Raw genomic sequence first — 247,030 nt, 5'->3', positions numbered from 1 at the left:
AAGTCCACAGTAACAATCCTTGAAGACACCCGGAAGTGACTGCGATTATATCCTGTGAAAAGAGTGATAACGCTGCAAAGGGAGGAAAAAGGTAAAAGACCATTTGCCAATTTTTACTTATTATCCAAGCCTTTGAAATAAAAATCCTTTAATATCCTGTGTGCTAGTGTAATGATTGACCGTGAGAATTTAAGCGTGTGTAAAACAGAGAAATCTCCAATATATTTCCTGAAAATTGCAAATATTCTCTATTTTTAACAGATGGACATTTGCATTGTGTTAATAGCAGCCAGTGTGCTACCAGTATCCTCAGCAAAACAGGTAAAATCTGCTTAATAAGAGAAATTGAAGCGAAAAATGATTTGCCAATTTAGTATACAGTATATGCACAATTATACACAGGAATTGTCCAACTTCTGTCCCATTGGACATATCACTGTGTGATATCAATGATTAAGAATTAGATTGAAGGCAAACTCAAAGTGTTTGGGAATTCTCGAAGACATCCTACCACCGTAAAGAGTTTTTTTGGGAAGTAAAAGTACCTTCCAAAAAATAGTCGGGTTAAAAAAAATGTCATAACCAGAAGGGAATTAGGACCCAGATGTGTAACGTTAACCACAAGTTTATTGAGATTTAGAGGAAAGGCAGTGCCCGCGATCCAATGGTCGCTGAACGCAGGAGGCAAAAGACTTACAGAATCACAGAATCACAACGTGTTCCAAATGCAGAAGTGGATCTTTCAGCGTGGGAGATCGTAGTGTCGTGGACGGAAAAACAGGTCGATAGCCGGAACGGGTGATCAAAACGTGGTCGGGGTCAAAAACGGGTCGTAGCTGGAGACAAACGGGGAAACCAGGAACGGACGGGTGGAAAACAGGTGAAAATAGTGGGCTGACGGGAGTCAGAGTCAAAATGCTTGCCTTGTAGAAACAGAGGTTCGCTGACGGACTGACAATAGGCGAGTGACGGGACGGAACTTAAGTAGGACGGGGAACCAATCAGGAAGCCAGCAGCGGCTGGCGCCAAACGAGTGGGCAAGGGTGAAAATAATCAGTCATCATGACAAATAACCCAAGTATTGGTTCAAAAACAGAAAATAAGTATTTGCACATCGTGCTACTTTGCTATTTCTCCTACTTAGAAATCATGGAGAGGTCTGAAACTTTTGTCGTAGGTGCATGTCCACTGTGAGAAGATAAAATAAAAATAAAAGTCCAGAAATCACAACCCATGATTTTTTTTTTTTTACAATTTGTGTGATACAGCTGCAAATAAGTATTTGAACACCTGTGTATCAAGAATTTGTACCGGAAAGAGCATTAAAGGTCCATCTACACTCCAAAAACTGCGATGGTTTAGTTTATTTTCGTTCAAGAGAATACTGCGAGAAAAATAATTATTGTCTGAAATAATCCTCCCAAAAACAGTTTGGGTCATTTTGTATATAACAACCAGTTTTGGTAAAACGGCCCCGAAAAATGGGTCAAATTTATCCGAGTAGTGGGTTTGTTCCCACCTTAGACCCAAATGTTTTAAGAATGTCTATTGTTTTAATTTTTTGTACAATAGAACTCTTCAGAAAATATAAATGTTGATTAGAATAACACTCCCTTTAAATGGGTTTATTTTACATGATACACTATCAGTCAAGGCGGCACGGCAGCGCAATGGTTAGCACATGCGCGGCACAGTTCTGGGACCTTTGGTTCCAATCCAGCTACCAGCCTTATTGTGCAGAGTTTGCATGTTCTCCCCGTGCTTGCGTTGCTCAGGGTATTCCGGTTTCTTCAGACATTCCCAAAAACGGTAGGTTAATTGACCGGTCCAAATTGTCCCTGGGTGTGAATGACCGAGTCATTGGTCTGTCTCTATGTGCCCTGCGACTGACTGGCATCCAGTTCAGGGTGTCCCCTGCCCACTGCCCGAAGACAGCTGAGATGGGCTCCAGCACCCCCGCAAGCATACTCAGGATAAGCGGTGCAGATAATGGATGGATGGACTATCAGTCAAAATAATTCACATTGAGCCAAGTTGGTTTGGCTCCATTTTTGACCCATATGTTTAATAAAGTGTGTCATGTTTTCGTTTTTTAGTACCATAAAATTGTAAAGAAATGAGATTTTTTTTTATTAAAACCCTCCCCACAATTGATTCATATTATTGTAAACAGTCTGGGTCAGTTTGAGTAAAACAACCCTAACAATTGTGTCGTTTTGTGTCAAAATGCCCAGAGAAATGGGTCATATTGACCCAAGTAGTGGGTTGTTCCCAAGTGTTTTTAGAATATGTGCTATTTTTATTTTAGTTTAATTTTTTTCTGCCTTAGTCCAACCTTCTCGAAAGTCTCCTCTTGGCTGCACATCAGCGCCCGTGGCTTTGGGGTGTCTACGTTTTCACCGTTGGACTTCCCATCATTCTTTTCATTAGTTTCATGTGGCCCGACAAAGTGAGCTGAGCTTTATTTATCGATTTCTCTCGATAAGTTTGTTTGGCGATGAATTGATTTTATTTTGTTTTTGTACATTCATGCCTGTTTGAATTCAGAGATTCGGCCCCCCTGACCAACAGTATTGCTATAAGAAGTCTGACGACGTGCAACCAGATGATCCTGTGAGCTCACAAGAGAAACACTCAAACCAGAATAACGGTAATTGTGTTTCATATGAGGAGATGCTCTCTGTGGGAAATATTGCATGCAAATAACATGCTCTCTTCTTGTGTTGAAAGCGGACAAAACACCAGCAAGAAGAAGAGACACTCATGGTTACCGCAGCAACAGTCACTAAGACGCAAAGATTCAAACGAGCCATGACCTAATCCGTGCGCGGCTCTTTAGTGCTGCTGAGTGGCTCTCTGGCGCTTTGTCAAAAATGTTTACAAATTGAAAAAGGGGAAGAAAATCAATTTTTTGTTTTGCTGTTTCACTGGTCTCGAGTTGTAAATGCATGGCATGCTGGTTGTCGCCTTGAACGTAGCAATGTCATATATTGTAGTGGCTGTCAGGATTGAACTCAAGCCTGGAGAAGTAAGCTGCAACGCTAACCTACGGGGATGCTCTCTTTCACTTCTTTTCCTCTCTCTTCACTGTGTGTGATCAAAGAGCTGAGCAGACTAAGCTCCGCCCTTTTAAAAGGACAGTATCACAACCGGCTTTTTTCTTTTTTTATTAATGAATGCATGCTGCTTTTTTGCTTTTGGCACCCAGGTAAGAGGCACGTTATGCATTTCCATTTTGTGTTTTTTCGAATCCACAAAATAAAAATGACATCAAAAATTGGATTTATTTGTTGCATTTCTTTATTTTATTTTTATAGCCATGAAAAGTACTATATTTCACGAGTATTATAATTAAATTTAACATGAGGTGGTATCTTACAACAAAGTAGTCACATGGTGCATCATTTTCCACAGGATGCGCTGCATCCAACTTATTCATGTTGATAGTAGGATAATATAGCTTATATACATACAGCATCTGTTGCATTTGTATGAGGCTTTTAGTTTAGTTTTTTGCTTTTTTTTGGAATGTAGGACCACTCCTCTTTTATTGACTTGCAAATTTTCCTTGCACGGAAAAAAATCATCCGTTTGGAGTATCGTAATTCCAGTAAAACCTGACAGTGGCTCTGGAGTGATTTAACTTAAAATACGTGTCATCAGGAGAGAAAGAGTTGCAACATTGAATTAGCTGCTTGACCTGTTCTGCAAGAGGGCTTCAGGAAGGGTGGAAGGGGTCTTTAAAAAGAGTGACGTGTTCTTATAAAATCCATCTAGTTTACAGTTTTTGAAATATTGCAATGGAGGAAGCATCTATTTTTTGAAATATAAAAACACTGATTTACACAACCTATGGGAGCAGCATCCTTTGGTTACTCTTCTTTTAGTCCTTGTCTTGACTATGGCTTAATGGGCGGAGCACCGATGAACACAGTGGCAGTCTCTATATGAACTCCTCCAGACAAACTTTTCTTTCAGTTAAATTCTACCTTAATCTGGAGGGTGTCATTGGTCTGTGGACCAAATATTTGAGATTTTTCCCCCCCAATAGCCGACAACACAAATTTCCAGTTGTCAGAAGTGTTCCAGTATCAGAAGTCCCGGGCCATAAAAGGTAAGCAGAACAGGCTGAAATAGAAATTTTACCTTTCAATAAAAAAAATTTCTCATGACATAACAAACAGAACGATGACGTTACTAGACAAAATACTACAAAACTTTGTACTTCAAATTGTATGTTTTAAACTTTAACAGTTCATGTTTTAACGTTAATTTCACAATATATTATTGCAAAAACCTACAAATTCTGTCTTGATTTTTCAGACAACCAAAACAAAGTACTTGCTATTGATTTGTAGTCTTTGTTGTATTCCCGTAAATCTGTTCCAGGTTGACGAACTTTATTAATAGCTCAATAATTAGCCAAATATTGGCAATTACTTTTTATAGGAGTTTTTAATGATCACATTTTCTTTTTCAGACAAATATGTATAATGATCCGAAAGTAGCCATGGATGCCAATAACAGGTACATATACAACTAGTGCATAGGTTACCACCTACTTTTTGTTACTGATTTGCACAAAGGGCTACCAGTTTGAAATACATTTATAAAATAACAACATATTTTGTTATATATATGTTGTTACCTGGTTGCAATTATTAGAACTTGACTTTAAATTGGCTCAGTCAACCACTAAATAGCGCAACTAGGCTGTACTTGTCCAAGACACTCCACAGCAAACTGTGACCTTACGACCCTAGTGGTTAAGGGCATATTTTAGGAGAATAGGCTTTCAAGGTTTGAATCATACTGTCATAAAAATTAAAAAATAATTAGTTGGAAAAAAAAGATATGTATGGAGCTTGCTGTGCTTCAAAACTCCTGTGAAATTGACTTTGTCAGAAAACACTGAACAACAAGAAGTCTCTATAAGCAGACCAATGTATTGAGAGTCAGTTTTCAGATTCTTTTCATTCTTTGAAAACCGCACTGCGGACAAGGAATAATCGTCATAGCAACCCAAAGTTGTAGTTTGGCATGAATGGAGGGGACGTGTCCCCCACAGTATTAAGCAAACACTGATAATATTCAGGGTTGGGTAGGGTTACTTTAACTTGATTACTTTCAATTACCTTTAGATTACCCCAATACCAAATATGCTAATAAAAGACAAAAGAAACTAATTATGAATACAATTACGACTCACAGCGCATGGTAAGCTTTCTCTCCTGGCTTTGATCTCTTTGATCTCTGGCAAAACTAACATAAAATGCGACAGAAAAAAAATTAAAATAAATCCAAACAGCTTGCCAACATCATTTTTGCCGTTCCATGTATTCCGTTACTCCCTAAGCCTGCACAAAATTTAGTAATTTTATTCATATTTAGTTTCTTTGTCTTTTATTTGCATATTTGGTATTGGAGTAATCCAAAATTAATTCAAAGTAATCAAGTTAAAGTAACCCTACCCAACCCTGTTAATATTATGTGAGCACTTAAAATGCCCCCGCCAATGAAGCCAAACCTCTGCTCTTGTTGCAAACTATGCAATCATTGTCAAAACTAAGCCATGTTGTGTATTTACAGTTGAATGGCACATTGCCGTCGACGCTGGTGTCGAAGGTTGATCTACGTGTGCAGCCCGTGCATCAGCCTGGTCCTTCTTTTCCTCTGCGCCGGCATCATGGTGTGCTCAAACATGAATAAGACGTCACCACAGACAGCCATCATTTCGATGCATTCTCTGAAAAGCAAACACTTTGTGGCCTCGGGAGTTTATCATAATGAAAGCTTAGCCTCTACGCCTAAAATTTTCTGGAAGCTTCAGCAAGAGGCTTATTGGAACCAACTGCAGTCGGTCATTGACCGTTATTTCAACCCTATCTTGAACCCCCAAAACATCCATAAGGGGTTAATCGATAATCCCTTTCACGCCTGGCTTCTGGAGCTCAGCTTTTCGCAGATTGACTTTGATCAAAAAAGGACAAAAATTGAGGATTTACCGCAGCAGGTGCAAGACTTTGCAAAGCACATGAAACGGAGAAACTACCCGGTTGTCATCCAGCCTCCGGGTGAAATTTGTGGAGCGGGATCCGCAGATGAGAGGGAGCCACCGCTGCTCCTCTTTGCAATTAAGTCCATCGAGAAGAACTTCAAGAACCGTCAGGCCATCAGAGACACCTGGGGCCAAGTGGGCTGGGTGACCTCAAAGAGAAATAACAACAATCCAGGACAAGAAGTTGGAGGATATATCCGCCGAGTCTTCTTGATCGGCAGAGAGCATCCTCAACATGTGGGATCGGATGTATCCAAGTTGCTGCTGACGGAGGGTCAACAATACAGCGATATCATTCAATGGGACTTCCATGACACGTTTTTCAACCTTACTCTGAAAGACGTTCTTTTCTGGAGCTGGTTTTCCAAACACTGTGGACAGACTCGCTTCGTATTCAAGGGCGACGACGACGTTTTTGTCAACACATTAAACATGATCACATACCTCCAAAACCAGCTAGCAAGTCCAAAAACACAACTCACCATGCATGAGTTTATGGTCGGCGATGTCATCGGTGCAGCTTTTCCCAATCGGGTTCACCAGTCCAAGTACTTTGTACCAGAGAGCTTCTACAAAGGCATCTATCCCACCTATCCTGGAGGGGGAGGAGTGGTGTACTCAGGCCAGCTGGCTAGACGTCTTCACAAAATCTCCAGGAGAGTTCATCTCTTCCCTATCGATGACGTCTTTGTTGGGATGTGCATGACCCGACTTAACACGCACCCCATACATCACCCGGGTTTCCTCACGTTTGACTTCCCCAACAAAGAAGAAAAGGAGTTGTGTTCATACCACACCATACTACTGGTCCATAAAAGAAGCCCTACTCAGCTAATTGATCTGTGGGACGGTTTGTTGAAAACACTGAATCAGTGTTGGCATGTGCCATTGAGGACTACTGACAAGAAAAGCGCAACAGATGTATAGCAGATAAGCAAATAAGGTGCCGTGTATCCTCCAAAATGATCACCAAATGAAAATACACCGTATGCAGTATTTGACATGAATGAGTGTTTGTAAAGATTTGCATCATCGCCTTTTTGTTGTTTTCAGAAGAGTTGAAGAGCTCGTTAACATCCGGGTTATTAAATGGATATAGTCTGTGCCGGAGCCGATCAGTTCCAGTGAGGGTTATTCACAGAATATTTCGGGCACAGAATAAGGCTGTGTGATTCACAAGTGTACACTCAAAATGACTGACAGTTACTTTTATACTGGGAGGGTGGTCCCAGGGACCAAAACCTAAAGATAAGGACAATTGGAGAGTGAGGTGTAGAATAAATCCTAAAAACAGGGAACCTTTGTCCAGGCCAGTTCTATCAGGAACCCTTTTTGTCTGGCTACATGGTTAACATATTGGAGACGCTAAATAATTACAACTAAATAAAGGAATAAATCAATTAGTCAATTAATTATGAATAAATAAATGAATATGTTATGAATTAATAATTATACTATATATATATGTAGTGACACATTTCAATATTGCAACCACTTGAAAAGCAAAACCTTTATAAAGAATGTCGTAAGTTTGTGAAATTGAAGTAAAGCTAATTTTTAAAAATAATAATTTCAGATTTCAAACATCAAGATATAAAACAAATTTCTTGTTTAAGTTTAAAACATCCAATAAAGTGTGTTTCACTTCGTTATTGCGTCCCACTTATTGTTGATGCTTCACAAGAAATTAGTTTTATATCTTTAATGTTTGAAGTCTGAAATGTGGCAAAGGGTCACAAAGTTCAAGGGGGCCAAAAGGTTTTGCAAGCCACTGAAACTCCATGTTTGCAGGTTGTCTGGAATGAGTGTTTTTGTCTGTACAAGGGAATCTCCTTGCATTAACTAACATTATAGCTGGAAACTTTTTGTGGTAGTAACTTCCAGACTTTCACCAGTCGAAAACTCAGACGCCCTCTTTTTTTCCATCATTGATTCTGTGTTAATAAATTGTGTGTTCAATTTTCTTGGGATTAGTAATTCATATCAGAATTCAAAGAAATAACCTAATTTAATATTTTTATCAGTGTAGGAATTTCTAGCATCCCTCAGAGAAATAAAAGGTTTATGGTGGAGCACAAGCAACACCTAGATGCAAATTTGTTTATTGATGGCAGTAAAGAATAATTAGTTTCAATCCTAACGATTTTGAAAATGAAAGCTAGGCAAATCCCCACACAGACAATACTAAGAAGTCAAGTTTGAGTTTTTTAAATCAGGTCTGGAAGGCTTTGGGTGCAACAGTTATGTCAAGATGAGTTGAAATTAGTTTATTAAGTTTTTAGTAAACCCTCAAAATTCTGCTCTGTAAGATTTAAATATATTAAAATGTACCGTTTACGAAATTGTTCGAATTAGTTATTTGACTCCATTAACCAAACACAACTTGCATTCTCCTAAAATTGCGTGCTCGTTTCTTGATGGGAAAAGATGGACAAGAATAGCCGACACGGGGGGCAGATTTAATTTCTTAAATAATTTAGCTAAGTGAACTCCATCGAATTAGCCTAATTAGTGTCGCTCGAGTCTCTGTCAAGCCTCATCTCTCGATCTTCTGCCTTTCTTTTCTCTCGACCCACGTCTCTCCGCAAGCTGGTGTGCCGGTTCCTCCAGCGGGCGTTCATGGAAAACCCCCATGTGGGGTTCACCCCCTCGCCTCAATGTCTGGAGAAACTCAAAACAGCAGAGCGTTTCTACGTCATCAGGGCCCTGTTTTCCAAACATCGCCTGCCGTACCCCCCGTCAGAGTCCTGTTATCAAAATTCCCCAGCCAAAACATTCCGGATTTGGAACAGCGTGACCTGTCATTAAACTTCAGCCTACCGGCGGAAAATCTTCATTGCACTCGATAAATGTAACTTGTCTTTAATCGTATAAAATCTTTTATAGTAAAATGTATAAAATCTTTCAGCTCCCCCTAGACTCAAAATATTCATATTTACACTTAAGATCCAAGCCGAGTGCAACTTTAAGCGTGATTTTATTGCGTAACAATGTGTATGCTAACATTGTACGAACCTTTACTGCAGCCTTTGTTCCCATAAGAAATTTGCAAACACATAATTGCATTGCAAAAAGTTGATAGAGGCAATGAATTACTTCAGAAGTATTCAGCAATAAAGTGTTTTAAGACATGATATGAACATTCATTAAAGGGATCAAATTTTAAAAAGATATTTGTCCCATCATGAGTCCAGAAGCTTTGGTCCTCTCCCCCCATCAGTTTGTGCTTTCTTCCTCTGGATCAGCACTGTCCTCATCTTCATCACTCTCAATGTACTGGTAAGTAGAGCGGTTAGTGTTTACAAACAAATCGTTTTCGTTGTCCTCCGAGTCGCTTGTGCTGGCGTCCTCTCCATCTTTCTCCTCTACATCGTTTTCCCCATCTTTTTGTTGGTTAGTCTTTTTTTCTGTGGAGAAGCCTTCAGGCCTGGACAGAGATCATTGAGACATTCACTAAGCAGAAGAAGACACTTGTTAGTACGCGTTGGGGTTAACGTGTCACACACCAGAGATGACTATCTTGCAGGTACGCGATGTGGTCTTTGTACAAGATGGAGCTGATCTCTGCTTTCACCTTCTCTCCCTCCTCGATGGGATCCACAATCACGAAGTCCCCTGGATATGAAGAAATAAACAAAAAACGCTTAATGTAATCTCATACGTTGCACAGGATTACTAACTTCCTGTCCTCGGACTCACCTCTTTTGATCCAAATGTTCTTGCGGAACTTTGTGGGCATGCTCACCAGGAAAGTCTCACCCTGAGCTGTGACAGTTTCATGGAGGTTGTTGCCACGGCTACCAGTCACCTAGATGGAAAACAGGGGATAAAAGTAATTGAATGACTAAATATCTTTGTATTGTTGTTTATGTAACTTATCTTTTTTTAATTTAGAACTGAGATTACACTGACTAATAGCGCAAGATTGAGTCTTGGTGTTTTTTGGGAGATAGGAGCATCCAAGGATTTTGGTCGGAAGAATTCCTGTGTTCGACGGTCACCTTTTTCCCCGGAGGGTGGTAAGAAAAATTCCCTGGGGCTTTTTTTCCTCCTTCCATTGAATACATTTTTTTTTTAAATGTCCTTTTTTTAAAAAAAAGGTCAAGCCTGATACCACTTACGCTGATCGATACTGATACTTTAGACAAAACCTGTATATTATTTCTTTGCAACGAGTCCTCACTTTTTATGGTGGCTTTGATATTTTTGAAATCTGGTGGTTTATATAAGTTAGAATAAATGTTTTTGAGATGAAGTGTTTGAGGAGTATGTTAGAAGTGACATGATTGGATAGATTGAGAAATGAAATTGTGGGAGCCAGAACTGGAGAAGTAGTGGAACTGAGCAAGCGTCTGGATAAGAGAGTACTCGGTTGGCTTGGACACAAGGAGAGGATGGATGAGGAGAGAATGTCGAAGAAGATCTACAGAGCAGAAGTGATTGGAAGGAGAACAAGTGGAAGGCCGCGATTGACGTGGATGGATGGTGTTATGAGTGCTATGCAGGAAAGAGGTCTAAATATAGTGGAAGCTGGAGCTCTTGTTGGAAATAGGAGTGAGTAGAGAGGTGTTGTAAAAGGATAGTGGGATGTTTCGACGTGTTCTAAGGGATAGGCAGGGCACCTGTATGATGCGGCAGGGGTAAACCAGTGAAAGCTGTCGGGCTCTGCTGTTGAAAAGAAGAGTGTTGTGTCACCCTGAACCGAGTGACGTGGCCGCTTTCAGTGTCCCGTTTCATCTGGTGTGACAAAAGCTTGACCAACTTAAGTGCCGAGGTGCTTGACTTTTTTGGGCATTTGGGTTGGCCATGGTCCCAAAAAATTTTTGGTGTGTTTTTTGCTACTTTGCCCTTTTATTTTCTTTGTTTTTGTGTATGTGTTTGTCTTGCTGTTCGTCACCCATTTTGAGGGATATGACAAGGGTAGATAGATAGACGATAGATAGATTACCATTGCGTTCAAGAAATGTCTATCTTATGGTCTTGGTTCTTGAATAAGGGTTCCTACAGTTAAAGTCAAGACTTTTTATTGACTTTTCAAATCAAATTTAAGACCAAGTCAACAAAAAAACACAATTGAAACAAACAAAAAACCCAGATGAATAAGAGGCATTTTTAAACAACAACAAAATAATTTGGTCCATTTGAACTTTTCCCCATCCAAAAAACATAGCACCTCCAAATATTTAGACATGGAAAACATTACCGGTACATAAAAAGATGTTTACAGTACTGCATGGACCCTCAGTCAAAACTGGCAGATGACTTTTAATTAAAAAAAACTTCTGCTACATTCATGAAGCATTTTTATCATGATGCATGAAAATTAATTTGTTTAGTATAAAACTTTTTGGAAAAAACACTATATTCACGACGGGCAGCACGGCGGGCCAGTGGTTAGCGCGTGTGCGGCAGTTCTGAGGTCATGAGATCGAACCTCCTGTGTGGAGTTTGCATGTTCTCCCCGTGCTTGAGTGGGTTTCATCCGGGCACTCCGGTTTCCTCCCACATTCCAAAAACATGCATGTCAGGTTAAATGGCCGGTCCAAATTGTCCCTAGGAGTGAATGAGCGAGTGAGTTGTCTGTCTCTGTGTGCCCTGCGAATGGTAGGCAACCAGTTCAGGGTGTCCCCTGCCCGATGATAGCTAGGATGGGCTCAAGATCCCCTGCGACCCTACTGAGGATAAGCGGTGCAGATAATGGATGGATGGATATATTCAAGACTTTTTAAAATTGGAATTGATACATTGGAATGCCAATGAAGGCCTTAATTTTAATGAATTCAATGCATTTTAAGACCTTACGAGGAACCCTGTTCAAGACAAATAAGTGTTAATTTTCAGTGTCTGTGTTTCTTGTCTTTTCTGTGCCCTAAATTGAGTTGACCAATGCCAATCTCCTTGCAACCCAGAAATAGCCAGACTAGCAAACAGTGGTTTCATATAAATCATGCAAACCTTCACAATCTGCTGCTTCTCTATTGGCACGACGAAGTCTCCAAGGACCTCCTTGACAACGTGCTTGCGTTTGGTGGCTTGCGACATGATCAGTTTTCACCTTTTTAAGCCAGCTAAGAAAGAAAAAAAATGCAGATGGGAGAGTTAAATGGCACTCATCACGTATTTTAGCCATTTAATCAGCTATGAGGTGGACATAAAAACAAACTTGCATCAAATTGATTATAAAAAACGATGTCATTATTAAGCCCAAACAATATAGATATCTATGTAGTATTGACTAATTGTATAATATTCCTTGGAAAAGTGTCAGTAATTGTTATAATGTGAAATTAAAGTCTCCACCAGAATGGCAAGGATAGCGATAAAGTTACAAAAAGTACCTTGAAACGATGAGTTTTATCAGGAGCAAAAGAGTCTCTTAATTTTGTTCGATCGTTATAAAATAAACACAATAATCTAATTATAGTAGTAGAAAAAAAAAGGAATATGATTTAAGCCACATGCGCCACCGCTACTGTTTACTGGTACATTTTCTTTTGCTTCCGGAAAACCATTTTCTTCTTCTACGGTTATAACAACCAACCTTTGAGGACATTAGCGCCACTTCGTGTATAAAAGTTTGGTATGCAGTCACCGACGGAAGTACTGTACAGTGTTTTACATAATTAATACTTCTTAAGGTAAAAAAATATCGTTTTGTTTTCTTGGTTTTGCACTATTTTGATTGCGCTATTTTCAAATGCATCTACAACTTAGGCCAGTCTACAAGCAGTACCTCGTAAATATTGCCCAACTGTCGTTGTAATATTGAAATAGATAGATAGATAGATAGATAGATAGATAGATACTTTATTCATCCCCGAAGGGAAATTCACTTTTCCAGCAGCATCCCTAAGCTGAGAACAATCGAAAATAACTGAGAACAATCGAAAATAACACGGGAGCTGCTGGAGTGGCTGCCATTCGAATCATGTACAAACAAACAATTGAATCATGTACAAACAAACAAACAATTGAATCATGTACAACAAACAAACAAAATATTTATGTTTCAATAAGTGGAGTGTTAATAAAATGGGGGGAAAATAATTTCTGATACTGATATAACCAGGTAAAACTAATTTTAAGTTACCTGTCCAAATGTCATTGTCCATATTTAGTCATGAGTGTATACTATGTTCATTCATAACCTCGTTTATTTTGTCTTAATTGTGTAACTTCGGTTGTTTTTTACAGTCAAAAGTGGCCTCATGAGCAACGTTCCCTCTAATTTTCCACGGGTTTGAGCGTTCACACAAAGTCGGTGAGCAACGCTTGAAACAACAGTGAGCAACAGCAATCCCAAGTGTGGCAGCTAAACATGTCCGAAAGTTGACATCACGTTACATTTTGATGAGTTTCCGGTATTGCAAACATTTTTTTCACTTTTGAATAAATTGACTAATGTATTATTGCATTACTATAAACGTCTTTTGTTTTTTTACAACAATTCTTTCATCTTTTCAAGATTTCCTATTCTTTTTTTTCCTGGTATCTTTTGTCGCAGAATACTAACCTTTTTGGGGGCTTATTTAGTCAGTTGCACGATACACAACTGTATTTAATCACATTTTTGAGTGGAAGTACAATGTTGGCAACAAGATTGACTTGGTATAATTGAAAATTATTTGAATGCAACACAAACTTTTTCTTATTTTTCTTTTCTTCTGTTTTTTTTTTTAAATTCCATTAAAAAAAATCTCATTGTGTTCATTTTTTCCTAGCTGTTACTTTTTTCTTTTTGTTCTCTATTTACTTTTTTCTGAAATTTTCCTTCTTTTTTCTCTTCCGTTTGTTTCTTTTTTTCTCAGCTTTTCACTACTTTTTCTTTTTTGTTCTATTCCCCCTTCCTTTAAGTCATTTTGTGCATAATTGTACATAATATTTGGTCATGTTGGGATGAATGAAGAAAAAACAACCTGAAGAGCCGTTTAGGACCCGAAAGAGCCGGTTCCTTTTAGTGAGCCGAGCCGAAGAAGGCAGTTCTCGAAAAACTCTACGGACTTTAGTCAACTTTGTTCTACTTCGACCTTGACTTCAAAATACCGCATTTAGAACAAAGCGTCAGGAACCCGTGTATTTTTACGTTCATGCACTGTAACTTTTGACTCAATTCGCTTCTTAATTAGCAATTTCAAGCCCTGATTTTTGTGAGCTGGCTAGATTTGCTTGTGCGCGGAAAAGCTCTGAATAGTGCGCAATTGCGCACACACGCAGCTTAGAGGGAACATTGCGCTGGATAGATTTTGTTGTGCGCTGAGAATGTGCGGGCAGTGCGCGATTGCGCATGCGCGCAGTTTAAAGGGAACATTGCCCAAGAGCCATTGTTGGGTCTATCACCTTTCTTCTTTGAGTGCAACAGTCAATGTCATTCTGGAAGCATCAATATTGGCTCACGAGGAGATGTAATCAGCTCAAAAATGCCAGCAGGCAGGTGATCACATTATCTTTGTAATCACATTTATCTTTGTAATCGATTTACAATCAGCCTTGGGACCGCACCTTTTGTGTACGATTTTAATTGAATTATTGGGTCCCCGGGCAGCATGGCGGCGCAGTGGTTTGCACGTGTCCGGCACAGTTCTGAAGTCATGAGATTGAACCTCCGTGTTCGGAGTTTGCATGTTCTCCCCGTGCTTGCATGGGTTCCCTCCGGGCACTCCGGTTTTCTCCCACATTCCAAAAACATGCATGTCAGGTTAATTGGCTGGTTCAAATTATCCCTAGGTGTGAATGAGCGAGTGAGTTGTCTGTCTCTGTGTGCCCTGCGATTGGCTGGCAACCAGTTGAGGGTTTCCCCTGCCCGCTGCCCGAAGATAGCTGGGCTCCAGCACCCCCGCGACCCTACTGAGGATAAGCGGTACGGATAATGGATGGATGGATTTGGTTCCCTTAAGGAAACTCATTTCCACTGAAGTTTTGCTATGCTAATCCAACTCAGTCTTTTCACAAGTGAACTTCTACAGCTATTGTCATGTGGCCTATTTGTGCCCAGTATATTCTGTAGTAAAACCTTCAAAGGAAGGACTCGTTTCCAGCTGGTATTTTGACCAACGTTTCATATCATATCTTGGATATAAAAGCGATTTATAACACTATGCTAAAAGTATTTTGGTTTTATTATAGTCTTTTACTATTACTATTCTATCCATGGTTAGGTAGCTGTTTTAGAACATGGGTGTCAAACAGGCGGCCTGAGGGCCGGATCAGGCCCGCTAAGGTACTGAATTTGGCCCGTGAGACAACACTCAGAGAAGCGCAAGAGAAAAACGAGCTGCAGGTTGAAGTATTTCCACTCGATGTCGCCAAAGCCAGGTGCCTCTCACAAATGCTGTACTTGTATTTCCTATTCTCTCTCTCTCTTTCTTCCTTTTTCTCAAACTCTATCCATTATCTGCACCGCTTATCCTCTGTAGGGTTGCGGGGGTGATGGAGCACATCCTTGCTATTTTCAGGCAGTGGGCAGGGGACACCCTGAACTGGTTGCCAGCTAATTCACTCGCTCATTCACACCTAGGGACAATTTGGACCGGCCAATTAACCTAACATGCATCTTTTTTTTGAAAATGTAGGAGGAAACCCACGCAAGCACGGGGAGAACATGCAAATTCCACACAGGAGGTTCGATCTCATGACCTTAGAACTGTGTCGCACACGCGCTAACCACTGCGCCGCCGTGCTGCCTTTTTTCTCAAATTCTCTCACTTTTCACCTTCTTATGCTCTCTTTTCCCATTTTCATTTTCTCTCTTTTATTTCTTCCACTCTCGCTTGCTTCCCCCTTCTCTCTCTTTGGATTTTGTTATTTCTTTTTCTTTCCCCCTCTCACTATTTCTCTTTTTATCTCTTTTGTTTCTCACACTCTCTCCATTTCTCTTTCTTTGTCCCACCTTCTCTACTTTTCTGTCCCTCTCTTTCTCCTATTTATTTCTGTCTTTTTTTCTTTCTCTCAAATCTACTAGTCCGGCCCCCGAGAGAATGTTCTATTGTGCAGTCCCAGAGTTAAAATGAGTTTGACACATCTTGTCATGATTACTGATGTGACTCAGCTGTGCCTGCTCCTTTGGCGCCAACTGCCGCGGATTCTGATTGGCTCCCGGTCAGTATTTGAACCCAGTCCTGTCTGTCCCCTTTTGTCAGTCTGTCTGCAAACCTCAGTGAACACTAGGCAAGCCTTTTTCGACCCTGACCCCCACCTGTCCTGTTTTTTGCTCCCGTCTGTCTCCGGCTTCGACCCGTTTTGATCCTGACCACGTCTGCTCTCCAGTCATGGCTTACGACCTCTCTTTGTCTCTGACTACGTCTACTCTCCCGTTATGGCTTACGACTCGCTTACGACCACCCCTTGCTCTCCCAGTCCCGGCTACCGACCCGTTTTTTTCCGTCCCTGACATCGCCATCGCTCGCTACGGAAGATCCACTTCCACTCTTTCTCTTTCCTTCAATAAAACTTGTGAGAAACGTAACGCAAGTGGGTCCTGTTTCTGTTCTGGTCCTGAAAAAGAAGAAAAACATCTATACACTTTATTTCCACTTTCATTTATTAACCTAACAGTTCCCAGAGTCCCTAGACAAAGCATCCAATTAAAAGTGAACACCTATTTCAGCACATGATAAGGGGTAAAATTCACAAAGGGACAAGAACCTTATTTACAAATTCACTGTCAGACAAAACAATTCCAAACTAAAGCTGACATAAAAGAAATTAAAAGTACACATAAAATCTATGACATCATTTCAAAAACTTTTAGTTTTTAGTAAATAAAAGCAATTCTGGCTTGCACTTCAAAGGAATACTATTGAGGTTTTAACAGTAACATTGGGGAGTCATGTGAGTATGGGAATACTTTGCATTTTTCGTCAAATCTGCGTGCAGTTCACATGGTCTGGTAGGGTTAATGAAGAAAGTGCAGTTTTATTTTATTTTTTAGCCGATAACAGCTGAAGAAGCCATCCTGTTGATCCCGCAAGCGTTGGAGCCCCGGTATAAGTAATAGTAACCCTGTGGAAAAGAAAAGCATTATTATCATGCTCAATTTTATGTCAAGCAGAAAGTAAAAAAAAAAAACGGTGTTATTTTGTATTTACCTGCTCCCCGTAATCTTCTCCCCAGCTGTTTTTAATGGCCCAGAACGGAATACCCTTACCTGACAAGACACAATGCAAAGTTATTGGGGATTCTTTTTTTGATTATAAATTTTTGAATTCCCTTCAATCACTTACGCTCTCCATATCCGACCAGAAGCACAGCATGGTCAATCATCCAAGGGTTACAGAAGATCTTAAAAGGGTGCGACACACCCTTCCTGTAAAACTGCAAGCACAATGACGTAAAAACCCAAATGATCTTTTATTTGTATCATTAGTTGGGGCTGGCTTCGCAAGGCCCGACTTGCTGCCAACAGTGCAGAATGCACTGAAGGTGAAGCCAACCCAGCTATTATAATAATCAGTTTTATGAAAATTAATGCTGATAGTTACCTGCATGGCAAAAGCATTCAGAGCCACAGAGATCGGGCCATTCTCTGCCAACCAAGCTGCAATTTCTGGGGGGAGGAGAGGTGTAAATTAAGATATACATAAAAAAAATTTGTTTGAATTTATAAATGCTTTTGTGTGATTTTTTTAAAAGAATCTGGCATAGTAAGGAGACATTTCTGTTGTAAAATAAACTCAATTTCTAAACGACACATCACAAATTCAGACTGGAGCTGAAGGCCTCGGTGTGACATCCAGAGCTTACTGCCTACTACATGATGTTGAAAGTCTAACTAGATTTAAATAAATAAAACAGGTAGAAACTAGCTTACCCCATACACAAAAAAATGAAAGTTAAACAACACAAGATACTAAATGTTGGAATGCAAACTGGTTTTAAGAGAACACAACATGAAAGTAACTGCACAAGGATACTGCTGGAAGTGTGAATTTCCCTGCGGGGATGAATAAAGTATCTATCTATCTATTTATCTATCTATCTTTTAAACCCAATGTTGTCCTCCACACCAGTGTTTTTCAACCAGTGTGCTGGGGCACACCAGTGTGCCGTTAGACCTTGTCTAGCGTGCCGCTGGAATTTGTCAAATTTTACATTAAATATTATATTATATACCAGAGCCATGTCCCCCTAGTGGGAGTCTTTTTTTCTAACTCTTCCTGGGAAATCGATACAGAGGAGGGGATTCCCAGCCCCCTCGCCCAACCCAACTGATGTGTTGGGAGTCATTAGGTGACGAAACCCCCCAATTCCAACCCCTAATGCCGAGCGCCAAGCAGGGAGGCAACGAGTACCAATGTTGTAAGTCTTAGGTATGACCCGGCCGAGGCTTGAACCAGTGACCTACCAGTCTCAGGGAGGGCGCCCTACCCCAAGGCCACCGAACGCCCTACCCCAAGGCCACCGAGCCATATTTTACCTTTCCAAAAAATCAGGCCATTATTCAGTATTTTTGTTATCTTCAGACGAGGAAATGTAATAGTCATCCATATCAGTAGGTGGCAGTGTATTTTCATGTGCTTTTTATATACTAATTATCTGCTCATGAGGTAGCACAGTACATTTAATAACCTAATTTGTTTAACAAATCGGTTTAAGATTGCACCGCTAAAAATAAAAACCTAAATAAAGCACATCGTTCTTTTTTATTTGAAGAATTAATTTCTTCTTTTTAAATACTAATTATCTGCTTATGAGGTAGTACAGTAAACTATTTGATATATCTTTATTTTCAAACATTTTCGACAGACGGTGTGCCTCAGAACTTTTTTATAAATAAAAGTGTACCTTGGGTCAAAAAGGGTTGAAAACACTGCTTTACACAAACATTTGCCTCCCCCAGGCTGTATGTGCAGTGAAACATTTGACTTTTCCGACATAACCTCACCATTTTCATCTTTGGACAGTTCCATAGAGCTGTTGATGTAGGCGGCCACCTTCCTGCTCGCAAAGTCGCACCTTTGCTTATGGCCAGTGTAGGAATAGTCACTTTCCAACTCCAGACCGCCTTCACAATGCATGAAGGACGAGTGCAAACAGAAAAAAATAACAACATGACCAATGAGCCACAGGACGAAAACCTAACCTTTAAATTAAGCAAGGAAAGAAGCCAATCACCAAGATTCTCGATGGCTTCGTAAGCATTTGATGGCAAACCGCCTCTGCAAGCTTGGTCCAGCCCATCGCAGTCAACCAGTTCTAAAACACAGAAAAAAACAATATCAATGTGTGCTTTAAACACAGTAACCCCTCGTTATTTGCGGGGGCTGCGTCCCAAAAACCTACCGCGTGGTCGAAACCTACAAAACTTTTATTTATTTATGAAATACTCAAGAACAAACCCAATTTACAGTCTCAACTATTTGGTAGAGAGTGATTTCACGCATGTGCTTGTGTTATTCTTTAATTCCAGGATGAAAATGGTGAAAGTAAGAGAGGGACTGTTTCAAATACAGTCCAAATGCCTGCAAAGTGGAAACATTTATTTATTTATTTATGAAATACTCGAGAACAAACCAATTTACAGGCTCAAGTATTTGGTAAAGAGTGATTTCATGCGTGTGATGAAAATGGTGAAAGTAAGGAAATGACTGTTTCAAATACAGTTCAAAGGCCAACCCAAACCCCCAAAAAGATGAAAAAGAGTTTATTTGAGCGCATCTAAGAAAGTCATGTACATGCACAAGCAGCTTGACAGGGGCTGCAAGGATAGTTTCAGCCAGATGATGACGTCAGCAAGTAGAATTAATTCAGATTACTGACTCCAACTTTCAGGACAAGATCCACTATTTTTACATGATACTTTGTTGTTATCATGTGGATAGAGTGAAAACTGCATTTCCCTTCTGGTCGGCAGCCCACAAAAGCCATATTGGACATAATAACAAGAATATATATGTCTTGAGCCACAAAAAATGAATAGCCTTATAAGAAAGGAAACACAAGCTGTATGTATCTATATTCATTGGAAACATTAAGGAGGTGTCCTGTTTAGCCCTAAAAAAAAAAAACCTATATTTTAATATTTATCAAACATTTTTGAAAACGTGACAGGGAGCCCCAAAGACCCCCCATGCGGCTCCAGAGTCAATTTGGCAGGTTTAGAAGTCCAAATTTTTCCTTTTAGTGCTCTTTTAGGTCCAGAGCATTTTGTGGACATGATGGCTTTTAAAGAAACTTGAAAATAAAAAAAGATTTGCACATAAATAAAGTGGATACGTCAAGCACCACAACATCAATGACACACATTTAAGCAGAATAGGGGCGGGAAAACTGTTTAGCCAATCAGAATGCAGAACACAATACACGACGAAAGTCTGCAAAGTAGCAAAACCGCAATACATGAACTGCGATACAGCAAGGGATTACTACGTATGTAAAGTAAACCGTTTTTAGTGGCTGGACAATACCTTGTTCGGACAATGATTGCAACGTTCCGTTTTTCAGAAACCACTGCCCTTCAATGTTACCCGTGACTGAAAAAGCCCAGCAAGATCCACACATGCCCTAAAAGAAAAGTACACACGCATGTCAACGAAAAGTAAGTAGAATTCATTTTAACACTTAGTTAGAGTATATTTTTGTTAGCCTTGCGCAAGTTCCACACTGAAAACAAAAACTCGAAAAATCTTGCCCCATTGGCAAAAGCTGTGATCAGTTTTGGAATAGAATAGAATAGAATAGAATACAACAGGGCTATACAAATAAACAAGACTTAACAGAACAAAACACAGCAGAATAGAATAGAATAGAATAGAGCTTTACAAATAAACATAACAAACAGAATAGAATAGAATAGAATAGAATAGAATAGGGCTATACAAATAAACATGACTTAACAGAACTGAATGGAACAGAATATAAAATAGAATAGAACAGAAAAGAATAGAATAGAATATGGCTATACAAATAAACATGACTTAAAAGAACAGAACAGAATATAACAGAATATAGAACAGAATAGAATAGAATAGAATAGGGTTATACAAATAACCACAACTTAACATAACAGAACAGAATGTAGAATAGAATAGAACAGGGCTATACAAATAAACATGACTTAACAGAACAGAGCAGAAGAGAATAGAATAGAATAGAATAGAATAGCGCTATACAAATAAACATGACTTAACAGAACAGAGCAGAAGAGAATAGAATAGAATAGAATAGAATAGAATAGAATAGAATAGAATAGAATAGCGCTATACAAATAAACATGACTTAACAGAACAGAGCAGAAGAGAATAGAATAGAATAGAATAGCGCTATACAAATAACCACGACTTAACATAACAGAACAGAATAGCACAGAATATAGAATAGAATAGGGCTATAATAGAATAGAACAGAACAGGGCTATACAAAAAAACATGACTTAACAGAACAGAATGGAACAGAATATAGAATAGAATAAAATAGAATACAGAATAGAATAGCATAGAACAGAGCTATACCAATAAACACAACTTAACACAATAGAATAGGATAGAATAGAATAAAACAGAACATAATAGTCTTTAGTATAATTGATAACAATGTATGGAATATTGTTTGCAATAAGATTAGACATGCCACTCTAAGATAAACACATAGTAAAAACTTAAAAATGTAAGATAAAAAGAATTTCAGGATAAATAGGGAAAAATATTAACAAGGTAGTGCTTAGATACTGGTCTAAGTTGTAAGTGCATTTTTTTCTTTCGGAATAATAGTGCGATTCATTTTTAAGTACCAATATTATTTTGTTCCTCTTTTTTAAATTATTCTTTCTAATTAATTCTTTCTAATTACTCTTTCTTGTAAAATAAGAAGATGAATATAGAAAATGAACAGAAGTGAGTCGTTTTGCTCATCTGAAGTAGTATTTTTCATTCTTTAGTAAAAAAAAAAAACCCAAAAGATTCTTTAAGTTCGAAATATATGATTCATAAAAGAGTACCAAGATTGTTTTTTTAATCTATAGTTTAAGTAGTATGTCTGATTAATCTTTCTTGTAAAATAAAATAAAAAAAGCATAAAACGAGGCAGTTGGCGGATCATTTTGCCCATTTTAAGAGGTGCAGTATTTTACTGTCCTTGATAAAAAACAATTATTAAAATTGGAAATATTTCCTTTTATAAAAAATATCCTGATTTTTCTTTTCTTCTTTAAAAAGATCTTAAAATGAGAAGCTATGAGCCATCTGCCTAGTAAGTTAGTTTAGCTCATATTGAACATTAATTTTTCCAAGTTAAAAGTACAAATAAATAAATCAGTTTTTTAAAATGAGCCCAATTTTCTGCCAATGAGCCAATATTTGTTCTTTTCTTGTAACGGACTGAAGAAGCACCTGGTTCTTAACAGGACTAACAGCGCCGTGGTCCCTCCAATCCCAGCTGGCGGGGGCGGGGCTTCGGGGAGAAGGGGCCACTTTCATTGGTCGCTGAAGAGTCCACTGGCTCAACAGCGGGTTCAGGTAAATAGAGCGAAACTCTTCCTCTGCACAAACAAATTAGCCACCAATTGACTCATCTCAGAAACACTAGCTTAACTAACACCATTAAAAAGTTTGTCCACAAACAAAATGGCCGCCGACGGTTAGATATTTATACACACCAGTTAGGTCGCTAAACTTGGTCACGCCATACTCCGCTGATCCTTGATCCAAAGACTGGAGTTTTGCTGCAGTTTTAATATTCTCGTGGAAGATGAGCAAGCGACGGTCAGCTTCTACAGCATCAAACAAAAATCCTATTAGGATATGTTGTGTGCCTTTTATAAAATCCTTTAATTTACGTACGCGCTTTGTGGAAAAAACAAATTAAAAGAAAACACATTGAATACATTTATCTATATCTCCAGTGTTTTTTTAAGTGGTAGGTCGGTCGCGGACCAGTTTTCAGTAAATAGTGGGTCTTGGCCTTTTCAAACAACCAATTAGAGGAACTGAAATGTTTTCATTTAACTAAACAACATGAAACAAATAAACAAGTTGATAATCTTTAAGGTCAGGTTGTCACGGTTGCCATGGCGCCCAGTTGGTTCTAGCCGGGTGGCGCCGGGTTAATCCGCGGGTGCCACTGTGCCCAATTGGCCCCGCCCATAGACACCGGCTGAGACGCGTTGACTGATTGCTCCTTGGGAGTACTTGAACGCGGTCCTTTGAGCCGTTAGTTGTCTGAGCGTCTGCGAGACTTCTGCAAGACTCCTGTTAAACTCTGTGTTAAATGCCTAGTTCTGTGAATCTGCCTGTGTTTGATCCTGTTTTATTTTAGGCCTGATCCGTTTGTTTTTGACAACTTTTCTTGTTCGTATTTGAATTCATTTCCGTGACCATCGATCCCTGGATCGAGTGTGCGCGCATTCCTCCACTCCCTAATAAACTGTGAGTATGTTACGCTATTGGGTTCTAAATTCTGTTTTCTGCCCTGGTCCGTGTCACAGGTATGCCTAAAGTCCGGCCGAGGGGCGAGTTACGGCCCGTGATCAAATTTCTGTTATCCCGCGGCCTCTGTCATAAAAATTAATATGTGGCACGCCAATATTGTTGACTGCAGTATAAAATACATTTGTACCAAAAACTAAATTCACATGATGATGGCAGTAGCCCTTTGGTCAACCTTGCCCTTGGCTTTCTGTGAGAAGTTTAGCCTATCCCTTTTTATGTTGACAATATCTGTGTATTGTTTGTTATTGCAAAATCCGTTACAGCCTGGCCCTCCTGGAAGGGGGATTAGCTCATGTGTGGTCCCTTCTCACTGTTTCTTCATTTTCCTCATGTTGAGGTTTTTGAGTTTTTCCTTTCCCTCATGTAGGTTTTAGATCAGGGGACTGTGTAATAATAGTGGTTTGCAATAATCTGTGGTCTGCACAGCCCTTTGAGACTCCTTGTGATTAAGGGCGAAACAAATAAACATGACTTGACTAAGAAAATTTAAAAAAAAATGAATGAGGGGTCAATTACATTCCTTAACAATAGATGGCGATAATGCCCTGCAAACGGTTGACACTCTCTATTTCAAACCGTAGAAAAAGATCAGTAAAAGTTGTTGGCACATGTGCATGGCCAAACGCTGACACAACGTACAATACATGAAATGTGGATTATGTCATATTGAAGACAAAGCTACTGAAATGAAATGTTATTGTTATTGTGAAGTACAAACCAAAACGAGTGGTAGAAAGCACAGGAAAAATACAAACTACTCAAAGTGACCAAACAACCACCATTACTTGTATTTTTTTTTTCCACGGTTTTCGCGAGATTTTTGTTTATTCAGGGTACCCGCAGCATCAATATGGCGGACAATCAAGAGAGTTTTACCTAGGTGAGGCTCATGTTATCTTGAATAAATGAAAATTTCTCAACCTAGGAGTATTCTTTTAAATTACATGTTTACATGTGTTGGATGTATTTTTGCTCATTAAAAAAAATTATTTTTGGAAAAAATGTTTTTTTTTTTTTTTTTTACTTCTAGGAGATGCTAGGTAATACGCACTGCCCCTTTAAAGGGAAAATTATTAGTTGAAGTCGATTTGGTTTTGCTGGTCATTTTTTGATTGTGAATATATTCTACTATATGTGAGAGCTGAATAGTTGAATATATTCACGTTAAAATAAATATGGATCAGCAAAACGAATACAACTTCAAGTAACGACAGACTGCTGTCACTGTCTTGTACTACGGACAGACTGAAGAGATCTTTTCTTCCTCATGCCATGAGGCTCTTTAACTCTACCCGGCAGAGTAAAAGCCCACATTAAACCACACCACCTACATTGCATATTACCGAATTTTATTGCAATATGTATTCTGTGGAGCACTATTTAGATATTCTATATAACACGCTACAGTGGGCATTTGCACGTCACACTGGGTATTTGTATATTGTATTCTTTTTGCTTTATTATTGTATTGTTCTCAGCTCAGGGATGCTGCTGGAAATGTGAATTTCCCTCCAGGGATGAATAAAGTATCTATCTATCTATCGATCTATCTAGCTATCTAAAAATATTCCCTATAATGCTCAATTGGCTGCATTTTAATGAAATCCAAATCATTTCACTTCTGTGGCTTTTTTCTAAAAGATAAAATCCATATCTCACTTTATCGTTGTTCGGGTGAACAAATTAAATCGGTCTTTTTTACTGTTGTGTGAAATGGCGGGTGTCAACTCGCATTTACAGGTAATTATCGCCATCTACTGTTAAGTTTTATCTGCATTATTTTTCCAAGTCACAGCAGCTGGGTGGCTAGCGCGCAGCCCCACGGTGCAGAGGTTTAGGGTTCAAGTCCAGCTACCGCAACCTCCCTGTGTGGAGTTTGCATGTTCTCCCCATGCTTGCATGGGGTTCCTGGGGGCACTCCGGTTTTCTCCCACATTCCAAAAACATGCACGTCAGGTTAATTGGCTATTCCAAAATGTCCCTAGGTGTGAATAAGTGAGTTGTATGTCTTTGTGTGCCCTGCGACTGGCTGGCAATCAGTTGAGGGTGTCCCCTGCTCATTCCCCGAAGATAGCTGGGATGGGCTCCAGCACCCCTGCGACCCTACTGAGGACAAACGGTGCAGATAATGGATGGATGGATTTTGCCAAGTCAAAGGTACGCGTCCTACTTTTGGGTCCCGAACCATCAATTGAGAAACACTGCTCTAAATAGTCCGATCGGCCTGGGTTTTTTTCCCAGTCTCACCACATTCTTTCACAAGCCAAGTCCCGGAATATGGAATGTACGGTAAGTACAGTATGCATACTTACCCTCCTGGGTGCTGTAGACTTTATTGTATTGCACCATGAAGTCTTTGAAAAGGCCTAGCAGCTGCACAGACTCCTTGTAAATAAAGAACCGGCAAACACAAAGTAAATGTTATTCTCAGATTCAACATGATAGCTATTATTTACAGAAAAACCACATGGATTGCGAACTGATTTCAGCGCGTGTTTTCGAGTTCACCTCCGTGGGCTGGTTTGGGGAAGTGTTCTCGTCTGCGGTTGTTTCTTCCTGAACAGCTGGCGAGGAAAGAAAATATTGATGAAATAAGTTCATCGTTGCCGGAGTTAATTTTTCTCACCCTTCGGTTGGCACTTCTGTTTGAGCAATTTTGAAGTGTCCTGCCAGGGTATGTCCCAGATTTCGAAGAGGCAAACCTCCGTCTAATAGGAAATACAATAAACCATGCAAACACAAAAACACACAGATTGTTTAACAGTCTAATTGTATTCTATCTATCTACCCTGGTCATATCCCTCGAGAGGGGTGACCGACAGCAAGACAAACACATACAAAAACAAAGAAAATAAAAAAGGGAAAAGTAGCAAAAAACACACAAAAATTCTTTGGGACCAGGCCAATCCAAATGCCCAAACAAGTTAGGCACCTCGGCACCTAAGTCGGTCATCCTTTCGTCCCTCCAGATGAAACGGGACACCAGAAAGCGGCCATGTCACTCGTGTCAGGGTGACACAACACACTCTTTTTTTCAACAGCAGGGCCCGACAGCTTTCACCGGTTTACCCCTGCCGCATCATACAGGTGCCCTGCGCTTCCCTTAGAACATGTCTAAAATTCCCACTATCCTTTTAAAACACCTCTCCACTCATTCCTATCACCAACAATAGCTCTAGCTTCCACTAAATTTTGACCTCTTTCCTCCGGTGCACTCACGACAGCATCCACGTCAATCGGGCCTTTCACTTGGTTTCCTTCCATTTACTTCTGCTCTATAGATCTTCTTCAACATTTGCTCCTCGTCCATCCTCTCCATGTGTCCAAACCAACCGAGTAATCTCTTATCCACAAGCTTGCTCAGTTCCGCTTCTACTCCAGTTCTTTCTCTCACGATTTCATTTCTCAATCTATCCAATCTTTTCACTTCCAACATACTCCTCGTTAATTAATTAACAAATTGTATTCAGTTCTGGTAAAGCAGATAGATGCAGAGTCAACATTTACATTTGGCTGTTTTCTCTTTGTGGAGAAGGAAATCAAAGACTAAATATATAACAGCTGACTGTGCATGTCTGTTCAATCACAAGGTCTGATGCCCAGGAACAACACACTTCCCTTAAAAAATAAATAAAATAAAAAAAGTACCTTGAGCATATGCAACTCGGGGTAGAAGTCACAAGTCCGGAGCATGTTGGATTTCTTACACTGAGTGTTACTTATCTCTGCTGTTATACTGTAGCGGATACCTTTAACCAGCTGGAAAACAAAAACACGAGAATAAAGATGATTAAATATACATTTTGGCCATTTCCAGATATTTTTCTGACACCGGCATGTAAAATAATAACTGGTAATATTGGGAGAAAGTGTTTGTAGGTGTATTTAAAAATGTATAACAAAGTATTTGTTGGTCAACAGTGTTGTTTTTCGTGAAAAAAGATTTTTTTCCTTCAATTTATTCAAATAGAAATATTAGAATTATATAAAAATCAACAGGTTCATATTCAGGTACAAGCCTTACTATGCAGTTTGCATGTTCTCTCCGCGCTTGCGTGGATTTCCTCCGGGCACTCCAGTTTCCTCCCACATTCCCAAAAACATGCATGTCAGGTCGATTGGCCGGTCCAAATTGTCCCTAGGTGTGAATGAGCGGGCGAGTTGTCTGTCTCTGTGTGACCTGTGACTGGCTGGCAACCAATTCAGGGTGTCCCCTGCCCACTGCTCCAAAATAGCTAGGATGGGCTCCCCGCGACCCTACTGAGGATAAGCGCTGCAGATAATGGATGGATTGATACAAATCAACAACTTAACGAAACAAATGAGAAGTACAGAACAAACAAAATAAAACAAAACTATAAATCAAACCTCAAATTTTAGTCACATACAATTATTACTACTGTAATACAATTATATTACTTAAGAATTACATTTTCATTGCACAGACGTTCAACATAGTAATAATATAAAGAAGAGAAGAATAGTCTTTCTTGTCATTGATACCAACATAGGCAATGTTGTTTGCAAATATATTAGACATAGCACTCCAGTATAAACACGTAATAGAGACTTGAAAGAGAAACGTAAGATAAAAAAAATGTCAGGATAAATAGGCAAATATATTTACAAAGTAGTGCTTGGAGACTGGCCTGAGTTGTAATAATGGTGCATGGTAACAATAGCACAATGAAAAACCGTCTAATAGCATTTCGCCGCTACAAAGTTCTTAAATAAGTTAATAAACATATGAATACCCATTTTTATACAATACTTATTTCTAATACAGTTGACTTAATCTCAAAAGAATGCTTTAACTGTAACGGAAATACTAAGTACAACTGTTTAAAAAAAGGCTTTTTCTTGAAACAAAAATATTTATTGAAAGAATAAATAGGCCTGGATTTTTTGGGGTATTTCAGGTTGGCACAAATTTCGTTCATTTATTTGTGTCATGTCCATGTGGAAAGTTCCTGTTTGTCAGCTGCAGCCGGAGGCTTTTGTGAGTGTTGTTGTTGAACCTGATCCGCCGCATGTGATCCCAGCATGACAAAAATCGATGCTTTTGTTCCAAAAGTTACAAATTCAAACTATGTTTGTTGGGCTAATTTCCGGTCAGGTAAATCAATCAAAGGAAACAGATTTTATAAATCAGAGAAAGTGCTTTATAAACAACTTTATTTCATCTCAAGATTAGGTTTAGGGTAATATTACGAAATGCAATGCCATTTTGAAATCCAAAATTAATATTTGACTGAGTACTAGGGGTAGGGTGAACGATCCAAATATTGATATTGCCGATATAGAGCTAGTACTTGGATCAGATCGATGCTATTGTCCTGGGATTGATACTTCTCTCTTATACGAATTTCCTCAATGCACCTCTCTATGTAGATAGAGCTCTCTCACCAGCGCCCTCGGCCATCTAACTTTATGCCTGGGTGTTTCTGACAGGCACACTTTTAACCTCTTCCTATCTGGCCTGCTGCTGCATCCTGCCTGCCAGTCAGAATAAAGGGCTAAATCTATCTGTCCACCCTACCAGAAGCTAAGAGACCGAGACAAACACTGGCTTTTTTTTCCAGCTACAGAGCAGGACGATTCCAGGTGTGGTAAACACAAATTACTGCTACTGTGGCAACAACACATTTACATAGACACATACAAAAAGTTCACCTTACATAGAGCAATGAGCTGCAGCATAAAAAACGTGAACAGGCTACTGTTCCTGAACCAAAACTTGTAAATCTGCTGTCACCATGGTAACAGAGCCATCCATCCATCATCTACCGCTTATCCAAGATCCGGTCGCAGGGGCAGCAGCCTCCGCAGGGAATCCTAGACCTCCCTATCCACAGCCACTTTGTCCAGCTTGTCCGACAAGATCCCGAGGCGTCCTCAGGCCAGCCTAGAGACTTAGTCTCTTCAGCGTTTGCTGGGGCGTCCCGGGACCTCCTGCCAGTGAGACACGCCCCGAACACCTCCCAAGGGAGACGTCCAGGAGGCATCCTGATTAGATGAACGAGCCATCTCAGTGGGCTCCTCTAAATGCACAGGGGCAGTGGCTCAAAGTACTGAGTCCAATCTTGATGATAAGACTTCTCACATTATCTCTAAGGGAGGCTGGGCAGAGTCACTGACGGACAATTAACACTTTATTTGCATTATTGACTTTATTTTCGAAAAGGTATTGGAGTTATCTAGTTGACATTGTTATACAGTATTTGTATTTTTGTTACAATGTTGATTTTTTTTGTTTGACTTCTGACCTTTGTTCTAAAACTGTGGTAATTATTAACTGACTCAAAGAGGGAGGGTTCAATTATTAAATGGTTGGCGAATTATCGGTATTGGATCAGTGTCTATCGGTCTTACAATGTGTTTATTTGGATCAAATCGATACCAAAATTCCGAGTATCGCTCACCTGCAGTTTGTAATCAACTGTGTTTCATCTCAAGGTTACATTTACATACCTGTCAACCTGTACGGTTTTGTCGTACAAAGTACGTTTATTATGCATTTTAAGACGTGTACGACGTACAAGAAAATCTGTACGGAAAAAACCCAAATTGTCATTTATGCGTACCCTCCGGTAAACACTGACTATAACAAAACGGCAAAAGCCTCCATCTCGGTATCGTTTTTTTCGTTGCAAACGAAGCGAGCGGTTTGATGTAGTGAAAGGCAGTCCGTCTCTTTTTAGAGAACCGTCTTTTGTGGCTCAACTCATTAAAGAGAGCCGGCCCTCAAACAACTCACTTGCTTTGATGTATTACATTACGAAATATATGTTGTATAAAGAAGTTAAGAAAAAAGTATAAAATGAGAACATGAAAAAAGACAGGTTTGTGGTTATCCTTAAATCAGTATATTACCAACAATAATTTAATGCAGAAAATGAATTCATAATTTGAATAAGAAAATGTATTATTCTATTTAATTATATTTGCATGTATTTTTCCTTTACAGTGAACGTCCAAGCGACTTAATTTTTTAACTTTTTTTATAATAAACCTCACTCATGTCGAGCAACTCAGGATCTCACAACAACATGTTAATTGACAATATATATGATATAACGAAACACAAAAAATATAACATGTTAAACTACATAAATAAAGACGTTTGAAAAAAAATGGAGTAAGATTATTTTGTATTTTGTAAGGGAAAATACGACAGTTTGTAAGAGCGTGGAGCCCTGGAGGTTGACAGGTATGCATTTATAAGTCAAAATGAAGAGCGCAGTTTTGAATTCAGAAATAAAGCTCGTCGTCCATTTCAATCCAAGATGTACCTGTTTGGTGGCGGAGATGAGTCGGCTGACTTTGCGGAGGTGCATCGCGTTGGAGCCCAAATTGTAGCGCTCCTGAGCGAATTGCAGAACCTTCTTCAACCCGGGGTCGGTCTCCGTCACGCGGATTGCAGAGCCCGGAGGACCGAACAGGGGTCGGTCCATGTCCTCACCGAGCCCCATCACGGTGCCGATCACGGCGGCAAAGGCCACGCACAACAAGGCCCGACACTCCATCGCCATGTTTGAGGAAAAGAAAAGAGAAAAAAACGAGGCAGGCAGGTTGTCTTTCTGCCAAAATAAACGCAAGTAGTTTGTGGGCCAAGCAATGGAAGCTGTTGTTGCAAAACAAATCCTGGGGGCGGTCTTGTGGGAGGAGCTTGTGAAATCAGCATGGTGCGTTCAAGAACATCCCAGTAAACTCGATCACCATTCAGCAAAGGAAATTGACGTTATCATACCTGTTAACCTCCACGGCTTGCCCTTACAAACTGTCGTATTTTCCCTTACAAAATACAAAATAATCTTATACCATATTTTTTTCCAAACGTGTTTATTTATGTAGTTTAACATGTTAAATTGTAGATGTGTTTCGTTATATCATATATACAGTGGAACCTCGGTTCTCGACCAATATCCGTTCTAGAACCCTGTTCGAAAAGTGATTTGTTCGAACACCGAAATCATTTTTCCCATTACAAATAATGTAAATCGTTTTAATCCGTTCCAACACCCTGAATGTTTACCTTTGTTTACCTTTAAGACACAAATAACATAAACATAAACGTAACCCAGGCTAATCGTACGTTCGTGTTATCGTAATCTCCCGTACGAAAGATTACGCCAACATGAACGTGTAAAAATAAAAAAAGGATAAAGAAAATAATTATGAATAGGATTTTTTTACCTTTGTGGTGGGGAGCAGAAGGCACAGGTGGACGGTGGAGAGGGAGGGAGGAGGAAGGAAAATTATTTTTGGGAAGGAGAGTCCCCTTCCATAAAAACTTCGGGGAGCTCTTCTGTCTGAGGGGTGCTCACACGTTCAAATCTCTTTGCTACGGATGACTCGGCTACAGGATGTTATTTTCTCTTAAAATATCTACCCAATGACACTTGCTTCTGCCTTCTTTTTAGCATTTTTTGGAAGTGGTTCATGACAGTGTCATTAAAGTCATTGATGACTCTGGTGGCTGCAGCTTCATCGGGGTGGTGGAGTTCGACGAAATTCTGTAACTCTGCCCATTTGCTACACATTTGTTTAATCTTGGACGTCCCCTAGTGTTGTGGAGGTGCAATTGCACCTGAGAAAATTAAAAGGAGTAAAAAAAATGTGACGTGAAACATCCACCCCTAGACGGTACCACTGCACTACAGTTAGCCATAGCTGTATCGCGGAATACTTAACGTGGTTTTGCGACTTCATGTATTTTCATCACCCGTACGCCGCTCAGCATCCCACCCTCGCGTACGCACTCACGCGTCGTCCCGGCGTTCGAACTACGATTTTTGTTCGAACCACGAAGCAAGAATTTCTCGAAATTTTTGTTCGGACTCCGATTTGTTCCAACTGTGAGTCGTTTGAAAACCGAGGTTCCACTGTATTGTGAATTAACATTTTGTTGTGAGATACTGAGTTGCTCGACATGAATGAGGTTTATTAAAAAAAGTTAAAAAATGAAGTAGCTTGCACGTTCACTGTAGAAGGAAGAAATACATGCAAATATAGTTAAGTCAAATTTTCTTATTCAAATTATGAATTCATTTTCTGCATTAAATTATTGTTGGTAATATACTGATTAAAGGGATAACCACAAACCTGTCTTTTTTCATTTTCTCCTTTTATACTTCCCTTTTCCTTAACTTCTTTATACAACATAATTCGTAATATAATGCATCAAAGCAAGTGAGCCGTTTGAGAGCCAGCTCTCTTTAATGAGTTGAGCCAAAAAAGCCGGTTCTCTAAAAAGAGACGGACTTCCTTTCACTACACAACTACCACATAGATGCAATGGGAAATCCCCGGGCGGCAGACGCATGCGCACATTAGCATCGAACCGCTCGCTTCGTTTGCAACGAAAAAAAACAATACCGAGATAGAGGCTAACGTGGCGAACTCGTTTGACTTGATTGAGTTGCCTTTTCGTGATAGTCGGTGTATACCGGATGGTACCCATAATTGACAATTTTTTGTTTTTCCGTATGGATTTTCTCGTATGTCGTCGACGTCTTAAAATGCATAATAAACATACTTTGTACTGCAAAAACGTACAGGTTGACAGGTATGCGTTATTCTTGTTGCGTTAAAAAATAAGTATGGATAAAATAATGCAGTAAAGAACGTTTGCTCCGGTTATTTTGTTGCAAACGTATTCAAGTCAAGTCACTTGTATTTATATCGCACTTAATCACAAAAAAGGGCTACACAGGCCACAATTACTACATCCAGTGATCTGAAGCCTGGATGCAGGCAAGGAAAACCTCAAAAACCTCAGCATGAGGAAAATCAGAAACCTTGAGATGGGGCCACACAAGTCATAATCTCCATTCCAGTTGCTTTGGGTAACGTAGTCAACATCAACAATAAACAAAAGTAATAAGAAAATTGTCCAGGAAGTCCAAGATAGCAACGTGGAAGCTTCTCATTTCATCCAGCTGGTCAATGCAGAGGATGACATGCTTCAGGTCCAGGTGCTGGTCTGCTGACTCCACCAGGTTCTTCATTCTTGGCCATCAGCCAGGCTGCTGGAAAGGATAGGAGAAGAAAAGAACGAGGTCGGCATTAATCATAAGCTATAGAATATAAGTACAGTGAAACCTCTGTTCTCGACCATAATCCGTTCCAGAACTCTGTTTGAAAACCGATTTGTTCAATCACCGAAATCGTTTTTCCCATTTAAAGTAATGCAAAATTGTTTTAATCCGTTCCAACACCCTGAATGTTTACTATGAACGTAAACATGAAGCTAACCCAGGCTAATCATACGTTACGAAAGATTGCGCTAACATGAACGTGTAAAAAAAAAAATAATTATGAATATGATTTCTTACCTTTGTGGTGGACGGCGGGGGAGAGAAAAATCATCAAAAGTTTTTCAACCTCTTCCAAAACTTGCGGCAGTTGCTTGCTTATAGCGCTAACTTCCTTAGCCTCCTTATTCTTTACGTACTGATAGTAGAATTAGCCATGCTGTATTCCCTAGCAAGATCGGAAATTCGTACACCTCTTTCATGTTTAGCTATTATGTCTTTCTTAAAGGCAATAGTTGTACGAACAACTTGTCTTTTTTCACCTGTCCTGCTTGCAACGACCTTCTTCGGAGGCATAATTAGGGGCTGATTTGGGGCGGCAGTAGCTCAGGAGGTAGAGCGATCGTCTTAGGATTAAGGGATCCCAGTTCGAATCCCGGCTTGTCCGTGTTACATGTCGAAGTGTCCTTGGGTAAGACATTGAACCCCCAATTACCCCCAATAAGCAGGTTAGCGCCTTACATGGCTGCACAGATCACGGCCGCTATTGGGAAATGTGAAGCACAATGTAAAGCGCTTTGGGAAGTCATTGACTTGAAAAGCGCTATATAAATGCAAATCATTTCATTTCATGATACACCCGTACGCCGCTCAGCATCGCACCCTAGCGTACCGGCGTTCGAACTCTGATTTTTTGACCGAACAGCGGAGCAAGAATTTCTCGAAATTCTTGGTCGAACACCGATTTGTCCGAACTGAGAGGCGTTCGAAAACCGAGGTTCCACTATAATTTTAAGTCTTGATTTAAACACTTCCTCTTAGGTTGCGTATCTCATCACAGGGGGCAGAGCATTCCACAGCACTGGGGCATGGATGGAGAACACTCTTCAGCCTGCAGATTTCTTCTTGGCTCTTGGAGTCACAAGTTCACTTGCATTTTCCAAGCATAGGACCCCAGCAGTAACATAAGGGGAAATTAAATCCTGGGGCATTCTTGTGGGGGGAGCGAGGGAAATTAACACAGCGCCTTTAATGACATCCGAGTAAACTCATACATTTGTCAAAAAAGTCAAATTGCAGAAAATGTACTGATTTTTTGTATCATTATTTTTTGGGGTGATTTCTGTTGAAAATGTCATACCTGTCACCCCCAGCCAACTGGTCCACTTATTAATGATTGAATTTCCCCTTATTAGGCAATAATAAACATTACAAACACAGCACCTATTTACTCACATCAAGACAGACTGAATAATATAAAGAAAGATAATTAGTGTCCTGGATTCAATAGCGCCCATGAAGCTAAAATCACGTCCTAAAAGACGCACGCCTTGGTTTACTGATGAAACTAGAACCCTTAAACAAGAATGCAGGAAATTGGAAAGAAAATGGCGCACTACCAAGCTTGAGGTTTTCCATCAAACATGGTGTGACAGCTTGTTAAAGTATAAAGCGGCCCTTGCCTCTGCAAAATCGGCCTATCTTTCGAAGGTGATTGTGTCTCAAAAGAACAATCCCAAAGCCCTTTTTGACACTGTAGCATCGCTTACAAGGCAACAGACTACTGCAGATAGTTCGACGCACTCTGCTCATGACTTAATGGTCTTCTTTACTAAGAAGATTCAATGCATACAGGAAGAAATTGCTAAAGAAATTATTAATACCACACATACTAAAGGGCTGAAATCTACAGATGCACGACAGGGTGGCTGTCCTGGGAAATTGTCCCGTTTTAGTGAACTGTCACTTGATGATCTCAAACAGGTGGTGAATGCGGCCAAACCGACAACTTGCCAGTTCGACCCGCTCCCAGGTTCACTTATTAAAAGTCTTTTTGGCGTCCTTGGACCTTCAGTTCTAAATATTATAAACATATCACTCTCCTCAGGTGTAGTTCCAGTAGCTTTTAAGTCCGCCGTTATTAAACCCACACTGAAACGACCCAACCTTGATCCAGAAATCTGAAGTAATTATAGACCTGTGTCAAACCTACCTTTCCTCTCTAAAGTACTTGAAAAAGTAGTGGCACAGCAGCTAAATGTTTTCATATCCGAGAATAACCTTTTTGAATCCATGCAATCAGGATTCAGGGCTAACCACTCTACTGAGACAGCTCTGATCAAGGTAACAAATGATCTCCTACTGGCAATGGATTCTGGCGCTTCATCACTTTTGCTGCTGCTGGATCTTAGTGCTGCTTTTGACACAGTGCACCACAATTTCCTACTAGAACGGTTGGAAAAATGGATTGGTCTCTCAGGAACCGTCCTCTCGTGGTTCAGATCCTACCTCTCAGATAGGACGCACTGTGTTAAATATGGTGAAATGACATCTGAGCCCTTTAATGTTACCTGCGGTGTTCCGCAGGGTTCAGTGCTTGGCCCCCTTCTTTTCAGTATTTACATGCTTCCAATAGGTGATATTATTCGCAAGTACAATATCAGCTTCCACTGCTACGCAGACGACACTCAACTATATCTTCCGTTGGAGGAATCTTCCACACTAAACTGTGGAAATTTGGAGGCCTGCCTCATTGAGATAAAAGAGTGGATGTCACTCAATTTCTTGCGTCTTAACTCTGAAAAGACCGAAATGTTAGTCATTGGTCCATCTAAATGCCGTGATATATTCTCAAAAACTGCTGTGAACATTGACAAATGTCACATCACACAGAGTGACTCAGTTAAAAATTTAGGTGTCATATTTGACCCTGATCTATCCTTTGAAATGCATGTAAAGAAAATTACTAGAACCGCTTTCTTCCATCTTTGTAACATTGCTAAAATCCGTTCATACTGTCTCAGTCTGATGCGGAAATTATAATTCATGCGTTTGTCACCTCCCGTCTCGATTACTGTAATGCACTACTCTCTGGTCTCCCGAAGTCTAGAATCAAGTCACTTCAGCTGGTACAAAATGCCGCAGCGAGGCTTTTAACTAGGACAAAAAAGTACGATCACATAACACCGATTTTGGCTAACCTGCATTGGCTCCCAGTTAGCCATAGATGTGATTTCAAGGTTCTCTTAGTATTGTACAAAATCATACATGGACTTGCTCCATCTTATCTTTCAGATCTGATTTGCCCCTATGTCCCGGTCCGAAGCCTACGATCTGAGAGTGCCGGTCTTCTGGTGATCCCGAGAGCAAAGAAGTGTTCTGCTGGTTCGAGAGCGTTCTCCATCCGGGCACCAGTGCTGTGGAATGCTCTTCCCCCTGAGATCCGATCTGCAACCTCAGTGGAAATGTTTAAATCTAAACTTAAAACTCACTTCTACTCCATAGCATATGAATAACCTACTCTTCTCGTCGGCTGAAAAATAGTCTGTGTAATATAGTGTAATAATCTGTGAAGCCCTTTGAGACTCTTGGTGATTTAGGGCTATACAAATAAAAATGACTTGACTTGACTTGACTAGTGTAAACAACGTTATTTTATTTACAAAAAGAATGCTCGATCGAGGATAACATTGGCTCGTGCTCACGGTTCACGGTTCCCTTAACCCCTCAGAGTCACTTTCTGTGGTGTGTCTTGGTCAAGTACAGCCTGGCGGCTCCCATCCCTCCCCAGGCCGTTTTTTTGGTAAGGGTTTTTTCCCACACATGAAACACTGTATCAATTTCCCTTGATATCAGTAGCAGGAGAAGCCTCCTGATCTGACTCAGATACAGCACCTTCATCACCTGGTCACTGTTGTTTTTTGTTGTAAAGCGTCATCCCGTTCTTCAGAGATGAACCGGACCACGACAATGTTAGCGACCAACAATGACGAGAAGAGGCAGCACGGCGGCGCAGTGGTTAGCGCATGTGCGGCACAGTTCATGTCTTGGGAACCTCCTGCGTGGGTTCAAATCCAGCTCCAGACTTCCTGTGCGGAGTTTGTATGTTCTCCCCGTGCTTGCGTGGGTTTCCTCCGGGCACTCCGGTTTCCTCCCACATTCCAAAAACATGCATTTCAGGTGGATTGGCCGGTCCAAATTGTCCCTAGGTGTGAATGAGCGAGTGACTCGTCTTTCCCTTTGTGCCCTGCGACTGGCTGGCAACCAGTTCAGGGTGTCTCCTGCCCACTGCCCGATGATTGCTGGGATGGGCTCCAGCACCCCCGCGACCCTACTGAGGATAAGCAGTGTAGCTGATGAGATGAGATGAGATGAATGATAAGAGCCGAAATGGGCAAGACAAAATCGGTCTAAAAAAAACGAGTTTAAAATATATGTATTTAACTAAATTCCGATTTAAAACAATTGTTATACTGTGTTCAGAATTCAAAATGAGCAAAACAGATACAAAATACCGTTCGAGGACAATTTATATATTGACGGGTATGGATTATACTGTAGCGAGCAGAGACGGGAGTCGTAGGCGGAGTGTCAAACAAAGGTGCCAAAGGACGCTGCTTTAATAACATGTAAACTTGCGATAACCAAAACAAACACACGAGAGTGGCTAGAACCGGTCGAATTAAGAGTCCCCCTAGGAACTCGCTAACTAAACAATAGTTCCGTGGGTGAATTATGTACAACCCACTACACAAGCCCCCCCAGAATTCACCCATAGTCAAAGTCTCTGTGCCTGGTTGGGACGCTGACCCGGCCACTGCGGGTACAAGGAGTTGGAATAGCAGGGGGGTGAGAGCTTGTGGAATCAGTTGGAAAGCCCACAGTTGCTGCTGGGGGCGGAGGGTCAGAGTGGGTACCCACGGGACCGAAGGGTCGTGCCGCAGGAGGACGGCCGCGCCGTGGGGCTTGGGCCAGTTCCAATGGCTTGGACATATCCATGTGGGCAGGCTTAACCCTGTCCACGGAGACAGTCTCTGGCCTACCACCGATGTCCACGACCATGGTCTTGTCGCCATGCTGCAGGACCTTAAACGGTCCATCATAAGGAGGGCGCAATGGTCCGCGGTGGGCATCGTGGCGAATGAAAACAAAACCAGCCGAGCGCAGGTTGGAGGGAACCCGTGAAACTGGCCTGCCGTGTCGCGATGTGGGGATAGGCACAAACGCTCCCGCAGTGCCCTGCAAGATGGACTTCTCCCTGGATGCAGCCCAGGGTGTCGTTGGGTCTGGGATGAAATCACCTGGCACCCGCAGCACTTGACCGTAAACCAACTCAGCTGAAGAGCACTGAAGGTCCTCTTTGGGAGCGGTCCTCAGTCCCAGCATGACCCAGGGTAGCTTATCGACCCAGTCCCCATCGGTCAGGCTGGCGCGCAAGGCCGCTTTCATCGAGCGGTGGAACCGCTCGCACAACCCGTTAGCCTGGGGGTGGTAGGCAGTGGTGCGGTGAAGTTTGACTCCAAGGCTCTCGGCAACCGTGTTCCACATCTCGGAGGTGAACTGTGCGCCCCTGTCAGATGAGAGATCTGCAGGGGGTCCAAAACGGGCGACCCAGGTTCCGATGAACGCCCGGGCCACATCGACAGCTGAGGTGGAAGTCAGCGGAACTGCTTCAGGCCAACGGGTCGTCCTGTCCACCATCGTCAGGAGGTAAGTGAAACCGTGTGAAGGGGGCAGTGGGCCCACCAGGTCAATGTTAACGTGGTCAAACTTCCGTTCGGGGATGGCAAATGGTACCAATGGGGCCTTGATGTGACGGTGCACTTTGGCGCGTTGACATGCCACGCATGAGTCGACCCAGTCCCGGACGTCCTTTCTCATCCCTTTCCACACAAACTTCTGGGCCACTAGCTTAATGGATGCTTTCCTGCCAGGATGAGACAGGCCATGTATTGCCTCAAAAACAGCCCGACGCCAGCCAGCAGGGACAAGCGGCCTAGGCCAACCCATGGAGACGTCACAACAAAGCTTGGCCCCTGAGTTTCCGACCGCAACCTCCTCCAGCCGCAAACCAGTGTCTGAGCTCTTGAGCGTTTGGATGCCGTTATCAGAAGCCTGGTCCACACTCATACTGGAATAACCAAGCCCCAATTGCACAGCGCTGATGGTTGCTCTGGACAGGCAATCCGCAACCACGTTGGACTTCCCAGCAATGTGCCTGATGTCAGTCGTGTATTCCGATATGAATGACAGCTGGCGCTGCTGGCGGGCAGACCATGGTTCGGACGTCTTGGACATGGAGAACGTAAGAGGCTTATGATCAACAAAGACGATGAACTCACGGCCCTCCAAGATGAAACGGAAGTGGCGAATCGCCAACCAGATGGCAAGTAGTTCTCTGTCGAATGCACTGTATTTACGTTCTCTGGGGACCAGCTGGCGACTAAAAAAGGCGAGTGGCTGCCAAGCATTGTCAACCCACTGCTCGAACACAGCACCCACTGCAAGGTCTGATGCGTCTGTAGTCAGTGCGACTGGGGCTCCGGGGGCTGGGTGAGCCAGCATGGCTGCCTGGCACAGCGCGGTTTTTGTGTCCTTGAATGCCTTGATCCTCTCAGCGGTCCATTCAACAGCTTGATTGGGTGACCTACCCTTGAGGGCTTCGTAGAGTGGGCGCATGACATCAGCGGCTCGGCGAATAAACCTATGGTAGAATGTCACCATGCCGAGAAACTCCCTGAGGCCCCGTGCTGTTGGCGGCTGAGGAAAGGTGGAGACGGCCTCTACCTTAGACGGCAGGGGGGAAGCCCCATCCTTGGTGATGAGATGCTCAAGGAAGTGGATGGAGGGTACGCCAAAAACACATTTCGCGGGATTTATAATCAGGCCATGCTGACTGAGCTTGGTGAAGAGGTCTCTGAGGTGCTCCAAGTGTTCCTCTTCTGAGGAGCTGGCAACCAGGACGTCGTCCAGGTAGACGAACACAAAAGGCATGTCCCTGAGCACTGAATCCATCAGCCTTTGGAAGGACTGAGCGGCATTTTTCAGTCCGAACGGCATCCTGAGAAATTCGAACAACCCAAATGGAGTTATCACGGCCGTCTTCGGTATATCTGAGGGATGCACTGGCAGTTGGTGGTATCCGCGCACGAGGTCCACCTTGGAAAAGAGAAGTTTGCCCGCCAGGTGTGCAGAGAAGTCTTGAATGTGCGGGACCGGGTAACGGTCGGGCGTGGTAGCCTCGTTAAGGCGGCGATAGTCCCCGCATGGGCGCCAGCCACCGCCTGGTTTCGGGACCATGTGTAATGGAGAGGCCCAGGGGCTGTCTGATCGGCGAATGATGCCGAGACGTTCCATGTTAGCAAATTCGGATTTAGCAACTGCCAGTCTGTCTGGATTGAGTCGTCGGGCCCTGGCATGAACCGGGGGCCCCTTGGTTTCAATGTGGTGCTCAACCCCATTTCTGGTCGTGGAGGCTGAGAAGGTGGGCTTCGCCAGACTGGGGAACTCGGCGAGGAGCCGGTGGTAAATATCACCGTCCAAGAGAGAGCTGGACAGACCCTCAAAAATCCCCTTGTCGCGGACACACGCGAGAGAGGAGAAATTCAATGCGTCAACGAGGCGGCCATTTTTCACATCGACGAGTAATCCATTGGCACACAGAAAATCTGCACCAAGAAGAGGAAAAGCAATATCCGCAGTGACAAAGTCCCATGTAAACTGCTGACCCCCAAAACACACGTCCACTGTCCGTGTCCCGTATGTGCGGATGGGGGTGTCATTGGCAGAAGTTAATGGAGGTCCATGTGTTCCCCCCCCCACATCGTCCACAGTGGCAGGGAGGACGCTCCTCTGGGCGCCGGTGTCACACAAGAACTTTTGGCCGGAGATGGCGTCCCGGATGAACAGTAGCCGGTTTCTTGCGCCTGCACTCACGGCCGCTACAGAGTGCAGGCCTCGAAGTTTCCCGTCGCGTTGGAGGTGCAAGGGGGACGGCACTTCTTGGCCCTGGGCCCAAAACGTGCATGGTAGTAACACAGACCTGACACATTCTGATCGTCGGTGGCCGCGCGTGCCTTGCTGGCTGGGGGCGTCGCACTTGATGGTGTGTAGGCGCGTGTAGGGGCCAGCACCTCATGTGTGTATCTATGCGTGGCCAGGAAAAACCGGTCCGCTTCCTCTGCCAGTGCACGCGGATCTGTAATGGTTGTATTTGCAAGCGCCGTCTGGACATGCGGCGGCATGTGACGCAGAAAAAGTTCAATGAAAAGAAAATTTGGCTCTTCGGTGCCAAGCAAGTTTAACATCATTTCCATGTGATCCGATGGCTTACTGTCTCCTAAGCCCTGAATAGCAAGGAGGCGTCGAGCACGCTCAGAACGCGACAGTTCAAAGATTCTGAGGAGATATGCCTTCAGTCCCTTATATTTATCCAGTTCAGGAGGGGATGTGATGAAACTCACCGCTCTGGCTGCAGTTGAGCTCCCCAGAGCAGACACCACGTGGTAATAGCGAGAGTCATCGTTAGTGATTCCGTGCAGGGCGAATCGAGCTTCTGCTTGTGCGAACCACGTTAGCGCTGATGACTCCCAGAACTCGGGGAGCTTGAGAACGGGCGCGTATGCCATGACGGTATGCTCAGTAGTATGCACAGCCTCGGAAACTTCCACGAGACTAATGTCGGGGTCACCAATGTAGCGAGCAGAGACGGGAGTCGTAGGCGGAGTGTCAAACAAAGGTGCCAAAGGACGCTGCTTTAATAACATGTAAACTTGCGATAACCAAAACAAACACACGAGAGTGGCTAGAACCGGTCGAATTAAGAGTCCCCCTAGGAACTCGCTAACTAAACAATAGTTCCGTGGGTGAATTATGTACAACCCACTACAATACACAGAATCGATGGAAACAGGACCATAAGCAATAAGGATCACTTAGATTTTAGTTGTCGCAAAATTGTCTTTATTATTGTATTATTTGTATGTAAGAAACCCCAGAGGGTATACATATTTTTGCACAGTTATTTGTATTTTATTTTGGAAATCGTACCCCGGAAGTGATCATTCTAAGGTCATTGTGGCGAATATTCACGGGCATTGCTAACAGGACCGATTGTTTTTAGGCTAATTTACGAACTTGCATTTGGGTGATTTTTTAATTTTATTTTAAAAAAAAGCAACATTGACAATATTGTCACAAATTTGCGTAAACAATAACTTTTACGGATATTTTCTTTCCGCGTTCTCTAGAATGAGACGCTTACTGTCGCCTTGAACGTGATGACCGATTTATTTATAGGGAGAAGGATCTGGTTGTTGTTTTTATAGAAGTGTCCTCTTGAGTTAGGATTTAACTGCAACGACATGGAGACTCCGGTTATTGAAGACATGATCGACTTTCGCCGGTAAGTCCTCGAAAGGTATCGATCCTATGCAACGTCAACTGACACGACACGTTGCAAACATTTGGATTTGGAGAGTGTTTTTCTAAATAGTTTTGCCATCGTGCAGAATCTTTTTGCAATATCTCATTTATAGTGAATTATTGCTCATCCAATTTATCACTACGTTTCACTTCTGCTTGCGAAACAAACACGTATTGCGACGTGTCGAAACGAGTACAATCTGATTTCGCTGTGGTGTCAGATTAACACGTAGCATTTAAGTATTTTTTCACTATTTGCGACTATTTTCTTTTTTAGCATTCTTTAGTTACTTTATTAAAAGGGTATAGCGTCCTATTCAATTCAGTAAACTTCCAGAACGCATAATCATTGTTGGGCGCGTTACTGAAATATAGTTAATGGTTAATAGTTACGTCATTTAAGAAGTAATTCAGTTACCCAACAGATTACTCGAATCACAAATCAACGCGTTGCTCCGAAAGTAACTATTTGGTTACAGATTACTCTATATACTCGCATACAACCCACCCCCTAGAACTTCTTAATAGCCACATAATATATGAATAGAGAAAAAACGTGAACCTTCATGGGTACCGTTATACATTCGAGAGCTGAAAAACAAACATTCCGAGAACTTCCATATCCATTTTGTCTCTGGGCTTTAAACCACTCAAAGATCGACTCGTCCAATTCTGCGTACCGTCCAAGACAATTCTTTTGCCAGGAGTGGTGTATTGCTAGAAGTATAGGACAAACATTTAGCACACATTTGCAATAAAATATGTGCTCACGTTTGCCCCACTGATTTAGTTGTTTCTGTATCCAACTAGAGCTAGTGTAGTTTTCCCACATGCTGCGTACCATTCGATACTGGTGACACCCAACCAATTATATAAACTTACCCCCTGATAACAGTATTTTATTTTATAGTTACATCCGATTATATAAGTTAGGGAGAATATCTCCGTGAGGAGAAATTCAGTGTTCTTGTAGTCTGTGCTTAAAACAGCGCCACTGCAACTGTATTTAGTTGTACTTTGAAGGTATATTCAAACACGCCCACCCCTCTGCAATTTTGCCGGCGGATTGAGGGTTGAATGTGAAATCCTGAGTGAAGGGTGAATAGTTAGCAATCATAGGATGTTGTAATTCTTTTTATAAGTAGTGGAGTAATGCACCATGTTGTTACGATAGTTGAGTTACAAAATGTGTATTAATATCGCGTTACAGTACTTGTTACCAAAAAAGTAATTTAATTCCTCTGTAACACGTTAGTCCCAACACTGGATATGAGTGAGCACCTTTGCAATCATATGAAATATTTTTGCAATAAGTCAGTGCTTCTAAACGAATGTTTATCCCACTTGTTTCGTTTCATGTGTTCTTGCAAAATAAACACGTATTGCTATGTGTCAAAAGTAAAACCTGAGGTGTTGGGTAAACGCGTCAACATCTCTATTGCGTCACTCTCTGCAATACTTTTTCACATTTTCAATGATTTTATTAAAGAGGGAAAACTTTCTATTCAAAATGAGAATTTACCATAACCCAAAATTCTGTTAACAAACACGTTATGCCTTTTCTCATGTTATTCCCCCGATGCTTCTTATGTATTCACAGGTTACCGAAAGACACGCTTGGCTTCTTGCTGTTTGCGATTTACTTCCCGGTTGGCGTTTGTCTGATGTTACTACGGATTTTTATTGGTGTCCATGTATTCTTGGTCAGCTGTGCACTACCTGAAAGCTTTCTAAGAAGGTAAACTTACATTTGCTTCCTGTCCTTGCAAATTATCCCGTTGAACACATATTTTATGTTTCTTCAGAAGTCACTTTTTCCTCTTTCTCTTGTACAGATTCATTGTGAGGATTATGTGCTCAGTGTTGGGAATGCACGTTAAACAGCAAAATCCCCGATCCAGAGACAAAAACATCAAACTTTACATATGCAATCATGTGACCGAGTTCGATCACAACATTATCAACCTCCTGACTCCCTGCTGCACTGTGAGTTTTTGCTTCACCTACACTCGTTTTTTCTTCTTTATAAGTTTCGATATGGGTTTTTTAGGGCCGATACGATTATTATTATTAAGAGGAGGCTGTTAACGGATAGTTGGAACTGCTATTAATTTGCTATAAAAGCTTAAAAATCGGTGTAAGAAAGATTTAACAGTGCAAAAAAACACAAAGAATTTGTGTCATACATTCAAGTAAACTTTAATAGCGTTCTGAAACCCTTTACAGTAATAAATTAGAATCTTAACACAACAAACTTGACTAGTAAGTGTGGTATTCTTCTGTAGTTTCCCAAAGCCATACAACACAATATGTTTGAAGTGTGTCTTACTTTGCAAACAGTCGATAGTCAGATTTTAAATTCAGTTCAAATATTAGTTTACACAGGGAAATCCAATAAAATCAGGTTCTCATTCACAATGGTTCTCTGGTTACAGCGATCAGTTAGTCGTGGTTGTAATTATTATAGCGTTTTGCTACATTGGGTCATCTCCTGTGTTGGTGACGTTTGCAGGAATGTGTATTAACAAACTTATTATATAGACAAAAATCTGATCGATGTTAATCAATATTTATTAATAAACACATTGTGAAGACGATTGCGACACACGTTCTATCGGAAGAGCAGCGCTGAGAAGCATAGGAAGATAGGAGTTCCCGTTTACGTGAAGGGTAGTTAGGCACCGGTGTTGTCTGTAGAAGGCAAAAAAGGAAGAGAAATGTTCGGTTCAGCTGCTGCTCGGAGTTCGTGTTTTATAATCGGTTTAACTGGCTTAATAATATGCTGATATCTGTCAAATTCACAGAAAAATGTTGAGGTTAAAACTCGAGATTGTATCGGGAAGAATAAAAGAAAACACACTGAGTCGGAGATTTAGGTTTTTGATAGCCCTTCCATCGGAGGCGCGTGCTTCCAAAATCGGCTAGAGACTCATTTATTGGAAAGCACAGGCATAGAATAACGAATCTGATTGGCCTAAGCGAGGTCTTATGAATACAAGAAAATAATCTGATCAGAAAACACATGTTTAAATGAAGTGAATGGCGTGTGAGCATAAAAAATGAGCAGTAAGGAAAAGAAAAGAAAGTAATGTAGCGAGGACAACTCTTGAGAATGCTTCCCGGCACCAAAGCGAAGGCCATCTTGATTAATAGTTAGCGGGCCCCACAGGGATGCAATTGCAAGCTCTTCAGAGCACCAAAACAAAGGCCATCTTAATTAAGAGTTAGCAGGCCCCAGAAGGAGACAATTGTTGCAAGAATACAAACAGCATCTGGATTCAATCTTTGGCTTCGTTAAGCCACTTTTAAATATTAAAATCGTACAAAGGCGCATTCAAACTATAACCAAACTATAATTTCCATTACACAAGCGCCCGATTATCGGCCAACCTCTAATGTACACCAACACATCTAAAATCAGACATACCATCCCTTCAAATTCCGATTGTATGAATATTGTGCTCACTAAGGTATCTGTCATTTTTTGCCCATTAGCCCCAGTTCGAGGGCTCTACAGGTTTTGTGTGTTGGGCCAGAGGCTTTATGGAGGCACACTCGGAACTCGGCAGGGAAGCAATTGGCGAGTCGCTTCAGAGGTACTGCTCCATCGAAAGTGCCTTGCCACTGCTGCTCCTCCCTGAAGAGGACACCACGAATGGACGTGCTGGCCTGCTCAAATTCAGGTCAGTGTCATTACTTGTAAAGAATCGCGATGCTCAGCCTCTGATGTCAAAAGGTCTGACAACAAAACTGAGCACCTCTAATGGAAAAATATCTAATTCAACATACAGTTATCCAGCGTTTCTCAATTATTTTGTGTCACGCGTCCCTTCAGAAGCAGAATCCTCTCATGAACCCCGTCCCTGAGTATTACTTGTTTAGAAAATTATTTTAAGTACACCGCTGCATAACACTATACCCTTATTAAGGTATAGGAGTATAAAAAAGACATATCGACCCACTTACAACAAAGAATAATTTTGTTAACTGTAAGAAAAGAATTAAAGTACATCGGGAATTCAAAAATAAAATAATATCCCTAAACTATGAACATTTCTGACCGACCATGTCAAACCATATACTGAAAACTGAAATGACACAAAATCAATCAACTAAAATGCATTCAAGATGATCACCAACAATAACGCAATATTAAAAAAACTGCTATTTGAATCAGGGCCAAACAAACCTTCGTTCCTGACCGATAATATGAAGCCAACAACACTCGCTGGTTTACTGGCGTAGGAGTCACAAAGCGGGATGATAGTTGGCAATATTCGGTTCCAAGTATATAGGTTTAGGGTTGACATGATTAAGGATCAAATCATAACAAAGTCTCACTTGAAATAGGGAAAATAAATCCCTAATACTTTGGTCCAGAGAAAATATGATTGAACCCTTTCTGCGCTGCTTTGATCGATCAATCTTTTTTGTTAAGTGATCACATAGTATTGGTGGATACAAATCAAAGACTGCTCGAAATTGGTGGTAACATGTAACCTCCATCCATACCAGATCTCCGCCTTTTGCTGAAAAAATATGAAGCGTCTTATCAGCGTTATATGTGTGTAATGTTTTGAAGTGAGTTTTTGCAGCTTGAATTATTTGGCTTCATGCTGTCTGCTGCCAAGAGTTTTGACATAACAATCAATCTGGTTTTTCCGCGTCTCCACCTCCGTGGTTGCAGTCGAGCGACCTATGCTTCGTCAAATCTCCTCGTCTTAGCTTTCGAGAGGAGACTTTTGCTTCCCTCTACCCCATATCTCTTCGCTTATGTCATAATATATTTTCATGTGGTCAACTGAAGGTATGCTCCACTTCGTGTCTACACTTCAATGCTTTTACTCATCGATATGAACTGTGTGGAGGCTGTATGTAAACAAAACGCTCTGCCAATGGGAGTGCCACTGCTCCTTAGTGGAGTGGAGGTGCAACTGCACTTAATTTTTTAAAAAGTTAAAAAAAGTTCTCAGGATGCCTGCTCCTTTGACAGAGCCTCGCTCCTCCCCATTATTTTTTTCTCTTGTAAAGGAGTTGTATAGAATTCAGAACTTTGTTACTCTCTGCCGCCATATCCTTGCTTAAAGTCATGATCGCAGCCTCAGTCAGCTCATTTATGATACGCGTGCAAGTACGTGCATTTTTCCCCCCAAAAAACAAACCCTTTAAATGTTTTTGAATTTTTTGGTGGGTTTGGGTTGGCGTTTGGAATCTTCTAGAATTCATTTTATTACTTTTGCCATTTTCATGCTATGCTTACAAATAGAACCTATGGGGATGAATAGACGTCACTCTCCCCCTGACCCTATTCCTCGAACCTGATGTGTTCTGCCTCGAACAGCTCTGAAAAAAAATAGATAAAAGCAGATAAGCGCAGTGGAAAATAAAGCATGAGAGCTATTTGTATTCAGTTGGACATTGTTAACGTATACTTAATAGAGAAAATATTTAACTTTTCAAAGACACCTCGAACAACGCACCCCACTTTTAAGGTGGCAAACGGAAAATCCATTCATTCCGTAATGCTTTTTATCAGCCGCAAAGCATTTACCATTTTTCTCGTTTTTTTGGGCTCATCGACAGGCACTTTTGTCAGTCCACAGCGTTTTGTTGACATGATGACTTTTAGAGAAACTCGAAACTGTGGAAGAATTGTGCATATGTAATGTCGGTTCGTCATGCTGTTTTACTTTTGCGCATAACGTTATTGACGCACAGGCAGACACAGAAAGAATAGGGCGAGTATTTGGCCAATCAAACTGCGAAATACAATGCACAATAAAAATCCGCAAAGTAGCGAAAAACCGCAAAAAGTAAACCGTGATACAGCAAGGGATTTGTATACTTTGAAATTCTCCCTCACTGTTGATGATATTACAACATGTTTTTGGTATTTACAGACATTTTTATCAAATCTATGCCTTTTTCTCCCCTTAGTTCGTGGCCCTTTTCTCTGACAGACTCCATTCAACCAGTGGCCTTGAAGGTTGCAAGACCGCTGATTGCTTTGGTAATTATTTTTCCGTGTTTATGTTTTAGTGTGCAAAATTACTAAATATTGACTTCCATTTTCCCTTGAAAAATAGAAAATGAAAAAAATAATTTCCTTAGAGCTAGATTAAATGTTCAGTTGAAACATCCATTGCAGCCTGGTCATCCTCTAAGGGGGGTTAATTCATGTTGGGTTCCTTCTCAAAGTTTCTTCATTTTACTCATGTTGAAGTTATTGAGTTTTTCCTTGACCTCATGTAGGTTTTACATCAGGGGATGGTGTAATATTAGTCTGTAGTTTGCAACAGTCTGTGCAGCCCTTTGAGACTCCTTGTGTTTAAGGGCGTCACAAATAAACATGACTTGACTTGACCTGAATAACAAAGTAAATCTTCACATTACAAGATGTGTATAGAAATATAAACAAATTTTGTCACAGTATAACTTTCTTTGGTTTGTGGCTGTTATGAAACATTCTTTTTTTTCATCCGACAAATAGCATTGTGCTATATTTGTTGTCTGCAGAGCACGCCTGAGACCGGTTGGTTGACTGAGCTTTTGTGGACATTTTTTTCTCCGTTTACGGTGTATCATGTAAGGTACTTAATATCTTGTATCATTTTCTCTGACATCTCGATTAAATCTTCAAAACATGCCCAGTACGTATATTTCCTTTCTGGTAAACTTTATAGTACAGTTCCAATTTGTGAAATCATCTTGAAGCCCTTTTACATTTTTAACTCAGTCAAAATGATGAATACAGACAAAATGAATGCTTGTTTGCCTAGCAGATAATTTTTCTAATTTAAGTGTTTTTTTTCTTATTCTATGGTAGATTTTCTTATTGTCTGTGAAATAAAACAACTTCAAATGGAAATAATAATCAAAATAGAAAGTAATGTAAAAAGACAAACCATGTATATATATATATATATATATATATATATATATATATTACATTTATTTAGCTGTATTTTATGTACTTGTATTATTTAACTAACCAGAATTATTGGTGTGCATTTTGATTTTTTTTAGTAAAAGTATTTATAAAAACAAGACTAAATGACGATTAAAATTGTAAAAAAAAAAGAAAATTTAGCAAAATTATCTGATACGATATATTATAAATTTAAATTAGTTTTCCTTATTTTACTATCAGTCTTCAAAAATAATATTATATTTAAAGTCAGCAAATTTATCTGCCAGTGGAAGAAAAAAACAACTGGAGGGATTATTTTACTTATTGCTTGATTTATTTATGGTCAATTTTGTTCCTAAACATTTTTACAATGAATACATTTATTTATATTGTTTTCTATATTTATTATCCGATTTTCCTGACTTTTCCCTCTTCTGCCTTCAGTTGGTTGCCCCCAGTTTCCCGAGAGGCTGGTGAGTCCCTGCAGGAGTTTGCCAACAAAGTCCAGGAGGTAAAACGGAACAACCCGATTCGAAATCTGCCAACTCTGCAAAACTCGTTTTGTTTTTTTTGTGCTTTGGCGAGCCACTTTGGAAGCGTACTGAGGGACTGACTCGCAGGACTGTAATGGCACGCCAACTAAACTGTGATTACTGTGGGATACTTTGCAGTTGCTCGCCTGCGAACTTGGCTTGGTGTCAACAAAGATCACTAAAGCTGACAAAGCCGAGCACATCAAAAGGAAACGGCACGCCATCCCACAAACATCCACGAGTAAGATAACAAATCACACTTAGCGCGACTAATTTGTATTTTGATGGAGGTTTTTCTGTACTAGGTATAAGAGCTGGCTCCATTGGCCTGGGTTTCATGGTGCCAGGTTTGGGGACAGAAGAGCGTCGGGTAGCTCAGATGGCTCAGCAGGTGAAGGATGTTTTACCTCACGTCCCGCTGAATGTCATCGCAAAGGACTTGGGTATGACACCATTAACGCATTCTGAAAAATGTTCTGCTTTGCAATTTTCCGTAATTTGTAAAACGGGTATTTTGGGATTTTCAACATTTTGGGGTGACTGTGGCCTAGTATGCCACAAGAATAGAACCTTCGCTGCCCTGAACAGAAACAAAATCTTGTATTCACATTCCAAATAAAACTTTACAGTAAGCTGGCTGTTTTAGATTGGTTTCAGAATTATGAACTCATTACCTGCCATTGATTGCTATGAACGTCAAAGATCTGTTGTAACTGTCCTTGCAAATGTTCAGAGCTAAAAGTTCATAGCAAAAACGTAATTCTTTATTTACCACTGTTTCTGATTGTCATCATGGCCTTTATTCGTATGTGTGCACATAAGTAAAGTGTCACTATGAAAACAAATTCATTTGTTAAGGACATTTTCATTCGTTTTTTTTCAGACTTGTTATACTCAGGGCAGCGCAGTGGTTAGCGCGTGTGCGGCACAGTTCTGAGGTCATGTGATCAAACCTTCCTGTGTGGAGTTTGCATGTTCTCCCTGTGCTTGCGTGGGTTTCCTCCAGGAACTCCGGTTTCCTCCCACATTCCAAAAACATGCATGTCACGTTAATTGGCCGGTCCAAATTGCCCCTAGGTGTGAATGAGCGAATGCTTTGTCTGTTTCTGTGTGCCTTGCGACTGGCTGGCAACCGGTCCAGGGTGTCTCCTGCCCACTGCCCAAAGACAGCTGGGATGGGCTCCAGCCCCCCCGCGACCCTACTGAGGATAAGCAGTGCAGCTGATGGATGTTACACTCAGCTCTTGAATGCCGATTCATTCTTATACCAGGTATCAATATAACCTATATTAAATTCATTTCCCACAGCCAAAAATAGCTGATAATTTGAAAGAAATACCCTTAATTATGAATATAATATTAATTTCAAAATAATATTTTAATGTTAGAAATGTACTTTGCGTGTTATTCCTAATTCTTTATCATTAAATTACCACTATGGAGGGTATCCAATGCTCTTATCAACCACCATTACCAATACCAATACCTTAATAAAAGACTGTTCTTGGCATGGAAACCCAATTTCAGTACTCGTCCTTCCTGATGATTGCTTGTAATATTAACATATGCTATTTTTCTCACAAATCCAACTTTAAGAACTGACTCAAATTTAATGTTCACTTCAGGCCATCCAAAATGTTGTGTCTGCCCCCAGTGGGCCCTGGGCCAAAATTTCATAACTGGGACTCCCCTGGTCCAAATTCATGCAGGGGCAGTTGTCAGCCGCAGCTCACACTGAGACCCTCGCTTGCTGATATCCCAGGCCACTCTACATTTGTCGGGTCTTGAATATCTCACCAGGAAAAACACACACTCACATTAGGTCAAGCGTTGCGTAACAAAGTAGGCGAATCATCGGGACCAAGACGGTCGATGTGGCCTGTGAAATCCCCATTTTTAGTATGTATTTCTTGATACTGTATACAGTAAATCTGATAATCGATTTGGGGTTACTGTATTTTCGCAGCAAAAACCAATTGTGTTAACGTCACCATAACAAACCTGCTGGAGAACAAAGAGGAATCTTCATCTGAAGATGCCGAGTCGTCGCCGTTTGGGGCTTCGGTCACCACGTACGCTGCCACTTCTGCTAAGACTATAAAGGTAATATTGAAATTTTCAATTTTTTGGGGAGCTAGACCAAGTTTCATACATTTTACTAATAAAATCAATATCTATTTTGGTTTTCCCGAACAGTCTGCTCCAAAATCTTTTGGGAAATCCCCTGCTGACCGACATTTGTCCCTTCAGGAGAGGAAAGAAGCGCTGTATAATTTTGCAAGAAGGTTTGATATCCTTGTTTTCTGTAATACACTAGACCCCTGCGATCTGTTTTGAGGTTGAAGGGAATTTTCTTTGGTGGTTTAGCTAAGCTAATTACCATAACCTGTGACTGTTACCATGTGTTAATGGCTTTACCAAGATTCAGTAATGCCACATCGCATGCTAACAGTTAAATTGGGAATATTATATTCTAACGAGAATATTAATGATTCCGATATTGAAAAGTTAATAAAAAAATAAGAAAGAAAGCAAGGAAGAATGGAAGAAATGAATAACCGAGAAAGTCTTCCTACCACTAATGCATAAAACAAGAGAAGCCCGGCTGGCTTGACTTAATGATTTTAAGCCCGGGGCCCAAGATTTTACCACTAGTTTGAACTGAACAAAAATTGAGAAGGGGAGCATTGTGGGATGTAGTTCAGCCAAAAGAATATCAGCATTTCCATGGTGTTTTGACGTAAACCAATAGCAAACCATAATTTTAAAGAACTTCCACCAATAGCAGACAGGTATCTTAGAGACGTAACTTGCACAGACATACGCAAGAACACCGCAAAGTTTGAATTTTTAAAAGTTTCCGGGCATGCAAAATAATTGTTTATTGACGTTGTATTTTGGGAAAATCTTATAAAGAGGAGCTGAAGAAACATCTTATTCCACACGGTAAATTGTAAATGTGGAAAGGTGGGGCCTTCGTATCCCAGGGTCTACTTTAATCTATTTTGCATGTATTTGGCACGATACTATATTCGTCGGGGTGCTCGTCAGCATCTTTGTGGAAAAACAAACGATTTGCTCACTATGTACTGTATTAACACAATGACCTTCTCATTAGTCAAGCCAAGTCATGTTTCTTTGTATAGCTCTTATTCACAAAGAGTCTCAAAGACCACAGATTATTGCAAACCACAGACTATCATTACACCATCCCCTGATCTATAACCTACATGAGGGCAAGGAAAAACTCAAAAACCTTAACATGAGGAAAATGAAGAATCCTTGAGAAGGGACTGCACATGAGGTAATCCCCCTTTCTGGATGACCAGGCTGCAATGGATGTTGCAAAAACAAATAATACACAAATATTGTCAACATGAAATATAGGTCATTCATGTGCTTTAGAATAGTAGTGTGTTTTAAGCCTAGATTTAAACAGTTCCACTGAGGCTACAGATCGAATCTCAGGGGGCAGAGCATTCCACAACATCTGGGCCCGAATGGAGAACCCTCTCAAACCTGCGGTTGAAAAGCCTATATGGGTTCTCCTTTTGGACTATATCGTTACAAAACAATATAAATTAGTTCTTAAATTTTAATAGCACTACGCTTTTTATCGGCATGACACTTATTTTATTTGACGCCGCACTAATTAAAATTACAGGCAGTGATTGTTTTTTTTCTAGTTGAAGCACTATAACTTTTGAAGCTGCTACACAAATAAACAGTCTGTGATTGTTACCAAGTCTCATTGTCAACAACTGTTTAAGTGTCCCTTTCCTCCCCCCTCTCCAGACGTTACATTGAAAAGCATGGACTGGATCAAGAAGATGGTCACTGAACAATTGGGGGTCCCATGTCAGCAGTCGCAAAAGGATGAATCATTCAAAGTATCTGTCTAGTTTGAAAGATGATTTTATATTCAATCTGCTGGAGCTGGTGTAGGGAGACGCGACGTTCCAGACGAGTCCGTAAACGCTCTCGCCCCTTACAGTGAAAAGTTGGTGGAAAAGTGATTAGTAATGCATGCGTTCAAGTCCTCATTCTTGCTGATGCATTATTTTGATAACACTTTGTATTATGATCCACTGACTGTGAATCATCTATTTATTTTTATAATGTCCAGAGGTGTCGATTGCAAATAAAGCTCAGTTTGATCTTGTTTTGGGTGGCATAATTTATGGGCATTTGTGCCCACAATAGTGCGTGTGATATTCAGTTTGATGTGGAACTCTTAAAGGGGCAGTGTATTATTAAGTGACTCTTGGTGCTAAAAAAAAAAAAAGCAAAGCTATTGCTTTTGATAATGAACACAAATACATGAACTATCATATAAAAATTAATTCATTCATTATCTTCACCGCTTATCCACAGTAGGGTCGCAGGGGTGCTGGAGCCCATCCCAGCTATTTTCGGGCAGTGGGCAGGGGACAGACACCCTGAATCGGTTGCCGGTTACAGGACACACAGAATCGGACAACTCACTCATTCACAACTAGGGACAATTTGGACCGGCCAATTAACCTGACATGCATGCTTTTGGAATGTGGAAGGAAACCCACGCAAGCATGGGGAGAACATGCAAACTCCACACAGGAAGGTTCAATCTTGTGACTGTGCCGTGCACACGCTAACCACTGCGATGCCGTGCTGCCTCAAAATTACGCGTATTTTTAAACACAAGTCAGTCAGGAAATGTGCATTTATTTCAAATGAGCCTCATTTAAAGGAAGGTAATAAAATTGTCTACAATCCAGCTGCTTTGTATGAACTGCCCCCCTCCCCCGCACCCCCAAACTGGCAAAACATGAGAGAAAATGTGGAGGTTTTGTCAATTTTGAGTTCTGCAGTTAGGATTCTTCCTTCTATTTTTAGCATTAGTTTTCAGCTGCACTAAATAAAATGACAACTAGTGGAAGAATAATACACAATGTCCCGTCAAAGCTTTATTTTTAACATAAAGTACTGTAGAGCTATTAATAATCCAATATTGTTTTAAATGTTGCAATTAAACAATTCATGTCGCAAGTGTTATTATCCATTATTTAATATATTAAATAATCGCTTAATTGGATGGAACTGCATGATTCTTTGGGGGGTGTTTAAAGATAAGTACTATTAAACTTTAATTATTAGATCAATGCACTTTACTTTAGTCTAGTGTGCCACGGGTTATTGCACAATTTTATCCTAGACAAAAAATAAATAAATGTATTTACTTTAACCTTAAATAATTTATTCTTTTTAAGTATAAGTACAAATATTTCTTTACAAATTATATTTCAGTATTTTTCAGTATTCATTCAGTTCAGTGCTTTAGCTTTCTTCTAACGTTGAGCCGGAGAGCTGGAACTCTCGTCTGCTCGTGATGTAATACATGTAAATATATTAAAAAAACGAATTTTGTTTGATTAAGTTGTTTAGGTTTTACAAAATATAATAAATTATATACAGTAAATATAATACACATAATTTTGCTGTTTTTTAATTTTTCATTTTACAAAAAAAGAAAAAGCATAGTTAAACTATTTTACTTCTACTGGTAGATCTCATCTCATTAGCTGCACCGCTTATCCTCAGTAGGGTCATGGGGGTGCTGGAGCCCATCCCAGCAATCATCGGGCAGTGGGCAGGGGACACCCTGAACTGGTTGCCAGCCAATCACAGGGCACACAGGGACAGACAACTTGCTCGCTCATTCACATCTAGGGACAATTTGGACCGGCCAATCCACCTGAAATGCATGTATTTGGAATGTGGGAGGAAACCGGATTGCCCGTAGGAAACCCACGCAAGCATGGGGAGAACATACAAACTCCGCACAGGAAGTCTGGTCGCTAGATTTGAACCCACACAGGAGGTTCCCGAGAACTGTGCCTGCACACGCGCTAAGCACTGCGCCGCATGGCTGACTCCCTTTTGTGTGAGTGTGTGAATGGTTAAGTGTGAAGCACATTGTAAAGGTTTTCATTGACTTGAAAAGCGCTATATAAATGCAGACCATTTAAAACACTTAAGAAACACTGGACTACCATATGCTAAAAGTCCCACTGACTGTAAACGCATCTTTCAGTAAAACCGGAAATGGCGTTCTGGTTGTTCTTTACGGTTGTAACAATTTGACTGGCAAGCTAGCAAATTAGCAATGTCGGGAATGGAGGATATTTCCAACGATTCGGAGACTTTTAACGAAGATAACGAGTTTATTGTGGAGGCTGGAGACCATGTCGACGATGAATTTGATATACACCGATATATGTTTTACAGGTATCTTTCTTTACTCTTGGACAAACGCTGTTGTGTTTCACTAGCTAGCTGTTGAGCTAATTCAATGAATTGTCTACTTCAGGTAGACAATTCACACCTTCTTAGCATGTGAGCCATTTACAAAATGTCAACTTTACCGATGACAAAAAAATGCAAAACATGTCATTAATTTCAATATATTGAGTATTCTTTCTGCATTCTTGAATTACTTTAACTTGTCTCTTAAAGTAATCCATCACTGGTTTAATGTTAACAATACTTCTCAATGCATGAGAAATAAAATCTAATCCTGTCCATAAAGTAAAATAACGTAATTAAATAGTCAAATTGCAAGTGATGACACCGTGATTCAATTAAAGTATTTTATTCCATTGTCACCAATGTTTTTGTCCAACGGTGCCATTGCAAGAGTTAATAACACTGACAACAACAGCGTCCAGATGATGAAGGTGCTGTATGTGAGTCAGATCAGGAAGTTTCTCTTGTTATTGGTAATCATGGAATCCAATGCTATCCGTTTCATGTGGGGGAGCTAACGCCCACCTTAGAAAATTGGCAATGAGAGAAATGGGCTGCGCCAGGCTGTACTTGCCCGAGACATAACCCAGGTTGTAAAGGGATCCATGAACTGCAGTCCTGCTAATTTTGTGAATGCACACATTTGTGCTAAACAGTCGTAAATGTTAATTTGAGTACCTTTTTATGTTAACATCCGTAGGTCGTAATGATAAACTCCAATGTCTTACATTTTATGATATATGAAAGTAATTGTTATATTTAATTTGATCCCTTAATCAACAAATACCCATTGCATACTCAGTAAAATGCAATATTATTTGATGAAGATACAGCCTTTTGAGTGACAGTTTCTTGCTCAGACCATCAGTACCCTAAACAAGCGCACAAGACTGAGAGAAAAAATATTATAAAAAAAAAAAAAGATAATTCATATCTTATTTGAGAAATGTATTGCTGCTAAATGTAATTGCACTACTTTTTTATCGCACTATTGTTCTGATGCACTTACAACTAAATCCAGTCTCAAAGCACGACTTTGTAAAATGTCTAATTTTCCCAACATTTTTTTTATGCTTATTACATGTGTGGAGCTCGGCGCATTTTCTTCTTGTAAATAATGTTCAATATTTTGTTTTTCTTGGTCTCTCTATCTACCCTGGTCATATCCCTCCGACAGCAAGACAAACAATACACAATAACAAAAAAAAGGAAAAAGTTGCAAAAAACACAAATTTTGACCATGGCCAACCCAAATGCCCAAACAAGTCAAACACCTCGGCACACAAGTCGATCATGCTTTCGTCCCTCCAGATGAAACGGGACACAAGAAAGCGGCCATGTCACTCGGGTCAGGGTGGTGCAACACACTCTTCTGTTCAAAAGCAGGGCCCGACAGCTTTCACTGGTTTACCCCTGCCGTATCATACAGGTGCCAAGCCCGCCCCTTAGAACACGTCTAAACATCCCACTATCCTTTCACAACACCTCTCCAACTCCTTCCTATCACTAACAAGAGCTCTAGCTTCCATTATATTTAGACCTCTTCCCTGCAGTGCACTCATAACACCATCCATCCACGTCAATCGCGGCCTTCCTCTTGGTCTCCTCCCATTTACTTTTCTTCTTCAACATTTGCTCCTCGTCCATCCTCTCCATGTGTCCAAACCAACTGAGTACTCTCTTATCCACACGCTTGCTAAGTTCCACTACTACTCCAGTTCTTCCTCTCACGATTTCATTTCTAAATCTATCCAATCTTGTCACTCCTAACATACTCCTCAAACATTTCATCTCAAAAACATTTAATTTTCTTCTCAAATCTGCATTCAGGCTCCAAGTGTCTGCACCATACAACACAGTCGGCACAATCACACTCTCATACAGCGCTCTCTTAATATCCATACTCATACTCTTGTTACTCACCACTCTTTTTAAATTTAATAAAGATAATTCTGATTCTAATTCCAGTATATCTAAAAGAGTATTTACAAAATGTGGAGGGTTCCAAATTGTTACTGCTGCACAAGCAATGTTGATGTTCTTTTAGATCACGATTAACGTAATGAGCACCCCAGTCTACATACTTTGGATCTAAAAGATGAGTCAGTAAGCAGCCGAGCTTGAAATATTTATTTTCATGTGTTGTGCTTTTAAGAGACAGGAAAGAGTGGGCTGACTTGGAGCCTGTACCTCAAGATGATGGACCGAACCCTGTTGTCAAGATTGCTTATTCAGAAAAGTGTAAGACATTTGTTTTTGTGTCTTCGAGAAGCTGCAATGATAACAGGACTTACTTTTTATTTTCTTACTGTAAAGAAAAGTTTTTGCCAAATGACTTATTCTAAAAAAAAAAAAAACAAGAATAATCCCATTTTGGTTCCTTTTGTTGTTAACGTTAGTGTCTTTTTCCCTCTCAACAGTCTCTGATGTCTTCGACTATTTCCGTGCACTATTGAAAAAGGATGAAAAGAGTGAACGAGCTTTTGCCTTGACAGCCGATGCCATCGAGCTGAATGCTGCAAATTACACTGTGTGGTGAGTTTGCTCATTCTGCATTATTATCGTAGTTTTATGAAGTTTCCTAATGACCACATATTTATAAGGTACTGTAGGCACGGCGATAATAGTAGTGTGTTGGATCATGCAGGCACTACAGGCGAGTATTACTGCAAGCCTTGTCAAAGGACCTAAGGGAAGAGATGAAATACATTACAGCCATCATTGAAGATCAACCTAAAAACTACCAAGTCTGGTCAGTGCATGAAAAGATTTTGCAGATCAATATAAAGTGGTTCATAAGTGGCTGTCTCTATGAGAGAGAGATGGTAATATGTTTATTCTGTTTATAATATTGGATACCTGCAAAGGAGATTGCATAGGATGCCAGTCCGTTATTTTGAATATTATACCTCACTGGTGTTCGTTATTTCAACTATAACTTATCGTTTCTATCATTGTTATCATCGGATGTGCTTGTTGTAACCTAGGAGATTAAATGAAAAAAAAGTGCTTGGGGAAGGGCTTTTAGAATAAGTTTGGAATTCAACATTCTCTCTTTTCTGTACGGCCCTTCCCCGTACTCTTAGAAAGTTCCAAATCCATTGATGCCATCCCTCCTTAATTTGAGTGTCTACCATATTAAAATGATCAGATAGTCACATGGAACATTTGTTTCAGGCACCATAGACGTATAGTGGTTGAGTGGTTGAATGATCCCTCTGAGGAGCTGGAGTTCATTGCAGACATCCTCAGCCAAGACGCAAAGAACTACCATGCGTGGCAGCATAGGCAGTGGGTCATCCAGGTTGGTGCTGGATTTAAGATTTTACATATTGAGCTATTTTCTTTGTAAAAAAAACTGGCATTTGAACACAAGTGTCCAATCCTTTTTTAGTATTCTCTCGCCCTTTCTACTAATGCATCTTTAGTGCATTGCAGATTTTTTTTGTTTTAATATGTTCCACGGAAAAATACATACTTTGTGGAATCAGGCTCCTTTCTACCTAAACTATTAGGGGAACTGCCTTTTGTTTCCTGGTCGCTGATTGGAGCAATCCTAATGAATCGTTTACATGTCTAGTGACAAGCGATAAACCCCGCATACATGCCTTTTGCAAGAAAATTGATCGGAGGTTCAAGCACAAACGAGAACGTTTCGCAGATAGACGTTTTCGTATTTAACTTTTGACTTTAAAAAAAATATTTTATTCATTTTACTCACTATTATCAACAAAGTACTGTGTTTGTTACATGTTTGTTTGCTCCATTGGTGTGTCCTATCTCTTTATAAGTTGTGCTTGTACATGACTCGCCAGAAACAAAGACTTTCTTTGTACGAGGATGGATGCCACTGTGGCATCCATTATATATAGATGGATATTTCTCTGGCATTTTCACCGTGGGGGCAGAAAAAAAAGGAAGCGTCCTTGAGAAATCAACCAATACACATACTTTTTAGCGAGTAGGCCCGACTTTGCGTGACTCATTCCTTTGTATGAAAAGTCCAGAGTGCTTTCAGCATGAATGTAGTAAAACAGATCAATTAACATGTTTGCAAGTAGAAATATGTATATGTTATAGTATGGGCTACCAAAAAGTAAGAATTTTCTGTAGACACCAATTTATAGCAAATTGCTAAATATGCATTTTCTTTGAAAAGTACAATAAATCAAAAACAAATCAAGCATTTTTCCTTTTTCTTTGAAAAATGTAGATTTTTTTTACAGCTCTATCCATACCACATTTGTACAAAGACATTTTTAATGAACGCTTTTTGGTTGTTTGCAGTTGTCTAAGAACCACTATTAACCGAAAAACGGCCATTTTAAATACTACCAGGAATTTTTTTTTTCAAATCTGAAAATTTTCTATACATATTGAAAAACGGTTTTTAATATTCGGTATACCTGTATTGTTCTTACTCAGCATAGATTAACCTAATGCGGGTAGTAGTTAGGGAACAGATTAATGGCAAAAATCAAGTGAATACTGTATAGCCACTTAAACTGCATTTAGCTGAGTCCTATGGCCATTTATAGAGTATAACATTTTTTTCCTTCCAGGAGTACAAATTGTGGGACAACGAGCTGGAGTATGTGGAGAACCTCCTGGAGGAAGACGTGAGGAATAATTCCGTGTGGAACCAGAGACATTTTGTCATTTCACACACGACAGGCTTCTCGGATCGAGCTGTACTTGAGCGAGAGATTGAGTGAGTGCGCCACTTTTATCGAAAGCATAATCAGATACTATTTCTTTTAAAATAATAGAGGACAGTAAAAATGAAAAGAGCATTTTTTTTTATTTTAAGGTTTTGAAAAAGAATACAACATTTAGAATTACCATGTGCAATTTGCATTTTTATGTAAGGTACTGTCTAACCCAGATCAAGAAGGCTCCCCACAATGAAAGTGCATGGAACTATTTGAAAGGGTGAGACATTTTTTCTTTAACAAGAAATCGACCTAAAATGAATATTCTTGATTGTACTGAGAACAAGTGTTTCATTGGTAGTTCGACTTCCTTTTCTTCCTGATTCTTTTAATCAACCCTGTTTTCCCCTTCACTTTATCTAGGATGCTACAGCAAAAAGGTTTGTCATCTCAGCCTGGCCTACTGGAAAAAGTCCTGGAGCTAAAAGAGACTCATTGCTCCCCATATCTTCTCGCCTTTCTCTTTGATTGTTACGAGGACGCTTTGGAAAATGGCGATCAAAGTGGAAAATCGAGGGAAGAAAGACTCCAAACTTTAAAAAAAGCTCTAGAGGTAAGTATTAAAATCTCAAGACTTAATTTGTGGTATTTTGGGTTGCCTAGAACAGTAGACCCCCGGGTTAGGGCGTGCCTACCTATGAATGTTTTCTCGTTTAATCCCCACGATATTGCAATTTCCCTACTACACAATATCAACCAAAAATTATTTTGCCTCCCCAAAAACATACCAACTTGGTGGTATTTAGGCATCTTGCTGTGCGAGATGCAACCCTCATACACATCTAGGATGCTTGTGTGCTATTGGTCAGCATCATATAAGATTTTGGTCCGTTATTGGTTTGCGTCATGGCATCATAATGATGCCGACAAGTTAATAACTAAACTCCAGCCCACAATGCCTTTTCTCTCTTCATTCAATTCATAGTCTTCTGTGCGTCATAAAATCTTTGCCAGTTAGCACCATACAGGTCCCAAGACGCAGAATGGTGCTTAAGTGAGAAGCAAACACATGATAAGCATATAAATGGGGCTTGGGATCATCAAATACGAAGAAGGCATTCACATTGTTACCCTCTTTTAGAAACATGGCCGTGACGAATCGACGATCGGGACAATTATTAAGAATAAGGAGGCGATTAAAGCAACGAAAGACAAGACACTCGTAACATATGGAAGTTTTAGGATCAGTTCTCATTTTAATCTGCTGACCCCCCTGAACCCCCCCCCCCCTACATCCACCCATTACCTCCATTGTACCAGCTCAAGTCACATTACACCAAAGATAATTAAAATTATTTCCTGTACAGTAATCCAGTTGTTTATTGAGGGGGTTTCCTTCCAAAAAGAATCTGTGACGTAGAAACCTTTTTTATTTTATATACAATTACATACTTTATCATACACTGAAACCATAAAACCATATTTACAGGCTCAAGCATTTGTTTAACAATTAAAAGTACTGTATAAATGTGTGTGTGTTATTTTTTTAAATTCAACAAATAACTACTGTACCGTTTGATAAAAAAAAGCAGGTAGACTGTTAAGCCAATCGAAATGCACAATGCCAATCTGTGAACTAGTGAAAAAACAAACCGCTTTATAGCAAGGGATTACTGTAAATGTATGTTTACTTGTACTGTATAATCATATACACCTATAATTGGTATACTTACTATTTACTTGATACTATTTTGTTAGTAGTATTTAATATTTATGGACAATTTAATGTTTTTACCTGGGTGTTTGGGACACAATCTAATGACAGTAGGTTTCTATCCCCCACCATACGACAATTTCACCTTGCGACCCCTACCTCAGAAGCGATTAATGCCATATCCCGGGGGTCTACTGTATAGTGGAAGATGAATGGGTATGTTATCTCAAAACACTGCAACTAATAATCCTTATTTTCTCACTTCAAGATTTGTGGACTCTTAGCTGAGGAAAAGGACAGCATCCGCAAGGAATACTGGCTGTTTTTGGGACGTTCTTTAAATAACAAATACGGATCAAATGAGCCGGTTGACGCCGAACTTGCATCCCCGATGGCTGAGGAGCAGGAGACAAATTAGACTTATTTTATTTGATGCTAATGTACTGCACTTGTCTTGCAGTTGGTGGAGGAGGCAGAGGAAAAAGAAATAAACAGGTATGTGTCAAATTGAAGGCAGTTGTTGGCACACTTCCAGTTGTCTTTAAAACACATTCTGTTCAAGTTTCTTATCAATTAAAACCATTATTGTCTCACTCCTTTCCTTTAAAGGCACAGTAAGGATGAAATAAGTCTGCTTTATCAACATGGTATTTTCCGCTTGTCTAAATTGCATTCAAATAACAGTGTTTAAAATCACGGATTAGCACTGAGCAATACGCCCCAGGAGGTCATAAATGGAGCTGCATGGCTTCTTCCAGCTGTTTACATCATTGCGGTATACAACCCCCTTCCCAACTCCTGCTTTTAAAGCAAAAACAGCATTTGCATCCTGTTCCACTTCTAATAAACCTCGTCAGCATTTATAGGTAGACTCACCAGATGGCGTGCTGAAATGCCAAAAACGTTTGTCTCTGTGGAGCGAAAAGTATTTACCTGTCAAATAAAGAAGGCAGTGAAAAATGCTGCTTTTATTGCTTCCTAGTGGTGGAGTAGTGAAGTGTTTCTGTACAATTGAAGGCTGTGGTGTACTAAAAAAGAAATGAGCAAAATAATTACGACAATGCATTAAGTTTCAGACAGGTTCAAAATATGTGGGCACCCAATCTTTAGCATCTCCCATTCTCTTTTTTGATGAAACTTTAATCTTTGAAAAATCGTATTTGAGAAAAATATGAGTATGACTAAGTCGGGGGTCAGGTACAGGTGGCTCTGGAGCCACATGCAGCGCTTTGGCGCTCTCTAGTGGCTCCTCAGCGCTTTTTCAAAAATATTTGATAATGGAAAATTAGATGGTTATGTATGCGTTGCCTTCCTCATAAGGCTTACAGTATACAAAGATTTTATTTTTTTGCGGCTCTTAACATGTATTTTTCCCCATATTGTGATTGTGGCCTCTGCAGCCCTTTCATACATTGTGCGATTAAGGGCACAAATAACTGTGACTTGCCTTGACTATTGTTTTGAAAATGATCAAAATGTATACTGTACTGCCTTTTTGTTTGATTTGATCTCAAAAGGTGTGCAAATATCCAAAATAAAATGTTTAATTCAGTGTTACTATTACACAACAATGGACCTCATCAGTTTATTTCCAGAATACACGACGAATAAATGATATAAATGTGTAACAACCTTTTTTTTGATCCGAACCACACCTTTATTTTTCATCAAATAATTTCGAGGTTTACTGTCTTAAAAATGTTTAAAAATCAATTCCTTGCACCAGTTTCTTTCATTTTATTCCGTTCTTTTGAGGTGTCATAGAATATATTCTCTTTCAGTGTGTGTTAACAATTTCTGAGTTTAAAGAGCTTTTATAATTGTTTTTTCCAATGCGTCTATTTGCCTTTATCTAACTTTTAGCATTTTTTTCTTATATTCGTCCCCTCATGTTTTGGTTGGTGTAGCATGTAAATGGTGAAAGTAAGAGAAGGCCTATTTTAAATACACTCCAAATGCCACCCACAACCCCCCAAAAGAAGAAAAAGAGTTATTTGAGAGCAAAAGTGCACACACATGCACGTGGCACATAAATGGGTTGATTGTGGCTGCAATGATGTTTTCAGCCAAAAGATGGCGGCAGCAGATAGAAAATGTTCTAATTTCAGGCAGCACCTTTAAATAATCATGTCGCCTACATTGACAGTATAGTTTTTTTTAATCACGACAGCCTAGAAGGTAATACAGGTTATTCATTTTGGTCAATTATTGCTCTGTAATACTTTTCTTTTTACTACATTGCAACCTGTTTTACTGTGTTATCTTGTTTTCTAGAAAAATACTAAAAAAGATACTTAAAATGTGAGTGGAAGACTTTTTTCTACTAGTTGCTTTTTTCTTTGCTTTTTTTTTTAATAAAATGCAAAAAGTATTAAAACCAGCAAAATGACATGCAAGATTTTTATATTATTTGATTTATTTTTAAGAAAAAAAATCATTTAACGTATTTCCCCTACTGCCTCATGAGGAGATACTTCTTTATGAAAAGGAAAGAAAACGGTATCCTGCTGCCACCTACTGATATGGATGAATGTTACACTTACTCTGCTGATCAATAGAAAAAAAACAAATCTATTAACCAACAGTTTACTTTATTTTTTTGCAAATTCCTGCAGGGAAGGTCTCATGGCACACTAGTGTGCATCGTCACACCGCTTGTAAAACACTGAATTAATTATGGCTGTCAATCTATTTCATATCGATTTTATATCGGTAACTCAGTTAATGGTTTGCTTGGAATACTTTATGCTCCATTATTTCTCCCAACTTTAATATGAACATGAATAAGGACATGGATTTTCCAATGCAAGCTTTACATTAGCATGGCCCTTGCGCTAATAGTTCCTAATGTCACCGTCCATTAGCATTAGTAACATGTGCCTTCTCCGCCTTTTAGTCCTTAACATGAATAAAAAAAAATTGACGCCATTAAAAGGGCATTGAATTAACTCCATTGATAACTGATTTATCCGAATCCGGGCAGATGGTCACACTCCCGCATCGGCTCATCATCGCACGGCTACCATCGCTAGCTGCTTCAGAACTCCGATTATTATAACTTTGCCTAAAACTTAATATTCCGAACTTTTTTTAAAACCTATTAAGCTTCGACTTCTATTCCTCCTCCTCCGAACACTCGCGTTGATTGCACAGACGAGGGAGAAACGCACTTTCAATATTAATCTTGTTCCGGACCGGTCTGGACTCATGATTGGCTTCAACATTTCCTGCCGTAATCGAATAAAGTGATAGTGGTGCCAAGTGACCTGAAATCTTTAAAATTCGAGTGCCCTTCAACAAAGAGAAAAACCTCACTTTTATTTTACTTTTATTTCTTACAAGAAAGTTTGACAGAAGCTCTTTTAAGGGCCAGTTAGAAAGATTTATCACTGGCTAACGATTTTAACTTGTGGTTTGCACAATCCCTGGTAGAGTTGTGCTGTTATGTGTGTACCTTTTGAGAGGCGGGGCAGGTTAGCATTGGGTGAGCATTTAATGTGAGTTAAAGACCTATTTTGGGTCTTTCTTTTATGTCAATAAACACCTGAAAGGGCCCCATTGACTATTTGTATAAAGGCGTGTTGTATAATTAAGAATGTTATGTAAATACCGTTTCAATAATTAAATATTTTACCCGTGTATGGATTACTTTCAGTCTAGAAGTAATCGTTTAATGAGTCTGGCCTTCTCTCCTTGTCGACATATGGCCCGAGGGGTGTTTAAACACCCCAATGTTGGCAATGTCCTAACGATTGTTGTTCTAATAGCTTAAATTAGGGGGCTCATACTTTCACAACTTACAAAATTACCAGGTGAAAATGATCTACCCGGCAGAAAAACTGCAAAGCATTTCATTATTTCCAAATGTATTGTACATTTCCTCATTTTAATGAGATGAATTAGGCTTCAAGGGCAGTCTTGTATTTCAAAAGAGCACATCGAATTGAATGCTCATAATATTTCTGGCCAAACGCTTAAAGAAATTAAAAATGACATTCAAATAAAAGTAATAACATTTGAATGTTCGTTCCCAAAGATGCTATTGCAATAGCTAGCAGCTTGATGAATTGAAAAGATTCAAATGCCCAACATGTACCTGAATAATAATTTAATGAATATCATTTTTTTTTGCCTTTATAAAGCATTCGAATGAGGTTCAATGTCATATATTTTGATATAAAAAAAGTTCATGCCAATTCAGATATGTTTGAACTCCGAGTCATTAAATACTCGGTAAATAATAATGATATATTATTTAAAAAAACATGGCGTATAATTGTAATATATTGTACCTTTTACTTACAAAATTTGGACGTCCCCTATTTGTTACTGCACTGAATTAGCAACAATCATTTTCATGCTGACATGCTTCATTTGACCAAAAGATGTCCCTATTTGGCATATGTTATAAAGATAAAAAAAAACAGACTGGCACCTGCACCAGGTTAAGACAATGATGGTACTGAACGTGATGGGCGGAAATTCCAAAAGCGTCCACAATTCAGTCGTTCTCAAATGCACCATCCGATGTTTTCTTCGCTGAATCAACTGTGTCCTTGGGCCGGTTTCGCGTCAACCTGCATAAATCTGAAATAACTAGAATGCAATACGTTCACTCTGAAGATCTTCCTTTCTCAGCCGGTTGCCTTTTAAAGGAGGTGTAATAGACCTTTAAACAAACCATCATGAATCAGTTCCTTGTAAAATATAAAAGCGTGGCATTCTTTTGTCAAATGCGAAAAAATAACAGCCTACTCTTACCACGGTGGATTAATGAGAGGAAAAATATTAACAAGGAGTGCTAGCTCTGTTAGCATGTTTTTGAGATGTTTTGAGGTGTATTTGGTAGGTAACCGCTATATTATAGAACTGTCTATCATTTGTGGTTTGATAAGAAGAGAGACCATTTGGCATAGCCATTATCATTCTCACTACAGGTAAGGTCTAAAGCTTGAGCCGGACCTGAAATTCGACAAAAAGAAACAAAGAACAATGACTGGTGGATAACAAAAAAAAAAAAAAAATAGTGGTGAGAGAGATGCTTGGTACAGCTCTCGCTAATAAGACATAAAAATTCGGCTTTTCTTAGGGCTCTGCCCCTCGAATCAAGGGGTCGGGTTGAGTCGGGCTTTAATACACGCTCATTTTGCTCCTTAATTTCTTCTTCCCCGTGATTAACTGCTATCGGTTCGCATGGCAATGTCCTATAGAGCGTCATCTCCCCCTACTGGTCTTGCCCAAGTAGACAGGTGCATGATATACCTAAACGACACTATAAAATATGTACTGTAAATTCCGGACTATAAGCCGCTACTTTTTTCCCTAATGTTCAGCCCTGCGGCTTATTCAGTGAAGCGGCCAATTTATGAAATTTTTCTAACTGCCACCAGCGGCACTCGAGTACAAAAGGTAAGATTTAGACTGGTGGAATAAGTGCGCCGAGGCATCCTCTTAGTTTGCGTACGAATTGTCAGTCTGACAAAGGTTCTTTCTGATAATGAGGAAGTCGCCCTTGATGGCGGCAGTTATAAGGAGAAAGATGAGGACGGTTAACCATGAATTTCGCAATTGCGGTATGGCTTGTTTTAACAGATACGCTTGATGCGTTGCGAGCGTGTTATTACTAGCGCGTTTGTACCTTATTTTATTATTATTAAAGCTTTGAAAACTCTCTCGGTGTACAGTCTTTCTTTGTTAATATGTGTAACCATGTATAATATGTATTTGCAACTGTATATTTTTATAATGTATTTATTTTAGAGACTTATTGTGATATGTTTTCTACGAGCAAATCAAAAAGGTTGCGGAGCAAACGCGGGCTGACGGGAAGTGGGGTGAAGCTGAGTTAAATCTGTTTGTTGTTGCAGCGGACAATAGTGGATACCGGTATATATTTTTCCCACCCTTAACTTTGGAAATATACATTTTTTTCATTGGATTACTTTCAACGGGACCCGGACTTTAAAGGTCTGCATTAAATTCTAATTACAGGTATCATTTTCTGTTCATGTTGCCGATTGTGGTTTTTGGATTGTATACTATGTTTATAGTTACAATCGCGGCACCTAGTCAAATTTGGGATAATCTTTTGACTTTGGTACATGTTTTAATGTGGGCGAATGCGGCTTATATACAGGTGTGGCTTGTGTAAGGACAAAACCAATAATACCCGTAAAATGTAATGCGTGCGGTTTATAATCTCTGCAAAATATTGGATATATTCGTTTTATGATACTGGAGAAATTGGGAAATTGACTTTGAAATTCCTTAAAAAGTGCTTGAATTTGGCCATGAAAACGGTGTAGGGACCCTGTATGTTTCTGGATGCTGACGTTAAGTCAAACGTGCCTCCGGGCAGAACTGTTAATGGCTCATAGGCATCCATTATTATGCAAAACTGTAAGGTCTGTAATGCTCCCTCTCTAGATTATAATTTCTAAACTTTCCTACTAGAGAACACGCCCACGGTTCTTCCCAACACTCACGGTTGGACTTAAGCTGCATCATCATCTCGTTCTGGCAACAATGCGATGACTCACTCGCATTGATCTGGAGCGAGCACAATTCCCCGCTTCCAATAATTTACCTCGTAATCGCGAGAATCCTCCTCACTTACATCTGCTCCACGCGGGGACGCGTTCTCCTACGCACGCAAATGGTTTTTAGTAAAGACGACGATGCCTAATTCGGGTGGGAGGAATGCGAGGAGGCCAACTTTGGATTCTAGCACCACGGAGAGCGCTCATTTAGAAAATGGACATGAATGAGAATATAGATATTCAAGATGTATACCACACGTTATAGTCATTACATCCACCGGTAACTAAAAAAAAACATTTTCAAAGGTGTTCACTATGCAACAATGTTCATGATTCTAATTTTTTCATGCAAGGGCTAAACATTTTTGAAGCTTTGATAATGTAGTTGAATTGCCGGAAAACTTCTAAAGTTGCTTCTCAGCTCAAAAGAATAAGGTGTTTTTGGCCAATGGGTTACAAGGGCCGCCGAGTGGTTAGCACGTCCGCGGCACAGGATTAAATCTAGCTACTAGCCTTCCTGTGCGGAGTTTGCATGTTCTCCCCGTGCTTACGAGGGTTTCCTCCCACATTCCAAAAACATGCTTTTCAGGTTAATTGGCTGGTCCAAATTGTCCCTAGGTGTGAATGAGCAAGGGAATGGTTGTCTTTCTGCCACTGGCTAGCAACCAGTTCAGGGTGTCCCCTGCCCACTGCCCGAATACAGCTGGATGGGCTCTAGCACCCCCGCGACCTTACTGAAGATAAGCGGTGCAGATAACAGATGGATGGGTTACAACAACCGCAACATTTAATCTTTCCTAAACCTTTTCCTGATTTCTAAAATACAAGAAAAACCCATTTAAGTCAGTTTATTCATAGTTCATTTTCAACTGTCTAAAATAACAAACTTCAATATTTACTTAAGCACTTTCTATCACTAATACCCAGACAACTACCATGAGACATTCATGAAGTCTGCACATGTTGCATTTTAGGCCAGAGGTGGCGATCATGAGTATAGTGAACTGTTGCACCTTAAAGGGACGGTAGGTATTATTTAGCATCTTTTAGTAATGAAAAACATTTCCTTCATTAAAAAAACAATATTGATTTGAATAATTGGCAAAAATTGATTAAATTATCTTACATAACATGACCCTCACCTAAAGGGAGCTGACATTTTGCTGCTCCAAGTACAAAACATGGAAGGATAAGCAAAAGCAAAACAGAAGAAACATGGTTCGGTCACTTATTATTATTATTATTATTATTATTTAAATCTCTGTTGTATTTTCCCTTGTGCCTTTAAGCACTTGATTTCAGTTGCACTACACAATACAGCGACATCTAGTGGTAAAATAATACCCACTTTTCCTTTAAAGTTCAACTCAAACACATACCACGCATATATACATACAGTGTTAGGCCTCTATGTATATATGTTTTATATTGATCAGGGGTCTCCAACCTTTTTAAAACTGGGAGCTTTAGTAATTTGCGCAAAGGACAGTTTAATATGCTTTCCAAAAATAACATCGTGATATTGCTATTATATTACCAGGTTGTTATTAGAGGATAAAATACTATCAGTCAACCACTAAACCACGCCAGTAAGAAATACAATTTTCTAGAAAATCAAAAATGAACCATCATGTATTTTCAGAACCAGTATGCGGTTAGGGGGGCTACCTGGTGCCCGCGGGGACTATGTTGGAAACCCCTGATATAGATGCTGTCTGTATTATAGGCAAACTTCAAGTAGATCTGTTTTGGGGAAGACATGTAATAAGAAAATACCAACCCCAAAATGATAATCGTGTTACCTATAATGCTAGATTACAAATAAATAATCCACTACCTGAATCCTCTGTAGGTTTTCAGTTGGGTTGGGGTCTGGGGATGACAGTAACAGGATTTATATTGATGTTTTTTAGGGTTAGAAAAACACATTTTAAACAAGGGTGGCAAGCATTCCTGTATAAAGACGCTCCCCTATTGCTCAATGTAATAATGTCTTTTGTTATTTAAATATATATTTATCCTGTTTCTATATTAAAATAGGACAAATTATGAAAAAAAAACAAAATTACTAAATTTTGCAGATGGTGGATAGTTTGGCAGATTAAAAAACAAAACAAAATAAACATTTAAAATTAGCAAAACACTAACACATCCGCCAGAGACGTTTTTAAAAGTAAATCATTTTGTTTTAGAAATGTTTTTTCTTATTCTATGAGAAAAATGAGAAAACAATCTTAAAAGTAGAAAACATACAGACCCCCTGACCATTCAACTTACGAAAAACGGTAGATACAAACATTTTTTTCGGTATGTCGAAAAACATCCGAACATTGCTGTAAGGGCCCGGTCACACAGCCTTTCACGGGCGTATCGATGCTGAATCACGGCCAGAAATTTCTGCCTGTGAAGCAGACACTGTTGGACGCTTTGAGATCGCGATACAGACGAGATACAGCAGTGCTTTACTCGCGGTCGGAAATTCACACGCGGTTGGCCGCACGAAAAAGTTTTGAGCTGCTCAAAAGTTTGAGCACGTGTTAAACCGCGTGCCGCACACGTGGTCAACACGAGGTAATGACGCGGAAATGACGCGGAACGACGTGCTCTGGCCGCGGCCAGGGCGTGGTTACACGTGGGTAGGACGCGAAATTTCAGCGGGTAATCGTGGGTGGAGCATGGTAATAGCATGTTCTGCGCCTGTATCGCGGTGTTATTACTGAAATTAGCGTGTTACGCGTGTGACGTCAAACGCCTTTCTCCGCGTATATACAGCGCGATTTGCCGAGCACACGTCAGTTGTGCTCGAGACGTCAAGGGGTGGAAATGGATCCCCGTCACCGTAGTGACCTCGTCTTAATCCATTTTTATTTCTTGACATTTCTTTTCATTTCATAACAAAATAATAAAATAAAAATGAAAAACTATTACAATAATAATATATTGGCTTCTTCTTCGGTGCCATAGCTTGAAATCTTGATCTTCACGGGACTGTGTCTTGAGCGGTTATGATTTCTACAGCCCGGCTCTGTAGCTTTTATACGCGTGGTCCACACGCGGAAAGGACGTGGAACTGACGCGATGAGGAAGCGGAACAGTCGCCAACGTCTGTTTTGCGGGCATACCACCGATGAACAGCGGGTTGGCCAATTTTGCGCATTTTCTACCGCGGGCAACCACGGGCAAAAAAAAAAAAATCTCAAAATTTTACCCGCGATACAGACGCAAAAGGCTGTGTGACCGGGCCCTAAGTTAGATTTTATATTGTGTGCACCTTTTTCCGAGTACAGGACATTACTTACATTTGGGGCGGCAGTAGCTCAGGAGGTAGAGCGATCGTTTTAGGATTAAGGGATCCCAGTTCGAATCCTGGCTTGTCCGTGTTACTTGTCGAAGTGTCCTTGGGTAAGATACTAAACCCCCCAATAAGCAGGTTAGCGCCTTACATGGCTGCACAGATCACGGCCGCTATTGGGAAATGTGAAGCACAATGTAAAGCGCTTTGGGAAGTCATTGACTTGAAAAGCGCTATAGAAATGCAGATCATTTCATTTCATTGTCAAAACCTGGCAAGAGCAGACGACATTGGATCAGTTTTTCAAGAATTGCAAGGCAAAATGGTAAATGAATATTTTGATCATTTCCTTGATTTATTTTTTGGGGACATTATGTGCTTCTTGTTTTACGTTTATTGTGCAGTAATCTTTTTTAAACATGCATTTGTTTCATGCCCTGATGTTAATCCATGATATATTTAAAAAATATACTGTACTTTTGCGGGGCTTGAAACGGAGTCGCGCATTTACTGTACATTCAAAATGCGTCTCATTTTACTAAGTTTTTAGGTTACGAAGCTACTCCCATAATAATTAAATTCTTCAGAAGAGGTATCACTATATACATATTAAATATGTATTGCCTTTGTCATGAGGCTTATATAAAGGTTTTAATTGTTTGGGGTGACCAAACATGTAGGTACCACTTTACTATGAATGAAAATGACATAGGAAAAGGCAAAACCATTCTCATCTTGACACTATTTTTGATCACATTGTCATGTCGAACAGCGTATTGCAGCATTATGGGAAAGAGTTCAGCCATAACAACCGTGTATAACGTGGTACCGTGAGTATAAATCTTGTGATGATATTAAATGGCATAGGAAGAGTCGTTATTTTATCATTATAACTTAATGTTATTGTTGTATTAGCAATGTCGTGCAGGGCTGCGAGAATAGTGTCTCGTAGCACATGTTTGCAAAAATGACGCACGCGCCCACCACCCCACCCCCGCAGCCAGACGAGTGTGACGCGGCGGTGGGTCCAACTTCTACCGGGGATCCGCGCGATCGATGCTCGCCGATGGATTATCGACGGGGTGCTAAGTGCAAAGCGGGGCATGCCTTTCCCGGCATGAATTAACATTCGCCCCGTTCCCGTCAAAGCGTCCGGGAATGTACACAGACACCGCAGCGTCGCGGGCCGCCACCGCCGCCACTGCCACCTCCGAACCGGTCGAGGACCCGCAGAAGCGGCCGACGATGACCGGACCGGACGCAGGATGAAGCCGGTAAACTGCCAAGAGGGATCCCGAGCGGCAGCACCGGCGGCGGAATATCATGAAGTGGAGCGGCGCGGGGCTGCGCGCCGTCCTGTCCAGCGCCCTCCTCTCCGCGTGCGCCCTCGGCGAACTCGCCTTCGGACTTCGGTGCGTCTCGCTGGGCTCCAGCGTCCGGGAGCACTTTCACCTCGGCCCCGCGGCCGGAGCCTTCTACTCCGGGTTGCTGCTCGGAAGCGGGCAGGTGCTCCTGGGTGTGGCGCTGCTCTGCTGCGCGGGGAGACCGCGCGCCAGGAATCTGGTCCTCCTGGGGGTGGTGGTCTTCCTCTTGGGGGTGCTCGCCGCCTTCTCCGGGGCTGTTGTGGACGGGGACACGGCTTCCCTGGTGGAGCGGAAATACGCGCATTACTGCGCCCGGGCGCTCCAGGTGAGCAGCGCCTGCGAGGAGCTGAGCGCCTACCGCCGGAGTTTGGTGATCTCCGCGGTGCTCAGCACGCTCGAGTGCCTGCTGGGGCTCGCCAACCTGGTGCTCATCCAGCGGTACAAAGCGGCTCAGTTTGCCGGGGGCGGCCGGGTTCAGAGACGCGGCTCCGGGCGTATTATCTTCAGCGAGGAGCGGGACGGTTCCTCCGCGGACTTGCAACCGGTGTCCTATATCAACTTGGCCGTTTTGAACGCACTGGACGAGAGCAGCGCGGAGGCTCAGCGCGGGGGACACCCGTCCATCGAGTTACCGGGTTACTGGCCCGCGGACCCCGAACTTAACCACTGTTTCCCCTTTTCTTACCCGCTCCCCAGTGAGCTGCCGCCGGCTTACGAGGACATCTTCCCCGCGGCGGTGTAGCTCGTTGAGCTCCCGCAATATCTTCCCCTTTTCGGCGCCTCATTGGGAGCAACAGGCGCCAAGAAAGAACAGTAGCTACTAATAAGTTTGTGTTTTGACGTTCCCATTTATACTTGTGAATAAAAAGTATATTTAACCTCATCCGACTTTGACAAACTACTCGGTGGGATCTTTTTTCATTTCCAAATTTTTTTGAATGTCCTCTGCAATAAATAGGGTATTGTTGTAATCAGGGTTGGGTAGGGTTACTTTAACTGGATTACTTTCAATTACTTTTGGATTACTCCAATTCCAAATATGCTAATAAAAGACAAAAGAAACGAAATATGAATAAAGTTACTAAATTTTGTGCAGGCTTGGGGGGTAACGGAATACATGGAACGGCAAAAATGATGTTGGCAAGCTGTTTAGATTCATTTTCATTTTGTTTCTGTCGCATTTTATCTTTGTTTTGCCGGAGATCAAAGAAATCAAAGCCAGGAGAGAAAGCTTACCACGTGTTGTGAGTCATTTTATTCATATCTAGTTTCTTTTGTCTTTTATTAGCATATTTGGTATTGGAGTAATCCAAAAATAATTGAAAGTAATCCAGTTAAAGTAACCCTACCCAACCCTGGTTGTAATACATTGAAAAAAATATATCTTTTTAGGTATTAATACAAAGAGTTTTTGGCTAGTTAAAAACATTCATTTTATTTAACTTAACAGGATATAACGCGTCAAATTCAATTAATTATAACATATTAATTAAAAGTTTGCTTAAGCCGTTTTATCAATTGAATGTTCTTTAAAAAAAAAAGAGTTGTGGCCCTCTTGGGTATTCATAATAACATACGGAGCCTCCAATCGCCACTAGCCGTGTAAAAGAGAAGCGATGCTAGGTTTCCAATGGACTGAACAATTTCAAGCATTTCTGACGCTGTGTTGTTCATTGTTTTACTTATTTATATTTTAGTTTTTTTCATTGAATTTAAGCCTATATATTTTGGAGGTGCTTGGGTTGAATTTGGGGGTGCTTGAGCTGGTTAGGCCTATGGGTTAGACCACTATTTGGGGGAGGGGGATGTCATAAGGAAAAAAGAAGGGATTTTCTTTTCTTTTTGTGTTATGATTTGACCCTCCTCAGGAATGTTCACAAGAACATAAATGACAAAAATGCGGGCCGCGGGACAGTTTAGGCCCGCCGACGAAATGAATCCGGCCCGCGAAACAAGGCTGAGAGAAGCTCAAGAGAAAAAGGGTCAAAATACGAGCTGCAGTTTTAGATCATGCCAGGCGCCACCCCCAAGGAAATGTAACTGTATTTTTTCTTTCTTTCGTGCTCGCTCTCTCTCTCTCTCTATCTTTACTGTTCTTTCACTCTTCCGTCTCCTTTTTTCTTACTCTGTCGCTCTTTCACTGTCTCTTTCTCTCAATTTTTGTCTCTTATTTCTCATTCTCTTTTCTCTTTCTCTGGTCTTTCTTTCTCTCTGTATATTTCCCTCTGTCTTCCTCCCCTTCTTTGTCCTTCTCGCTTTTCCATCTCTTACTTTTTTCTGCTCTTTTTCTGTTCTTCCACTTCCTCCCCTTGTGTTTCTTTAGCTTTCTTTGTATTTCTTTTTCTTTCGTTCTTTTCTACACGTCAGCCCCCATGTGAGTATTTTTCCTACTATGTGTCCCCGCCGAGCTAAGATGAGTGTGACACCCCTGCTTAAGAAGCACAGCGAAAAATGCTGATCACGCAGAAGTGACGAAGGAGTGTTTCGGTCCACTCGCGACCGCAGACACGCAAATGAGCAGCTGTCAGCAGCAAGGTTTCCCTCGGGATGCTTCGATCGATAACCATTTATTATTGAAGATGAGATCGTCGACCTAAGAAGTTCAAAGATTCCAGCCGGCTTCATCGTCAAACAATCAATCCGGAAATGTGCAAAGGGATGGAAACCATGGAATTTACCGTCAAAAGTCAGATCTTCTCTTGGAAATAAGTGCAATCTGTAAAATACATTACAAAAACTAACAAACATCAAAAATCCCTACTTGGGGAACCTCCAAGAAAAACTAGAGTGGCATTTACAGTGTGCCATCTAGTGGTTGAGAGTGAAATTACACTCAATATAAACTACCACTTTAGAACAGGACTAGGAACCTAGACCCATGGATGGTCACACTATGGGCTCTATATTATGCATCCTTATCATTTACCCCCATAAAATCTCAATTACAGTAAACCCCCAGGATATTGCATCCCTGCTTTATGACGTTTTCACTTTGCGGTGTGGAATAAGATGTTTCCCCCCTCCCTCTTACGGAAATTTGCCCACTATACGATATCCACTTATTTTGCATGGACCAAAAATTCAGACTTGATTAAAAGTAATGTTAAAAACAGGCTCAGTAAACCACTAAATCATACCAGAAATCACCTTTCCTAGAAAATCACAATGCCAAATCTGGTGAGCTATTTTCAGAAGTGTTCCAAAGGGCCACTCGGGCGTTTTTATGCCTTACGTTGCCCATTAAAGTGAGCTTTGTTTTCAAAGTTTTGCTAGCAGTTGTTTTGGTTTGTCACAGAAAATAATAGACATAATGTGATTCCGCAGCACGGCATTATAACAACTTGGCGTTATGGATTATCCATTATCCCCAGCTGAGGTGATTTCATCTGGAGGCAGCCCACCAGGGGCTCTCAGTCAACCGATTTAGAAGTTGCCGTCGAATTTAACCTCGTAAAGTTTGAGCGCACAAAAAAATATGGGACAAGAATGGAGGACATTAATCATTGGTGTCAAACTCACGTCCCGTGGGCCACATTTGTCCCAGCGTACAATTATATCTGGCTTGGGAAATCATTTGATATACATCTACTATAAAAGCCCGGCTCTGTGAAGGACTGATAACTCTCACACTACAGATCCCACCATGCAGTGCTTCTGCTGCCCCCACAAACTACCCGCAAATGTTTCTGCATCAATCGTGTTAGCTGTAGCCTGACGAGAGCAGCCACTTTTAAAACTATCTACTGACAAACAACATGTCGGCCAGTTGGGAGACAAGACCGACAAGTGCATTAATACTGAGTCTCTAGTGTCAGGAAGCGGAGACAAAACGCCCGGGAACAATATTCTATCTAGCTCAACGTAATGGAAGGCTAAAAAGTAAAAAAGCAGGGTGATGTGTCTGTTGCTGTGGATTACACAGATGCTAAACCTTCACAATGGCTGAGAAAAAGTTGATTTGAAAAATAAGCCTTTCTAAAACCGATCGAAGGATGAATATATGTTTGCCGGTGAACCCGTGTGCTAATGTGGCCGTCATTAAGGAATACAATGAAAAACGGCACTATGAGACAAAACATCAGAGTGAGCTGAAAAACCTGAATGCAGAGGAGAAGATATAAAAAGTTGAAGAGAAAGAAGAATATGAAGATACACAAAATCCTAAAGTGAAAACGACACATTTTATTTATATTTCCAATTATTCACGTTTTGATTTTGTATCGTTTTGACTGGAGATTTTTTCATTGGAGAGCAAAGTTTAAGTTATTTCATGTTCAAGCGTAAAATCATATTTTGAAATCATTTTTACATTTAAAGCAAATATTTTTGGTGTAAAGCACCAAGTACACAGTGTTCATTTTACCTCTGAATAGTGATGGGTCCCGGGGACTCGCATGCTCAAAAATCTATGGGTCCCAACAGAGATCTATGGGTCCCCAAAATTTAGTGTGCTCCATGCCCTTACAAACTGTTGTATTTTCCCTTACAAAATACAAAAAGATATATATATATTTTCCAAACATATTTATGTTATATTGTACATGTGTTTTCTTATATCATATATATTGTTAATGAGCATTTAGTTGTGAGACACTGAGTTGCTCGACATGAAAGAGGTTTATTAAAAAAAAGTTCAAAAATGAAGTCGCTTGGACGTTCACTGTAGAAGGAAAAAATGCATGGAAATATAATTAAGTAGAAGAATACATTTTCTTATTCAAATTATGAATTCATATTCTGCATTAAATTATTGTTGGTAATATACTGATTAAAAGGGATCACCACAAACCTGTCTTTTTTCATTTTCTCCTTTTATACTTCCTTTTTTTCTTAACTTCTTTATACAACATAATCATTCGTAATATAATGCATCAAAGCAAGTGAGCCGTCTGAGAGCCGGCTCTTTAATGAGTTGAGCCGAAAAAGCCGGTTCTCTAAAAAGAGACGGACTTTCACTACGCAACTCGAACTGGATCGGCGTGCAGACGAAAACTCGAACCGCGAGACCAAAACAACAATGGCGGATCTGCCTCACGAAAAGTTTGGAGTGCGGTAAATCTTTGTTTAAAAAAAATAATCGGGTAATAATGACAATTTTGTGTCAAAAAAGTTGCGTCCCGGGGACGCACGGTGATTTGACACGATGCGTCCCCAGCAAAAATAATGCGTCTAGGACGCAGGGACGCGGGCAAACGAGAACACTGAGTATTTATATTTTCATTAATTTTCTTTTAGTTTATTTCAGGTTTTACAAGAGATGTGTTTTATAAGAAGTAAAATATTTTAAGTTTTTTTATTTTGGAATAATATTTCTGTCTATTTTTAATTGATATGTCCGATTAAAAAAAAAAAAAAAATCAAGCTAGTGTATTAGTGTATTAAGTAGTGGTTTGAGTTTCAGCCCTCTGTGCAATTGAGTCCGGCACCCGTGACAGAAATCGAACCCGGATTGGTTAAGGAAGATTTTGTGGCAAAATCCATTGTGAAAAAATGGCCATCTCAGACAAACACATGCAGTCTATCAAGATAAAATCAGTGTTCGCGGGTCCCGAGAGGCTTTTCTCCACGCGAGGGATGTCGACTTGTAAGGCGACGGCCGCATTAGCGTAATGAGGTCTCGCGCAAGCTAGCGGATCGCTGACTTGCATCTCTGGACGTCCGCGCCGCTGAGGACGCTGCAGAAATTTGGGAGCGAATGATGGATGTGGAGATGTCGGGGAGGGGGGGCGACATCGGAAGGGACTTTTGGAGCACGGGAGAAAACGGGGGAAGAGAGAAACACTGTCATCGGGGGTCGGACTACTAGTAGACTAAAGAGAAAGCAAGAGAGAGACCGGGAGAGAGAAAGGATGACACTAAGAAAGAAATGGAGAGGCAGTTTAAGAGAAACTCATCAGGGGCCAGACTAGTAGATTAAAGACAAGAGCAAGAGGGAGACGGGGAAAGAGAAAGAGGGACAAAGTGAGAGAGAAAAAGAGAAATGATGATAGTAGGAAAAAATTAGAGAGGAGAAGAAAGAAGGAAAGATGGGGAGAGAAAGATAAAACTAATTAGGGTCCAGACAAGTAGATTAAAGAGAAAGCAAGAGAGACAGGAAGAGAGGGAACCAGAGAAAGAGAAAGTGAGAGAGAGAAAGACAAAGGATGACAGAGAAAAAGAAAGAGAGGAGAGAAATAGGGAAAGATGGTGAGAGAAAGATAAACTCTCATCAGGGGCCAGACTAGTAGATTAAAGAGAAAAAAAAGACAGGAAGAGAGGGAAACAGAGAAAGAGAAAGAGTGAGAGAGAGAGAAAGGATGACAGAGAGAAAGAAATAGAGAGGAGAGAAAGAGAAACTCATCAGGGGCCAGACTAGTCATTTTAAGAGAAAGCACAGGAAGAGATGGAAATAGAGGGAGAGCATGAGAGAGAAAGAGAGAATGAAAGAAAAGGAGAAAGGATGACAGAGAAATGAAAAGAGAGGGGAAAAGAAAGAGGGAGAGAAACAGAAAATTCTCATAAGGGGCCGGACTAGTAGATTAAAGAGAAAGCAAGAGGGAGAGAGAGAGATAAAGTGTGTAAGAAAAAGGATGATAGAAAGGGAGAGACATCAATAGATAGAGTGAAAGAGAAAAGAAAGATACAAAGAGAGAGAGAAGGATATAAAAAGACAAACAAAAAGAATAGATACAAGGAGAAAGAGTGATAGAAAGAAAAGTAAGAGAGAGCATGAGAGAGAATGAGAGAATGTGAAAGAGAAAGAGACAAAAGATGACAGAAAGTGAGAGAGAGAGAGAAAGACAGAGATACCGATAGAGACTAATAAAGATGGAGACTGAGAAATACAGAAAAAGAAAAAGAAAGGGAGACAAAAAAGAGAATTCATAAAAGAGAGAAGCATCGCAGCAGTGTCTTTGTGAGTGGTGCCTGCTTTGTCACTACCAATATTTACAACTGCAGCTTATTTTTCTCTTGCACTTCTTTCAGCATCGTCTCGTAGGCCCTATTCAATCTGTTAGTGGTCCTAACCTGGTCGCCAGCCGCATGCTTGACACCTCTGCTTTAGCGCGCCCGCGATTGTGTGCGGGATCCTTTTTATTGTTCCTCACGATTGTGATAATTGCTGACAAATGTGGCTACTTAATGATGGTCGCGATCGAGCAGTTCTTGTAATGGATCTTAAACGAGAGCCTGGACCTATATTTTCAGTGTATATGGCTCATTTTCTATTCTTCCCTGCTAAAATGAACAGCACCCGTATGAACTATTGCTTTAGCAGGGGTGAGAGAGCGAATTTGTGTCATGCGTTGTGGTTTTTTATTTTTCCACCAGAAATGACCAGAAACTATGCGTCCGTGATCCATTATCTGCGGTCGACTATTGCCCTCCTTAAATTTGCTGACAAAAATGGGCACATAATAATGCTTGAGATTGAACAAACTGATCTCAGGGACAACAGTTTTTGTAATGGATCTTAGACAAAAGCCTGGAGAGATATATTTTGAATGTCCATCAAGCTGGCTCGCTATACATTCATTCCAGCTAGAATAAACAGCTTTCGTATGGCCGCAATCCATTATCTCTGGTCGACTATCGCTGTAAGCGGGGCTGAGAGTTAAAATTTGTGTCATGCGTTGTGGTTCTTTTTGTTCCGCCTAACGTATACAGCACCCCAGGCGTCCGGGATTCATTATCCCTGGTCGACTATCGGTGTGAGCAGGGCTGAGTGAGAAAATGTGTGTAATGCATTGTGGTTCTTTTTTGTTCCACCTAAAATATACACCACCAGTGCGTCCGTGATCCATTAACACTGGTTGACTATTGCCCTCCTTAGATTTGCTGACACAATGGGTACTTAACAAGGCTTGAGATTGACAGTTTTTGTAGTGGATCTTAGACAAAAGCCTGGACAGATATTTTAAGTGTCCATCAAGATGGCTCTCTCTCTCTCCATTCTTTCCGGCTAAAATAACCAGCACCCGTATGGCCACAATCTATTATCCCTGGTCGATTATCGCACTAAGCCGGGCTGAGAGTTAAAGTTTGTGTCATGCGTTGTAGTTCTTTTTGTTCAAACTAAAATGTAAAGCATCTATGCGTTCGTGAGCCATTATCTCTGGTCAACTATTGCCCTCCTTAGATTTGCTGACAAAATGGGTACCTAATAAGGCCCGAGATCAAGAAAACGGATCTCAAGGTGGACAGTTTTTGTAATGGTTCTTAGACGAGAGCCTGGACCAATATTTTGAGTGTCTATCAAAATGGCTCTCTTTCTATTCTTTTCTGCCAAAATGAACAACACTCGAATGCCCGCAATCTATTATCCCTGGTCAACTATCGCCGTAAGTAGGGCTGAGAGAGAAAATCTGTGTCATGCGTTATGGTTCTTTTTGTTCCGCCTAAAATGTACAGCACCTAGGCGGTTGTGATCCATTATCCCTGGTCGACTATCGCTGTAAGCGGGGCTTGAGAGTAAAATTTGTGTCGTGCGTTGTGGTTCTTTTTGTTCTGCCTAAAATGTACAGCACCTAGGCGGTTGTGATCCATTATCCCTGGTCGACTATCGCTGTAAGCGGGGCTTGAGAGTAAAATTTGTGTCGTGCGTTGTGGTTCTTTTTGTTCTGCCTAAAATGTACAGCACCTAGGCGTCCGGTATCCATTATCTCTGGTCGACTATTGCCCTCCTTAGATTTGCTGACACAATGGGTACTTAAGCAGGCTCGAGATTGAGCAAAGTGATCTCAAGGTGGACAGTTTTTGTAATGGATCTTAGATGAGAGCCTTTGAGTGTCTATCAAGACGGCGGACGGAATCAATATCCCTAAAAGCTTTCCATCAGACATGCATCCATTTGCATCGCAGTGTTGCAACGTAAAGGAGCTCTAGTGGTGTTTAAAAGCCGAGCGATTGGCCCTCGCCGGGCCAAATCTGTTTTATCACTGATGTCCGAGCCTCAAATCTCTATTAGAGAACATTTATTGGGGGGACGTTATCGTTTTGGTTTTGGGGCTTGCTTTGATTGGTTTGGAAAGGATTAAATAAGGTCAGTAAACAGAATACAGACATGAATCATCGTGTAAAAACAATGTTACTACATAAAAAAATGAAGTATATTTACAAGGGACATAATATTAAAAATATACAATATTTTATGGATTATAAGGCTCACCAAAATAAACCAAATTGGCCAGAAATGTGAACGTCCCCCTTTTAACCCGGTGCACATCATATACTACAATGATTATATATTGATTGAAACAAAAATCTCTGAAATCGCAAAATGTTGCAAGCAACGGGAATCGAAACCAGGTCGCAGCAGGGAGGGCAAAAGGCATTCATACTATTTTTAGTCACAGTGCCCAAAATGAATGTTAGAGAATAGAGAAAATAGAAAATCATCCAGAAAACTACAAATAAACGCATATTCATCATCAGATAAACCCAAGAGTTGTTTCCCTCATCTTGCTTTTTGCGTTTATTTATATCTTTGAGGGTGAGTTTCTGTTTTCTCTGACCACTTACATTTGTCAAACGTCGTTTCTGGCACTGTGAATATTGTGTGATTTTGAGATCAAATTTAAGGCCTTATATCATTTGTATCACTATTGGTCTAGTGGTTGGGTTTCAGCGCTCTCACCACAGGGACCCGGGTTCAATTATCATTGCATACAATGCTTTGCAGTAATGGTTAACGATAATTTTTGACTGTTACTTTCTTAGACCTTAATTGTATAAAATGTTGGACAGTTATACCCCAACGGTAGCTCTTAATGTAAATTTAATTCTATGCGCCTTATTGTCCAGTGCGCCTTATATATGTAAAAAAAAATATATGACAGAGGACCAGCTCAGTAGCCTAGATGGTAAGGCGCCTGCTTTGAGACTGGGAGGTCGGTGGTTCGCGCCCCGGCCGAGTCATTCCTAAGACTTAAAAAGTGGTCGGCGGCGCCCTCTGTTGGCTGCGGCTGCATCGGCTCGCTACAACGGGTCAGGTGCAATCGACATTTCGTTCTGTGTACATTGTTACACAGAATGACAATACAAGGAAATTATTATTATTATTATTATTTTTTGGAGGTACACCTTTTAATTTGGTGCGCCTCATAATGCGGAAAATCAGCAATCATTCCCGAGTTCCTAGAGCATCAGGCAAGTTCAATTCAAACTTTTTAAGACCATTTTAATGCCTTCTGAAATCAAATTTAAGACGAAGTTACCAAAAAAAACCCCACAAAACAAAAACAGTAAATAAAGATGTTTAGATGTACTTCATGGATCCTCAGTCAAAACTGGCAGATAACGACCCAATTTAAGAACTCTTCTGCTACATTCATAATGCATTTTCATTTTCCCGCTGATTCTGCCAAGATCACAATTTTATCCCGTATGGATCGTGGGAATTTTAGCCAATTATGCGTGTTACTAGATGAAAAGGAATTGGGTTACCAAATGGAGTCACAATTACTCCTGCCATTTTTTACTTGCGCTCTATTACAGCTCTTCACTTTGACATTCAAAGCACTTGGCAGAAATCAGCTACATCATATTGTAACCCTTAGTGTTTAAAATGTAGAAAAAAAATAGTATATGCTTCTGGAATGAATTTCCCTCTATGTTTGTGATCCCAAGAGCCAAGAAGACAGCGTTCTCCATTCTGGCCAAGTGTTGTGGAATGCTCTGCCCCCTGAGATTCGATCTGCAACCTCAGTGGAACTGTTTAAATCCAAGCTTAAAATGCACTTCACTTCTATAGCCTATGAATGACCTACATTTCCTGTTGACAATATCTGTATTATTTGTTATTGCAACATCTGTTGCAGCCTGGACATCCTGGAAGGGGGATTACCTCATGTGTGGTCCCTTCTCAAGGTATTTTCATTTTCCTCATGTTGTGTTTTTTATAGGTTTAGGTTTTGTAGGTTTTAGGTCAGGGGATGGTGTAATTATAGTCTGTAATTTGCAGTGATTTGTGCAATCCTTGTGATAAAGGGCTATACAAATAAACGTGACTTGACTTGACATGTTTACCATGAAGTATGAAAAATGACTTTTTGGTCCAGTGTAAAACTTTTTAGTAAAACATAACCCTATATTTGCTATGTTCATGACCAATTTTGAGTGTAGCATCATAAAAACCCAAACACTTTGTACTCCCTTGATGTGGACAATTGATGAATGAATGAATTTTTTTTTCGAACATTTAAATAAAAACAGAACAAAAACAATAACTCAACAACAAATTAATATTACATAATATGTTTGAAAAGGGGTAGTCAGAAGCAAATGCTAATATTCCCTACCCCTTCATGTGTCAGTTCTTACACCCTTTAGTGCAGGTATTGGCAAACTATGGCCCCCAGTCATGTGGCCAGATGCTTGTATTACACTCACGGGTTGGATACTCAGTCAAGACTATACAAATTTCTAAGGTACTGGTTTCGTTTTTGCAGTGGTTAGCACATTCACCTAACACGTGAAAAATCCCTGGTTGGCCTGGAGAGGGATGGGCGCCACCAGGCTGTACTTGCCCAAGACACACCATAGGAAATGGTGCCCCTACAACCCCAGCAGTTAAGGGATCCAACCACCCTTAAAAGTATGAAATTGACAATCATGTAAAAAAAATTAAATCTGGACCTTCAAGTAAAAAAGGCCCATTTTTGTGATAGTTCATGTATCTTAAATTTTTGTCCAAATCAAAATTGTTTATCAATAAAGTTTTTGTATTTTCACAACTAGGCCTTGCTAAATAAAATACATTGTCCCTTTAAACATTTATTTTTACTGCCACCTTTAGACAAAATGACCGGAAAACAGCAAAAAAAAACAAACAAAAAAAAAAAAACCCACCATTATTTGGAAAGCTATCATTCAGGACACTCGCCTATTTTCTGTGTATGAATACATTTTTAAATATGCAAATTCAAACAAGCATGCAGTCTAAATGTCTTTGGTTTTTTCAAACAAAAGACTATTGATTAAGAGGGCACATTTCATTTTTCTCTTCCTGCTCTCCTCACTTTTTCTTGAGCTACATTTTTTCCACACACTTTGTGTGCCTGCAGTACACCCGACAAACCCAATGCAAGGCTTCATTTATCACTTCTATCGCTCGGAGTCCATTTGTCCTGTGGGTCCTTACGCAGGACCTTGCTGCCTCAAACTTATTTACGAGAATTGCCCCAAAAGTTTACCTATGGAGGAGTCAACTCATCTGTCTGCAGCTAAAGAAGAAAAAAATGGGGGTATTACAGGTAACCATTCTTTTCCTGTCAAGCTACAAGGTTTTGTTGATGTACCTTACAGGATACACAATGGAAACATTTGTGAAGACTTTTAGGTTTAGATACCAAGTTTCTTTACCTTTTTGTTTGTAAAGGTGCCTAACTTCTGAGATTGCCTTTACAAAACAACCCTCTTACCACAAAACGACCTGATCCGCTTTGAATGAGCTGTTACATTTTTTTGTCGCTGATGTCTACTCTCGATTGTGACATCCCATTCGTTTGCTTTAAACCCCTCAGTGTTAAGAAAAGAAGAATGTCTCTGTTTTCTTCCTCTTTTATGGAGATAATGGTGATCTACCAAGTAATAACAGCCATAGAATAGAATAGAATTTACTTTTATTGTCATTCTTTGTAACCATGCACACAGAATGAAATGTCGATACACCTGACCCGTATAGTTAAACTGTAGCGAGCCGATGCAGCCGCAGCCAAACAGTGCGCCGCCATTTTAGACCCAACTGCTGTGTTAGGTGACCAAACCCCCCAATTCCAACCCCTAATGCTGAACGCCAATCAGGGAAGCAATGAGTAGTGATGTTGTAAGTCTTAGGTATGACTCGGCCGAGGCTTGAACCAGCGACCTCCCAGTCTCGGAGCGGGCGCCCTACCATCTAGGCTACCGAGCTGGTAATGAAAAAATTACTATCATACTTCACGAAATGACTGTCCACAAAAATGGGCAAATTTATCTCTCATTTCCCATACAAGACAATTTAACTGTAATTATCATTTTTTTTTACAACTGTAATAAGAAAAACTAAATTAAAACGGAAACATTAATGGAATGTGCCAAGTCATCTATCTGCAACATCCGATATGATGACTACTTTGAAATATTTTCCCCACCCAAAAAAACTAAAAATAAAAAGTGAGAATGTGTATTGTTTAGCACGTGCCTGTGGTAAAAAACCCCAACCACAATTAAAAAAAAAAAAAAATAAATAAATAATAAACAAAAATACATCAATTATCATACAAACGTGCATTTGTTTTAAATACTCGAGAATAGGTAAAAACTGTATTTATTATACATAACATTAAGCTCCCTGATACGTTTATACTGTTCTTAATATTGCACACCTACACAGGAGATTACATAGGATGCCAGTTCGTTATTTTGACTATCATATCTCACTGTTTGTTGTTGTGAATATTATGCACCGTTTACACCATTGTCACTATCGGCCAATTAGGTTTCCGTTCTTTGATTACAGCACCCTTTAGGGTTGATCTGCGTCTGTAACCTTGGATACGTAATAAAAAGAAAGGTTTAGGAGTGGGCCTTGAGAACAGGTTTGACTTTCTTATCTGAAGGCTTCTCTCCCTGCCCCCCCCTTGCAAGTTCAAAATCCATTGATGTCTTCTCTCCTTGAGAATCAACTAAACCTTGAACTTATCCCTCTCCTACAAGGAGCTGACACGATTGTCGCCATAAAAATAAAAACACTGTTTACTTTGAGTCTCTCTAGTTTAAATTCTTCCTTGTGCTTTGGAGCATTTGTTTTCAATTGTACTACACCAGGGGTGTCAAACTCATTTAAGCTCGGGGGCCAGTTTAGTAGATTAGAGAAAGGAAAAAAAAAGAGAGAAAGAAATAAGAGAAAGATAGGGGGAGAAAGGTAGAGAGGGTGGGACAAAAAAGAGAAAGAGACAGAGAGAGAGAGCGTGAGAAACGAGATAAAAACAGAAATAGTGAGAGAGGGGGAAAGAAAAAGAGAAAGAATGAAATCCAAAGAGAAATAGAAGGAGAGAAAAAGACGAGAGAAGAGAGAAGGAGAGAAAGACAGAAAGGGGAAAGACAGAAGGGGAAAGCAAGAGAGAGAGAGAAAGAGAATAAAGGAAAAAATGAATAGAGCAAAAGAAGGTAAAAAGACAGAAAGAGACAAAAAGGAACAAAGAAAGAAAGAGCGAGAAAGAGAAAGAGAGAGAGAGAAAAATGGAGGAAGAGAGAGGGAGAGAAAGAAAAATACAAGTGCAGCGTTTGTGAGAGGCACCTGGCTTTGGCAACATCAAGAGGACCTATTTCAACCTACAGCTCTCTTTCTCTTGCGCTTCTCTGAGCGTTGTCTCGCGGGCCGGATCCAATCCCCTAGCGGGCCTGATCCGGCCCGCGGGCCACCTGTGTAATACACAATTCAGCGATATCTAGTGGTCAAATACGACTGTGTCCCTTAAATAGAGCTAAATGAGTTTATGTACGATATACTATACATGTATATATTCTATATACAATGTAATAGATCCTTACCAATGTGGTGGTTATTAGAGTATTTAGTTGAGATAAATAATTCACCAGAGTGTCAAAAAAGACAGTGATGTAGTAAACTCCATGCAAGTATACTAGAAGACAATATTCACTCTTTGTGAAGGAAGTGCAAGCTAAAAATGCAGTGCAGAGAGGAAGAAGGGAAGCTTACTGGCACGGTTTGCGGCCCCAGTGGTAAATCGTGCCTTGATCAGCAGCATGTGCAGCAGAGCCAGCTGGAAACTCGTAATAACCTCTTTGGCTTAGCGCCATTCGCCACTTAGCAGGCCAGTCCTGGAGCGTCGGACTGCGGCTGAGGTAAGGTCGCCCTCACGGGAAGGGAAAAACTCTTCTTCTAGACATGTTCAATACATAGATTTGCAGAGTTAACTGGAGACGAGATCATTATTTCATACATTTTCTGAGATGTTTCTGCTCTTGGGAAAAATTGCACTAGGATGCATATACTGCAATAGCTTGCTACTTCGTGCTTTGTTCAACGCGATTCCAAGATCATTATGCCTGATCGCATACTCCTGTGAGCAAAAGGCCAGCAGTTCGCAATTTTTTTCAGACATTTCGTCAACCAAAAAGTAAAATTGAACTCGTGCAATCCATAATCCCTGATTGCGTATTGCTGCAAGTGGGGACCGGCAGTTCGCATTTTTTGTTTAGCCCGGTGGCTGCTTTTTGCCATTATTATATTTCTTCCTAAAATAACCTGTACTTGTGTGGCTGCAATTCCTCATCCTTAATTGCTTATTGCTGCAAACCCGAGCCTGCAGAGAGCGTTTTTGTTGGACCTGGCAAAAAGTGAACTGCACCTGTGCGGCCGAAATATATACCGGATACCAGAATTGCATATTGCTGCAAGCTCGGGTCTGCAAAGCACAAGTTTGTCAGGCCTGTCAACTTGTTTTGGCTGCTCTGTTTGGCAAAAGTGAACTGCACTTGTGCAGCCACGATCCAATATACCTGATCGCATATTGATGCAAGTCAGGGCCCACGGAGTACATATTTGTCTGGCCTGGCCACTTGTTTTTGACGTTCTGCCCAGTAAAAAGTGAACTGCACTTATGCGGCTGTGATCCGTTGTACCAAATCGCATTTTGATGAGAGCTGGGCCCTGCAGAGTGTAATTTTCCCCCACTACTGTACTTCTGCCTAAAATGAACTGCACTCATAGGGCCGCAATCCATTATCTCCAATCCCATATGGCTGCGATAGGAAACATGCAGAAGGCCCTTTAAAACGAGGCGTGTCACTCTTGCCTACCTAGAATGAGATCCATTATTCCTGGTTTACTATAACTGAGAACAGGGGCAGAACAAATTTTACATTTGGTTCAGGCCGCTGAAGCGTGCCATAATGGGCCGCATACAATAAACTACACTGTTTTGGCCGCAATCCAATATCCCTAAATGACTTTTGCTGAGAGCAGGGTCCAAGAGAGCAAATGTGTGTAATTCGTGATGGCTTTTTTTTCCGTCTGATCTTTCCTCTAAACCGGAATAGAACCCGTGCAGCCACGATCCATTACTGTTGTTGCAGGCAGGGGCCACCAGAGCACATCTTACATGATAGTTTGCAGATTTCAACATATCAGTTGGTGGTACTGGTTCATATTAACCGTGATAAAAAAAGGGATTTCTGTAACAGTCTTTATGCAGCACTCTCTAGAGAAAAGCCAGATTTCTTTTTTTATGCTCAACTGACTACTGCGGCTTCAGTCCTAGCTCATGTCCGGTGAATAAGCAGCAAGTTTGAGTTCACCTTGTGGCAAAAAGAGAGATGAAGGTTCATCAGTTATTAGGGAAGGGAACAGCCCAGAAGCTCCTTGGAGAAGCCCGAGTGATTACTCTGCTCTTTGCGAGGTCATCAAACTTCATTATCCGCTGGCAGGTCCACACCTCCGCCAGCAGCCCGGTCAAAGAGCTACTCCGTTTTGGTTTTCGAAAAACGTTTTAACACCTTGACAAGACACTCTGAATAAAAAGAGAATGAAATGGATGTTGAAAATAATGCTTAATGATGGCGATGTCTTTTTCCAGTCTAATAATGTAGCCCATGTCTTTTTTAAAGATTTCAAATTGATATTGTGAATACAAATCTTTCTACATCTTGACAACTACAGTGATACCTGTTGTTGAGAATAGTCCGTTCAGGATCAAGTTGACAAAGTACAGCAATATTTACAAAGTAATTGTATTTATTTTAAACAAAAAATCAAGTCGTTTTTATTTTAAACATTCCTACACATTACAAAATACACACAATACTAAAATAAACTGTACCTAAACAACAAAAACTTTTAAATGTGTACATAGTAAAGATGAAACTTAAAGGAACACATATAAAACAATTTGAATGAAGTTTGAATAAAGTTTGTAAATTTTGAACCATTTACTGTACCTTTGAGTATCAGTTCGATTCCAGACACCATGCTCGTATTTTCTTATGCAGACTTACAGTTGTCCTCACCGTTCTTCCTCTCTCCTTATCACTAACTTTCTTGGAACCCAATTTTATCAGCAAAAAATGCAATAAAACTCAGTAAATCATAATCAATTCTCAATTTCGTGGTCAGACTGACAATATCGGTCAAATTGATGCTCCCCGACCGGGCTAGCGTTGCCAAGATGGCCGCTCATCTCACTCAACGTGTTCGGCTGTGTTCCAGTCTCATTCGTTCAAATACCTCAGCAAAAATCACTTCACTCTTTGGGTCAAGGAATCACTATTAGTGGAATAAAAATAGAAAATACTTATACTTATGTTCTATAATTGGAAAATCTTTTGTTAATTGTATAACATTTTTATGGATGCACGATAAATGTTTCCAAAAATGTCCTTCTATACAGGGATTTTTGCAGAGATTCTGGTCCCTACTGACAGGGATAAATTGAGGTCTTGCAGTAATTTATGTAGAGGGTTCTTATTAAATGCCAACTTGAGATTTGCAAGCAATGTCATACAACCTTGTTTGTTGGATGATCATTTATTATATGAGGAAAAACATATCAGACATTGCACAAGATTTTTCAAACATTTTTGATAACTTACCATCTACCATTTTGATCTGACATTTGTGTGACAAAAAGAACAAAAACACAGGAATAATTAAAGGGAGACAAGATTATTGGTGCTCAAGAACACAGTAGGTTGCATAGTTTTATTTCCATGAATAAGCCACAACATAAGGGCCATTTGATGAAAAAAAGATGTATATTAGGACAAACACGATAAATAACAAACAATAAAGCCCTTTTGCCAGTTAAGAATCTAAATGTACGAGTTGCCTCGGCCCTGTGTACAAACCTCCTTAGTGCTGGTGGCGACTTGGGAGTTGTCAGTGATCTTGGCCTCAGGTAAGAACGTCTTGCAAGGCAGCCAGACTCATCTAGCAGAGTGACAAGTATAGAGGCTGGCGCAAGCGATTCTTCTTCGTCCCCACAGGTGTCAAATCGCGCTTTGGTCTACCAAATATTTCATCCGTTTTATTGGAATTCATATCGATGAGAACTATGCTCTGATCTAGTAGCCAGTGTGAACGTGTATGCAAACAGTTACCGGTGAATGAGGCAGATGGAACGGAATGTAGAAACTACTGTTTATGTATATATGAACGCTGATATTGGACGTAATGTCTGAGATTGGGTTTTTGGGCAGATATAGGACCGATATATTGGATCGGCGCACCCTAAAGAATGATTAATAATTATGTAAAATAACTTCAAACAATATACAGGATTTATTTTCCTCTTGGGAATCAAGAGGCATATATCAAATGTCCTCAGTAGTTTAGCAGCCTTCTCAGGGGTCCCAGAGATCATCCAATCTTCCCCGTTTTTAAAATCATCCCTCTCATCAAAAAGTCAGTGAAAAACATACTTGCCAAGAAGCTGCCCTAAGATGCGGCGGAGCTCCGGCTTTGCTCCACAGTGATAAAGACGAGGCAGACGGCAGCAGTGAGCAGCAGGTGCATGCCTTCGTAGAGTAATTTGGGCGAGAAGACGCTCCAGATGAATATATGGTAGCGCAGGCCCGTCACCAGCACTATGTAAGCTGCGATGGGCACTGACCTGAGCAGGGCCAAACAGTAACAACCGTGGCCCACACCCACGGTCCTCCTGCAGAGAAAAATTGAATCATTGGGGGAGGGTACTTTCAAGTCAACAGGAGGGAAGAGAAATAATCACAAGTTAGTGTTCTGGCCATTGTCCATTCCTCTTTAGGGTTGGAGACGCAGCAAGCAGCTTATTACCCAAGGCAGGTTTTGTTCCAAGGACAGCAGCACCTTGCCTAACTCATTTAATTTGTAATCAAATTGATTAAACTGATTATGATGCTGCAAGGGAAAACTCAAAATCAGTCTACTGTATAGTTTTTTTATTTGTGTTGAAAACTAAGTAGAATGAAATCACATGCATGCAAAAGATGGTGCGGAGACAAGTTATTGATAATATTAAGTACCTAATCATGCGTACCGTATGATGTGATAGTCATTTGATACTCGTTGTTTGGGAACAAAATAATTTTCCCTCAGTGTCACTGTATGCCAGTCAATGCACCGAAAAACAACAGCAATTACATAATGAAGGTGCTGTATCGGAGTCTGATCAGGAAGCTTCGCCTGCGAATGGTATTCATTGAAACTAGTACCATCTTTTTAATGAGGGGGAGCAAATCCCTACCCAAAAACAGTCCTGGAGAGGGATGGGCGCTGGCAGGCTGTACTTGCCCAAGACACACCACACAAAGTGGTGCCCCTATGACCACAGTGGTTAAGGGATTCGTAAACAGAGAATTGTGTCCGAAACATTTGCTTCTACCATAAAAATACTACATTTCAAAATAAAACCAAGTGGGTGCCCTTTGCGCTAATTAGCAACCAAAAGTAGCTCTCAGCTTGAAAAAGGTTAGAAACCCCTGGTGTAGTGCAACCGAAAATGAGTGCTAAAAAGCACAAAGAAAACCAACTACGGAAATTTAAAGTGATCAAACTGCATGATTTGTTCCAGTTCTTTCATCGAGACCATGACCAGAATTTGGGGTACCTGTAGCAAAAAGGTATCGGCCAATTATGTCAGCTCCTTCTAGTCGAGCCTCATAAAATAAGAACACATTTCTTGACCTAAAAGTACAGAGTTTAAAAAATCCACATTTCTATGCTACTTCATCTATTTTTGCTTATTATTCAAATCAATACTGTATTGTTTTTTTTATATGAAAAAAGTTGTATTTTTTAAACTAGGAGGCACTAAATAACTCAATGTTCCTTTGAGTACAATAAAAATCCTTACTATAGCATTAGCTTTCTTTTTTTAACTTATTTTTGAGTACATTTTTTAACAATCCTTAAAATGAGCAAAATTAACAGCCACGTGAGAGCATTTTGCTCCACACGCAAATTTAAAAACGAGTAGTAATGGAGAAAGATGTTTTCAGCTTTTTCTTCCCCCCTAATTTGCCTTGGTCATGTGTTTTCAGATGTGACCAATCAAGATAACGATTACAAAGGAGACCACATATTTATTACTGCGCATGAATTAAAAAAAAAAAAGAAAAAAAAAAAGAATGAGGGCTGCGTCACACAAAAGTGTCTGTTTTTTTGTCATTGGAGGTTTCTGCTGTAATGCACCAAATCGCATTCACTTGTCATCGATCCTCGTGGAATAAAGATAACGCCAGCGACATGACATTGATGCCGATGATACAGAGAGAGGAGAGTAGCGTTTTGATGGATAACTTTTACGGTTTTTAAATTTAGATTTACAAATTGGGGGCTAGATTTGTGGGTGCAAAAGTCGAAATATTGTGAGTATGTCATAAATATTGAATTAAGTATCTATCGACCTCCCGTTTTCTCATTATGTATTATATGAATAATGTTAGCAAAGAACTAGACCAATTTCTTTGAAAGAGATATTTCCACATGTCACCGCTGAGATTTGTATGTGTATTTCTTTTCTTGCCGTTGCTATAATTATTGCTCGGCTATTTCCACGAAACATATTTACAGCTGAGGATTGAAAAAAGGGGAACACCACTCTGTTTAAAATGTTGGAAAAAAATAGAGGCGTGTAGTCCGAAATTTAGTGTATAAAATAGGTAGAATGTTAAAAATGAGCAGAATTATGTGCAAAAGGGGCGGGCGAATTTCTTATTTGGGGCCGTAGGAGTAACACTCACTACTATCAAGTACCACTGACTAGTTTGACTTCCTGTTCAAAAAAAAACAACAAACAAAATAATGTGTCAATGAGAAACGATTTTTTTAAATTTAGCAAAGACTGACTACATCCTGCAATAGATGACAGCTAGCAAGCCATTCGAATGAAAACGTTTTTCTTCAGTGACACTACTATCAGGTCTGACTATTTTGACTTCTTGTATACATATTTACAGACAATTAAATAAGGATGGATTACATCCTGCATTGAACAGAGTACTGCGTTCATTTGAGGTCGTCACTTGAAAGCAACATCCCAAAGACTCTCGAGGGAGGACCGCGAAGCGTGCGTCTAGGACGCTTTCACGCGGCAGCCCTGTAAGTCGATAGTGCTCTTAGACTAAATGCAATTTAGGCTGAGCTCACCCTGCTTGTTACAGATGCTGAATGAAACGGATCAATGAGAGAGCGCTGCGTTTGGATTTGATTTCATTCGTGCCTCGTGAGATCCCCGTGTGCTTCCCCAAATTAATTAGAGGAAGCGAGGCTAAGGCTGATATGTTCAAGTGGCTTTAATCCCCGCATGATTTAACGTTTTGCTTTTAGGCAATAGATAGGTGGCTAGGGAAATGCCACCATAGCAACAGTCTGTACGGCGTGACATACAGCACCCGACGAAAATAATTATGGTTCATTATTTGAATTTAGTCAAAATTGAATTCTCTAGGCCAGAGGGAACATAGAAAAAACTTTTTTTTAATATTGTCAAATCTATTTAGTTTCCATTTTAATTTATATTTTTGCTTATATTTCACATTTACTGTGAATGCTGTACTACAGAGCACACTAATGTGACGTATGCTTAAATTTAAGAATGAAATTCAATTTTGTCTTTGTACAAGCCGCACCAGCTTTTAAGTTGTTCATGTCACATTTCTTCAGATCATGTGCGTGACCATTCAAGACGGAGACTACTGGAGCAATTACGAATACAAGAACATAGTTACATAATGCAAATGAGGGCTTCGTCGCGTAAAATGTGAGCCCCTTTTTTCTAGGCAACAGCCCCAGGGCAACCATATTGTGGAGAACAGGATCAAATTGAAACACAGACCAAGTTTTTGTGCTGTTGTCAAATGGAGGTTGCTGCAGTGGTGGAGCAGATAGCATTCGCTAGTCATCGTTCCTCGTAGAGTTTACTCCAGCAACCTGACAATAACTCCGATGATACGAAAAGAGAATGGATGTATTTTTAAAAGTTAACATCGTCTCTGTTCAGTTTGAATATATAAATTGAAAAAAATATTGTGAGTATGTTGTGAATATTGAAGTGCAAATTAAGTTTCCAGCTGTATTTCCCCCTAGCCCAGTGAGCGCCTGCAGGAGAGAAGGAAGCGCGCTGTGTGTGCAGAGATCCGCCTACCCCTATCGCTCACCCAATGAAATTGCTCCATGTGCTTGGCTGGTGTTTTTGGGTGTTTAGTTTGTTCAGTGGGAATTCATCAGTGAATATAATTTATTGAATGAGCGTCCTTAACAAAGGATTCCTTAGCGACTACAGCCAAAACAGGGTCTGTTGGTATGATACCTTGACGGTAAACTGTGTATTTGAAACTGTGCACTATATACTGGACGGAACCAACCTCATTACCAGCGCTTTGGCGCCTTTGCACGTACCAAACTCGTTTAAGAGCACAGCAGAATTGTAACAACACAGAAGGAATTTTAAAATGTAATCTCCGAGCCATATGTAATTGTTATGAAAAGAGCCATATCTGACTCGGGGGCCAAAGGTTCCCGACCCCTTTTTTACAGCCAACAAGAGTAGTTACCACTCACCTGATTCTCTGCGAGCTCAAGTAACAGACAAGGTGGAAAGCCCAAAGCAGTGGCCCAGCATAAGTGGTGAGGACCGTTAGGAAAATGGCAAGCCCCTGTACAGAGTTGTCCAAGCCAACAAACCAGATTGAGATGTCGATGGTGTTGAAGTTGTTGGAATTACCCTGCAAAAGCAAGGAAGACTTCTCAATCAGTATTGAAAAGTAGTACTTAACATATAGGTGAGGACATTAGTGGAAAGTGAAAACCAATACAATGGGCAGCTTTCGATTCGACTATTTGCTCGACAACAGCTCCACTCATGAGTCATGTTGCGTTCTTGCTGGCCTTGAAAGAAATTATTCAGATCGAATTGTGTTACCGAAGAAATCGTGATTTGAAGTTTTATTCTGAGTCACTGTTCTAAGAGAATCACATTTGGCTACTTGTCACATTTCCGCCGTGATTCATATTTTCTACATACGGTTGCTCAGTTGCAGCGGATTGTATTCTCATAGCTTGCTACTCAATTTCTCAAAAATGGCTCATTGCTCAAATGGAATGCTTTTGTGGGGATGGGGAAAAAGTCTATTATCATAAATATAAAATATCAACTGATGCAAATATTTCTCCAGAGTGTTCAGGTCGTTTTGGTGTAACGATACTTGTAATGTTAGCAACAGTGGTCATGACAAAATGGAATATTTCTGCACACAACTCCTAAATAGCTGCAAATAAAACCAGACAAGAACAGACACATTGCACAATGAATGGAAACATAAATAAGTAAATAGAGCTGGTTCTTTGGCCATTCGTTTAGCTGATTTTTCAAATAGTTTTGATATATTTTCAGTTATTTTCTTTTTTCTTATTTTAATTCAACTTTTTTAGAATAAGAAATATATTCTAGAACTAAATTTAAAACATGCCTAAACAGTTACTGTAGAATGTGAAAAATATATAAAAGTTAAAATATGTTTTAATCATTTTTCTAAAAAAATAAAATAAAAACTATTTGCGAGATAATACCAATTTTTTTCCCTTTATTGGAATAAATATAAGGGATGCATGATACTATATTTTTTTCCCAGACAAACCGATCCTCAACTCTTGATAGGAAGGAAGCATTTAAACACCATAATACATAATATTACTTGTGTGGGTGTCCACCGAGTGACTGAAATTGTGTGATCACGTCGTGGAAAACATCGGACACGTCAATGTTATTGCAAAGTTCATGCATAAGTTCAGTGTTCTTGCAATAAAATATTATTTTGCAAGCAAACTGCCCTTGTGTTTATGGAAAGCATTGTTTAGATATAGGAGGTATCACAAAAGCAAAAAGAAAAACCCACCATCTTTACTAAACAATGGTAAAAGCTAGAAACATTTTTTTTTCCTAATGAAAGATGAGGCTTAGAGTTTTTTTTTATATGTAGTATACAGCTACAGAATAGTTTTCTGTAGGTCTTCAAAATGAGTCAGTATAAGTACTCATTAATTCCTACAAAAAATATCTCTTTAAAAAATGTGTAAACGAATAATAATTAAAGTGTGTGACGGTGGCTTCACAGATGTTTTTGCAATGTATAGTTGTGGTATGAAAGATCTGTGAAAGTCTATTTGAAAGTAAGAGACAGTCAATACATATTTACAAAGGATGAAGTGGATGTCAGTGTAACTGGTGCAGCTCGAAGCAGAGGATGTGTTATTATTCACTTCCAATTGCCACCAGCGTGAAGGCCAACAGGCCCTTAGTTTATTTGATGTATGTTATACTGTGAGCCTTGAATCCTCAAATACAGAAATTAAAGCTGGTATTGAGTTTATGCGCAGTACTGTATTGGCCAATACCTGTCAGAGACGCTGCATTCCCCATGTCTAGGATGTCAGATGACGGTGTGCTTCATTTCAAAAAGGTCAAGGTCAGTCAACATAGGTTGTGAAAACTGAACAAGAATATGTGACACCCTTGAGGGAATCTGTATCTCTGCTGGACTAGGAACACTTCAGGATCCCTTCAGATAAAATGGACTAAGCGGACAACAAAATGAAAAAAAATCCCTATTGCCACAGAAAAAAAAAATCTTTATAAAAGCCTTATAAAGAAAGCAACACATACCGAGTAGTCAGTGCTGTTAAAAATAATAGCGGCGCAATCTGACTAACCAGAATATTTCTGGTTTTAGTATATTTTTATTGTTACATGCCAAACAATTAGGTGCAGTAGATTCTCAGAAAACAACGCCCAGCATTCATAATTGGCAAGCAATTGGGCATATAGTTCAAAAAGGAGTGCTCAAAAAAATAGCAGCGTCTGCTGTTGACTGTACAAACTCAAAACTACTTCATATTTCCAAATAAAGCAATCCTAATATTAAGTTGCATTACCACAGTTTTTTATAACGGCTTCACATCTGTGTGGCAGAGTCAACCAACTTGTGACACCTTTCGGTTTTTATTTCACTCCATGATGGCTTAAAAACATTCCCCAATTAATTTACATGTCTTGGTTTTGCCACACAAACAGCACTTTTGCTTTCACCACAGAAGTTCTTGATTGGATTGAAATCTCGGGATTGGGGTGGCCACTCCATAACATTAATTCTATTGGTTTGGAAGCAAGACTTCGCTTGTCTACTAGTGTGTTTTCTCTAAAGCAGGGGTCTCCAACTCACCAAGTAGCCCCCTAAGAACATCCGAGCAGTCCGTGGACAGGTTCTGAAAATAGCTCACCAGTGATGGATTATTGTGCTTTACTATTTCTATTTTACTTTTAATACTTATAACCTGATGGTGACATAATACCAGCAAAGTAATAGCATAAGTTACTGTATTTTAAGATTGTGAATCAAACTAGTAGCCCTTGAAGTTAATCAGTGGCAAAAAGTAGTCCTCAGCTTGAAAAAGGTCGGTGACCCCCGGCTTAAGGTAAGATCTTGGGCCTGGACCCGACCCCGACCTAAACATAAAATGTAAAACATTGATCGGGCCTGGCTTCTCTTTTGCCGTTTTTTTTTCATCTTTGTGGAGGATCTGCACAGTATGCACTTTCTTTTACTCAAATAATTATTTATCACTTGTACTTGAGCGATATCATTCTGAAGTAACTACTATTACTTGAGTAACACACTTTGGCACTGAACCTCAGTGCCACGAGCACTTTGGTGCCAAAGTGCACTCTTGATATGCGCACGGCGACAAAATGCAGCTACGGGTTTACTTCGGGCCTGGTCCCTCAGATCAAGTTATTTGGTCGGGTTCAGGCTTTTATACCCACGGGCCGGGTCGAGCTGGATTTTTTTTAAGGCCCGATCTTACCGCTACCCCCTGACCTACAGGCCTTGCTTCATAGTACTTATAATGTCAAAATCTACATAATGCCGTAATACTAAAAATGTGTTTTTGCTTTGCATACCTGAAAGAAAAAGAAGGCCTGCCCAAACCAGTAGTGCATGATGGTGATCTGCGCTGCATCATAGTCTAACTTCTTCCAGATGAACTGCGCCATCAGCGTTTGGATGAGCAGGCTGGCACACAACACCGGCAAGTTGTGGGGACGTAACAACAGGGCCATCAACAAGACCAGGCCGCTGTAAATCTCCCAAAGTCCCCTGTTCTTTAGTTTGGCATCAGCTGTGATGATCTGCGATCGCAGAAGGTCCTTTGTGCCCGTGAAGAGGATCCCCAAAACAAACACATATACAAAGCGGGCTTCCACGGTCCCCCTGGAAGAAACGGTAAGGAGGAATCATGGGGAGTAAAAAACAAGTCAGGTCATGTTTTTTTGTATAGCCCTTAATCACAAGAAGTCTCAAAGGGCTGTACAGACTATTCACAGACATCATTAACATGAAATGTAGGTAACAAGAGAATGTCTGCTTGACAGCTTCCTGAGGTCAACATCATTTATAAGCTTGTAAATATAAGTGTGGTTTAAGCCTAGATTTAAACTCTTCCACTGAGGTTGGAGATCGAATTTTAGAACGAAGAGCATTCCATTTTTATTTGGCTCTCTGTCCATGACTTTGAGACCCCTGACTTTGGTGATTTGCAAATTGTAAACAGTGAACTCGTTTGTGAACTTGTAAGCTAGCAAGGCAATCACGGGACTACAAAACTCAATAGTTTTTTTTCTTTTTTTCAATCTCATCATCTTAAATTTGTTGAACTTTATAGGTACATTTCAATAGTGTTGGGTGTAATTTGTTACAAAGGAACTTGTAGCTGGAACACAATTACTTTTCTTAGTAACAAGTACTATTACGTGTTATTGATAACATTTTGTAACTCGATTGTCGTTACAAACGTTGTTTTACTCTGCTACCTTTTAAAAGCAGAACATGAAATACAATGCATTCTGCTCATTGTCTGTTCCCTTTACACTAATGTAGTAATACACAACCTTCATTCCCTCAGGAACACAATGCTTAAGATCTCAACATACTAAGGCTGGGATGTTTATAACTACCTACAAAATACAAATTAACACAGTTACTGTGGCAAGCGTCTCAAGCGTTGAGTACACAAAAATTTTCTCCCTACTGATAATCTGATATTCGTCCTACCGTACACACTCACATCCAACACGTATTTTTAACTATAAAATAAAATACTGAAATCAAGGGGTCAGTTAATATGCACATATTTGATTGTGTGTCACCAGTCGCAAATGGCTAGCGGCGTTTGGGGAGGAGGTGTGGCGATTACAGACCCAACGAAGGCAATTGGGCAAACGTCAAAACAGAATGCACGGTAAGAGTGCGGAATTTTGGTCTTTTGAGTCATAAAATTATTAATGCAATACCCCATGCATAAAGACAAAGGGAAAATGTCTTGTACACAGCAGAGAAATCAGAAAGAAAATATTTGAGCGGTTTAAAGACAAAATTCATATCAAGTGTCTCAACTGTTAGTTTGCAACCTTGCAAGATTGCACAATTCAATAAAAGTAAAGGTGTCATCGCTTCCAAATGTTGGTGTACACATTTTCTTCTATTTTTTTTATGTGGCTGTTTTTAAGTGATTTTAGAGGGTCGGCTTTAATGTGAGTATATATGGTCATTTTGAACCGCTTTTGGGTGTCAGTAATCTGGGGTGGATTACTTTTTAAAAAGGGGCAACTAATAACTGCAATCAATTACTTTTTTCAGTAACACTGCATTTTAAATATGTTTGAAGTTGACACGCATTGTGCTTGCTGCATATTTCATCATAATCTTTGTTATGACATGGTAGGTGATAAAGTGCCTGAAATTATGTCGTGACAGTCGATTTTCATCACAATTTTTATCCAGTTTCACATAACACTGAGTCACTTATTATTCATAAGACATTGTCTTACTGTTCCACCCTTCGGTCAGTACAGACCTCACCAAGGTAATATCAATATTTCAGAGAATCAGACTGCAAGACAGAAAAATTGCCTGTAGGAAAAAGATTTGCTGTCTATCATTGTACTTTGCGCTAGAGGGTTGCATGTCGAGGGTCGTATATTTCTTCATTTTTTGGTACACATACTGTCCACATTTTTTTAAAAGACGTACGAATACTGTACACTTAAACAAAGCTACATTGGAGAGCATTCTGGCATACGACGTCAAGGTGGTTTGGTATGCTGGGAGCAGAAGATCAGAGAGGGAGAACATTGGCTCCTCTCTGCCCAGTATGGAGTACATTGACGGTTTGCAATACAGCAACAGAGCTGACGATATGAAGAACTCTCACCCCGGCCACCAGTTCTTAGCTTTTGTTGCCCTTTAGGAGGCGCTACAGGTCTCTTTATTGCCATTTTCCCCCAATAAAGTAACAAAACTAGGTAGAATGCATTACCTAAAAACACTTATGCCTAACAGGCTCAGTGACAGTTTTTTCCTCAGTGCCATTACCACCCTAAACAAGCGCGTAAGAATGCGTACAACATTAATCCTGCCAGTAATATTGGAAAATTGGTTTGCTGCTAAATGCAATAGCAATATTTTTCATTACCCCATTATTACAATTAGAAATAGCACTTACAACTTAGACCAGTCTCAAACCAAACACTACCTTGTAAAAATGTTTGACCATCTTATTTTTCTCTTCTCAGTCTCTATTATGTGTTTATCTTGTTTATCCTGGAGTGTCAAATCTAAACTCGTTATAAAACATGTTCGCTGTGTTGATATCAATGACAATAAAGACAATTCTATTCTGTTTGTCACTGGCACCAAACACAGATGGCATTAGTACTTTCGATATGTAACATCCATCCATCGATCCATCCATTTCCTCTCGTGCTGATTCTCACTTGGGTCGCGGAGGTGCTGGAGCCCATCCCAGCCATCTTTGGGCAGTGGGCAGGGGACACCCTAAACTGGTTGCCAACTATTCGCAGGGCACACAGAGACAGACAATTCACTCGCTCATTGACACCAAGGGACAATTTGGACAGGCCAATTAACCTGACATGCACTTTTGTGGAACATGGGAGGAAACCAAAGTGCCTATAGGAAACCCATGGGGAGAACACTCAAACTTAACACAGGGAGAATGCGGTAGCTGGAATTGAACCCTTGACCTCTTCGCCGTGGGTCCGCGAGCTAACCACCGATCCACAGTGCTGCGATATGTAACATTTTCAAATCAATTAAAAAAAAAACAAAAAAAACAACAAAAAACATTTTCCTTTACTTTACGTTGCTTGCTCTGATGTACAAGTCCACATGCCGCCCCCTCCCAAAAAAATAATAGTACTTAAATCACATAGTAATATAGGTCTCTTTTTTCCCACAAAAATGATGATCTAGTTTTCAGCAAGAAAAATAAAGGCTTTTTTTGCAGCAGAGACAATGACGCCAGTGTTTTAGTATATAAGATACGATTTGGCGAAGAAAACATTTACATAAAATTTTGTCACGAAGATAAAGGTGTAGATGATGATGCAGCTCTCGATGTAGAAGAGAAGGAGAAGCTGCTGGTGAAATTCTGCAGCGCCACCATAAAGAGCATCCCAACATACTGCATCACGGCTTGGTACGTAGGTTGCTCTGCAGCAAACAGGAAAGCCCTGCTAATTTTTAGCGTAAAAGAGAATGCTAGATTTCAAATGAAGTGAGTTTTGGTCAAAAATTAAACCGTACAAGATGGTAATGGCCATTTCACGGTGCAAAAGAAGCTAGTTTTTAATGGTGGTTTGAAGCATACAAAAACATATATTTTTAAAAAGATTAGTTTTCGACAGAACACAATGATATTTTTCAACACTGCTCTTTGGTGTAGAGTAAGCTGATGCTAGTTTTCAGCAAAGGAAAAGGCACTAGCTTTCAGTAAACTTGAGTTGCAATGGACAAAATATCCCACTTATTCACAGAAGACTATGCAGTAGTTATAGTGCATAGAAAAGCAGCTAGTTATTCAGTGTACAGGAGAATAGAGCTAGTATTAATCGCAGAAGAGAATTTAATTTTAGCATAGAATAGAAAAACATGTAAACGCTCATCCATCCCCAATTCTAGTGATGATTTGAAAAATGAAAGTGACTTTAGGCTAGGGTGGTCCTTATTTTTCGACTTTTAAAATTTCATGCTCTGACCCCTTGAATATGTTCCAATATATACAAAACGTAATTAGGCAAAGTTTCATCAAAATCAAAGGATATTTAGAGGTCGCTCAAGGCCTCTGAAATTTTGGTATGAAAAATAAGGATTTTTCGCACATTATATCAGACCTAGTGTACAAAGTTACTTGTAACTTTACTTGTGTTACAATTATAAGCAATGGACTGAAATTGGATGTTCTAAAACACCGTACACATAGGGTTAAGATTTCCGTTTTTTTCTCGAAAATTGCCAAAATTTTACCATTTTGGGAAATTTCAAAGTCGTTGAGCTACCTCTAAATATTATCCAAATTGTTCAAAATTGCACACAGTGTGTTTTTATCGATATAAGAACATATGCGGGGGGTCAGAGCCCAATATTTCAAAAAAAAAAATTTCGACCCCCATTAAGGACCACCCTACTTTAGGCTCGTGTTTTCAAACAAAGGATCGCTAATGGTAAGAAAGGCTTCATTACCAAAATTACGGTGTAAAAGGTGCAAAAACACAATAATGGCAGAGCCTAAAGGAGCTGAGCGAGCAATGGAAATGTTTTATTAATCAGTGTGTTTTATGGAACCTGTTACAGAGAAAAGGGGCAAAGCAATACACCTCATACAGCTCTATTATTCATTACTCTCCCACCAATATTGAGGATATTGCACTCATCACTAATTTATGCAGGTACGAAGTCATTAATGTATGAGGAGAGTAACTTATTTAAGTTTATGTCATTTAGTGTGCATCTAAAACAATTCTAGCAGTCAGTCGAAGAAATTATGAGTCTTATATTTAATCTGTAGTTTTCTCCCTCTGGTTGACATGTGCAGTGCTTGGTTGGAAAATGATGATTTCCCAGGGGATATATTTTCCCCCCTTGTAAACTACCCTGACAACATTCGAAAAAATTTAGTTTTCTCACGTGGTGTTTAGAGAGAGGGCAAGTTCAAATATTAGAATGTAGGACATGACTGCAACTCATATTAGGCTAAATATGTTTGCACACTGGCAAACAGCAGCTTTGACATGGCTCAGAGGTGGAAAAATTACTAATTCATACCAAGTTTTCATATGACTTTTATGCATTTAATGTATTTCCTTCTTGACAATATAAAATTTCAAATGTCTGGTTTTGTAAAGGTTAACAAAGTCACATGACAAAGCAAATCATTCAAACCTTGTGCGGTGTTAAAATCAACAGCAGAGAACAGCAAAAAATACCTTATAAGTAGGAGAGAAGCTGTCAGGATTTTATGTTACCTTGGAAACAAGCACTGGTGTGGTTAAGAAAGGTAAGACCGTGGCCAATCCCCTCATGTTTTAAATGGCCTCTTCATAAATCACCTAGCTGAAAACTAACACCTTCAGTAAATCAGGCTAACAACCAACTGGCGGCTTTAGAAAAACATAAAAGCAAGGAGTGGAGACAGCATTCTTGACACAGACACACAAAAAAGAGAAAAAGAGTTGACCGGCAGTACTTTTGGATTTTGTTTTGTTTTACTATTTTTTTTTTACATTTTTGACCCTGAACTTTCAAAATGCTAGAACTTTCAAGTGCAACTGAAAATTTCATTAAAAACAAGCATACAAACAAACAGAATTCAGGTCTAATTTGAAACACAGGTAAGGAAAACAAATTTGGAAGATATTATCAAAACTAAGGCAGACAAATTTCTGGTTTATATTGATATTTTTTTAAAGGATTACTATTTGGACATGAACAGTAATGCCTCCAAAATGGATTTTGCTCTACCTGCACAAAATATGCGCTGTATAAATTATTCATTTTTAATTGAAAATGCTACTAGAAGAATTACTCAATTTTCCTGTAAAATAAGAAAATAATCCTTGATATAAACAAATTATAGGGCAGTTTGAAGATAATTGCTCTTATTTTAGGAGTTATTTTATTTTCCCGAGATAAAATAGGTGCGATAGTAAAATACAAAAAATAGTTGAAATACGCAACATTTTATTGCAATGTATGAATTTAGTTCATATCACATAACATGCATGATTAAACAAATAATATCTAATTATATTTTAAATTTCGGCTAAGCGTATTTTGTTTCTGTTGATCATTAGAACTACTGTATTTTTGGGATTAAAAGGCGCACCCAAAAAACCCTGAATTAGCCAGAAATTTCGAGGGAACCTTATAGCCCGGTACGGTACACTATGCAAAACGCTAAATACGGTGGATAAAATTGGTAATGGTTACAGTACTTATACGTGTGCATTACTACACAAAGTTTTAAGGTATACTACTGCATTTGTGCAATGATCGATCAATCGTAAAACATCCATCCATCCATTATCTTCCGCTTATCAGAGGTCGGGTCGCGGGGGCAGTAGCCTTCAAAGGGATGCCCAGACGTCCCTATCCCCAGCCACCTCCTCCAGCTCATCCGACGGGATCCCGAGCCGTTCCCAAGCCAGCCGAGAGACAGTCTCTCCAGCGTGTCCTGGGTCGCCCCCGGGGCCTCCTGCCGGTGGGACATGGCCGGAACACCTCCTGAGGGAGGCGTCCAGGAGGCATCCTTTTAAGATGCCCGAGCCACCTCAACTGGCTCCTCTCAATGTGGAGGAGCAGTGGTTCTACACAGAGTCCCTCCCGGATGACGGAGCTTCTCACCTTATCTCTAAGGGAGAACCCAGACACCCTGCGGAGGAAACTCATTTCGGCCACTTGTATCCCGGATCGTGTTCTTTCGGTCATGACCCAAAGTTCATGACCATAGGTGAGAGTAGGAACGTATATCGACCGGTAGATTGAGAGCTTTGCCTTTCGGCTCAGCTCCCTCTTCACAACGACGGACCGGTACAGGGTCCGAATCACGGCAGACGCTGCACCGACCAGTCTGTCGATCTCCCGTTCCATCCTACCCTCACTCGTGAACAAGACCCCAAGATACTTAAACTCCTCCACTTGGGACAAGATCTCTTCCCCAACCCGGAGGGAGCATGCCACCCTTTTCCAACTGAGTACCATGGTCTCTGACTGGGAGGTGCTGATCCTCATCCCGGCTACTTCACACTCTGCTGCGAATCGCTCCAGCGAGAGCTGAAGATCATGGCCTGAGGAAGCCAACAGCACCATGTCATCTGCAAAAAGCAGTGACGCAATGCTGAGGCCCCCAAACCGGAGTCCATCCCGGCCAAGGCCTAGAAATTCTGTCCATAAAAGTTACGAACAGAATCGGTGACAAAGGGCAGCCCTGGCGTAGTCCAACCCTCACCGGGAACAAATCCGACTTACTGCCGGCAATGCGGACCAGACTCTGGCACTGGGCATACAGGGACCGCACAGCCCGGATATGACTGTGCGGTACCCCATACTCCCAAAGCACCCCCCACAGGGCCTCCGAGGAACACAGTTGAATGCCTTCTCCAAGTCCACAAAACACATGTAGACCGGACAGGCAAACTCCCATGCACCCTCAAAGACCCTGCAGAGTGTGTAGAGCTAGTCCAGTGTTCCACGGCCAGGACGAAAACCCCACTGTTCCTACTGAATCAGAGATTCGACCTCCTGGCGGACCCTCCTCTCCAGTACCCCTGAATAGACCTTACCAGGGAGGCTGAGAAGTGTGATTCCCCTGTAGTTGGAACACACTCTCCGGTCCCCCTTCTTAAAGAGGGGAACCACCACCCCAGTCTGCCAGTCCAGAGGCACTGTCCCCGATGTCCACGCAATGTTGCAGAGGCGTGTCAACCACGACACGCCCACTACATCCAGAGCCTTAATAAACTCCGGGCGGATCTCATCGACCCCTGGGGCCCTGCCACCGAGGAGCTTTTTGACCACCTCTGTGACTTCAACCCCAGAGATGCGAGAGCCCAACTCAGAGTCCTCCGGCTCTGCTTCCCCAGAGGAAGACGTGTCGGTGGGATAGAGGAGGTCTTCGAAGTACTCCGCCCACCGATTGACAACGTCCCTGGTCGAGGTCAGCAGCGCCCCATCGGCACTATACACAGTGTCGATTGCACTCCGCGTCCCCCCCTAAGACGTCGGATGGTGGACCAGAATTTCGTCGAAGCCGTTCGGAAGTCGGCTTACATGGCCTCGCCCAACTCCTCCCATGCCCGAGTTTTTGCCTCGGCAACCGCCGAAGCCGCATTCCGCTTGGCCAGCCGATACCTGCCGGCTGCTTCCAGAGTCCCACAGGCCAGGAAGGCCCGATAAGACTCCTTCAGCTTGACGGCATCCCTCACCGCCGGTGACCACCAACGGGTCTGAGGGTTGCCGCCGCGGCAGGCACAGACTACCTTACGGCCACAGCTCCGATCAGCCGCTTCGTCAATGGAGGCGCGGAACATGGTCCACTCGGACACAATGTCCCCCGCCTCCCTCGGGACATGGGAAAAGTTCTGCCGGAGGTGCGAATTGAAACTTCTTCTGACAGGAGATTCTGCCAGCCGTTCCAAACAGACCGTCACCACACGCTTGGGTCTGTTGGGTCGGACCGGCATCTTCCCCCACCATCGAAGCCAACTCACCACCAGGTGGTGATCAGTTGACAGCTCCGCCCCGCTCTTCACCCGAGTGTCCAGAACATGCGGCCGCAGGTCCGACGAAACGACGACAAAGTCGATCATCGAACTACGGCCTAGGGCCTAGGGTATCCTGGTGCCAAGTGCACAAATGGACACCCTTATGTCTGAACATGGTGTTCGTTATGGACAAACCATGCCGGGCACAGAACACCACTCAGGTTCGTAAAACATTTGCTTAAAAATCGGATTCACGTCATGGTGAGGAAGGCACTAACGCCTATTCACTTGACCGCCATTGATACAGATACACCAAAAGTTGTTTAGTTTTTTATATTTATTTATATTTTTCAAGACTACTTTTTCATTTCTCCATTGAATAAAATGGAATGCCTTTTTGTATGTAATCTGTACCACTAGTGGTTAGATTTGAGCATTCTAACTGCCGCTACTCAGATTCATTTCCCGTTGCATACAAGTTTATGTGATTATGATCTGCAACATTTTTCAACTGATCATTGCGATAATATATACTGTAAGTCAAGTAAAATGAATATTAGTCATTTAATAAATACTGTAGGCCCGAGTGTTGTTTTAATCCCGTGTCCCTTATTATCCTGAGCGCCTTACATTACATATTATAATATATATATATATATATATATATATATATACATATACACATATATATAGTTGACAGAATACTATTTTAGGGGTTGCCCCTTATAGTTCAGTTCACCTTATATGCGGAAAATATGGTATCATTCCCGATGAACATGGCTTCTGACAAAAAAAAAATGGTTTGTGTGGTCTTGTTTGGCTACGTGGGACTGCATACTTCATTGGCGGAGCTTTAAAATGTGAAGATGAAGGACAAAATGTGGACCATATTGCGCAATTTCTCTCAGGTTCTCTCTACGATAAGCTGTGACAGATGGGAAGCTCCTTTAGTCAGCGCATCATTTAGCCAAGAAGCAGAATTGAGTACTTCAGACGCTCCTTTGAGTCTACTGCTATTACACTGGAGAACATCAGTGTGAGCAACAACTAGTTACTACTCTGTCCTTACTACGGTAATTTAATATTGCATAAAGCCATTCACTTCAAGAGCTTTTTCTTAGAATGCATTTTATATTCTATGTAAATATTGTTAATTAATGTTTAATCTTATGTGTGCTGCAATGACACTTTTACTTTGGATATCATTAAAAAAACGTTATTGAAGACCCAATGGACCTTTGGCATTGGTAATATTACCTATAATTTCTAAGGCCGACGACAGATCCTTAGTAAACCAGTAAGAGCCTGCTGTGTGTTTGTCGTATAAAAAGCATGTGTGTGTGTTCCTAGCTGTCTACAGGGTTCACAGGTGTCTCAAGATGGGTTTGAATACATTTCCATTTTTAAGCATTGATCTGTATGCATGGGTACATTTGAACTGGAAACAAGCACAGCAGTCCTGATGAAGATGAAACAGTTCATGTGTGCTGCAGGTGTGGAAAACAAATACAAAGACAGCACACAAATGAAATAAACGCAAAAAGGTTTTGGGGTTGAAGGGGGGCTATGTGGGTTGCTTATATAGAGAAGCCTTTGAAATCCTAAAGAAAGATGAATTGTATTTATTGTCATTGATATCAACATAGTGAAACATTGTATGCAACAAGATTAGACATAGCACTCCACGGTCAACACGTGAAAAAGACTTTAGAGAAACAGGCAGAAATATCTACAACATAGTGCTTAGAGACTGGCCTAAGCTATAATAATTTGTGCAATTAAAGAAAAGTGCATTGTTACAATAGTGCAATGAAAAGTAGTACAATACCATTTATCAACAAAATTCAAAATAAATCGTTTTTTGCGCGCTTGTTAAGGGTGAATTCCCTGTGAAAAAACGGGCTCTGAGCCTGTCCTTGTTTTAAGGGACCCAAATGGGGTTTTGGAAAAGACTGGCAATGTCCATCATCTAAAAAAAAATACTGTTTTTCTCTGAAATAAGTGCATGTGTTAATGTTTGTACACGGTATAGTGAGATATACTCACGCCTAATGAGTGAGTGTCTTCCCCGAAAAAAGGGGATGTGATGGCTATCACATGTCAATCATATCGTTTGTTCAAAGAAAAAAAAAGTCTAAGGTTACAGCATTGCCTCATGCGGGTGGCCTCTGTATGAGCGGGGGTGAAAGGTTGCACTTTTAATTAGGTGAGCCAGTGGCAGAATCTGCCGAGCAGGACAGGAAAGGTTATGAGAGGGCTGGCAATTGCATAGTGATAGTTGTTTCCCCACACAAAGAATAAGAACACAACTCCACAGAATTCTTTCATAAAAATAAGGTAAATACAAAAATCATGTTTTGTTGTTAATTAAAGTGTAACATTGAATATCGTCACCATCACGTTTGGCTTTATGGTGAGTGAGATCTACCATATTTTCTGCACACATAAGGCGCACCGAACTATAAGGCACATAAAACAGACTGCAGGAAGAGCTACTGTGTTTATGTGTGTTTCTTCAATGCAGTACTGAAAAATATTTTTTTTTCACAGCTTTGAGCCGAAAAAAGTCCTACAAAATATTAGACAAAATTAAAACTCTAGTATCCATTATTTAAATGGTGGATTCAAATCAATTCATTGGCATATTACGGCAGTATTTCCTCAAGGTTTTGAGTGACGTTTATGGTCAAGTGGCTCATAAAAACTTACCTTGACACGTGCTGACTGGAGCGTTGCCAGGGAAACAAGATGTTTTCAACAGCAGCCCGGTAACTGTACACCCCCAAAAGTCCAAGAGCTAGGGCAACCTTGGACACCATTGAACATCGTCTTTGGACCAGGAAGTAGATGAAAACCAAACATAGTGCAGACAACAGGGACAGGACCACTTTGTGTTCAGCGCTGGAAGGAGAAACAGAAAAAAATACTTAAATCGTGTATTTGTGAGATCTCCAATTTGTTCCTGTAAAACATTTACACTTTTGAAACATTCAACTAATTAAAATTAGATAAACATCTCTGCAGAGTCTTCATCAAGGTTAAACCATGAACAAAACTACCAACCTTGAGGCGTATCTTTCTTTGAAACTTGATATTTGGATAATGGTGGAAATTTTAATGGATGTGAAAATAAAACACAGTTGAATAGGAAGTTTCTTTATGCAGTTGATTAGACTTAGGTCTGAAAATTCAGACAGGGGTCTCATTTATGAGCATGAGGCAACGTAGGTAGGCAAAAAGATAGACTGGGAAAAGGTCAGAATCTATATCTTCATTCGACGGTGCCATGCATGTTAAAGGAGCCATCACTATGCATTGTGCAGTTGAGTGAATATTTATCAGTTGGAAGTCTTAAAAAAAATCAAAAGTGTTTTACTTAAAGACCTGTATGATTAAATACATCTTGAAAAAGAAAAGCAAGGGATAATTGAGTAAGAAAGCATGATGGCAACGTAGAGAGAAATAATATGAAAGGGAAAGATACAGAAATGGAGTAATAGAGTGTAAATGAAGAGGGTGATAGATTAAGAGGAGGAGCAAAGGAGAGAGGGAGAATAGATCAGAGTTGGAGAGGGTCAGGGGGAGAGAGAGAAATAAAGAGGGAGCGGAGAGACAGAGTGAACAAAGATAATGAAAGAGGGGAGCTGGAGATAGAAATGCACACCTAAAAGGGATTGAGGAAGGTGGAAAGTGAGAAAGGGACAGATGAGGGAGTTTGGTAATGAGCGAATAAAGGGAAAAGTAGAGGGTTCAGGGAGACAAGGAGAGATGGAATAGGATAGGAGTAAGATAAGGCTGCAGGTATTAAAGCCTGACCCAACCTGAGCTTGATCAAATAACTTGATTTAGAGGACAAAATGTAGGTTAAACAAGACTGTATACAAAACGTTTGGACTAGTTGTTGCACGGTGAATACATTTTGCGACCATCGTACCGGCCCTGGACCTGATCTATGGCATCATTGAGAACCTACTGCAATAATCAAGATTTTGGAACAGTCAACTGGACATTCTGTTATTTCCTACATTTCATGTTGATGATGTCTGTGTATATGCCCTTGCAACACCCATTGCAGCCTAGTCATCCTGTCACCTTCTCATGGGTAATCCCTTCTCAAAGTTTCCTTATCCATCTTATGCGGAGGTCTTTGAGTTTTTCTCTTGCCCTCATGTAAGTTTCAAAACATAGGATGGTGTAACGGTGGTCTGTGCAGCACTTTGAGACTTTTTGTGATTGTATAAATGAACATGACTCGACTATAAACATTTAAATTTTTTATATTTATTTATTTATTCATATTTATTTTCCATCATTGACAAATTTTTGTTGAGTTTTTCGAGAGTTGTCAGGAAAATTTCAAGGCTCAGTCATTTTGACGGGGTGGAAATTGGGCCATTAACCACAGCAGCAGTACTTCCGTAAGGGTTTAGTGCTGCACTTTGAGAGAGAGAGGCAGAGAGACAAAGAAGAACAATGCTTGGTGGATAATTCTTAAAACAAAGGGCTGCGAGAGAGAACCCCAGCCCGGCCCAACCCAAAAGTAATAATCTAAATTTTAGGACGGGCTTAAGATATTACCTCTATATAGCTAAAAGAAGTGATAAAGGGAGGGCAAGATATTGATGGATAGAAGACAATGGAGAGAGGGAAATTGACAAAGAGAGAAAAAGAGCATGAGAGGAAGGGTAAAGTAAGGGGAGGAAGAAGAGCGAGAGAGCGAGAGCAATAGTAGGAGAGAGGTACATATGAAGGGATAAGAACAAAAAGTATGCGGGTGGAAGGAAAACCCAGAGAGGAAAAAAAAGAGGACGACAATTTCTATATGAAGCCATATACCAAATTTAAATTTATTGAAATGTAACTTAACTTTTGATTGTCAATTTAAAAAATAACTATTTCATGATTACATAGTATCCAATCCCACCTGTTAAGCCAGTGGCCCAGGTCAGGAATATGCGCCCACTGTACGCCCGTCTGGTTGAGGGAGCGCAGCAGTCGGCAACAGAGTAGTACAAAGGGCGGTGTGGCTAAAGACAGCCACTTCTCAGAGTGCTTATCTCCAGTGGTGTTGTCCTTACAACCACAAACAAACTCCTCTTCGCTTCCCAGGCTACCTCTCTCACTGAAGTACTTGCGACACACATCCTGGAAGACTGCCAGGCAGAGTGTGCTGAGCAGGAAATACCACGTTTGATGCTCCTCTTCTATGAAACTGCTGGCTCCCAAACTGAGGGTGTGACCAGCCGTGCCCACGAGCAGCAAAACGTCCAAATCAGACAGGGACCACTCAACGCTACTCATTTTAAAGGCTGTCTGCAGAAAAGGGAAAACAAAACGAGTGAGACAGTTCAAACTTCAAGCCGAAAAGTGAGGTTTAGAAACAAACTAGAGAAAGTCTTTTAGCTGTATCAGCTTTGAGTTACTTGAGTTAAATTCGCAGAAAGGAAATGAGACGTAACCTTTAAAGAATTACGTGAGGAGAGGATCAAATATTTAGTAGACCCATTGAGAGAAGACAACTTCAGTTTCACCATAGAAGATAATGATGTCCAGTAGCATCCTACAGTTGAATTTGAAAAATGTATCTTAAAATTAACACTAGCAAAATATTACTCATAAAAATAAATGTCAAATGAAGGAAAGTTAATTGTACCATATTTTCTGAAATGAAATGACCTGAAATGATCTGCATTTATATAGCGCTTTTCAAGTCAATTACTTCCCAAAGCGCTTTACATTGTGCTTCACATTTCCCAATAGCGGCCGTGATCTGTGCAGCCATGTAAGGCGCTAACCTGCTTATTGGGGGTTCAATGTCTTACCCAAGGACACTTCGACATGTAACACGGACAAGCCGGGATTCAAACTGGGATCCCTTAATCCTAAGACGATCACTCTACCTCCTGAGCTACTGCCGTCCCCCTGAGCTGCTGCCGCCCCCAGAGTGCACCTAAAAACCTGATATTGGCCAGAAATTTAAAAGTGCACCTTAGAACACGGTGTGCCTTTTATGTGTATAAAATTGGAAACACATACAGTATTCATTTGTATGCAACGCTACAAGGGTTTAAAGTATACGACCATGTTTGTGCAATGATAAATCAAACGAATAACATCGCTGACCAAAATTGCAGAACATTGTATGTAACAGGGGCGGCACGGCAGCTGAGCAGTTAGCGCGTCCGCAGCACAGTTCTGAGGTCATGGATTTAAATCCAGCTTCCAGCCTTCCTGTGCAGAGTTCGGATGTTCTTCCCGTGCTTGCGTGGGTTTCCTACGGGCACTCCACTTTCCTACCACATTCCAAAATCATGCATGTCTTGTTGATTGGCCGGTCTGAATTGTCCTTAGGTGCTAATGGCCGAGTGAGTTGTCCGTCCCTGTGTGCCCTGTGACTGGCTGGAAACTAGTTCAGGGTGTCCCTTTCCCACTGCCCGAAGATAGTTGGGATGGGCTCCAGCACCCCAGCGACCCTACTGGGGATAAGCAGTGCAGATATTGTGCGGATGGATAAAACGGGAATCAAACAGCAGTGCAAGTGATGAAACCGAACATCTAGACCCCAGAGATGCAGATAACAAATATTTTTAGATTATTCTCATTATCACACTATTTTTACTCATGGTGCAAGAAACAAATCTTGAGAGAATAAGGAAACAAAGTCGTCCTGAAAAATATATATAAAAAAAAAAAAGTAAAGTCAGATTCATCATGTCAAGTCAAGTCAAGTCATTTTTATTTGTATAGCCCTGTATCACGAAGAGTCTCAAAGGGCTTCACAGATTGTTACACTATATTACACAAACTATTTTCAACCGACAAGAGGAGTAGGTTATTCATATGCAATGGAGTAGAAGTGAGTTTTAAGTTTAGATTTAAACATTTCCACTGAGGTTGCAGATCGAATCTCAGGGGGAAGAGCATTCCACAGCACCGGTGCCCGGATGGAGAACGCTCTCGAACCAGCAGAAGACTTTTTTGCTCTCGGGATCATCAGAAGACCAGCACTCTCAGATCGTAGGCTTCGGACCGGGACATAGTGGCAGATCAGATCTGAAAGATAAGAGGGAGCAAGTCCATGTATGATTTTGTACAATACTAAGAGAACTTTGAAGTCACATCTTTGGCTAACTGGGAGCCAATGCAGGTTAGCCAAAATCGGTGTTATGTGATCGTACTTTTTTGTCCTGGTTAAGAGCCTCGCTGCGGCATTTTGTACTAGCTGAAGAGACTTGATTCTGGACTTCGGGAGACCGGAGAGTAGTGCATTGCAGTAATCGAGACGGGAGGTAACAAATGCATGAATTATTGTTTCCGCATCAGACTGAGACAGTATTGAACGGATTTTAGCAATGTTGCGAAGATGGAAGAAGGCAGTTCTAGTAATTTGCTTTACATGCATCTCAAAGGATAGATCAGGGTCAAATATGACACCTAAATTTTTAACTGAGTCACTCTGTGTGATGTGACATTTGTCAATGTTCACAGCAGTTTTTGAGAATAAGTCCCGGCATTTAGAAGGACCAATGACTAACATTTCAGTCTTTTCAGAGTTAAGACGCAAGAAATTGAGTGACATCCACTCTTTTATCTCAGTGAGACAGGCCTCCAAATTTCCACAGTTTAGTGTGGAAGATTCCTCCAACGGAAGATATAGTTGAGTGTCGTCTGCATAGCAATGGAAGCTGATATTGTACTTGCGAATAATATCACCTAATGGAAGCATGTAAATGTTGAAAAGTAGGGGGCCGAGCACTGAACCCTGCGGAACACCGCAGGTAACATTAAAGGGCTCAGATGTCGTTTCACCATATTTAACACAGTGCGTCCTATCTGAGAGGTAGGATTTGAACCACGAGAGGACGGCTCCTGAGAGACCAATCCATTTTTCCAACCGTTCTAGTAGGATATTGTGGCGCACTGTGTCAAAAGCAGCACTAAGATCCAGCAGCAGCAAAAGTGATGAAGCGCCAGAATCCATTGACATTAGGAGATCATTTGTTACCTTGATCAGAGCTGTCTCAGTAGAGTGGTTAGCCCTGAATCCTGATTGCATGGATTCAAAAAGGTTATTCTCGGATATGAAAGCATTCAGCTGCTGTGCCACTACTCTTTCGAGTACTTTAGAGAGGAAAGGTAGGTTTGACACAGGTCTGTAATTACTTAATATTTCTGGATCAAGGTTGGGTCGTTTCAGTGTGGGTTTAATAACGGCGGACTTAAAAGCTGCTGGAACTACACCTGAGGAGAGTGATGTATTTATAATATTTAGAACTGAAGGCCCAAGGACGCTAAAAAGACTTTTAATAAGTGAACCTGGGAGCGGGTCGAACTGGCAAGTTGTCGGTTTGGCCGCATTCACCACTTGTTTGAGATCATCAAGTGACAGTTCACTAAAACCGGCCATTTTCCCAGGGCAGCCACCCTGTCGTGCATCTGTAAATTTCAGTCCTTTAATACGTGTGGTACTAACAATATCTTTTGCAATTTCTTCCTGTATGCATTGAATCTTCTTAGTGAAGAAGACCATTAACTCCTGAGCAGAGTGTGTCGAACTGTCTGCGATAGGCTGTTGCCTTGTAAGCGATGCTACAGTGTCAAAAAGGGCTTTGGGGTTGTTCTTTTGAGACGCAATCACCTTCGAAAGGTAGGCCGATTTTGCAGAGGCAAGGGCCGCTTTATACTTTAACAAGCTGTCACACCAGGTTTGATGGAAAACCTCAAGCTTGGTAGCGCGCCATTTTCTCTCCCATTTCCTGCATTCTTTTTTAAGGGTTCTAGTTTCATCAGTAAACCAAGGTGTGCGTCTTTTAGGACGTGATTTTAGTTTTATGGGCGCTATTGAATCCAGCACACTAGTCAGGGTGGTATTGAACTCATTCATGAGTGAGTCAATCGAGCCATTGTATTTAGGAAAGGACGCAACTGCTCCAGGAAGGAGTTCAAAGAGCTCAGAAACTGTGCCAGTGCTTATATTGCGTCCGCTAAATCCCTCATCTTTATTAACTCTACATTTAGTTAGCACCTCAAATGTCACTAAATAATGATCAGAGATAACAGTAGTACACGGTAGCACCATAATGTTTGAGGTTAAAACTCCTCGAGTCAGAATCAAGTCTAGCGTGTTCCCATTTTTATGGGTTGGCAAGTCAACCAGTTGAGTAAAACCAAATGCATCAATTAGAGAACTAAACGCAATAGTAAGTGAACTGTGTGGGGAGTTCATATGAATGTTAAAGTCTCCCATAATTATAATTTTGTCTGCATAGGTTACTAGTTCAGACAAAAGTTCAGCAAATTCGTCTAAGAAAGTTGTGTATGGCCCAGGTGCACGATAGATAGTTATTACATCAATTGACAATTGAGGGGACCGCATCACAAGAGCCTCAAACGTTTTGTAATTATTAGAGGTACGTGTATTAAATTTGAGCGATTTTTCAGAGATTAGCGCAACACCACCACCTCTTTTCAGCGTGCGTGCTATATGACTACTCTCGTAGTCTGGGGGAGAGGCATAATTTAGCGCTAAGTGCTCATCCGGGCGTAACCACGTTTCACAAAGACCCATACAGTTAAGTTTATAATCACGAATAATGTTATCAACAAGTAAAGCTTTTGGAGCAAGCGATCTAATATTTAACAGACCAAATTTCAGTTTTGCTGAATCATTTGACTTAGCTGAACTCTTTGTAGTCTTTGTCGAGATCTTCAAAAGCTCCCGGCGTTGTGGCCGTTCGTGAGCGCTGAGTTTAAAGCGTCGGTTGTCCGGCGAGGAATGAATGGTGGAATTAGTTACATCCTCGCGTCCATCCTCGCGTCCATCTTGCTGCTTGGACTTCACACGCTTCACACATCTACCTGCACGGCAACCACGTTTCTGTTTTCTTTCTTTACGGGGCCGCCGCCGTCGTTTATTAAGAGGAATAGCTGTCCACAAGGATGCCGGGTCTCTTTGAAGTTCGCTCGGTATATCATAGGCGTTATAAAAAGTGCCCGAAAAGTCGAAATTTAGACGCCCACCCAACCGAATAAGTTCGTCCCTACTGTAAGTGTTTTTGGCCACACATGTGTCCAAAAGTGAAAGCAAAAAAGACAAGAGAACGGCAATAAATAGAAGATTAGCTGGACGAGCCGCAAGCATGTATCCATGCGCCGCCATGTTGGATTCTCTCATGCTCAGATAACCTAAATACCGTAGTTGTTTCCCTTGGCGTACCGTTCATTTTATTAAGATACACCATCCACAGCTCTTTTTGTAGATTTAATTGTATGCACTTTATAGTCCAGCGCACCCTATATATGAAAAATATTTGACAAAAGGCTATTTTTGGGGGGTGTGCTTTATAATCTAGATCGGAAAATACGTAATTAAACAGATAATTGCATTTATGTAAATTGTTTTAGTTATGTAAATAGAGTGTTTTCTACAAGGTGCATGGTTTATTCAAATCCAAACAAGGCTGAAGAAATTATTTTAGAGCAAAGTTGTCAAAAATACAGCTGCTGGACTATTTGTGGCCTGCCAACATTTCTCAGCAACCTACTGGCTCCTCTAAAATGTGTTTGATGATGCAAATTATAACAATTTAAAAATTGTAATGAAATATTTTTCAAAATGAACCCTTTTTGTCTAACCAACCTAATGCAGTCTATAAAAATCTAGGAAAAAACTCAGGAGTACTTTTGTTAAAGAGACATTGTATATTATTTATAGTAACACTGCCTAGGGGTTTAAAATAAACAATATTGATTTGAAATATATATATATATATATATATATATATATATATATATATATATATTTCATAGAAACATGCATTTCTTTTAATCACTCTTAATGCATTTTTTATTTTTCCTTTAATTATTTTTAACATGATATGAATCTCAACGAGAGGGTTTTGACATATCGTCTGCCATCTTGCTTTTAGTGTAATCCTAAGCAAAAAAAACAAAACAAAACCTTGCTTAAGGCCAGGAAAAAAAATGAGCAGAAAAATGGAGCAGTTAGGTTAATTTGAGTCTCCATAGTTTGTATTCTTCCTTCTGCTTTGAAGCACTTGTTTTTGGTTGCACTACACAAAACAGTGACATCTAATGGTTAAATATTACACAATGTCCCTTCAATTTGCACAAATAAAGAAAAATTGGGTTGTTTTGGACAGCACTTAAAATTGGGCGGTTTGGTATAAAACGGCCAAATGTGATTAATTTGATTTTAAATGTTTTTAAACGAGATTCTTGTCTTTAAATACATCGAATAAGTTCCAAACACAACTCACCTTCCCATAGGATTTAATCCCAAGTGGGAGCCGCTTCATCACCATGGAAAGAAACAAACAAAATACAGCTGAAGTGAAGGCGATAGCAGAAAATACAGCAGGCCAGGGGAGGCTGCAGAAGTAACAGGTGCTCTCTGCAGATGTGCACACCAGAACGTGCACAAACGCCAGCAGGAGGCACAGGAGGTAAAAAGGCAACGAGAGCAACGCCGAAAAGAGTGGGAGGTCCACGGCTGCAGAGCTGCTCAGGGCTTCGGGCATTGCCAGTAATAAAACCAGCAGGAGCTTTGAAAAAACACACATCAAAAAACAAAAAATACTGTGTCAATGGTGATTGCGTAGAGCAATTACATAAAATCAAAAACAACAACTGTCATGTACATTGAATAGATACATTTCTCTTAACAGACAAAATGTGAGCGTTTTTGTGTTGTATTTGAAGTCTTTCGCAGATTTATTGACTCCAGTTCCCATCTAAGAGCAGTGAGTTACGGAGGACAAAAGGATGACAATAATAAATATATATATTAAATAAATAGCAATATAAAAAAGTGATTCCTAAATTAAATTAAAAAAAAATGGAAAAGAATCTTTTAGATTCACTTTTGGAACCTTGTTTATTTTTCTTTATTATATGTTTGTTTTTATTTCATTTTTTATAGTTCAATATTGTGAAAATTTGCAAAGCATGCCAAGATTGTGTTTTAAATACAGCGATACCTTGGTACTCCAACGACTCAATTCAAACAAATCGGTATGCGAACAAAAAAATAACAGGAATATAAAAACTATGATGATTTTTGTTGGAAATAGTGATTCATACACAGTGATTCATACACTGTAGAAATGCTCTTGAATAGCACCCGTATGGAAAGTTGTTATTGAATATAGATAGATAGATAGATAGATACTTTATTCATCCCCGAAGGGAAATTCACATATAAGTAAATATGGTATATGGGGAGATGGTGCAGCACAGCAGAGCAGTGGTTAGCGCTTGTGCTGCAGAGTTCTGAGGTCATGAGATCAGACCTTCCTGTGTGGAGTTTATATGTTCTCTCCGTGCTTGCGTGGGTTTCCTCCGGGCACTCCGGTTTCTTCTCAAATTCCAAAAACATGCATTTCAGTTTAATTGGCTGTTTCAAATCGTCCCTAGGTGTGAATGAGCGAGTGAGTTGTCTGTCTCTGTGTGCCCTGCGACTGGTTGGCAACCAGTTCAGGGTGTCCCCTGCCCACTACCTGAAGACAGCTGGAATGGGCTCCAGCAACCCCGCGACCCTACTGAGGATAAGCGGTGCAGATAATGGATGGATGGATGTGGAGATGGTTAAACTTTTAAATCTGGACTACAAGCCGCGACTTTTCCCCCAAGCTTTAAACCCTGCGGCTTATGCAACGATGCTGCTAATTTATGCATTTTTTTCCTAATGGCTGCCAGGGGTGCCCGAGGAGTAAAGTTAAGAGTGAGACAGGTGAAATATATGTGTTGAGGAAGACGCAAGTTTAATGTAACTTTGTGAATGAATAAAAATAACATGAGCAGACCCTCATCATGGAAAAGGTGTCGAACTAAAGGGGACGGCTTACTTTCATATTAGGAATAATTGTACTCGTTTGTTTATTCATAAAAGGAAATGTTGTGGCAAAACGAACAGATTACAAGAAGCAATGTCAAACAAAGCAGAAATGTTCAAGGCTGATTTCTTTTAATCTGTCAGCAATATCATGTGCTTTGGAATACATAATTTACACAGTTGGATTCTATGGATTGTCCTTGAAGTAACGAAGCCATTTTCGCGCACATTCAAAGAAGTTGAAGACGGCCAGGGGATGTGATGGTGAGTTAAGCCGAATTTATAGTTTTCAAATATCTTGATTCAGACTGATCGTTTTGTTTCTCTGATGAGTGTATTTTGAAATAGTTATCATATCTTAAATCCCAAAAGGTAAGGCTTTACAAATATATGTGGCGTGATATTTCAGTGACTGGTGACATTGTACGGACACGTATTTACTTATCAAAAGTCCAGCAGCCCGCCGGCAGAATGTTAAGGAGTTAAGATACCGTATATTATTAAACTCTTTTTGTGTACCTTTTTTCTTAGTAAATATCTCATGTATCAATGTGGGCACATGAGGCTATTAGTAAGGTGCGACGTATGTATGTACAAAATGTTTTTTCCTATAAAAATGTACTGCGTGCGGCTTAGAATCAGGTGTGCTCTATAGTCAGAAATATACGGTGCTCTCCCAAAATAATCTAGAATGTGTTTTCTTGGAGACAGAACTGTAGTGCCCCACTACAGAAATTTGGAGATACTGGAAGCTCCCGGATAGCCCAGCGATTAACATTTGGAAAATGTTGATTTTGGACGCAATTTCTTGTTAAAAAAAATAAAAATAAATAAATAAATAAATAAAGGCGGGAAGAGTGAATGTTTGAATGGGACTAACGAGCGATGGGATTACTTTGGGAAATTTCCATCCGCAACCATTTGTAACACATAACGCAATACACCACACTCATCAAGTGTACCGTTTTTTTTTTTGTCTTATCTCTTTTTTTCCCCACACGATGAACTGTTCTTTTGCCCTGTGGTACTCTTGATTTGTTTGAATGGGATTTTTGTTTTATTTTTGAGTGTAAAACTGTTAAACACTCAAAAATTATTTAAGAATACAAAAACTTAATAGCAACTTAAAATTGATCGTAAAACACACAGGGAGCAAATGCAGCAATTTCAAAACTGGTGTAACATGCCCGTAAATTTTGCAGTATCTGCAAGCAGGAAATATTTTTGGGGGGAACGGTGAGCAAGGTACTACAGTAATCTAAACGCAAGGATATAAAAGCAAACGTCGGAAAGCATAATTTCGAGAGAGATAGTCTAACAACCTGTGTATCAATGTTTAGGTACATGTGTTATTATCATATTTTGGATATTTCTGATTGTCTAGATAGACACCTTATTAATCTTCCTGGCATTTTGAAATTCATAGGATAGGACAAAAATGAAAACAATTACTTGATATTGGAAAGAATTTTTCGCTACTCGAACAATTCTGTGTTCCAACAATGATCCTAAACAAATTATGGTTGAGTACCGAGGTATCTCTATACAAGCAACAAAAATAGGGATAAGTGTCATTATGAAAACATCAATTATTTTAAAATTGGCGGGCTTGTGTTTGACATGAGACAATTTAAGATGAATCAACAATGCACTTAAAAAAATATAATGCTTATAGGAAAAAATGACAGCAAACCCTTACCTGAAACACAAAGACCATTCCAGCAATCATGGAGTAGCTGTCATATTTTCCTGTCTGTTTGCTGAGGGCTGAGCTCATGGAGGACAGGGCCTCCAAATACTGCTTCAGAACCTTATTGCCCATGTTGTTCAAGACCTCAGCTGCACTGCCATCCAGGTAGCGCCTTGTCCAGCTCCCGTGAGCCTTCTCTGCCACGCGAAATTGTTCAAAGCCTGCAACTGGGATAAGAAAAAAAAAAAAAAAAAAAAAAAAAGACTGTGGTTTAAAATCTGTTTTGTGATTAACAGCTGCATTATTTTGACATAGCAAGCACCAATTGAAAATTTAAATAATTTTCTAGTATTTTCTTTGATATACACGTTTATAGATCTGTTAACTGCCAAGATTGTACAGGCACCACTTCATGTGGTGTGTCTTGGGCAAGTACAGCCTGGCGGCGCCGACCCTTTTCCAGGCCATTTATAAAAATTGCTCTTTCACATCAAACATATGGTACCGTTTTCCATGGTTGCCAGCAGCAGGAGTAGCCTCCTGAACTGACTTTAGATACAGCACCTTCATCGTCTGGTCGCTATTGTTTTTCGGTATAAAGAGACATCATATTACTACAGATGGTGCTGTGAAACATGGAAAAGCAGATAGCAAGGGAAGAATAAACAAAAGTGAAATCAATTACAGGTATGACTTAAGTTCTGATGTTGACTATGTTTTGTATATTGGTGCCCATTGTCGCTGTGTTAGACTTCTTGAACAATTTTACACATTATCTATCTTTATTGTTAATGTTAAATCTATTTTGTGTATTGTTACTTAATCCAACATCTTTGCAGTCTGGTCATCCCAGAAGGGAGATTATGTTTGTGGCCCCATTGTATTTTTGTTTTTGTTTTTAGTTTTTCCTCACCCAGACACAAGGAAAAACACACCTCTGGAAATGGTGACACACCACAGGAAATGGTGCCCCTGCGACCCTTGTAGTTAAGGGATCCAACAAACCAACAAACCTTGTTCAGATGCCGGTTTCAGATCAGGGGATGGTTTAATTAAAGCCTGTGCAGTCCTTTGAGACATTTTGGGTTAATAGCTTAATAAACAAATGTAACTTGACAAGTATCCTGATCTTGGACAGTGCAATAAAACCATTTTTATGTAATTTTTCTTATTATTTTTATTTATTTACAAATTGTTAACAAGGTGATTGTCTTTGTTTAAAATAGTTTTCTTTTGTAAAATACAACACCTAAATATCCTTAATGTTTAAATATAGAAATGTGGCAAAAAATCTACAGGCATAAAAGGTAATCCATACAATGAACTAAGTTATCAAATGGCTTGTTTGTGAAGCATTGTATTTACCCATCCATCCATTTTCTGCGCCGCTTACTCTCAATAGGGTTGTGGACGCATTCTATTTAGTTTTACCATATTTTTAAACATGATTTTTTGGTTAAGAAAGGGACAAAAAACTTTTGTAAAAACACACCATAGAATATGATTTAATAGTACTAATAATGTGTACAATTATTTGATTATATAGTTAAATGAATTTAAAATATATACTGATGCTTTTTTATTTTATTTAGTATAATAAGTTAAAAAAAAAATTGAAAATGAGAAAATTCATCCTCAAAATGAGCAAAATCCTCCACTTGTGAGACAATATATTTTTTGGAACATGCTTTTCTGGTAAAATACTTGCCTGCATTTAAATAGTGCTTTTCAAGTCACCAAATACCTCCCAAAGTGCTTTACAATGTATTTCACACTTACACATTCAAACACACACCGATAGCGGTGTTAGCCATGGAAGGCCCTGACCTGCTTATCAGGGGCTTATTTAGTGTGAATGCAATGCAATGCAATGCATGAGTGTACAACATACTTAATTTTTGCCTATTAAACAAAATATTGTTCAATAATCCTTAAAATTAAAACTATTTAATGAGCAACTTAAATACATTTAAAATAGTAACATAAGTTAACATATAGAAAGGTGCGAAAAAGAATCAATTAAAATGGGCAAAAGTATCCACCATGAGTTAATATTTGACCTATTTCCTGGAGTGGATGGAAGCAAGTGATGTGATGGTGCGTTGATGCAACTTTTTAAGATCTTAAGTGGCTTTGCGCCTTCGTATTTAAGAGTCACAGCAGTAATTTACACCATTGATGCACATGGATGCTGACTGAAAAATATATTCTCACTTATGCTTTTGTAGTCCATCCAAAGCCACACTGTGCTGTAATTGATTGAAACAAATGCATTAAAGAAAATCCCTCTCCTTTAAAATATATTTACCAGTACAACAAAGGAAGCCTTGTTCATGATAAATTGTTACTAAGGATTTGCCAAACAGAGGGGTTACTCAAAATATTAGAAGCCAGAGGCATGAATCAAACAATATCGATGGGCCTGGCTATCGTTTCATCAGCATCAAATACATCAAGTGGTAAATGGCCCTTCAAAAAAGCCACAGGTTAGAGGGCAAGGAAAACACAGTAAAAAGCTGGAAATACTTATTATTAAATTAGCAAACTATTCCAAAACATACATCCCATTAAGGAATGCTGGACTGATTTGAAGTTATTTTTTCACCTCGGCCGATCAATGCTGCCACTAAAAAGCTACATAATAAATGTTTCAGGTGTATGTTTCGACAACTTGAGATCCAATATCATGCATATGGAAAAGTGCAAAAATTAATTGAATCAACACATCCAGAAATCGCTCTTCTGAAATAATTTCCCTCTCATCTGATCACCATGGAAACCTCAGACTAAAATAGGAGAGCAAAAATGTCAGTTTGTCTCAGTGCCTGTCCGTCTAACTGGGAGAAGATGAAACGTTTTTTTCTCTTTCTTCATTTTATTTTTCTTGTAATCATCAGATTTTGTCATTAAGTTTATCAAACTGCATCTGTTGTATAAAACCATCACATTTGTAAATGTCATCAATAGAGAAAAGGTGAGAAAGCGTGGTTTTGTTAGGTTACTCCTGCATGGTCTGAGTGGCAAGCAAACCAAAATATATAATACATATAGGGGAATCTTCATTAGTGCACATGCTAGATAGATTTACAAAATTCATTCCATATTGTGAATATCATGTTTGATGTAGCTCATGATCCGGTGCATAACAAGTTTATTGATTTATTTGTTTTTGAAAAACTCCAGGCCTATTTATGTTTTTGCTGTCCTTCACCTGCTCCTCTTTTGAGCACATTCGTGGAATACAAATCACTGGTTCTTTTTAACACCGGAAAGGGTCATCAATATTGACTAAACGAAACCATTTGTATAGCTAAGGTTTATACAAACAGACACATTTGGACTGTGTTTCCAGCCACAAATCAAGAATTCACAGGAGAACATAACTAACTAATAGAAAAGAAAGATAGGATTTAAGATTATTATTCTATCATTGAATTAATTGAAAATTATTTTGTTGATGAACCAATAAATTGTATGTTTTCATTTTATTTCCTGTATTCTATAACAGACCGATAAAGCCATTAAAGTAAAGAACATGTCTATTTATTTTTAGTTACAGGTTTGGCCCATTAAATAATCCCCCTAGCGTCATCTTGAAATTATCAGCCTTCAAAATAATTCCTTTTGAAGAAATTCCCAAAACATTCAGCGTAGAGCAAATAAGCCCAGCACAAAATTGACTACCACATTCCTTTTTATTCCATGTTATTTTTTTATTTCTTTTTTACAAACAAACTGTAAAGTTGCCCAGTTCAAATAACTTAAAACTTTGGAATGGATGGAACGACTGCGTCCCCTTTTGGAGAGTTCCCGGACCTACCAATTCACGATGTACCATAATGAAATCTGATAACATGAAGTTTTGAATATAATTAAAAAATCAAAAACTGTGTATTGATAAAAATAATGTTCTCACCGTACGTAATTATGTCGTTTGGAGGGACATTCTCAAGTACAGAACGGCCTTCGAACAAGTTTGGCAATTTCAAACATCATCCAACACCATCTGGTTGAGCATCACTGGTCCATATAAAAGAATTGGATGAACGATAACTGTTCTCTTTCTTTGGCCTGACTCGTGTGGGGTTTTGGGGTTTTTAAGGGTTATTGATCTATCTTCGTTATTCATTATCCATTATCCGTAATCGGTCAGTTCATAATACGCTACAAAGCCAAGGAGCCGGGACTCTTACTCTCAGCCAAAAGGCTAAGCTAAGGTCCTAGCCCTAAAGCCTTGCTGCGATCATTGCGAATGCACCGTTCCCGGAGGTACTGCAATACCGGGCCGATGCGTGGAGTGGACAGAGCAAGCTCTTATTCCATCTCCAGAATGCAAAAATGAAGGTCAAGCTAAGGACCTAGCATCAAAGCCAAAAGGCCAAGCTAAGGACCTAGCATCAAAGCCTTGCTGCATCATTTACAGTAAACTACATAGATGGCAGACAATTCAAGAACCACACACCGTTTCCGAAGGTACTGTAATTCGTGTGGGCTTGCACTGCAGCCTTGGGAACAGCACATCGGCCATATGTTACGATTCTTACGGAGCACCAGACCAAGTCTCTCCACGAGGACAAATAAGGTGACAGTTTCAGATTTAACTCCAATGTTATCTGATTCTTGGGAATGAGCGTTATTTTGTACAACAGAATCCCCCCAAATCAACTTTATAGCGGAAAACTTTCTTTTTGTTCAAGTAACTTCCAGACTTTCAGCAGTCGAAAAACTCCCATAATCTCCCATAGTAAACAGCTTCTGTTTAGCCAATCAGAATGCAGAACGCAATGCACTGTGAAAATCCACAAAACAGCAACACCGTGATAAGTAAACCACAACGCAGTAAGGGATTACTGTAATCGATTTGTTTTTTAACTTCCCGAGGGGAAAAGTAAATCTCAATGAATTCATGCTCTAATATGCAGTGTTTTTCTAATCACTTGGCCAAGCAAAATAAGGTGGGTGGATGAAAAGATCCATGGCATGGAAACAAGAAATTGGATGCCAAAATAGTAACATCAAACATAAATGGCATTTGGTTGCTATAGTGATCTGCGTTTAGAGCCGCAGTCCAGTTATTATTTGAAAGTGGTTTTGAGTCTTTGCTCAGCTATGTTCTGAAACAATGGGCGGAAAACCTCAGTAAGGGGCCAGTTATTATGAAAATCAAGTTTTGTGACTAAGTTGTTGACAGATTAAACCTAAATACACGCCCTTATTCCAATTCAACCCCAATTAAAGTTTCAGGGTTTCGCACACCTTTTTCATGGCCAAATTCAAGCACATTTCAAGGATTTTTAAAGCCAATTTTCCAGTACCAAAAAAGGGGAAATAATAATGTGTTATATTGTCAATAATACTATTTTTCCATTTACTGTCTTTTAAAATTGTAATCTCTTGTAGTGTATGTCAACTGTTCATTTGTAAGAAAAAAAAGGAAAGAAAAAGATAAACAATTGAATTAATTTCCTCTTCTGCATTTTTAGCTTGGATAAACTCTTGGAGACTGGAGACTGACAAAAACAGAACACAAACACTAATTTTAATAATTGAGTTAATTATTTAAACGTCATTTTGCGTTTAATTTTTACTTGTGTATGGGAGCTTTGCTGTTAAGAGTTCATATCCACCGTAGAAAGGAACAACTGCAAAGACACCCAGATGCTATTTGTTTTAATTTAACCTTTTTCTAATTGCTTTAAACATTGCATAAGTGACTTATTTGAGGTAAAATAACAAAAAGATGGGTTTACTCAATGTTGTCTAGTTGATTAATGGTAGTCAGCAAATACAGCTCTGGGAGTGGCGGATAGCTTTGGTGATATTTAGTGGAAATGTAAAAAACTGCAAGTCATTTTTTGATGTTCATTTATCTCTTGAGCTTCTCTTAGAATTGTCTCGCGGGCCTTAAAAGATGATGTACCAGGCCACATATGGCCCGCAGGACAGGATTTTGACACGTGATTTAATGCGTGGTCTAATTGACAGCCGAAAAATATGGCAACAATTTCAAGCATTTACAGGCACTTTTTAAACATTGAAAACACAACATTATAATTCAAGCAGTTTCAGGCACCCATGCGAACCCTGAAGTTAAGAGTAAATGTGCATAGCGTGTCTATCCGAATAAAGTCACTTTATTGGTCAATTACCTTTCTCATAGTCAGGAATGCTGTCTTTGAGTAGGCAGCTCAGCTGGTGACCGTTGAGATGCAGAAAGCGCAATTGGTCTCTAAGCGACGTTTCTTCAAAAACGCTCGAAATGATGCGGCCCACGCCGTTTTGTGAGATTGGTAGCCCCAGGGAGAGGGCCAGAGTGGGAGTCAGGTCAACCTGTTCAATTTTTTGTGGTCTCTCCATTCCAGCTGACCAGCAAAAGAAGCAAACATATATTTTATTTAATCAGCATCATATGTGGAGATGTTCATCACTTATACTGAAGTAATTTTACAGCATCTACCTTCAAGTATGTTTTTTTTCTTCTAGAGGTGCAAGAATTTACGTATTTTCCTGCATATTAGGTGCACCCAAGAACCCCAAATTAGCCAGAAATTTAAATGTGCGCCTTGTAAGCTGATGCGTATTGCGTACGGAATACATTTTAAATCATATTAGTGTAACTATTCATCAGTTGATATTTATGACTGACCACAATTACTTTAAAATGGTGGTGGTAACTGGGATCAAACGCGAAAAGCGATGAAATGAGTCCTAAATCCTAACCACCAAGCCACTAGGAATATATATGTAGAAAAAGACAATAGACCTCGCTTCATTATCACATAATTTTTAGTCACGGTACCAGATGCAAATGTTAGAAAAATGCAAAAACAGAAATTAATTAAAAACTAAGTAATATAAGTAACAAACCTTGTTAAATACGTGTAGCAATGGGGGTTACCATATTACCGTATTACTTCACACAATGCCTTTTACATCATTTAGTTCAGAATCTCGTGCGTTTCGTAAAGACTTGGCAAGTCGGCGATACAAAACTTTATTTCAGTGGTCCCAAACGTTTCTTGTACCACGGATCGGTTTAATGTCTGACAATATTCTCACAGCCCGGCCAAATAATAACATCAACACTGTTGTAGCGTGACAAAAAAATAGTGTGATGATGATATAAAACCTGATTCCTTTCAGTGTATTATCTGTATCTCTAGTAGTCAAGTGAATAGTATCCAGCACCTCCCATGCCGTGATTCGATGCATGAAAAAATATAAAAATGACAAATATTTGGGGGTGCGCGCCTTGTGATCCGGTGTGCCCCATAGTGCAGAAAATACGGTAATTGATCGTGAATGGGTGTTAAGAATTCTTTGTAAGAGCTCTACAATGTTAAAATGTTTTGCTGTTATTGGAGAGGTACATAATCAATACAGCGCAGTGTGCATGATGACGTAAATGTCTGAGACAGCTACAGGCTGGTCTAAAAATACCATAAGATATCAATAAACTCATTAACAGGGCACAATTGAACATAATACAATATTTGTTCATGCAAAAAGGGATAACATCCCTTCTTTTGTAAATTTCTACTTGATTTACAGCAACATTTTTAAATTTGCACTGGAAATTCTGAAAGCATTTCAAAACTAGTATCCCCTCTCCCCCAAAAAACATAAAATCTTTTTACTTTTCCGTTTGAAGGCAGGGCTTATAAGCACCATAGGTGTATTGACTTCTGGGTCCGTGGAGCCTCCGTGGCTACCAATATCTGACATCCCGTGGTCTGACAGAAGAATCAACAGATACGGCAAAGATTCTTCAGCCTGCTACAATGATCAACAAACAAGAAAAATAAGCAAGTGCTGTGATTTAGCATTGATGCACTTTTTAAAGACATATTTCAAACATAAAGTGCCCACATTCAAGAACCCCCCCCCCATGGGCAACCAAACAAGAGATATGAAATCATCAGACACAAGTCCTAACATCCGCGTACCTAACTTCTAGGGGAACCATAATTGCTTTTAGCAATTTACTGAGGCCATAAAACTGACAACAGTTTTATGAGGTGCTTGATTATTTTGTGTAGGAGGGTGTTATTACACATTTTACAGAATTACTGTTAAACTTAACACGTGTGTTTCTGTGTGTGCTTACAACACACAAATAAAAGACATGTTGATGTAATGAGTTTTTTTGCTGTGCGTGCGTTCATCATAAACAAATGCAACTTGTCATTAACTACTCGGGTTCATTTTCTTATCAGGCCTACTTTATTTTACGAATTATTTTTATGGAAAAAAATATAGTGCCTAGTAAAGTATTGGCCCTCCCAATAACTTTTTCTCATATTGCCACATTTCAGGCTTCAAACTTAAAAAAAGACAAAAGAAAATATTTTCTTAGGATCCACAACATGAGAGACACAATCGTGAAGAGAGACCAAATTATTCCAATATTTTACATTATAATTACAACAAAAAAACAGGAGGTACAGCAAAAATATTGGACGCATGTTCTCTTAGCTCAGCCAACTGATTCCAGAAGTTCCGTGATTTTTTGGGGGTTTGGTTTGAACAATTTTATTGACACTATTAAAAGCAAATAAACAATGTGAGGTTTGAACAATTTTTATCGACACCTTTAACAACAATTAAATACATTCACAATATCATATTCTAACAATATTCTGAATGATCCAATGTTGAATTAAATGATTAACAGTGACAGAGTAGACACGTGTGTCAGTTATACTCAGTTTAAGTGCACCTGCTCTGTGATGGATTCAGAGGTCTGTGAAAGGAGGCACTATACATATGAAGAACAAAGAACACACAGGAATGGCCGGGATACATTTGCGGAAAGGTTTGAAGCAGGAATCGGACCCAAGAAAGAATTTGCAACATTTACAAATCTCCCAGAGCACTGTGCGAGCAATAATATAAAAATGGGGAGGACATAAAACCACTGCAAACCTACCAAATGGTCGTCCGTCTAATCTTTCAGCCCAAACAAGTAAAAAACTAATCAGAGAAGCAACAAAGAGGTTCATGAGTTCAATGGATGACCTGCAGGCAAACACATCTGAGGTGGGGCAATCTGTGCATAAAACAACTATATAAATCTGCCCACTATGAAGGTGTGGCAAGAAGAAAGCCCTTTCTAAAACAATATCATAAAAAATGTTATGTTTGGTGTTGCAAGAAGCCACATGGGAAGACACAAATAACATGTGGAACAAGGTGCTCCGTCAGACAAAACCTACAAGGAACTATTTGAACTGAATGCAAAGCGTTACATTAGGTTTAAGAGTCACACAGCACATAACCCTGAAAATACCATCGCCACTGTCAAACATGGTGGTGGCAGCATCATGCTCTGGGGTTGCTTTTCTTCTTTAGAGTTGATGGGAAGATGGATTGCGCCAAATACAGGGCGAATCTGGCAGAAAATCTGTGAGAGACCTGAAAATGGGGCACAGGCTCACCTTCCAACAGGACAATGACCCTAAACAGAGCATAATTTACAATGGAATGGTTTAAAACAAACTATAAAGGGGTTAGAATGGCCAATCCAAAGTCCAGACCTCATTCCTATAGAGCAGGGGTCGGCAACCTATGGCTCACGAGCCAGACATGGCTCTTTTCATGAGTACATATGGCTCGGAGATAAAATGCTGCGCGCGCAACGTTTCTCTGACGCACATAGACTCTTAAGCGCAACGCCGAGTCTGGTGCATGCATAGCCGGAGCAGAACTGACATAACAATGGGTTCAGTCCGGGATATAAAGAGCATATTCCCATTACGGTTTACAGTCAAGGTGTCACACAAACCGACCTCGTTTTGACTGTACTGACACCCTGCTACAGAGTATTTGTGAAAAATGCTATTCACAAACGATCACCATAAAAACCCTAAGGAACCAGCTGTTTTGTAAGAAAAATGGCTAATATTTCTGTTTCAACCTGTGCAAAACACAAGTCATACCCAAAAAACACTTGTGGCCGTGATCACAGCAAAAGGAGGTTGTACAAAGTATTAACTCAACGGGGCCAATATTTTTGCAATGCCTACTTTTCATTTTTTTTGTTTGTAAGCAAAATAAAAATATTGAATAAATTTGGTTTCTTTTCACAATTGTGTCTCAAATGTTGATATTTGGAAAATATTTTGAGTTTTTTTTCAATCTATAAGTTTGAAGGCCGAAGGTAATGCAATACTTTTGCAAGGGTCTGTACTTATTCTTTTTCCATCTGTCCATCAAAAGAAGGAGAAATTGCATATATTTTCAAGTGTGTGACATTCACCTTCGAAACGAGAGAGCCGTGGATCTTCTTAAGGATATCATCCATCTCCAACAGTTTGGACGGCATTTTTATGCTGTGGGGTCCAGTGTGATGCCCGATTTGGTCAAGGCCAAGGTAGTGGAGGATCAGAATGTCCCAGTCATCTCTTTTGAGCGTGACGTCCAAATGGCGGGTCACATTGTTGTCAGCCTGCAAGACACAATATGACATGACTCAAAAAAAAAAGTGGAGCATTCAGGGTTTGTCCAAAGCACTTTACCCAAAATTCAAGGACTTTTCGACCCTTGAAAACAGAACATTAAAATTCAAGCATTTAAAAAAACTTTCAAGAACCCGTATGAACCCTGGTTGATGCCAAAGACCTTGATCGAACAAATGAAGACCTTTAAAAATAGACTATATTTTTTTTAAACTTTCTATATTTTTTCCTTTATCCAAATGTTTTTGTTGTCACCTCTTTGCTTTCAAACTCTGTAGCATGTCAGATTTCTTTACATGTAAAGTCCGTTAAAAATCATTATTACCAATAGTTGGATACCATTTTTGAAAAAAAAAAAAAAATTACTCAACTCTTGGGTAGAAGTTGATATTGACACGAAATGCTGATACTATACCACTACTGGTGGAATTCGGTGCCGCCTAAGGGAAGCTGAGGTGCCTGCAGACCTGTTCTGAAAATAGCTCACCAGTGCTGGGTCATTGAGTTTTCTATTCAAATGATCTTTTTCGTGATAGGCTGATTCTATTTAACCGTCCTTCCAATAATTAATCTGGTAATAACTTAGTAATGACATTATAAGTTGTTATTTTAGAAACAGATATCAAAGTGCTTGCCGTCTGCGCGTCTTAACAATAAGTAGCTCTCAGATTGAAAAAGGTTGGAGAGCCCTGTTGTATTCTTGCGCCATAGACAGAAGATTTATTTTTAAGTAATGCAATTTATTTCTCATTTTGTTGGATTATGAAACTTGTTTTCTTGTATAAAAATAGGAGGGGGGACAATTACAAAGAAGATGTTTGGATATAACAAATGGTAAATGAGTTGATGTAAATTTTAAGCATTCCTTTCTTCTGATCTTAGTAAAAATATATAATTGAAACGCAATCCACAATCTCATAATTTCCACAATTTAACTTCCCTTAACACTCTGTAGAATATTGAAAAAACACAAAATACATAATGATGCCATTTGTTATGTGTCCAAGAACATTTGCATTGGACCGATATATCATAGACCAATATCTGTTATCACCTTTTGCCATTATCTGACCGACAAATATCAGATCAATAATTATCGTGCATCCCAATATTTACATAAAACTGATCTGTTTTGTAGAATTCTAAACAAAACTAATAGAACAATAAACATTTTTGGTGTGCTTGTTAAATTACATAAACAATAAAATAAAAGATGAAATCAATTAAAGTGGCATTTGTTATTTTTTTCCGTGTGTTCCCCTACGAAGTTACCGTAGGAATTTGAACACATCTGATCCAGGACCTGAATTATTTAAACCTTTGCAAAATAAGAGGTTCTGAAACTGTTTACCCCCCGAGTAACCCTGTTGCACGTTTCTTAAAGATTGACATTTCTCAAAGATTGCTTATTAAATATTAAATGCTCGGTGACTAAATTGCTTTAATTAAATGTCATTACTTTTAATGAATCACAGCCCATGGGTTATAAAATCCAAGTCTAAAGGCAGGGTGATACGCTTTTAGTACACATTTTTGACAAATTCATCTTATTATCAGCGATGAACGTACCTCGTAAAAGTCAGAGACGAAGGAGAATGTGCTGTCGTACTCCATGAAGTGTTTGGGGAAGAGCTGCAACCAGGTCGCATCTCCATAAAGGATCATCTTTTTCCCAGCTTTTTTGGCTTGAGAGATTATATTGTCTTCCAATAAGGCTGGGGAATTTAGATTCCTCACCCCTTCAATGAAGCTCGGGATACTTCCAGTTGTAAGAGCCTGGGGAAAGAAATGTTTATTTTAATTTCTTTACAATATCACATGTCATGGGATTATTTCATTAGATTACTGCAACTAATGGTTGGTAAAATACTTTAAAATTTGACCACTAGATGACACTGTGGTCTAATGCGAACGAAAACTAGTGCCACAAAGCAAAACGTAGCAGCAAGATGCCAGACAAATAAGATTCCGCCATACAAAACAAATACGAATTTCTCGACTTATGATTTTCAATTAAAATCATAGTTCATGTTTTTCTGCCCAATATTCAAATTCATGTCTTTTTTCTACTGAATGAAAGTTTTTTTGTACCAGTAGGAGGGACTAAATATTACACACTGTCCCTTTGAAAATTGTTGTGGGATTGATTATTTTAGGGCTGCAACAACAAATCGATAAAATCGATTAATATTGATTATTAAAAGCGTTGGCAACTAATTTCATGATTTGTTGTGTCGCGCGATTTATGAGACATTAAACACGCTAATTCAATGCATATTTTATTTTGTTGTGACATTGAGAGTTGTAGTACCAATAAGGTCCGTCAGTGGGCGCCTCAAGAGCGTTTATATAAAAAAAGTATCTTACTTTTTTTTTAATGTACTTTTTTTTTTACCGAACATTGAACCGTTAAAAACAAAATTAGCATAAAACAGTCAAACACAACAACGTTTACAATTTTCAAGGGAACAGAAATACAAATGAAAAAAAATAAATCTGAATAAATTATAAATAAATAATAATAATCAATTAAATGAAAAAGTAAAAAGAAAAATTTAATAATAATAATAATAATAATAATAATTTCCTTTGTATTGTCATTCATTGTAAGAACGAAATGTCGATACACCTGACCCGTTGTAGCGAGCCGATGCAGCCGCAGCCAACAGAGGGCGCCGCCATTTTACCAATGTTATAAGTCTTAGGTATGACTCGGCCGAGGCGCGAACCAGCGACCTCCCAGTCTCAAAGCGGGCGCCCTACCATCTAGGCTACTGAGCTGGTTAATGAGGATTAACTCAACACAAGAGGCCAATTCTGAAGCATAATCTATATTATTTTGCACATAAGGAATGTTTATCGAATTCAAAGCTTGAATGTATTTTTGTTTATTGTTAAGCCAATCAACAAACACTTGGATTTTTGTTTTGTTCGAATATTATATTGTGCTCTTTTTCCATATATCCAAACCTTCAATATTTGAATAAAGAATTGGTTGGCTGGTAGGATCCCTTAACCACTAATAGTCGTAGGGGCACCATTTCTCTGAGGTGCGTCTTAAGCTAGTACAGCCTGGTGGCGGCCATCCCTCTCAAGGCTTACATTTGTTTCGACCCGGTCCAACCAGGACCTTCACGTGTTAGGCGAATGTGCACACTGCACTATGGAATACGGTTGGGAAATGAAAAATGATTTTTTTTTTTTTTTTTTACACAAAATAGGATTTATCGAATATCAAAAAAAAATTGACCGATTCATTAATTATTAAAACAATCGTTAGTTGCAGCCTTACTTTCTTTTCTTGCATCACACTGAAAATCCCTCAATACCAAGTGTTTTTTTTACCTTTTTGCAACCCGAGGAGAAAGACACAGAAGAGCGATGGACAATAATGGGAACAGTTTTAAGGCTGTAAGGGCGAGTACAAACTCAAATTACTGATGCTGAAAGAATACTGCTGGAGAGACCCCGTGTCTAGCCTGTAGGCTGTTTTATGACTTTGTGTTAGAAAACACAACACACCGCGGGTGGTTATTGATGCATGTGGCTTCCAAGGTTCTCATAGTTAAAACAAAAAAACATGTTTTTTTCGCAATATACATGTGTTTGAAAAACAAACAGAAAAGTGACATGACATCTTTGATTTATAAACCAATTAGCGGACCATAAATGTCTCTTTCGCCAGGGTCAACTACTTTCTTAAATAAGAACTCTTTGTGTTCAAACTGCTTCTAAAAAAGTTATAATTTCATGACCAATAATAGTAATAATAATAATAATAATCTGTGGTTCTGTGCACCCCTTTGAGACTCTTTGTGATTGAGGGCTATACTAATATACTAATATAATTATTAGTCATCAAAAACATAACAGGCACAGATAAGAATGATATTACATAAGATTTCTATTGCTATTAGCAGTAAATACATGTCCCTCTCATTGCACCACCCAAACTGATCATTTAAAATAAAAGCCTATACATGGCAATAATTTCCCTAAAATTCCATTAAAGGGACAGTGGGCATTTTTTGTGCCTCCTAGTGGTACAAAAACACTTTCATTTAGTAAAAAAATATATATATTTGAATACTAAGCAAAAACAAATGAACTATCATACTGATGTTAATTTTTATTTAACAAAAATCATCGGGCAAGAAATTTGTCTGTTTCACATAGTGGAATCCCTGACTAAAAGTCACAGCCCTGTTTGTCTGGCTTCTTGCTGCTACGCTGTGCTCTGTGGCACTTGTTTTTATTGCATTTGACAATACAGTGCCATTTAGTGGTCAAATATTAAACATTGGGGCTATAAATTATCGACAGTAGTTATTTAAATATATAATCATCAAATCTTTCCATTTCTTAGGATTATTTTTTTAATTTCAAAGTATTTTAGCCTGATTATGCTATTAAAACAGAAAAACAAAAATCTTCTATGTGTAGCTGGAGATTGACCATATGCTCCTTAGTTGCAGTTTTTGGTTAGGGCCCGGTCACACAGCCGTTTGCGGCTGAATCACGGCCAGAAATTTCAGCCTGTGAGGCGGACGCTATTGGACGCTTTGAGGTCGCCATACAGACAAGATACAGCAGTGCTTAACACGCGGTTGGAAATTCACGCGCGTTTGGCAGCGCGAAAAAGTTTTGCGCTGCTCAATACTCTAGAGCACGGTACACAGCTTTTCACGGGCATATCGAGGCTGAATCACGGCCAGAAACTTCTGGCCGTGAAGCAGACGCTGTTTGGCGCTGTTGGACGCTTTGAGACCGCCATATAGACGAGATACAGCAGTGCTTTACTCGCGGTAGGAAATTCACACGCGGTTGGCCGTGCGAAAAAGTTTTGAGCTGCTCAAAACTTTGAGCACGTGTTAACCGCGGGCGGCACACGAGGTAATGACGCGGAAATGATGCGGAACGACGTGCTCTGGCCGCGGCCAGGGCGTGGTTACACATGGGTAGGACGGGAGTAGGAGTCGGATTTGGGCGCAACACCGGCTCGGGAGCTTTTATACCCGTGGTCCACACGAGAAAATGACGAGGAAATGACGCGATGAGGAAGCGGAACAGTCGCCGGCATCTGTTTTGCGGGCATAATACCGATGAACAGCGGGTTGGCCAATTTTGCGCATTTTCCATCGCGGGCAACCACGGGCAAAAAAAAAAACGCAAAATTTTACCCGCAATACAGATGCAAACGGCTGTGTGACCGGGCCCTTAGCGAAGCATGAAAATGGTAAAGGGAAGAAAAGGCCCTTTTCAAATACCAACCCCCAAAAAGATAAAAAATAGAAAAGCTTATTCGTGCGCTTCTAAGAAATTCAAGAGCTTGCATGCGCATTATGAGTGAGCTGATCGAATCTATGATCATGACTTTACGCCAGGAGATAACGGCAGAAAGAAAGAGTTTCGAATTCCTTTCAGCACCCTTAAAAATACCAAATTAACTGCCAATGGGGCAATAATTATCTTACTTATAATATCAATTAATTTAAAGTATTTCAGGCATTTCATGAAAGCTATACAAATTAAAATTAAAATATTGACCCTAACTAAGTATTACTTTGTTTATAAACCCCCACCGAAAAACGATACTTTTAATTAGCAAAATTGTCCTTAAACAAAGCAAAAATATATGCCATCTACAGATTTTATTTCTTATTTTTAAGAGAAAAAAAATAATGGACTTAAAATGAGCAACATTTCCTCACAAGTCGGCAATAATTTATCATTTTGTTTACTTTTGTTCATTTACTTCCTTAGTTAGAGTGCATGTACAATAGGGTCCTGGTTGGCTTATCGCCAGTCCAGTGTGTAGCTTGTCCAAATTCCACTATGACACACTCCAAATCATCTAGCAGCAGAAAGAAATGATAAAAAGATGACAATTTTTTTTAAAAACATCCATAAATTTAATATATGTTTGCATTCTTCAAAAAAGTGTGCTTTTGGCAAACCTTTTATTTAATCTATCTGTTAACAATGAAATGTGATAAACTGACACGGCAGTCAATCACTTCAAATAATCTGAGGCAGAGATTTAGCTTTTGCTTATTTCCCGGTTCTGTTATTTACTACAGCTGTCATTGGGACAATCTTTCTGCTGACAGGGCTAACGCAAGCACTCGGAAATAGATGGATTGCTCCATCTCCGACTATGTCTTCCAATACGATTTCAGTAGAACAGTACAGGTAGTTTTCAAGATTGTGGGAATAAAATTATACAAATGAAAACTAGCTGTGAAACAATAGCCATATTCTGGAAAAAAAGTATTATCCACACTGTAAGGTGGTCCGGATTACCAAAAAAAAAAAAAAAAAAAAAAAAAAGCTAAGTACTGTAAATATATTATTGATCACAAAACAAACAATGCAATGGTATTGAAACCTGGATTGCAGTGGGAAGAGCACTGTATCCTATGCATTACACCTCAAGGGATACAGACGACACATGAAAAGGCATTAGGTTTTATCTCATTATCACACTATTTTTAGTCATGGTACCATGTTAGTTAGAGAAAGGAGAAAACAAAGTCAAAATGAAAGATATAAATAAATGCAACAAAAAACATAAGGGGAAAAAACTTTGTAACATTGTGAATTTCATGTTGGTATTGAGTTTATAGTTACGTTATCAATAAATGATTTCAATCATGGCCGCACGTACTAAAAATGTTTGTCACTTTAATTTTTGATTAATTTGAGCTGAGAAGAGGTTAAACCAAATGTAATAATGCTCTTTATGCACTTTTAGGTATTCTCCAACGTTTTTTTCTGTGACCATGACCAAGTATAGTGTGATAATGAGATGAAATATAATGCCTTTTCATATGTCAGCCATGTCCCTAGTGGCCTGGTGATGAAGATTCTGCGCTCTAACCCTTCAAAAAATCCCCCCACCCTCACTATCGTTATCCGGGTTTGATCCCCATTGCCACCATTGTTTTACAGTTGTGGACGATGATATTTATCAACTGATCAATAATTGCCCAAGTATGGTAATTTACTTGTAAGCATTTTAAACTTGATCCGTATATAAGGCGCAGCGAATTATAAGGCGCGAGTTCAAATTTCTGACCAATTTACGTTTTCGACGTGCGCACTATAGTCTGGAAAATACGGTATAGAAATCCATGCTGTATCGTATCGCAATTTTTCATTGTGCATTGACTTTTGCATTCTGATTGGCTAAACAGTTGCCCAGCCCCTTTTCTGCTTGTTTCTGTCAGCATGTCAATGACTTTAGGGTCTGAGTTGTACAGATATGTAAAACCACTTGACGAACCTACATTATGTATGCACGTGCTTGAGGTTTTGCTTTTTTCTAGGATGAAAATGGTGAAAGTAGGAAAAGGACCGTTTCAAATACAGTCCAAATGCCAAAACAAACACCAAAAAAGATAAAAAATGAAGAGTATTCGAGCGCATCTGAGCACCATACAAGCAGTTTGACAGAGGGTGCAATAAAGAACTCAGCCAGAAGATGGCGTGAGCAAGTGGAATATTTTGAAGTTACGGACACCACCTTTAATACAGGTGTGCAACAAAGCGGAATGATTATTAAAATTATAATTTGACAGTTCAGAGGTTACTTGTGGAAAAAAACCGTTTATAAAGTACATAACTTTCGTTTGTTAAATAAATAGTTGAGCCTGTAAATTGGGTGTGTTTTTTGGTTTCAATGTATAATAGAGTATTTGATAAATAAATAAATGGATAAATATAAATAAAAAGGTTTTTACTTTGTGGGTTTTGAATACCGTAGGATCATTCCATGAAAAACAAGGGATTACAGTATCGTTGAAGATCCTTCCAGTTGCCAGATACATTATAACGCCAAAAGAATGAACTGGACTTGGTATCTTATCAACATGCTAATTACTGTCCCACTGCGAGTCTCCGCTCACCATGTGCCATTGCTCAAATGTCAAATACAGTATCAGTGGGCCACATGCTCTCCTGCTGGCACACTGGAGGGCGACTTGTACAAGTGCCAAGACATTGATGGAAAACGTCAACATTTCCACGTTCGCTGACCACTGGAAAAGCACAACCAAGCGTTTTGCCTCATTTATCACTAGGAATTATCTGCAATTTCTTTCAAGAAACTGATTTTTTTTTTTTTTTTTTTAAAGATTTCTCCTGGGAGTCCTACCTCTGATGTTTTAGTTGATTATTTCTCTCAACTTAATGCAAGGTTGTTAAAATATTGAACAATAAGTCCAATATGTCCACCCTGCTGAGGCATAGACTTGACTTAAAGACATCCTAACGACTTGCTGTCACTGCTGCAGCAGTGATTACCTGAATTTACCGTCAAAATTGAGTGGCACGGAAATATGTACTGACAGCAGTGGAAGTCAGAGACCGTTTGGCTCAAATGCTCACATTTGAATAAAGGAGTAGGGAGAAAGACCATTTCTTGTCTAAATTTTGTCAAGAAACCACCAAACTGCAGGGTCTTATATCAGTAGTTATCCTTTCTTTAGTTACATTATTTATGTTCTTCTGTCAAGTATGCATTGCCAGAGCAAAACTTTATTGGTAAAATAATAATAATTTTTAGAAAATTATTTTTGAAACCTTGGAGGGTTTTTATTGAGCTAGTCCTTAACTCATTAGAAAACAAATATACCACAAAAATATATCCAAGAGATTAGTAATGTATATTGCAAAAGTCAAGCTAAACAATTTCAGATTTATATTAAGTTAAAAAAAAATCCAGATATCGTTTTTTTTGATTGCATGATTAACTTTAAGTTTTACTTTTTTTGTATTAGAACAAATGATAAATACTATTTTATGATTAATTTTAACACGAAAATGAGGAAATATTGAACACACGAATTTGGAAGATGTTGTTCTTAAAGGGTGGGTTGTGTAGTTTGAGGTGTCTTTAAAAAGTGTAACATTAAATATTATCTTTTTGGAGTATGTGTTAATGATGCCCAACTGAGTTAAAATAGCCTTTATTTTATTTTTTTACAATGCGACCATTTGCTTTTATCTTACTTTTACCCTCTGTGTTCTGGCCGCAAAGTGCATTACGCTGGTAGAAAGGAGACGGGGGATTGGAGGGAAGAGAGTGATTACACGTGCATGCTGGTGGTTTTCTATTGTTCTACGATAAAAATTGTGAAATTAAGAAAAGGACTTTTTCAAATAGATTCCAAATTCCGACCGAAACCCAGAAAAAGATGAAAAAGGAACAGTTTATTCGAGCGCATCTTAGAATTTTACATACTAGCGTGCACAACAAAAGGAGCTGCAAAAGTTACTTCAGCCAGTAGATGGCATCTTACTTACTTACTTATTGCTCCAGCGAAGGTCGGGGGGTCCCGTCCCTGTGCGTTGAGCCGACCAGATGAACCAGGTTTTTCCAATGCTGGCGGTCTTGTGCCAGCTGTTCTGCATCCTCTACGGCAACTCCGTGTTGTTGGAGGTCGCCCGCAACGACGTCGAGCCATCGAGTGCGGGGTTTCCCTCGTGGTCGTCTCCAGCCTGCGGCCTTTGGGTCAAACTGGAGAATGGCTCGTGTCGGATGGTCTGGTGGTAGACGAAGGACATGGCCAAACCAGCGGGTGCGGCGTTGTGCGACCAAGGAAGATGCTTGGGGCTGGCACGTGCGGGCTCTGAGCTCTTTATTGGAGACTCGCTGGGGCCACCTGATGTTCTCGATGGTTCTGAGAGCCCTGCTATCAAAACCATCGATTCTTGTGGCCAGGGTGTCGTTCAGGGGCCATGTTTCTGAGCCATAAAGCAGGATAGGGAGTACGGCGAGGTTGTAAATGCGGAGCTTCGTCTTGCGTGAGATGGTCTGGTGCCGCCAGAGTGGTTTCCAGAGAGACTGCAGAGCAGATGCTGCCAGGGCTCTTCTGCGGAGAATCTCTGGTTTTAGGTCCCCATTGTCTGTCACCATGGACCCCAGATATACAAAGCTCTTGACAGGCTCTACGATGTCGCTACCAATTTGGATGGGAGGTGGATCTGGTCCATCACCGACATACATGAACTTGGTTTTCGTCCAACTCACTTGCAGGCCAAGCCGCGCTGCCTCTTCGCTGTAAATGCCCAGAGCGTCTCTCAGCTGGCTGTAGGAAGTGCTGAGAATGATGGTGTCGTCAGCATACTCCAGGTCAGTCAGGTGGTAGTTGCCGAAAGACACTCCGGGGATGCGCTCACTAACCCTGAACATCAGATGGTCGATGATGCAATTAAAAAGGTCGGGAGCAGCCACACAGCCTTGGCGAACGCCGCTGGAGATAGCAAACCAGTCGGAGTCAATGCCGTTGATACGGACACAGCTCTCTGTGTTGCTGTAGAGCAGCTTGAACAGGGCTATGATCTTGGGTGGTGCTCTGAGAGCTTGGAGGATGTTCCACAGTGAAGAGTGGCAGACGGTGTCAAAGGCGGCCTTCAGATCAATGAATCCGATATATAGATGGCGATCTTTACGGAATTCACGGGTCTTTTCTATCAGCAAACGGACGGCAGAGATGTGGTCCGTTGTGGAGCGGTTGGGCATAAAGCCAGCCTGCTGGGGACGGCGGCAGCTTCTGATTGCTGGAAGGGCACGGCTGAGCAAGATCCTGGTAAAGACCTTGCCCGGGATGGAGAGTAAGGTTATGCCTCTGTGGTTTCCACAGACAAGCCTGTCGCCCTTGCATTTCCAGAAGGGCAAGATGACTCCTCTGGTCCAGTCGGTGGGCAGCTGCTCCGATTCCCACACCTGGTTGAATAGGCGGGTTAGCCACTCCACCATGCCATCACCGCCGGCCTTGAGCATCTCGCCGGTAATGGCACAGATGCCGGGGGCTTTCTTGGTGTTCAACTTCTTCAGAGCAGCTCTCACTTCCTCGGGTGTTACGGGGTCTGTGCAGCAGGTGTCGTTAGGAGGTGCTGTGCTCGCAGCCCGTAGGAGGGTGGGATCAGCCGGGATGGTGCTGTGCTGCAAGAGGAGGCTAAAGTGCTCCTTCCAGCGCTCGAGGCAGTTGGCTTCTGTCATGATGAGGTTGCCGTCTGAGTCCTTTACCAGGGCTGTCTTTATGTGTGGGCCGCTACGGGCTTGGCGTAGTAGACTGAATACGCGGCTCATGTTGTTGTTGTTGGCCGCGGACTCAAGCTGTTGGGCTTCTGCCTGCCAAAACCTCTCCCTATCTTCAGCAATGGCCACATTGCGCAGGCGATTCAGTCTCCGATACTCTGTGAGGTCGCCTCGGAGTCGGGCCTCACGCCGCTGGTCTATGATGTTTAGTGTCCTCTCTGATATCCAGGGCTTTCTCGGGGAGGATCGCGGGCGTCCGAGGACATTGTGAGCAGACTGGAGGACACTTTCCTTGAAGGCCGCCCAGTCTGTCAGCTTGTCAGGAGCCAGGGTATCAAGAGAGCGGCGGATGGAGCAACTGAAGTCTCTGGCGATGTTGGGGTCGCTGAGTCGGGAGGAGTCGGGGCGAGGCAGAGTCTTGTGCTGGTTGGCTCGGAGCTTTAGCTTGAGCTGGGCCACCAGCAGACGATGGTCTGTGTTGCCAAGCTGTGCTCCTCTGAACACCCGGCAGTTGGTTACAAACGACTTCCAGCGTCGTGATATCAGGATGTGGTCCAATCCCTTCCTGGTTCTGCCATCTGGGCTGTACCACGTCCAGTGATGGATGCATTTCCGGGGAAACCAGGTGTCAGCAACACAAAGGTTGTTTTGGTGGCAGAGGAGGAGGAGGCGGTTGCCATTGTCGTTTGTTGTGCTGTCAACGAAGGTGGTGCCGACAGGTGAGCCGGGGGACCGATCAATGCTGGATAGAGTGGCGTTGGCATCAGTGAGGATGATGGTGACGTCGTGTGGTGGGGCTTGGTTGACAGCCTGGTGGAGTTGGTCAAAGAACGCGTCCTTCGCATCCTCATCAGCGACATCGGTGGGGGCGTAGGCGACGATCACTGTCATCTTGCCGTGATGGTGGAGGAATCGAGCAGACAGTAGTCTGTCACTTATTGGTGTCCAGCTGATGAGGGACCTCCGGAGGGCTTTTGGAATGGCAAGAGCCACACCGTAAAGGCCGGTCCGACTCTCGGGGCCACTCCAGATGTAGCAATGGTTGCCAGCTGTTGTTTCACCATTGCCTTGCCATCGTACTTCACAGAGCCCTGCCATGGTGATGTTATAGCGACAGAGCTCTCGGGACAGCAGGGTGGCAGCTCCGGGGCGAAGGAGTGTCTGGACATTCCAGGTGGCGACACGGGTCTTATGACGAAGATCGATCCGTACTCGTTGGTCGGGGGCAGGCTGGGGTCCGTTACCGTGTTGGTCAGTCCGGCTTCTTTCTCTGGTCAGTTTCGTAACAAAGTGTGTTTCTCCTGGGTGAGTTGTTAGCCCTCCGCAGGATAGTCGGTTGGTGGGGCTGCCACCTCACAGCGTACCGACACGCTGGGGTCTTTGTTTGTCTGGAACCTACCCCGGAGACCGGCCCGCCATGGGTGACCCTACCAGGAGCAAGCTCCCGACGGTATCGCTCTCCAGGGTCACTGGAACACGCAAGCCCCCTCGCCGCATCAAGGCCAGACCCATCCGAGGGGGGATGGCATCAGACAGTACAATATTTTGAAATTACAGACACCAACTTTAAGATTAGCTTTTTTTCCCCCTTTTTCGTGGTAAAACATCGCAAGAATAAGGAAAATACAACCTAAATGAGCAAAATCATCATCCCAAAAATATCTGGTTCTCATGATATAATGAAAATATATTTTTTTTGAATGATTTGATTATGTTTGTTTTTAAAATAAAAGTTCAATTGAACCAGCTCAGTAGCCTAGATGGTAAGGCGCCCGCTTTGAGACTGGGAGGTCGGTGGTTCGCGCCCCGGCCGAGTCATTCCTAAGACTTAAAAAGTGGTCGGCGGCGCCCTCTGTTGGCTGCATCGGCTCGCTACAACGGGTCAGGTGCAATCGACATTTCGTTCTGTGTACATTGTTACACAGAATGACAATACAAGGAAATTATTATTATTATTATTATTATTATTAACCTCAGCGGTGCTCGTAATTTGAGAGTATGTCGACTTTCACGAGTTTTAATCATGTGCTCATAAATGCAAACAAATGCACTGGAGATAAACTTATATTCTGTGATGAGTTATTTGTCCTGTTTGTAATCAAATGGGCTGCAATGCAGTGACATGAAGTAGGATGTGCGAAAACAAATTCTGTGCTGCCATCTACTGGTAAAAGATGTCGTCTCAATGCTGTAGTTAAAATATAAAATAAATGGAGCAGCTACACACTGGTAGCGGTGTTTTAAAATCATTCCTTTCTCTTTTCAAAAACAAAACGTTTTTCCATCAGGAGGTCTAATTCAAAATAAAAAGTCAAATGAATTAAAAAAGCAAGACAGAGCAGCATTAACTATTGATGCAACGTTGCTGAACACCTACCTCAACAAATGCCTTCATACTGCCAGCCCCCAAAAATGACATTTTGAAGCTATTCTCAAGCAATATTGATGTTGGGTTTTGTGCTCTAGATGTCAGCAAAACCTGCCATTTAAGCATTTTGTCTCACTCCTAAAGGGCACATCAATTCTTTGGTCTCTCACAGTTTTTTTGTTTGTTTCCTTGTTCTATCTCTGCTTGTAGTAGAAAGGCAAACATCATCTTTTCCACCCAAAGATGCGGACTTTGTGTATTTTTTCTTGTCACTGTCATCCTTTAACAGGTCGATGCTACAAACAAGTCTGAAACAAGTGTGACTCAATGTATGTATCTTGATTGAATGAAAACTGTACCTTGATTTTCAATGATTTAATGACAATTTGCCTGATTATGATGTAAGGGGAGTACGAAGCACCCAAAAAAATGAAAGGCATCACCAAAAAAAGCGGCTTAACTCATTCTGACCTATTTTCTATTTTGTAGTGTATAGTTGATTTGTATTTGCTAAATACGAAAACGGATAAAAAGACTCAAAAAAATAATCAAACAAACAAAAACAAAAATAGAAAATGCTCACTAAATAATTGCCAGTATATCCATTTTTAATTTGAAGATGGATTCAGACTTTATTTGTAACTTTGAAGTAAATCGTTTCACAGAATACACATTATTTCTTGTCAAAAGTGATTAATATTAGAAAATCTTAATTTTACATTTTTCCACACATGAGGACTTTTTTGCCATAGGTGGTTATGCATATATCTTTAGTTTGATGATTCACTCTGTTTTGTCAATTGTTTATCAAAGATTTTGATTTTAAACTCATCAGAGTTGTATATGTTGACCGGTGAGAGAAAAGGGTATTCAAATCTTATTTATTCACTTTGAAAATTTTGTTACTGCTGAATGTAATTGCAGTATTATTTATTGCACTGTTCTTAAGATGCACTATTGTCATGAGGCATTTACAACTTAGGCTAGGATGGTCTACCCAAAAAAATACCTATTTATTATGACGATCTTTTTATTTTAAAATTCTTTTTAAGTTTTTTATTATGCGTTTATCCTGAAATGCCACGTCTAATCTTGCTGTAAACAATTTTCACTACGTTGTTATGCCTGACAATAAAGACAGTTGTAAGATCCAGACGTGTCAGTTTGAGGGTGCACTCGTTGCGGACAGACTTTCAGGGACACTCAGGGCTTTCTTTGGAGTTCATTTTGGCTGGGAAACGGAACAATATTTTCACATAGGGTTTATGGTACACGCCCACTACAGGTAAGATCGGGTCTAAAAAAAAAAATCCAGCCTGACCCTACCGCTAGGGTCGTAGGGGCACTGTTTCCTATGGTGTTTATTGGGCAGGTACAGCTTAGTGGCAACCATCACTCCCCAGGCCAACACATGTTTTCCTATTTTATATGCTGGATAATTTAAAAAAAAAAAAGAAAAGAAAATAAGAGACACACAGAGAGACAGAGAGAGAGAGAGAGAGAGAGAGAGAGAAAAAAAAGCCATTTTATGCCACAACCTGGCCTTAAATTAGGGCTGGGTTTGGGTCCGGGCCCAAGATCTTACCTCTACTGATAGTAGGTGGATTGGCTTCACATGCACCAAAATAGGCTTCATTCACACATACTCATGGGGGGAGCCACATATGGCTCGCGAGCCATTCATACTCATGGAGGGAGCCACATGTGGCTCGCGAGCCATACATACTCATGGAGGGACCCACATATGACTCGCAAGACATACATACTCATGGAGGGAGCCACATATGGCTCGCGATCATAGATTCCAAACCCCTGGTTTAGAGAATATTTTTCTTCACGCTAAGATTTTTAGTGTTTATTTGCTCTCATTTTTCAGCTTAGGCCATGACAAATTGTGGTGTGTGTGGAGCCCTTTGAAACTTATTGTGATTAAGTGCAATACAAATAAATGCTACTCACACCTATCAACCTGTACGTTTTGGCCGTACAAAATACGTTTATTATGCATTTTAAGACGTGTACGACGTAAAAGAAAATCTGTACATAAAAACACAAATTTGTCAATTATGGGTACCCTCCGGTATACACCGACTATCACAAAACGGAAAATTAATCAAGTAAAACAAGTTCGCCACGGTAGCCTCTATCACGGTATCGTTTTTTTCGTTACAAACAAAGCGAGCGGTTTGATGCTACAGTGCGCATGCGTCCGCCACTGAAGTGCCTAATTTCGACTCCCCTGCAAAATCCTCCCCCCGTCGCGTGAATGCCCATTCTGCTACGTTTCCGACAATAGCTTTATCATTTAATAAGCTTATTATATAGAATATGATTGCTATAGTCGGAAGCGCAGCAGAATGCGCGTTCATGCGAGGGGGGGAGGATCTTGCAGGGGAGTCGAAATTAGGCACTACACCGGAAGACTCCTCAACAGCTGCAGAGGTGATGTTTTGCCATTTCATCGCAGAGCAAAACATACCTCCAAGAGTTGCCGATCACTTCAAAAGGCTTATGAAAAACATGTTTCCCAGTCACAAGGCTGCAAAGGTTTGTATTTTCTGTCCCTGGTAAATAGTCTGTTTGCAATTTAAAATACAAGCATCAATGGTTGATATTGTGGTTTGGTTTACAAAATAGAAATGCCTACTATTTTTTTCCTCCCAAAAATATCTTTATTTACAAATTTGAATTTAAAGTGTGTGGGACGGCAGTGGCTCAGGAGGTAGAGAGCTCGTCTTGGGATCAAGAGATCGCAGTTCCCGTGTTACACGTCGAAGTGTCCTTGGGTAAGACACTGAACCCCTAATGCCCCCAATAAGCAGGTTAGCGCCTTACATGGCTGCACGGCCGCTATTGGGAAATGTGAAGCACACTGTAAAGCGCTTTGGGAAGTCTTGACTTGAAAAGCGCTATATAAATGCAGATCCTTTTAGTAACGGATATTTTAGTTACGCTGATAACAATTAGTCCTGATTTTTTTTTTGAGTTTTTTCTTATTTTCCTTTTTTATTTTATTATTAAGAATATGTACAGAAGGATATAACGAAACACATGCACAATATAACGTGTTAAACTACATAAATAAACACGTTTGCAAAAAAAAAATATGGTGCAAGATTTTTTTTTTTTTTATTTTGTAAGGGAAAGTACGACTGTTTGTAAGGGCATGGAGCCCAGGAGCTTGACAGGTATGGCTACTTGACTTACTTTGATCCTGGGCATGGTAATAGTCGGAAGTCTCGCTTTTGCCACATAGCTAAGCGTGGATCCTTTCTCCACCAGGTGTCTGGTGTAGGGCATGTTCGTGCGACCATTGGGTCCGAACACAAAGTCCTCCCGCAGGGCATCGATTAACATGATAACGACCCTTTTGAACAAGGGCTGCGGGATGTGAGACGAATTGAGCGAGCCTCCTGCAATTCAAGCGACATGACAACAAGACATGAAGAGTTACAGCAGGTGACTTGACAACAACCCGGCTGAACTTACCAGACAGCGGCTCGGGAGGCTGGTCTATCCTGTTTTGGGGAGACTGTGACCTGACCGACACTGGGAAAAATCCCCTCAAGAAAAGGGCGACCCCCAAAACCTCGAATATTAAAATGAACGAGGCAAACGCAGACGAGCGGATTTTCATTGTTTCCTGTTTTACAGTGCTCCACTTTTGAGGTAATAATTCCAAAACTCAAATCAATGACTTAGCTAGCAACCTACATAACGCGTCTCTGTATTCTTTTGACATGAAATTACATGTTAGCAATCATTCACAACTGTTATGAAAAATTGCAGAACATAAAAATAACAATGTGTTCTTACCATTAATTTAAAAACTACTAAAAACCACACCAGGTGTAACCAATCATAATAGCTTCCGCGTTTTGTTTAACTACGGCAAGCGTATTGAAAAAAAAGACCACCCCGCCCCTCCCGCGCGTGAAATAAACGCGCAGCAAAATTCACGATTTCCTTCGCATATCTCTTCCATTTAAAGGGAAAAACGCATGTAATTGTATGTAATGGGTAGAAAATGTTACATGTGAACTTATTTTGATTTTTCAATGCAGAGTGAAAAGGAAACAGAGAACATTAAATTATACAGTACTCAGTGGCGGTTCTACATTAAATTACTAATTGGGCGAGACCACCTCCTTATTCAGAAGACAGGAGCCACAAACTGTTTTCTTTTATGCATCGTTGTAATACAGAGAATCCTCCCTCTCCCCCAGTCATATGTGATTTCCCCCCTTCGACTTCCTCCCCTACGCTTTTCCTCGTCTCAGCCTCAGAATCTCCACACACCTTCGCAGCAAGCAGGGGCGTCAAAGTTGCAACGAAGGGGCTTCCATTTGACAAGAGGCAAAGCTATACATTGTTAGATTATACAAAATCGCCCTGCAACAAGTATTCATTGTAACTTTTATTTTATTTTTTTAAGATCTCGTTCCGCCCTCCATGTGCCCGCCTCATCCATGCCTAAAACCGCCACTGAGTATATTACAAGTCAACTTAAATAATAATAATAATAATAATAATAATTTCCTTGTATTGTCATTCTGTGTAACAATGTACACAGAACGAAATGTCGATTGCATCTGACCCGATGCAGCCGCAGCCAAGAGAGGGCGCCGCCGACCACTTTTTAAGTCTTAGGAATGACTCGGCCGGGGCGCGAACCCGAACCTCCCAGTCTCAAAGCGGGCGCCTTACCATCTAGGCTAACGGTATGCATTTTTTGCTCATTACAAATTATGTACGATGCCGTATAACAAATTTTGTAGGGGAAATATTTTTCTAAAAATACACTGCCACGTATAATAAGCAACACTGAAATTCCTGCAAAGTGGGGAAATAACTAAGACAGATAATGAATGGCGTTGTTGATTAATTAAGTTGGAATTAAATGTATCTTTCTTTTCCTCCTAAAAATCTGCCTTGCTGTGAGTAAATAAGTCCTGCATTGTGTTTGAAAGTTTTACTTTCGCGTATTAAGGCGAATTACAATCAATAATAAAGCGATCAATTGGCTGAGCTTGACAGGTATGTAATATCAGATGTGCTTTGAAAGAAATTGACAGATGCACATAAGAGAATTGGTGAGATGATTAAATGAAGGAACACTTTTATTTGCAGTAAATTAAAATACCAAATTGCAGTACAGTACAGTATTTACATCCATCCATTATCTGCACCGCTTATCCTCAGTAGGGTCGCGGGGGTGCTGGAGCCCAGCCAAGCCAGCAGTGGGCAGGGGACACCCTAAACTGGTTGCTGTATTTACATACAAGTCAAACAAGTTTGAAATGTATACATCTGTGTCATTATACAACTGAACAAGACACATTTTTATGTACACAGTTTGTATGATTCCCTGGCAGTCGATATGCCGCATGGAATTGAATACATAGATTTTCCTGACATTCTAAATTTGTTGATAGGATTACAAGTCTGCGTACGATAATATTAGGTTTGTCCATCTAGTAAGGGTGTTTCCGTAGTATATTTGCCTTACACGTGAAAGGTCCCCAGTTCGAGAGAGTGGAAACATTTGTTGGCCTGAAGAAGGATGGGCGCTATTAAATTGTACTTGCCTAAGATACACCACAGGAAATAGTTCCCCTATTTAACTAGTGGTTAAGGGAATCGCGCAATCTAGTAAGGGCACAGTTTTAAGTGCAGTTACTGTTTGTAAAACTGCAGTTCAGTATTTATATATTATCCATTAGGGTTGGGTAATTTGGAAAAACTTCATTACGATTCGATTCAGACAAAAAAACAAAATAACCATCATGATATGTCTTTTTTTTATGTAGTTCCTGCCCATTTTCTTTTTGTGTTAAAATAAAGGAAATACGTCATTTTGAGCAAATTACCTACTTTCTGAAAAGGTTTCAAATGAATGCTAACTACACTAACCACCAATACTAGAGAACAAGCGGAGTCACTAGCACCAGGAGGTAGCAGCTTTGACCAGAGCGTACTTGCAAGTCTATAAACGCCTAACACAAAGAGTCATTAATTCATTTTTCCTCCATTTTAATGTTTGTTTTTATATCCCTTGTGGGAATTTTAATGTGCCATATGAAAATTTTTATTTTCAGGTAGTGGCTGCAACATTATCATCATCATCTAGCAGCCACACCAGTGACGGTAGAATTAGCGGATATATTAGCATAAACTGCTAATGTGTTGTAATGCTAATTGCAAGTGTCGCTGGCAGCCATAACACGGAAAATATGCATTGAATCCAGGTATAGAGAGGAGAATACTAAACAGGACAAAATTATGAAGTTTATTTATTTAGCATATAACCCTCATCCAAATGGTAAAACTCAAACATTTTTGTTTCTGAGAACACACTCATCATCAAACACAATAATTTCAGTACCTTTTATGTACAACCCCAAAACATTAATTTTCACATGATTTTCTATAATACAGTACAGTTAAATTGACAATGACTAGTTGTCTTTCCTTTTAAGAACATTAATGAAAACATCTTTGGGTACGTCCACGTTGCCAATACGCCTCATCTTCCTTTTGCCTTCTGCCTGTTTCTTCAGGAGTTTCAACTTGCGCGTTATGTCACCTCCATACTTGGAACAAACAATACTTGAATTAAATCGTGAAAACAATATTACACCGTATTTTCCAGACTGTAAGCCGCAACTTTTGTCTCACAATTTCAACCCTGCGGCTTATGCAGAGATGCGGCTAATGTATGCATGGGCGCGCAATCAGAAAGAGTGAGACAGGTGGTGTCGAGAAAGACGCAAGCCACAGCCGCCAATAAACACCATTGAAGAAGAAGGTACATACATTAAACTAGTCAAGTCATATATATTCATTTGTACAGCCCTTGATCACAAGGAGTCTGAAAGGGCTCGAAAGGCTACAGACTCTTATTACACCATCCCCTGATCTAAAACCTACATAAGAGCAAGGAAAAACTCAAAACCTCAGCAACCTTGAGAAGGGACCGCCCATGAGGTAATCCCCCTACCAGTATGACCAGGCTACAATGAATATTGCAATACACGTCATCAACATGAAATATAGGTCATTTATAAGCTATAAATATAAGTGTGTTTCAAGCCAAGATTTAAACAGGTGATCTACATGAATACACAGGTTTGAGGAAAAAATGTTTTGAGGTGGGGAGGGGGTATACGCATTAGCGCTGTGGTACTTGTGCTGCTGCCATTTTTTGCTGTGTTACGGTAATTGTTTTTCTGTGTCTCAGTAGTTTTTAGCAGTGTTTTTTTTAACCAGCCCTGTTCACACTGTGTTACTTGTGTTGCCACTGTGTTTTTTGATGTGTTATTTATGTTTGTCGTCATGCCTTATCCCAGTGTGTATTTATTAATGGCGGCGCCCTCTGTTGGCTGCGGCTGCATCGGCTCGCTACAACGGGTCAGGTGTATCGACATTTCGTTCTGTGTACATTGTTACAAAGAATGACAATACAAAGGAAATTATTATTATTATTATTAACACTTTGGAAACTCTCTGCAGTGTTTGTACACCCTTTTCATGGCCAAATTCAAGCACTTTTTAAAGACTTTCTGAGATTTTTTTCAAATTTTTCCAGTATCATTAAAAGAAAAAGATCCAGTGTGAATCATGTGTTTTGCAGGCCACAAATATATTTACGGTTTACATATGCTATTTTTATAATTGCGTGTGCATTTATCAAGACATATGATTTTTAAATCTTGAGTAAATCTCAAAAATATTTGTGTTTGATACATCTCTCCCTATATAGTTTTGGATAAAATGACAGTAACGTGTAGCTTGTATTTTAAGTTCATTCCAATACAATTTACCACTGGAACACACTACCTTAATGTTTTGAATGGCCCATAATAAATGTCCATACTTGAAACGTATTCCTTCCATTAATACCCAATTAATAGTGCCCGGTTTAGGTGTAGCATGCACCCGTCCTTAGGGGCCAATGACACCTTATAGGGAAATGCCAAACAAATAATGCCAGCTACCATTAATTAAGAGGAAAAAAAATTGCAACAGCAAAGCGAAGCCAGTAAAGAGCAGCGTCGGCACTATTTTTAGGAAGACTTTTTGAGAAACAGGGCAACAATTCCAAGCATGTACAAGCACTTCACCCAAAATTCAAGCACTTTTCAATCCTTGAAAACACATTAACATTTTTCAAGAATTTCAAGCCCTCAGAACCCTGTCTCTGTGTCCGTCTTTCTTTGTAAATATCCCAAGTTTCAACGAGACCACATGCAGTCTATAGTCAGGTGCGGGTTATGTATGTACAAGGTGTTTTTACTCGAAAAATATATTGGATGCGGCTTACAGTCCAGAAATTACTATAGATGGCATTGCATTGATGGAAATATGAAAAGCCACTTACACATTTCGCGAGGACATTTTTCCTGTAGGCTTTTATTCTGAAAGGATCACACATTAGGATATTGTGAAAATACCTCTTGCATATATTTCTAGGATTATGATGTAAGGGCGGAAAGCAGTTTACTCACGTCTCTCTTGCAATTATTTTACTTCCAATAGCTGCTTGTACAGCTATCTCAAACATTTGCCTCGGTATTGAATCCTTGAGTCGCTCACATATGGCTTTACCTGTGCTGTATGCACGGGTTCTGCAAAGAAACACACAAAACAACACTAGTATTTATATTATTAGTGTTGGAGGTGACCTGTTACAAAGGATCCCGTTCCTGGAACACAATTACTTTCCTCGGTAACAAGTACAGTACTGCGAAGCGTCCTTGATAACATTTTGTAACTCATCTGCTGTTGCAACATGGCACATTGCTTTGCTACTTTTAGGAAGCAGACCATAAAACACTGCAATTTGGCTGTTTCTCCTTTGCCCGTGAAGTAATAACAAACCTCCTTATGCCAGTAGCACAAGGCTAGATACAACAGATGAGCAAGGCTTAGATGTTTATATGTACGAACAAAATACAATTGAATACAGTTGAGGTGGCGCTGTATCAAGCAAAGAGTAGGAGGGGACGTAAATTTCTCCCTACTGATATTCTTTTTAAACTATCTACGCAAATCTAAGACATATTTACAATTATAAAATAATGAATTTAGGACATCAGCTTATAAGCACATACATATTTGGTTGTGTGTCACCAGTAGTCAATGGTAGACAGTGTGTTGGGAGGGGGCATGGCTTATTAAAGTACAAAGAATAAATAGGGTAAACGTGACCACAGAATTTACGATAAAAGAGTGCTGACTTTTGGTATTTTTATTTGTTTTTGTTTTACACCATGCCTAGAGAACAATAAAAAAAGTAGAAGGAAATATTCAAGTAGTTTGAAGACAGAATGGATATGGGGTGTCTCAACTGTTAGCTTCTTTTTTTGGAATGTGTATGATATGTGTGAAGGTTTATGAGAGTTATTTCTTTATTACTTTTTGTTTTACCTATTTTATTTTTGTCTTCACAAAATAGCTTCTGCTTTTAATACATCCATTCATTTTCGAAGAAATAAAATGATTTTAAATACTTTATTCCTTCAAAGTTTTTGCCCACTCACATTGCGCATTCAGCTACTGTGTGACTCACAGGCAGTAATTTACAGAGCATTGAATTTCCTGAAACTTGTAAATGTCATATAAATTGATTTGGAAAATTATTATTCCTATCAAACAATTTGTCTTAAATAAAGTGGCATTTCTAACATATTAACGTACTTGCAGCCAATCACGCAGAGGGGCATATTTTATAAGGCCACACATTTTCAAACTTGGCTAGTCAGCAGATTTTTTTTCACTGCACAACGATTAATTTAATCTGTGTGAAACCTACTTGTGCACAATTAGGGTGAGCTCTTCCACCGGCCGCCCATTCAAAAGAATATCCATCTTTATAAGGTCAGCTGCCTGGTAGCCTGCATTTTCATAATCAAAGCTATGTAGGAGAAAATAAAATGGATGTTATATAGTGAATGCTTACAATGCATGTAGGGATTATAAAACAGGACTTTCCGGAATAATGAATAATAAACTTGGACGAGTATCACCAATTAAAAATACTTTGAAATAAATAGCATAGATTGGATTCTTTTTCTGAATGTATTTAAATATACTCCACAAATATCCCCAATGCGTTACTCTACCTTGCATATCCGGAAGACATAGACTTGAGAAGGTCGTAGAAATCCACGACGATTTCATTTAAAGGGAAAAGATACTTCATCATCAAACGATTATCATCTATGTATACCATATTTTTCTGGATTCCTCTTCGGTTCTGCAAGAGTACAATGAATGATTATCTAAAAGGGCAGAAAAATATTCAAAACAGTAATCCTTCGCTGACACATGTCGCGGTTTTGATACTTTGGGAATTTTCATTGTGAATTGTGTTCTGCATTCTGATGGGCTAAACAGTCAACCCGCTCCTTTTCTGCCTGTGCGTCACTAAGGCTGCAGTCTAAGTTGTAAACATACATAAAACTTTTTCACAGACCTACATTACATATGCGCAAATCTTTTTCCATTTTGAGTTTCTCTAAAACCCATTATGTCAACAAAACGCTCTGGACCCATAAAAGCACCAACGTTGGACTTCTCCATGTGCTTAGGGATGGTAACGCAGCACTTTTGTTTTCCTAATAACATCCATATGATAGCAACAAAATAACCTCTGAGGTAAAGTGATATAAGGTAGTGCAATGTATAGCCCCTAATCCCAAGAAGTCTCAAAAGGCTGTACAGACTACAGACTATTAGTAGTTTTTGTCTACAATGGTATTTGTGCCACAGAGTTGCAAAGTGACGAATGATTTACTCAAGTGCTGGATCCTTTATATTCAAGGAAAATGGCCACACTTTAGGATCTATAGCTGTTTGATATTGCTCTGATCATCTCCCTCCGATAAACCTCAATTAAATTTTGAGCACAGACATTAAAAAACAAAGAGTGCTGATGTTCAACTGAGGGCGGGGTTGACAGCCTGCAGTTTAGGAGCAGCAAGTTTTTTTAAATTATAATTTGAAATTACAGAAGTTATTTGAAATACATTTAGAAAGTACAGTACTTTGTTTGTTTAAGGTGGGGTGCGTTGTTTGAGTTGCCTTTAGAAGTTAAAAGTATCATATTTTCTCTATTAAGTATGTGTTTCCAACGCCCAACTTGAGTTAGAAGAACCTTTAATTTTTCCATCTGCTTTTATCTTTCTTTTAGCAACGTCGTTGAGATGCGCAACACATTAGGTAGGAGGAGAGAGGGTTTTTTTTTGGGACGGATGTTGGAGAGTGGCTTTATGCTGGTCAGAGCAGTTTTTGAGTTATTGTAGCATGGACGTGGTAAAAGTAAGAATAAGCTTGTTTAAAATACAGTCCAAACGCCAACCCAAAACCCCCAAGAAGATAAAAAAAAAAAAAAAAGAGTTTTCGAGAGCGTGTCTAAAAAATACTTGATAAATGAGCTGACAGAGGCTGCGATCATGACTTTAAGCTAGGAGATGGTGGAAGAAAGTAATAAAGTTTCAAATTCCGTACAAATGGTTGAGCCTGTAAATAGTTTTTTTTTTTGTTTAGTTTCAATGTGTGATAGATTATTTAATAAATAAATATATGAATAAATAAATTAAGAAAAGTTTCTACTCAGATTTTGACTACCGCGAGTCCTTTTTGGAACACAAAAAAAATGAGGGATTACTGCCTATGTAACGTGCGGCATAAATAAATCTTACCAAGCATAGAGTCATAATCTTGCCAGTGTATGTGTCAGGTGCTAAAATGGTCCCCAACACCATCGGTTCTAAATACTCGGATACCACCGATTTGTCTGGAAACTGAGCTGGGTTCACGATTGTGATCTCCTCTTTACCGTGTTCCTGTAACAAGTGCCATCAACAAACATGATCTTCAACAGAGATATTTAATAAGCAATGTTTAAAATTTGGATTAGAATATCCGGAAGAAATTCTTACCTTGATGAGTTTTGGTGACGAGAGCACCGCCTTATAAGGCACCGTCGGCGCTGTTATGATTACAGAAGCATTGTATTCCTGCTCAAGTCTCTGGTTAAACACTTCCATATGAAGGAGTCCCAGAAAGCCTAGCCTGCATAACATTTCACACATATAACGCTTTAATGGATGAGTAACGACGGATTATAGAGATATTCTAGACACAGTATATACTCGCATCCAAGCCAAATTTAGAACTATAAAATAAAATGCTGAAATCAGGGGGTCTGTTTATTTGCGCATATTTGGTTGTGTGTCACCAGTAGCAAACTGTATGCAGTGCCCAGGAAGAGGGTGTGGCTTAGGAAATCAAACCAATAGGAAACCAAAGAGGTGAACGTGCATATGCAGCCAGAGAATTTACGGTTGAAGTGTGCTGAATTTTGATCACTTCATTTTGAAAATTATTTTTGCAATGCGCCATGCCTGGTCAATAAGGAAAACATTCGTTTCTTACTCCTGACTTCAAGCTTGAAGTGATAAAGGCCGCTAGAGAAACAAGCAAACTGGAAGATTTTCTTTTTTTACTATATTTTTTCTTCCTATTTTTTCCTTTATTCTATTTAATATTTGGTTTTCTTTTTTTCCTTTCTCTTTTCCTTTTTTAATCCTTTTTCTTTGTCTTTCTTTGCAAAAGGCTGGGGGAAACATGAGAAGAAAATGGTACACTTTTATCCTTGTGCTTTGTAACACTCATTTTTTGGTAGAATGACAGAATACAGCAACATCTAGTGGTCAAATAATACACACTGTCCCTTTATGGAAATACGGCCCATGTGCATTTTGGACTCATTTATTGCTGATTGACTTTCTTTTTTTTAATGAATTTGTTTAGCGTAGAAAATTTTCTGAAATATATTTGAGAATGGTGGGATGTAAATTATATGTAAACAACTAATCAAAACATGAACAGTACCCAGAAATGGAGAAGGAGATCTTGGAGTGGTTTAAAGCCAAAAATGCGAGCTCTCAAGATTGCACAAGCCAATAAATATGCTTTCATAGGTCGGTGTACACACTTTCTTCTATTCCTTTTCGTATGTGGCTATTTTAAAGCAGTTTTAGGGAATTGGCTTATATGTAGTAGGCGTATACGCGATGTATACAATAAATTGTAACAAGATGGTTAATTTCAGAGTAACGCACTGCTTTTTAGTGTCAGTACTCAGGTGGGTAACTCAATTACTTTTAAAATGAAGAAACTAATAACAAATTACTGTTTTTCAGTAACGTGCCCAACACTGTTTGGTGCTGACCTCCAACCAGCTCCAAGGGCCAAACTGCTGTCTCTCTGTACCGTGACGCTTGAATCATTCAGTGTCAGCCTGTCAACGGCGCTACGAAGCCCGGGATATTCAGATTGGTCCACAGGATACATACCTGAGGAGCAACCCACAACTTCACCAACAAAGTCTTGAAAAGCTGCGGTGTTTAAAATGAAGTAAAAAGTAGCGCCTGGTAGTTCGGAATTTAGGATATTCTTTTTCCTTTGTCAGTACACTTGTGGAAAAAAAACAACATCAAATAAGTATTTTCTTACCAGCAAACACCATGGCTTTGGCTGGCTTAAAGCCTGCCAGAGCTTCTACTGGCTGGCCTTGTTGGTAGAGGGTGTCCCCGATCTGCGCTTCCTTAATGTCCTTCATCCCAGCAATGAGGTAGCCCACCTGTCCGGCAAATCTGAAACGCAAATCACATCAACCTTAAAACCATTATAGGAAGCATATTTATGGTCAAATTGACAAAATAATGCACTAACATTAAATTCATCTGTTATCAAACCATGCTTGTTGCAAAGCCACATCATTGTCAAAAACAGTAAAACAGTAAAATTCATTAATATAATAATGATAATAATATTCATTATTACTACCATGTTTTTTAACACTAAGATGAAATATGCATTTTTAAAGGAGATGTACGGAATGTGGGACTTCGTTACTCTCTGCCACCATCTCCTGGCTTAAAGTCATGATTGTAGGTTTAGTCAGCTCATTCATGATGCATGTGCAAGTACGTGCATTTCTTTGACACGTTCAAATGAACTCTTCTTTTTCCGTCTTTCTTGGTGTTTGGGTGTTTGTACTCGACTTGAAGAAGGCCTATTATAATTGTCACCATTTCCTTGCTATACCTAAAAATAAAAGCAAAAAAAAAAAAAAAAAAAACAGCTGGGACGAGCATGACATCACGCTCCAGCACGCCCCCCAGCCCCCAATCCTCGATCCTAACGTGATCCGCCCCAAACAGTTTTGATAAAAGTAAGATAAAAGCAGAGAGACGAAATGTGGAAAAAAGCATAAGAGCTCTTCGAACTTAGGTATGTGTTAACAATTCCCATCTAATAGAGAAAATATTTAACTTTCAACTTTTTAAGGACACATCAAATGATGCACCCTACCATTATCTTTAAAAAGGACAACAGTTGAATGATTGAAACTAAATTCTTCAATCCCAAAATAAAAAAATGGTAAAATACTCATCCCATCTTCAAAGAAGACAATAGTATAAAATGATATGAGCACAATAAATTACTAAAAAAGTCAAATAAAAATACAGTACACACAGGGCCTATTTGATAAATCATTAACTACTATTCTTGTGCATTTTGGCCTCTTAGAGGCAGTGTTTTACTGTGCATGCATGGGTTATACACGTATAAAGAGAAGGGACGAAATTTGCAACAAAATCCATTAAAAAAAACAAATTCTTATTATACAGTAATTTGTTGCAGGGTGCGGGCTGCTGGGTGGCTGGATCCCTTAAACACTAGGGTTGTAGGGGTACCATTTCATGTGGTGTGTCTTATGAAAGCATTCAAATGGAAGCTGTTTTTGTCATTATTTCATAAATATCAAAAATATGGTAATGTGTTGTCTGGTACGAGCTAGGGCCAGTGATACACGGCACAGCATGGCGGCCTGATGCCGGACAAAGATGGCGCCGACCTAAGTGGGGGTTCAACATTTTTTTTTATATAAAATTTAACATTGGTATGATAGTTCATGTATTTGTGCCTAGTATTCGAATCAATGTTTTTTAAACTGGATGAAAGCTTTTTAAATACCACTAGGAGGCACTAAACACTAAAATTTTTCCTGCATTTAACCAGCCTCTGTCATTAATAATATTAGGGGAAAAACATTAAATTACTAAAAAATATAACGTTTTTTGTTTGTTATTTTGTTTACCAAGTTACCAAAAGGACAAAAACACGGACAAAAATGTGTCATGAGTCAAATCAGAGAGCAATTTACAGTTTCTGGATCGGGTGCTCCTCCGGGCGAAGAAGCCCAAGCTCGTTGACCTCGTAAGCTTTACCAAGATAAGCCGACACGATCTTGTCCCCCTTTTTGACATGGCCATCAAATACGGCGATGTTGGCCACTACTCCTCTGTAGTGGTCAAAAGTGGAGTCAAAGACTAACGCTTTAAAGGGGTTGTCAACATTTGCAGCAGGCCTGAGGGGGGAAAAAATCGGAAAGACAACGTCTAAACGTTGGCGCTTGTCCTAAAAGATAACTTTTTGTGGACGAGCGACTTCTCACGGTGGAATTCTCTCCACAACTGCCTGGAGAACGTTTTCAACGTTTGTGCCAAGTTTAGCAGAAATCTGAAACAAGAGGAACTCATTTAAACACTTATAAATGTGACATAAAGTAATGCAATTGTGCTTTGAATTACCCGAATGCAGTCTTCACGGGGAATATCAAACACTTTTTCAATCTGCGACTCCACATTCTCTGGATTTGCATTTTTCAAATCAATCTGAGTAAAACATTGAAAATGATCCATCTTACGGGGCATTACAAACCAACACTAGTACCCTAGTACAGTGTTTCCTAACCTTTTTTTAACTAAGGCAGTTTTTTTTCATAACAGCATCCGTCAAAAATGTTTAGATATGAATTCATGGAACCAGTTTCATGTCTTTGTAATTCTTGAACTATTATGTTGCCTTGAGTGAAAGTAAAACGTTCGACAGTCTCTCTATTTTTGAATTAATCAAGTTAATTTAGTTGTGAAACCATATTTCTCATTATTTATGTACTATGATATAATTGTTTTTCTATTTTCTGATGTTTTTCTAATGCAACCCTCACTCATGCTGTAGTTTAAGTTACATGCGCCTTATATCATAGTCAGTGTGCCTTTATATATGAAACAAATAACTGGAAGGGGGATTACCTCAGGTGCATTCCCTTCTCAATGTTTCTTCATTTTCCTCATGCTGAGGATTTTCTAGTTTTTCCTAGCCCTCTTGTAGGTTTTAGATCAGGGAATTGTGTGATAATAGTCAGTAAAAGTCTGTACAGCTCTTTGAGACTCTGTGATTAAGGGCTATACAAATAAACATGACTTGGTTTGATCACCATGTCTCAGGAAGTCACACAGATGACTAATTTGGATCAATGATTGCGCGGCAATCTGGTATTTTACTACATTGTTAACCCTGTTTTCAAGTTTTAAGATTGATAAATTTAAATTTCAGTAGACACTCAAAAAAAGAGAGAAGACTAAAATGTATATTGAACAGGCAAGGAAGAAAATGAGAGAAGCATTAGGATACGGAATTCCAACCCGTTCAAGAGGCCCTTTTCTGAAAACTTTATATTTTATTACATATTCTAGGTTACAAAAGCAGATCCGCCCTAAAAGGTTTGGGAATCAAAGAACAGCAAAATTATTGCATGATAGCGACATTAATGTAATAGTCCAAACAACAAACAACAGTGCTCAATCACTGTCGCAATATTAAAAACACAAACGTATTTACTATGTTTCCATCTTGAAAAATAACGAAAATAATCAGTAAAATAAGCAAAAATTATCTGCAAGTGGAACCCAAAAAATGTTTAACAAGATTCTAACTATTTTCAACAAACTAAGTCATATGATATATATCCCTACCTCAAAAGCAGATCATTAGTAATTAAAGGAAAAACTTTGTTCTTTGTCGCCATCTACTAATATGGAGTAATAAAACAATGAATTGGCTCATCAATAAAAAAACACCAACATACTGAACAATCGTTTTTTTTGTTTATTTTTCGCGAAGATAAAATTGGGAAATTTCCTGCTGCACACTATAAAAAGTCTCACGGAGAATAGTGTGGCCCCAGCACAAAGGTTAAAAAAAAACACTACTAGTAAAACTGCCACAGTCAAATGCAAATAAACTAAGCATTGATAAATATGCTCTGCCAAAGAGCACAAATGAACCACATTCGCCGTTGATACACAAGCACTGTTAAAGGCACAGACGAATACGCTCGAAATGTCATACACCAAAAGGTAAACAGTTAATCAATAATACTTATCTTTATTACCTTGTTAATAACTGGGATGATTGTGAGCTGAGCTTCAAAAGCCAGGTAGAAGTTGGCCACTGTCTGCGCTTGAATACCCTTAATCACAAAAGATATCAACAATAGCCACCTCACACTTAGAAAGACATTTTCATACCTGATTGGCGTCAACAATCAGAAGGACACCCTGACAGGCAGATATGGACCGGGACACTTCATAGCTAAAGTCAACATGACCCTATTGGAAAAATCAAATGACCAAGATCAGCTATCTTCAAATATCATTTTCATTTTTTTAAACTTTCGATACAGGTAAATAAAGTCAAAACCAGGCGAACAAATTTGAATATTTAACTATTTATATCACGACAATTCACTATGAGATTTAAAAAAACAAATAATTGCCCATAACAAATTATGATTGACTCTGAAACATTAAAAAAACATGTATATAGATAGATCGATAGATACACTTACTGGTGTGTCAATGAGGTTCAAGAGGTGCTGTTTGCCCTGGTGCATGTAAAACAAAGAGGCCGTCTGAGCCTTCACGGTTATGCCTCTTTCTCGCTCCACCTGGAGCTTATCCAGCACCTGCTTATTCTTGTCCGTCTTTGCAATAGCACCTGCAACCAAATGATTGAAAATATATTCTACAAATGTTGCAGATTCTTGTGTGACACACACCTAACTTTGATCTGATTTAGTTAGAATGAATGCAATCCAATTAGGGAAGTATATTCATCTCCAATGTAATATTTAGTCAGATATAATTCCTTACAACTAAATCAAGTTGTTTTACACGCAAACCTGTCATTTCCAATAGCCTGTCAGCCAGTGTGCTTTTCCCATGGTCTATATGTGCAATGATGCAGAAATTCCTGATTCTATCCACAGGAAATTTGGAGAGGTCAATGACTTCCTACACAAGGGAGTACAATAATATCAGATCAATGTCACATTCAAAACAATGCATACAAAATATAGTTTGATTTCACGTCTGGTGTTACCTTGTCACTTGGTGTGCTGAAGTTGAATTTACCACCAGAAAAAACAGACAATCTCTTCATACGGAAATGTTTTAAAACCGAGTAACTCATACAATAGTTTGGGGTTTTCCTTCGACATGTTTTAAAAATATGAGCGCATTGCGACAGTGGCGCTCCAAACCACCGGTGGATGACAGAAACATTCATGATTCAGAAATCAATCCTAATGAATGACTAATATGAGAAAAACATAGTTTTAATGAAAGTAAATGTAGATTATAGTTAAATAAACGTGTGAAATTTGTAATCGTTTTCAGTTCTGTGAACCCCGGACACGAACCTCAGGGGCGCTGACATCTTGGTTATTGACGTTCATTTGCAAAGGCTGCTGGGTAATGTAGTGCATAAAAGCGTTTCCGTCTGTTCTTCTAGATATAAATATACTGATAGAAATGGCTCCAGTTACTACAGTAGGCTGAAATTACATGTGTCAAATGTATTTTAGAAAAAAACACAATATGTGAACATGCAAAAATCCCGCCTACTCACTGACAAATGTAGGATTAAAACGAACGTCAGTTGCTATGGTAACGAATCTGCTTGTTGGACAAGATGTCATATATAAGCTTTTAATATCACTTTCTGTCTGCCTGGCGGTGTCCACTTCTTTTTTGGTAGCCAGAATGACATTGCATTTCATAATTTAATAGTGTTCGCTAATTTTGCTTAATTGATAAAATAATTACAAGTAAAAATATAATTCTTCTGCGATATGTTTATTAGACGTTGAGTGCATCAGCCTTGTGAACAACCAAACAATCATCCTTAGCTAGAATGTGTTGAAATGTTAACATAAGGTCAAACAATTGGTCTAAAAGGTGGAATTTTGGGCAAGATTTAAAAAAAAAAAAATGGCAAAATGCTTATGCCGTGCATCATTTGAACAAAAATATCAAATGAAAAGTGGATAGAATTACTGAAATGATTTGCACAGTTTCAGAAAACACAATCACACAACTCTAAACACTCCGATATTTCCCCACATTACGGCACTAATCATCTCACCACACCGGAAAGTATTGTAAAAATGTTTTAACTGTTCATTCAACATTTTTTTTTAAGTCACTGCAGCCATTAAAATATACAAAAATCGAAGCAAATAAAAACAGGACAAATTGTATGTAATCTATAATAAAACGGAAATATTACAAAAGTACTGTTTGGGTTTAGCCTTGCACCTTGCTACACGACTTGTCCACAAACATACAGACGCACACAGGAAACATATTAATTGTCTGTAAAATAATTAACTGGTGATAGTCGGCTGAAGGTAAACAAGTAAACCCCCAAATGTGGAAATTCATCTTAACGCTTGTCAAGGTTTTTTTTTTATTATTCTTTTTGTAAATTATTGTAAAAATTTTAAATTGATAATCGACTGTTGAAAATGTTCAACTTTTTGGGCTACATGCCAGAGACTTACAGTAAAAGTGACATAGCTATGGTGGATTTCCAATTCATGTACATTTAAAGGAACAGTGTGTATTTCTCAGGGCACAGGTGTCATACAGGCGGCCCGCGGGCCAGATCAAGCCCGCTAAGGGATTGAATCTGGCACGCGAGACAACACTCAGAGAAGCGCAAGAGAAAAAGAAGCTGCAGGTTGAAATATGTCAACTTGATGTTGCCAAAATAAGGTGCCTCGATCAAAGACACTGTACTTGTATTTCTTTTTTTCTCTCTTTCTCCCTCTTTTCCACCCCTTTTCTCCCACTCTCTGTCTCTTTCACTCTCTGTGTCTCTCTTTTTCTCTTCCTTTGTTGCGCTTTGTCTCTTTCTCTCTCTGTCTTTTAACCTCTTTTACTCTAACTTCCTTTTTTCCTTTTCTCTCTTTTCTCTTTCTCTCTTCCTACCCTTTGCGCTTTCTTTTCTCTTTTCTCTTCTTCTGTCTTTCTATTTCTCTTTGGGTTTCTTTCTTCCGCTCCCTTTCTTTCCCCCTATCTCACGACTTCCCTTTTCATCTCTTTTGTTTCTCCCTCTTTCTCCCTCTCTCTCTCTTTTTCTTTCTTTGTCCCGCCCTCTCTCCTTTTCCCTCCCTCTTTCTCTTATTTCTTTATCACTCTTTTTCTTTCTCTTTAATCTACAGAATCGACAGAATGTTTTTTCTATCGTGTGGCCCCCAAGTTAAAATGAGTTTGACACCCCTGAATTAGGGCCTCTTAATGGTAAAAGAATAGCTAATTAATATAACACAATATTGCCCAAAGGGAACGTACCTAAGTGGTTATTGCCTGTAATCCTGGGAAGGACTTTTCATCACAATTCAAATCAGCAATCAATGAAGTGTGGTGTTCCTCAGGGATCCGTCTTGGGACCAAAGCTTTTTAAATTTTATGTTAATGGCATATGTTCAGTGGAAAAAATAAAAGGTCAATCAATCAATACTGATTTAAATAATAAGCAAACAAAATCTTATTAAGACGCATATTTTTCAGTAGTTGTGGGTTGAGAAATAAGCATTAATTTCATATAACATGTAACCCACCTACAGTGGACTGACATAATTGTCTTCAATTTTGCCGCTAAGGGTACCCCCGAGAAACAAGAACCAAAAACCTTGTTAAAGGCTGGGCAAAAAAGAGAAGTAAAATAGTGTGGTTTGATCACTTTGAGCTCCCGTAGTTTGTAATCTTCCATGAACTTTGCTTGCTGCTGCGTGTATCCAAAAATATCTTGAAAAGCTGGGCAAGGAAAAATGGAAGAAAAAATGTTACAGTTTGGTCACTTTGAAACTCAGTATTTAGTAAACTTCTCTTTGCTTTTTGGCACTCGTTTTCGGATGCACCACAGTGAGTACCGATAGTCAAATGATACCCACAGTGCCTTTAAGCAAAACAATTCTGGCTTCACAGCTGCTATATTTAGCCTGTTTATTAAACAAAAATCGGAGTAATGTTTTTGATTACACATACTCCACATGACAAAAGATGGGGCAGTGGTTCAGGTGCATGTTATACAATTTACCCCTTGCTGATTTAGAGAAACCTGTCATAAATGTTTCATTATTTTCTAAAATTATCATTCGCACTGACTGCTAAAACCAAGCATACATTGAGTTGCAATTATCTGAAGTCCTGCCTGCTCCCTCACATATAACTCGTTTCAATCAAACATTAACTTTAGATTTCAGTTCAATGTTGATGAGGTTCCCGTACCAATAGTCATAGAGAACAACACATTTATTTTGTAGTAATACAAAACCACCGTGTTTTTGCATTGGCTTGGACACAACAAATCAGGCCACTTTTGAATGGCAGAAAAATATTTAACAGAATATAAATGTAATTGTCATATAATCTCAGTCACCCGGTACAGAACAACATACAAAAAGAAACATCAAGCGAATGGTGCTGGTTACATCAAATTTGAAACAATTCAGAAGTAACATTGAAATTTATGTTTACATTAATATTATATGTACACTGGCCACACACTGAAACTGTAAACATACTTTCAAGGAAATGCACATTCTAATCCAGGTTGTCACACGATAAAAAGGGAATATAAATAGACAGACATTTACGAAAGACGGAGCTGTCCAAAGTGCTGCAGACGGTGTAGAAAATAGGCGGAGCAAGAGGATCACGCTGCAATCCAGGACATAACTCTGCAAAAGTTATATACACACTGTTGCTGGAGGTATTTGATTCGGAGGCCTCCTGAGCTTGTTAAAGTTGGTCTCTAAGTAGAAGGCACCATGTCCTTGATAACAGGTTCTCTGTTCAAGTAGGTGGCCCAGTAAACCAGGTTAAAGGAACCAAAGAGAACGGGAAACATAATCCTCGACATCCTGTCGATTTTGCTCACGCTATTGAATGTCTTCTTGCTATCTGGGATCTTGCCATCTCCTTTCGCTTTATTGAGCTCCAAGGTGCCGCCTTTGGCGATAGTTGGAAGCGTGCTCGAATCCTTGGCAATATTTGGCGCGTAATTAGCCACCGCTACGGCGTAGGCGTTGTTTTTCTTGATCACAGAAGCTCTTTCTTTTTTCTGTCCGAAGGAATAAACAGATACGATTGACTCATTAATGCAGGCTTGAGAACCTTTTGACTCAGAGAGCCTTAAAAGCAAAAACATTTTTTTTTTCAAAAGCCACACTAAATATTTTGAGACAAAATTCAACAAAACCCCCAAACTCGCTCTCCAGATTAAAAAAAAAACAAGCTTGTTTTAACAACACTTTATTTCACTGTGTGATTTTGATGATAAAATCTATGGAATAATAACTAAAATGGCGGTGTGCCATCAGAGCATCACCTGCGTTGAGACGCGAAACCCCTTTTGGGTGGCATTTCCCTTTTTGGCAGTGTCTCTGGCACATGAGAATGGAAAACCCAGAAATCGGGATTGAAAAGTAGCTATCGAGCCATATTCTAATAAATGCTGAGTAAACAAAAACAAAAGCGCTAAGTCAGTTGGGGTCATGTCTAAACCTATTCCCCTTTTTATTGGGTGGACACAAAAACAGACCTGACAAACAAACAAACAAACACACACACACACACACACACACACACACACACACACACACACACACACACACACACACACACACACACACACACACACACACACACACACACACACACACACACACACACACACACACACACACAGACACACACACACTCACACTCACATGCATATTTCTATATCTCTATATCCACTATCTGCACCGCTTATCCCCAGGAGGGTCGCGAGGGTGCTGGATCCCATCCCAGCTGTCTTCGGGCAGTGGGCAGGGGACACCCTGAACTGGTTTCCAGCCAGTCGCAGGGCACACAGAGACAATTAATTTGCTCATTCACACCTAGGGACAATTTGGACCGGCCAATTAACCTGACATGCATGTTATTGGAATGTGATGGGAAACTGGAATGCACAGAGGAAACCGACGCAAGCACGAAGAGAACATGCAAGCTCCCCATGGGAAAACTGGTAGCTGGATTCGATCCTATGACCTCAAAACTGTCGTTCTTTCGTAAAAATGTCACAAAATACTGCAAACGAGAATGATACGGATGTATTTAGGAGAGTGCACTATGTCTGCAGATATCTGCCTACCGCCCACCCCTACCGCTATCCCAATCAAGTTGCTATAAGAGCTTGGCTGGCATTCTAGATTGTCTGCAGTCTCAACAGTTCTGTATGTTTTAATCATTATGTGTCTTAAAAGTTGACATATATTATTTAATGAGCTTGCATTTACATGGTATCATAGAGACGTACAGCCAAAGCGGGGTCTGTTGGTGTAACACTGTTAGTGTAAATTGTAGATAAAACTTTGCCCTACATATTTTGGACCGAACAAATCATCATGTGTATTGCTTTGGTTTTGCTTACGATAAGATTGGAAAGCCATACAGAAGATTACTCTGGCCCTCATTTTATCTCCAAGCCATGTACTCATGAAAATTGCCATATCTGGCTCGCAAGCCATACATTCCGGACCCCTGCATCAACGAATCAATGAAAAAACTTTGACACAATAGATCAAAATATAGTCTGATATGCTTATGTTTAGTATCTGAGATATCACCGTTGTCAAAAGCGCTTTTCGTCATCACCTTTTCAGTCACCACGCTCTTTCCGTCCCAGGCCCAGCCACGCTTAGTGAAGTAATTGACTGTGGCAAACTCGATCAAAGCAGAAAAGACAAACGCGTAGCAGACTGCGATGAACCAGTCCATCGCGGTGGCGTAAGCGACCTTGGGGAGAGAGTTGCGGGCGCTTATGCTTAGTGTGGTCATTGTTAGCACCGTTGTTACACCTGACAGCACAAAAAAGACAACCAATGATTAGTATATGTGAACAGAGACGACGTGCATGAAGAAAAATAGGCCAGTACACTAAGAGAATGTGCAAAGTATTTTTTGGACTACCGTAAATTCCGGACTATTGAGCGCACCTGATTATAAGCCGCACCCAACACATTTTAGGAGAATAACCGCTTTCGTACTTACACAAGGCGCACCTGTATATAAGCCGCATGCGCCCACATTAGAACATGTAACACAATCACAAATTTAACCCAAACCCGACTTTGAGTCCCGCGATTGTAACTGAAAATAGAGTACACAGTCTAAAAACCTCAGCCGGCAAAATGAACGGAAAATGATACTGGTACTTAAGGTTTAATGCAGACCTGCAGAGTCCGGGTCCCGTTGAAAATAACCCAAGGAAAAGAAATGTATATTTCCAAAGGTAAGGGTGGGAAAAATATATATCCACTATTGTCCGCTGCGTCCACAATCACGTCTCACCTTTACTCCACTTCCCGTCAGCCCCCGTTGTTTTCGCCCCTTCTTTTTGATTCGCCCGTGGAAAACATATCAGAATAAGTCTCTAAAATAAATACATTACAAAAATATGCAGTCGCAAATACATATTATACATGGTTACACATATTTACAAAGAAAGACGGTACACCGAGAGAGTTTTCAAAGCTTTAATAATAATATTATAACTTTCATCCCAAACCGTGCCTGTGAAGGGTAGCAAGACGCTACTAGCAACACGCTCGCAACACAATAAACGGCTCTGTTAAAAAAACATACCGTACTTGTAGTATTGTGTGTTTAATTGCTGTTAAAAAATTGTTAAAACGTCATATTGTCAGATATAACGAAATTGTGAATAATGAAATTGTGAACATGCTTAATTGCTGTTAAGATTGTCGAGAAAAAACTCACATTGTTTATTTGCTGTTACTAGTGTCAAAAAAATTGTTTAAACCAAAAAAACAAAAAAAATCACGGTAAACCGTCCTCATCTTCCTCCTTATAACTAACGTCATCAAAGTCGTCTTCCCCAGTATGGGATAGAGACAATGTCATATAGACGTCGTCCCACGCTCCTTAATTCAAAAACACGCTAGCAACACGCTCGCAAAGTAAAGTTTACGTGCAGTAGCTCAGTTTCCTTCTTTATCGGATTGCTCGATCACTTTTAGCTTGAAAGCTGCGTCATGTGCCTTTGTTTTTGCAATTTGCATGGTGAGGATATTTCTACGCTAATGTTTCATTCAATAAAAAAGAACAAAACCTAGATTCAAATAATGGGAAAAAATGCATAAACGATCACACAAATTTTTCTTTTTATTTAAAAAAATCATAGGTCAAAAATTTGTACTGTATTTCTTTTACATAGTGGAATCAACTTAAGTCGCTGCCATGTTTGTCTGCCTTGTTGTTTTCATTCACATTTGACAACAGTGTCTTCTAGTGGTCAAATATTACACACTGGGCTTTTAAAACATGTATGTTTGACAGATTATTATCGTTTTGGTTCTCAAGGTACCGATGGAAATCAGGTTCTGACTGTTGGTTCAGGAAAAAGGCGATATTTTCTAGCAGGTTTTTGACCACCCACAATTTTTAGAAGGATAAACTAAACTTATGGTAAACTAATAACTGAGTAAACAAAAACCTGAAAAAAGAAGAATTTTGAAGTGCTTCATAAAACATGTTGACAAAAATGTATCAAAGTGATCATTGTATTTGACAATTTTTTCTATTTGGCTCCTACAAGTGTTGACAATGCAGAGCCAATTCAATTTGAATATCAACTCAATCCACTTGTATCATTCAATTTCCATTATTGATATTTGGACTAATCTGACTGTTTTAATTTACATTATTTGAGACCACAAACGATGCTAAGTGACAGCCATCCACGTTTCTTGTGTGGTTTCTTCCTTGACTTTACCAGTTTTAGGTCACGCTCGTTACTTCCACTTGGATTAAGATCAAGTACAGCAATATAGAAAAAGCAGTCGAGCATTTAAGGCATGTCGCTTCTTTTGAGACAATAGTTTCATTCAAGCCAACAACTGGAAATGTTTTTTTTATAAATATAAAACAAAAACTGTCCATATTGCTTTCACCTTTATAAAGCGAAAGTGTGTAAAATTCGACCACTAGATGTAGCTGTATTGCGTGGTGCACCCGAAAACAAGTGCCTCAAATTACAAGGAAGAATAAAAACTACAGAGACTCAAAGTGACCAAACTGAACCCATTTTCCCATTTTGTTCTCAGCTTTCACAAAGTCTTTGGTTTTTGGGGGCACCCGTAGTAACAAGATGGCAGACAATCATGTCAGCTCCCTATCGGTGAGCCTCATGTTATGTAAAATAAATACATTTATTTACTTACGAGTATTATAAAATGCATGTTTATACGATAGTTCATGCCTTTTTGATTGAGCATTATTTAAATCAATGTTGTTTTTCTTTAATGAACTACGTTTTCTGCCACTAGGAGGTGCTAAATAATACACAATGCCCCTATAACGTGTGTTTTTCCATTTCAAAAATGATTATTCCGTTAGTAGATGCTATTTTTCACGTTCACATACGAATAAATTCCTTAATTGAAAATTTAGCATTAGTGCTAGGCAAAGTATTTTTTCAGCTGAAACACTTTTTGTATTTAGTTTCACAGTTGCTTCCAGCTGAAATGTCAAATTGATGCAGTTTTACAGCTGAACCAACTTACCACACTATAAAAGTAAGAAAATGGCCTCTCGTCGCCAGAGAGAGAAGTTGGTTTGCATTTTTAAAAGAAATCATAACTTTTGATAAAAAAATGAATAAGAATCTTTCTTCTTTTTATGGAATAGTCAGATAATTATGGCGAAACGGATTGAAATATTCAACAGGCCGGTTGTTTGACATGCCTGCTTTGAAGCCTAACTGAAAGACTGGCTACTGAACTCACCAAATACAGTTCTAGCTGGCACAGATTCTCTATTGAGCCAGAAAGAGACTTGGGAGAGGATGACGGTCATGATGCACGGCAGGTACGTCTGAATGACAAAGTAGCCAATCTTCCTCTTCAGATGGAAATGAGCTGTCATCACCGTGTATTCACCTGAGTGGAAGAAGAGGTCAGTTCAAAGCATCGCGACCGCAACTGCAAATTTGGATCAGTACAGAAATGGATGGTGAGCCGAATTCATACGCAGACGTCAAATGTATTGCGCCAATTATTTCTATTCTATACATCTATTCCTAATTATCATTTTGGTAGGCAAACTTTCAGCTTAACTAAGGATGCACTAAAATTAAAGTTTGGGACAGAGAATGTTTGGCAGAAAACCTAAAATAAAACGCTCACGAAAAATGAATACAAATACATTTTTTGCACTGACTTTGCTAAAAAAGGTACTCTGTTAAATGACAAATAACTGACCATCCATCCATTATCTGCACTGCTTATCCTCAGTGGGGTCGCGGGGGTGCTGGAGCCGATCCCAGCTATCTTCGGGCAGTGGGAAGCGGACACTCTGAACCAGTTGCCAGCCAGTCGCAGGGCACACAGGGACAGACAATTCACTCGCTGATTCACACCTAGGGACAATTTGGACCATCCAATTAACCTGAAATGCATGTTTTGGAATGTGGGAGGGAACCGGAGTGCCCGAAGGAAATCCACTCAAGCACGGGGGTAACATGCAAACGCCGCACAGGAAGGTTGGTAGCTGGATTTGATCCCATGAACTCAGAACTGCTGCGGACACAGTGTTTAACCTATTAAATTCTCATTAACAATAAAAAGACATTCAATCCAGTAAGTCAACAACGTTTTGCAACAGAGTTTTTTGTGCAATATCCCAGTTCTAAGTGGAATATCGCAGCTTTAAGTACAGTAGCTTGGTTGTTTAGTTTTTATTTTTTTATGTGAGTACTTTATATTAGAGTTAAATAAATTACATTTTTCTATTAATTATATTTTATATTGTATATGTTCACAACTGGATTGCATCTCTAATTTGTTGTAGCAAAACAACGATAATAAAGGGGATACTGATTCTGAGCTGAAGAATAAAAACTGATGAAAGACCCGAAACGCAAATAAAACAAGCAAGTTCATTTTACTTTGGGTAAAGTGGTTAGTTATATGACAAAGAAATAGCCTGCAGCTGCTATACTGCACAATCTCGCGCTCCCCTTTTTAAAGCAAACATATTCTGGGGCATTTTAGGTATTGATGGACAAAAAGGTAAATGGTGAAAAGAAAATAGGAGTAGGAGGGAGTTGATGATGATGGTGGTACGGTAGTCAGGGCAGTCTAATGCAATAAATGAGACTGTCATGATTACTGATGCAAGGCACCTCTGCCCGCTCCTTTGGTGCCAACTGCCTCGGACTCTGATTGGCTCTCTGTCACTATTTAAACCCTTTTCTATCTGTCACCTGTTGTCAGTCCGCCTGCGAACCTCAGTTTACATTAGGCAAGCTTTTTGACCCTGACTCTCTCCTGTATCGGCTCCCATCTGTTTCCCGGCTTCGATCCGTTTTTTGATCTTGACCACGTCTACTCTCCTCTCCTGGCTTTCGTCTCGTTGCTGTTCTCGACCATGTTTTGTGCTCTCCTGTCCCGGTTACTGACCTGTTTTTTCTGCTCCCGACACCGCCATCGCTCGCCACGGAAGTGTCACTTTTGCATTCAGAGTGACCTGCTCCCCGCGACCAGCGATCACCGAATCGTGTTTGCAATCCTTTCCCTTCTTCCCAATAAAACTGAGAGAAACGTAAGTGGGTCCTGTCTCTGTTCTGGTCCTGACAGAGACACACTATTAAATACACTCTTGCTTCACATAGCTTTACGCCAGGCTATCAATTTTGAGGACAAATGGATTGAATCTCAAACGCAAAGTACATGCTTATGAATAAAAACTGAACAGGGGATAGTTAGTTCTGTAATATTAATATGCAGCTACCAATTGACACGGAAGCAAAGAAGCACATGAACCTTTGAGAAAATGTCGTGTGGATAAAAACTTGGAAGAGCTGTCATCTTCCATCTCCTGCCTACTCTTGTGCAAAATGAAAAATATGCACAAACTCACCCCCGAGTGACATCCAGCTTTGTATGGCTCGCCTCACCTTAAACATAAAGTCGTCACAAAATTTTCCTTTTAAAGCCTTTTTTTGTTTTCCTTTGGGTAATTCTCGGCGGAATCCTAATTTAAACAGTAATATTTTGTAGGGCTACATGATCATCTATTAATCTTTATCCAATTTTTTTTTTTTAGATAAACTGATTTCAAATTATGAAATCGAAAATTCCAAAAAGCAAAATGAAAAAGAAAACGTCGCAAAAGTCCATCATTTTGTTATTGTCCTCAAATGTTCTCGTTTCAATTCATTCAAAGTATTGTTCTATAGCAGTTTTTCTCAACTGACTGTTCGGGACCCAAAAGTGGGCCGCGGGCCTTTTTTCAGTGGGTCGCAAGCCTTTGCCTTGGGAAAAATAATTGCTAAGAAATCAAAAATTCCTCAGGGTCAATTACACTCCTTAACAGTAATTGGTTGTAATGCTCTGCAAATGTGAAATGACACCCGCTAATTCACATCGGTAAAGTTTGTTTACTCATGTTAAGCATGGCATGTTCATTAGGACCAAAACACCCCCACAATATCCGGAAATCAACATATTTTTCCTTCTTTATTTGGGTCGCAGCTTGTAATTAGGATGGTATGTGGGTCCCTCATGTCAAACAAGTCGAGAAACACTGCTCTATAGAACAATTCAAAATGTTGATATTCAATGTTAATAATGGATTGTAACCTGCCACCCTGTGTTCCTTCTCCAGGATATTTTAGTCTAACTTCTCTTTGGTCACACAGAGCAGACTATCGTGCAACTGCCCGAAAATAGAAAATAATATTTTCTCATTGTTGATAAGGTCAAGCGTATGTAAGAACGTTTTTGCGAATGTATGAGCACAGATGTCTTCAGATCCTCAGCTGGAGACTTGTATGAGGGACAGATGGATGCAGAAAACGCTTGTGACGTTATCCAAATGTCATTACAGGCACCCCCAGATGGTCTCTATTATTAAAAAAACGCGAACGGAAATCCTGGGGTCAATTTTTGACGACTATAGACAGCAAAAAACATTGATTTATAAAAATGAAAGTTATATTGAAAAATACTTTTAATACGGTTATAAAAATGAAATTAAAAAATATGCCGGATTTTCCGGACTAGGAAGTGCAATTTGTTGTAAAGCACGCTTCCCAATTTCTGGTAAATTTGCTTTTTTAGATGCGCATCGAGGAATCCCAGTAAATAGACAGTACATACAAATTAAAACAATCAAATTGTCATGATTACTGATGCGAAGCACCTGTGCTCATTTGGCGCCAACTGTTGACTCTGATTGGCTCCCTGTCCCTATTTAAACCCACTCCTTTCTGTCACCTGTTGTCAGTCTGTCTGCGGACCTCAGTTTACACTAGGCAATCCTTTTTTCGACCCTGACTCCAACCTGTTTTTTGCTCCTGTTTGCCCCCTGGCTTCGACCCGTTTTTGATCCTGATCACGTCTACTCTCCCGTCCCGGCTTTTAACCTTTTTTGTCCTACTCATTTTTCCTGGCTTACGACTCGCTTCAGACCCGGACCAAGTTTTTGCTCACCTGTCCCGGCTACTGACACGTTTTCCGTTCCCGACACCGCCATCGCTCGCCACGGAAGTCCCACTTCCGCGTTCAGAGTGACCTGCTTCCCGCGCCCAGCGATCACCGGATCGTGGGGGCAACCCTTTCTCTTACTTGAATAAAACTTGTGAGAAAAAGTACGCAATTGGGTCCTGTTTCCGTTGTGGTCCTGACACAAATATAACTACGTAAACAATAAAAAAGAAAAAAATGTATACGAATGAAAAACTAAATCCAAACTAGAAAAAAACATACAAAATAAAATACAGAAATAAAGTAATTTAAGACATGACACTTCATGCAGACAGAGTCTGCTGCAGGAAAGAGATTTGTGTCCGTGCTGAGGGTTAAATTTCTGGATAAAACCTTTATATACCTTTAGATATATTTTGGTATTTTTTAATCATCTTATATATAATAACCCTGTTTATTAATTTAACTATTGATTTATAATTTGGTAATTTGTGTTTCTGCATAACTTAGACCAGGGCTTTCCATCATGGTGCCAGAAAGCACCAGGTAGCTCCCTAAGACCAGATAAGTAGCCCATGGACTGGTTCTATTAAGTACATTATTGATCATTGTGATTTTCTAGGAAATTTGATTTCTAACCAACCGGCATGTTGTTTAGTGGTTGAATGAGCCTATTTCACCCTATGATGATTACAACCTGGTATTAAGAGTAATATCATAGTAACAAGATAGTAAAAACGCAAATCAAACTGGTAGCCCTTTGCGCTAGTCAGTAACAAAAAAGTAGGTTTTTGTTCAAAAAAGGTTGGTGACCCCTAGCTTAAACCGTACACAGCATGAAATAATACATGTGACTGGAGAGCGTTTTCATTTTTGGACTCGCATTGAATTTTGGGGTGCATATATATTATTACCCTCCACATTTAATTGATATATATTTGTAAACTTAGTATTGCACTTTATGTATTTGTTCATATATTTGTACCTGCATCAATTTATTTCTTATTGAACTTTAAACTTTACATTTTAATAATCCTTATCTGTCTATCCATCCATCATCCCCCCTCTTTCAATTCACAATAATTCAACTGAACTTTGTTTTTTTTTAATATAGATAAATGTATAAATAATCAATGTTGCATTTATCAAGGCCATGGTAAAAGCACGTCAACTTCCAGATTTAGATTGGTTGGTATAAATAATTTTTTAAATATTATCCATTCCAAAATATATACGATATACATCAAAATCAAAGATCATTGCCTCAATAATTACCACCTTTTAAGTGGTACTACACAACTTTTAAAAAATGTACTTTTTTGATAGGGCAATTATTTCAATTATTTCTTTACAATATAACAAAAAAGGAAATACCTAAACTACAAACAAAATAAAAAATTACATCAAAAAATGCAGAAAATAATGAAAAAACAGGCCTTTAGAATTATGTTTTCCTATAAATATACTGGTAATAAAGTCATTTAAAATTATTGATTCATTGTCTTGGAAAACTATATATTGTAATGGGAAATCGGTTCATCATTGGTTAATTGATTGATCCGTCTGTCCATCCGTCCATCTATTTATCTATCCATCTACCTACCTACCTACCTACCTACCTACCTACCTATCTGTATCTGTTTATCAGTCTATCCGTCCATCTGTCCATCAGTTTATCAGTTTATCCGTGTATTTGTCTATCTGTCTATCCATCTATCTGTCTATCTGTCTATCCGTCTATCTATCCATTAACGAGCATTTTCCAAAAAGTGCAAGGATTTTTTCGCGCTGCAAGCGTTGCCACGTCGGGCAGGCCCGAGAATCGAGGATTTACCTCAAAGAGAAGCCACGATTAGACATGAGAAGGAGATGTGTTACCCGTGGCAACAGAACATTGAAACATAGCTCATTTGCTGCCATCTGAAACCAAGACCTAGTTACATGATGCTTCTTGGCAAGAGCAAAGTCCTTTTTCAGAAGCGAACAGGGGGAGCTGCTATCAGCCTCGGAGGCTAATCCTCAAAGATTTTCCCATTATGTCTTTTATTATCACTACAAATATGACATTGTGCCACCTGTTGGATAATTGTTTCCTGTCGCCGTACACACTTGTGCAGGGGAATTTAGGTGTACTATTGAGTGCACTTGCGGAATTGTAGGAGCTATATATCTGTCGTAATTGAATTTGCATGCTAGTGTTGGTGGCTCTGTAGTACAGGCGGGAAAGACACAGAGCAGAGGAAAGAATCAAAAGGATATGCTGCATTTTCTCAGGAGAAGCCCATGAAGGCTTGTTGAGAGAGAATATAATAATTAGATGTCGGAGACACGATCTCGTGCTCGTGTATTGTGGAAACGGCTCACAAACGACACAGAATTAAGAGGGTGCCCCCCTTCTTATGGCATACCCACTTTCAAATTAACTATCGTTCCAGACTGTAAAGTGCACCTAAAAACCCCAAATTGGCCAGAATATTGAAAGAGCGTCTTAAAATCCGGGTTGCCTTATACACTGGAAACAGAAGAGAAGCACAACATTTCGATGGCAGCTCAGACACCAACTTTGGATTGGTCATTTCAAGTCCTTTTTTGTTGTTGCTTTGGTCAGTAATTTTCTGTAAATTGTAAACTTTTGTGATAACTTGAATGAAGATTTTTTTAGCATAACTCAGCTTATCGTAAAGAGTACAGTTAGAAAGCTATTGGGACTCTTTTGCATGTCAAGAACCGGAACAGGATGAGGACCCAGATGCGTGATGTTTCTCACACAAGCTTTATTTAGGGGAAATGGAGCAGTCATGCACGTTAACCCAAAACGCCAGTGATTCAGCGATCGTTGAGAGGAAGACATAAGGCAGCAGTCTGGCATGGAATGACAGGAAGCCAGTGCCCGACGAGATCGATACAAATTGCACGAGTAGATATCGGACAGATGGGGTCGATACTGGACAGGACGGGACAGACCGGACTGATATCGGGCACTGGAGACTGGAGTTCGATAACAAGCAGGGCAAGATAGACGAAAATGATACCAGACACTGGAGATTGAAATTAAACAGGACAAACTAAACGGGAACGAAACTGGAGATCGATATTAAACAGGACCAAATAGACGGGAACAATACCGGACAGGAAATACAAGCAAGAAACCGGACAGAGTCAAAACCAACGTCTTGCGGGTGCAGAGGTTCATTGACGGACTGACAAAGGGTGAGTGAGAGCACCGGACTTAAACAGAAGGGAAGCCATTCTGTCAACGAGCCGCAGTGGGCGCCAAACAGGCGGGGCCAATTGGGCGCCATGGAAACCGTGACATTGTAAACTGTTTTTAGTTTTACGCAACATTGCAAGGGTAGTGGTTGAGGTTATTGTCCAAAAAACAGCAACTAAAGTAGAGAAGTCTGGATTTTTAGGGTGTCATTTACTATATGTCCAAAAAGTGTATACATCAAAAAATGTATGAATGAATTAATGAATTTTAGCTGGGAAACACGATGTCATACTGTTCTATAAAATAAATTATTTTAATTTAAATGTTATTATTTATTTTAATGCAACCTTACCTCTAACTGTAGTTTTATTTTCATTGGGGGTGCGCCTTTTAGTCCGGTGCGTCTTAGAATGTAGAAAATATGGTACATTATTATCTAGTCGTAATAAACAGAATTGATGGTCAGATTTTGTAAAAGTATTGGGCTCAAACTATCCCAGATTGAGTGTAATAGCTAAAAGGAAACAAAACACGCGAGCTATTTTTTGCATCGTTTGGACACCTGATGCCCTTCTTCTTGTAAAAACCTTTTTTAATCTCGGTGGCTTGCGACGATTGCATATTAGAAAAGGTCTTGCCAATAGGGACCCCAATGGATGTCACCATTCATCCGGGTGGACTTAAAACCTGATCCCCATGTGAGAAATGTCTGACAATTTCCAAGAAGCACTTGCAAGTCACAAACACCCATTTTTAGGTATTGAAAGGTTTTATGAAAGAACAGGGGTTAAGATGTAGCTTTTGTGTAGCATCTTATTGTTCTGTTTTATTCTGTGTACTCATCCGCTAGCTTAAAAGACAATCAGATTGCTACAGATGTCCAACAGTGTTTTGTCTCAAGGATTTAAGTTTTATAAGAAAACAAAAATAACACTGCTTCCCCCACATGGGTCTGGTATCCTCCCAAAACGTAAAAACTAAAATGGAATGCTACTTTCGTTACTTTAGTTGATTTTTTTCCCATCACACTGTCAAATAATTTTTTTGAACGTATTTTGCAGGTTTCAGATCAGGGGATGTTGTAATTGTGGCCTGTACAATCCTTTGAGATGTTTTGTGATAAATGACTACCCAAATACATGAGACTTGACATGACTTATTTTATTATGTATTTATTTACAATTTTCCTCTCATCCTTAGAACGACCATATGCGATGTGGCAGATATTAGATAATTTCGCTCGTTAGAGGGACATTGTGTATCAACTATCATTCAAACGTTATTTCTTTTTTAAATACTCGTACCTTGAGAAATGTTGTCATTATTTTACAAAATCTTGTGAAAACAAAAAAAGAGAGAAAAAAATCGTGAGGTTTGGTAATTTTGAGTCTCCGTAGTTGGTATTCCTCCTTGTGCTCTGTAGCACTACCTTTAAGTGGCACTACACAATACAGCGACATACATTGTGCTTTTAAATAATAAATTTGAAATAATAATACTTGCAAATGTGCAAAATTATCTATTCTTGCCGATATATATATTTATATATATATATATATATATATATATATATATATATTGTCACGGTTGCCATGGCGCCCAGTTGGTCCCAGCCGGGTGGCGCCGGATTCTGTCGCAGTTGCCACGGCACACAATTGGCCGCGCCCATGGACACCGGCTGAGACGCATTGACTGATTGCTCCTTGGCAGTACTTTAACGCGTTAGGCTGTGTGAGCGTTTGTGAAACTTCTGTGATACTTCTGTTAAACTCTGTGTTAAATGCCTAGTTCTGTGAATCTGCCTGTGTTTGATCCTGTTTTATTTTTGGCCTGATCCTTTTGTTTTTGACAAATTTTCTTTTTCGGATTTGAATCCACTTCCACGACCATCGATCCCCGGATCGAGTGTGCGCGCATAGCTCCTCTCCCCAATAAATTGTGAGTACGTTACGCGAGGGTTCTGAATTCTGTTTCCTGCCCTGGTTCGTGACATATATATATGTATATATATTTATATATATATATATATATATATATATATATATACATATATAAACCGAATTAAATACTCATAGATTTTTTTACACAACACGAGTCTTTCGGAGAGGGAGTTGACATGATTGACTGCCACCTTGCTGCTATGGGTACCCAAAACAACTGGGAAAATAATGGGAAAACAAGTGAGGTAGTTCACTTTGAGTCTTTGTAATTTATATTCTCCCTTGTGCTTCTTTGCACTCATTTTGCTTGCAAGGAGTGAAATAACTACACAAGATAGAATGTGCAAAATTATTAGCTAGAACTAGAACAAGAATGTATTCATTGCAATGTATCCCTGTGAAAATGTATCTCATACGTCTATGGCCGTCAGTGGGAGTGAATGTAATAATTTACATCTACTCTCTTGTTGATTTCCCAAAACAGACAGACATGTGTTTTTAAATCAATCTGGCGACAGTGGATGTAAATAAATGATCTATTTTTCTCACCTCCTTTGTTATTCAGTTATGTGTAAATCATGACCGTGCATCAGCCAGTCAGAATTCCCCAGAAACTTACACAACCCTTATTTCTCCTTTCTATTATTTACGCCCGCAAATGTCAAGGTCCCTGTTAGCTGCATGAAACAGTGCGGATGAAATGACACGACGCCGTTCTGCCGGCTTCCGATCTGCTTCCTGTATGTAAAAGCGAGCCGTTGCACCCCGAACGCTTTAAACGTAACAAGTAGGACACGAACGTGCGACCGAATCGTACGAATTTTGCGGGTGTGCTAGGCTACGTTCGCATGTTTATGCAAGATGTCCGTCCCAGTGACGCCCGAGAGCACATTTGCTCGTGCCAAATGACCTAGTTTGCAAGTACGCTACATTAAACCCTGACACACCAACTAATGAATGATTCATTCCAAGCCAGCCAATCAGATAATGCGGGGCGACGAGTAAAAGCCAAGAAACGTTGGCATTTTTTTTCTCCTATGAAGGCCTCATACATCGCTTATCGCGTTTAGTTCATGAAAAGGGAGTCGCGGTGAATGAAATGGATGCCGGGATTCCCTCGGTGGTGAAAGGCAGTCGCTAGGGAAATACATTATGCTGAAGGGAATTTGAGTTAAAGTATTGAAAACAACTCATAACGGATGTCTACTTCATTTGGACTGAGGACTACTAAATTACTTTGTTTTCTCACTTTACGAAAAACCCTTTTCAAATTCGTCCGACTGTAATTAAAGATTTTTTTAATGATTCAGCTGCAGGTTATTTTTTCATTTACAAACTTTATTAAGTTTGGACGACAAAATGTTGCAGTCTTTAGCGAGTTTGATCACATTACCCCGATTTTAGCTAACCTGCATTGGCTCCCTGTTAGCTTAAGATGTGATTTTAAGGTTCTGTTGTTATTATAAAAAATCACGCATGGACTTGCTCCCTCATATCTTTCAGATTTAATTTCCCTCTACGTTCAGGTCCGGGGCCTTCATTCTGAAAAGGCTGGTCAACTAGTGATCCCAACAGCCAAGAAGAAATCCGCAGGTTCGAGAGCGTTCTCCATTCGGGCACCGGTGTTGTGGAATGTTCTGCCCCCTGAGATTCAATCTGCAACCTCAGTGGGACTGTTTAAATCTAGGCTTAAAACACACTTCTATTCTCTATCTTTTACATGACCTGTATTTCCTGTTGACAATATCTGTATTATTTGTTATTGCAACATCTGTTGCAGCCTGGTCATCCTGGAAGGGGGATGACCTCATGTGCGGTCCCTCCACCAAGTTTCTTTATTTTCCACATGTTGAGGTTTTTGAGTTTTTCCTTACCCTCATATAGGGGGTGTTGTAATAATAGTCTGTGGTTTGTAATAATCTGTGGTCTGTGCAGCCCTTTGAGACTCTTTGTGATTAAGGGCTATACAAATAAACATGACTTGACTTGACTTCATCATAAAGTTATTCAAATTTGATCTTAATAATAGTTGTGTTTTTATTCGCTAATCGTGTACATAAAAATAACAGTTTTGAGAGGATTGCAGTAGACTTCACACAGCAAACAAATTAAAAAAAATATATACATCATGTGAAGTTAATTTATTGTATTTTGTAAAACCCTGGTTCATCACGGTTAATGGGGAGTAGAAATGGAAAAACTCTAAAAAAAAAAAAAACGCCCCTATCTTTAATAAGCGCTCTGCCAGCCCCTTCTCTCTGCAATAATCGACTGGGGATAATGGATCACAGCTTAAACAGCGCAGTTCGTTTTAGGTGGCCCACAGTGAGACGCTTCAGCAGCCTGTTATTTTAGAGATTCAAATAAATAAATTACAGTTCATGACTTTCTTGAACAAAACAGATCTATTCAAGTATAGATAATTCTTTTAAGCGAGTAGAATCAGAATCTATTTGTGTATTAAACCAATGTATCTATCTTTTTATTAATTTATTTTACAGTAAATACAACAGACTAAATTCCAATTTATGGGTTTGATTAAGCGGATGAGCAAAAAATGTGTAGTTTTATATAGCTAGCTATCTGGCTACCTTTTTAGCTCAGTTGCTCACTCTCTACCTAACTAATTAGCTGTTAACCAAGCCACCTAGCTAGCTTTTTACCTGTTTTGCATCCTATCTGGGTAACATTTGACTATTTTGCTCATTATCAAGCTAAATTTTGGGCTCCTTTCTAATTAGCTTTCTAGCTATGTTTTTTACTAGTTTAGTTAGCTATCTAACTCCATGTCAGTTTTTTACCTTTTTATCTTTCTAGATAACTATCAAACTACCTTTTAAGATCTTTACCAAGCTACCTTGCTAGCTTTTCAAATTTTTTTTTGCATGCTATCGAGCTAACATTTTGCTTTTTTTTTTTTGCTAGTTATAAAAGCTAAATTGTTGGCTCCTTTCTAGTTAGCTGTCAAGCTTTGTTTTTAGCTAACTATCCAGCTATTTAGATGGCTTTTTACGCTTTTAGCTAGCTTTCTAGCTCCCTTTCAGGTTTTTTGTTTTTTACCTGTTTACCTTTCTAGCTAACTGTCAAACTACCTTTCTATCTATTTAGCAAGTCATCTGGAAAAGTTGCTGTTTTAGAAATTCAGGTCCAAGTGGGTGCTATGTATTTAATAACAAAAAGTAGCTCTCAGCTTGAAAAAGGTTGGCGACCCCTGGTCTACATCACAGTTGCTTCTTTTAGGTTTGGTTGGATTAGTTTTCTCCTTGTGTGGGCCGAAAGTTTAGAGGGACGCCCAGGTCTTGTTTGGTTTCCAGTGGTTGTATGCTATCTCCATTTTAATATTATTCCTTGCACAGTGGTCTAGGAGATGTGTAAATGTTGCAAAATCATCTTGTATCCCATTACTGCTTTGAACTTCTCAAATACTTTATCCTGGACGTGCCTTGTGTGTTCTTTGCTCTTCGTAATGCTGACATTGAGGTCCGCCCAGTAAAAGTGGGCTGCGGACGGTTTGTCGCAAGATCTACCAACAAGTTATTGGTTTAACTGGGAATCCGTGGCCGAAGCCTGCATAAAGCCATTAGAGCGGCATCAGAGGCAGCTGGAAAAAGCAGCCAGTGGCTATTCATCAGGAGGAAAGACCCCTGCTGGGCCCCCTAGTAGCAAGTCAGGAGGTATGCGGTCAGCTTAGGCTTGACTTAGGGAAAAGGACGCCCATGCATTGCACAGTCCCAAGGAAGCAACTCTCATGAATGATTAGGACTGTCACAAGCTCGGGGCTGGCGATCCCTGGTGAGGGCGTCTACTGTTGTGGCCTAAACGCCCAATGACCTAGGCTGATACTACCGATGATGCGTCCAAATTACAACTTAGCCATCCACCATTCCGCCAGTAACCACCAATACAACACTCTCAAGTATGTGCCAGCACAAGGAGTCTACATCCATCCTGTATTCTGTAAATTAAACTGTTCTCCAGTGACTCCTTTCAGGAGACTTTTAAGCCCATCAAAGAGCAGGTGCATTTAAACTGAGGTTTAATGACACATAGTTGCACTTTGCTTGTCATGTTTAGTCATTTTGGTAGACATCGGACCATTTCGAAGTCATCAGAGAACTTCTACAATCGGTTGGCTGAGCGGAGAGAACTATTTTTTATTGTTTTCAAAATAGGAGAGAACTATTTTTCATTGTTTACATTCAATACAGTTACGTGCAGTCAAGGTAGGTGAGACCGTATTAAAAAAAGAATAAGTGGCTCACTATTTTTCATTATTTCAAATATAAAATTTTGAAATAATTTGGTTCCACTTCACGATTGTGTCCCACATGTTCTTGATTCAGAGAAAATATTTTCAGTTTTTTTTAGCTCTAAGAATGGAAGCCTGAAATGCGGCAATACAACAAAAAGTCCTTGGGGGGGCCATACTGGGCACTGCACATCAATCAAGTAGGAGTACTGGACTTTACTTATGAAATAACATCCATTGAATGGTTAGCAACTGGTTATTTCCTTCCTGGAATGGTCCGGACATAATTAAATATGATTTCCATGAATAAAAAAATGATAAGGCCTACTCCTCGAAGAGTGACGCAAAAAATGAGGAGAACCTTGGAATAAATGAATGAGGTGCACGACTGAGTCCTGATACATATTTGAAGCTTGACAACTGGCTGGAAAGATGAAAGCAGCTGAGATCTCATGACACTCCCCTCGGTGTGGTGCCGCTTCCGCAGCTAAATAATAATACTGCTAAAATTAGATCAATGCCGTCTTGAGAATCACACACCGTTTTAGCTCCCACATCTGCTCCACAGTCGTCTTTGTAAAAACAAACATCCAATGCGATGTGCAGATGAGGGTTTTTTTCTTGTAAGGAACAAAAACCTTTAGGGGGATACATGCCGAAATGACACCATTTTTGGGGGTGTTGTTTTAAACAAACTGCCCGCATCATAAAACACATTTTGGGGGAAAAAAAGAATAAGTGGCTCACTGTTTTGTTTAAAAAAAACTGATCAATTGTAGAGATTGGAGGTTTTTGTGCATAAAATGACACACTAATGAAACAATATGAACTAGGTTTTGGGGGAAGGTTGTTTTAGATAATATATCCCTGATGGCAGAATCGTCTTGGGATCAAGGGATCCCAGTTCGAATCCCGGCTCGTCCGTGTTACATGTCGAAGTGTCCTTGGGTAAGACACTGAACCCCTAGTACTCCCAAAAAGCAGGTTAGCGCCTTACATGGCTGCAAGGCCGCTATTGGGAAATGTGGAGCACATTGTAAAGCGCTTTGGGAAGTCATTGACTTGAAAAGCGCTATATAAATGCAGATCATTTCATTTCATTTCATTTCATTATTGTAAATACATTTATTATTATTCATATGATAAAATATTTGAATTAGAATTTGAATTAGAATTGTTTTAGTTATATAGGGTTCCAACAGTTGAATAAAATGTTTTCTTTGCTTCAAAGAGTTTTATTGCCTTGTGAACCACTCAACTATTCACCTGAGAAGAGAAGCTGCTGTTCTTTTTGGTGTTCCTTGTTTTACGACGGTTTGTTGTTTGATGTTTTATGGTGTCCTCTGGCTATGTAAAACTCTCTTCCCACATCTACCTTGTGACTCAAATGTTTGTAATAATATAAGGGAGCTATTGCAGTTCTGGTCAGACGTGAAGCAGGCTTTGACTGTGAAGCATCTCCAAATGGGAAAATATTGGTCTTTTTTGTCTCTCTTATTTGGTGTTTTATTTAGAGACGTAAGGTAAGAGATTGCAGTAGCTCAGGAGGAACCTCTGATGCCCCCAATAAGAAGGTAGTTGCCTTGCAGGGTTGACGCCGCTCTCAGTGTGTGTGTGTGATGGGTAAGTGTAAAGTACATTGTAAAGCGCTTTGGGAGGTCTTCATTGACCTGAAAAGCGCTATATGAATGCAGACCATTGACGTTTAGACCTTACAATTCCCTTTTTGTCTTGTTTTTGAACAGTGTTTGTCAATCGTCTTTTAATCGAGGCACATTTTTTTCCATTAAAATATTTCGGGGAACACCGTCCGTCTAAAATGTTGATTTTTTTTTTCCGGAACCAGTTTTTTTGTTGTTGTTGTTTAAAGTATAAATTATCGTGTTGCCTAAATTGGCAGTATATAGGTTTTCTTAATATGTGGCTCAGGACATGATACAGATGATCCGTTTTGGTTGATAACTTTGCTTCAATTTGGGATTTTATTATACTTTTATTTATTTTAGTACATTTCTATCTTGGTCTGCTAGAAACAACCAAAAAACAACCCAAAAAACATTTACAATGAGGAAAATTATTTGCCAGAGAACAATTTTTGTTTTTTATTTCATTCTGACTATTTTTCAGTAAAATAAGAAAATAATTAAAATCAGCAAACTTATTTGCATAAATTTTACTTACGGTAATTTGATTTGCTTCTTTTTTCCCAATCAAATAGCAAATAGCTTAATCTAACAGAATAAGTTGTTAAATACACTGTGCTACCTCATATCAGTGAAAAAAAAGAGTATTTTGCTGCCACCTACTGATATGGACAAATGATACAGTTATTCTGCGGAAATAAAAATAATATAAAGCAATGGCTTCTTCTTTTTTTGCATAAACATAATCTTTCAATTTAATGCTGCACACTTGACAAGGTCTTGAGGCACACCAGTAATATTTCAGATTTATTTAAAAAAAAAAAAGAACATTGTGTGTTTCACTTTCAACTAAAAATACTTTGTCTTTATTTTTAAATATCTAGTTTAGAATTACACTTTTGAGAGCAGTGGCTTAACAAAACTAAGCCATTTTTCAATCCATCCATCCATTATCTACAGCGCTTATCCTCAGTAGGGTCGCGGGGGTGCTGGAGCCCATCTCAGCCATTTTCGGGCAGTGAGCAGGGGACACCCTGAACTGGTTAATTTTTCAATTAATATTATTTATTTTGATTTTACCCAACCAACCAATGTAGGGTTAAATAAACTTAACTCTGTTTGTCCAAAATGAGAACTCTAAATTGTTTTCTTATGATCTTGTATTTAGGACACAAAAATCATGATAGGCCTAAGATTTTTGAGTTCTAAGCTCGGCCCGAGACTCGGGTCGGGCCTAAAATATCAAACATTAGGTTTGAGTTTGGTCCGGGTTTCTCTGTTTCAAACATTTAAAAAAATTATTCCCCCTTCATCATTCTTTGCTTCTTTTTTTTTGTGGAGGATCGGTGCATCTCTTGCAACCTTCCTCCTCCCGAGTCCTCACAAATATAATATGTCAGGCTCAGTCCGTCAAATCAAGTTAATCAGCCAAGCTAGGGCTGGTTCAGGCTTTAATACCCGCGGTCCTTGTTCGGGTTGGAATTTTGTAGGCTCGAATATATCACTACTAGGCGGGACATCCATTTTTGTCCTCCTCTGTAAGCATCACAACAGGAAGTACTACTTGCTGTGATCTGTTCAGCACTGTAGAGTATTCAACGTTTGGTCAGAATTACGTTTTGCAATGTCAGAAAAAGATCGAACAATGTCAAAACATGTGAAGTAATTACTGTGTCTTAAGTTCTTCACACATGTTATCTGACTGATACTGCTGGAATGAGAGGTTGAGGACGGGGCCTATGGCTTCATTTGCGCATCAAAGGTTGCCGTGACCACAATACCACAGGGGGGGTCGGCCCCTCCCAGGAGACCAGAACCCAGAGGTAGTACACGTCTCACCTCGCAAGGGCAGTCTAAATTTGGCCAGCAACAAGGAAAGAGCGCATATCCTAACCATAAGAACCGGATTAAAATCCTGGCCGGTCCTGACCAAGTCTCAGCTCAACAAGCAGCCAGAGAACCTTGCAGCCAAGCTTGGTCAAGCTTGTGGCCAAACCAGTGGGACAAAGCCAACAACCTCAGAGAAGCCTCAAGCCACCGGCAGTCAACCTCTCCTTTAACACTCTGAATCCTGTGATCCTCGTCACAACCGGCTCTCAAGCTTACCAGGATTTCTCTTCGCTCTACAGCCGAGGACATAAAGACTGGGCCGTCATTGACATGGAAGCAGAACTTCACAGAACATCTCGTTGTTGCTAGGTATTGCATACCTGTCAACCTCCAGGGCTCCATGCCCTTACAAAATGTTGTATTTTCCCTTACCAAATACAAAATAATTTTACACCATATTTTTTTTTTCAAACGTGTTTATTTATGTAGTTTAACATGGTATATTGTACATGCGTTTCGTTATATCATATATATTGTTAATTAATATTTTGTTGTGAGATACTGAGTTGCTCGACATGAATGAGGTTTACTATAAAAAAAGTTAAAAAATTAAGTAGCTTGGATGTTCACCGTAGAAGGAAAAAATACATGCAAATATAATTAAGTAGAATAATACATTTTCCTATTCAAATTATTATTCATTTTCTGCATTAAATGATTGTTGGTAATATACTGATTAAAGGGATAACCACAAACCTGTCTTTTTTCATTATCTCCTTTTGTACTTACTTTTTTTCTTAACTTCTTTATACAACATAATAATTGGTAACATAATACATCAAAGGAAGTGAGCCGTTTGAGAGCAGGCTCTCTTTAATGAGTTAAGCCGAAAAAGCCGGTTCTCTAAAAAGAGACGGACTTCCTTCCACTCCTCAACTACCACATGAAATCCTATGTTTTTTAAGACCACATGTATTTCAAATTTACTTAATCAACCCCTGATCAGAATGATGCATGATGGGAAATCCCCAGGCGGCAGACGCATGCGCCCAGTAGCATCAAACCGCTCGCTTCGTTTGAAACGAAAAAAAAAGATACTGAGATAGAGGCTACCGCGGCGAACTCCTTTGACCTGATTGATTTGCCGTTTCGTGATAGTCGGTGTTTACCGGATGGTACCCATAATTGACAAATTTGCGTTTTTCCATACAGTTTTTCTTGTACGTCGTACACGTCTTAAAATGCATACTAAACGTACTTTGTACGGCAAAAATGTACAGGTTGACAGGTATGGGTATTGGTGTGATGTAAAAAGGGGAACTCTATCAAAATACAATAACGTAATAATCAAGCCAATGTTGTTGTCTATCCAAATGGTGCCAGTTTAAGTTCTCAGCTTCGAGTTGTCTTTGTTTTATTTTCTTATTAGTGTTTTGCGTTCTATTCAATTTTTTTCAGTAGATAATTAGTAGAAGAAAATTCCATAAATCCAAGAGTGTGCGTGATTAAAGTATATTGAACGATTTAAACGATAAAAGCGTGAGTAGCCACCCTTAAGAATAACTAATCAAGGTTTTTCATCCGTTTTCCTGACACAATGATCTAAAAACGTAAGTGGTGCTCCAAAAAGGCGAGACGCGTTTACAAAAGTATAAACTCGGCTATTCAATTCAATTGGTCAATAAATTGTTTGTTAGAAAAATTTATTTACCACTCATTTTCGCTACAGCACTAAATCAGCATCCTTCGTTTGTTTTTATCGCCCTTCTATTCATTCTAACCGAACCCCCTTTGCTCACGTGCAGAAAAACACCAAAACGAAAGACTGCATCCGAAGGTTTGCCCATTTTCATTCTCTGTGGGGAGCATCGGGTAAAGTGGAAAGGCTTGTAGGAGCGGCAGGCCACGTGTTATGCCGCTTCGGGGTTTCTGCAGAATGCTAAGTGGGTATTAAGTGAGGCTTTTGGATATGAGTTTAATTTGTTGTCGACGATGCTTTTACTGTATCTCGAATCATGTCTTCCCGTTGAAACATCGCCAATCCGTTAATAATACAGCACTTTGGACCAAGGGTGTCAAGCATACGGCCCGTGGGCCGGATAAAGCCAGCTGACAGATCGAATCAGCTGGCCGTTGTCTCTGTCTTTACACATGTTTTAAGACGAATACCCGGAATATGGCAATAATACAACTTTTTTTTCCCCAAATTTTGAAAAATAGCAAAAATATTTTTTTTATCCCACTTATGCATCCAAGGGTTAATACTATTGACGTCCCTTTGAGCCGTCAAGCTATTGAAAAGCAAAGAAGTCAAGGCTGCCCATCTTCCCATTTCTTCTCTGCTTTTTGCATATGATGTGGTGCTGTTGGCTTCCGTGATCTTCAGGTTTCACTGGAGCGGCCAAGATTAAGGTCCGCACCTCCAATTTCGAGACCATGGTTCTCAGCCAGAAAAGGTGGCATGCTTTGTCCAGGTTGAGGATAAGATCCTGCTCCAACTGGAGGAGTTCAATTATTTCAGGTTCTTGTTCACGAGTGAGAAAAGTGCAAGAGAACATAAGCCGCTATGATCGCAGTTTTGAATGTGTCCACTTGACGTCGCCAGAGCCAGGCTCCACTCCCAAAGAGACTGTAGCTGTATTTGCAGACAGCCATTTATCAACCAGAGAACGTTTGATGTCATTGAGATTAAAATGAAATCATGGTAATAGAAAGCAGACAAAAATGTTTAAATCATTGAATCAATCATTTCAATTATTTACACTTAAATGAGTGTTAGTGTTATTTTTGTCACTTTCCAGTTTGCAGGATTCTCCATGAATTAAAGAGGCAGTGCGCAATATCTGACCACTAGATGTCACTTTATTGTGCAGTGCAAGTAAAAATGAATAGAATTGTAAATTTTAGAGAGTCAAAGTGACCAAACTGCACTATCCTTTCTATATTACTCTCTTTTCCCCTTGCTATTTCTCTTTCCCCATATTTTTCTCTCTCTCACTCTCTTTCTTTCACTGTTTTCCTGTCTTTCTTTCTTTCTTTTGATCTTTCTTTCTCTGTTAACTTCACTTTTAACTTCTCTGTTAACTTCTCTGTTAACTTTTCTTTCTGTCACAAGCCAGGAACAGAGACAGGACCCAGTAGCGTTTGTTTACTCAGTTTTATTGATAAGAGGGAGAGAAGGGCTTGCTTCCACGATCCGAGGGTCGACGGACAAGGCTAGCAGGTGGCTTCTGTGTCGAGCTAGGATGAACGTAGACTTTAAGGAATACTAGTCGTTAGCCGGGACGGGAGAGCAGGGGCAACATCAAGTTCGGAAACGAGGTTGGCAACAGGTGTCAGGCAGGTAGCGGGGCAAAACAGGTCGGTTATCGGGAAGGCAGAACAGGGCAGAGTCAGGTCCGGAAACAGGTTGGCAACGGGTATCAGGCAGAGAAAAACAGAGCAGGAAAAGTGTCTGACCGTGAGAGCTTGCCGAGCTGGGAGCAACGGTACGCAACGATCTGACAGGGATCTCTTGAAAGCCGAGGGTTAAAAAAGAGTCTATTAGCCAATCAGCTCTCAGGGCTGTTGGCGCCAATTGAGCAGTCACAGGTGCCTTAAATTGGCAATCATGACACTTTCTTTCTTTCTTTCTTTCTTTCTTTCTTTCTTTCTTTCTTTCTTTCTTTCTTTCTTTCTTTCTTTCTTTCTTTCTTCTTTTAGTATTGGACACATGCAATGGGAATTTCATAGAAAACCAGTATTTTATTCTGACTATTATTCCACACTCTTGTTCAATGTTTTAAATATTACATCATTTTCGCATTGCCCAATCATGATGCTGTTCTTTGATATCTACACCCTTTAGGGCGTATCTGTTTTTATAACCCAAGATATGTAAGAAAAAAGGCTCTGCCATTAATTAAAAACCAGTTCAGGGTGTCCCCTGCCCACTGTAATAAAAAGAAAGGACTCAAGGGATAACCTCTAAAACAGGTCAGACTTCCTTATCTGAAAGCTTCTCTCACTGTCCTCATTGCAAATATAAAACCCATCGATGTCTTCTCTCTTTGTTCATGTGTCTACTAAAGTTTATATGTGTCATATCTATTGCAGGTTATTGTGCAACTATTCATGTAATGAGCAGATCAGTCGTGTTTTCTTTAAGCTAGCAATGGGAACTTTTAAAGCAACATTCTTGGTTTCACTATTTAATCTCTTTGTAAGACCTTTTAGTCTTTGAACTTTAACTGGGGGTCACATAAAATTTTTTCTCATGCTTTAAAATAAATAAATTGTCCTAATTGCAAAAACTGCTTTAGATATGAAATAAGGTGAAACTATAAAGGCTGTGCGTCATTTGAGCATTGCCCGCGTTGAGATGCAAAACCGTATTCGGGTGCCATTTTCCTTTTTGGCAGGGTGATTGGCACATGAGAATGGAAAACCCAAAGTGTAGAGTCCAGATGAGACTAAAATTCATAAATGGGGGTGCAAACCGCTCAACTATGTAATTGTTTACATATACGCTGTTTGGAAAAGATTACTGGAGTTGTTGAAACACACCTGTGCAGTCAACCGGTGCTCTTTTTTAACCCGAAAATGCTGAGTCAACAAAACCAAAAGTCCTAAGTCAGGTTTTGGGGGGGATCTTTTCACATCTAGGGTAATCTACCTGACTGCCTGTGAAAGATTGTGGTCATATTTAACTCTTTCACCTTTTTTTTGGGTGGACAGACACACAAAGAGGCAAACAAGCTATATGCAGTATATACATACTTAGATCTCAAGAAAAAACGTTATCACTACCCTGGCTTTGCTCTCAGGTGATAGTTAAGTTTACTCATACACGTTGGACTCTTGTGTCATAAATCTCCGCTCATAGAATATGGTTTGCATCTTGAAAAATTCAGACTCTTAAGGGCCTTTGTATCTAAGACACAAATGTGTCTTAAATAAGTACGTGAAATGACGACTTCTATTCAATGATATGCAGTCTGAGATTGGATCTGCAAGCTCAGGATCGGTCAATATAAGCTGAAGAAGTCATCATGGATTTTTTTTGTGATATAAGTCCCTCCAAATTTGTTTCCTCAGAGAATGGACTTACCTGTACTTGATTTAATAGTTTCCTGTCCTGCAGTTTGTCCAAGTAAGTCGTATTGATTCAGACGCGAGCTTTCTCCTTCCACTACGACGGAATCTGAGGCATTCAAAGTCCAACGGTAAGTCACTTCCGAGATTGTGTAGGCATCTATAGAAGGGGACAAAACGCACGAGAGGATAGAAAATAAATGTCTACTAACACCTGAAGTGATTTATATTTGAAAATATGAATACAACATGAACATGTTTTTTCTTGGATCCAAAAAGGATGTTTTTCTTTACATTAACTAAGCCTGTAAAACGGCATTTACATTATACATATTGTTAGAATATTGAAATTTGTCACAGCATACATTCATATCAGCGAGATTGTTTTACCCTTTTCATTCTTTTAAATCACTACATCAATATCTTTATGAAGTTAATCATTTTGTGCTAATCAATGAACTTTATGCTTGTGCATATATTCAAATTTACTTATTCCATTATCTACTTTTTGTTTTATTCCCAGTTTCTACATTGTTTTACGTAGTGCTTGAGCCTTGGGAATTTTCCACTAACTTCTCTGTTCCGCCTCTTTGGTGTATGAATAATTATCAGTCATTTTGAAAAGAACTATTACAGCCTTGCCCGGTTCTCACAAGCCCAAAAAATTCTGTTTTATGTGTGTTCGTTGTAATAAAAACCTAAACTGCTTACTCCAGTGCTTGTTTTTACCCATCTGGTCTTGCAACCCAGATGTTGATTTGAACACGCAAAGGAAGAAAACATATGTCATCCTTCAATAATTACATAGATACGTATTTATTTATATCTTAATATATTTTTTTACATTTGGATTCTGTGTAGTCTTGGTTGAATGTATTCATTTCAAACTGTATTAAAAAATCGTCATCACATTACTCACAGCTGCCAAATTTCAGTGGACAGGAGTGAAAGTCCATGGGGAAATCCTCCAGATGCATTGGGCACTCTGCATGCACGGTTAACCTGAAGTCGATTCACAGACAATACAGTTTGAGAAATGCATGAAACATAAAAACGATATATGCATCTTCCAAAAACTCACTCAGCTCCAAATGAAACACACATTCAAAGTGATCTAACAACACTATTTTTCTTCTAAAATTTCTCAAAAATGCAGGTTTATCTAAATTTTCATGTATTTTCCTTAATATTCAAATACATTTTTTAGGGGGATTTCTATGAATACCGTTTTTTTTTACCCCTAGGAGGCGCTAAAAAATACACACTGTCCCTTTAAGTAATGACACTTAACACATCCCGTGCCATTCCTATGCCTGTCAAACCTCAGTTGACATTTTAAACTGAGTGATTAAAACATAGAAGCATTTGGACAGGCCTGTAAATCTTTCCTAAAATTATCACTGAAAAATCCAGACTATTAGCCCCTATCTTTTTGATGGGTTTTGAATCATGCGACTTATACAAGGATGCGGCCAATTCATGGATAAATCAGGGCATAATAAAGTCGAAATAGCCCCAATAACATTTAGTCAATGGATTATACATAATTTACAATTAAAAAATAATATTTTAGGCAGGGACCTACCTGCTAATGCACCAAAAAGAAATATCATTTCGTAGAAAAAATGGGGGCTGTCACAAACAACTGTGTCTGCTCGTGATTTGCATGGTTGTTAAGGGGCTTTCAAAGGTGGCCAAAAATATGCCTGTTACAAAATGTTACCCTCCTGAGAAAATGGCATTACTGACAATATTTGGGTTTCAAGAAAAAAGCTAAAAACTGTTTTGAAAGCAATAGTTTCACTTAGTCTTATTTTTTGAAATCCCCAACTAATTTGTATTGATACCACATAATGAAACAATTGATAATTAGCGAATTATTAAATAAAGCGTTTTTCTGTGCGATAATGGCATTACAAACATCTGATGAATCTGTGGGAAACATGAACGGAAAAACAATTGATTTCTCACTAATATTGTATGTGATAATGGCCTTACAGTACGTCAGTGAGGCCATTATTACAGACCAGGGGGCTATTATCACATACCAACAGCAAAATTATGTAATTTGGAATATTAAGAATTCCAATATCAAAAAGTTAATACAAATATAAACAACTTAGACAATCTTCCTGCATGCATGAAACAAAAAAAAATCTAAGTAAAATTCAGTAATGCCATTTTCGCATGAGGTTTTACAATTAAATCGGGCCTATATAACAAGTCAAGTCAAGTGATGTTTATTTGTATAGCCCTTGATCACAAGTAGTCTCAAAGGGATGCAAAGACCACTGAATATTACAGACTACAACATCCCCTGATCCAAAACCTAAAGGAGGGCAAGGCAAAACTCAAAACATCAGCATAAGGAACATGAATAAACCTAGTAACAAGCTACATTTACTCTATTACATTTACTTGAGTACGTTTTGTGACATTTGTACTTCTGGGAGTATTTTCAAATCACCTTACTGTTTACTTTTATTTGAGTAGATTTGTAAAGAGGAAACTCTTAATCCTCTACATGAGAACTACTGTGCGGGCCGAGCCACACTGCAATTCAAGGGCCAGCGTCACATACCAAGCAGGGGGCTGTTTGAAAGCAAACCAGCGTGCGTAATCGGCCACGGAGCACAAAGGTAAAAAAAGAAAAATAAATGCTCTGTTACTGCTGGGTTGCTGCTATGTTACTACCATGTTACAGGTACAGGGGCGGCATTAGCTCAGGAGGTCTTGGGATCAAGAGATTGCAGGTTCGATTCCCGGCTCCTCCGTGTTATATGTCAAAGTGTCCTTGGGCCCCCAATAAGCAGGTCGGCGCCTTGCGTGGCTGCTATTGGTGTGTGAGTGTGTCTATGAATGGGTAAGTGTGAAGCACATTGTAAAGCGTTTTGGGATATCTTCATTGACTTGAAAAGCACTATATAAATGCAGAAATGCAGACCACCGTGGAGAAAGAAAAGTTTAAGCATGTTACTTTAACCTTAAAAACGTTTTGTGTACCGTCTTCCTGGTCTACATAAACACACGTAAATTAGGCCTATTTATCAACATAGATTTTAGTCCTCCGTTAGGGCAGTGTTACTGGCGTGTCGCTGCTGTGTTACTGCCATGTTTCGTGCACAGAAGAGAAAGAAAAATTAAGGAATGTTACTTAGACCTTAAAAACGTTTTGTGTACCGTCTTTCTGACGTTCTATCTACACAAACACATGTAAACTGGGCCTATTTCACAACATAGCTTTTAGTCCTCTGTTAGGGCCATGTTACTGGCGTGTCGCTGCTGTGGTACTGCCATGTTTCATGCACAGAAGTGAAAGAAAAGTATAGCAGAGAATTGAAAGAAAAGTATAGGCATGTTACTTGAACCTTAAAAATGTTTTGTGTACCGTCTTCCTGGTGCTCCATGCACACAAACACAAGTTAACTGGGCCTATTTAACAACATGCAGTGGCTTTTAGTCCCCTGTTAGGGCCGTGTTACTTCCTTGTTTCATGCACAGTAGGGAAAGAAAAGGTAAAGTTTGTTACTAACACCTTAAAAACCTTTTGTGTACTATCTTCCTTCTACTGTGCTGTAGTTCGGTGGGGCTTGTTTAGTTGCAAAATGTTTTTTCGTTTTCAACATGGAGGCTGAGGCTTATAATCAGGTTTGCCCTAATGTCTGTTTATTTACAATAATCACCACACATTGATCCAAGTTTGACAATAAATACCTCATCGTGTACAGCAACGTCCCGTCATCTTTGATCCTCAGCAGTTTATTGGGCATGGTCATGTTATGAGCCACGGACTTTTTTCCATTATGGAAGAAAGTGTCAGGGGTCCAGATTTTACTCGCCATCAGATTGTTGAGGGGCAAAATATTCATCGGCCCGTGAAATTTCAATCTCTCGTCCTTCCAGGCTTGCCTGAAGAAAACGTCGATAGTGTATTCCTGTGGGAAGTGGAAATGTCATCGGTCCAACTGTTTGCAACTGTTTGTTGCTGAGTAAAGAAAATAACAGACTCCTGTTCTCCAATTGTAAAATGTGAACCAAACCTCATTGGGCTCTTCTGCTGACATTTCTTATCGTACGCCACCTGAAAATTGGGCGGCTTTTGCTGTTTGGAGTCTCCAATATTGATTAGATTGATCCATCTCCTCTCTTGACCCGTTCCTGTGCCGCTGCCCCTCCCTTTCTGCCCAGCGCACAAACTAGCGAGTGACAGAGACGTAACCCTATATTAACCGATCACCCAATTGACCATAAGCAATCGAGAGGACAAAAAAGCGAGGACGCTATTGTCATGATTACTCATTACTCTCACCTGCGCTCGTTTGGCGCCAGCTGCTCCTGGTTACCTGATTGGTTCCCCGTCCTACTTAAGCTCAGTCCTTTCACTCACCTGTTGTCAGTCCGTCAGCGAACCTCTGTTTTCACAAGGCAAGTATTTTTTACTCTGACTCCCATCAGTCCCGTTTTGTCACCCGTTTTCCACTCGTCCTGATTTCACCGTTTGTCTCCTGCTACGACCCGTTTTTTGACCCTGACCACGTTCTGATTTCCTGTCCCGGCTAACGACCTGTTTTTCCATATACTACGCTACGATCTCCCGCTCCGGAAGATCCACTTCCACATTCGGAACCAGTTCCGATCCCGTGAGCGGCTTGCTTCCCGCGTCTAGCGAGCACCGGATCGCGGACGCTGCCTTTCCTCTATATTTCAATAAACTTGTGATTAGCGTTACGCATCTGGGTCCTACTTCTGTTCTGGTCGTGACAGCTACGGCGTTCGCGGTCGATATATCTTAACGCTGTTTTGATTAACTTTGCATTTATATGTATTTAAAAAATTATATTATGTTTTAATAACAGACGTTTATGAGACTCTGGCGGTACCAATTAAATTAACCCTGGTGGCCCGTCCAGAGACATTCAATGGTCTGGGACACACTGGCAAGAAGCCTGTGCTCCCCTTGATCCTTATAGCTTCCTGCATCTGTGTCTTCCCTAAGCTGGCGCTGAGGCAGAGGAAAACCCTTGACCTATAATCCTCTGTTGTCAAAAGAAACATCAAAGAACAGCCTAGAAAGCCCTGCACTATGAAATATTTGTTGACATGTTTGTGTTTGTCTGATTCACACATAGCCAGTGGGGGGTGGGGGTGAATTAAACCCCTAGCTATTTCTTTCCTGCATGTTGTTTCCCAATGGAAAAGCCACTGAAAAGGCTGAAATCCCCTAATAAAACACACAGATGGAACATTGAATGGTGGGATTTGAAATTGTTGTTTGTAGGGTAAAATGACACTTTCCAAACCACTTTGCCAGGAAAACGTTCAGTTGTGTCACTTAAAAGCATCCTTTTTAATAATACACCCCTAAATAATGTTTTTACGATATGTCTTGTAATAGAAAAATCTTACATACCATTTTTTAAATAGCTTGTGGGTTAGAAATTATCCTTAAACTCGTCTCTTAACATAAAATATTTGACAGTTATTTTGGGTTTTCTTATAGGGGCTAAATGACTGTGTATTATTTATCGCCTTCTAGTGGTAAAAAGAAACTTAATTAGTAGAAACTCCTTAAAAAACATTAATGATTCCAATAGTAAGGAAAAATATATAGTCATATAGACATGCATTTTTTTAAACACTCATAGGTCAAGAAATTTGCATTTATTTTACATAACAAGAGCCTCACTTTACGAGAGCTGACATAATTGTCGACCATCTCGCTTCTGCGGGTACCCAAAAAACACAAAAAGGCTGTGCAAAAAATGAGTAACTGAAGTTTGTATTCCTTCTTGTGCTTTATAGCACTCGTTTCAGTTGCACAACACCATGCATCAACATCAAGTGGTTAAATAATACAAACTGTTTCTTGAATTAGGGCAGCACGGCAGCGCAGTGGTTAGCGCGTGTGCGGCACAGTTCTGAGGTCATGAGATCGAACCTTCCTGTGTGGAGTTTGCATGTTCTCCCCGTGCTTCACTGGGTGTCCTCCGGGCACTCCGGTGCCCTCCCACATTCCAAAAATATGCATGTCAGGTTAATTGGCCGGTCCAAATTGTCCCCAGGTGTTAATGAGCGAGTGAGTTGTCTGTCCCTGTGTGCATTGCGACTGGCTGGCAACCAGTTCAGGGTGTCCCCTGCCCACTGCCTGAAGATAACTGGGATGGGCTCCAGCACTCCCGCGACCCTACTGAGGATAAGCGGTGCAGATGATGAATGGTTTCTCGAATTATATTTGTGTTGAATCGAAATAAAATAAATTGCTGATGTCAAAATGAAACCTTCAAGGTCAAAATTTCGTAAAGTTCACATCTTTTAACAAGTTATATCATATTCGTCAGCCCACATAAGTTGGTGTTGTTTTAACAAGAGATTAACTAATGTAAAGTGTGAAAAGACAACTTTTATGCTTCAGAAAAGAAAAAAAAGTTCAATGTAGAAACTATTGTGTTAGCGGTTTTAGGTTTTGGTGATTCAATTGCTTTTCTTTTCAGAATTATGATAAACATTTTTATCTATTTTCTTAGACCCCAATAGTTTATTTTGTTTTTAATATTTAACACCTGCAGAGAAGATTTCATAGGATGCAAGTTTGTTATTTTGACTATTATTGCACGCTGTTGTTAGTTGTTTTGACATCTCTGTGGCTATCAGCCAATCATGTTAATTTATTTCCATGTCTTTTAGGGTGGATATGCTTTTGTAACTTAGGAAGTGTAATAAAAATAAAGGGCTCAGGTGAGGACCTTTCTTTTATTTTAACACAAAGATACTGCTGGAAGTGTGAATTTCCCTACGGGGATGAATAATGTATCCATCCATCCATCCATCTATCTATCTATCTATCTATCTATCTATCTATCTATCTATCTATCTATCTATCTATCTATCTATCTATCTATCTATCTATCTATCTATCTATCTATCTATCTATCTATCTATCTATCTATCTATCTATCTATCTATCTATCTATCTATCTATCTATCTATCTATCTATCTATCTATCTATCTATCTATCTATCTATCTATCTCTTTAGAACAAGTTGGACTTTATTATCAGAAGGCTTCTCCCCCTATCTTCCTTCAAAATCAAAATCATTGATCCATTGATGTCTTCTTTCCTTACTTTGAGTGTCTTCTAAATTTCAAACTCATCAGCCAACCTCTGATCAACTTGAATAAGTTTACACAGTGAGTTATGTTCAGTGTTTTGTGGTTTTGGTTTACGTGTTTATTGTTCTTGTGAGAGTTATATGTGAGTCGTTGCACGTCAAAAGTTCACAGTCCAAAAGCAAGGAAGAAAGTATCAAATGAACAAATAAGGTTGGTGCAAAATAGGGACCCAGATAAGACAAAAATAATGAACAAATGAACGGACTAGCAGACAAGACATGACAAGAACTGAAAACAAACCATGAAAAAACATTAAGACCTTCCACACAAGGTCAACACTAGGAAAGGGAAAAACAATCCATAGGTGGACATGGTACCAATAGACGAGACAAGAATTTTCATGAACACCAAAACAACAAAACATCAAAAACAATCGATTGTTCGTCCATCTATGCCTTTTAGACCTGTAGGAACCGGCAGATCTTTCAACGAGTTAACCTATATATTACTACACATCACATGAGCAGTTTGAGTTTTGGGGGTTTTGCAGACAAGTTATTTTCTTCAAACGTCGTGTGCTAGTCACACAACAGTCTATCAATGCATTGGAAGTACATCTGTGCCGTGAAGTGGCCACTTGGACATTTCAGAGCAGTGCCGCTAAGTCGATAAAAAGAGAATTGCATTGTTCGGATATGTCTGAAGGCAGTGCGTCATTTTAGACCAGCTGACAGTGTCTACCCTGCGGCGGACATTTAGACAACAGGTGTAATATTTCCATCGACTTTCTGCCACCAGATTATAACCCAGCCATGCAGGCCTCTAGGACATTTTTTTCTGCCAACTTGGAGAAATCGAGTCCGCAGAATTTGCAAACACAGCCCTAAATTGTTATTTATCTTAAATAATACTGTGTTATAATTTACCATTGGAGGTGGGTGTTCCGTATTGACCCTTTGCACGTGACGTCCCGTTGCCTTCTCTGGCAGAATGGGAGCCATGGCGGATGGTAAGAAGCAATTGAGCACACAGTAGTTGAATAGGAAGTTGAGTTGAAACAAATACCAAAAACCACGACAAAAGACTATAACAACGACTTTTTACCATGGTGTTTAATTCCTGTGCGGTGGGCAAGCTTATAAGCCCGATTTAGAATCTCATCCCTGTTGATGAAGACAGGCAATGTTTCTGCAGTCTAACGGAAGGACAACACAGGTTGGCAGCCCTTAAGTATTCTAGGATTTGCCACAAACATTTTTTGCAAGGTACGATTGATCCATCTGCAAGTATTTTTATGTTAAGTAGGTACGACTCACGTCAAAGAGACTCAATACAATAGGTTAGCTCGTGCTAACTAGCTACGTTAGTGAGTCAACGGAAGAGAAATTGTCATTACGCCAAAGTAAATATTTTCAATATGCTCAAAAGTGATTTCTTTACAAGGGGCAAATGCCCCTTGCTTTCGTGTTGTTTTACATTCCCCAAAAACTTAGATACCAAGTTCTTTTACTAACGTTTGTGTGGGGGGACATTTTATGCCAGGGGGATGATTGTCTTCAAAATTAAGCACAGTACCACCTAAGAAGAAGCTTTTAGATCCGCACTGGTGTATGGAGATTTCTATTTATGATATAGTGGTACAGATCAGGTGAACTGAAGTCAGGCAAACTGAACGTTTTGTTTGGATGCCCTAATATCTCAGGAGGAGGGCTGTATGGCTTGGTAGCCAGCGTCGCTAATGCTATCCTCAGTTTCTCTAAATAGCGCCCTTTGTGCTTTCCGACAAGGTAAGCCACCTCATCCTAGAGCAGCGCAATATTCGTTTGACAATCCAATGCCAAAGGTGTTGAATAGTATCGCTGTGTTTTTGTTGTTATCTGCTGTTTACTGGCCTAACCCACTGTTCACTACGGGTTACTACCGTCCGTCATGGTGTCGTCACATGGTTAGGTCACTTGTGTGGGTCAATACATCGGAAAAATAAACACTACGGAAGCCCCAAGCATATCACTTGGAAAAATTTGTGAATCTATTTTTTGTGCACCAGCAAGGATGAATTTTAGCCAGCGACAGGACATAAAAGCTGGTGTTAACCCCCCAGTGACAACAAAAGACCTGGTGAACTTGACATACCAGCAACGGCTGATAGAGCCAATAGCTGGAGTTGGTCAGATGTGCTGTAAGTGGCTAACTTTAGCAGCTAGCGGGAGAAGCTACTAGTAAATAATTTCTAGGGTAAATAATAATTTTTAAATTGTTTTTGCAACTATGCAAGGGTTAACTTGCATGAGTAGCTGTGGAAGGTGAATGACACTGAAGCAGCATCAGCTACCAAAAACTATAAGGGGTAATTGTTGGAATCCAGCATACCACCGTCCTCCAGAGGGTGCCAATTGGCTGACAGACTGGAGGACCCAAGACCTGTTCTGCATTACCTAAACAGGTCCCAAATCAGGAGAGGGGTATTTAAGGACTGTGCCGACAGCAGAGGCTGTCACATCATTGCTTTTTGTTAATAACTTTTGCCTCCAATAAACTCTAGTTATTCAGCTTCTGTGTATGCTCTTGGGTTTGCTCCCCAAAACTTAACAGACTCGCGTAGTTTCATAGCCCACAGTTAAGTAGCTGACATGAGTGGCTAGAGAAAGAAGCAGTGGAAAAAACTTGGAGGGTGCCTGAATCACAGAACTTGTTGACTATGAGATATTGGGCTCAGATGTGGAAAGTAACTCTTATTCAAATAAAGGGGCAGGTCAAACTGGCTGAGCTTTTCACCGATTGGTTGATAAGTTAAGTAGCCGATTCATTCAACACTGATCAACCAAGAGGTAAAAATCCCTGGCACCTAGGCCACCTCCTCATGTGAAGAACAATTGTTTGTGAAAAAAATACATGACAAAAGGAAGAACACAACTCGAGAATAAATAAATACAGATATGAATAAATTACAAAATAAAAACACAATAAAATAAATGACATTAAGGAAAATATATAGCCTTATCGCATTTACAGTATGTGTTATATTTAAGTATTACATGGTGTATTTGGGCAGCACGGCGGCGCAGTGGTTAGCACATGTGCGGCACAGTTCATGTCTTGGGAACCTCCTACGTGGGTTCAAATCCAGCTTCAGACTTCCTGTGCGGAGTTTGTATGTTCTCCCCGTGCTTGCGTGGGTTTCCTCCGGGCACTCCGGTTTCATTCCACATTCCAAAAACATGCCTTTCAGGTGGATTAGCCGGTCCATATTGTCCCTAGGTGTGAATGAGAGAGTGAGTTGTCTGTCCCCGTGTGCCCTGCAATTGGCTGGCAACCAGTTCAGGGTGTCCCCTGCCCACTGCCCGATGATTTCTGGGATGGGCTCCAGCACCCCTGCGACCCTACTGGGGATAAGCGGTGCAGCTAATGAGATGAGATGAGCTGGTGTATTTGTGTGTTCATTTTTTATATGGCGTCTATTTTTAGGAATGTATTTATTCATACATTTGTTTCTACATATGACAGTATCAATCCTTCAAAGTAACAAATAAAATCCCCTTTTTTTCTTCATCTTGAAAAAAAAATTAATTTAGGAGATAAATGTTTTTAAACTGACAGCGATGATTTAAAAAAAATACTATCTGTAAAAGTGTTTCCAAGAAAACATCACACTTTTGAAACAGTGATGTGAATATTATTCTAGAAACAAAACAACAAGTTGAATTATTTGCCCCGCCTCTGTGTTTTGTTAAAACGGACCAAAAAAATTCAATTTATCGCCTGTGACGGCTAAAGACATACAAAACTACGTTTGAAATGGGCTGCCCATGAATGAATGATTCAATGGACACATTCCCCGAGGCCGGTCAGATGTCGGCTCTTATCGGAAATTCGTGTTGATTTTCGTCGAGAGGATTTTTTCTTTTTTAATAATTTGCCTTCGACGTGAGCGATTCCTCATATGAGACCCTCTAGTCACGACTGTGGCTTTTTTTGAAATCTCATTTACATATCATTCACCCAGGAGAGAATTGAACAGCCGCAATGTAGGCGTTCAATCAACGGATCAATCACTCGGAAAATGGGACCTCCGTAAAGGTGGGGACGTTTGCCATATCAGGCGGAACGGCTCGCGTGTCTCACCATGATAAGCAGGGAAAGCCCCCGAATAAACAAAGGACCGGCGGGAATAACAAGAGGAGTTTTAATAATTCATAAGATGATTACTGTCACATGAATACAGTGCCTGGTGGAAGTATTTCCCCCCCAAGAACTTTTGTCATATTACCACATTACAGGCTTCATAACTAAAGCTAAAGAACTGAAAATATTTTTTGAAGAGGGCAGCACGGCGGCACAGTTCTGAGGTCATGAGATAGAACCTCCTGTGTGGAGTTTGCATGTTCTCCCCGTGCTTGCGTGGGTTTCCTCCGGGCACTCCGGTTTACTCCCACATTCCCAAAAAGGTTGATTGGCCGGTCCAAATTGTTCCTGGGTGTGAATGAGCGTGTGAGTTGTCTGTCTCTGTGTGCTCTGCGACTGGCTGGCAAGCAGTTCAGGGTGTCCCCTGCCCACTGCCCGAAGATAGCTGGGATTGGCTCCAGCACCCCCGTGACCCTACTAAGGATAAGGGGTGCAGTTAATAGATGGAAGGATTTTTAAAGAATCAAAAATAAGTGAGACACAATTGTGAAGTGAAACAGAATTCCACCCATTCATCAATTTTCTACGCTGCTTATCCGCACTAGGGTTGCAGGGGTGCTGGAGCCCATCCCAGCTAACTTCAAGCAGGGGTGCAGGGAACACAACCATTCACATGCTCATTCACTTCAATAAACGGCGTGTTTCTGGAATTTGGGAGGAAACCGGAGTGCATGGAGGAAACACATGCAGGCACGGGGAGAACAGGCAAAATCCACACCGGGAATTGAACCCTGGAACTTTGCACCGTGGAGCTGCGGGCTAACCACACATCCAGCGTGCCAGCATGAGACCAAACTTATTCAACATTTCATATTATATTTACAATTAAAAAACTGAAAGGTAGGTGTAAAATATTGCGCCTCTGGTCTCTCGGCTCAGCCAAAAGACTCCATAATTTTCCTGAATACTTTTGAATGATCCAATTTTGACCTAAATGAGTGTGTATGTGTGTCATTAGGTCCCAGTCTAAATTGTCCTGGAGAACAGACAGCAATATGAAAACCAAAAACACAGCAGGCTGGTCCGAAATAAAGTTGTCGGAAAATTCAAAGCAGAAATGGGATACATGAATATTTAACAACATTTACACATCAAAACAAAGAGAGCATAAAACCACTGCAAACCTACCAAGACCTGGCTGTCCCTCTAAACTTTCAGCCCAAACGAGGAAAAAACTAATGAGAGAGGCAACCAAAGGGCCCATGATCAAATTGGATGACCTTTAGGCATATACAGCTGAGATGGAACAATCTGTGCACAAGACACCATATAGTGGTACTTTGCGTATATATGCCCATTACTGAAAAGTGGCAAGAAAAAAAGCCTTTTCTGAAAGAATATTATGGAAAGGCCCATTTGGTGTTTGCAAGAAACCAAATGAGGGACACAAATATTATGTGGAACAAGGTGCTCTGGTCAGATGAGACCAAAATGGAACTTTTGGGGAGGAATACAAAGCGTGACGTTTGGCGTAAGAGAAAACGCCATCCCCAATGTCAAACATGGTGGTGTCGGCATCATGCTTTGGGGTTGCTCTTCTTCAACAGGGACTGGGAAGATCATTGGAGTTGATGGAAAGATGGATAGACCCATATAGGGTGATTTGGGCAGACTGTTGGAGTCTGAAAGATACCTGAGAATGGGGCACAGGCTCACATTTCAACAGGACATTGTCCCTAAAGATAAAGCCAATTCTACAACAGAACGATTTAAACTAACATCATAAAGATGTTAGCATGTCCAAGCAAGGGTCGAGACCTCAATCATATAAAGCATTTATTCGAAGATCTAAAAAATGCTGTGCACAAACGATCACCTTAGGGAACTTGAGCTGTTTTGTAAGGAATATTGGGAAAATATTTCAACATGTGCAAAACTTACAGAGATCGCAACAAAATGAAGTTATACCAAGTATTAACTCAAAAGGGGGCCAATATTTTTGCAACTTCTACTTTTCCGTTTTTTATTTGTTCGCACAATATAAACTGTTGAATTAATGAGGTTTCCTTTTACGATTGTGTCTCACACGTGATTGATTCTTTATTAAATATTTTGAGTTTCTAAACTACAGTAACAGTTTGAATTCTGAAATATGGCAATATATCAAAATGTTTTTCGGGGGCCAACACTTTTGCAAGGCACACACTTGTGAGAAAAACACCAGTCCGGCTTTATGTTTGTGTGCATCGCCGACGTAATGACACAATGAAGCCGGAAAATGAATTCCTGTCGCTGGAGTAGCTCGAAAGAACATTGATTAAACATTGGGAATAGTGTATATCTGCTCTCACCATGTCTGTGTCCGAAACAGGTCCGAAACTGGTCACGAAAATATCCGTCTTCACCTCTGTCACCCTGTCTGAGAAACGAAAAACAGGTATCGGTTAATCTAGTAGCAAAGGTATGTTATTCATTTTTGATCAAATGTCATCAGCAATTTTTTTCAAAGCAAGAAGTATGTACCAAGAAGCAATGCAAGTTTACTTTGAAGTTAATTACATGAAATTTTTTTATATCCATTTTACATTGTTTATGAATTTAGCTTTCATTGTTGGGCCCAGAATATTATTTTTGACACCTTAAAGCGGAGTTAGTCAAACTTTTCGAGTCATGGGACGCAGACCAAAACTAGATGGCTACCTAGAAAGGAGGCCACAATTTAGCTTGATGACATCACTGAATGCTGTCTGTGTGGTGTGATTCAAATGTACCGTACATTTCGGACTATAGAGCGCACCTGATTATAAGCTGCACCCACCACATTTCGGGGGAAAAAATCGATTTTGTACAACAAGCCGCACCTGTATATTAGCCGCGTGCGCCCACATTGAAAAATACAAACACGAAATTAACCCATACCCGATGCAGTCCAAAAAACAGCCGTCAAAATGAACGGAAAATGATACCGGTACTTAACATTTAATGCAGACCTGCAGAGTCCAGGTGCCAGTTGAAAGTAATCAAAGGAAAAAAGTGTATATTTCCAAAGGTAAGGGTGGGAAAAATATATATCCACTATTGTTGGCCGCGTCCACAAACACGTCTCACCTTTACTCCACTTCCCGTCAGCCCGCATTTGCCCCGCCCCTTCTTTCTCATTTTTTCGTACGAAACATATCAGAATAAGTTTCTAAAATAAATACATCACAAAATAATAAATATACAGTTGCAAATATGCATATTATACATGGTTACACATATTTACAAAGAAAGACGGTACAGTTTTCAAAGCTTTAATAATAATATTATAACTTTCATCCCAAACCGTGCCTGTGAAGGGTAGCAAAACGCTACTAGGAACACGCTCGCAACACAGCAAACAGCTCTGTTAAAAAAATATACCGTACTTGTAGAGAGCACGGTAAGCAGTCCTCATCTACCTCCCTATAGCTGACGTCATCAAAGTTGTCTTCCTTTGGTCTGGGAAAGAGTCTTTGTCATATAGATGTTGTCCAACGCTCCCTTATTCAAAAACACGCTTGCCTCACGCTCGCAAAGTAAAGTTAGCGCCCGATAGTTCTGTTTCCTTCTATATCGGACTGCCCGATTGCGTTTAGCTTGAATGCTGCGTCATGTGCCTTTCTTTTTGCAATTTGCATGATGAAGATATGTCTAAGCCGTTAGAAAAATTACATAAATTGGCCGCATCACTGAATAAGCCGCAGGGTTGAAAGTTTGGGAAAAAAGTAGCGGCTTATAGTCCGGAATTTACGGTATATATTGTTAACTACCACTAGAGGATACTATCACTTTATCCACGAGTGCTACTGTTGGGATGTTGGCTATATCGTAAATAAACAAGTATTTATGAACATGTAAAATCATGACACTCTGTGTTTTCGTCCGCCGTGGTTGTTGAATTCTCCGCTGCCTCCCTACTGGTAGAGGGCAGAATAGTGACATTGGCCACCTATCGATAACATACAAGCCTTGACTGTTCACACAGAAGTCAGACTCATTGTCAAAGATTCTTCTCTTTCGTTTCCTTTTAGCAACAAACAATTAATATGTTAGCCACTGTGGACACTCGAAGACCACTCTATATGTCTCTCAAAGGCAGTATCATTTCATTGTTTCTATGCATTTCCAATTTTATCTAGCATGTGGCGGTATATATGGCACATTGAATTATAGGGCGCACTTTAAAATGTGTTCCAACATTTCTTTGTTAGACATAGATAGAAAAAAAAGAAAATATTTCCCCTAATAAAAAAGAATCAAGAACAAAACATCAAAACTAACTGCTTGTTTTGTCATGATTACCGATGTGAATTACCTGTGCCCGCTCATTTGGCGCCAACCGCTGCAGGCTCTGATTGGCTCCCTGTCCCTAGTTTAACCCAGTCCTGTCAATCCCCTGTTGTCGGTCCATCTGCGAACCTCTGTGTATACAAGGCAAGCCTTTTTCAACCCTGACTCCCACCTGTCCCGATTTTTCTCCCGTTTGTCTCCGGCTACGACCTGTTTTGATCCAGACCACGTCTGCTCTCCCGTGCTGGTTTACGACGCGTTTCCGACCCCAACCACGCCTTGCTCTCCCAGTCCCGGCTACCAACCAGTTCTTCCGTCCCTGACACCGCCATCACTTGCTACAGAAGATCCACTTCCGCGTTCAGATCACAATCCGAGTACAAGAGCGACTTGCTTCCCGCGTCCAGAATTCCGGACGTCGGCTACCCCAAATAGGATACTCGGATCATTTTCCAGGTCAATTTGAATCCGGATAAACCGAATTTTACTGTGTGTGTGTGTGTATATATATATATATATATATATAAATATATAATATATATATATATATATATATATATATATATATATATATATATATATATATATATATCGGATTAATTGTTTATGAAAATGATTGTTGAACCTGAAGGATTTTTTATTTTATTTATTTGACTACAAGGAATTTAATATAATACAAATTACATTTGTTGAATACAGTGGGGATTTTTCACAAAGGCTTAAGGTCGGGTCGTGCTGTTCCGAATGCGAATGTTTTGTTTAGTTCTGTTGATAACGGAGTTTTTGACGCAGGTGGTAGGTGATGTTTGGAGAACGGAGTCCTGATGACGTTGAAGCGCGGGAATGTTTTGACAGGTCTAGACATGGCGGCGCCCTTCGGCGAGGCGGCGGCGCGCCCATGGGAGGAGGAGTCCGCACGCCCATGGGGGGTGGCTGATGCCCCGACGTGTCAAAAAGACAGAAGACGGAAGAGAGAGAGAGACAGGAGCAGAGATGAGAGATGGGAGGCGCTACGAAGACTAACTAGACTAATTCGACAATAATTCGGCAAAATTCGATGGAATTCACTTAAGAAATCATTAAGAAAACAAATCTGCCCCCGTGTGAAAATGCCTGTTTCTTGTCAATATTTTTCCCTAAAGTTAAGAAAAGAGCATGCATTGTTAGGAGAATAAAGTTCGTGTTTGGTTAATGGAGTCAGATAACTAATTCGAACAATTTGGTAAACGCTACATTTGTAATATAGTTTTTCCCCTAACAAACCGAAGTCTTCAATCTTCAACCCCCTACTAACCCCTCCAGGATATTATCCCATTCGTCGTCCCGCCACCTCCCGAAATTTCTCGACAGCATTGAATTCGACTTCTCTCTCAGCAGTTCCAGTAATATGAGGCTCGTGCATCAGTTCTGCAACATGGCGTCCATTTGCTTCTTCCTCACACCCGTTTTCAATAATTACTGAAGCTAGATCTCACGCACTGGCTCCATTTAGAGCGCTTTCCTTTGCCTTTTACTCAGAACACTTGAGCAATGTAAAGAGGTCATTAGTCCGAGCTAAAGTGCTCTGATGCATCGCCAGTCTGCCATGTTGCCCCCCGTGGCTCTTGCAAGTCATATTTCCAGCTAGCTTTCTCGTTCGAAACGGACGTGGAACCAAGCAAATGGAAGACGGCAGGACAACGGGTCTATCCTTTGGGTTGGATCTGAGTAACAAAGTCCTGTTGGAAGAGGGGTCTCCAACCTGGTGGCCGCGGGCACCCGGGTGCCCCCTGAGGAGTGCTATGATGCCCGCGGACCTGTTCTGAAAGTCCCTCACCAGGGCTGGGTTTATTGGGATTTGCTGGTAAAATGCTTTTTTTGTGGTTGACTGAGTCAAATAGACCCTACATCCAATTATCACGCTTCTTCTTATTCTCTTGTTCGTCTTTCTCTGTTTTTCTCTCTATTACTGTCTTTATTTCCCTCCTTAACCGTCTCTCTTTCTTTCTCTATTTCTCTCTCTCTTTCCATCTCCTTTTCTTTCTCATTTTATGTTGTTTTCTCTTTTTCCTTATCCCTTTCTTTTTCTCTTTCTCCCTTTTCTAACTCTCTCCTTTTTCTTTCTTCCTTTCTTTCTCTATCTCTCTTTTTATATTCCTCTCTTTCTCCTTCTCCCTTTATCCTGTGTCTTTTTCACTCTCTGTCTTTCTTTTTCTCTCTTTGTCTTTCTCTTATTTATTTCCCTTTCTCTCTCTCTTTCCGTTTCTTTTTCTCTCTCCTTTTTACGTCTCTCTCTTCCTTCCTTTCTTTCTCTCACCATTTTCTCTCTCTCTTTCTATCACTCACTGTCTTTCTTGTTCTCCCTTTTCTTTCTGTCTCTATTTTCACTCTCTGTCGTTCCTTTTCTCGCTCTTTCTTTATCCCTATTCTTCTTTTCTCTCTCTCACTCCTCCTCTCTCTCTCACTCTTTTGCACTCTCTGTCTTTTTCTTTCTTTTGTATCTGTTTCTCTCTCTCTCACACTCTTTCTCTCTCTCTTTCTTTCTGTCACTCTATTTCTTTCTCTTCCTTTCTGTCTGCCTTTTTTCTCTTTTCTTTTTACAACTGTGACAATAGGTTCGATTTCTGTGTGAACAGTCAAGGCGCATCCATGTGACTTGTATGTTATGGATAGGCGGCCAATGTCACTATTCTGTCCTCAACCAGTAGGGAGAGAGCGGAGAATTCAACAACCACGGCAGACGAAAACACAGAGTGTCATGATTTTACATATTCATGAATACTTGTTTATTTGATAACTTACGGAATAGCCGACATCTCAACAGTGGCGCTCGTTGATAAAGTGATAGTATCCTCTAGTGGTAGTTAACAAAATATACATTTAAATCACACCACACAGAGCATTCAGTGATGTCATCAAGCTAAATTTTGGGCTCCTTTCTAGCTAGCCATCTAGTTTTGGTCTGGCTCCCTTAGCTAGCCCCCTTATAGTTTTTTTTACCTGATTATGGACTTTACATCCATCCATTATCTTTTACCATAATATTTAATATACGAGATTTGTTTGAAACAAATATCTTGCCCAACATACGAGGGAAAGTTACGAGAACTTCCCGAGGCTACCACCAGAGACCGCTCATCACTGGCATCAACTCGCCCAAGTTTGTGCATGTTCTCCACGCCATCAGACTGCTAGACCCGCGCACTTAATTATACTCCGCAGCAAGTTTGTTTTTTATCTAATTAAATTTATTTTTGTGGATTTTTGTGACCTCAGTCATGATGAAACGAAAAATGAAATGATCTGCATTTTATTTAGCGCTTTTCAAGTCAATGAAGACTTCCCAAAGGGTGATGGACCTATTTGGAGGAACTATAAACTGGGGGCAGGGGTTCTCAAAAAGAGGGATGGTACTTAATAACAAACGCAGGTACAAAGTAACAAACGAACATGTTGGCTTAATTAGTACGTTATTTATTATAATTTTATAGAATTATCCCTTTACGCCACACGAATACCAATGACTAGCACTACGAGATGGAGTTTGGTCTTGATTCTATGAAGGTGAAGGCCCAGTCTGGATGTCCTAGTTGGTTGTGTGGTAAGGGGCCCTCAAGGCCCGGTCAGAACGAGGAGCACGGAATGCAGTAGTTTAAAGCCGACATTGGGTGTGGGTGGCTGGAGCCTTCTTTGAGGTCGATGTCTGAGTCTCACCAAGTTGTCCGCTTTCTTGATCAGGCTTGGGCAAGGTACTCTGGTTGCTTGTTAAGCTGGGACTGGATCAGAACCAGGATTTGGTCCTGTGCTTCTTGTTCATCTGGCTACGGAGAACTCTTTTTTGCCCTTTGTCAGCTCGCTGGCTTTTTCAAACTGAATTGAGAGGTGTGAGGTGCCCTGGGTCCCGGCTCCGGACGGCCCCCTGCGGGGATTGTCACGTCAACCTTTGATACGCACATGCAAGATACCGCCATACCACCCCTCGTGCCAGATAACAAAGCTTACACCACGTTGTTATCAGATAACCCAGTCACTATGAATAATTGAATTAAAGCATAGTATTCTCATGATCCGATATTGCCTCATCATTTTTTTTTGACATTGCAAAACAGAATTTTCGACCCAATGTAGAATGTGCTGCCATTGTTATCATTCGGGCCAATTTAGTTCGTCGTTTTTAAAAAAAAAAAAAATCATCCACATCTTATTCATTGAATGTAGCAAAATATAGACAAAACAAAAACACACAGAGCCTCTTTGTAAGAAACTCGGGACAGCACAGGCCCCCTGCAGTCAAATGTTTTACCCAGAGTGCGTTTCATGCCCGAGGATGACAGTGAAATTATTTAAAGCAACATGAGGAGTTGAGGACAATAGCGAAAGTTCTTTTTTTTTCAGCAAGAACAGCTTTTCACAAAATCCTCGTCCCTTGCTGTTACAGATGGGACCGCTGAACCGTGCTTAACTGCAAGTCATGATTCTGAACCTTCCCAAATGTCAGGAAATCCTTTTTTCATTTTTCTCGCTGTTGCTAAATGAAATGGTGAAAATATATACTATTGCAGGAAACTGAAAATATATACCTTGTAACCTATTCTTTTTTTTTTAATTGTTGCTTCTCAATCTTGTACTTCTTGGCACTAATGTTACAATGGGCTATTCTCTTGTATTTAACTTACGAAAAACGGTACATACGAACATTATTCCGGGATGGCGAAAAATATCCGGACATTGCTGTAAGTTAGATTTTTTATTTTGTGCACCTTTTTCTGACTACAGGACATTACTGTAGTGCTTCTTTCTGCGGCTACCGGCGTCTGGTGCTGTGAGATATCACCCAGCATCCACCTGGAAGTAAAAAAATTAGCTTCCTCTTCCTAGTTCGTGCGTAAACATTCTATACTGTCTATGCTTATACTATCTCCAGCGCGCTAAGAACTTTGACATTTTTATTGTTTAATATCTCGTGCATCCAATCAATATGGTTGGTGTAAAGTGTAAAGAAGAGGTGAGCCGTTTCCTTTGAAATGAAAGAGGAATAAGAAAGCTTGATGCGGTTGAGACAATGGTCGGAACGCTTTTTTCCGGGCACATTTTACCACGGAGGAGGACCTCTTGAAGCTTATCATCCAAAAGTAAGTTGAACTTAACTTTATCTTTACAGAGCATATTATTTTAGGAAGATTTTATTTTTTAGTACAAAACAATACAGGTTACTTATTCAAGCCTCCAACATACATATATAAACCTTAAACAAACATTCCATAGAAAATATAGCACAGAAGCAACTTACGAACAAATTCCACTTGCGAACGATCGTCCGGAACCTATCTCGTTCATAAGTAGGGCAACGTCTGTATAACTTAAGCCAGTTTTCTAAGCACCACGTTTGAATTTTATTTGCCTATTTATCCTTACAGCCAATCCATCCATCCATTATCTCCCGCTCATCTGTGGTCGGTTCGCGGAGGCAGCAGGCATAGCAGGTAAGCCCAGACCTCCCTATCCCGTGCCACTTCATCCAACTCATCCGACGGGATACTGAGGCATTTCCACGCCAGCCCAGAGACGTAGTCTTTCCAGCGTGTCCCGGGTCGCCCCCGGGGCCTCCTGCTGGTGGGACATGCTCGGAACACCTACCAAAGGAGCCGCCAGGCGGCACCCTTATAAGATGCCCGAGCCACCTCAACTGGCTCCTCTCAATGCGGATGAGCAGTGGCTCTACACAGAGTCCCTCTCGGAAGACTGAGCCTTATCTTTAAAGGAGATAAGGTATTTCATCTGATATTATTTTATCTTCTTTTGTTTCAAATTGTTTATTCCATGTTTTACCCTGGGGTGCCATGTTTAATCTTGTTGATATCAGTGACAATAAAGACAAATTAAGTCAATATTTATCATTCCATTAAAAAGACGGAATTTGCCGCCTTTTTCCTCTTGTTTACACACTTTGTCATTAGAATGCTAAGAATAGTTGCTTGAAATCTGTTGAAGTTCACACTTCAAGTTCACACAAAAAACAACACCTCCAAATGCAAGTCATGGAATGATTGTGGATCATGTTTAACATTCAGGAAGATTTCTAGTATAGTAATCTTAATACTCGTATCCTTTATTTACTTAAAATATGTAAAACTTAAAAAGTATTTCATTATAATGCAGAAAGTATAGCTCATTTTAAATATTCATTTCTATGTTTATTGTTTCATGCGGGTGATTTGTATTCGCAAAAAAGCAAGATAATAACCACTGCGGCGCAGTGGTTAGCGCATGTGCGGCACAGTTCTAAGGTCTTGGGAACCTCCTGTGTGGGTTCAAATCCAGCTACCGGACTTCCTGTGTGGAGTTTGTATGTTCTCCGTGTGCTTGCGTGGGTTTCTTGGTACTCCTCCCACATTCCAAAGACATGCATTTCAGGTGGATTGGCCGGTCCAAATTGTCCCTAGGTGTGAAAGAGCGAGCGAGTTGTCTGTCCCTGTGTGCCCTGCGATTGGCTGGCAACCAGTTCAGGATGTCCCCTGCCCACTGCCCGATGATTGCTGGGATGGGCTCCAGCACCCCGCGACCCTACTGAGGATAAGCGGTGCAACTAATGAGATGAGATGAGATTTTGCCTGGTCATTTTTTGCCCAGCATTTCATATGTTTTTGGCTTTTCGTGGTACCCCTAGCAGCAAGATGGCGGAAAATAATTTTCTCAACCCATGAGTAATAAAAAAAAATGCATGTTGATATGATGTTTCATTAATTGTAATTATTATTCAATTCAATTGTTTTTTTAATGAATTAAAATTAGTTTTACCACTAGGAAAATGCTGAATAATACACTGTCTTTTTAGATAGGATTTACTTATTACTTATCTTTGTTGATGTGTAAAATGTCTCAATTTCTATGTTATGTTATAATATTTTATCATTATATTTTATTATTATATTTTATTATTATATCTTTCGTTTTTTGTATTCATTGTAAGCATGTGAAAAAATGTATATCACTATTTATTTGTTTTGCATTTTTGTTATTTTAACTCTATGCAAGAGCTGCGGAATGTTTTAGCAGGACCTCACTCAGACCCTAATTTAGGTAACCCCCCCAATAAATTGAGTTTGAGCACCTGGCATTAGTCCCTCCAAAACAAAGTATGAATCCTGATTTTAGAGCTTGAAATGAAACTGTATCTTTTATTTTTACAAAACTTTCTTTACAAGCTATTCAAATTCACATGCAAAAATTATATGAATAAAATAAAATTCACATAAGCATGTTTAATTGTCAGAGAGTCATGGAAACAGGAAGTGTATAACCGCAGCACAGTTAAGAATGGAAGATAAAGTCAATTCATATTAGTGTTCACTCGAATTGAATTGGTTCTCATTCCTGGAAGCGTCGTGTCATGTGGCAGTGTGACAAATCAGAGAAAAGCACGATTTAAAAGAGCCGTTAAGCATGTCGGTGCGGGTATCGTGTTTTTCATGCCATTCTGCAAATACTCGACCGACGCATCACTAGTGATGAATCGGTATTCTGTTGTGCCGCAGTTCCATAACTAGCCATGATGTGCAGACAGCGACATAAACCAGCTTGAGCGTCTCAAAGCTGTTGCATGCACTTGTCGACGTGTCATATCGATGCATTTGGACGCTGAAAGTGGTACTCCGAGCTTACACGAGAACTATCGATTCTTCTTTGAAGGTGACGTGTTGATATCGTATCGACTCGGAGTGCAAAGAAGAGCCTCGTGCGCCGTTGGGCCTACACTCGAATGCCGAAACAAGAACATTTCATTCCGTCCCTTGGAACCCTTCCAGTTGCCTCAAGGGGGAAACGTGGGTTGGAATCCAGAACCACTGCCCTACATTTTCCTCTTCGACCGCTATCATTAAGTCATAGTGTGCAACGGTTTAATTCATATAATAATACAGGGGTGTCAAACTCATTCTAACTCGGGGGCCACACGATAGAACAAATATTCTGTCGGGGGCCAGACTAGTAGATTAAAGAGAAAGAAAAAGAGAGATAAAGAAATAAGAGAAAGAAGGAGGGAAAAGGAGAGAGGGCTGGAGGAAGAAAGAAAAAGAGAGAGAGGGAGAGAGTGTGAGAAACAAAAGAGATAAAAAGTCACGAGAGAGGGGGAAAAGAAAGGGAGAGGAAGAAAGAAATACAAAGAGAAATAGAAAGACAGAGGGAGAGAAAAGAGAAAAGAAAGCGCAAAAGGTAGAAAGAGAGAAAGAGAAAAGAGAGAAAAAGAAAAAAGAAAGTTAGAGCAAAAGAGAGACGCAGAGAGTGAAAGAGACAGAGACAGAGAGTGGGAGAAAAGGGGTGGAAAAAAGAGAGAGAGAGAGAGAGAGAGAGAGAGAGAGAGAGAGAGAGAGAGAGAGAGAGAGAGAGAGAGAGAGAGAGAGAGAGAGAGAGAGAGAGAGAGAGAGAGAGAGAGAGAGAGAGAGAGAGAAAGAAATACAAGTACAGTGTCTTTTTCCGAGGCACCTGGCTTTGGCAACATCAAGTTGACATATTTCAACCTGCAGCTTGTTTTTCTCTTGCGCTTCTCTGAGTGTTGTCTTATGGGCCGGATTCAATCCCTTAGCGGGCCTGATCTGGCCCGCGGGCTGCCTGTTTGACGCATGTGTAATAATGGCTCTAAATGTGTAATACTGAATGTCTAGTGGAGTGAATACAACAAATTTTTGTCATGAGCGGGTCAGGATTACCATGTGAAGGAAGACAGACTTTTCTTCCTCTGCATTTTCGTTTAATATTTGGGTAAAACAAGTTCTGTTTTTTTATTTCAACAAAACACTTCAAAACAAATAAAACTCAAAGTTTTGGGCTACTTAGTACATAACAATGCTGTCATTATTTAGACAGTAGTGGCCATCAGGGCCTCCAATGCCTTCTTTGCTGGCCTAAGAAATATTTTTTCTTACGGCCGCCAGCGGCGCTCGAGTACAAAAAGGTAAGATTTAGACCGGTGGAATATATGCGCTGAGGAAGACTGCAACTTCTTAGCTCGAATTAAATTAGCGTAGACATATACTCATCATGCAAATTGCAAAAAGAAAGGCACATGACGCAACTTTTAAGCTAAATGCAATCGAGCTGTCCGATAATGAAGGAAACAGAGCTACTGCACGTTAACTTTACTTTGCGAGCGTGTTGCTAGCGTGTTTTAGAATAAGGGAGCGTGGGACGACATCGATAAGACAAAGTCTCTTTCCCATATTGAAGGAAGACGACTTTGATGACGTCAGTTATAAGGAGGAGGATGAGTATGGTTTACCATGGTTTGAACACCTTTATTGACACTATTAACAGCAAATAAACAATGTGAGTTTTGAACAATTTTTCTCGACAATCTTAACGGCAATTAAACACACAATTTACCGTGGTTTCTACATGTACGGTATGTTTTCTTTAACAGAAACGTTTACTGTGTCGCGAGCGAGTTGCTAGTAGCATTTTGCTACCCTTCACAGGCACGGTTTGGGATGAAAGTTATAATATTATTATAAAAGCTTTGAAAACTCTCTCGGTGTACCGTCTTTCTTTCTAAATATGTGTAGCCATGTATAATATGTATTTGCTACTGTATATTTTTGTAATGTATTTATTTTAGAAACTTATTCTGATATGTTATGCACGAGCAAATGAGAAAGAAGGGGCGGGGCAAACGCGGGCTGACGGGAAGTGGAGTAAAGGTGAGACGTGTTTGTGGACGCGGCCGCCAATAGTGGATATATTTTTTTCCCACCCTTACCTTTGGAAATATACACTTTTTCCCTTGGATTACTTTCAACGGGCACCCGGACTCTGCAGGTCTGCATCAAACCTTAAGTACCGGTATCACTTTCCGTTCATTTTGCCGGCTTTGATGTTTGGGCTGTGTCGGGTATGGGTTAATTTTGTGTTTGTGTTGCATCTTTTCAATGTGGGCGCATGCGGCTAATACACAGCTGCGGCTTGTGTATGTACAAAATAGGTTTTCCTCCCGAGACGTGGTGGGTGCGGCTTATAATCAGGTGCGCTCTATAGTCCGGAATTTACGGTTGTCACCAGCCAGTCGCAGGGCACACAGAGACAGACAACTCACCCGCTCATGCACACCTAGGGACAATTTGGACCAGCTAATTAACCTGACACACATGGTTTTTGGAATGTGGGAGGAAACCGGAGTGCCCGGAGGAAACTCAAGGAGGCACAGGGAGAACATGCAAACTCTGCACAGGAAGGCTGGTGGCTGGATATGATCCCATGACCACAGAACTGTGCCGCGCACGCGCTTACAACTCAGCCACCATTCCGCCCTGTATTATGTGATGTTAATCATATTTTGTCCATGAATTCAATAATTCCAATTAAGTGTGTTAGCTTCCTTTCATTGCGGGCTTTCATATTCAAACATTTAACCAATTGAATTTCAGACATCACTAGTTTTCAGGGTTAGCTTTCTACCCAAAGGCCTTCACTATCAGCTCTGCAGTCAAGTCAAGTCACATTTATTTATATAGCCCTTAATCACGAGATGTCTCAAAGGACTGCATAGGATTACAATTATTACACCATCACCTGATCCTAAACCAACATGCGGGCAAGGAAAAACTCAAAACCTGAGGCATAACAAAGGTGACGATAATGCTTTTGGTTTACCTGATCAAATTCCGAGTTGGCAGGTGAGCACCTCCTAGAAGGTGTAATAAAACGTCAGCGGTTTCAAAAACTATAAATGGCTTGGTGGAGGTAACAGAAGTATCACAATGAAAAGGTGAAGAAAAAAACAGAGTCTCTGTGTCCACTGCTTTTGTTGAACAGACATTTTCGAATAGAAAGTTATGCTAGAAATACGACAAGGCAGGCTGGACTTTCAGCATTACAGTAGCTTTGATGGTGATAAAAAACAACTTCTTGGTGAAACTGAAACACACAGAATCTCTACAGAGTCATTCAAATATTCTTGAGAAAAGAAAGGATAGAATTTGTGCACGAATAAAAAGGATTTTGTTGAGAAAAATGTTGCGATATTCGTAAATACTGCAATTTAACAAGGTTATCAATGTTTTTTTTTTATGTGTGTCGCGGCTGTTGCTGCAGTCAGAAATTTTTGCCATGAAACCGTAATTGAGGGTTGGATTGACCCAGCCTACTAGTGGCCTAGGTGTGAAAGGCACTGCACGCCAATGGGTTTTACAATCCTGGACGATCATTTATATACCAAAAGGCTGGAATGCAGGCTATAAAAAAATGAAACCTAAGTCAGTGGAAAATTCCCAAAGGCCCAGCTTCACACCTTCATTCAGACTGAACCTTGCTGGTCATTATATAAGACAGTAAATCAGATCATGACTTAAAACAATGTAGACACTGTATAACGACTACCTAAATGGCTTTGTTGTGGTGGCGAGTGAATAAAACAAGAAGTAGTTAAGTACATGCATTAATGACCACTAAATGATTAACTTGATTAAAATATTAATATGATAATTAAAGGAATGAAAAGGAAGTGACTGGAAAACTCAGACGAATTATGACTAGATATACAGGGACACATTTAAATATTACATCAAAGGCAATCATCAAACAGAGTCCTTATTTTTATTACTGCTTTTTCTACTATTGCAGATTGCTTTGGATTCGTGCCGTCAGTTAAAACGATTAATCGTGATTAATCACATTTTTTTCAATCTTAACTTGTAATAAATCACGAATAAAAACACGTTATCTTTTCTCTCCCATTATTTGATCAAATCTGAGAAAAGAAACATGATTGGTATTCTTTTTTTTTCCTTTCTTTGGTTTTCATTCTCACTCAGTGACGTATACAACGCCTCATCATTGACGTTTAATGCAATTTTTGTCCGTGCGAGTTTGAAATGTCCGACTACATCTGAACGCAGCACATGGCTCACTCACGACTATCAACCTTTACGCTACTGTATTGGTTTGTTAAAAATGCCACTGAATTTTAGAAATCTAGACTTTCAGACAAATATTTAATTATCAGATTTTTTGGGGCTGGAATTAGCCCAAAGGAAACACACTACTAGTAATCCTGGCTACAGATCAGCGCAGGTTGAGTGAGCCAGGTTTTGGAAAAGTGATCAGCTAGCTTATTGCGAAAGAGATGCTAACCCCATAGGCGCCATGTTTTTTTATCACAACATTTATAACACGATAAAAAATTGGATGGCGTTAAAAATTTGCATCAGTATGTTTAACTGAGGGCAGCACGGCGGCGCAGTGGTTAGCGCGTGCGCGGCACAGTTCTGAGGTAATGAGATCGAACCTTCTGTGTGGAGTTTGCATGTTCTCCCCGTGCTTGCGTGGGTTTCCTCCGAGCACTCCGGTTTTCCTCCCACATTCCAAAAAAACATGCATGTCAGGTTAATTGGCCGGTCCAAATTGTCCCTAAGTGTAAATGAGCGAGTGAATTGTCTGTCCCTATGTGTCCTGCGACTGTCTGGCAACCAGTTCAGGGTGTCCCCTGCCCATTGCCCGAAGACTGCTGGGATGGGCTCTAGCAACCCCGCGACCCTACTGAGGATAAGCAGTGCAGATAATGGATGTATGGATGGATGGATGTTTAACTGACATGGTATCGCCTTAGATTCTATTTTGATAACTAACACCGTAAAAAAAAGCCACATAGTCAGCAGGGTTCGTACGGTCATTAGAAATCCTTGAAAATGCTTAAATTATAATGTTGTGTTTTCAAAGATTAAAAAGTGTTTGAATGCTGGGTGAAGTGCTTGTAAACGCTTTGAATTATTGCTGTTTTTCAACAAATCTGTTTAAAAATGATGATCTCTGGTGGTTTCACTCTGCCATTTCATGAATTCTTCCGTTGTGAATTTTGCAGCTTGCATTAGTTTTTATGGCATTAGTTTGGCAGCAATAGCCCCGTACGGGTCATGCCCAAATAAACAGGTGCATGCTCACCTAAATAAGGCACTATGATATGTGTAATAGTGGAAGGTTTGCATATCAATTATGGGCATTTATTATTGTCTATGTAAAATTGTGGTAAATTGTAATGGAAAGAACTTTCTAAAATTGCAAATTTAAGATCAATTTCCACCCAATCACCCAATCATCAGTAGGGTGGCGGGGGTGCTCGAGCCCATCTTAGATATATTCAGGCAGTGGGCATGGGACACTCTGAACCGGTTGCCAGCCAGTCGCAAGGCACACAGAGACAGACAACTCACTCGTTCATTCACACCTAGGGACAATTTGGACCGGCCAATGAACCTGACAAGAGGAAACGAGAATGCCCGGAGGAACCCCACGCAAGCACAGGGAGAACATGCAAACTCTGCACAGGAAGGCTGATCGCTGGATTCTGTCCCGTGACCTCAAACTGTGTCGCGGACGCGCTAACCACTCAACCGGCGTGCCACCTACGATTAACTCAAGATCTAAGAATACACACACAGGTACTGGAGAAATTGGAAAAATTGCTTTAAAAGTCCTTAAATGTGCTTGAATTTGCCCATGAAAAAGGTATACCAACACTGTTTCGAATTTTAAATTGTCGACGAACAAATATTTTTTTCATGTCAAGTGATGCTGGAGAGAATAAATCAGGGGTTCAATTATTGATTCACGTTAAAGAAAAATGTAGTGCTGCTTTTTTTTTATATTGCACTGCGTTGAACATGTGTTAGGGACCAAACTCCAGTGGAGCGTTGAAAAACTTATTCCCCACAGATTGGACATACACATGTGATGTGCCTACAATGTGGAAATTCCATCCGATGTCACGTGAAATCCTTTTATTGTTAATGTTGTTTCCTTCCCAAAGAGATTTAAAAGCATATAGATTTACGCCTGTAAGGTTCTTTTTAAAGACACATTCACGAAAGTGTGCAAAAGCGGTACCTCTACACCCCTTAACACGAGAATTTCATCGTACAAGTTTTATTCGCAACAAAAATCTCGCCTGCTATCTCATCTCATCTCATTAGCCGTACCGCTTATCCTCATTAGGGTTGCGGGGGGGCTGGAGCCCATTCCAGCCATCTCCGGGCAGTGGGCATGGGACACCCTGAACCGGTTGTCAGCCAATCGCAGGGCACACAGGGACAGACAACTCATTCGCTCATTCACACCTAGGGACAATTTGGACCGGCCAATTCACCTGAAATGCATGTTTTTGGAAGCACGGGGAGAACATACAAACTTCGCACAGGAAGTCTGGAGCTGGATTTGAAACCACGACAGGTTCCCATGACATGAACTGTGCCGCACAAGCGCTAACCACTGCACCGCCTGCTGCCCCTCGCCTGCTATATGAAGAAAAATCCAGTTCACGAGCAGTCCCAGGGGCTACCATTAGAGACCGCTGGAGAATGCACAAGACCACTCACAGCTCGTGACTCATCCAGTTTGTGCATGCAAACTACTACAGGCAAAATATAATCATAAAAGATTGTGCTGTAAACATGTTTTTGTGTGTGTTCATTTAAAGTTACGGTCACTTTGATAGTAAGTGCGTATCATCAACAGTCTCTGCTCTTATCGATTATTGCAAATTCCTCCTTATTAGGTAGTAATAAACCTGACAAACACAACACAGCACCTATTTACTCACAGTCACTTTGATAGTACCGTAAATTCCGGACTATAAGCCGCTACTTTTTTCCCTAACTTTCAACCCTGCGGCTTATTCAGTGATGCAGCCAATTTATGTAATCTTTCTAACGGCTGCTAGCGGCGCTCGAGTGTTGCTACCATTGACTTCCCTGTCAAAGCTATATTATTATCAAAGCTTTGAAAACTCTCTCGGTGTACCGTCTTTCTTTGTAAATATGTGTAACCCATGTATAATATGTATTTGCAACTGTATTTTTTTTAATGTATTTATTTGTATTTATTTTAGACACTTATTCTGATGAACGAAAAATGAGGGGCGGAACAAACGCGGGGTGCCGAGTTTAAGTGGGGACTGCTAAAGGTGAGGGACAGACAAGGAAAGAAGAGGGGGTAAAAAGTTGGTTAAAGAAAAAGGAGTTGCGTGAGTAAATGTGTTCATCTGATATATTTTTCCCACCCTTACCTTTGGAAATATACACAGGTCTGCATCAAACCTGAAGTACCGGTATCATTTTCCGTTCATTTTGCCGGCTGTGATTTTTGGACTGTGGACTTTAATGAAGGACATTTAGTTTCAATCGCGGGACTTCACTTGAAGTCGGGTTTGGGTTAATTTTGTGTTTGTGTTACATGTTTAAATGTGGGCGCATGTGGCTTATATACAGGTGCGGCTTGTGTATGTACAAAATCGGCTTTCCTCTTAAAACGTGGTGGGTGCGGCTTATAATCAGGTGCGCTCTATATTCCGGAATTTACGGTAAGTGCTTACGTATCATCAACAGTCTCTGCTCTTATTAATGATTGCAAATTCCTCCCTATTAGGCAGTAATAAACCTTACAAACACAACACAGCACCTATTTACTCACAGCAAGACAAACTATGCAAAATACCACGACAATATTGGCAATCTACGATGACGTGTCAACTGTTAGCAGTGAATGAGACGGTCCAGATTAGAGCCTAAATGGGCAAATTGAGATTGGTCTTTACATTTTTTGTTGTTATGTTTTTTTATATACTTGTCTAGGAATTTGCATTTACTTTAGACCTAGAGAGAGCTAAACATGTACTGTACCCCCAAAAACCAAAGAGTTTGTGCTATTTTTTTTTGCCTTTTGTCACTTTGAATCCATGTAGTTAGTATTCTTCCTTGTGCTTTCTAACACTCGTTTTCTGTCCCACAACACAACACAGGGACTTCTGGTGGTCAAAAATGACACAGTAGCCCTTTAGATATGAAAAAAAAATGAATATAGTAATATTTTCATGATCTGAATCGGACCCACCGAATCGCAAGTAACCAAAGATCCTCGCCTCTGTTCATGTGTGCGCTATTTGGCTCACAATTGAGTTCCAAATTCGTTGACCTCATATTTGCTCTTTCTTTTGTCATTTTTCTGGGAAGAGCTAAACTAGAAAAATGGGTTTGCAGTTGTGTGCGACCTTATGGAATGGAATATAGCTTTGACCCTTCCAAACGTTGTGCCCTACCTCATTTGCATCGAAATCAGGGTGATCCCGAAGCCAAATCATGCTCAACATTAGGCAAATGGGCTCGCCGGGCTTGGAGAGATGAAACTGTCGCGTGAATATAGTGCGGTTATACACTCCCACTGCAAGATCCTTAGATTTAGAATTGTCTTTATTGCCATCGATAACAACGTAGTGAACATTATTTATGAGATTAGACATGGCATTCCGGGATAAACATCTTATTTTCATGTCAAAGTTGACAACACGTTGGAGAGGTGTTACTGTGAATGTATAAATCACTATCAATAATTGAGTATTTTAAAAGCCGCGTAAATCACTGCTGGTTAAAAGAGGATACTGGTACCACTAAGGTACTTAAAGGTAGTTGAAGGTTGAGTAATTCTTGAAATATATCTTAAAAGGCAGTAATACTTTACTTTGAATTACAATAAAAACATTTTTTATACATTTTGTCACATTTGTTTATATATTTGTTGGTATTTTTTTAAAGAGAAGTATTGTATAGCGCCTTTTAGTGGTTAATTTTTAATTTTTTAAATTAAAAAGAAAAAAAAAAAAAAATATATATATATATATATATATATATATATATATATATATATATATATATATTTTTTTTTTTTTTTTTTTTTTTTTCATATATATATGTATATATGTATATATACATACATACTTTTATCGAGGGGGGATTGCCATGGCAACCATGACACACACGGTTGCCATGACACCCAATTGGCCCCACCCGTGTGGCGCCAGCTGCAGTTTGTTGACGGATTGGCTCTGTCAGTGTTCAAACTCTGTCCTGTCAGTCCCCTTTTGTTGGTCCGTCTGCGAAAGTTTTTACACGGCAAGCCCTTTTTGGCCCGTCCCATTTTTTGCTCCTGTTTCATTTTCTACTATATCTTTATTTTTAATATAATAAGAAAATTAATCTTTGAAATAATCATTATTTCCATGTATACATATTTTTATATTACCAAGACAAGCAGAAAAAATATGCTGAATCCACCAGATTATTCTTCAACTTTTTATTACTCTTTAAATGAAAAAGAGACTTTTAAAACTGTATTATAATGGTAATCATATTTTTCCATTTCATTTTTTCATTATTTTTTAATGGTTTTTATCATTCTCATCAGTTATCATTATAACCAGTGATATTGTAGACAATATATCTATCATAGATCATCCTTGAAACATTGTTTACGGAGGTTTCTTGACTGAAATATATTTTACGCAGAAGTAAACATTGTCCGTACACCTTTTTATGGCCAAATTAAAGCACTTTTAAAAACTTTCAAAGCCAATTTTCCAGTTTCTCCAGTACCATTGATAGAAAAAAAATCAAGTGTGAATCATGTATTTTGCAAAGCCACAAATATATCTGTGATTCACGTATGCAAATTTTATTCTCGCGTTTGCTTTTACCAAAACATACGAGTTTTAGGAAAAATGAAAGTTTTGTAATATATATAATTCACATTTTCAGTTGCAGGAAGTTCTTTTCATTACAATTCACCCCTGTGAGACGCTACCATAAGTTTTTTGCATGGTCCGTAACAAAATACCACAATTGATACGTAATCTTCGCACTAATACAACTTTTAGCGTGCCCTGTTTATATGTAGCATGTACTTGGGCCGGACCCGGGGGCTATAAATTTAATGGGACAATGCCATACAAACTAATACAAGCTGCCGTTAATCTCGAGGGAAGAAGAAAAGCAAAAGCAAAGTGAAGCTACCAGAGAGCAGTGTCAGCGTCATTTTTAAGCAGACTTAGTGGGCAACAATTTAAAGAATTTACAAGCACGTCACAAAAAATTCAAGCACTTTTCAATTCTTGAAAACAAAACATTAAGATTGAAGCATTTTAAAAGGATTTCAAGCACCTGTATGAACCCTGACAATATCAGTGCAAAAAATGTTGAGAAACACTGCCTTGAAGAAGCCTTCAGTCGGCTTAGCTGAAATCTAACAACAATCATTCACCGGCCAATAAATTTCCCTGTAATGCATAATTGAACACAAAGGGTTCATTAACACTCATATCTCATACTCATTTGTAGTTTCCTTTAAAACGATAACACACCTAACGAAACTTATAAGTAAAGAGCAAGTCATGTACAATGCTGCAAAGCCAAAGAAGGTCTGCTTCCCCATATGGTTGCTTCTAGGCTAATGGCCCCAGGAATTTTGATTTCAAATGCTATCAAATCAGGGGGGACCAACTTGGCTTTGGTGTATGGGGCCGACTGAAATGAGACACCATGCGAGAGGCAAAAGGCGCTACGGAAAATGGCTAATGTCAATTATACGATTTTACGTATACGTTATGACGGTTCAATATGTCTTTCTATATTATATATAAATACGATATAATGCAAGTTTATTTCTCAGAAGATCATTTTGTATTTTTCTTATAAATTTAACACTTTAAAATGTCACAAATTGGCAACTTTATTCCTCATATTTTTTTCGAGTTTTTTTGCATGTTTGCCACTATATAGTCATAAATTTGAGTAATCATTTTTTGGGTACTTTGTGTTTCTTTCTTTTGCAAATCTGACACTTCCTACAGCTTTATTTGTATTGTATTTATTTTTTGTGAATTTCTCTCGAATTTGCCCTTTAAAAAGTTGGACTTGGAGTTTTTTTCCTCTTGCACATCAACCACTTTATAATGTCATAAATTTGCGACTTAATTTCTAACAAGGCTTTGAGTTTTTTTTCCTCTCAAATTTGCTTCTTATAAAGTCATTAATTTATAACCTGATTTCTCTATAAAGTTGTGAGTTTTTTTTTCTCAAATTTGCCACTTAAACACTCATGTATTTGGGACTATATTTTTCATAAGTTAATTTTTCTCTTGCACATTAGCCACTATAAAGTCATACATTTGCAACTAGATTGCTTGTAAAATTATTTCTCAAATTTGTCACTTATCTATCTATCTACTATCTACCCTGGTCAGATCCCTCGAGAGGGGTGACCGACAGCAAGACAAACACATACAAAAACAAAGAAAATTAAAAAAGGCAAAAAGTAGCAAAAAACATACAAAAATGTTTGGACCGTGGCCAACCCAAATGCCCAAACACCCAAACAAGTTAAGCAACTCGGCACCCAAGTTGGTCATGCTTTCGTCCCTCTAGATTGAACGGGACACAAGAAAGCGGCCATGTCACTCGGGTCAGGGTGACACAACACACTCTTCTCTTCAACAGCAGGGCCCAACAGCTTTTTACTGGTTTACCCCTGCCGCGTCATACAGGTCCCATCCCTTAGAACACGTCTAAACATCCCACTATCCTTTTACAACACAAAGTTATACATTTGCAATTGTATTTCTCCTAAAGTTGTAAGTTTTTCTTTCTCAAACTAACCTTTATGAATTTGTGAATTTGCAAAATGATTTATCATAAAGTTGTGAGCTTTTCTTTCTCAAATTAAGCTTTATGAGTTTGTGAATTTGCAAAATGATTTATCATAAAGTTGTGAGCTTTTCTTTCTCAAATTTGCCACTTATAAAGTCATACATTTGAGGTTTGATTTGTCATAAATGTGAGCTTTTTCTCCTGCAAATTAGTCATTTTATGAAGTCATAACTTTCCCCATTAAGTGGTCAGTTTTATTCTCTCAAATTCTCCACTTAAACACTTATGTATTTAAGACTTTATTTCTCATAAGTTAAGTAGTTTTCTCTTGCACATTAGCCACTTGATAAAGTCATACATTTGTGTGTCACGGTCGCCGTGGCGACCAGTCTGCCGCGCCCCCGAACTCAAGCTGTAGCAGATCAGCTGATTGCTGGTCTGCTACTTAAGGCTGGGTTGTGGGTTTGGCGGGCGCTGGCTCATTACACATTCCCCGGTCTGTTATGCCTTGTCCTGTTTTAGTTTTAAACATTGTCCGTTCTGTTATGCCTTGTCCTGTTTAGTTGAGTTGGAAGAAACAACTGTTTGTTTTGTCATGTCCCAGAGTTTTGAACAACTTTTATTTTGGTGAATAAAAGTTTTGGATCGTTACGCAATTGAGTTCTCCCTTCCTGCCTCCTGCCTCCGTTCCGGTCCGATCACTCCTTCCACTCCACCACGCCTCGTGACAGCCCCGTCCTGCCAGTCCGACTCCGCCTGTCCTGTTTTCACCTGCCCTGTTCGACTCCCCTGCCTGTCCTGTTCGACTCCCCTGCCTGTCTTGTTCGACTCCCCGGCCTGCCTGTCCGACTCCGACCCCCCGGCCTGCCTGTCCGACTCCGACTCCCCGGCCTGCCTGTCCGACTCCGACTCCCCGGCCTGCCTGTCCGACTCCGACTCCCCGGCCTGCCTGTCCGACTCCGACCCCCCGGCCTGCCTGTCCGACTCCGACTCCCCGGCCTGCCTGTCCGACTCCGACTCCCCGGCCTGCCTGTCCGACTCCGACTCCCCGGCCTGCCTGTCCGACTCCGACTCCCCGGCCTGCCTGTCCGACTCCGACTCCCGGCCTGCCTGTCCGACTCCGACTCCCCGGCCTGCCTGTCCGACTCCGACTCTGCCGCCTGCCAGTCCGACTCCGACTCTGCCGCCTGCCAGTCCGACTCCGACTCTGCCGCCTGCCAGTCCGACTCCGACTCCGCCGCCTGCCAGTCCGACTCCGCCGCCTGCCAGTCCGACTCCGACTCCGCCGCCTGCCAGTCCGACTCCGCCGCCTGCCAGTCCGACTCCGACTCCGCCGCCTGCCAGTCCGACTCCGACTCCGCCGCCTGCCAGTCCGACTCCGACTCTGCGGCCTGCCAGTCCGACTCCGACTCTGCGGCCTGCCAGCCTGTTCGACTCTCCGGCCTGCCTGCAGTCTGCCTGTACTGATTCTGTCCTCTGTGTTTGCCGGTTCTGATTCCGTCTGTCCTCTGTGTTTGCCGGTTCTGATTTTGACTCGCCTGTTTTTACCGGTTCTGATTTTGGCTCGCTTGTTTTTGCCGGTTCTGATTCTGACTCTCCCCCGTTTGCCGGTTCCGATTCTGACTCGCCTGTTTGCCGTTTCTGATTTTGTCTCTCGCCTGTTTGCCGGTTCTGATTCTGTCTCTCCTCCGTGTTTGCCGGTTCTGATTCTGTCTCTCCTCAGTGTTTGCTGGTTCTGATTCGGTCTGTCCTCCGTGTTTGCCGGTTCTGATTCGGTCTGTCCTCCGTGTTTGCCGGTTCTGATTCGGTCTGTCCTCCGTGTTTGTTGGTTCTGATTCGGTCTGTCCTCAGTGTTTGCCGGTTCTGATTCCGTCTGTCCTCAGTGTTTGCCAGTTCTGATTCCGTCTGTCCTCAGTGTTTGCCGGTTCTGATTCCGTCTGTACTCTGTGTTTGCCGGTTCTGATTCCGTCTGTCCTTTGTGTTTGCCGGCTCTGATTCCGTCTGTCCTCTGTGTTTGCCGGTTCTGATTCCGTCTGTCCTCTGTGTTTGCCGGTTCTGATTCCGTCTGTCCTCTGTGTTTGCCGGTTCTGATTCCGTCTGTCCTCTGTGTTTGCCGGTTCTGATTCCGTCTGTCCTCTGTGTTTGCCGGTTCTGATTCCGTCTGTCCTCTGTGTTTGCCGGTCCAGTTTGCCTGCCGGACCCCCCCAACCCTGCCGAGCGTCGAACCATTCCGTGGCGTGAGGTAGTATTTTTTTTTTCCCTTTTTTGGGGACCTCGGGAGCTGTCCCTTAAAGGGGGGGCTCTGTCACGGTCGCCGTGGCGACCAGTCTGCCGCGCCCCCGAACTCAAGCTGTAGCAGATCAGCTGATTGCTGGTCCGACTCCGACTCCCCGGCCTGCCTGTTCGACTCCGACCCCCCGGCCTGCCTGTCCGACTCCGACTCCCCGGCCTGCCTGTCCGACTCCGACTCCCCGGCCTGCCTGTCCGACTCCGACTCCCCGGCCTGCCTGTCCGACTGATTGCTGGTCTGCTACTTAAGGCTGGGTTGTGGGTTTGGCGGGCGCTGGCTCATTACACATTCCCCGGTCTGTTATGCCTTGTCCTGTTTTAGTTTTAAACATTGTCCGTTCTGTTATGCCTTGTCCTGTTTAGTTGAGTTGGAAGAAACAACTGTTTGTTTTGTCATGTCCCAGAGTTTTGGACAACTTTTATTTTGGTGAATAAAAGTTTTGGATCGTTACGCAATTGAGTTCTCCCTTCCTGCCTCCTGCCTCCGTTCCGGTCCGATCACTCCTTCCACTCCACCACGCCTCGTGACAGCCCCTTCCACTCCCAATCCGTGACATTGTGACTTGATTTTGTCACAAGTTCATTTTTCTCTTGCACATTAGCCACTATAAAGTCATAAATTTGAAACTTGATTTCTTGTAAAATTCTTTCTCAAATTTGCCACTTATAAAGTTATACATTCGCAATTTGATTTCTCCTGAAGTTATTTTTCTCTCTCAAATTAACCTTTATTGAATTTGTGAATTTGCAAAATGATTTATCATAAAGTTGGGAGCTTTTTTTCTCTCAAATTTGCCACTTAAACACTTATGTATTCAAGACTTTATTTCTCATAAGTTAAAGTATTTTCTCTTGCACATTAGCCACTTTATAAAGTCGTAAATTTGTGACTTGATTTCTCGTAAAATTCTTTTCAAATTTGCCACTTATAAAGTTATACATTTGAGACTTGATTTCTCATAAGTGTGAGCTTTTCTTCCTGCAAATGAGTCACGTTATGAAGTCATAAATCTCCGACTATTTCCTCATAAATTGGTCCGTTTTTCTCTCTCAAGTTTACAACACAGTCATCAATTTCTAGACTTTATTTCTCGTAAGTGTGGGCTTATTTTCTTACAAATTAGTCTCTTTATAAAGTCCTAAATTTGAAGCGTTATTTCTCATGAATTTGAGATTTCTTTCACTCAAATTTGCCACTAATGAAGTAATCCATTTTTGACTTAAGCTTTCAAAAACGTGTGACTTTTTTACCCCCTCAGAATAATTCCGCCGTCCGACAATTGAAACGTATTTATGTTACATGGTCCTATTACACAAGAGTAAATATTTCACTCCTGCTTGTATGTTTTTATTTATTATTATTTCTTGATCAAGTAGAATTTTTAGATTTCATATTTCTTGATCAAGTTGAATTTTTAGATTTCAAAGCACTATTTTTTAAACTGCACACTAAAAGACCCATATTTTAACACATACAGTGCCATTGCCAGTTTTAAACATCAAAACTCAATTTTCTATTAAATTGTGTTGAATGAGTTAATATAGAGTTTTTAGTCAAAACAGTCACTGCTATGTCCTTCTAGAAAACAATGTGTTGTATAATATGAATATTTTGTCTACACATTGTTTCTTCCACTTCCCTCGGGGCAAAGGGGGAAGGGGGGTTGATTTCATGCGAAAGGTTATCTCCGCTACGAATGCTAATGTTAACTCAAGTGTGCTCAAAAGAACTATCAGCTGTAGAAAACACACAAGCCTTTTATTAAAAATCATGTTCAGGATAGTATCTCACATTAATACGACTTCTAATTTTGATTAACACAGAATATTACTTACCACCTAGACCTGGGCGGAGACGGTTGTCATATCCGTCGAGCAAGCTGTCCAAGATCCGCGTGAAGAGGGTGATGTTGGTTTTGAAAGCATCAGAAGTGGCGTCTGCATTTACGGATCTGGTCAAAACACAACAGCAATATGACAAGCTAGACTAGAGGACCCTTCAAAAACATGATTGGATTTCAAGTGGTCAATACCCACCTTGTTTCCCAGAAACACCACATTTATAAGCCATGTAATAACAAATGCACTATGTCCAAAAAGTTTAAAACCATTTCTGTTTATTTTTCAAGACCACTTTCTTTGAAATAGCATATATTTACTCTTCTGGTTGGGTGGAATGATGACTGAAAATATGGAATCATGCAGAGGTATATCAAATACCTGTCTTGAAAGTGAAATGTGCAAATCACATGCACTTACTGGTTAAAAAATGTCCAATATATTGGTTAAAAATGTCCATAATATGAAATGACAAAACAGAAAACTAGAACGTGCCTGTCAAATAAAGTACAACCTGTTGAACATGATGAAGAGTACGTCCTAAAAACTGAAATAATTAAAAACTAAATATAGGGATTGAAATAATAATTTGGAGTAGCATTGAAAGATGTTGGTTATAACAATATTAAACAGTGATGTGCAGTCAGGGGAGATACGTGAGGCTGTGCCTCAGACGTAATCTTGGAATTATAAATTCAAACATATATTATATGGTTATATTTATTCAGTGACAACAGTTCTTCGAAGGGTCCAATGTGCCTTCTGATAGTAGTGCACAGTTTTGTTTGTCACATGGGCTAAGTAGCTGATGCCTAGAAGACGTTTCCTATAGCATCACACCTTCATTCCCTTCCAGCTTTGCTGGGAGAGTCCATGTCTTGCAAACGTCTATGAAGCTGAAAGTAACCGGCAATTGCTTGAGTCTGACTTCACTGCTTGTCTTTTGAATAGGTTAAAGTCAAGCAGGTGTGGCTCTAGTTTTAGCTACCTTGGCTGTGATTTCTGTTTCTGATCCCTCTTCTGATATGACAGCTTCAATATATTTACTTTTGGTGACAGGTTCTTTGTGTGTTTGATGGTGATGTTTGTGTTGATACCCTGGGGGTCGGTGGTCATTACTTTTGTTTCTTTCTCTGATGATTTCCATCCCATTATTTGTGGTGATAATTTGTCCAGATGATTTACAAGATCCCTAAGTTTCTGTTCTTCGCCAGCCAAAATAGCAATATCTTTAGCAAAACTGACAATAGTGACGCTATGTCCCCCAATGCTGACTGTACTTTCATGTTGGTCCAGGGCTTTGACCATGATCCAATCCAGGAAGATGTTAAATAAAGTTGGAGAGTGAGTGCAGCCTTGTCTCACACCAAGTTTTGTTTGAAACCACTGCTGTTCAATGCTCTGAACTAGTTTCCGACCCATGTTGTGCTTAGTGGCACACAAGGCGGCTTTCCATATTTGGTGAAATGCCTTCTTGAAATCCACAAAGATGTGATAGAAGTTTTTCTGGTATTATTGAAACTTCTCGCATAGGAAGCGCTGATTCAAAATCTGTTCAGTGGTGTTCCTTCCCTCCCTGAAACCTGTCTGTTCAACGTCCAGGATGTTTTCATTCTGTGGTTTCAGCCCATTCAGTAGTGTGTCAACTGATTGTTAAAGGAAAAAGGTCCTTGTCCACTCATTCACGGATGCACACAGCCAATATATGTCTCTTCTAAGCGTCTTCCTTTCACAAAGTCATAAACTACATGAAAAAAACTCACCTGGTTAGAGAAACGAGCGTCAGGCAGGAGAGGATCACAGGCGCGCTCTTGCTGCTCCACATTGCTGCTTCAACACCCACGCGAGTGGGTCGCCCACTGCAAAGAAAACGAGTGGATTGAAATATAGCACACGGGCAATTGTTTTGGAGAATTGCAAAAAAACAAAACAAAAATGATATCGATAAGAAAATCGGCGTAGACAGAAATTAGCACACGGTGTCACCGCCACGCGCCCACGCAATGCTCTGTTGCCACAGAATGCTCGATCACGTAAAACCATGCATTTCACGAGGCCACAGACGCGTTTACAAAATTTGCCTCGAATAAAATGTGAAGAAAGGGAATTATCGCCACCTGTCTCCCACGCGTCCCACCACTATGAGCGTATGCCTGTATTGTATCAAAACGCTCACCTTAAGTGCACGAAGTGCCCACGAAAACTGCAAACGTCCACGGCGGAAAAAAAGAAAAGTTAACGCCGATTTGCAGCTTTCTCCCGACGCGATGGATTGGTGCGAGCGTGTCATGGAACCAGGGGATCTTTATGCCCGTGCGCCGACTTCTATAGTGACTCAAATGAGGCAATTTGATAAAAGCAGCACCTTGGACAGCGAACAAAATGAAAAAATAAAAAGGTGCAATAAAAGGCTGCTGCTGTTTTGACGTTTCGTCATGCGTGAAGGATGAGAATCGTGATAATAGCAAGACGCACATTCGGGTCCATTCACACTACACGTCTTAAGACACACACACAAAACACAGCACAACACAAAGACATACATAAAAAAAACTACAAAGCTGAGGAGGACACGCACCGGGTCCTAGAGGTAGTTTCCCGCCTCTTGGAATGCGCGCACGCTCATTTGGTTGCTTTAGCTTCGCCCAGGAAATATTGTCACGATTATTGATTCAAAAATTTAACAGAATTACTAATAAGATATGTTTTTTTACTTTGGCTCCAGCGAAAATTCTCCGTTACTTTGATTTGCTGGAGGAAAAAAATCTATCTAAAAGAGCCGGTGCTTCTTTGTTAGACGATGAATTTCTGTCTTTCCCCTGTAGAGGACAGCATGAGAGCGTAAGATTAAGCTTCAATTAGCTTCTGTTTAAACCAGGGGTGTCAATCTCCTTTAAGATCGAGGTCAGGGGCGCGTCCAGACATTTTTAATAGGGGTGGGCAAAATGGGGCACTGACTTATCATGAGAATGCATGAAGTGTGACCATGAGCAAAATGCAAGGCACACATATTAGCACCCATGTATGTAGATGGCCGGCCGGTGTTATGCCGAGAAATGCATCCCTGCCGAGATTTGCATCCCCTGGCTACTATAACCACTTTTACCTCGTTTGATCTCACTTTTTGGGGATGTAATGGCGAACATATAACCAAAACCACTTCGTCTTGCATTTGTTGGGAATGTAATACAACTTAAACCATTCCGTCTTTGTATTTGTTGTGAATGTAATCGAACGGTAATGCACACTGTATATAAATCACTTTTGAGCAGGTAACATGTTTAGTTTGCCTTTTTCTACTCAAATCGCTCGTATTAAAACTGTTATGCACTCTACCATGAAGCTTATTTCAGCATAATAAGCTTTATGGTAGAGTGCATGACAGTTCTCAAAAGTGATTTATATACGGTGTGCATTACCGTTCGATTACATTCACAACAAATGCAAAGACGGAATGGTTTAAGTTGTATTACATTCACAACAAATGCATGACGAAGTGGTTTTGGTTATATGTTCACCATTACATTCCCGAAAAGTGAGATAAAAGTGAGATGAAACGAGGTGAAAGTGGTTATAGTAGCTAGGGGATGCAAATCTCGGCAAGGATGCATTTCTCGGCATAACACCGGACTAGTTAGCTAACTTTTTAGTTGCCCTATACAGCTAATGACCTCAAAGATCTATTTTAGCTAGGCTGTCGCAGACGTTTATTGATGTCAAATAACCGTCCTAGCTTGGCTGTGCCTATTTTGAAAGACGTGTAGTGCATATTCCAGGTCAACAGGTGAAAGCGGTGATGGCCGGGGTGAGAAGAGTCTTTTATCATGTTGATGGTTGTTATGCGGTATCACAAGCCAGCAACGAGCAGCCAATGATTTTCTGAGCTGTGTTGATTACTCTCCTGTTTTCCTTATTCACTGTAAGTAGGTAGGTAGGTAGGTAGGTAGGTAGGTAGGTAGGTAGGTAGGTAGGTAGGTAGGTAGGTAGGTAGGTAGGTAGGTAGGTAGGTAGGTAGGTAGGTAGGTAGGTAGGTAGGTAGGTAGGTAGGTAGGCAGGTGTATGGATTTGTGGGTCGGGTGGTTGGACAGGTCAGTAGGTAGTTGGGTAGGTCTGTAGGTAGGCAGGTAGGTAGGTGGGTAGGTTTGTAGGTGGTTGGGTAGTTAGGTAGGTAGGGAGGTGAGATAGTGGGTAAGTGGGTGGGTGTATGGTTGGATGGTTGGACAAGTAGGTAGGTAAGTAAGTAGGTAGGTTGGTATCTATATATGTATCCGTCCATCGTCCAATTGAGGTATGCCTAAAATTTGATAGACATTCATTAAAAGGACAGAGTGTCTTATTTGACCACTAGGTGTTGCTGTATGGTGTGGGGTAAACAAAAAGGAGTGCTACAAAGCACAAGAAGGAGTACGAACTACAAAGATTCAAAGTGACCAAATGAATCATTTTACTTCTCATTTTTGTCCAGCCTTTTTGAGGTTTTTGTGTACCCCTAGATACAAGATGGCAGACAATTTTGTTAGCTCCTCTTCGGTGGGGCCTACGTTTTGTTATATTAATGCTCATTTCTCTACCTTAGGGTGTTTTAAAAAAAAGAATATTTATATGATAAGTCATGTATTTTTTCCTCATTATTTAAATCAATATTAGTATTTTTTAATGAACAAATTTTTTTACCATTGGGAGGCACTAAATAATACACACTGTCTCTTTAAAAATGACTGCAGTTAGGATGCGTACTGTATGGAAAGGTCGAGAAAGCCTAACCAGCTTTAACATATTTCTGGAATGTTGATAAAAACACAAAAATAACAACAACACAAAAACATTCGATCCATATTCATTGTCATTCATTGTGGCAGCTGGGACACATTCATGACACCATTCAAAGCTTTGCAATAAAAACATTGTAAGAGAATACAACTGGAGCTGTCAAGCCCAAATCATGTTTTTCCCTGAAAAATACATAATTGGGTTAACGGACTTTTAAAAAGAATTGTTTTTCTTTCTTTGTTCAGCATTCTTTTGTCCCCACCTCTCTTGGACTTGTTAGGAGTCATGTTTATTGAGATGGCCCGCCTCATTGATCAACTGTCCGAGCCATAGATTACAGAGCAGATCAATAAAACAGAGGTGAGCCGTCTGAAGTGCAGGGAGGATGGCAGCGATTGCGTTTGATAATTGTCTGACCCTCCAAATCTGCTCCCCCTAACCTCTCGAGATCTTTTGGTCAGTTTGGATCTGTGCTGTCAGGAAGTGAGAGGTTCTTGTGGGCTGCTTCGCTGCCAGAAATGTTGCTGACCGATCGTCTTTCTTCTCTTGCCTCACTGCTTTTTTATGGTTAACTCGCGCCGGGCCTTTGTTGAGGAGTAATATATGACTTTGCTCTTCTTCTAAGCATTTGTTTTATTATGATGCATTATTGGGGATACTCCATCCACACACATTTTGTCATGATCTGCTGTGACAAAAAATTTCCAAAGGAAGTCCCTCTTTCATGTTTTTTTCTGTTAGAGTTATTTAGCATTCCAACCTATAATACCTCATCTTTCTGAATAAATGTAGAGATAATATTACATTTTAGAAAATGATTAATCCACCAAAAAGGTATCCAATATTGCACAGAAACAGAACAACAAAATTTACTAAGATCCTCAGAATTGAACACAGGCTAGAATACACACACCACAGCTAAAAGATGTTGAAAAACTAATTACGTCACAAACAAAACGTGAAAAAAAGACAAGGCAGGATATGTTCGAACATAAACTTCTTGCACCCTAAAACCATTAAAGACAAAATGTCAAGGTTGCCATGGCGCCTAATTGGCCCCACCCGTGTGGCGCCAGCTGTGGCTCATTAACAAATTGGCTTTCCTTTTTTTTAAGCTCAATGCGCTCTCTCTTACTTTGTCAGTCCGTCAACGAACCTCTGCCCCGCAAGACGTGGGTTCTGACTCGGTCCTGTTTCCTGTTGGTATTTCCAGTCCGGTATTGTTCCCGGTTTTTTTGTGCTGTTTAATATCGATTTCCACTTTCGTTCCCCTCTATTTTTGTCCTGTTTATTATTCTCTCCAGTTTTCGTTCCCGTTTAGTTTGTCCTGTTTAATTTCGATATCCTGTTTCATTATCAATCCTGTCTGTCCCATCCTGTCCAGTATCGACCCCATCCGTCCGATATCTGCTCGGGCAATATCGATCTCGGTATCGATCTCGTCGGTCTCTGGCTTCCTGTTTTTCCATGCCACACCGCTGCCTAGCGTGCATGACTCCCCATTTACCGTAAAACAAAAGCTTGTGTGAGCAACGTCACACTTTTAGGTCCTGATCCTGTTCTGGTTCTTGACACAAAATGGGATATGTTGGAATACCAACTGGTTCTAACTGAACAAAACCTAAAAGAAAGAGACTGGGAACATACCCACACGTGAATAGGATATGCTGTTCCACTACCAACAAGCTATAACAGTACAAAACATGAAAATAATAAAATAAGAATACAATAAATTTGGAAAAGGCCCAGCAGTGAATTCACTTCCTGAAGGTTCTCAGGAGTAACAACCCAGAACAGAAGCTGCGGGTGTCCTTCTACAAAAACGGAGCCATCGTGTGGTAGCTGGGGGCAAGGCAACAGACAGGAAAAACAAAAATAGATCCACACAGCCCAGAAGAACATCGGCTGCTCTCTGCCCAGTTTAGAGGACATTGCTGGCTTGCGATACAATAACAGAGCCATCAACATTCTAAAAGACTTTTCCCACCCCAGCCAACACAACTTTGACCTGTTGCCCTCTAGTAGGCGCTCCAGGTTCCTTAAAACAAGGACAAATCGGCTCATGAACAGCTTCTTCACCAGGGCCATCACCTCCCTAAATGAGCGCACAATTCTGTTACAAGCTATTTTGTGACATTTTTTACTACTAAATGTAGTTGCTCGAAACTGTGAAAATATATACTTTGAGTAACAGTTGCCATGGGGCCCAATTGGCCCTACCCGTGTAGCGCCAGCTGCAGCTCATTGACAGATTGGCTTTCCGTTTTTTTTTAAGCTCGGTTCTCTCATTTTTCCTTTGTCAGTCCGTCAACGAACCTTTGCCCCGCAAGACGTGGGTTCTGACTCGGTCCTGTTTTCCTGTTGGTGTTTTCTGTCCGGTATTGTTCCAGTTTATTTTGTCCTGTTTGATATCGGTTTCCAGTTTCCGTCTATTTTTGTCCTGTTTATTATTCTCTCCAGTTTTCGTTCCCTTCTAGTTTTTCCTGTTTAATTTCGATATCCTGTTTTGTTATCAATCCTGTTTGTCCGTCCTGTCCGGTATCGACCCCATCTGTCCGATATCTACTCAGGCAATTGGAAGCGACCTCGTCGGTCTCTGGCTTCCTGTCTTTCCTCGCCAGACCGCTGCCTAACGTGCATGCTTCCCCATTTCCCGTAAAATAAAAGGCTTGTGTGAGAACGTCGCGCATTTGGGTCCTGATCCTGTTCCCGTTCTTGACACTTTGTGACTTATTTTTGGGATAATGTTACTGCAAAATGTTATTGCTCTATTCTTTTCACATACAAACATTGGACTATCATTACAACTTAGACCAGTCTCAAGGCACTACATTGTAAATATTTGTTTCTGCCTCACATCCTGATAATGTTTTTATCTTTAATGTCTTCATTACATGTTAACCCTGGAGTGCAGATGTCTAATCTCATTGCATACAATATTCACTATGTTTTCAACATGAAACTAAAGAAAATTCAATTCAAGAGCACTTGTAAACAGTTGCAACCAACTGACGGGTGGCACGGCAGCTGAGTGGTTAGCGCGTCTGTGTAGTTCTAAAGTCATGGATTCAAATCCAACTACTAGCCTTTCTGTGCAGAGTTTGCATATTCTTCTTGTGCTTTCATGGGTTTTCTCCAGGCACTCCAGTTTCAACCCCACTGAGGATAAGCATTGTAGATAATGAGTGGATGGATATAAACCTATCCCTCAATGAAATGTTTTGAATAAGTGCTAGGCTACTGATGCCTTTCTGCTGAAACCTTCGTTTATATTTAGTTCAGCTGAAATGCGGTTAAGGACAATGCTAGCACTAGCGTCCTGCTAACTTGTAGCATGCTCCATCCCCCACATCCCTCCGCCTCCCTCTCAAAAATGTTCAATGATAAATTAAAGTCGCTACTCCTCTACGCAGCCGGCCTATTAATGGTAAAAGACAATCTCGATTTTACATAAATATTACATAAACTAATATACTTCTGTCATGGAAATTGAGGGAACACCATTCACCATTATTTTCATATTTTAAGCGCCATTAAACCCAGTTACCATTTGTACCCTATCTGTTTTCCCCCTCTGTATTTCTATAGCCCCCTATGTTCTCTCGAAAATGTTTACTTTGTATTGTTTTTAGCCTTTACCATACCAATTTTGTTTGTATTTGCAATTTTCAATTTAAAAAAAACGTAAAAAGGAAAACGTGTTTGTTTTTGTCTGCAGATACTACCCTCTGCTGGACAAACATTGTAATTTCCATCACAGCTGTAAAGTATGGAGGGCATCGTTTTCCTCAGCATGTATGATTTTCTGCTCCAGCAATCTTCCCAGACGCTTCTCAGTGTATTCACAGACGATAGAGATCATACAAGCATGATAATAAACATAACATCTGCAATGTTTCCCTTGATTTGATGCACAGTCACCAGGTGCATATAAACCACGGTGACATTTTGAGGCCGTTTGTCGTTGTTGGATGCAAGTCAGGCAAAGCTTGAGATGCTGTGCCGCTCTATGGCCCGTTTCCTCGGCAACAAGCCATGAATAGAAGATAGATGTTGTAAGAGGCTGCAAAGATGAGGAGCTCAGCAAGGGCCGACGAGATCCTTTAAAGTGATGTCACCGTCAAAAGAAGCATGTCACCGTGGCGGGATATGAATCCTCCATTGGTGTTATTGAATCTATTTTAATTTTAGTTTTGTGCGTGTAATTAGTTACAGTTTGTAGTTACTTACTTTCAAAAAGAATTCCCCCATACATTCCAGAGCAACGCATTACTCTAAAGTTACAAATTATCGTCAGACTTGGGTAATTAGAAGTTACATTTACTTAAAAACTAGGTTTTTGGACATTTTGTACCGCTAGGAGAATTTTTAAATCACTATATTTTTTACTCTTACTCAAGTAGATTAATGAAGAAGAAACTATAGACCTTCTCCGCTACATCAGGCTACTTAAATCTAATTCACGTAAATACAGTACAAGTCGGGCAGCAGTGGTTAGCGGTGGGCGCAGTGGTTAGCGCGTGTGCGGCACAGTTCTAAGGTCTTGGGAACCTCCTGTGTGGGTTCGAATCCAGCCATCGGACTTTCTGTGCGGAGTTTGCATGTTCTCCCCGTGCTTGCGTGGGTTTCCCCCGGGCATTCGGGTTTCCTCCCACATTCTAAAGACATGCATTTCAGGTGAATTGGCCAGTCCAAATTGTCCCTAGGTGTGAATGAGCAAGCGAGTTGTCTGTCCATGTGTGCCCTGCGATTGGCTGGCAACCAGTTCAGGGTGTCCCCTGCCCACTGCCCGATGATTGCTAGGATGGGCTCGAGCACCCCCGCGACCCTACTGAGGATAAGCGGTGCCGCTAATGAGATGAGATAATAATGAGACAGTACAAGACTGTCTGTCTCTGCTGAGGAGCATTTAGTTTCTCAGAGACCTCGTTTCTTTTATTCATATTTGACCAGTGACGGGTATCACGGCGGCAGGGTGGTTAGCGAGTGTGGAGTTTGCATGTTCTCCCCGTGCTTGCGTGGGTTTCCTCCGGGCACTCTGGTTTCCTCCCACATTCCAAAAAAATGCATGTCAGGTTAATTGGCCGGTCCAAATTGTCCCTAGGTGTGAATGAGCGAGTAAATTGTCTGTCCCTGTGTGCCCTGCGACTGGCTGGCAACCAGTTCAGGGTGTCTCCTGCCCTCTGCCCGAACACAGCTGGGATGGGCTCCAGCACCCCTGCGACCCTACTGAGGATAAGTTGTGCAGATAATGAATGTGAGAAGGGTTAGGAACAGTTTTTATACTGTACTGTATGTAGCCTCATACACACACACACACACACACTAATTGTATATATATATATATATATATTATATATATATATATATATATATATATATATATATATATATATATATATATATATATATATATAGGTGAATTGGCCGGTCCAAATTGTCCCTAGGTGTGAATGAGCGAATGAGTTGTCTGTCCCTGTGTGCCCTGCGATTGGCTGGCAACCAGTTCAGGGTGTCCCCTGCCCACTGCCCGGAGATGGCTGGGATGGGCTCCAGCCCCCCCGCGACCCTAATGAGGATAAGCGGTACGGCTGATGAGATGAGATATATATATGTATATATAGTGCTTCACACTTTTCCCTTTTATACACTAACTAGCCAGTGGTGGTTCCACGTTCGCGGGTTCAGAGCTTCTAAAAAAAAATAATAATAAAATAAAATGGTTGAAAAAAATAAAAATAAATTATTATTATCTTTTTTTTAAGCATTTTTGAAGGGGCGTCGTTACTTCACGGATTTTCGTGGGTGGTATTGGTCCCCATTAATCGCGATAACCGAGGGATTACTGTGTATATATATATATATATATATATATATATATATATATATATATATATATATATATATATATATATATATATATATATATATATATATATACCACATATGTCAGAGTCAAGGCCCGCGGGCCTAATGTGGCCCGCGAGAGGGTTTTACCTGGCCCGCGTGACGATATCAATATATTATTAGATCCGGCCCGCAGGCCGCTGCAAGCCAGCAGCCCGCAGTACGCACGAATACTACATTTCCCACAATGCAACGGGGACGCGCCGAGCGGGAGCAAAGCGGGAGGCGGTTTGATTTATTCAGCAGTCGATCAGCAGCAGTCATTACCATAACAGCAAAAATTAGCCCACATATACCCATCAACAATGGCTAAACGGAAGGTGGACACTGAAAACCGGGGCTTTCAAACAAGGTGGGAGTTGGAGTACATGTTCACGGAGGTAGCTGGAAAAGTATCAGCGTCAGCCTCAAACAAGTAATGTAGAGTTGTAGTAATACAGTACTGTATATAAATGTATGTAAATACAGTAATAATACAGTAATGTTTCCTGTGCAATTACACATTTGAAGTTTTTACTCCGTTCAAGTTTAAAAGTTAAATATGCACATAAAGAAGGTCTTGTTTTTTGTTGTTCCCCTCGGGAATTTTAAAGCTTTATTGTCTATGTTGACTATGTTGTTTTTGTTTGCCGACTCTGTCCTGGGAGTGTTTCTTGTTTTTCGGCTTTTCATGGAAAATAGATCTTGATGTGGACAACAGTCTTTTGATAAAATTGTCTCCTATTTAGCAGAGAAAATGACTTTTGATTGTTATTATTTGTTAATCAGTAATTCCTTTTTTTCACACTAACCCAGAGAAAGCCCAGAAAGGAAAGTCAATGTACATTTGAGCAGGACAGATGAGGTCCAGTGTGTTGATTGCTATTGGTTTTAAGTAACAAGAGATTTTTGCACTTTATTTTATTGTATTTCGAGGCAATATTTCTTTTTAATAATTTCAGATGATTGAATGATAGAAAATGGTTATGAGTTGTTGTTATGAGATATGTTATGAGTTTTTTATATAAAGGACATGTGTATTTTGTGCCTGCTGAAATTAAAAATGACTGACAGAGTCATAAGAAAATATTGCTTTATTTATACAATCATATTGTAATATATTTGTTGTGTTTTCAGTAGGTTAAATCTTGGTTTCAGTAAAGATTGGACAGTCCGGCCCTCGGCTTGTAGCCAAATGTTTTATTTGGCCCTCCGTCCATTTGACTTTGACACCCCTGATATATACATATATATATATATATATATATATATATATATATATGGACAGGAAAACCAGACGCGGCCGAGGGTCTTTCTCCTCGCCACCGGGACAGGAAACCAGGG

The 247,030-nt window shown here is 40.0% G+C and overlaps 9 protein-coding genes and 1 pseudogene across 10 annotated transcripts; 4 read left to right on the top strand and 6 right to left on the bottom strand.

Moving 5' to 3' along the window:
- The first annotated feature begins 4,478 nt into the window (after positions 1 to 4,478).
- On the top strand, positions 4,479 to 7,054 carry LOC148359646 (N-acetyllactosaminide beta-1,3-N-acetylglucosaminyltransferase 2-like). The gene is made up of 2 exons (XM_088343315.1): positions 4,479 to 4,527; positions 5,590 to 7,054. Exon 2 carries the CDS (start codon positions 5,594 to 5,596, stop codon positions 6,983 to 6,985), a length of 1,392 nt encoding a protein of 463 aa, XP_088199441.1. The 5' UTR covers positions 4,479 to 4,527; positions 5,590 to 5,593; the 3' UTR covers positions 6,986 to 7,054.
- Positions 7,055 to 9,018: 1,964 nt separating this feature from the next.
- On the bottom strand, positions 9,019 to 12,571 carry eif1ad (eukaryotic translation initiation factor 1A domain containing). The gene is made up of 5 exons (XM_088343316.1): positions 12,397 to 12,571; positions 12,014 to 12,126; positions 9,758 to 9,866; positions 9,565 to 9,673; positions 9,019 to 9,485 (listed from the first exon to the last, which is right to left on the bottom strand). The coding sequence occupies exons 2-5, from the start codon at positions 12,098 to 12,100 to the stop codon at positions 9,275 to 9,277; spliced, it is 516 nt and encodes a 171-aa protein (XP_088199442.1). The 5' UTR covers positions 12,101 to 12,126; positions 12,397 to 12,571; the 3' UTR covers positions 9,019 to 9,274.
- A 4,006-nt stretch (positions 12,572 to 16,577) lies between these two features.
- ctsf (cathepsin F) lies at positions 16,578 to 31,138 on the bottom strand. The gene is made up of 14 exons (XM_088343314.1): positions 30,771 to 31,138; positions 27,127 to 27,237; positions 26,105 to 26,186; positions 25,987 to 26,042; positions 25,791 to 25,863; positions 22,647 to 22,760; positions 22,381 to 22,529; positions 20,461 to 20,557; positions 19,169 to 19,249; positions 18,939 to 19,058; positions 17,536 to 17,600; positions 17,278 to 17,368; positions 17,143 to 17,201; positions 16,578 to 17,056 (listed from the first exon to the last, which is right to left on the bottom strand). The coding sequence occupies exons 1-14, from the start codon at positions 31,008 to 31,010 to the stop codon at positions 16,982 to 16,984; spliced, it is 1,413 nt and encodes a 470-aa protein (XP_088199440.1). The 5' UTR covers positions 31,011 to 31,138; the 3' UTR covers positions 16,578 to 16,981.
- Positions 31,139 to 42,563: 11,425 nt separating this feature from the next.
- Positions 42,564 to 54,543, top strand: aup1 (AUP1 lipid droplet regulating VLDL assembly factor). Its single transcript, XM_088343313.1, has 12 exons — positions 42,564 to 42,918; positions 44,539 to 44,676; positions 44,774 to 44,924; positions 46,434 to 46,621; positions 48,876 to 48,948; positions 49,455 to 49,528; positions 50,293 to 50,359; positions 50,520 to 50,622; positions 50,687 to 50,824; positions 52,348 to 52,484; positions 52,578 to 52,666; positions 54,177 to 54,543. Exons 1-12 carry the CDS (start codon positions 42,878 to 42,880, stop codon positions 54,220 to 54,222), a joined length of 1,245 nt encoding a protein of 414 aa, XP_088199439.1. The 5' UTR covers positions 42,564 to 42,877; the 3' UTR covers positions 54,223 to 54,543.
- A 1,910-nt stretch (positions 54,544 to 56,453) lies between these two features.
- Positions 56,454 to 64,013, top strand: fnta (farnesyltransferase, CAAX box, subunit alpha). The gene is made up of 9 exons (XM_088343312.1): positions 56,454 to 56,648; positions 58,822 to 58,907; positions 59,087 to 59,201; positions 59,314 to 59,418; positions 59,844 to 59,970; positions 61,229 to 61,377; positions 61,536 to 61,598; positions 61,742 to 61,931; positions 63,301 to 64,013. Exons 1-9 carry the CDS (start codon positions 56,527 to 56,529, stop codon positions 63,448 to 63,450), a joined length of 1,107 nt encoding a protein of 368 aa, XP_088199438.1. The 5' UTR covers positions 56,454 to 56,526; the 3' UTR covers positions 63,451 to 64,013.
- Positions 64,014 to 73,872: 9,859 nt separating this feature from the next.
- tmem271 (transmembrane protein 271) lies at positions 73,873 to 75,062 on the top strand. The gene has a single exon (XM_088344054.1). The coding sequence runs from the start codon at positions 74,187 to 74,189 to the stop codon at positions 74,967 to 74,969; it is 783 nt and encodes a 260-aa protein (XP_088200180.1). The 5' UTR covers positions 73,873 to 74,186; the 3' UTR covers positions 74,970 to 75,062.
- Positions 75,063 to 91,895: 16,833 nt separating this feature from the next.
- On the bottom strand, positions 91,896 to 151,104 carry pigg (phosphatidylinositol glycan anchor biosynthesis class G (EMM blood group)). 2 transcript variants are annotated; one of them, XM_088343304.1, is made up of 13 exons: positions 150,706 to 151,104; positions 150,424 to 150,629; positions 135,374 to 135,580; positions 133,606 to 133,794; positions 130,985 to 131,123; positions 129,497 to 129,709; positions 123,357 to 123,574; positions 120,084 to 120,368; positions 113,729 to 114,117; positions 111,514 to 111,705; positions 100,147 to 100,456; positions 96,750 to 96,913; positions 91,896 to 92,868 (listed from the first exon to the last, which is right to left on the bottom strand). In XM_088343304.1, exons 1-13 carry the CDS (start codon positions 150,851 to 150,853, stop codon positions 92,646 to 92,648), a joined length of 2,883 nt encoding a protein of 960 aa, XP_088199430.1. In that variant the 5' UTR covers positions 150,854 to 151,104; the 3' UTR covers positions 91,896 to 92,645. The 2 variants fall into 2 exon arrangements, with proteins under 2 accessions (XP_088199430.1, XP_088199431.1); XM_088343305.1 differs by having other exon boundaries at positions 130,985 to 131,120.
- LOC148359640 (U2 spliceosomal RNA) lies at positions 127,595 to 127,734 on the bottom strand (annotated as a pseudogene).
- Positions 151,105 to 152,318: 1,214 nt separating the features above from the next.
- On the bottom strand, positions 152,319 to 165,866 carry guf1 (GTP binding elongation factor GUF1). Its single transcript, XM_088343306.1, has 17 exons — positions 165,520 to 165,866; positions 165,320 to 165,431; positions 164,987 to 165,135; positions 164,667 to 164,747; positions 164,531 to 164,608; positions 162,885 to 162,968; positions 162,749 to 162,813; positions 162,458 to 162,661; positions 160,741 to 160,880; positions 160,457 to 160,580; positions 159,162 to 159,294; positions 158,922 to 159,065; positions 157,341 to 157,474; positions 157,031 to 157,132; positions 155,724 to 155,843; positions 155,597 to 155,633; positions 152,319 to 153,809 (listed from the first exon to the last, which is right to left on the bottom strand). Exons 1-17 carry the CDS (start codon positions 165,703 to 165,705, stop codon positions 153,675 to 153,677), a joined length of 2,028 nt encoding a protein of 675 aa, XP_088199432.1. The 5' UTR covers positions 165,706 to 165,866; the 3' UTR covers positions 152,319 to 153,674.
- A 2,853-nt stretch (positions 165,867 to 168,719) lies between these two features.
- Positions 168,720 to 237,617, bottom strand: gabra2b (gamma-aminobutyric acid type A receptor subunit alpha2b). The gene is made up of 10 exons (XM_088343309.1): positions 237,207 to 237,617; positions 236,794 to 236,889; positions 235,028 to 235,143; positions 209,510 to 209,577; positions 199,640 to 199,860; positions 196,845 to 196,927; positions 195,942 to 196,085; positions 174,278 to 174,430; positions 171,126 to 171,328; positions 168,720 to 169,548 (listed from the first exon to the last, which is right to left on the bottom strand). Exons 2-10 carry the CDS (start codon positions 236,853 to 236,855, stop codon positions 169,240 to 169,242), a joined length of 1,359 nt encoding a protein of 452 aa, XP_088199435.1. The 5' UTR covers positions 236,856 to 236,889; positions 237,207 to 237,617; the 3' UTR covers positions 168,720 to 169,239.
- Between the last annotated feature and the right edge of the window lie 9,413 nt (positions 237,618 to 247,030).

This window comes from Urocampus carinirostris, chromosome 9 (assembly GCF_059441175.1).
Source record: "Urocampus carinirostris isolate Australia breed hairy pipefish chromosome 9, RoL_Ucar_1.0, whole genome shotgun sequence".
NCBI lineage: Eukaryota > Metazoa > Chordata > Actinopteri > Syngnathiformes > Syngnathidae > Urocampus > Urocampus carinirostris.
This window is presented reverse-complemented; position numbering and strand designations above follow the sequence as displayed.

Coding starts and splice junctions, on each gene's coding strand:
- LOC148359646 (XM_088343315.1), top strand. CDS start 5,594: ATGGCACATTGCCGTCGACGCTGGTGTCGAAGGTTGATCTACGTGTGC.
- eif1ad (XM_088343316.1), bottom strand. CDS start 12,100: ATGTCGCAAGCCACCAAACGCAAGCACGTTGTCAAGGAGGTCCTTGGA. Junction 9,674..9,757: donor GAACATTTGGATCAAAAGAG/GTGAGTCCGAGG, acceptor CTTCATATCCAG/GGGACTTCGTGATTGTGGAT. Junction 9,486..9,564: donor CTGCAAGATAGTCATCTCTG/GTGTGTGACACG, acceptor ATCTCTGTCCAG/GCCTGAAGGCTTCTCCACAG.
- ctsf (XM_088343314.1), bottom strand. CDS start 31,010: ATGGCGATGGAGTGTCGGGCCTTGTTGTGCGTGGCCTTTGCCGCCGTG. Junction 27,238..30,770: donor TCATCTCCGCCACCAAACAG/GTACATCTTGGA, acceptor TTTGTTTTCCAG/CTGGTTAAAGGTATCCGCTA. Junction 17,369..17,535: donor TGAATGCTTTTGCCATGCAG/GTAACTATCAGC, acceptor TTGTGCTTGCAG/TTTTACAGGAAGGGTGTGTC.
- tmem271 (XM_088344054.1), top strand. CDS start 74,187: ATGAAGTGGAGCGGCGCGGGGCTGCGCGCCGTCCTGTCCAGCGCCCTC.
- aup1 (XM_088343313.1), top strand. CDS start 42,878: ATGGAGACTCCGGTTATTGAAGACATGATCGACTTTCGCCG. Junction 42,919..44,538: donor GACATGATCGACTTTCGCCG/GTAAGTCCTCGA, acceptor ATGTATTCACAG/GTTACCGAAAGACACGCTTG. Junction 46,622..48,875: donor GCTGGCCTGCTCAAATTCAG/GTCAGTGTCATT, acceptor TTCTCCCCTTAG/TTCGTGGCCCTTTTCTCTGA.
- gabra2b (XM_088343309.1), bottom strand. CDS start 236,855: ATGTGGAGCAGCAAGAGCGCGCCTGTGATCCTCTCCTGCCTGACGCTC. Junction 235,144..236,793: donor ACGCTCGTTTCTCTAACCAG/GTGAGTTTTTTT, acceptor TGTTTTGACCAG/ATCCGTAAATGCAGACGCCA. Junction 209,578..235,027: donor TCTCCGCCCAGGTCTAGGTG/GTAAGTAATATT, acceptor TTCGTTTCTCAG/ACAGGGTGACAGAGGTGAAG.
- fnta (XM_088343312.1), top strand. CDS start 56,527: ATGTCGGGAATGGAGGATATTTCCAACGATTCGGAGACTTTTAACGAA. Junction 59,419..59,843: donor CCTAAAAACTACCAAGTCTG/GTCAGTGCATGA, acceptor CATTTGTTTCAG/GCACCATAGACGTATAGTGG. Junction 61,599..61,741: donor GCATGGAACTATTTGAAAGG/GTGAGACATTTT, acceptor CACTTTATCTAG/GATGCTACAGCAAAAAGGTT.
- guf1 (XM_088343306.1), bottom strand. CDS start 165,705: ATGAATGTTTCTGTCATCCACCGGTGGTTTGGAGCGCCACTGTCGCAA. Junction 164,748..164,986: donor TGAACCTCATTGACACACCA/GTAAGTGTATCT, acceptor TTTTTCCAATAG/GGTCATGTTGACTTTAGCTA. Junction 155,634..155,723: donor AAAATAATTGCAAGAGAGAC/GTGAGTAAACTG, acceptor TGATCCTTTCAG/AATAAAAGCCTACAGGAAAA.
- pigg (XM_088343304.1), bottom strand. CDS start 150,853: ATGAAAATCCGCTCGTCTGCGTTTGCCTCGTTCATTTTAATATTCGAG. Junction 111,706..113,728: donor CTGGGCCACTGGCTTAACAG/GTGGGATTGGAT, acceptor TTCTCCTTCCAG/CGCTGAACACAAAGTGGTCC. Junction 96,914..100,146: donor AGGCCTTCTTTTTCTTTCAG/GTATGCAAAGCA, acceptor TTGCTTTTGCAG/GGTAATTCCAACAACTTCAA.